The 254591-nt window shown below is 41.6% G+C and overlaps 9 protein-coding genes and 1 long non-coding RNA gene across 14 annotated transcripts; 2 read left to right on the forward strand and 8 right to left on the reverse strand.

The window, feature by feature from the left end:
- Positions 1–238: 238 nt before the first annotated feature.
- Positions 239–2280, reverse strand: LOC119504128 (glutathione-specific gamma-glutamylcyclotransferase 1-like). Its single transcript, XM_037796207.1, has 3 exons — positions 1868–2280; positions 1571–1606; positions 239–1058 (listed from the first exon to the last, which is right to left on the reverse strand). Exons 1-3 carry the CDS (start codon positions 2036–2038, stop codon positions 618–620), a joined length of 648 nt encoding a protein of 215 aa, XP_037652135.1. The 5' UTR covers positions 2039–2280; the 3' UTR covers positions 239–617.
- Positions 2281–3878: 1598 nt separating this feature from the next.
- LOC119474988 (delta-like protein 4) lies at positions 3879–12830 on the reverse strand. Its single transcript, XM_037747392.1, has 11 exons — positions 12393–12830; positions 12039–12293; positions 10979–11036; positions 9542–9793; positions 7629–7689; positions 7122–7252; positions 6853–7022; positions 6368–6587; positions 5545–6286; positions 5339–5447; positions 3879–5205 (listed from the first exon to the last, which is right to left on the reverse strand). The coding sequence occupies exons 1-11, from the start codon at positions 12438–12440 to the stop codon at positions 5200–5202; spliced, it is 2052 nt and encodes a 683-aa protein (XP_037603320.1). The 5' UTR covers positions 12441–12830; the 3' UTR covers positions 3879–5199.
- Positions 12831–37639: 24809 nt separating this feature from the next.
- Positions 37640–43232, reverse strand: exd1 (exonuclease 3'-5' domain containing 1). 2 transcript variants are annotated; one of them, XM_037746291.1, is made up of 11 exons: positions 42906–43232; positions 42318–42386; positions 41377–41410; positions 41198–41274; positions 40983–41065; positions 40757–40843; positions 40553–40657; positions 40386–40466; positions 40152–40295; positions 39867–40058; positions 37640–38529 (listed from the first exon to the last, which is right to left on the reverse strand). In XM_037746291.1, the coding sequence occupies exons 1-11, from the start codon at positions 43033–43035 to the stop codon at positions 37840–37842; spliced, it is 1692 nt and encodes a 563-aa protein (XP_037602219.1). In that variant the 5' UTR covers positions 43036–43232; the 3' UTR covers positions 37640–37839. The 2 variants fall into 2 exon arrangements, with proteins under 2 accessions (XP_037602219.1, XP_037602218.1); XM_037746290.1 differs by having other exon boundaries at positions 40983–41050; positions 41188–41274; positions 42906–42975.
- Positions 43233–45665: 2433 nt separating this feature from the next.
- On the reverse strand, positions 45666–103805 carry LOC119474323. Of its 2 annotated transcripts, XR_005203556.1 has the most exons (6): positions 103406–103805; positions 59476–59592; positions 55924–56044; positions 49098–49183; positions 48701–48956; positions 45666–46621 (listed from the first exon to the last, which is right to left on the reverse strand). It is a non-coding gene; the product is annotated as an uncharacterized LOC119474323 (long non-coding RNA). The 2 variants fall into 2 exon arrangements; XR_005203557.1 differs by lacking the exons at positions 48701–48956; positions 49098–49183 and having other exon boundaries at positions 103406–103802.
- LOC119474320 (RAS guanyl-releasing protein 1-like) lies at positions 47900–64360 on the forward strand. The gene is made up of 17 exons (XM_037746288.1): positions 47900–48140; positions 48728–48900; positions 54183–54288; positions 55777–55839; positions 55930–56061; positions 57342–57495; positions 57659–57832; positions 58624–58740; positions 58829–59104; positions 59514–59594; positions 60401–60505; positions 60681–60790; positions 61256–61400; positions 61550–61586; positions 61989–62120; positions 62797–63113; positions 63202–64360. The coding sequence occupies exons 1-17, from the start codon at positions 48004–48006 to the stop codon at positions 63334–63336; spliced, it is 2394 nt and encodes a 797-aa protein (XP_037602216.1). The 5' UTR covers positions 47900–48003; the 3' UTR covers positions 63337–64360.
- On the forward strand, positions 84460–94863 carry LOC119474322 (synapse differentiation-inducing gene protein 1-like). Of its 2 annotated transcripts, none has more exons than XM_037746293.1 (4): positions 84460–84840; positions 86456–86947; positions 93249–93386; positions 94039–94863. In XM_037746293.1, exons 2-4 carry the CDS (start codon positions 86522–86524, stop codon positions 94078–94080), a joined length of 606 nt encoding a protein of 201 aa, XP_037602221.1. In that variant the 5' UTR covers positions 84460–84840; positions 86456–86521; the 3' UTR covers positions 94081–94863. The 2 variants fall into 2 exon arrangements, with proteins under 2 accessions (XP_037602221.1, XP_037602220.1); XM_037746292.1 differs by having other exon boundaries at positions 84473–84840; positions 94035–94863.
- A 4308-nt stretch (positions 103806–108113) lies between the features above and the next one.
- vsx2 (visual system homeobox 2) lies at positions 108114–116332 on the reverse strand. 2 transcript variants are annotated; one of them, XM_037746718.1, is made up of 5 exons: positions 115443–116332; positions 113755–113839; positions 113096–113219; positions 109404–109584; positions 108114–108990 (listed from the first exon to the last, which is right to left on the reverse strand). In XM_037746718.1, exons 1-5 carry the CDS (start codon positions 115888–115890, stop codon positions 108680–108682), a joined length of 1149 nt encoding a protein of 382 aa, XP_037602646.1. In that variant the 5' UTR covers positions 115891–116332; the 3' UTR covers positions 108114–108679. The 2 variants fall into 2 exon arrangements, with proteins under 2 accessions (XP_037602646.1, XP_037602645.1); XM_037746717.1 differs by having other exon boundaries at positions 108114–109053.
- A 5245-nt stretch (positions 116333–121577) lies between these two features.
- Positions 121578–138086, reverse strand: lin52 (lin-52 DREAM MuvB core complex component). The gene is made up of 6 exons (XM_037796757.1): positions 137983–138086; positions 135124–135198; positions 134988–135025; positions 134788–134854; positions 134534–134617; positions 121578–122011 (listed from the first exon to the last, which is right to left on the reverse strand). Exons 1-6 carry the CDS (start codon positions 137999–138001, stop codon positions 121956–121958), a joined length of 339 nt encoding a protein of 112 aa, XP_037652685.1. The 5' UTR covers positions 138002–138086; the 3' UTR covers positions 121578–121955.
- Positions 138087–139599: 1513 nt separating this feature from the next.
- Positions 139600–147946, reverse strand: pomt2 (protein-O-mannosyltransferase 2). The gene is made up of 21 exons (XM_037796756.1): positions 147328–147946; positions 146853–146937; positions 146142–146246; positions 145909–146017; positions 145598–145706; positions 144598–144757; positions 144392–144498; positions 144196–144278; positions 143832–143941; positions 143662–143728; positions 143495–143555; positions 143278–143356; positions 142115–142266; positions 141933–142024; positions 141756–141832; positions 141602–141673; positions 141449–141508; positions 141246–141351; positions 141006–141146; positions 140797–140908; positions 139600–140386 (listed from the first exon to the last, which is right to left on the reverse strand). Exons 1-21 carry the CDS (start codon positions 147633–147635, stop codon positions 140281–140283), a joined length of 2301 nt encoding a protein of 766 aa, XP_037652684.1. The 5' UTR covers positions 147636–147946; the 3' UTR covers positions 139600–140280.
- A 2322-nt stretch (positions 147947–150268) lies between these two features.
- LOC119504543 (latent-transforming growth factor beta-binding protein 2-like) lies at positions 150269–240283 on the reverse strand. The gene is made up of 41 exons (XM_037796755.1): positions 237676–240283; positions 234167–234240; positions 223064–223325; positions 207246–207496; positions 206099–206287; positions 201836–202036; positions 199567–199844; positions 198267–198369; positions 188635–188709; positions 182910–183032; positions 182659–182823; positions 180985–181293; positions 179136–179155; positions 178850–178886; positions 178320–178394; positions 177080–177205; positions 176468–176596; positions 176146–176265; positions 175725–175844; positions 172895–173014; positions 172585–172707; positions 172346–172471; positions 172111–172236; positions 171809–171934; positions 171495–171620; positions 170868–170993; positions 169836–169961; positions 169447–169566; positions 169180–169305; positions 167318–167440; positions 166565–166693; positions 161233–161361; positions 159570–159704; positions 158357–158563; positions 158176–158268; positions 157715–157843; positions 157079–157219; positions 156678–156851; positions 156292–156570; positions 154397–154546; positions 150269–152418 (listed from the first exon to the last, which is right to left on the reverse strand). Exons 1-41 carry the CDS (start codon positions 238110–238112, stop codon positions 152243–152245), a joined length of 6204 nt encoding a protein of 2067 aa, XP_037652683.1. The 5' UTR covers positions 238113–240283; the 3' UTR covers positions 150269–152242.
- Between the last annotated feature and the right edge of the window lie 14308 nt (positions 240284–254591).

Genomic DNA, 254591 nt, shown 5'->3' on the forward strand with positions numbered 1-254591 from the left:
TTGTCTGATCCAATAGAAGAGCTACTGTAGCTCAAATTGCTGAACAAGTTAATGCAGGTTCCGATAGAAAGGTGTCAGATCACACAGCGCATCGCAGTTTGTTGCGTATGGGGTACGTAGCCACAGACCAGTCAGGGTGCCCAAGCTGTCCTAATGTTATGGCTGATCGATGTATAGGAGACTTGTTCAAACTCACATGTGAGTTGAGCATGAGCCAAGGAAACATACATTCACTTCATGAAGTTTTTTGTGTATTTATTACAATACATTAAAAAAATGTACACAGTATACAATCGCTTCTGAGAGCCTTTTACAACAAAGGTGTAAGATATTATGTATTCAAAAAGAGATGCTGTTTTTAAAAGCACCACCTGCATCTGGAGTTTGCATACAGTAAAGCATGTATAACTTACACATTTTCTGTCTCCAGTCAAAAAATGTCAAGTCAGAAGTCAAAAGGTCATATTCTGTGAGGTTATGTCAAGACATAAAAACTGCCACAGAAAATATCTCCACTTTTAAATTTCCCATAAAACCACATCAAGTATTCCTCTTACAAGCACCTTAAACATGTGTCGCAGGACATCATTTCCCATTCACCCAGTATAAAAACATTTTTATGTTGTGGAGTGTAGTCTTTTATGTAGCACCGAGCAGAAGGACTGTTGGTCTAGGGGTTTGACCCCTCCGCAGTCATTGAAAATGTTCAAAAGAGCCGCCTCAATAGAGAAGAGGTGCTCATCTTCCACTTCTGGACAGTAGAGCCTCATGAACTCCGCCAGGCGGACCAGGTATTCAATATTGGGGCCCGAGTTCCCTCTGCAGATGGCGATCTGGGCAGCGATCTCCTTGTCCGAGGCCGGGCCGAGGTAGATGGGGTTGTCAGAGGTAGCAATGTAGACGAGGGCCAACAGAGCGCCCTGGCCCTTCTCCCGGGGGATGAACTCAACCATCTCTGTTATGTAACCGCCCGACACAACCTCTCTCAGGTTCAGGTACTGAAGGGATTCTTCAACCTGGGAGTCTGTCACCTCGTAGGCCACACCCCATGTGCAAGACTGCAGGGAGAGCAAGTGGAGGAGGAATGTTAGTGGTACAACAAAGACAGTATCTACAGGTCATTCATGTCAGGTACAACAGATAGAAGACCTTGATACGTAAGGAGAGTTTGATAAAGGCAAAAAGACCCCCACAAATAATCTAAATAAATAATATATATATATATATGTGTATATAAATAAGTAATATATATAAATAAGTAATATATATATATAAAAACAATAAATAAATAATAAATAAATAAATAAATAAATAATAATTTATTTAGATATGTGGGTAGGGTGGTCTGTTTTGTGGGTGTTTAGACATTGTAAAATTGCACATTTGAAACCTGTCTCTATAACTTCTTTGGAGCGGTTGCTCATGTTCACTAATAGTGATTGGGTTAAAATAATATTTCCCACTTTGATTGTTATTGTTTTGTCATAGAATGGTAATGGTAGGACTATAGAAAGCGGATTCACTACTGCATGCTGCTGTGTACAGTATGAAAATAGACTGGGACACTTACCTCCTGATCCTCCACTAGTGTGGCCACTCTGGCTGGCTGTGGAGAGCAAGAAAACAGACAGTGAAAAAAATTATACATATAATAAACAGAAAAACAATATAAAGTCATGAGAAAATATTTGAACAAACTGGGGAAAAAAACAGTATAATATATTTTTATCTTTTATTGGGATCTCCATTCGCTGTGGCTGAAGCCACTATGGTTGGACCATAGCATATTATGTAAAAATACATAAACATACAAAAACAGAACAAGCAACAACTTCTTTTACCATAAATGTTATTAATAGTAACTCACCTTTTCCTTGTCCCCTCGATAAATATTATCTCCATGCCAGAAACGCCTTTTATAACCTTTAATGAAGCCAACTTTGCTCCTCTTGTACTCAAAATCAGGCTTCCACACCAAGGAGCCATACCCAAATATCCACAGGTTGCTCTTTTCTTTGATGATGTCCTGAGGTATCATTGTGATCGCTCAGCTGTTTTTTAAAAAGAGACTTTTATGTGTCTACTTGCTGTCAACTTCTCTCTGATATTTCCTCTCTATACATTCCAGTGCATGCAGACAGACAATGATATAAAGTGCTGAAAAAGGCAGAATAATCTTCCAAAGATCTTAATGCAGTCTTGTAGAAAGCGTCAAGTCTGTTGCTATGTCATGATCGAAAACACTGTGTGGATAAACTGTATGTAACTCTTCTGTTTATAATGTACCAAACACGTGTATTTGTTGTTCAGAGCACGTCAGAGTATGTCAGATCGAGACGGGCGTCGACCAATTAGATCACTGGAGGGGCGGGGCTTAGCGAACAGATCAACCAATCAGACACACCAGCGTCTACCAGTGAACGTGAGGAAAACACACACCCTTCCAGATACTATTGGCTGCTGCAGTAAAACAACATGTTCCAACTTGAACTTTTAAGGTGTGGTAATAAAAATGTCTTTCAAATACACATGTGATTTTTTCTTTTTTCACATCATTGTTAAAGGCATATAAGCTTGTATTGTTATGACCATTTTCTTCTTCTTTTTTTGTTAAATGTGGAAACACCTCTTGTGCCCTTGAGTGTCAAACAGTCAGTGATAGTCCAGCAGGTAATCACATCACCTATAAATAGCTGGGACTGTTATATCAGTGCTCTCTTAAGCTCATTAACTGTCTGCTCAGGTCGGTCTAGCACATTATTGTGCCGGCGCAGGCTGATCACTTACCAATGACTGCTTGAGATCACGTGTCCTCTGCCTGTCACTGACTGTGCATAATATTTGATGAGCTATAAATTCAGACAGAAACTCTTTTCTTCCAACTTCACACAAAGCCTACTGCCCCCAGGTGGTAGTAAAATACATTGCTCCACTCTTGAGACTTTTAAACCAATGATTTAAAGCTGCAGTGGGTAGAAATGGAGCAAATATGATTACAAAAAAAGTTATTTTTATAAAGCAGTCACTATATCCTGACAGTAGTGCATGAGACAGGTAATCTGGAAAAAAAATCATGTGCTCCTAATGGCATCTGCAAGATTTCACAGACCAGAGGAACACAACCAATCAGAGTCGAGCTGGAGCCTTGCCATCTCTGAGCAGCTGTCAATACTCACAACCTCCGATCAAACAGTCAAACTAGGCAGCGCTGATCAGATATGAATCAATATTCTGTTACTGTAATGCTCATTCCTCTCCTCAAATGTTTTCAGAAACATCTTGTAGTTTACTGTTTAGCTGTAAAATAAGAAAGTTTGTGACCCGGCAGCCATGTTGAGATCAGTTAAGGAAATAACAAGCACCGCCCACCAGCTGGAGCACAGCCAATAGGAACGCTCAATAGGAACGCTCTCTCTCTGAAATGACCTGTGATTGGCCAAAGTCTCCCGTCGGGGGATAGTTTTTTTCAGGCCTGAAAACAAAGCCACGAGGAGGTGCAGAAGTCTAGTTTTCTCTCAGAACACTTGAATTACAATATGCTGAAAGGTTATTATGGAATTTTTGCCCAATGAGTTCAGGTGAATAAAATGCAAGATGTTCAAAGTGCCATTTGCTGGGTTGTTATGGTTCTCTGCCTCAGCAGGCTGGGCTGTGGGGCCCCTGTTTGCTGCATGTGCTCAATAGTGAGAGGGCATATGCAGATTTCCTTATTGACACACAAGCGCAAGCATATGCCGAGTTCCTCACATCCCTCTCCATCCCCTCCCCCTTTCAGCTCACAGCTATAAAAGATAGCTTATCATCAGAGATCATAAATCTAGTGCTTTGTTCCTCAGCCATATCTAAAATTGCAGTAGCAGTTCAGAGAAGAAGTTACGTACTGTCGAAAGACCACAAGGTATCTTTATTTTCACATGCAGATGTTGTTGTTTTTTTAAATATATGTCTTTTTGTTTGAGTATTTCCTTACATTGCTGTCCACTGAATGACTGCTAGCACATTGATTTCACATCACACCGACACAGACGCCATGGACATACTGTAGACATGGAATCATTAGAAATGCTACCAGGCCAAACACGACTGTATCTAATAGACAGTGAAGCCACTTCCACACCTGCTGACACAAAGAAAGTTTCTAGATGATTCCAACATTTAGATTAGGATCTCTATTTGACCATGAAGACCAACAAACAAACAGTGTACCAGATATGTGTTCATCATTTCTTTTTATAAAAAAAAATAATACAAATTAAAACACTGACAACACTTTAAAAATAAATTCACCTTTTTCTGGGCATCAACTTAAAAACAGATACTTCTAATCTCAACATATAAATATACAGTATATACAAAATAATCTTATAAAACACAGAAAGAGAAAGATCAGTGCTTCATATTCTTAAATTACTACTAATCTTACAAAATAACATTATTGGTTCAGTAATTTCCTTTGAAGGCGTCCTTGGTACGATAGTCACTTCATGTATTTCTTTGCATAAGGTAAAACGAGGCCTTATCGTGAGTTTCCCTGCACGGCGCTGTAGCATATTGCATTTTTTGATCTTTTTATGTTCATTTTGCTGTGCAAAGGACTCAAGATAAGGCGGGGCACGATGCTTTAAACACATATATAAGGCTTTGTGATCTAGGCTGCATACATTCTTTATAAAAAAGGATTGAAACACTAAATATCCTTCAAAAATGAACCGTTTTCAGTAGTTTTTGTCCCTTTCTGATTACGCACAATGCAGATTTTTGCTTGCATAGCGCATTGCAGGCCACAAAAAAAATGGAAAAGGCTGGCTCCTTCCACAGGCTCGTTGGCAGCAAGTTGATTTGTTGATTGCTGATTGCTGCAATAAGCTGGAGAGGAGTGCATCGAGATAGTCCTCTAATCAACACGCAGGCACAAACATCTCGGCCTGTTGCCCTTGGATGAACTTGGACGGAGCAGACAAGAGTTCGCATCCACAAGTCAGATGTGCTCATTATTTATAGTCTTTTTTTTTAGTCTTTACATTCTCACAAAGATTAGTAGCTTCAGTTCTGTTGAATTCGAAGAGCACGCCGGCTCCATCCAGTTATCAAGTTTTCAAGAGCAGCAAGTTGCATTTTTAAATAAATCCCAGTCTCTTCCACACTTGTAAACAGTCCACAAGAAATCCAATGTCGACAGTGAATAACATCTTCCATTTATTATACCTGAAAAAGAAGAAGATAAAAAAGCTTAATATCTGAAATAACAGACAATAAGATGCTATTTCTGGTTAATAATAAAGGCCACGCTCTAAAGAAACAAGGAAATAGATTGATTATGATAAAAAAAAAGACTTACCTCAGTTGCAATGATGCATTCGTTTTTCTCCTCTGCTAATACAAAGACAGACTGGTACATTGAATCTCTGGAAGAACATATTGTTGATATTCTACACTCTGGCCTTTCACTGTGGAATGAAGAGACATCATGTTAGTTACTGAGCACATCAAAACACATGAAAAACACATAATATAACCATAATACAACTGCTCGTGTGCACTTACCTGTACATTCTACTCAAATGCTTTTTTTCTTCTATTGTCTTTTCACAGTTTTCATCTTTGTCCAAAAGGGACAGTTCATCCTTGTACCCCGTGGAGGTTTTATAGTCCAGGTGGTAGTGGTTGATGTGCTTGTGATTAGACTTTTCCCTGGGACAGTCCACCTCCAAATCCACCATTTTATTGGTGTTCTTGAACTCTAGAGCAGAGATGAGGTTCTCCTTCTGAAAGTCAACCTTAGAGAGGTTGTTCATGGTCTCCGAGTCCCGCTCCTTTCTCCTCTGCTTCCTGACGTGACGTATCACCACCGCTACCATGCAGAGAAGCACCAGAACGGCCACCAGGCCCACTCCCAAGCAGATGGCTGCCAAGCTCAGCTTGTCACCGGACTCCAAGCCTACGTTGGGGCTGGGGGTGTTGGGTGAAGGCATGTCGCTGGACTGGCACTGGGGGCCGCTGTAATGTGCGGGGCAGGTGCAGGTGGGCTGGCCTTTGGCTCCGGCGGCGCAGGTCCCACCGTTCAGGCAGGGCCGAGAGGCACAGCGGTCTGTTGGCTTGTCGCAGTGGCGGCCTGTGTACCCCGGGGGGCATGTGCAGGTGTAGTCGTTGATGCGGTCTATGCAGGTGGAGCCGTTCGCGCAGGGGTTCCTGGCACACTCGTTGATGTTGATCTCACAGCGCAGACCCGTGAAGCCTGAGCGACAGCTACACCGTCGGAGGTTACCGTGGGTCACACAATGTCCACCTACGCAAAACAAAACAAACATTATAGAAGCCTTCCAGATTACTCCTAACACAGATATACAGAAAGGGAATGATGTATTACCGTTGGTGCATTGCAGTGAGGTGCATTTATCCACTTTCTTCTCGCAGTTGAGTCCAGTGTAGCCTGCTGGACACTCGCATATGTACGTGTTTCCATTATCCCTCTCTCTGCACTTGCCACCATGAAAGCAGGGTGTATCTGCGCAGGTCAGCATCCTGTGTTCACAGTGCGTCCCTTCAAACCCCTGCGGGCACACGCACCTATAACCGTTCTCAGAGTCCTGCAGTGGGGGGGAAAAGATATAAAGTTTATCAAAAAAGCTCCCTGTCAGATGTTTTCTTTATCATATCCTGTTCACGACTGCCCCCAACGAACCCCATTCTCCTTAGTCTGAATTCTATTTACAGTGCACGCTCTGTGAACTGGGTCATCTACCGACTTGACAATCGATAGCATCCTCCTGGACTAGCAGATAGAGTGAGGCGAAAACAAAAACAGGAAGGCCTGTGTTGTGGGAAAGGAGAGAGAGAGACTTCCGCACTCACCAGGCAGTGGCCTCCGTTGCGACAGGGCTGGCTGTCACACTCCCTGACCTCCAGGTCACAGTTAACCCCGCTGAAGCCCGGCATGCAGGTGCAGGTGTAGCTGCCCTGACCCGTGTTCAAACACGTGGCCCCGTTGGCACAGGGTTTGTGATGGGTGCAGTAGTTCAGATCTGTAAAAAAACAAATGGGTGGAAATGTTACTAAAAAGGAACCAAAAAAATTGAAGCAGCATTCTTTTATTTACAGAACAAAGAGGTATAGATACACACCTTGGTCACAAAAGATGCCTCCCCAGCCCTCCTTGCAGGTGCACTGCCACGGCTCTGTACAGGTACCATGTTTACAGGATGGATGGAGTTTACACACATCACAAAAGAGTCCCTGCCAGCCCTCTCGGCATCTGTTCACACATAAAACAGGACGACGTGACTGTTATGCTCACAACACAATCAACACCTCTACCCTCATATATCCCGCTCATTGCCTCTTAAGCACACTCACAACAAAGAGAACATTTAAAAAAATACATTATTTACACACTGTAATCTTTTTATCCACTATGTCATAATCCTAAAGATAATCCTAGAGATGATTTAAAATAGAAAGACAAAGAAATGCATCCTAAAAATCAAATGCAATGTTGCCTTTTTGTTACATAATTGGGCACTAAAAGATGATTTAATGGTGTGTCTGCTCTTAGTGTAGCTTCTGCAGTAATGTAAATGTTTATTGTGGATCACCAGAAATTAACATTTGATTAGATAATGGTGACTCACTTGCACTCTCCAGGTAATGTGCAGTTTCCATTCCTTTCGCTGCATCCTTCCAGACAGATTGCTGCAAAAAAAGTACAAGTTTCAAGTTTATTTCTCATATGCATTTAAAAGTACAGTGTACAGTGAAATGCATTTTACCCTGGCTCTCTCTCAGCCCTCAAAATCTATAAATAGTACAGTTGATAAATACTACAATAAATAAGACAATACCTGAGAATAAAATTAGAAAACAACCTAAAACATCCACAAAACAATCCACAGCTCTGCATTCATTTAGTGTTACTGTTCAGTAAAGAGTGAAAAACCAAGATATTTAGGTTTTACTAGCTGTTAATAAGACTTTTATCACTTTTAAATGTTTTTTTTCTTTGCACAATAAAACCTGTTACCTGACCTTATCAATGGCTGCCCTGTGCTGAATGTGACATTGTGATATCTCGTGGTTTTATGGTGTTAAACGGCTGGTTAGTGCAGCAGCAGATGCTTGTTCTTAAAAAAAGAAAGAAAGAAAAAAAAAAAAAAGCAGGACAGCTGCCCCATTGTTATCGGGTGGGGCAATTGGAGCCCCGTTTGCAGCTGCTGCTCTACACCACCTCAACAATAGAGCCCGCAATTTAGTGGCGCGTGGCGGCCGATAATGCCGCGATTAACCCAGACCGGCGCGCGCTGCTGGGCGACCACCGCCCTGGATTAAAACCTGCACGCGCCACACGGAGAAAGTGTGTCGTCATATTTCACCTTAATAGCTCCTCTCATCCGAAAACACACACACCTGTGAGTGATCATGTAACAGGTCATTAGACGTTATTCTGAAATGTACAATAAGCCTATATGGATCTTATTTAGCTGAATGTTTAAGAGCAACTAGAATAAAACAAAAAACTACCCACAAAGTCTAAAAAAAACCCTCACATTTATTTCTTTATTGGTGTGAATGCTGGAAGCATATGTTATTCTACTAAGTTTATTTTTATTTTTCGTCAGATCACTTTTTTTGCAACACTACTTGTTCCACATTTTTCAACATAGAAACTCCATTCAAACATCAAAACGTGCAGCTCAATTAGGACATGATGGCTATTACTTTTCTCATTCATAACTTTCATATTTTCAGAATTATTAACCATAATTCACCAAAAAATCTCCATTTCAAGCATTTTCAACTCTTCACTGCTCATTCATACTTTCACCTAGAAACTCCATTCAAACCGTAAAATGTTCCACATCTTCTGTAGATTCTGGCTATTATTCAACTTTCATTCATCCCATTTGTACTTTTTGAAATATTTAACTTTGTTTGGAGCTTGGTAAAATTCCCCTTTTTGTATGTTAACAGGAAACTAGGGATTCACCTAGTTTTTCAAAATAAAAGCCCCAGAAGGTAACTTTCTTAACAGGGAACTCAGAACTAACTATTTATAAGGCTTCAGCTGCTTTTCATGCAATTACAACTTTTATTTACTGATTAATAATCTTTTGATTCTAATTCTGTATCCTTCTTCATACAGATTAAAGCCAGCAATGCAGTTTAGCGTCAGCTATTCAAAAACCTTAAAATATTCCACATCTTTTTTATACACTATTGGTATTATTCAACTTTTCAATGATATTCATACAAATTAAACCCATTCCCACTTTTCCAACTATTCCTACTACTTCATCTTCTTCTCACAACATTTAAGCCAGCATTACAGCGTAGCGTCGGCTCTTCAGCATCTAGCATTCACACTGCAATTTCTTCAGAAATTGTTTTTCTAGTCTACCTTTAATGTCTCACTTTATTTAATGTTCTTTAGACTTTTAGCTTAATTCTTGCTACCCTTATGTCGCATTTAAAATCTATCTACTTTGTGACCTTCTATCAAAAAACAAAAGAAAGTGTCCACATGGTGTCTTTTTTAACTCTTGCTTACGTTCTTGGCAGTATTCTCCCTTCCATCCCGGCAGACAGGCTATTTGCCCGTCAGGCTTGCAGGTGTAGTGGCCAAAGTGGTCGTCTCTCGGTGTGCATAGCTTGGAACAAGTGTCCCCGTAGTAATGTTCATTGCAGATGAACCGGTATGAGTACCTGAGCTCCGTTTGAGGAGCCTGAGACCACTCACGACCTATTGCCAATTCACTATGGATGGCAAAAGAGCCAATCAAGAATTCAGGGTTGGTGGTATCTGTGAGGAAACACATCAGACATATATACAGATTAGTTGATACATCTAACAATTATTACATTAGTAATTAACAATAATAATAATAATAATAATAATAATAATAATAATAATAAATGTATTTATATAGCACTTCTCAAAACAGATGTTGCAAAGGGCTTCACAAGACAATAAAAGCAGATCAATAATGTAAAAGATATGGTAACTGCTTAAACAGAACATCAGACAATAAAAGCATGATAGAGTAAAACAAATGTGGTAACTGTTAAAACAGAACATCACAGAACATATCAATAATAATAGAAGTTATATATCTTGTCCTAATTGTTTGTTATCACTATTATGTAATCTATTATTTCTTTAAATTAATCTTGTCTCTAGGTGGAGGCTTCAGACAAAATTTTTGCCTCTTCCTTCACTGTATATTATTCATTTATTTTTTTGTTATGTTGTATAGTCTTAAACTGTGCAAAACAAATAAACAAAATAAACATATATATAGTATATATATATACATATACAGTATATATATATACATAAATGTGTATAAATGTACACAGAAACGGATGTATACATACATATATTTATACCCTTCTACTTATAGGATTGCTATTCTAAAAAAATGTGTTTTAAAAAGTTTTTTAAAAGAGGATACAGAGTTAGATGATTTTATCTCTATAGGAAGTGCATGACAGAGTTTGGGAGCCCTGACAGCAAAATACACAATCTGCACACTGAAATGTCCTCTTCCTCTCACATGTGACTCACATTACTCCCCCCCCCCCCCCCAGTTATGATGAAGGACCCAACAAAAAAAAAAAAAGGTGTAAAATCCAGGAAAAAGGCTGTCATGGTTTTTTTTTTTTGGCAAGGCTTCATTTTCTCACTGAAACTTTGTACACTTTCCCATGCAGGCCAAAAATAAAACAAGGGAAGTGCAATTGTGTGTGTTGAGGAGAGATTTGATTGTGAAGAATTGTCGTGTGTGACTCATAAGGCATCCTAACAAACACGAATCCATGACGCTGGAAAAGGCCAGATGCATTTGGCAGCAGTATACGTTCATATAAGTGGAGGGGGGTTATTGATGAAATGTGTGATAGATAGGTAATGACAAGTCAGTGAAGCTATAAACATGACATGTCTCCCTCTAGTGGTGGTGGACAGACAGTGTGTGTGTCTCCTCACCTCCAGGTAGATCCGCTGCAGGACAATACCGAGCTTCAATAACTAGTGAGAAAGCACCCTGTGGGGACAAATGAGGAAATAAAGGTCACCAAAAAATCTGAAAATAATATAGAAAAATGTATATTTACATAGCTTCTGTCTTTTGTTTCACTGAAATACCCATGTAAGGGTTCCAACATTATAAAATAATTATATTTCACTTTAATTTGCTAGAAAAACTGAAAATATATGAGAATGCACACATGCAGTAAACCATTTATTATTTGATCTACAATGTTCGACTTTAATGGCATGCATATGACATTAAAAACACATTTCTATGACAATTAAAATATATATATGGTACACCTATCTATGAATAATAGTGCAGTAAGTGAGTTTTGTGTTGATTTGATATAGACAATAAAATAGGCTATTAATAGTTTTCTTTTACAAAATAAAGTCAATTTTGTGTCACTTTAGTACATTTTTTTTCTTATCTCTTCAATTCATTACTAAATATCATATCAATGTGTACATATTTGGTTGTTTTCAGCATAAGAGTGGTTAAAGCCACTGGTAAAGGACAGGTGCACACATGCAGTAAACCATTTATTATTTGATGTACAATATTCGGCTTTTAATGGCATGCATTTGACATTAAAAACACATTTCTATGACAATTAGAATATATATGGTAGGCCTATCTATGAATAATAGTGCAGTAGGTGAGTTTTGTGTTGATTTGATATAGATAATAAAATGATAAAATAGGCTATTAATAGTTTTCTTTTAGGTAATTTTGTGTCACTGCAGTACGTTTTTTTTTCTTATCTCTTCAATTCATTACTGAAAATGATATCAATGTTTACATATGTGGTTGGTTTCAGCATATGAGTGGTTAAATAGATAATACAATAGGCTATTAATAGTTTTCTTTTAAAAAAAATAAAGGTATTTTTTTGTCACTGCAGTACGTTTTTTTTTCTTATCTCTTCAATTCATTACTAGAAAATCCTATCACTGTGTACATATTTGGTTGGTTTCAGCATCAGAGTGTTTAAAGGACAGGTGTTCTTACCGGCCAGGTGAAGTTGAGAGGCAGACGCAGCCTGCTGTCCTGCTGCTGGATGCTGAAGGAGTCGGTGCCCAGAACAGGTGTGGTGAGTTTGCCAAATATACAGTTTCCTGGAGACACCACCGTCTGGAAGTTCTTCAAACAAACCCTGAAATAAGTCCTGCAGCCACTCATGCTGCAACTAAGTCCGTTTGCCAGCAAACCTTTAGTATTCTGAAAGTGATGGAGATCTATCTCGAACACACCTGATCCCAGAACCTATAAAAGCATACAGAAACGTGAGCAAAACAGAATAATGCATTTGTTTTTTAAGATTTACAAATTTACAAAAATTATAAAAAAAAAAAAGAAAGTTACCTGAGTAAATAATGTTATTGCGATGACAAAGGTGAACCAACTGGCCATCCTTTAGAGTTTGATGTGCGTATCCTTGAAAAATCAGTCCAACAAAAAAAAAGCGCTCCTATTCCAAAGTGATGACAAATAAAGTGATCAGAATAAATATAATCCTTGCTCCAAAAAAGCCTGTAGGACAAGATCCAGCTCCAGCTCCGCAATCGGTATCCAGAAGAAGAAGAAGTTGGTGAAAAGACCTTGTTATCCAGTGCTTTAAACAAATATCAGTAACGTCAATATCCACAAGTGAGTCTGTCTGCGGTCTTTATGTTGCCCATCCATCGTGCCGGTCAGATGTGGTTTGTTGAGTTTGCTGTGCTGATGATGCGAGGCTCGTGTTGCAGACACTGATGCGAGCATGTGGAGGAGCATCAGCGCACAGTGACTCCCAGTGAGGGATGTTTCACCTCCCTCTCGGTTTATATACCACAGTAGTAGTGCCATCACTAAACACCGCCCACTCTCCTCTCCACCTTCTTCTTGCATGCAATATCATCATCATTCAGTATCATTATTTGGAGAGAGATTGTCTTTCACTCACCTGGTCCAGACAAAAAAAATGCACTTTTCTGTTCTTTGCATGCAGATTGATCATCATTAAAACTACACTGTTAAGAATATCCCATTAAAATAACAGTAAAGAACTGGCAGCAGGGTTGCCTTTATGTTACTGTAAAATTAACATTATGATACTGTCACTGAAATTTACAGCTTTGTACTGTTAATGAAAAATACAGTTTGAATTTTTTTTGTATTAATTTCACAGTATTTTACAGTTAATTTACTGTTTAAAGATACATTATATAGCTGTTTCTCACCTTTCTTTTATCTTACTGATTTGTTATAATGCACTATTTAGGTTGTATTTTTTACATACATTTTAATAAACATTATTTTTTGCCTAGATGAATAGACTTAGCAGGTTACAGACATAGGAATAGTCACACTAAATACAATTAAAGGCACTTGTTAGGAAAAAGGCTATAATTAAATAGACTTGTTGACACTTTTCCCAAAATGTCTGTCTTTAGCTGGCTACAAGCACAGAATGCAAACCATAACAACATGTGAGTGAAGAACAATAAAGCTAATTCACTGATTTTACAATCATGTACAATGAACAAGCCTCACATGTGCAGATCAGGTCCCAGAATTAAAAAAATACTGCATGAAACTGTTACTGATGATACTTTAGACAGTTGATCAGCAGTAAAGTGCTGTTTTTTAAGAATGCATTATAGTTCAGTTAAAAACGGCCTATGAGCGTAATTTAACAGGTTTTCTTTTGTATTAATAGTAAAGCACTGTTTTTAGCAATAACAGGTTAATACTGTTGAAATCCTGCTGTAAATTAACAGCAATTGTTTACAGTTTAGCTGCTAAAGACATGTAAATCCAGCGGACAGATGGTAATTTTGTTATGGGTTATGTATGAATAATTGTGATGTGTTTTGTTTTTTTTGTCTGATGGGTCTTACTTGTCTGTCTGTCTATGGTAACAGTATGTCTATTGTATGTGTACTTTTTCTCAAACTGAGCTTCCTATGGATGCAAAATGAATTTCAGTGCAAAATTACATTAAAGTTGTATCGTATCGTAGTTGCAAAAAACAAACTATGGTAAAATAATAATAAGGTATTATAGCAGGTCATTAAATTCACAGTTTGCTACCCTACCAGAGGTACAGGCTCGATAGAAACAGTAAAAACTACAGGAAAATACTTCATTATTCTTCAGGGATCACTGATTGTTTGTGCGTCTTTGCGCGCCTGGACGCCCAGAGTGCCTTTTTAAACATGTGACCTCGCAGCCTTCTCTCTTGTTTCTGGTGTTTATTTTAGATAGAGAGGACGGAGCGGGAGATTATAGCTACACAGCTGTATGATAATGGATTCTTATTGCAAACACATTGTCTCAGTCATATATCAGCTGAGGAACCCGCGTTTTCCAAATAAATCTGGCGCGTAAAGGAGTAAAGATGGCCCCTCCTATACTTACTATGCAGATTTGAAATTCATATTAATGAGATTATGTTTCTTGGGAATATTTACAGATCAGTCTAACATGCACTAAACAGACTTAATTGTTTTTTTATACATATATAATTGGATAGTTATAATTTGGAAAGCTTCCACAGGCATGCATGCTGTGTTGCATAAAGGAGGAGAGGAAGAGGGACCATATATTTTACTTTAGTGTACGTTTATTATGCCTAATAAAAAGACCATAACAAGTGCAGGCACCCAGCTGTTCAGGCTCTTTATTTAGCATCATAACCAATAATGCCCTCAATTGAAAGCCCATTTATATAAATTAAAGTGGAGATTGTATCCTACATGTGGCGTAACAATGTTTATTGAACTAGCATCCACTATAGAGAGGGAGGAAAAAGTGAACTCAAAAACAGTATATAGAGGTTGCTAAGTAAATAAATGAAAAATGCCATGTACATTTTTATCACATGTAAACTCATGCTGGGCATAGGCATTGTTGCCTTTATCACCCCTGCACCAGGCCAACTTGTCTGGGAGGATTTACAGTGAGGGAACAGGATTCAGGAGCTGTTCCCTGGCCATGACGGTGTCTGGCTGGACGGCTCTCCTGCCGAGATGACTTCATCTCTATCCCCCCACCTTTGACTTATAGGTTTGAGGTTCCACTTTAAGGGCAGAGACAATGGACTATTGAGTGTGGAGCAGTGTGAGTAATAAGAGGCCCGGACATCTCGCAGCTCTGCTGTATTGAAGCGTTTGGCGTTCCCACCATTGACTGAATCACACAGATCCTGTACAGTGGCCTACTCCTGTGTTCCTGCTCTGTGACTTTAATGCACTTATCTATGAGGGATCTCACTGGTTTATATGGCTGCCACGGACTCTAGAGCCTCATTAATCTCTTTTGTAGAGACAAGTGTAGTGCTCATGCCCTCCCTTCATACACGTCAAAACATCCATACACTTTAATATTTGATGGACCACGGTTAAGGTTTCCCAACTGTAGCTCAGGTTACAGTTCCTTGTAAAGCTTTGGACTGTGCGAAACAAGCAGTGATGCTCGGATTGGATGCAAGAAGGGAAACATTTCTGATGATGCACTTTATAGGTTCTCTTAATATTTACATATTAATCTCCTGATTTTATCTTTTTATTTTATTTTTTGGTGTGTTTATAAATAGACAGAGAGCCTGGCCTGAAATAATAGGTCATTTTAACTGTATGGGTTATTTACTCTCGGCCAATGCAAACAATAATCTAACAGGCTCTTTTGCTCTAGAATAAACACAGCCTTTGGAAACAGACGTCGGCCCACCGTGGTTCCATCTCAGCCTTGCGTAGGACATAATTTTTCTTCGTGACAGTGTTTTGTAAAGCTGACTTCTGATTGTTCTATGGCTTTTCAGCTGGCATCCGAACCCTCAAAAATAACATTTTGATTGGGAAACGAAGAGGTATGAAAGAAGTGCCTCTGGACTTATTAGGCAAGTTATGAAAAAATGCCTGATGCAATTGTTTGGTCCTTTGGCAGACCTAATGTTTGTTCCCAGGAAAGCTGGCCTTCTCAGCAGCGTTCATAAGTTATAGATATGAACAAGATGTTTGAAATCTCATTACTCAAAATACTAATAATTTAATCCAATCAGCGATGTGCTATTTCGGCTCTTTTCTCTCGGGACTGGGCTTTTTCCAAATATAAGCGACTGACTCAAAACACATCAGTCCCACCAACATACTGTTGATACTTATCTATTTCCAAAACACATGGAGATTATTGTGTCCCCCATCAATATGGGGATCAAAGACATTTCTAAATTAAATTGTCCTCTGCTAAATGCCAATATATATTTACTGTTTATTTGCACAGGACAGGGAGTGACTAAAACAATGAACATGATGAGTGAAAAGTCACCTGACTTACTCTCACTGTTGTGCGATTATATGTCACTTTACTGATGATATTAGCATTTATTTGTCTCTTCTATAGTGCGTCTCCTTAGATGCACTCAGACTTTCTCCTCTTTATCTACCCTCCAGGTTCATCGGGCCACATGGCCCGATTTGGACCGTCTCTGGCCACTGTTAGTATCAACAATCTGGGCGAGTGTAATGAGAAATTAGCTACAGTGCTAACAGATGGCGCCCTTTTAGTCCAGAAATCTGCCCTGTTTAATGCAGAGCAGTTTAACACTTCTTTACAGCAGCATTTGATCTCTACGCCCCAATCTGTCCAGCCAATCAATGGGGCTTTTGATGTGCGCTGCCAATGGATCCGAGGCATCTGAGCATGTCGCCCTCGGAGGAGAAATCACCTGCTGCTGCCGCAATTAGAAAGGCGAGGGGTGGTTTCCTCCTCTCACAGCACCACGCTGCCCAGTACTGCCGTCAGATACACAAATACTGTCTCTTCATAGCTTTTTGGGGGGGATATTTGTTTCAGCCAAAATTGTTGAAATATGTGTGTGAGGGTTCAGGGTGAAAAGAACATTTCCAGAAAAAACTTTATGTGCTCAAGCCAAGGATTAAATGTTGAATTTAATGACTGTATGTTTGCTGTGGGCTGCAGTGAATGGCTTTGACATATGACATCATATTTGGACAAAATTAAGCATAGAGTTATATTAATATTATCAAGTGTGTCATTTTTGGACCTCAAGGTGATGTCTGATCGGCATCATAAATTACATAGTTTAAAAACTGCTATGGATGTCTGTTTTCACTCAGTTTAAAGGTACAGTGTGTAGGATTTGATGGCATCTAGTGGTTGCAGAATGCAAAAAACTGAGTACCCCTCCGCTCACTCCTCCCTTTCCAAGACTGCTGTACTCGTGAGTGTAAAACCGTGGTAACGCTGTTCGCCTCGCTCAGAGGCCATCCTTCAAGTAATGACACTACTTCAGGAACAACGGAAGTCAGACGTTGGCTGGCGGTACCACAGTTTTTGCACTCAGCGGCTCACGTTACCGCAGTTTCACAAGCGTGTCGGAGAACTACGGTGGCGTTCAGGTAACGTAAAAATGCGAAAGGCTCTCTCTAGAGCCAGTGTTTAGTTTGTCCGTTCTGTGGAAACATGGCGCAGCAACATGGCGGACTCCGTGAAGAGGACCGGCTCCCTATGTAGATATGAAGGGCTCATTCTAAGCTAATGAAAACGGTTACGAATATCATATTCCATTTCTGCTAAAAGATTCCCCGAAATGTTACACACTGTTCCTTTAAAACTTCAAACCTTCAGCTGACATTAGACACCCTGACATTATGGTTGCCTGTCTAATAAGAGTCCTGGTCTGTCTGTGGAACTTTCCAGCCACCCTCTTGCTACGCTGTTGACAAAACACAGCCATGTCAGCACTCCTCTACCCGCACAACGCAACCAACAACACACTTTGGTCACTGACACCATGTCGTGAGCCATATAGGTGTCACTACGCATGAATAAAGCGACTGAAGAGACGTCTGGCGGACGGTATCATCATGACATAATTTATGCCTGCATGCGGCTTTAGTTTATGACTCAACAACACACGTTTTTAAAAGGCTTCTGCTCAGGTTGAAGTGCGTAAATCAGGTCGGGGTGATCGGAGGCCATGTGTGTAACAGCTGTCTGTGTGCCAGTGTGCCAAGAGACCGCAGCACATACCCCCCTCCCACCAGGCAGGGGCCGTTAATACTCCGACCACCCCTTCAATACTTGATATTGATCCCAACAGACCAGCTCCACCTTTGACACATGGAGTGTCAGCAGGGGCTGTAGGCATTACCACATCTGTCACTCTAACCGAATGATGTCATCTCCTACTACATTTCAGCATTTCCATTTTACAGTGTTTTTCTGTCATTGTCCCCCCTGTTGCTGCTGTTTGTGTTGCACTTAGAAAACAAATACGCGAAGGACACTCCCAGGCACAAAACATGTTTTCGTGTCCGAGCAAGCTCTTGAGTGATTACCAGGCTAATTGTGTGTGTGTGTGTGTGTGTGTGTCTGTGTGTGTGGAAGAAGCTACTGTAGCCTTGAGGAAATCCTCCCTCGCCAGAGTCAAAGCATCGTTGCTTCGCGCAAGACAAAACCTCACAGCAGGAAAAGGAAAGAGATAAATGGAGGAGAAGGGAAAAGCGTGCTGGTGTGAAGAGGGCTGTTAAAACTGCATCAGGAAGACCAGCCTGAGACCCTACAAACCCTCAGGCCTCGCTAAACCCACAATTCACACACTAATCTACCTGTTAGCATGAGGTGTGAACAGGTGCATTCCCTTTATGCGCTGCACAGCGGGGTCTCTGCGTCCTCGAGTGGTTTTGGCGACACAGATGCGCCCCAGGCAGAGTTTGAAATAGCTTCTATTAATTGTCTTGGCTTCGTGAATCAAGGGACATTTTCATCAAAGTAATAGCCATTATTAATCTTCAAAAACTCAAGCCTCAATGTCACCATAGGGGGAATTCAACATAATGACTGAACACCATCAGCGTGATAAGCATCTAGTAATTTCACCTTGGTATGCCACGCTGTTAGATGCTGTGGTTTGGTGTGATAAGAGCCCGGTTTAATTATCCAGAGACTTAATGATCTCTTATCTGCTTCCACTTCCTGACCAGGGTCACATGACCTCTACAGTGCACAACACTATATTATTGTTTATTTATATAGACGGATCCAGAGGTATTTTTGGTCCTGTTGTTTTTTCCTTTGACGATTTGAAATTCCTATTTGTCCTTTTCCCATTTGAGCAGTTTCCTAACTTTGCTTCCGATTTCATGAACAGAAATTCTTGGGCTCCGCTGGCGTTGTGCGTGGGAGTGTTATGTTTTAGAGTAATGCACGAGGATGTGTGTCTCTGAAGGTGAGAGGGCTCTCACGAAAGTCTCATTCTCCGTGCCCTTGCAAGGCTCTTTCTTCACCTTATACCGAGAGACATCAGAGTGAAATGTGACCTTTTGTTTCGATCCCATTTAGCCAGCTGAACTACAGCCGACCTCATAACTGCTCACTGTGTACATACACACAAACCCATCTCCACTCCGCAGGACAAACAGCAGATGCAAATCCTTTTTGTGTAGAGCGATTGTTATCCAAGTCATGATATTAACAGCAGTGTACGGCACAGATGGAAGATGTATACGTTTCCACGGCTGGTTTGTGCTCCTGTGGCCAATGAACGAGCGAGTGGGCTTTGTGCCATGTTTGACATCACTTAGGCCTCTGTCCATGCTTACCCAGCCTCGTGCTGAGACAACAGGGGCTGACTGGATGTGGTTTGATTAATCCTCTCAGTGGGAGCCTGGTGGCGAGGAGTCCGGGTGCAGCCTGTTTGTCTAGTAAAGGCTCATTGAGGTTGGATCTTCGCTGATGAGATTGTGTCAAAAGCCGTCATGTTTACAGTGATGAATATGTTCTCACAGAGTTGAACTAGCGGACCGCAGCAGTGATGCATTGGGCCTAATTTCTGAAGTCGCCCCCGTCGCCCAGGAGGAGCTCCCTCGCTGCCAGGCCTAATGGCCGTGGAGTGTTGTTCCAGCTTGACCCTGTGAGTCCCACGATGCCCCAGTTGTTACCCCTCTGGCTCGGCTCTCATAGGCAATTTTCATGTCTCTGTCCAATATTTGACATCTCTCAAGAACTCTGCGCTCTCCAGATCATACTCATATGCTGGGATGTCATACTTATAATATTCCCTCATTTAAAAAAATGCTCCACACTGAGCAATGCTCACATTTTAAAGCGATTTCTTCCTTATGAGGGAAAAAAAAGTGTGGAAAATGAATGTGTAAGAGGAGTGATTCCTCATCGCCGTCCGATGGCGTGGTGACATAGCGATGCCCGAAATGCCGCTCCTAGATGCACACATATGGATTTTTTATGTTTTCTTTCAAAGCGGGAGCACTTCTAAGGGATTTAGATGAATAGTCAACTGTGCCGTGCATATTAATCTTTCTGTTCAGAGTTTGTGTTCTCATACACTCCGTGATGATTTATTAGGCGGGGTGATGAATGACGCTGATAGTAGAAGTGCAGACCGAGCACATTTTAACAGGGGTTATGTTGTTTATCTTGCAGCCCTGCGCTGTAGGACCAAGAGCAAAAAAAAAAGCAACATGCAATACTGATGCCAACCATATTACATGTGTGGTGCGTGTTTTCAAGTCTATACATGGAAGCTCACAAGACCACCAAGTTGTTTTGCAATAAAGGAAATTAAAAGTTATCTCAGCAGTGGCTTCCAGGTTGATGCTACTCTGGAGACAATAAAAGCATTTATTATATTTACTTACTTATGTTTCCTATATTTATATAGTGCTAAATGCAAGATTGATTCATTCTCTGCTCAGGTAGACATTACTCCTCTATATCTTTACATAGCAAATAGTTGTTTGCTGCTTTATTAATGCTCTGGATGTCATATAGAGCTCCTTTAAATAAACATGCAAAACAATTATCAACACTAACTGGCACTAAAGGTTGCTATCAACCAAGCTGCAGTAGCGAGTCTTGACAAAGTCCGCAGGCAGCAGGAATAGTATTCACAGGCTAAGAGGCTAACAAGCAATCACTCAATTGAGTACTTAGTACTGTGGTACATTCAGCTGACATGTCACACAATACTACTCACTGAGCCTTTCATCTGTGTGGTCAGACCATGCCTTGATGCTACATGGTCAATTCTGCTAAAGCATGGTGTCATTTATGGAGAATAATGGAGGAAAACTTTTGTGAAATTATGGAAGTGATCATGATTTTATTTTGTAGGTTTGCATTGAAAAGCTAAAGCTAAAATGTGAAAATGCATGAACCATGAAGAGTTTATTGTGTAATGACTCTGCTACTTTCAAGGTTTGCACTGAAAGTATAAAGATTTTTTTTTTTTTGCTTTTGTTGACGTGCCATAATCTGGAAGAGGAACTTTACTTTCCCTGCTTGCGTTGGACACAAGTGTCCACTGGTCACTTTTGTATCACCTCGCTCCGCTAACAGCCGTCACCCTCCGCCCTCCGCCCTCCACCTCCCGCCCTCTCACCCTCGCCCCATCCTCGGCCTTACCCCGAGCCTGGGAGCGGAATTCTGGGAACATTTTTCCATGTGAAATGCCGAGGTCCAGTCGAGGGGTGTGACGCCAGTGCATTGTTCCAGCGGCAAAAAAAGGAACCGCTTGTGATGAGGCCAATTCCTGTTGGTCCCAAAAAAACAGGCACTTTCTCACACCGACTTCCTTCCTCATTGGACAGCACAAAACAATCCCAGACCAACCAGCAAAGTGAAAAAGAAAGAAAGAGAAGGGAAAAATAGCAGTGAGAGCTGCTTGGAGAGTCGGTTCAGGTTTTGTATCTGTAGCTGCAGATTGTCTCTGCACCCTTTCAAAGGTAAATGTCCTTTATCTGCAGACACAGACTCCTGCAAAACACGCTCACCCTTATGCACTGTATGCTATCCTAGTGACAGCAAGCTGCTCTTATCTTTACTACCTGTATGATCGTCATCACTTCAGTGAAATGCAAAGCTTTTTACTGTCCCTGCATGTTTGCTTTTGGCTCCAGCGTCAAGACAACAGGCAGTGATTGTGGGTTGATCTCAAACCTCGCTATCATGTTATGAATTAGGAAAACCTTTTGCAGCACATTGAGAAAAAAAGAATGAGGAAAGCAAGTGAGGCTCGACTGATTGAGAGAGCAGGACTCAGGAAGCACCTGCCTGTGTGGAGGGCTGAGCATTTATCTGACCCCGCTCACATCAGGTGGTTTCCTTGTTTACGTTATCTCCCCACAGTTCCCTGCGGCCCAGCGGCCACTATTGGCTGCCCCGGGCCACTCCTTTTTCCACCACACTCATTGATCTTAAGAGGGCTTGCCACTTCCCTGTTTCTCCTTTCCCACCAGAATGACGGTTTAGAGGAGAAACAGCGAGAAACTGACAAACGGAGGGATCGGCTTAATAAGCTAAAAACTCAAAGTCCTTCACGACCTCTCACCTCTGTCCTCACAACACAAACATGGCAGCCTTGAAGACCGTCTTCCTTTTCCTCCTCGTGCCTATACTTAGGCTCAGTGAAAACAAGTAGGCTCATCAATTAGCCTGACTGATAACCTTGATCCCGCTGTCCTCCGTGTCACCTGTATTGCTCAACCCTAACCCAGCTGGCAAGATTTAAACACTGATCTGCCTGGGAGGTCAGGGTTTTTAAATGTTTTCATGCACCGGTTTCTGGTGGCTCATTATTCCAGGAATCCTGTTGAGACGGTGCTTTTTCCTCTCAACGCAGCAGTAACGTTTAATAGTAAAGTTATTGAGTTGTACTGCTGCTGCTGAATGTTTCCTTTCCCCCCCCTGTTGATATAATTACAGTTAAATTGCTGCTTGGCTTTCTCGGTAATGACTGCAGGTGGGCCGGGCACAGGTGCTGTCTGTAATTATAGTGCACATGAGATCCAAAAATGATTATCTAGGCTAAATACATGTAATCAACCTCTGCAGATGCGCATCTAAACTGTTTGATCAAATGTTTATTCTCACCGGGAGGCACGGCTGAGCGTTGTGTGTGTGCGTGAGACACACAGGCGGAGTGTGTATACATGCATCTGTATGGAAGTGCTTGGTTGCAGGGGTCGTACCCTTGCTGCCCCATCATGTTGCTGGAGATCTATTTGTCCTGGCAAGGCTTTAGCTTATCTGACGTCACAGACTCTGATGGTCAGCCAAGTGACTCATTGAAGCAAGAACAATACCCATAATTTGTATCAATCAGCTCAGTTATGACTCGTTACCTGATACATGCTCAGTTTTAGTGGTCAGTCTAAAGCGAGACCCTCTCGATGGACATTTTCCTCTACAGTCAGTCCGCCCTCCGTCTCTCTGCGTGGCCTCTCAGTGGCCCTGCTTTCCTTACTATCTTGTTATCTCAGCAAGTGTTTCCTGTGAGCACCTCGCTCCTCTCTGGGACATGTGGTAGAGCTTGCAGCGTGTTACGTCCACGGGGTATTGTTCTCCCGCAGTTTGACCATCGTAAATTAGCTGGAAACGATTTATCAGACATGAGAAGGGGGTGGGGGAGGTAACCAGGAAAGGGAAAAAAACAACAACAAAATCAGGGCCCTGGTTTGCCCTCCAGCACTGAACCGAACACTGAACAGATATGTTAATGGTCTCTGTAATTGCTGCAATTCAGGCTATTAAACAGAAATATTATCCAGAACACTTAACTATCGGCTAACTGGAAGAAATTTTCTAATTTTACGCTTTACTCAGAATGCTTGACGCTATGTCACTTCCATGGCATTTCCATATTTATCACTTTATGTGACAAGCTTACAGTGAAAGGTTGTTATATGCATGTATGGACTGGACTAAATTATACTATGGACTGGACTAAATTATACATTCACTTAAAGCAAATTTGCCCTGTAATGCGAAGGGAACTACGGACATTTTAGGCCCACTACAAAGGAAACGGTGCACTTAAGAAATGTACATTTGTGACAACCACTTCCATGTTGACTGAATGAAAAGTGTGTTTATTTGAAATCACTGGAGGAACCACCCCTGTTTATTCCGCAGGCTGATTCCTATGAGCATCAACACGACCCTCTTTAATGAGGGAATTCCTGAACATCAGAGGATGTCTCACGCACATCCTGGCCCTTAATCAGCCTTCGTGCTCTCACCTATATCATCACGGTCCCGCAGCAGTGACCTATTCTAGGGAGAGTTGACACATCCTTCTACTCCCTCCAGGAAGGAGCACGTGGCCTGTCCATACAGGGCTGGCCGAGTGTCGAATCCTTTTACAAAATGCCCCCCCGGTAACCTCAAACCGCCTCAGTTTGGCCGCAGCAGAGGATTTTTGAACTCTACAACTATGCCTTTCTGGCCTCGCTGTGATTTTTCTGTCGGGATCTACCCCGTACCATCCCCTCCGGGAATCCATACTGTCACAACCAATGTTCCCATGGATGGGAATGACCCTCGGGGAGGCAGAGATTGACAGTGAGCAGAGTGGGACCAGGAATTAAAGGTCTCTGAAGAGTCAAGAGGCTTGTCAGAGGAGTACAAAATAAAAACAGGCTGTAAAATAGGTCCACAACTCCAGCATGACATGGGAACCACTCCCACCCCCAAACTATGCCTGCAGTCATTCCCCCCTGGACAGCGGGGGCAGGTCACACATGAGGCCCTGCTTGCAGCTGGGTTCGCTCCCTGCTACCTCATGCCAGGCTGAACTATGCTGGGAACCAACTAAAGTTAAGCACACAACCTTGAGATCAGCCCCCCGATACGCGCCGAACCTCACGCGGCTTTTTGATATAAAGCCAAAGAAGTAACCGTTTTACTAAATTGCTTTGATAAGGAAACGTTGCAAGGCGAGGGAAAGGGGGACCCTGGCAGTCATCAGGAGCGTGAAAAATGACTGCGATTCCGTACGAAAACAACTTCCCCCCCACTGTAAAATAACAGTATCCCTGCAAGTGTAGGAAGTTCCTCCCTTATAAGAGAGTGGATTGTTCTCCAGCTTTGATTGTTTATGCAAAGCTAAGCATGTTTGCTTAAATTATGTCACAATGTATCACAGGACCGTTTTGTACAGGAACAAATACTGCATGCCTCATTGGGAATGAGCGTGCATTTGTTTAGCGCTGCATCTCTTGATTTCCTTATCGGCAGAAATGACTTGAAAACCACTCCAAATTGAAGTTCATCACCAGAACAATTGACATGCCGTATTTTGGATCCAGTAGTTGTTGGCTCTTTTCTAATCTACTTTGCTTTCACTGTTATTTTTCTTGGCAATATTTTATTTTTAACCTCTCTTCATTTTGATAAAATCTTGGCTAGCAGTCCAGAGCAAACACCATTTAACCATAATGCCCTCAGATTGAGTCTCTCTCCCATGATGTATATCTACTGTCTCTCTACTGTCAAGTAAAAGCAAAACAAAGCCATAAAAATAACTTTAAAAAGGTGAACTTGGTCTGGAATTTGCCCCCATATTTCTTCTCCATATTATATAATCCAGACAAACCCAACTCTGAAGCAAGGACAATATCCTTAATTTTATATCTCAATCAGCTCAGTATCTAGACTACTGGCTAAACTCTTAGAAATAAACTTACCTTACCATTAAAGCCTGAATGTGCCCTGTAAGTCTCAATAGCAGGCGATGGTGACTCTCTGCTCCCTCCAGCCAGCCCTATTTCGTCCCATCATCAATCTCCTTAAACGTTACCATGGCACCCAGTATCCTGCAGGGGAAGATGACAGGATGCCAACATTAAAGCAGGTGAGGATTTGTGTGATGTTGGATAACAACTGGAAACCGCCCAAAAAAACATTTGCTGGACTGCTGGTTTGGCTCAAAGTGTGAGGTGGATGTTTTGTGTGAAGCCTCAGATCTGGCCAGATATCAGAAGCACTGCAGGTGCAAAGTCTAGATAGAGAACATGATGCAGGGATGTTATCGACAAAAGATTTTGAGTTTGTGGTCACTGTGATTGTTCACAGGTTAAAGGTGCAGGGTGTAGGATCTGGCGGCATCTAGCGGTGAGGTTGAAGATCGTAACCAACTGAAACATCTACTGTGTAGGAGAACTATGTTGGCTGATGCAAAAACTTAATAATGCCCCATCTAGAGCCAGTGTTTGGTTTGTCCGTTGTGGGCTACTGTAGAAACATGGAGGCCAGCTCCGTGAAGAGGACCTGCTCCCTATGTAGATATAAACGTCTCATTCTAAAGTAACAAAAACACAACGATTCTTATTTTCAGGTGATTAAACACTAAAGAAAACATACTTAATATTATATTCTATTTCTTCCAATAGATCCCCTAAATGTTACACACTGTTCCTTTAAAAGAATGGTTCAGTATTTTGGGAAATACACTTACTTGCAAACAGTTAAATGATATTGATATCACTCTCATGTCTGTACGGTAAATATGAAGCTAACGTTAGCCAGCAGCCAGACTCAGTACTCTGTGATCTTTGTGCGGTTTAAAAGAGCAAGACATAACGTGTCAGTTAGTGAGCTCGAGAGGTGATGATAGGCAGATTTTGTTAGCTTTGGAAAGAGCCAGGCTAGCTGTTTCCAGTCTTTCTGCTAAGCTAAGCTAACCGTCTCCTGGCAGTAGCTTCATATTTACCGTACGGACATGAATGGTATAACCATAGACTGTATATAAGAAGTGGACGTAGTCCCCATGACATCACCCATTCGTTTTGTGGAACATGGTTTTGAAGACTCAAGTTTGGCATTTTGGCTGTCGCCATCTTGGTTTTTGCTAGTCGCATCTTGTTTTTTGGTCGTGTCTAGAAGGTAACCCACTAGATAGACTAGAACTAGATAGTTAAGGTCAGGCACTGACCTCAAATGGTTAAAGTTAGGATGGGTCGTCGGGCAGCGAGTCTCAGGAGAGTTTTTGCAGATTTCAGATCAGATTTCACAATATGTGTGTTACCTTCTAGACACAACCTGTTTTTTTGCAACCAGAAGTGACACGACAGGGTGGAGCTAAGTACAACCGAATGCTGAATAAGATTCTGATTCAGATACCTTTCATGAACTGAAAACACACTGTGAAAGGGTTAAAGCTCTAAGACGAAAACACAGACAACTCCCAGACCGGACAACGCCCTAAAGCACACCCTGCTTTATGGTCTATTTGACTCTAAATGGGATCATAATTTACTAAATGAACATCATGCTGTATTGAAGAAGAATTGAAACTAGTGATTGAGACCATAAACTCATGTTTACAATGTTTACTGAGGTAATAAATCAAGTGAGAAGTAGGGTCGTTTTCTCATAGACTTCGATACATCAGACTTCTTTTTGCAACTAGAGGAGTCGCCCCCTGCTGGCTGTTAGAAAGAATGCAAGTTTAAGGCACTTCTGCATTGGCTTCACTTCTCAGACCCAGAGGTAGCCCACTGGGTATAACTAAATCTTCCAATCTAACTCTGCAAGAAAGCAAAGAAGCATAATTCCTTAAAGTATTTTTTCTTGCTGTATTGGCTCTAAGTTAAAAAGCCTAATTTGAAGGACTGTAAAATAGCATTAGTGGCATTTGATTTCCCAAGCGCAGACAGTAGTCACGAGAGAAACAGATAAGCATCGGGGACGCATTCAGGCTGGTTCCTGTTTGTCCTATGGGAGAGAGTGACTCCTTACTCTGCTGCTGCTGGTAAACCTATCAGGGCACAAAGGAGAACGGCACCCTGTGTAGACAACGTGGCTCCTCCTCAGACAATAAGGCACGGGACAATGTGGGAATCCTGCTGGAGGACCCACCTCACGCCTGCTGAGTATGCTGAATTTAACTTTACAATAGTGTTAAATACACACCTTTTAGAAGTGTTTAATTTGATTTATACATTTATCTTTATTGTTTAGCATGAAAACACCAAAAAGGAAAAGCCCCTAGAAAAGGAAACAACAAATTGAATGATGTCATTTCGCCATTCAAACCAGCTGACATGAAACTTACTGAAAACCCCTGCTGTCGTTTTGCCTGTTACACAATGAAATTTGGTCATTGTGTCATTTCCCTTACTAATCTACACCCATTTCCCCCCATATGGGTGTCATCCCCCGGTGTAACTCATAGAATTGCAGGGATTTGTCGCTGTCAGACATCACAATGCTCATTGTTCTATTGGCTGACTCTGGTTGACAGCCTGAGAATAATGCATGAAAGACTGAGAGACAATCTTAGTCGTGAAATATGTTCAGTTAGTCCCAAATACAGTAAATTTGTGCTTCGGCATGTGTGTTTATACGTGTCTGTGCAGGACGAGGCAGGGCAGAGCTTTTTTTATGTATTGTGTCATGTCACAGTGACCCACTACTACTGTGTCCTGGTTTCCCACAGCCCCGCTTCTCCTCACAGTTGACGGAGCTACCTGTGTCCGAGCGTCTCCACCTCCTCTCACCCCTCCCTATTCAGATTAAAGTAAAACCTGGAAACCATTTTGCTTCTCTTTTTTCCTCCGGAGCCCTCGTAATGACGGGAAAGTGCTCTGGCCCTACTGCCACGGAGAGCACAGGCTTGATGGGAAAGCGTTAGCCTCTGCAAAAAGGTCTCCTTTTAGGGCTCTGTGAGCTCCGTTACACCCACACTCTGCCACCATAAATTTCAAAAGATGAAATAGCGTGCGGCTCTTATCTTTATTTACACAATATAAAGTTTTTTTTCTACATACAAGAGAATGAAAAAAGTGACCTCTGTGAGTCTAGAAAGCCCGAACTTCTCATGGAGGAAGTCAACTTGAAATAGTTATATAATGTCATTTAAAAAAAGGTTCACAATCTTGCTAAACGTTGCCCTGTGCGCATCCCTCCCGTCAAAGACGACTCTCATTTCAATGGAAAGGTGGCGATTTTTGCAGGTTCATCATGTGCAGACACACTATAAGTATTTGAAAAGTCATTAAAGTTAATCAAATGCCAGACTGTATATAAGAAGTGGACGTAGTCTAAAACGAAAACACGGACAACTCCCAAACTGGACAACACCGTAGTAGCGGCAATGTCAAGGTAGCCACGCCCTAAAGCATACCCTGCTTTATGGTCTATTTACTCTAAACGGGACCAGCATTTACTAAATGAACATCATGCTGTATTGTTGAAGACTTGAAATTAGCGATTGAGACCATAAACTCAAGTTTACGATGTTTACTGAGGTAATAAATCAAGTGAGAGGTAGGCTCATTTTCTCATAGACTTCTATACAATCTGACTTCTTTTTGCAACCAGAGGAGTCGCCCCCTGCTGGCTGTTAGAAAGAATGCAGGTTTAAGGCATTTCCGCAATGGCTTCGCTTTTCAGACCCCAGAGTTACCCACTGTCAAATACATATTTGTTATATTTAAAATTTAAGAACATTATGCTGTCTAAAATGTTATATTTGCTTCGTTGGCATTCAAAGTCAGTGTCTCCCGTTGCTCTACACTTAAAAATCATCATTAACTTAAATGCCCCCTGTTGTTTATAAATGAGCTGTTTATGTGTTGCACCCACTCTGTAAGGGCAATCACCAAAATCCAGTTTGATTCTGCCTGGGCATTGGTACGGCAATCACTGCAAGCTTGTTGTTGATGAGGAGAGTGTATGCTGCTTCTTCAAGGATATAACCCACTCTGTAATCAACCGATATTCAATCAGGACCTGGAGGCAAAATCCAGCTTGTTATCAGAGATTGTTACAGAGCAATTACAGCGGAATGATGTAATGCATCACAGATTGAAAACAAAATATTTTTTTTCTGCAGAGATCTGCAGTAAAATGGTTGGCTTATTTGAAAGTATGGTTGTTAATTGAGTGTACTAACAATATCCTGACCGACTTTACTGTCTTTCAGAGGCTGTAGCAGGTTCAATTTTAGAGCTAGAGCGAAGGTACTGATATCATATGAAATGGGAGAATAGAGAAGGAATCCATTGGTACCAGCCATGTCAGGTTAGCTTGTTGCGAAGGGGGCTAAATAACGCTCCGAAGTTTGGCTAAAAAGTGACGAGGAAAAACTGGCATGGCCATTTTCACAGGGGTCACTTGACCTCTGACTTCAATATATGTGGATGATAATGGGTTCTATGGTTACTCACGAATATCCCCTTTACAGACTTGCCCACTTTATGACTTTACAAAAAACTGCATGCAGTTTTGGGCAAAAACCATGCAGTTTTTTGCATGCAGTATAAATCCGTTATTTTCTATTCTATTATAAAAATGATGTATTTTAATATTTCTGCATACTGGGGTTCCTAAAGTTTTTGATACCGAATCACAGCACATTTTTTTTCTATGTTGTTCCTTAAGGTCTTGGTGTCTTAATGTGATATTTTGGAAAGATTTTTGACCATTTTTATCAATTCTCGAGTGGTAAAAAATAGTTTAATTCAGCACCAAATCGGTGTAACAAAAATTGCTGCAGCAACTTACGAGACATAATAAAGCATCGTATACTTCTATCATAATGTTCTAAGCCCTTATACACTTTTACAATTTAAAAGAATTAATTCATGTTTATTTTAGATTCATGACTAGAACAACTTGACCCACAGTGCTGAGCTGCCTCTAAAATTAATCTTCAGGTTCCCAGCTTTCAGATGATGTACGCCACTTCTATGTTACATCTACTGCTGACCTGCTATCTCCCCCTAAAGACCTCCAGTACCCCTCCTTAAAAAAGACGAAAACGTGTCAAAGTGGGTCTCAATTGACAGATAGGGATCCAGCTGTGGGCGAGTGAAGGACACTGGGTAGAATGGGAAAGGAACACCCACACACCATTTCCTCCATAAATTACCAAGACATCCACCAGACAAACATGCCATGAAGACCCTCACCAATAAGAAAGAAAGCGACCTGTGGGTTTTACAGCTTGTGTTACTGGTGTTGTGTCGGCCAAACTGGTTCTCAGGGTCAGCGAGGGGCCGGACAGCAGATAAGGGATGTAGCACACCTGCCCCGTCACCTTATGGTTTTACTATCCTGTGATGGATTAACATACAGTAGACCGCTCACTGTAGTGATAAGAGATCCTTTCTGTTTCAGTTTGACAAACACATCTGCCCACACAGTATGAATGCATTTTGGTGAATTAGAAAATACTGTTCAATAACAATTATTGTATTATGATGGAAATAAAATAAAAAGCTCGTCTGGCTTCAGATGGTTGCAATAATTAGCTGCCCCACTTCATCCTCATTATACCAGCAGCACCAAAACACTTTGCTCTCATTAGGGCCGAGCCATTGTCCGTCAGCATTTAGCAACCATTTTGCCTTCCCCATTACAACACAAAGAGAGGGGAGGTAAAACAGTTTACCCACAAATCTCCCTCTGTGTGCCCACTGGTTCACTCCACCTATTCAGGCGGGGAAGTAAAGACCATCTGCTCATTTTTATAGAAAACTCCAGGCTCAAAACACTCACTAATACACATTCACAGATTCTTTTGCCGTCAGCCAGCAGATTATTTGACCAAACACCCACCTAAACTCCCTCCAAAACAAATCTCAAAGAAGGCCAGGGTTGACCAAGCCAAGGAACGGGAACGAGAAATGGAAGGTGGCCATCGCATTGAATGTGAATGTGTGAGTGTTCGTCTCCTACTGGCGTGAGATGAATGGCGTCAACCAAAGGAGAAGTTGGACTGAGCACGAGCTGAGGACTTACAGCTACAGTGGTAGCCACTGGAAAAAAAAAAAAGAAGATGGGCAGCTGCTCTCCGGTCGTCCCAAAGCCGGACATGAAATGGCCAAAATATAAACATAGTTAGAGCCAACATGCCACAGCAGCTAAAATCAGTTTTTGAATTGTATAGATGCTAAACAACCCCACATAGCTCCCCTCTATCCCGTCCCCCTCTCTCAGCCAGAGGTTAGATTCAGGGATTGTAGGAGTTTTCCCTTTCACACCGCAGTGGACGTTTTACACCTATGACTTCGTTGGGCACTTTCACACTTTGGCCTGTTTGACGGCACGCCATGTGGGGCCAAAAAAAGCACACATTCATCTGCGCTTTCTTTGTATGAATATTCAGATACAGCTGTCTGTGACACGGAGATAGCAGCTGGTGTGCTTGGGCCCCACAGATATCCCAGTGCCATGCCTGGACAGAAGCCGTTGCATCTGGGCCAAGACAGGCCCCAGCCGGCCCTGGCAGGCCCAGGATCTCCCCCAAATCCCACCGGTGACACCCTCTACACAAGGGTGGTCTATGACTCAATAAACACCTTTAGCGGCCCGCAGCAGATATGATGACACTTTCAATATGTCACTACAGTGGTGATGAAATAGCTGGATAAATGGCTATTAATTCAAATATCTCAAGCATGACACCTTAGATTAAAAATTAAAACATTTTGAGTGATGTACAAGGCATCAAAAAATGTCCTCCATCATCATTTCAGGCTCCATAAATACATGAAATATTGTTGACAAGGTGGTTTTATATTACTGCTTTAACAAGTATGTGTTGAAACAGATGGCATTGCTTTGTTTTATCACAGCACTCTTGACAAAGCAGTTTAAATTAAATTGAATTTCACTTAAGTGAATCACACAGACACGGTCTATACTTCAGCCAATCACGGCCCAGTGAATGTGACACCTGACTGTTTTGGAACGCTGCTTAAAAAAGCATTAATGGTCACATTTTTCATTATGGCTAAATGTCATAACCGGCTTAGGATGACATTTACATTTTCCCTTGTGACATGAATGCAATTTGCCCTTTTTTTTTAATTACCGTACTTAATCTCATACTAATCCAATGATATTGCCATAACAAGTAACGCAAGTATGGTTGGAAGACAAAGCCTTATGTGGTAAAAGAGTTTGTGTTTGGTGGGCCTGGCGTTGCCGCCTCCCTAACAGTCTGCTGGTTGGCCCTGACAACACAGCGCCATAGTGCCAGGCTGTCAGCGTGCCAGGCTCAGAGAGCAGCTGCCAGGCCAAACCAGCGGGCACTAATTCAGCCAGCCACAGGGAGCCCCCTCCATGCCTTCTTCTTCCAGGCCCTCCCCGTGGCTACAACTACCCCCTCATCTGTGCGTGCACACACACACACACATACCTTACACAATGCAGGCTTTAATTATGACAAACTCGCCAAAAGCTAATCTCCCATCTTTTTTAATCAAAGACATTTGTAGCTGAGGGGGTTGCCAATATTCTAATAACTAATTACCAGAATTTCTGGTGAATAAACACCTTTTCCTTTGACCAACAGTGGCCTTTCTCAATCAAGCAAAGCCTGAAAATCTCTCAAAGCCACCGATGCAAGGAAATCTGGAGGACAGTTTTTGCTTGATGCTGTTTCAGAAGATTAATCATAGCTTCATGGACTTTTTTTATGTGTCCAAAGTTAGCATATTTTCTGAACATTACAAGCTTCATGGGGGCTTGCATCATTCATTTATATGCTTGTCATTGACACATGTCCATGTTCATTGCACAAATCATTAACATCCCGCTCGTTTTGTCATATTCTCCCCTGAATGAGTGTGCAGTCGCTGAGCCCCGGGGACTGTGTTGCTCTGTGGTTGGTTAAGTGACGGCCAAAATGCTCAGAAGCGTTCAGCTGCTCTTCTGATGTGATGAAGACTTTCTGTGGTTAGATCCTGCTGTGTTCTGGGCCTCTCACCCCTGAGCTAAGCTCATGGTTGAAAGGACAAACTTTTTCTCTACAAAGAGTGGGCGGATTAGAGTATTCTGGTGGCTGAAGAACTACCTGGAACGTGTACGGCTTTGAACAAACACAAGGATTTCATCCGCTGTTCTTGTCCCGTGCGTTAAGTTTCACTTTCACGTTACAATCAGCCAATTGTTCGTGTCCCGTGTTCATAATGTCCAACCATGTTGTTTTTTCCTAAACCTAACTAAGTGGTTTTGTTGCCTAAACCTAAGCAAGTGTTTTTTCCAAACTCGTCACATACTGACGCTTTGTCAGACCCCTCGGCGTCACTTTTCAGTCGCAGTTAACACGTGTTTAATGTTGTGAATTAAACAAAATCACTTAGGTTTAAGAAAACACAACATGGTTGGGCTTAAAATTACAACGTTTTTACAGTGAAAATGTGACTGAACGTTGTGAACACGGAACATGAACGAACAGCTGGTTGTAAAGTGAAAGTGAAATGTAAGGCACGGGACACCAACAGCAGTCTCCTGGATGAAAGCCTTGTGTTTGTTGGACCCATCCACCTCCTCTCCCGCCTGTCCTGTGTGTCTCTTTCGCTCTCTAAACTACGTCACCATAGCACTTTCCCAGAGTGTTTAACATTGGTGTGGGTGGGTTTACATTGTAGTTAATGGAAAGCCCAGCGCATCTCATACCGGCGCTGAAGGGTGCCTTATGCGGCGGTATCGAATGCAGACTGCCATGACAAAGCGTTGGTATTTGATGCCCTGGGAATGAGAACGGGCTATGGCGCTAGAGGAAAAGTCAGGGAGACACGATTCCTGCATGGGGACCATTAATGTCTGAACAAAATGTCACGGCAATCCATCGAACGGTTGTTGAAATATTATAGTCTAGCACAAAGTGGTGGGCCAACCGGCCGACCAACATCGCCATCCGCAGAGCTAGGCTGCTAGCGTTTATTAGTGTACTTATGCATGTACAGTGAGACCAGCTGGAGAGTTTACATTCCTCTCTGCATCAAACACATTCTCATCTGCACCCTCACCTGTCACTCATCCTCTATCTGAGCTCATCTGTCCCAGCTGAAGGTCACAGTATGGCTGGTTCCTTCAGAGAGGCCCTCAAGGTCCCGATGCTCCATGCTGCCTGAGTAAACACGGCGCAGCAGTTCATAAAGATGCATATTGTGTGCCTCCATCTGTGTATGCGTGTGTTTGAATAAATGTGTGCATACTGAGGGGCCTTCCTGAGTTGGGTTTCCTGGCTGCGGGGATACATACATACCGTTAGTATAAGGCTGGCTGAAATATTGATGCTGTGTTTTGTTCTCATTTTTGCTGTACTTGAGAGGCCATCTGGATAGGTCAACCTTTCTCACGTTAAATATTAATTCTCTCATTGAATATGGCCAGGGGAGAGTAAAAGAGGGTCATTTTGTAATGTGAGAGAACTAAAGAGGGAGAGGAGGAGGTGGTGGGTGGAGGGGGGGGGTTGAGCGGGATTCAACAATAGGTTTTTCCTAACAGATGGAAGATTGGCTGCAGGGATATAGTTCAGTGTTACAGTGGAACCTGATATCTGATTATATTCCTCCCAGCTCACGAACACAAAAGGATTACATGTGATTACATGAATAATGAAATTGAGATTATTTTGTTGACACGCGTCTAATTTGTTGTGCCACAGCCGTGAGCTGCTGAATACTGCCCATCAATCTGTCCCTTTGTGCCGCATTACTCAGGTAAGACCCGGCGGATCGAGTTCTTCCAACAAGCCAATCAAAAAGGTCGCTTCTGGCCAAGTCTGCCACCTACGGCTAAAGCAACTATCCGCTGAAAATTAAGGCTAGTAATTAGCAGAGAAATGTCCACGTGGCAGGACTCGATCATGAGTACAAATTTAAAAAGCTCACAAACAATCGGATTATTGACAGTCCAGTGGTCCAAAACTGTGTGTTCAGCATCAACAGAGAAACGCACCATGGTCTGAATGTGCACTTAGTCGGCAAACTCAACGATCAATTTTAATGATGTGCTTACAACATGACAATCCTAACAAGGTGCCATTTAAAGGGAGTGGTAAATTATCCCTCCGTTCTTCTCAATAATTAACAAAAGCCTATCAATTATGAACAAATCTGAAGCCTAACACTCATCAAGAGGAGGGATGGTTGCCTAGGAACTTTGGCCTGTTCTGAACATGTTGTTGCTTTGGTGTTGTTGGTAACTGGAGCCCCTGCAGTATGACAGTAACATGGTGGAAAGTAAATAAGGCGGTGGCGTAGGGTGGGACACAATACCTTTGTTTTGGGTGCTGTCAGAAGGGCGTCACAAGCCTAGGTGATCAATAATGCAGTCTGGCACGTGTCCGGGTGTCTTTGTTGCCTGTAATGATACAGAAATAACACCTGTGATTAATCCAAATATCTGTACTTTTCTATATAGTTCAAAACAGTCCATAATATTTTAAAGCGATAATCATTGTTTACTGGTGACCTATTGCAATTACACCTTGAGCAAACAGCAGGTCTCCATGTTCCCAGTGCTCAGTCAAAACAATAATTGGCCTTGCAACAGTTGAACCACCATTTTCGGATGCTAAATCAACACAGCTGGACATCCTAAAGTTTGTGTTTATGTCTGTGCGCTACCTTTCCGACTAAGGGTCTAAAAATAGCTCGGCAGCATCCTGCTGTGATGCTGGAGGTGCAGTCATCTTTCCCCTCTGAAGGACACAACACTGTCTGAAGTTTGGGAGCAGTGGGAGTGGGGGGAGTAGAGGGAGGAAGCGGTGACTACCGTGTGACAAGCGCCCTGTTCCTTCCTCACAGGCCTGAGAAACAGGAAGTGCTGCACATAAGGCATTATTGTGACGGAGAGGAAATGCAAGGTCCTCTAAAATAAGAGCCCCCGATCTGGTTGTCAATGACAGGAGCCTGTCCTCCACAGCCCCACAGAGATACCCCCCCCCACAACTTCACTGTTGAGTGACGCAGATATAAACCAAGCTACCATTCTGTAGCCATACAAGACTTCTATGTGTAATGAATCCTACAAATAACACATACAGAGCAAGTTCAGTCTACATATAAAGTCGTGGGAAAGTATTCAGCTCAAAGATAACGTCAAGAGAATCAGCTTTGTTAAACCTTTTGTTCCCTGCTGAACCCACCCACACACAGATTGAGCAACAACAGCATTTCCAAGGGTTAAAGGAGGCATATGGGTAGGATCCATCCTGCTTGTGTTTAGCAGAAGCTGAGGAGGAGCTGGTTGCTAAGAGAGATCCAAGAAGGCTTTGTGCCGGGCTGCCTCCCAGTTAATTAAAATCCGACTTTATCTGTTTCAGGCTTTCAATTAGAAAGCTCTGGAAAGGACCCAAGCCTCTGTGTGTAGATAACCATAGCAATAAGATGTGATTAATACGGGAGGCCCATTTGCGGCGCAGCAATGCCCTGCTGTTGAATCCATGCCTCGTTTTGATCCCAGGCACCAACCTCTGATGATCCAGGCAAAAAAAAATGTGCCGTGCAGTGCCTCTCTGCAAAGTCTGCACCGCAAGCTGCAAATTAGATGGATAAGATCTGCTTTAGTAGAACATGGCAGGTGTTGGCCACCTGTGATCATGTACATCTGAACTGCAGCATCGACCGAGGCAGCAGAGAGTCAGTATCACTGTTCAGCCTGTGCCAAGTCTTTGGTCATCAGTAATCAAAAGAAGTGTCAGCTAGCAATGTTTTTGCTCAATTAACAGCAGATCCATCAACGCCCGTCGCTGCTTTTCACAATCAATTAACTGGAACACAGAAGCCAAGCTGTACCGGCAATAAATCACGCTGAGCTTAGTACATTATGGTTTAATGGGCATGTGGAGACGTTTTTTGGTTGTAGTTTGTGCTACAGCAGCCAAGGCTATTATTTCTTGTCATTTTCTGCATCATAAAAATAATGAAACTATTATAAACACATCGTTTTAGATGTTACAGTTAAGAATGCAGTCAATTATCACTCAATTCAAACTAAATTTAGAAGGATTTAGAGGCAAACGCTCGTGAAAGCACAAATAAAAAGGAAGACGCAGGCACACATTTTGTCACAAACAATACAAAATATATTTGAGTGAACTGGTATGCAACATCCAAACAACTAAATCTTTCTCTTTTCACAAACACCTGGTATCAAACAAACCTCTGCACAAAACAGAATATTTACTGCCATCTACTGGTCACTTTAGGAAATCACAAACAATGGAACAGCAACCATCTGGAATACGTGCAAAACACTTCCTTTAACGTCTGAAAGACCTGAATGACTGCATGAGTGAAGATGAGATGGACTCGGGTGTCAAAGAAAAATGTTCTCCTGTCGTGCCAAAAGTGTCCTTTGTCGGGTCATTAGCACCGGGGCCAGGCTGGGGCATCACTTCTTGGGCAAGTGTATGGTTGGGGTTCTCTCTGGGGATCTGATCTTGTGTCACTTGGAGGAGGAAGCCTCTTCCTATGGCAGGTAAGGTCGTGATGGATGACTGCTCTTTCCCAAAGGGCCTCCCTCTACCCATTGTGTCCATCAGTACCTCTGTGCGCCCTCTGCCTACACCTGACAGGGGACTGTTGGCAGACATTTGTTTCCTGAGGTCTGATGCAGAGGCTGGGATTGGAGCCTGAGCTGCTGGGTCAGGGGAGGCTAGGACATCCACAGTCACAACATCGTCGACTCTTGGAGGGCTCGTGGGTGGCTCGTGAAGGAGAGGGTCCACTTGTGAAGGTGATTCCACAGTTGCGGGTTCAAAGGAATCTGCCTGCGTCTGGCCGCGCTCCTCTGCTGCAGGTTTGGTCTGGGATGGAGACCGAGTACGGGGGTTGAAGCGAGCCAGCAGACCTTCCTCTGTGACAGGGTAGTGGTTGGTAGCCCACTCCTGCCGCTCGCGACGCATTTGCTCCAGCTGCCTGAGCTCTTTGGGCAACTCCAACACACCCTCCTGAGAATGCAAACAGGTAGACTGTAGGTCAATGACTGTGCTTTGAGGATAAATGTGAACCTGTCTTTGGTTGCTGCTTTTGTTCCTTCTGTTAATTCTGGCTGTGAAGAGATTTCCTTCCCAACACAATATCAATGTAAGAGATGAGGAACAAAATTTATCAAAGTTATGATAGTTATTTTGAAATGTATTTTTTACACAGAATGAAAACTGGATTTTGTCCTCCATCAATTCCACTGGAATCATAATTTAAGGATCTCCTGACAGTCAGTATGGACAGGAGGAACAATTACAGTGACAAAAAAACAGTTTCAATGTATATATTGGCATGTGGGTATTGTATAAAAGGTTGGGTCGATAATGCTGACAAACGAGCAAGAGTACACTACATTTAAATGATTCAACCGAAAAACCCAGCCCAGTGTTGCCAACTCTTTTCCAATGAAAGTAGCTAGCAGCACTAGCTCCAAAAGCCGCTAAATCTAGAGAGAAAGTCACCAACACTGACAGTCTGTCCGTTCAGGCATCCCCCCAAAGCCACACCCCCACAAGTATCACTATGAAGGTAAACATATCATAACAAACATGGCAATTGTTAGTACTCACAGCTGTCAAGCTAGCAGCTTGTGGAAGACTCCGGTGACGTGCAATGAGTGCACGGGCAGAGTGCAGGCAGGCAAGTAGCCAAGATTTTTTTTTTTTGTCAGAGCATTTGATTTACTGATTGCTGACTTTCATCAAATATAACAACAATGTATTTGAACAGCACTACCAACCAGAGCTTTAAGAAAAACTTGAAAAATATGTAAACATGTCTTTTAAATGAGCTCCAGCAAGGTTTTTATGACAGATATACACAAATTGAAGCAGTTAAAAAAAAAAGGTATAATATGCAGGAATTTTCAAAAAAACAATGTATAAACTACAATTATAATCGCTCTCAATCATCACTAGAAGAGTGTGGTGTATCTGCAGAGACCCTGCCCTCTGCTTGTATTGGAGGAGGGGGCCAACTTTGAATGCCATGTGCTGTGTCAGCAACCAACAATTGTTGCATATCACACCTTTAAAACCATCTAAATAATCTCAGTGAGGGAAAAAATACACACCTGCACACCCGTACAGAAATGCAGTTAGTCCGCTGTGAATTGTGAATGCACTGTATGAAACATGTTGGACAGAAAAAAAACCCCGAAACAAAACAATGGCTAGCAAGTTCACATGTTCAAAATAGTAAAAAACTTTTAATGCCTGATTTATTTATCCACCAAAGAAAGATGTTGCAATCTAAGGCAGACTATATGCCCAGGAAATGTGCTCTTTTGTGAATTACCCACCATGCTGACATGCTCCAGTTCATCAAGTTCATAGTGCCTGCTGTTGAGGTATGAATCCACCAGGGCCATGTAGTCTGTCATGAGAGTATCCAGCAGCACCAGTCTGAGAGGCTGAAGGTGGATCACTGACAGAGCCATCACCTTGAGCAGCGGTACAGGACAGGGCCGCGTGAACCACATCTCCCTTTCTTCCTGTAAAGACACACACACCGCCAGTGATTACAGCACACTCAGATGCAACTACACGGTAAATAAATCCATCTTGGATGAGACGGTATACCGTACCTTGGTGAGCTGTGACTTCACCTGAAGGGATAAGAGTTGGGAGGAGGGCACCTTCAGATGGAGACTCACCACCTCCTGCAGAGTGCTGATTCTGTCGGGAAGGAGACCTCCTGTCTCGGAGTAGAAGCACATGAGATCTGCCACCTAAACACACGTAGAAAGAAAAGTGGGAAATAAGTAAGATCAAATAAACACGCAGTAGAGAGTATACCACCGTACATACTGCACACGTACCTGCGTATCGAAGACGTTGGTTAGCCCTACTCCAAACTGAGCAATCAGACATCCAGCAATGGCTCTGCAGTCATGAATGACCTGTGCAAAATGTACAAACAACTTACATTATGGCAATAATCACTACTCGTACTGAGCAGTATTTTTAGTCTGCTTACAATGCTAACCTTCAGAATGTGCTTATTTTCCAGGATCATGGAAAGACCGTTCTTAAAGGCCCGAGCTCCAAGTAGCAGGATGTCAAACAAATATACTTTGTTTTTAGTGGCAATCTAGATAAATGAAGATCGGTTTAAGTTATTTTCTTCTTTTTTTCATTCTTGTGATGAAGAAAAAGTAAAGAGCGAAGGACAGAAGAAAAGACTTCTCACCTGCAGCCAACACAGTCTCCCATTCTTAAATACCTCGACTCCATCAGCTCCCACACCTATCACATGCTGCTTCTTGATGTGCATCACCTGACGGATGGGAAAGACATTATCCAGAGTTTTTGAGACAACAGGTCTCAGTGAAGACATGTCTACACATAGATTCGGATACTGAAAAATATAATTTAAGTGATTTATGCAACAGAAAAGAACTTAGAAATCAACTTACAGCAGACCCAAACTTCTCATGAAACGCATCAATGACTACAAAGTCTATATAGTCCTCCTCATCTTCATCTGTGGAAAAGGATCCTCTCAGTGATAATAATAATAATAATAATAATAATAATAATAATAATAATGATGATTTCCATTTGGAAGACATCAATTTTAATTGATTATGAACATAGCTTCAGCAAAAATTATTATCATAACATCACTCACCCAATGCGATTGTCTTCCTGTATGGCTGAAACTTTTCCACATTCAAATGCTCTTCAAGTCTGTGGTCGTGAATATTTCTGTGAAACACACATTGCACGTTACAGCTTAATGGTCAGGTCAGGGCCAGCACAGTGTGCTAGCTGTCACAATAATGAAAACATTGCTTGTTGATTACTTACCCACTGCCAGTGTTTGCTTCACTGGTAAATTCCACTGTTAATTAAAAATACAAAAAACGTCATGTCAGATGTCAAAACTTTTAATTAACAAAAACGAAAGGTTATATAACAATCTTACATTTGCTGCTAGAGAAAACATATTACTACAGTGGATTAGTGATAAGAAACCCTCTGTTCAAGGCTGGCGTAATGTCATATTTGAGATGGTCCCTTTGGAATATCTTACAAATATTCTACATGCTAAAGTAGATCAGTTCCACCATATCTGGCAGCCCTATCTGAATTATATTGGACCTGATCTCTCCTCCATTATCTCACAAGGAGTCTCTTGAACATGAACTCATATATCCTGACTTCCCTGCACTATGAACTATTTCCTATGACCTCCTATATTCATTTTTTGATCTGAGCTGTACCAGTGTTTGTCTGTTTGTTGTTGTTTTTTTAAAATTATTATTCTTAGTGTTTGTGAAAATAAGAAAAACAATAAACATATTATAAAAATAAATAAATAACATAGTTTAAAAACTAAAAAAATATTCACTCCAGCCTTCACTTTTCAGATATTACTTTTATTTATTCCTCTACTTCATGGTTGTTGTTTTTTTTTGTTTTGTTTTTTACATTTATCCTTTGATATTGCAATATATTGTTATTAATTGTTTTTTATTTGTTTGTTTGTTTCATTGACACAACAAACATTAATTACTTCCTTATTGTTTTCTTCCATTTACATGCATGTTCTTTTTAAATATCTATATATTGTAATTTGCTTAATGAATTGTATACATGTATATATATATGTTTTTATTTTGTCCTTTTTTAAAAAATTTGTATTTATTATTGAATTGACGCTTTGGCAATATTGTTCACCTGACAGTCATGCCAATAAAGCAAATTGAATTGAATTGAGATATTACTTGTCACTTGAGTGAACTCACCATTCAGAATCTCATGGCCGAAGAACATCTTTGAGCCAGGAAACTTACAGCCATTACTGCCACTGACAACTGAAACAATAAACAAGTTACACAAAGGTTACACACAGATACGAAAAAAGCAAATGCATTTACACTGAACCAATTATTGAGTCGGGGGCCCCATTGAAAGCATCCTAACATACAGCTTCACTTCACTCCCCAAACACACACTCACATCCAACCCCCCAGCATTAACACAGAAACAGGTTTTAAACATAGTCACATGTCAAAGACAGTAATGCAAACAGCACTTCACTATGGACATAAATGCACTTTTCTCTGCTGCTAAACATGACTGCACATTGTGTGAAATTGTGTTTGAAATGTTTATTTATTTTATTTTTTTATTGTTATTTTTAGTTATGTTAATTGTAATACTTATTTATTCTATCCTTTTTAATGCACTGACAAGGGGAGCTGGGTGAAACAATATTTCGTTTCCTTCTGTGTATGCAAATACTCAGTGAAATGACAACAAAGTGAATGTTGAATGTTGAATCAACAATGTGATGCTAACTAGCCTACACAAAAAACACATGTGTTTCTTACCGTCCGCCAAAATCAATGTTTTGTTGGGGTTGATGCGTTGAACGACTCCGAGGTAGGATGAAGACTTGAGGGTCAGTTTGATGCGTTTCCCCTTCAGGATGTTCAGGAACTGAACGTCGTCCACAACCATGTTGAAGTCATGCAAGTTATACAAGTAAAAACAGTAAACCTGCTCGCTGTCGACGCTTTTCCATTAACCACAACAACAACTAGTCAACCAATCAGCTGTTGCATTCTTCTTCTTCTTCGTTAATTAAAAAGGTCAATGTTGCGTTCAAAAGCATCTCGTTCATTTCAGAATCGAACTTCCTCAATTACCCAGCCAACATCTGTATGTGGGGCCCATGTGGGTAGTAAATGGGCTGAAAAATGGGCCCTATATGGGATTGTCCGCGGGCTACATAATTGCCCTATGTCAATTGCCCAATGGGTGTTATGTGGGCCCCGACTGGGCAACATACCCAAGACCCATCTTGGTCGCAGCTTTAAGTTCTATGTGGGTACTACATGGGGACTACAGGGCTGAAATATGGGTTGTAAGAGGGTTTGTCCACAGTTTTCCATGTTGTTCCCCATGCACTAATTTCCCAGTAGTGACCCAACTAGGACCCACATAGGTAGCATGTGGGACCAACTTAGTTGACCCAAGTGGGCCCCAGATAAGATGCCCATTTTGGGCCCATACCCACTTGGTACCCAGGTACCCCCAGCATAACCCATGTGGGGCCCACATAACCATGTTGGCTGGGTAGCAACAACAAAAAACGTAAGAGTGTATTAACAAGCCAATATCTACTATATCTACAATATCTACTAGTACCAGTATATACATTACGCTATACATGCACATCAGCATAACTGTTTGTGCAAAGCTACTGTGTGAATAAATTGAAAATTTCCCACTTTGGTGCCTCCCTGTGGAGTAGAAAAAGGGACTGTGGCAGGCGTCAGGATCAAAATGACATTTGATGGTATCTACAACATGTCATTAGGTTTTTAATATGGACTAATATAAGTTTAATTGCAGATAAGTTTTGTGTTAGACCCTGAGGGTCATTAAGGACAACATCCCCCCGTCCTGCCCTCCAGTAGAAGATACAGGACCCCCAGGAGTCTCACCAGCAGACTGAGAAACAGTTTTTTCCCCAGGCCATCAGACTTTTAAATAGATAACTCATACGACACCTTCTCACACGAAAAGTACCTCAATCTTATATCTTATACTGAATATACTGTTTATATTCTTAATATGCCTTGTACAAAGTATTTCCTTTTATAATTGTAATATAACTTATTAATTTTAATGGAGCTTCCCAGCAAAAAGCATTTCACACGATTGAACTTGTATAACCGGCGTGACAATAAACATCTTGAATCTTGAATCTTGTTTCAAACTGTCTTCAATACGGTTGTGTTCAGTCCAGTTCAACAAACATGTAAGCTCCTTTAAATTGGATACACGTCAAGCTAAAAATGAAAACGTCAAATAAGTAGACAAATGCAAAAGAAGGTTTACTGATTCAAAGATTTTTGTTTTAAGTCTTACTTTAAGTATATCTCGAGCAAAAGATTAAGTACAAGTAGGCCCATAAGACAAGTATACTTAGACTTTTCTCTATACTTTACAGTATGAGCCAAGTATACTTCGATTTTTCTGTATACTTGACGGTATGAGCCAACTTGTGTATACTTGTGTATACTTTTTTATCTCTGATAAATACATCAAAAGTAAACTGAAAGCATACTCTCTTATTTTAAGTTTAAAAGAAGTATACTAATAGGACACTTGAATAAACTTAAATAAACATTTTGGTAAGGGGACTACGGTGTTGGAACAACAGCCGGAGCAGAGCTCATACAGTAAGTAGGCTACTGTCTACATATTAGCACTTAAACATCTGCGTGAGCTATTTCTTCATGTACTGTATGTGCTGCAGCAGCTAATTCTCAATATCCACCAAAGGTCAGTATGCTCCTGAGTGGTCAGTAGATGACTCTACATATCCAGCAGGGGGTGGTCACAGCCCAACTCTTGAGCTACTTGCTCTTCTTTCCCTCTTCTGAGTTGAGTTTATTATAAATCTGACAATTGTCAATCTGATAAAATCACTTAACATAAAAGCAGCCATACATTTTCCTCCACATTACAAAGTCTGTGCATGTGACAATTTTTCATTTGTCTGTGCACAGTGTGTCAGTCACCTGTGTTGACCTATACAGTACATCATTAGAGAGGTACACTTTGGCCAGAATTTTTTAATCTATTCTAATAATATCTTGATCATTTATCAAGCAATCCTTCACTGCCCTTTTAACTTACACCCTAAAGACAGAAACCACCATGCTGCCGGCTGCAGCAGTGACTGGCTGACTACTAATTGGCCATGCAGGGCTGATGCCTGAGACGGTACCTGAACATCTTTAAATGATCTGTATCCAGGTGTGCGGAGGAAACAAATCTGATATTTGACCTTTACAACAGAATATGCAAATAAAGATGCAGATTATTTTTTAAATAAATGTAAAAGTCATGAGAATAAGACCAATAGTAACATACATGAAAACAACAAACCAAAACTATTCTTTCTTTTAAACATTTGCGGTGTCTACCTTTCAGTTTCCTTATCGGTGAGTGTTTGTTGTTGATCTAAGGTTGGGTGGTGACTCATAAAGAGGCAATGATCACAAGAAAAACACAATCCACAAACGGTAATGTATGCTGCCTCACCATTTCTTGACAAATCATACAAAATGTGGCGATTGTTATTTATTTTTTTTATTTCATTTCTGCCAGCAGTACAGGGCTCAACGTCATGACAATAAAAATGAAATCAGATTTCGATGTGCCACATGGGGGCAGGCTTAAGGCATCACTGACTGGTCTGATAACAGCATTGACACAGAAAAGGGTGCAGACATGCTATCTTATCAGAAGTAGCCAGCTGCTAATACACAAGCTCTCATGACTTCACTCTGCCTGTGGAAACACGTTAACTCAAGCTGCTGCTCGTCTGTGGACAGCACCTCATCAAAGGGAGGACGCTCTTGGGGTGCAGGAGACACACAGCTGATTTAATCACACACACTGTATGCACCTTATATTATGCACCTTACAGTATATTATGTGTGTTGCTCCTCCTGAGCTCAGTTCATGTCAAGTGAAAAAGGGCAAAGCTCCAGAGCTAATTTAACTCCATTCCTTTCTGCTTAAACTGGATGTTTTATGGTCAAAGAAAAACTGTGATTAACTGCATTTCCAATTATATCCTATATAAGGTTTTTCACATTATATATTACTGCTAACTCTGGTGTGTTGGCATGTAATTCCTTCTTTGAGGAAAGATGTCTAAACACACCAGATGTAGTTTTTAAGTCATCATAATGTGCTGAATAATCCATGATCACAAATTAAATCCCTTAAATCAATATTTTAATGGCCCTTGGGTGTCACTTTAGCGATCAAATGTTAACGAACTCCCTTGTTATTCATTGGCATAATGTCTACATGAATCTCTTCTCCCTTCAGAGCTCTGTTCTCCACCCAGATAAGTGTGATAAGACTCTTCTTAAAGCAGTTAAAAGACTTCAGGAAACATCCTTCCTGGACCACCTACAGTATGGTACAATAACTTTATCCCCCCCCCATATAAGCCTTAATGGAACCTGCAGCCACTGTTATCTGTAGAGGAAGGTCCACCCAGTTCCTGTTCTGCAGACTGAACAAACAAAAAAGGTTTTTAGTAAACTACAAAAGGGATCACATCCCACAGATTTTCCAAAATGTCCCCAAAGAGACATGGAGTCTGGTTTTGTGTGAGATATTTTTGCTGAATATGATTTGATGCGGGACAGCAGAAACGATCTATGATCCAATATAGTACAGTTTCAAATGAGTGAGATGACAGTAAAATGCAGTGGTGGAATGTAACTAAATACATTTACATGAGTATAATTTTGAAGTACTTGTACTTTACTTGAGTATTTCCATATTATGCTACCTCATATGTCTACTTCTACATTTTGGAAGCCAATATTGTACTTTTTATTCCACCACATTTATTTGACATCAGTTACTTTGCAGATTCAGATTATTAATAGAAAATATAAATCAACTCATAGATTATGATGTACTATTATGGATTAAGCTACCCGGCAGTATATAAAGTAGTTGAAATTATATATATATATAATATTTGTGTTACTAATAGTGCTGCAATAATATTTGTGTTATAATAGTGATGCAATAATGTTTGTGTTACTAATAGTGATGCAATAATATTTGCGTTATAATAGTGATGCAATAATATTTGTGTTAATAATAGTGATGTAATAAAGCATCACTTATTATAGTCCAGTCAAATCATGTTTTTCTGAAATGGGAAACTCTGCATAATGAGTACTTTTACTTTTGGTACTTTAAGTATATTCTGATGCTAATCACAGCTGTTACCCTGCACTATATTCAGTTTTAACAGTTTTCTTCATCTCCTTGTATTTTTATATCTGGTATATTTTTTTGTACTTTCTTTTTTGCACTACTAACTTTTTTACTGCCTTTTTGCTAACATGTTTTGCACTATGGAATTGTGATGCTGGAAACTTGAATTTCCCTCGGGATTAATAAAGTTACTATCCATCTATCTATCTATCTATCTAATGTACATTTACTTCTTTTACAGTTTTGAATGCAGGACTTTTACTTGCAAGAGTATTTTCACACTGTGGTATTGCTATTTTTACTTAAGAAAAAGAGTACTTCCTCCACCACTGGTAAAATGTGATCAACTGCTTCTCATTTTGTTGGTTCTTCCTCTATAAAGAGAGACTTCACCCACCAATGTAATTCTTTGAAGTAAAAAAAAACTGTAAGAAGAAGAAGACTTTTGACGCACGTAGTAACACCTGGTTGAAGGACACAGATCCCACTGTGTGTGTGTGTGTGTGTGTGTGTGTGAGTGACAAGCATCGGCACCACGGCCGCCCACTCACAGACTGAAGCTGGGTGACTCTTAATTGTGTAACGCTCATTGACGAGTCAGCACAATGCTGCTGAGAGCGCGGAGGAGGCGCACCGATCCGAGCCGAGCAGAGCGATGCAATGCTCCCATCGAGGAGAACACAGATGGACAGCCTGGTTCAGCCGCTCGTCGCCCAGTACCTCGCCATGGGATGCCAATCAAAAGAGAACAACCAAAACGAAAGTTTAACGTCGGACGAAAAGGGAAAGGATGAAGCGTAAGTCGGATCATCTTTTTCGTGTTTTTTACTGAAGAGTTTCTGGTGTGCTTTTTACTGAAGAGTGATATTTACTGAGAAAATGTGCGCACTGATTCAACAGCAACTTGGTCATCAAGAGTTGTGTTAGTGAATCCCCTTAGTGGTTAATAAACAGTCTGATTTTAGTGCGTAAAAACAGCTACCCAATTATTTTACGCACAGGTTCTTTAGTCTAACCTGTTGTTGTTTTCGGACCTGCTGCACTTAAACTGCTTATGTGTCTATAAAATTCCTTCTTGTTTACTAGTCACTCAACAGTTTAAACTGGATGTCCGCAATCAACTGGTATTTCCCTCAAATTAAAGGAAGGAAATGAGAACAATGAAGAGCTAAATTCCTAGGGGAGGTTCTTAAATTCAAACAATGGCTCCAATTTTCTTGTGAGATGAAACAGATTGTTTCATATGTGTCATAACCTGTGGTTCTCATAAGATTATGGTTTGAAACACGTGTACATATACATCCTCATAGGCACACTTTCATTACAACAAGTCCTCCTGTCCCCTTCTGTCACTCACTCTTCTTGTGTTGGTGTTTTTCTCAAGGAGGGTGACTCCAGGATGCTCCAGGTCTGGAGTTTCTCCTCCAGGCCGCCCTCACAGGTTCCACAAACCCAGCCCGGCCCATCCCGCCCCGGCTAAATCCATGATGTCCCTGGGTCCCCTCACCAAAGGGGGGAGCTGGGAGGAGCTCATCCAGGCATGTCTGCAGTCCTTCGGTGAGTCCATGCTGCTGACCCTTTGGCACTAGTGTTGTGTTTTACTTGGTGGAATACTGCAGTGTAGGAGCACAGGTGTTTGTGTGACACTGCAATCTTTTGTGAATGTTTTGTCTAAGTTTGACACATGCTTTTCTGCAGAACTTGTCTGTGTTATTGAGAAACAATAAGCTGATAAGCCATGTGAGATCACATACTGTTATGGTTTCCCAGAAGTCTCTGTTTTTCCCGACACTTCTCCTGGCATGTTGCTGCAAAACCTCCAACAAGTTTGGGCAGGCCTCTATAGAAAATGAGAAGGCATTCGAAAGTGAAACGGATTTTCTTAACACAGCTGAATTTCTGTTGAATTTTATGTTTTGAAGAGGAAATCAGTCCTATGGATGCTTGTCAGTCAGATTGTTTTTTTTTTTGCTTCATGTGATGGAAAACAGTATTTGATGATTGCATGCATTATGATTTAATGTTTCTGCAATCGTATAGGCTGCATTGTATGTGTCTGTATCAATATTTTACTGTATGCAAGATGTATAGAAGATTAATGAAAAAAGAAAACAGCAGTGATTGAGTAGGCTGTAGCTGGATCAATCAAGCAATGATCATTGGCTTCATCAAGTTGTCTGGAGTGCTCTCAGAGTTATGGTGATTGCGTCTCTGAAGAGACAAGCTTTTCAAATTGCCGTTGCCTGGTTACACACAAATGGAGCAAGAGCAATGGAGAGGCGTTACAATGGGCCGCACATAAAATGACATCCCATAACTACATTTATCCGCGGAGAGGTAAAACCGGGCAGTAATGACAGCCTGCTGCTCATTTCAGATTCACGAAGGAAACTGAATTAAGTAGGAGAAGAAGAGTTAAGGAACCCTGTAGTACGGCATCATAGCATGAGAGATCCACAAGCACATGCTCAAGATGGTATCTCGCTGAGTACAGTGTGGGGTTTTCCTTGAGCGGCCTCTCCTGATGAAATGTAACATAGTCCCACTTCTCCTCCTGGCCCACATCACAGGCGAACCCCCTGAGGTCCGCGAGTCCTGCCACCTTTTCAAATGTGAGAGTGCACGTAAGAGCTATTTGAAGGATTACCTGATGGCAGCTTCAAGCCTGGCTGAGCCGAAAGGTCAGCTCCCGCTAACAGTGGTCCTCAGATGCTGACCAGCCTTTGAAATGCAGAGCGCTGTGAGGTGTGGATCAATAGCTTTTGACATCATCATTCTCTCTAGACCACACTGCACCGCGCCGCACGCTCTGAACATGCCCAGTGTCGAACTAATTCATTTAGTTTTCTTAATCTGATTACATATCATTTTCATTGATATGAGATTTCTTTTTTATTAGATATATTTTATAAAATATATAAGACATCAAACAATATGATTCTAACAGTGAGGCTAACTATTTCAACGGTTTATCCATTATTGTTTTAGCTATTTTACCATTTATCAACTGCTTTTAGCTCACTTCTTTGTTCACTTGCTAACTACTTTTCACACACTCTTTGTCATGTGGTGCTCAGGTGTTATAGCTAACTCAATATGTGGATGGAATGGGAAACACCAGAGGCCCAGCGATACGATATTATCATGATACTAAAGTCACGATACAATCTTAAATATTTTGCAATATGCTGAGTATTGCGATAAGATATATTGCGATATATCGCGAATTATTATCTTTTTTCAATTGCACGTTATGCAGTTTGTCAACATCTGTTTTATTTAATAAGACACAGTTTCACTCTGTTCATCTCAGAGTTTTCATTCACATATCTTGAGGTCAGAGGTCAAAGGACCCCTTTGAAATTCCCCTTTCCTCAACAAAATTTAGCGTAACTTTGGAGCGTTATTTAGCGTTCCTTCCCGACAAGCCAACATGACATGGTTGTTACCGATTCCTTAGGTTTTGTAGTTTCATATGATGTCAGTGTCTTCACTCTCACTTCACGACTGAGCCCGCTACAACCTCTGAAACACAGATAGCGGCCAGATTGTTAAGAGATTATTACTTTATATAATAAAAGACTGATACTTGACATCCGTGTATCAATACAACATTGCCAGGCAAAATATCACGATAGTATGGTGTATTGAGTTTTTCCCCCCACCCCTAATATGTGGCTATATTTTTTAAATCAAATCATGAACTTCAATTTTATAAAATTATTAGAACTACAATCTTTTAATGTACCCGCTGGCAACTGCAGTGGTGCTTCAAGGAGTACAAGTACCTCATCACTGCTCTAAAGTATGAAATCAAACATAAAGTTACAGTGAGTCCTGATTATTATGGAGGTGTTTGTTCAGAGTACAGAGAGAGATAACCATCATTTGGATTCCTCTAAAACAAAGAGACCATCCAGACTGATAGGCTCTGCCTAAACAAGGAAAAGCCACATGCAGGTTTGGAGCGGCCGATGGACGTCAAAGATAACCTTAAAAGTGGGCCAGGCGCTGCGTGCCCTCGGCTGTGTTTATCACCATACAGTATCACACGGTTCCACTGTAGCGGGCGGCAGCTTCCCTAATTTTCCAGTCAGGAACAGACGGACCAGAGGGGATTTCCTCTTGCAATTAACCCTGCACGGGGAGGGTTAGTGGTTGGAAAGTTGTGAAAAAAAAGGATGGAGCAATTGTTTACCTGATGTAGAGTCACGACTTCCTGTTGTGCATTCGGGTCTGACTTTTCTGACTCTGATTCACACCTGATTGTTACCAGTGTGAGCTGATAATATTAGTAAAACAGGCTTATAACTGAGTTTACCACAAATGTCAATAAGAAGAAGAAGTGTGTTGCTTTATATACATATGTCTTAACTGCTCCACAGTGTTACTGCTTTACCCCCCCCCCATGTTACTTTAAATGCTAGACATTGTTTCACTTCTCCTCCCTTTTACTCTCTTATTGACTTGACTGGTGAGGTAGTTGATATTCACCGGATTTGGCTGGTAGAGGCTGCGTGTTACAAACAGAAACACGCCCCATGCAGGGTATGAGGGCTGGATTAGTCAGCTGCAGCTGGAGCGGTGAGTTGCTTACAGATAACAAAGATTAGAAAACATGTTGCCATGGCGTCCGAGGTATTTCCAAGGTGATACGGTTTAAAAGTGGTTCCACATACGCCTGGTGTCCTTGATGGTGTCAAGATACTGGTGAGGCTTAAAGGGAAACAGCTTGAGAAGAACTCACAAATGTTTCTTCACATTTTCAGTGTTCAATCTACAGATTGTCAGACGAAGATGTAAACAGAATAAAATGCCCCATGAGATATAGATAATATTTTCAAAGATGCAATTAAACGCTCTTCCTCTTTATGTCATCCACTAATTCACTGCAGTGGTTTTAAGGTAATTGTTGTGTTGCTTCGCTTAAGTGGGCAGGAAAATGCGTTTTTTGCAATTAAAGGTCGGACCTGGCATTGTGATGTTATGTAATGTTTTGTACACATGTAGGCTCATTTTTTAAAGTGGTTGACAAGAAAATGTATCACTCCGTGAGTCTCAAGATGTCGGTCGCATGGTATCATCAGACAACCAAGATAAGAAGAGGTGGTCTGGTCACAAAGGGAGGAAGTGAGATATATACGCAAGGAAAAAGGAAGCGAAAGAGGTAGTGAGACAAGCAAGCCACAGAGGTTCACACAATCAGAGGAAAAGGCAAATCTTCAGACACGGGGTCTGTGGATAATATGACGAAATGTGTTACAGTGGATGCATCAGTTGGTGTTTTAGCTGGTTAACCTAACCCTTGATGGAATTATCAATGTTGTGGTTTTCACCTGTAACACTTGAGGGTTATTCAGTGTTGAGGAGCCAGTTAAGAGAGCGGATACATCTTTCTTTTCTTGTCCTCAACCTAGTTCACAATTTAAAGGGGACATATCATGCTCATTCTCAGGTTCATACTTGTATTTTGTGTTTCTACTAAAACATGTTTACATGCTTTAATGTACACAAAACACATTATTTTTCTCATACTGTCTGTCTGAATATACCTGTATTCACCCTCTGTCTGAAACACTCCGTTTTAGCGCCTGTCTCTTTAAGAACCCCTCCTGAAAAAGCCCTGTCTGCTCTGATTGGCTTGTGAGAAAAATATGGTGCACCTTTGCAAAGGTAGTTCTCAATCTGTGGGCGGTTTATTCTAATGAGCCCGAGTTTGTGGGTTGATAGGCACTCCAGATACCCAAATATATGTGCACAAGCAAAAATGAGTTTTTCTTGATATTTTCCCTTTAATAAAATATAATCTATTTTGCATCCCAAATATTATAATTAAAGGATATAGGCCTTTAAATACTGGGGGCGTGATGAATAAATGCAAAATACCCGCCTACGAATATTATATGTCTAGGGCTTTTATTGTGAAAGGTAAGAACGGAAGGACTGATATGCGTTGCCTTTGTCAAGGTTGAAAGGAGTAATAAAGTTTGCCGTCTTGGTTCGGACTTATAAATATAGGTGCAACTCAAACCGCTCCGCACAACGTGATTGGTTGATTCCTTTATTTCCAGCGCAAAAGCTCCGAAAAATCAACCTTGTTCGGGAAAAAAATTACGGCACTTTTTTTGCCATATAATATTCACATTCTGTGTGAAAGTATTCATGACAAAAACAACAGTTCAGAAAAACATGTTGACGTGCAAATTAAACGCATGAAGAAAAAAAAAAACTTACTGGTGGGTAAAGGCTTTAAGGCTGTGATATTCTATATTTTTCTTCTTATCAAATTATCAAAACGAAAAGACCAAAACCACCAATGAACTGATTCAACTAACAAGTATTTCAAGATTATTCTTCTGTGCCATAGACCTCCATTGCATTCCAAAAACTATTACACATCAGTGAGCCACTGGGTGACATGTTCCTTCATTACTACAAACACGGGCACTGTGACCACATTGCTGCTGCTGACAATTCTCACTAGAGTAGCAAATGTGGATTAATCCGCGGCTGAAAATAGTCCCAAACAAAAGCACTATTTACTCCTGTTTGAGTAAGATTTGCTAAAAATTACAGTGGCCAGCTGTTTTAGGTAATTACTTAGCCTTTTTTGAAAATGAAAGTATATATTTGTGATTGATTTTTTAAATATGAGATGGACTAACACATTATTGTTGTTTTTTTTATGGGAAAGATATAGAATATCACTAGCCGTATCCTAACAACATGTGTCACCTCTGATGCAACTTTTATTTTAAGGGGATGACATGTCGTCTTCGTTTTTTCTCCACTTCGTAGCAATGAGGGTAAATTCAAGTGTGTGCATTTTTGTCTTGCAGACTCCAATGGTTGTGTGTGTGGGAGCAGCCACCTGTTGAACATCACCCTGACCATGCACCGCATCCACATCTCCTCCAGTGATCTGCTGGACAAACTCACCACTCTATATCCTTCGACAGTCCCATATAACCGCTATCTCAACACACAGGCAGACGAGTCAAACAATGCACCGGCCAATTTTGAGCACCAAATGTAACACGGGATCAGATCGCTGGCTCTGTCGTGTGCTGCTTTTCCTTTGGTTGTCAACAGCAACGGGCAATCAAGCTTGCACTTGGCTTACAATGCAGCCTGTAGCTGTCAGTGCAAAATGTGATAGGCAAGTGGCAGCTCGTGTTTACTCCTGCTGTCAGTTGCTGTAGACCTTTTACATCTCTCTCTGTGTGAATTCCCTTCACTCTGGGCCTTGTATCCCATGCATTCAATAACAGGGAGTCTATTACTGTCGTGAATTTGGTCTCTTTCAAAATGTTTGATTAAGTCTCTTTCATTTTCCCCACTTCACACCTATAAAAAGGCATGTTGTTTTTTTTGTAGTGACTTGAGCGAAGGGCCTGTAATCTAGGCTTCCATTCAAGAAACAGCAGTGGCGTCACAAAGCCTCTCAGAGGAGCCTACTGGCCCCGGAGAGCAGCCTCTGGGTTTCAGGTGTTAATTACCTCTGCATCTTTCACATACAGGTCCTCTTCAACTATATATAAACACAGACCGTCCATTGCTTAAAGAGGCCCGTGCTCACACGAACCCACGTCAGAGCATGAAACGCCGAATGCCCCTCTGCTATTTTTAACCCTCTCGTTCTGAGCTGAAGACCCAAAAGGATACATCAAATGAATTCAGTGTGTGGGTGAGGATGAGGTAAGAGGAACAGGGGCCATTAACAGCCTTCATCACAGTCTGGCCTTGGGATTGCGTGGGCAGTTCTTCTGCTCCCATGACGCAATTAGCCTTTTTATGTGCATCACTTCAAGCTGATTTCTGCCAATTGAGAACTCTGTTTATAAGAGCTGCTTCATATGATAAGAATGGCTTTTGTGTGTGCTGTATATAGATTGATAGGGCCGTGTTTGTGTGGTCAACATGAGCAAAATGGAGAGGCAGAGCGACAATATTAACCTTATGGGCTGATATCCTTAGAGTCTGACCACTAAACAATGCATGTTAATCAACAGTTGATCCACACAGTATATGAGGCATTGATTATCTTTGTACATTTTGTTATTCACTTGCTTCTGTATGCCAGCATGATTCATTCGGTGATGCTCATCAGAGTTTTGCTTCATGCAGTCGCCTCCTCCCACATTACCAAATGCCACTTCTGTTCGCCTTTTAGTTTAGTTGCTGTAGTTTTTAAATGATGAGTTGTTTGTGCAAAGGAAACCCTGCAGTCCAATCAAACATATGTTCAGTATTTACTCAAAACACACTGTTCCGAACAATGTCGACGATCAGCAGATTTACTGACAAAAAGCCTGAAACGCTGCTGACTCCTGATGTGAATCTCCAGCTTTAACTTTCAGACACTAAAACCCCACTTTACTTAAGTTAATAATCACAATCAGTCAACGTCAGCTCCTTAACCAAAGTCTTTACATTTAAAATGGCGATGGACAACGAGCAGCCGACAGAGTGCCAGAGGATATGCTACCTCATCAGGTCAGTTTAACACACTGACCCACTGTTACGAGTCTAACTTTAACCGTACGTTCTGTGTCAATCACATACGGTATCATGTCTAACCTGCAGGCATTGGATCCATGAATTCTGGATGATGTTCCGGTTGCACCACAGCTTGACAGACAGCCTGGACCAGTTCCGGGAGCTGATCCGAGAGCAGGGACAGGAGCATCTTTGCTCTCTCCTAGAGACCAAATGGATGTAAGTGTTAAATCTCTGACCAGCTGGCAACTGAGACATTAGGCCTACATGACACTCAGTTGTTTGTTCAGTCACGGAAAATACTGAAATCAGTCACCATCAAGAACACAGACTTTGAACTGTGAATGGTAGAATTTTGAGGCTGATAATGTAGCTTCAAAGTTACATTAAACGTTTGTTTTTCACAATGTTCTACACCACATATACTAGGGGCGTAATGATCGATTAGGATCGATGTATCAATTCAATGATGAATGATCCAATATCATCGATACAAAGTGAAAACATATGCCTTTATTTTGAAATTCCCATGGAACGTCTGTGTCACCATTTCAGTCCAAGCACACCTCCTTCCTAAACATTCAAACAGCGCTTAAATATAAGAAACGTGGCACTTTATAATGAACAACAGGAGGTCTATTTTAATGTTTTTATTAAAAAGAATAGATTCTTTTTCATTTAAATGTCTGGAAGAGCCCAGTAATAAAATTGTCAAATCATATTTTAGTTGTTTTTTGTGAGTTGATATAAATGTAACCTATTGTGTTAAATGGGCAATATGGTGTCCAAATAATCATTATGATATTGTATTGTGATGAAACTTGTGAATTACACCCCTAACATATACAGTAATTTTGTGTGTTCTATATGCCACACTTGACTACTTGGACCGCAGCAAACAATTATTTTCATTATTCCATTATTTTCTCAATCAATCAATTGATCATTTGTCACAATTTCCCAAAGCCCAAATTTATGTCCTTTCAGTGTCTTGTTTTGTCTGACCAACAGCCCCAAATCCAAAGGTATTAAATTTACTATCATAGAAGACAATAAAAAAACAGTAAATATTCACATTTGAGAGGTTGGAACCACTGAATTGGTGAAATTAAATTTTGGTTAAAAAAATGATTTTAAATGGAACTTAAAATATTACTTTACGACTTAAAAAATGTAAACAATGATCAAAATTGCCAATTAATTTTCTGTAAATCGACTAAGCATTTCAGCCCTATTCAAATCCAAACTGTGTGATTCATGGCTGCACCATTATGTCAGATGGAAACGTATGTATAAATGTCAAAAATGTGCATGTAATTCAGCATGTTGTTATCTTTGGAAGTGTTCGCTTCTTGACTAGAATTAAAAATAATGAGAGATGCCGGGCCACATTACCACGAGTCAGTACTGATAGACACCACAATGTCTAAAGCTGTAATTTTCCAATTTATGAAGACATGCTATTAGTTAACGTTAACTTGATCGACGGTGTGTTGTAGAAACGAACGGGACTGGTCGTGGAAGGCCAGCCAGAAGATCAAAGCTAACAGCAGTAAAAAGAGGAAGGTCTCTCTTCTGTTTGATCACCTGGAGCCCAGTGAGCTGGCGGAGCATCTCACCTTCCTGGAATTCAAGTCCTTCTGCAGGATATCAGTGAGTATACAGACTATAAGACTATTTGAGTGTATATCTTTTGCAAGTTCATGATCTGTTTATTTGGCATGCATCTCTGTGAACTGAGGTATTTCCTCTCCACGGGAAATGCCTCACAGTTTCCGTGCAGCAGTTTTTATGCTCCTCTCTTTCTCTCTGCCAGTTTGTAGACTATCAGAATTATATCCGAAGCTGCTGCATGAAGGACATCCCTGCGATGGAGCGTTCCATCGCCCTGTGTAACGGTGTCTCCCAGTGGGTTCAGCTGATGGTGCTGAGCAGGCCGACCGCTCAGCTGAGAGCTGAGGTTTTCACTAAGTTTATCCACGTGGCACAGGTAGTGGTTAAATGCACCCCTCACTACTACTCTTACACTTGCTGTTCCGGGTTTTAGCAGAAAACACATTTCCTCTTTGCTTGCATCTACATGCTATTGTCCACGCGCCTTATCTAACTAATGACAGTCTATTGCCACACTCTAAGCAGCACACTATAGGTGCTGCATAATTGGCAGTTGCATAATGCATATTCACAGAGAGCTGGTAATGATTCTCAAGAGCTCTGCTGCAGGCTTTTAGCGTATTCGAAGATTTTACCAATAGAAAATTATTAACTGAATGCAAGCTAATGGAGTCATCAAGTGGAACACACTTAGAAGGCGAGGAGTTTGTGGAAGTGGAAAAGAGAGAAATGACTCGTGAGCTTAGACCTTGCTTGTTAAAACCACTCCGATGCGAAGCTGCATGCAGCCCCGCTGAGAAGCAATGCGCCGGCCTCAGGGAGCCGTTAGGCAGCCTTGTACTGGAGGACCTCTTGCACTGTTACACTAATGCACCAGTCTGCTGCTGCTCACTGCTGTCAACCTCAAAACCCAGGGGTGTGGAAACGAATTTCACACCATAATGCTTCTGTGACAGCACGAATTTAGAGAACTGAAAAGAGAGGGAAAAACCACTTCCAAAAAAGAGTGAGATATCAGAGCGCAGTAAGAAAAAGGCAACAATATAAGTGGCTTATGTAATGGTAGTGTTGTGGATTATATAACCAGGGCTACCTGGAACAAGCTTAATTGTGCGTGTTTATGAGTGTGTGCGCGGATGGACTGATATGTGTGCTTTTTTGTGTCAGAGTCTACATCTTATACACAATTACAACACACTAATGGCGGTGGTGGGAGGGCTTTGTCACAGCTCGATCTCTAGACTGAAGGACACCACCTCACATGTACCCAATGAGGTCAACAAGGTAAACGACACCTACTATACCACCATAACATCCAGCTGATAATAGAGGCAAAACATCCTCATAAAAAGAAAATCTATTTCCTCCCCAGGTACTGAATGAGATGACAGACCTGCTGTCCTCTTGCAGAAACTATGACAACTATAGACAAGCTTACCACAAGTGTACAGGTTTTAAAATCCCCATCCTGGGCGTCCACCTGAAAGATCTGATTTCGGTCAACGAGGCCATGTCAGACTATGTGGAGGACAACAAGGTGAATGTCCAGAAGCTCCAGGCACTCTACAGCCACATTCATGACCTGATCCAGCTCCAGCAAATCCCTCCCAGGCTGGACGCTAACAAGGACCTGGTCCATCTGTTGACGGTAGTGCAACTTTGCATTTAGATTCTTTATCAAATTGTTTCACGTAGCTTCATGTGATTCACTTGATTGTATGGAATGCAAGCACAGATGCAAATGAGCGCGTTACAGCATGTGGATTGTCCGCGCTTCTGTGGGTGTTATGAGAGTCTATGATCTATGAGTGTGTGGGTGACGAACTGAGTGTGAATGAGAGAGAGAGTTCAGATTGCTATATTGTTGTGCCATCTGTGTGCGGTGTTTTAATCGTACTTGAGCGACACAAGGCCCATGAAGCGGTAATAGTTACCCTGTGACCTAATAATGCCCTCATCAAAACATGTTTCAAGGAGAAAAATCTAGATATACAGAGAGCTCTTTCTCTTTCTGTTTACCTCTCATGTGCTGACATGTGTCCTGTCCTTCCCTACAGCTGTCCCTGGATCTGTACTACACTGAGGATGAGATCTATGAACTCTCCTACACCAGGGAACCCAGGAACTGTAAAGCACCTGTAAGTGATAGAAGCACTTTAAGTTAACAACTGTTAGAGTTTGATGAAAAGATTGGTACCACTTTCATGTTTGTAGACTAAATATGAAGCTTCAGCCAGCAGCTGGTTAGCTTAGCTGGAAACGGGGAAGAATCTAGCATGTTAACTAGCTAGAAGTTAAATCAAATTATTCAAACAAAAGCTGAGTAATGCTTAAAGGAATAGTTTGACATTTTGGGAAATAGTCTCTTTCTTTTCGAGACTGAGATAAGAAGATTAATGCCACTCTAATGTCTGTATGCTAAATATTATGCTATTTACAAACATGATGGGCCTACTGTTGTGATTGGTCAACCGAACCAAACTTTTTGGATTCCTCTTCAGTTCTGCTCTAACTAGCTTTGTTTGAGGGCGTGCCAAACTAGCCTCTAGGAAAAGTGTGTTACTTGGTGACATCACCACTTTACGGAGGAAAAGGCGGGACTTCAATTAAGGCGTTTTAGGCATTTCAAGAGCAGTGTTTCTGTAGGGGAGAGTAACTCCCTTTGGCGTGGACTTTGGGCTTTATAACTTTGCAGACCTTTTTACATGCACAAAAAATATATAACACACTAAAGGAAAGGAGAAGTCTTTAAACTCTGATTTAACTCTATTTCCCAAAATGTAGAAGTACATGAATGTCCTAAGCATCATCCTTCGCCAGTATTCCTTCTGCTTCTGAAGGTTGTTTATAGATTTAGTGAAACAGAATCGCTTAGATAATATTTGACATGTTTATCTGCGTGTTCAGGCTTGTTTTTTTTAACAACGAATTCATTTTCTATCAGCCAGCCACCCCCTCTAGACCTCCAATGGTTGTGGACTGGGCCCCAGGAGTGGCTCCCAAACCCGACCCCCGAACCATCAGCAAACATGTGCAGAGAATGGTGGATGTAAGTGCATCCTCTTTTCAAGTGTAGCCTCCCCATAGCTACCCAGCAATGCTGTTACATAACCATCAATTATTGTGACTATTCTTTTGGATGCTGCCATTTTGACAGCCTGCTCTTGCAGCTATTGTGTACTAATAGACAAGGAACAATGGTGTTTGCCTCTTGTCTTTCACAGTCCGTGTTTAAGAACTACGATCACGACGAGAACGGCTTCATCTCTCAAGAGGAATTTGAGAAAATTGCAGCTAGCTTTCCGTTTTCCTTCTGTGTCATGGACAAAGAGAAGTGAGTTTGTTTGACGGCCGCACACACATACGCTCTGAGCTCATTTTTGACTTCGGAGGAAAGGAAGAAAAAAATGGTATTTGTAGTGACGAGTGTAGAAACAGGAAACATAAAATAGCTGCAGAAGTAACCATAACCACCACGACTCACTCACTGTTTTATTTCTCATGCACTTCCAGTGGTACATGATGCTCACAACCCACAGAAGAGCATGTGATCCCTCATTTAGACATAAACCTGAAAACCACCGTAGTTGATGAGACTGTTTTCACATGACACAATGACAAAGTGGTATAGTGTTTAAACCATGTGGCAGACGAGGGTGCAGACCAATAAATCAGGTTAAGCTAAGATCTGAAAATGTCTGTCAAAGTGTATATATTCTGTATCATTTACAACTCTATTTCCTCTGTTAAATTATATATATATATATATATTATATTGTGTGTTTGTGTGTTTGAACAGGGAAGGCCTCATCAGCAGAGAGGAGATCACAGCCTATTTCATGAGGGCGAGTGTCATTTGCTCCAAACTGGGTCTTGGCTTTGTCCACAACTTCCAGGAGTTCACTTACATGAAACCCACTTTCTGTGACAACTGCTCAGGATTCGTAAGTCACCACACAAACTCAATGTATGATAAAATATAGAAACTGCTTTACTGCTATGTCACAATCTAAAAATTCTGCAACAATATGTAATCTTGTTTAAGTTTTGCTTTTGTACAGTGATGTGAAAACAATTCTATTCTTCTTCACAGCTGTGGGGTGTCATCAAGCAAGGCTACAGATGCAGAGGTGATTATTTATTGCACTCTATCTTTTGCAACTTAAGCTTGTCTATCTTTTGCCAAATGTCAGTCAGTATCAAATGAGTAGAGGTACACAGAGTCTTGTGGGGAGCAGGTGAAATGAAGCTATCTTAAGACGGAGTAGTGTGGTTTTCTGTGTTGCACACAGCTAGCTGAATCTTGCAGCACATGAAAAAAAAGAAAGAGTGCGCAGCCAGAACCACAGTTTTCCCCCCTCCCCCGTCCCTCAACTGATCTGAGAGCTATTTGTTTGCCTGACAGTAAGCATGCAAAGGGCTGAGAGTTGCATTTGCAAATGAGATAGCGTTCAAAGAAAAGTCGGTTTGTAAATGCTAGACTAACACTAGTTCCTGTTCTGACATGTCGTGCATTCTTTTGGCTCGATCAGACTGTGGGATGAACTGCCACAAGCTGTGCAAGGACCAGGTGGCGTTTGAGTGCAAGAAGAACGCCAAAGTGGCCAACGCCATCGACAGTCCGACGCCGAGCTCCACGCCTGTCACCATGGGCACCTCAGAGGGTGGGTTTTGGTGATGGCGGTTCATTATCAGCATAAACACACTCACACAGTTTCATTCATCACAACAAATACATGTCTTTTACACAAGGATCCCAGAGATGCACACTCTCACAATATGAAGATAATAACTCGCACATGATATGGCAGTAAGTCCCCACGACAGGTGCCATCTGGTGGCAGGGACTTTTTAAGGCACATGTTCAAAAACACCAAGCAGTGTTATTTCCTGTAATCACTGCCTGCCACACTGTGCAGAAAAACAATAAAAGACACTTTAGTTTGCTGCAGCTTAAAGCAAACAAGTGTAAAGCACAAGGTCTACTGTCAGGGTGATTTCCCTCCAGCTGTCATTAGGAACTGTTTCACTTACAGTAACACTACCCACCTGCCCTGAGAAAGCCACTATATTCAGAACAGAAGAGCTTTCGATTTTACTTAGTGTGGATTGACACATCAAGCATCTTAAAAACACGGGGGCTATATTAACAGCCCATCTTCAAATGAGTCTTTGTGACGTGCTATTTTGTCACGTCGTTTATTTCACTTGTTTCTAATTTGAGTCATTTTGGTTTGTGGTTGTTGATTGCTTAGATCTAGTGAGATTATTCTCCTTTAAGAATCTGCATTTTCCATTTGTCTTATTTGAAATAATGACTGATAATGTCCCACTCTCCAGGTTCAGAAGAATGTCCTTTCCCCTACCCGCCTGATGACTGGAGCCCAGACTCCCCAGTCGTCTCCTATGTGAGGCCTCGGAGGGTCCATAGCGGCACCCAGACAGACGAACCCCATCTTTCCTCTGCATCCCCCGAGGCCAGCCGCCCTCAGCCCTCTCTGCTGGTCCCGGCAGCGCCCAGCCTCCCCTCGTGTCCCAGCCCGGTGCCCCAGAGAAAACAGCGACACTGTGCCAAGTGGGAGAACAGAGCGTCTGTTGCGCAAAAGCCTAAAGAGCCAGAAGAGGAGAACAAACCCAACTATGAATCTCTGGAATCAGTGAGTGTGAAATTTGATTTTTCCTCCTAAGAAATGCACATTATAAATGAATACTGTACATCAAACAAATCTTCTATGTGTTTCCCAGGATAACCAGAGGCTCCAGAAAGCCAACGAGACACTACGTAGGAAGCTGAAGGAGGCAGAGCGGGAGGTGGAGATACTAAAGACACTGCTAAAGAGGCATGCTCTCCACCCTGTGGAGGAGGACTCCTCCTCCTAGACACACACACATACACTGGACCTCCTCTAAGGAGACTGGTGCTGCCACCCTATGGCAGCATGTATAAATCTGGATCCAATGAGTTATTCGTCATGAACAGTGCAAGTATTTGAATGTATAACGTGGGATACAAAGCACATAGCCAGTCAGATGCTAATGGTACACAATCAATCAAAAAAAGCCAATCAGTATGTTACCATTAAGGACATTGTTGAGGTGTGTATGGATTTTTTGGAACCAGCTACAGGACGGAAAATACAGTTAAAAATACATTTAAAGAAGTGAGCAGAAGGAGCCCCTTTACTGTGTTGTACAGTTCACAGAGAATTGAAATCGTTGCAATGAGCATTACTCACTTTCTTTAGTGAACCATTAAGAGTAGTTGGAGTTGGAAAGGAGTTCCCTGTTAAAGGTAAAGATTAAAAAAATATTGGATGAGGGAGTGCAGTGCTTTAGCTTGAAAATAGGGCAGAATGTGTTTGATTAATTCTTGATTAATAACGAGACTAGATATTTATGTTAAACATAAAATGGAAATCAGACAAGAAGTTTTTAGTGTATATCGAAGGTGCATCATTATTAATATTATTATTATTATTATTATTATTAAAGACGAGGGCCCACTGATGATAGCAGCAGAATGAAGGTTGGATGTTGGATGTACAGAAGTGTTGCTCTGCATCATTGTCCCTGTTCATAGTCAGTGCTTCTGTTAATATTTATTGTCTCAAACACTACACAGGTCATATAGAGAGTGACAGATGTGAACATTTTGTACAGCGTACTGGTACTTTCAGTGAATTATTTATGCTTGTGTGCATCATATTGATACTTTTTATTTTCACTGTGCAGCCGTGTCATGTTATTATTGTGCGGTCTATTGCAGCAGTGTTGTACTGTGAGTCAAGCTACATGTGTTTGTAATTTAAATACAAAGTATACACAGTGCCATCTTAATTAAGTCATCCTTTCTCTCAGTATTGTTCTCTTATTGTTATAATAAATACTGTATTCTATATAAAAATCGCTGCTTGTGTTGCTCAGTTTGACCACTGGGGGTCACTAAAGCCTCATACTATTTCTTCAACTTCTTGCTAATGATTATTGACAAGTTTTCAGACTCTCTGGGCCTTTTTCTATAAATGTTGCACTCTTATTAGCTATCTGTGTGTTTATCTCCGACACTTAATGTCAAATTAAAGAGCAAAAAACATCACAAGGGGATAATTTTCTCCACTTTATCAACTAAAAGAAATCTTTAAAGATGAGGAAAGCATAAGAAAATAATGTTAAGAGATTCATGTAAGCATCATCCTCAGCAAATTGTTCTAGAAAATGGAGGGATGATGAATTTGTGACATAAACCTAAAGACAGGCTGTGTCACCCTGTTGTCTGGAGACTGTGACAATCTGCCGTGTCCCTTGGGCTCGTTGCTGGTAATGAGTCTAGCACCGCACACATGATGTTGGCCTGTAGATAATGAGAGGGCAACTGTCTGCTGATGGAGAAGCAGAGATTCAAACCAAGTACCTAAAATCATTCAGCTTTCTTTAAGCAATACTGCACACAGCAGGTGATTTTACTCTGGTGCTCTGATGTGCATTTCTGTGGTGGTAATTCATCCTCGGATAAAGAAAGCCATTTGACTCAAATTATATTGTGCTTCTTTATTTCTTGCAGCCATAATGACTTGTTGCCTCGCATCGACTTGGCAGTGAGCAGAGACCCAGTGAAAAGGGATTGTCTCTGAGGCATAGCGCCAGCTCCCAAAACCTAGCCTCGGTGACAGCTAATTTACTTCTATTTGAATGTGACACCCCGCTGCAAGGGAGTAACACCCCGTAAGTCTACCAGGCACTGTGCAGGCTAATGCTGAATAATTTCCAATATCATGGCTGGCTGAGAGAATGTGACAGAGAGACCATGTGTTAAACTCGAGGGGCGATGCCCCAGCAAAAGCTGCGTTTTTCCCTTCATGGCAAGCTTGAAAGGAGAAATGTATGTACCCTGGCATGTTAAAGTAGTCATCATAAAGATAAATATATCAGTCTGAAATCCATTTACAGAATGTAAACATAATTAATTGTGGTGCATTTAAGCCTGAAGGTGCAACTCTCCATACATCGAGAGCAAAATATGACACTTCAAAAGTGTACCTCATTATAGTGTGCAGACAGTGATGATTTATCACCCAGACATCAGTGTACTTGGGGGAATTGGGCCATTGTGAGATACCCATAAGTTAACTAAATCTGCTAAGTCTAATGAACACACTCCGAAACTAATTAGGGAAAGATGTGGAACATCCCATTATGTCCCCCTGATAGCAGAGTGTGGGACACAGCGAGTGCAATGAGAACACAACACATTTAACACACTCTCGTTTCAAACAGTAGGAGGAACAGCCAGCCCCACAATGCCTGTAGGTGATGGCAACACCACTGCCGAACTCCACTAATTCCCTTTGATTATTAAACTGAGTTCATTAAGTTCTAACGATGGCCAAAGGACCCTTGTGGGAGAGCAGAGGAGTGGAGGTGGAGAGAGAAAAGAGAGAAAGACACACAATTTGTGGAAATTTTCCGGAGGTGGCTTGAAAACCGTGTGAAGCCATGGTGAAATGTTTAATTAACCTTGATGATAGTGGAGGAGTTTAACAAGAGAAGGGCTGTACAGGAGTTTGCCAGCGGAAACATCATTGCTCAGCTGTGTCCCTTTTTGGCCTTTAACAATCATGTAGTTTTTGCTTCATAATGCAGACTAAATCCACTTATCAGCTCCTGGTAATGCTGCAGAGAAGAGACAAAGCCTGAAGCTGATACAAGGCTAATGAATTTGTGGGCGACATTGTTGACTGTGAATGTACCCACAAAGCAACATCAGCTGACATTTCTGGCTTCCTCAGGATAAGGCTCTGTACACCCATAAAGGGTGGAGAATTGTACATGAAGTGTCTTCTAGAGCTGCAACGGTTAGTCGACTAATCAATTAGTCAATCGTCAGAAAATAATCGCAAAATATTTTGATAATCGATTAATCGTTTAAGTAATTTTTCATGCAAAAATGGCATAAAATGCAGTTTTCAGCCAAAAAACAAGACGGAGCCAGTCAAAAACCAAGACGGCGACAGTCAAAAACCAAGACGGCGACTGTCAAAAACCAAGACAGAGCCAGTCAAAAACCAAGACGACGACAGTCAAAATCCAGGGTGGTGACAGTCAAAAACGAAGATGGTGATGGACAATATTTTGGTAATCGTTAAAGCACTTTTTCCATGCAAAAATGGCAGAAAATGCTATTTTTAGCCTCTCAAATAAGGAGATTTCCTGCTTTTCTCCATTTTATATCATATTTAACTGAATATCTTTGGATTTTGGACTGATAAAACAATACATTTAAAGACGTCTCCTTGGAGTTGTGAAACTGTGATTTTTCACTATTTTCTGACATTTCAATCAATAATGAAAATAATCGTTAGTTGCAGCCCTAGTGGCTTCACAGTATTCCTCTTGCTGGCATACAAAACAACTTCTCTTCTTGTAGTAATGGCTCCCCATCGGGTTTGGCACGGGCATCTATTTTGGCTGGATACACAGAAGCATAGGCTACTTAATAACACCCACAAAAACACATCCCTTATTTAGGCTGTTCTGTGTATCCGAGTTAGACTGTTTGTTCCTGTGACTTGTTAGTCACAGTATGAATAATACACATCATGAGAAAAGAAACAGCTTGGAGGTACATGTTGTTCAGGTAATGTGAGATTTATGTTAATATGCAATTCACAAGTGCAGCTGTCAGGATGATTTATGATTGATTCTCACTCTCTGTTATTGCTCCTCAAGGTGTACTTTAGTGGAAAGCGAAGACGTAGTAGATAGAAAACAAGCTCTAAATGTTGTAAATGCGCATTTTGTGCATTTGAGCTGGTTTGAAGAGCAGATTGTCAGAATAGCTTGTTTTATGTGGTATTATGCCAAGAAATTGTACATCATGAAGCTGCCAAAGTACATCATAGCATTTGATGTAAAGTACTTGCCCATGCCAAGAACAGAAGGCTATATGGTACTGTATGTAACAGAGCAAAGACTGCAGAAGAGGAAGATTTATTGATGAAAAAAGGAAGCGGGCGGGTGAGAAAAAGAAGAAAAAATGGAGAGAAAACGAGCTGAGAGAAGAGCAGATGCTGCGGTGCTGGAGCAACCGGAGCGCCTTCGACAATCAGCAGAACCCTCTGAAAACAACACACTGCCGAGATCAAGGAAAGTGAAGCAAAGCATTGCAGCAGAGGAGCAGATATAGAGCGAGGAGGGGAGGAAGTAGTAGGAGGAGAGTGAGTTAACCCCCAGTGAGAATCCCTGATGAAGGTGAGTAACACAGAGCAAATCAAGCACTCGTCTGAGCCGGTCTGTATCTGAACCCTCTAAACTCAGCATCTCCTTCTGTTTCCACTGAGCAGTGGGACACAGTTGGACTCCTCCACCCGCCTAATAGGAACCACAGTCTGCTGCTTACACCAACACAAAAATACAACGTGCAGTACAGATCAGTGAAATCAGAAATTGCCATGATGTTATGGTGGACAGCTTGTTTTCATAACACACGTGTGCCTGTTTTGCAGGATCCTCTATAAAGACTTGATGTACTATAAAACACTAAATTTGAAAATGTTATGTTTAATGTTATTTAATACATTAAAACCAGTGGTGCTCAAAAGCTTTAGATTATTTTATATTTATTTGAACTTTCTCATTTTACAGCTAGGCCGTACACTACAAGATGATTCGGAAAACATTTGAGGCGAGAAATAGGCATTAACGTAACATAATATTGATTAATATTTGATCAGCGCTGCCTAGTTTGACCGTTTGGTCGGAGTTCGCGAGTGATTGACAGCAGGCTCTCATTGACCTCAGATCAGCTCTTACTGCTTGTTTTCCTTCGGTCTGTGAAAGCTTGCAGATGCCGGAGGACACAGAGGCACATGATTTTTTTCAGGTTACCTGTTTCAACAGCAATCAATTAACAACAAAAAACGATGACAAATATTGTCCAGAAACCCTCACATGTACTACATTTAGCATTAAAAATATGCTCAAATCATAACGTGGCAAACTGAAGCCCAACAGGCAACAACAGCTGTCAGTGTGTCAGTGTGCTGACTTGACTATGACTTGCCCCAAACTGCATGTGATTATCATAAAGTGGGCATGTCTGTAAAGGGGAGACTCGTGGGTACACATAGAACCCATTTTTATTGACATATCGTGAGGTCAGAGGTCAAGGGACCCTTTGAAAATGGCCATGGCAGTTTTTCCTCGCCAAAATTTAGCCCACGTTTGGAGCGTTATTTAACCTCCTTCGCGACAAGCTACTATGACAATGTTGGTAACAATGGATTCCTTAGGTTTTCTAGTTTAGTTGAGCCTGCTGCAACCTCCAAAAGATTGATTGCGTTAATGCGTTAAAGAAATTTGTGTTAACGCGTTTTCATTGCGTTAACTTTGACAGCCCTACTTATTATCACTAAACACAAACTGGGAATGCCATTAGCTTTACAGATAGTTGGTCATAAACCAAAATACTGGACAATAAACTTTTCGACCTGATGATGGCGCTAGATAAAAAGTCAGGGGATCACCAAAGACGGTACGATTCATCCTCTGGAGCGCATAAAATATATCTAGAAAATTTCATGGAAATCCATCCAATGGTTGTTGAGATATTTATTATTATTATTATTATTTATTATTATTTTGTCAGGACAAAAGGTGGCGGACTGAACGACCGACATTGCTAATAGCTTGTTCACGCCTCTTTGCATTACAATAATATAATGTAAAAGCTTGTAGATTTTCTCTTTCACTTATTGCCAAGTCATGCAAGGTGCAATAAAACAGAGAACATCAACTTTAAATTAATTTCTCTCCACGTATTCTTGTTCTGGCAGGACTTTATTGTTTTCCTGTAGGCAAGACTTCTGCAGCTGCCGCAGCTCGTTTACATACACCAGCCTGTAGACAGTGTGTTTGCACAGCGTATCTCCAAACAGTCATAGTTTGCTCCAATATGTGTGTTCCAGCAGGAGCAGATTCAGTGTGGATCTCATAGAAGTAGACAGAAAATAAAAACTGTGAAGACAAATGTAATAACCGGAGTGATGTTTTTATATTAATACGTCGTGCACAGTGTGATAACACATACAATGCATCATCTGCAATAACTGCTGCATGTCCACTGAATGTGCCCCTATAAAAAGTGAAAACACAAATTAGATGTAACACTGTGCTATTAGAGAAAGGATAGACTCTGGCAGCGAGCTGCGTATCGTATTCTGTTATGTCTCCCTGATGGAATCATTCTTTAATTAGGGCCTAGATTTGAGTGGGCCAATATTTCCAGGCTTTTGATTCAACATTTCGACCCAGGAACCTCACTGAGTTTGTGATATTCACTCCAGCACATGGTGCACTAATGCTACAGTCAAATCCAATCATTCTCAAATTTCAGGGCTTTTGAAACACAATCACTGCGCTGGAGTTGTGATCATTTGTTAAATGGAGCTTCAGTTTGCCTCGGCAGTGCATCCATGTATAATGAAACGTTGTTCTTTGCAGCAATAACACAGAGAGAGTGTGAGACTGTCCATTTACTCACAGCATCAGTCACACACCTCTCCATCATGGCTCGATGAAATAGCCACAGGGCTTTAATGAAGGCCAGCAGGCTGTTTAAGAGTCTGCTGGTTGCAGTTGGAGAACCACCCTCTGTTTCTCCAATGACCCTGGACATAAGGACATGATGTCCACGTGTCCAGCACAGTCTACCTGAAATGTCTGGAGGCAGATACCGTGACGTATGTACTTGGCACATCATAATGACACGAAACCATTGATATCACTTAATGCTCAGCGGCGATACATCACTGAAAGGTCAGAAATAGAGATGCTTCTATCATTCCCTCCCCACGTCGACTCTATATTCTCTTTGAAGGTCAGATCTCCAGGTGGAAAAGTGAAAAATTGAAACTATACAGTACAGTCGCTGCATGATGAAAAAAATTTATTGTACCATTTCTGTTCAAAACCTAGCTGCTTTGATTTTATTGCTGATTTGTACTGACAGCATATTAAATTCTCAATGAGGTACATGAGCAAAACATTCCTCTACTTGCTACTTACAACTACTTACTGTTCAGGAGATCACAGGGGACCTGTATCTTGTATAAACCAGTTAAAGGAATAGTTCCACATTTTGGGAAATACACTTGTTCGCTTTCTTGACAAGAGGTAGATGAGAAGATCGATACCACTCTCATTTGTACAGTAAATACAGTATGCTACAGCCAGGTAGCTTAGCATAAAGACTGGAAAGAGGGGGAAACAGCTAGCCTGGCTCTGTCGGTAACAAAAAAATCCACTTACAATCAACTCTTTGACTCACTACTCAGGCTGTTCTCATACACCGTGCATCTATTAGCAGAAATGGAATATAATATTCATAACTATGTTTTCATTAGTGTATAATCACCTGAAACTAAGAATCGTTGTGTTTTCGTTAGAATGAGCCCTTCATATCTACATAGGGAGCGGGTCCTCTTCACAGAGTCCAGTCCGCCATGTTGCTCCACCATGTTTCTACAGTAGCCCAGAATGGACAAACCAAACACTGGCTCTAGAGAGAGACTTTCACGTTTTTATGTTACTTGAAGGCCACCGTAGTCCTCCGATATGCTTGTGAAACTGCGGTAATGAGCCGCAGAGTGCAAAACCGTGGTACCGCCAGCCACCGTCTGACTTCAGTTGCTTCTAAAGTAGTGTTATTGTGGTAAGGATGGCCTCTGAGCGAGGCGAACAGTGTTACCACGGTTTTGCACTCTATGGCTCACGTTACCGCAGTCTTGGTAAGGGAGGAGTGAGCGGAGGGGTACCCAGTTGGTTGCAATCTGCAACCACACCACTAGATGCCGCGAAATCCTACACACTGTACCTTTAAGAAAAAAAGTCTAATAGATGCTGGACAGTCACCTTTAGTGGCTGCTTTGAATCAACAATGACTCCTGTTTTATTTGTAGACTTACATCCAACCATTATTTTTTACTGTAATCATCGAGGATCACCTTGCTGATCCCTGGAGTCAGTAGTGTGATTGGCGCAAGTTAATTTGGGTCAACCTGAGAGAAGTTTAACACATCACACACACAACTCTCCACCATCTGTGAGCAGCCAACCCACGGGGAGCGGCCAACTGTTCAGATTAATGTGATCTGATGCTTTCCTCCCTGCAGGCGTCCCTGGAGAGAGACCATTAGCATTGTAGCCACTTCCTTCAGAGCAGGATAACGGGAGGTGAAAGATGGTCCTGTTTTGTTTTTCAATGTTTAAGATTGGAGTACATTTGATCAACAGACAAAACAGAGACATACAGTACCTGCACTGCTCATCAGTCATTTATGTGAGATTGCTGCAGCGAGGTAGTCAGGGAGCTGCTCGCAAGGTCTAATCTTTCAATCGACCCACAAGGTCCAGGAATACGGCTGACTCCTGACCTTCCTCGTGCCTCGCCAACGGCATGAGAGGAAGAAGCCCGCAGATGATGTGAGCAGACAGCTCAGACCTGTGCAGCCACAGCTCTTCATTTATATATCACATCGCCTGGGAACCTCTCTCCTGGCATGTCAGAAAGCCTCAAACTCTCACGTCCCAGTGGAATGAGCGAGCGGTGCAACGTGCTGCACAAATTGAGGGACAGACCATGTCGACTCCTGGAGAGTTGGGTATTTTGATGAGCATAGATATGTGGGTGCGAGCACACTTCTCCCCACTTTTACATTTCCCATCCGCAGTACTTTTTGTTGTTGCCTGGTGAAATATTACCAGCATGCTGCACAAAACTACATCTAAGATGTGTTACTTTGGACATGAGCACTGTGAGCCGTGTTGCAATTGCTTGCAAGAGTTCCTTACACTTGAAAGTGGAGTGGGAAGTGGACAGAGAGAAGGAACAAAAGAAATAATGAGCAAAAATAAGGTCACAATGCAGCCGCCGCGGTTCAGAGTACCATTTGAAGAATTCTGTAGTCAACACTGGATAGACACTACAAACTACATGCAGTATATTATTAGATAGCTATATCATTTACTTTTTAATACTGTTTCCAGCAAATTATGAACCTCAGTTATCAATCACACTTTTAAGAATAGCCTGCCATGATTTGTTTTAATTCAGTTTTATTGTTTTGTGCAAGTTATTATCTTTGGAGATATCTAAAAAAACGTATATTGCTGGGTAAGAGTTTAACACTTACTGTATTTGTCATCTCTTACTGTAGGTCTGAGATCAGGTGTTGTTTGGTTACTTGTGCAAACACACATATGGGCAGTACTATTTGTGAACATCCAGCAGTCATACCTACTGTGGTAAGAGATCTACTTGCATATTCAATCCAACTTTTTCATCCTGTTTTATCAAAGCAAATGATTTGTTAAAAAAAAAAAAATCAAAATCAAACACTTCCGATGAAAATGTGTCTCTTCCCTGCACGACTGTCTCTGTGATTTCCTGTTTCTCACTTATATTTACTTGCCAACGTAACTTGGCGAGCAAGCCTGCAGTTACAGGAACCTTTGCATGGAACAGAGCCATTTAAGTAGCTTTAATTATAATATTAGCATTCCCTGCACAGGTTTATTGCAAATCTGGATGTAAGCACATGCACCATATATACCACGCACTGCGTCTATAGAAAATATATAAAAATGCCCATGCATAGTCTCCAGTGAATTACCTCTAGGCTACTAACCCAGATAACCCATATGCTTCCTCTACAGGTTCACCCTCCCCCCCTTCCTGTATCTCATACTTGGTAACCATGGCTGCCTTAGGTGTCACATTGTCAACCTATTTTAAGAAACTGTCATCCCTTATATAGAGTACCACATACACTTTGTAGGAGGAAGCTACTCTATTTGTCACACTGATAGTTTCAGTTGTTAATGTTTAACTAATCTCTTTATAGCACATGCGATGTGTAAACACAGAAGCAGCAGGCCATGTTATGTTGGCTATACAAGTCACTCATTAAGATAGATATGTTTTACAGACATGTACATTACCAACCTGTATGTTTTTAGTCATGCAAGCAGTGTGGTTTTATTTGGTGCAGACTGAAATATCTCAACTACTACTGAATGGATTGTCATGTAATTTGGTACAGATATCCATGTTACCCAGAGGATCAAACCTAATGTGTTTGGTGATCCCCTGACTTTTCCTTTAGTGCTACTAGCAGGTTAAAATGTTCACTTATACTGAGTGAAATCTCTCAAAATCTACTTCAATCTACTTTTACATTTGACATTCATGGTTCCCAGAGGATGAAGCGCAGTTCATTTGGTGATCACGTTTCCCCTCTCTCAACAGTTGTGGTTTTGAATGAAATGTCTTGACAACTATTGGATGGATTGCCATGAAATGTGGTACGCAAGATGAATTTTAACAACTTTAGTGATCTCTTGACTTTTAGCGCCACCATCAGGTCAAAACACGCTCAACTGAGATGGTGAATATGGTGATTAAACCTGCTAAACATCAGCATGTTAGCATTATCATTGTTAGCACGCTGACATTAGCATTTAGCCGAAATAAGTACAGCTTAACAGCTTAGCATGGCTGTACACTGCAAAAACAGCCCTACTAGAAATAGGCCAAAACAAGCTTTTTTTACTTTCTTAAAAATCCTTTATTGCAGTGTAGACTCTAGGTCTTGTTTACACTTAAAGGGATAGTTCAGGTGTTTTGAAGGTATATATCCATAGTCAGTGTATTATTTATAGTAGATGGCGATCGGCACGCCCCCAGTTTAGAGAAGCAGACAGGAGTTACTGCATGGAAGCAAAGCAATGTACTGCTGTGGACAGGGACGGCAGCAAAATATGTTTTAGCCACCTGAAAGAAAGGCCAACCTAAAAAAATCACTATCAGTTTAAGTGTACGCTATATTCAGAATATTTTCCCCATTTCACCTTGCTGTGAGACAGCTATACTATGTTTCCGACCGGGAACTGAAGCCGTTATCTATGCTCTGGCCATTGTAAAATTACAGTTTTTTTCAACGTGGCTTTGGCGAGAGCATACATGGATACGTCGGCTTCAGTTTTCCGTCGGAAAGGGCTGTTTGATGGCAAGGTAGAGCGGTGAAAATATTCTAAATATAGCGTACACTTAAACTGATATACATTTTTTTAGGTGGGCCTTTCTTTTAGGTGGCTAAAATTCATTTTGCTGCCGGCCCCGTCCACAGCAGAACATTGCTTTGCTTCTGTACAGTAACTCCTGTCTGTTTCTCTAAACTGGAGGTGATGCAGACCGTCATCTAATGTAGGTAATACACTAGATAAGTATCTCATATAACCCCACTTCAAAATACCGGAACTATCCCTTTAATCTTGAATAATATGTCATATAACAGATGATTTAAGATATGTGAAAACAGGATCAAATAAACAGCAGCTATAGTTAGAACCAAAGAAATCAATTATTTGACTAAGACAACTTGATATTCTGAACCCGGGCAGTGTCGTCTCTATTTAATTTCAGTCCTTGAAATGAAGGAGGAAGTTGGGTTATCTACCTATCAATACAAACATCAGCATCTCACATTAGTTTCTCATTTCTAGCTTGCAAAGTGGAAATCTACATGAAACTTTCTTGCTGACAGTTTTCAGAGCCACAGTAAAACAGCCCGTCCACCTCTGACTCAATGTCAAGTGAGAAATAGGTCATTATGAAATGAACGAGAGATTAAAGGACCTGATTAAATCTCCACCCGAGCCATCACTCAACATAATGAGCACTTCAATAAAATATGGATATGCCAATAAAATATGTATACTTCCAGCACTCCCCAGTGTTAAACTGACTCAACTTCTGTCTGTGTCCAGCATCTCTCAGCTGTCACAGTTAGTTTGTCACAGTCCTCATAAATATGTTTAGTGGGTTCATAGGCCAATATTTTGCATTCATTCACATGCATGAATGTTCAATTTATAATTCAGACCAATATAAGAAAAAAAAACAACAGCTACTCTGTGGTTTAGTGTGCTTTGATGGTGGTTGTTACGTTCTCATTAGGCCTACATCCTGCCGATAGCCTCCATTTCTCTCTTGATGCCAAAAATAAACAACTGACACGACAGTGGCGGTGACAAATCCAGCCTTGAACTCCTAAAAAAAAAAGAGTCCACAAATACTGCATTTCATATGAATTATGCATAGCGAGGCATATATTATTCAGCTTAACAAGGGAAAGCAATGTCAATGTTGTCAAGTACCATCCATAGTCAGATCAGCTTGTGGAGAAGCTTTCATTCTTACAATGGACATATTTTTCTCACACGGTGTCATTTTTCAGCAACTGTCATGTTGATCTTACCGCCTGTTTCATGGTTTTATATTAACTGAATTGTTGAGGAGCATGGGGATATTGCTGCCATGAAATAAGAGAACATCATGACCATGTTGGGATGAAAAATAGGACCTACTGCTTTTCAGGAGGATCACTCTATTGCAGCAGACAGCTGTCCGGGGATAAATGACCAAACTAATATGGCAGAGCAGACCGGTCATTTAAACAGCCTCGGACAGATACAGAATTCTTTCTTCATCTTACATCCTGCTGATTACTTCTCTCCCAAGGGTTACACGTGTGAGCATTGATTCTCTTAAAAGGCTGTCCAAGTCAACACATATCCTGCGGAGCAGTTGTGAGCGGCCATTGACATGGACACCGATCGTGTGGCAGGGCATCATAGATTTCTGCCGTGCTTTAATTATGTCCGGATTGGTCCTTCAGCATGGAAAGACTTGCAACTCCTGTGGGTCCATTAGTGGCTTTTGAAAATGAGAGGCAGGATGGCACACAAATGAGTAGTCCTTCCTGACCTTTTGACACCCACAGGAATCCCACGGTGTCTTGTATTGTTTATTAGAAACAACATCAGCCACCGTGGCAGTGTGCACTAAAAATAGCTTTTTAAATAAGGGCACAAGCGGCAGCCTGCCAAGGCTCAGATAATAAACTCACCTGAAATTACAGCTCAGAGAAGGACATTAAAGAGGAACATTAGGGAATGTGTGGCTATTGATTCAAATCATAGGGGGAAGCAGAAGAGGAGAGTTTTACGGTGCATACATAATGCAAGCTTCATGAAAAGAAATAATTAGTTTTACAGTTTTTGTTTCTGCAGAATATAGTTTTCAAACACATTACACTGCAGAGTATTATGCAATCTACTACAATCATTCCATCAGCATTTTAGTTTTATTGTTCACAAAGTATGAAATGATTTTGTGCACGACAAAAACTGATAAAGAATATCTGGACCAGCCTTATTTTCACAGCAGCAGAACGCACAAAGGCAATCGACTTTCGTAAATAAACCACAATCTTTGTGCCAGCACTGCAATAGGGCTGGGGAGCTCAGCCGGCGAAGATTACAGTTAAGACAAAGCAATCTGTGTTTAAACTTTAAACATGGGCTACATTTAAACTGCTCTGGTAAGGGCATAGTCTCCTTAAACCTGCAATAACATGTTTTTTTGGCTACTTAGAGGCAGCGGGCACAAGCTGTGTGAACACAATACTGATATATAAAGTTGTTGTGGCTAATATGTTAGCAAACACCTGCCTATTTACACATTACACACACCCCCTCATGTCGTATTCACGACCTTGGAAGTGGAAAGTTTCTGAAATTTCCGAGTTCACGACTCATGTACACGACTTCCCATGTTGTAAACACGAGTTCACGAGTTCCATTTGAAGGTGCTCCATACAGAATTCAGAGCATTTCTGTTGCCTCCATACGGCTCTCAACACGGAGATGGCTGAGCAGGCAGCTAGCAGATAATGGTGCTAACAGCACAAACAGTGCAAACAAAGGCAACAGTGTTGACAGAGCTAACAGTGTTCACCTGAGGGGGAACCGGAGGGTGGGTGCTATGCCTCCGCGACGATGCTGTGAGTCGGGATGGCGTTATCAGCAGTAACCGCCGTATGAGTACAGTACAGAGCAGCGCCCATTAGCTAACCAGTGGGGCACAACCAGTGTTGCCAGGTCAGATTTCCAACCCAATCACAACCTAAAACCTGCCCAATTCAATAAAAAGTGGCCAACATCTAACAATGCCAGAAACCTGTGTAAAACTGTAAAACCATTACATGCACAATAGAAAACACATCATAAGCATACAAAGCTTCATATCTGCATCAAATAACCAAAGACATAATTATAGATAAATAAACTATCGCAACCCACAATACAATACAATACACAAATTGCTGTGTCAATGTTGAAGAGCGAAAACAGAGCAGGTGACGTAGTATATCGAGCAACCGTTAATGAAAGTTATGTGGATTGATAACGTTATTGGTATAATAATGAGTATAATAAGCAAGAAAGTCCACTACGGGCGGGCGGGCAGGTGGAAAGGTGGATGGGTCCAACAAACACAGGATTTTCCCCCAGGAGACCGCTGTTCGTGTCCCGTGTGAAACATAGTTATTTTAAGCCAAACCCATTATGTTTTTGTTTTTTACTAAACCTAACTAAGTAGTTTTGTTGCGTTTTTGTTTCGTTTCAATTTACAACGTTAACCTCGTGTTCAAAACTGTTTAAAACTGCAAACGTAATCTGTGACAAATTACCTTCCAAATATAACTGAGCATGCAGTTTATATGGGAACATAACTTTGGAGGAGACAGGGTTGACTTAGGGGAACTGCAGAGCTGATCATTCTTTATGGGTTTGTCACTAAAAGCGACTCCTTTCACATTACGCGTCGTAATTTAATAAATTGTAAAAAATGTTGATAGTAGGCACTTAGTGGTGCAGTGGTGCATCCTCCAACAGGCTCTTGTTTATGTGTACGTGTCTGTGGTTTGGAGGTGGTGGTAGGGGGTACCAGTGACAGGTGCAGACTCCAGGTAACTGACATGATGCAAAGAGACAGGGCGATGAGTCACCCCGGCCCTCAGCGAGCTCCCCTGCTTAACCTGCAGCAGCTCCTATACGATTACCTATTTATAACCCGTCCACAGCAGAGCCCCACAACCACAGACGGAAAGGGTAAATCTGGCTTCGTCCGTGCTCTGTTTTGCTCAGAACATTGAAGGCATAACGCTAAATCCTCTGCTATTTAATAGATACTTTAATAGGTATAATGGAAAAATCTTAAAGCAGAGAGCTCCAACATATGCAGGCCGGTCCCATGATACATCAGGGAAGGCAGCTCCGGCAGGGTTTGGCACAGTTAATTGTTAATTCTTCCTTTTGGACTGATGGGATCGACTGTGAGTAAAAGCACATCCCTGCAAGTGGTGCAGCAGACTGTCATGCCTGGCTGACTCATCACCTGGTACACCTACATACACTCTCCACACACTCTCCACAGGATTAATGTGTGTTCATTAGCACTATTAATGTTTCAAATGGTAATCGTCTGAGGTATTATTTCTTTATAAAATCCTCAATCCCCTTAAAGAGGGACAGGGTGTCAAATCAATAACACAAACAATGTACACAGCTAGTATATATTTTCTTTTTACAGCTAGGACTTCTGGCACAGCATCCCTACATTAGAGGGAATCCATCATATTAATGATCCCAAGGCCACTTCATTATTCACAGAGAAGCAGCTCGCCTGTCCAAATAAATTATCATTGGTGTTCCATTAATGGAAGTTTTCAAATCTCGCCACGGAGGATGCCATTAATCTGCACACAGCGTTTCTCTAGAGTGGAACGACGTGTGAAGATGAGAAGCTCCCCACTGTCCTCGTTCACTTTGCTTCTGTGGGAGGAAGCCCAATTATGATTGACGTTAACCACTGCGGTTCCAGGCCGGATCGGCTCCCAAGTTGCACACTTTGCATTTTCCATGCTACTGCTGAAGGGATGTGTGTTTATAGGTGAAGGGGAGAGTTACAAAGTGGTGCTTTCTGTCTGAGACTCCGACCTCTCCCCCTCCTGATGGAGCGCTTTCAGCTAATTCGACACATATTGCATTTGTGTGTTAGATAATTGCCAAGCCAAAAAGCCTCCGCCAGTCCCTCGGGACTCCCCCCACGCATCCACCCGCCCCTCGTACCCACCGACACACAGACGTGGGCCAACTTCCAGACACATACTGTTAATATTCTGATTGGACATTTGTAGAAGAACCTTGAAAAGTCACACACTGTGCAACTTTCTAACACTTTAATGGAATTGCTTCTCATAATGTTGGCATTCGCAGACTATTATGTTTTTCATTATGACAACCTACTGTAGGAGTCAAACTCATTTTCATTTTCTCTGGATGTAAGAGGGCAATAAATCTGTTTCCTTTAATGCTGTACAGATCGCCTGTCAGACCTTAACAAATAATTAAAGTGAAGCTGTGTAATATGGCTCTCTGAATTTAATTCTGTGGGAGCCAGATAGCAGCGGCGTTTATGGTAAACAAACTGAGCTTTAGAAAAGAGCTTTTGTCGCCTCTTAAGCTCAATTTGCTCCTTTGGAACAAATATCCACTGCCTGAAGGCGTTCAGCTGGATCTGTTATTTATTTCCCCACCTACCTACTATCGTATTAATCACCAACTCAAATTTACATACTCTCCCTCTGCCCACAACAAGACATGACGCTGTCATCCGCTTCCTGGCCAGCTCATTGTACCGAGTCAGGTGGTGAATATGAGGCAGTATTTAGTCGTGGCTTTCTGCCCTACTGAGGGATTTCAGTTCAAGGCTTGCAGCATGCCTCCAGGTCTGGAAGGAGCTCCAGCCTCTGTTCCTGCCAAAACCCAACCCCCTCCTGCTCATGCACCTGAACCTGCCTGACGCCGCAGGGCTTGAAGTCCCACTGTTTTCAGCAAACTGACCTCTTTGGCCAACACCTGATGTCTGCAATGAACACCAGCAGCAGAAAAATAGATTATTTGATGAAAATAACCACAAGTTAGGCCGCAATCTCCGGTCTGAGAAGTGAAGCCATTGCAGAAGTGCCTTAAACTTGGATTCTTTCTAACAGCCAGCAGGGGGTGACTCCTCTGGCTGCAAAAAGACGTCTGATTGTATGAGAAAATGACCCCACTTTTATCTATTACCTCAGTAAACATTGTAAACATGAGTTTATGGTCTCAATCGCTAGTTTCAAGTCTTCTTCAATACAGCATGATGTTCAATTAGTATATTATGGTCCCATTTAGAGTCAAATAGACCATAAGGCAGGGTATGCTTTAGGGCGTGGCTACCTTGTGATTGACAGGTCGCTACCACGGCGTTGTCCGGTCTGGGAGTTGTCCGTGTTTTCATCTTAGAACTTCAACCCTTTCACAGTGTGTTTTCAGTTCAAGAAAGTTAATTATAACCTTTTTGGTCTACTACAAAATTCAGCATTCGGTTGTACTTAGCTCCACCCTCTCGTGTCACATCTGGTTGCAACAAAACAAGAAGACGATGGCCAAAAAAGAAGATGGCAACGGCCAAAAACCAAGATGGAGATGGCCATAAAACAAGATGGGCAACGGCCACAAACCAAGATGGCAATGGCCAAAAAACAAGATGGCAACGGCCAAAAACCAAGATGCGACGGCCAAAAGCCAAGATCGTTACAACCAAAAATCAAGATGCTGACAGCAAAAATGCTGAACTCAAGGCTTTCAAAACACAAGTCCATGAACCAATGGGTGACTACGTCCACTTCTTATAAACAGTCTAAGCCACATATGTAAGAATTGATTGACTCCTTTTGATATGAAACAGATACAAAATTGGTTTGAAATTGTGCTGTAAATATGCAAATGTGTCTAAACTGGGCTGCAAATGTGAACTTCCAAGTATCCAGACAGGTTTAATTGTGTATTTTTGCTCTGTTTTCATCAGTCCCGTGGGCTGTTTCAGTGGTCAGAGGTGCTCTACTGGCATACGCCTTGTTAAAGCGTTTAATCAAACAGGAAATAATGCACAGTACGGTCATGTGGGAAAAGCTGCTTAAACCTCCCCTTTCTTTGCAAAAGCCGGCTAGGCCAGATCAAATTAAGTGGTTTGATACTTTCTCTGCCAATCGGATTAGGGTGATTAATTCCCAAAAGTGTTTACGCGATTAAAGCCGGTTAATGGGCCCCGGGAAAGTTCACGGTGTCAAGAGTTGGCAGCGATATCAAACAGGGGTGGAGGGGAAGTCAGTAAGTGGTAACTGTAAGAACGTTTTCTGCTTTAGTGTTGCTCTTTGTCAGTCTAGAGCACGTGAATACCTGCGTATAATAATCTTTTTGTTTCTCGGAATTACAAGGCTCAGAGGAGAAAACGCTTGACAAATTGTGCATCTGCTATGTAGTGACACAGTGCCTAAATATAGAGTGGAAAATGGAGCAGAAGAAAAGGGGCACAGTGAGGACCATCAATATTCACAGTCCATCCACAGAAGCCTGGTCCAAGGAGAAATCTGCTCTTTTCACAAATTATGCTTAATGTGGCACCACTGGGTTAAACTGGTTTTACCTGCATGACGCCACATTTTAGATTTGGATGTGTTGCGGATGTCTCCTGTGCCGGTTTGACACAGATCTTCATTAGAAAATGTTTCTCTGAATCCTGCGGTGAAGGCTGATGGAGACAGAAGAATAATGGATAAACAGGTTCAGATTCTGGTCCCCCCCCACCCCCCCTCACCCCTTCGCCCCCTCTTCTAATATACTCGTCTCCTGAGGGAGAGGTATCCATCAGGGGACGGCCGAGCCGTTATGCCACGTCGCCTCGCGCATGTGAACACAAGGTGACTCTAGGAGACGACGCTGCTCATGTGTGCCCCGTCTTATAAATGCAGCTCCATGTTTCCCCCATAAAGTGTCCATCAGCACCTTAATGCAACTCCCAGTGAAAGTGACAGAGCCTGGGCTTGCACATTATTAACTCCAGACATTTTTATGAGCCTGTGGAACAGAGTGCTCCTTCTGAATAAGATATGTGTCCAGTGTTCAGTGGCTGTATATCAGTCTTTTACTTTTTGGCATAGCGTTACAGCCTCTGATAAGCACTGTTTTTGGTATGTTTTTGACTAAACCGCAGACGGCGTCACTGTAAATACTGTAGTTATGTCATTATTATTCTCCAGTCGGATCAAAATAAATTAGGCTTAGTTTTGCTGTGTGGAATCTATTATGTCACCCATTTGCTTGCAAGGGAAATACATCCATATTAATGTTATGTAAACAGTGTTTACAATGATAAATTGTGGCATGGAATCATAAGCAGCTTAGCAGAGCGGGGTTAAAGGCACAACCAAATTGGCAGGCTCATGATAAATGCATGGGATTTGTCTAAAATATTAATCAAATATAAATGTGCAATGAATTTAATAGTGGCTTACTCCGGAGCTATGTTTGGATCCCATCAAAAGTTGTGCATGTTGCAGAGACCATGGACAAGGAAATGATGGTAAATTACAGCTGCAACAATTAAGCGATTCGTTGTCAACTATTGAATTAATCGCTAACTATTTCAATAATCGATCAATCGGTTTGAGTCCTTTTTTAAGAAAAAAAGTTGATTCCAGCTTCTTAAAATATTTTCTGGATTCTTTACTCCTCTATGACAGTAAACTGAATATCTTTGAGTTGTGGACAAAAAAAGAAATTTGAGGACGTCATCTTGCTTTGGGAAAAACTGATCGTTAATTGATCGGCATCTGAAATTTCATAGACCAAGCAACTAATCGATTGATCGAGAAAATAATCACCATATTAAATCAAAAATGAAAATAGGCCTAATCTGATTCCCGGGGCGCTGATTCCCGGGGCGCTGAATACCGACGCTTTGTCACAGCTGTCGGCATTCGATACCGCCACACGGGGCACCCTCAAGCGCCAGTATAACTATATCAAGTGGGAAAGTGCTGTGGTGACGTAGTTTAAAGAGCGAAAGAGACGTAGGCTACAAGGTGGGTGGATGGGCCCAACAACACATGGCTTTCATCCAGTTTCATCCATTTGTGCGTTAAGTTTCACTTTCATGTTACAATCAGCTGTTCGTTCGTGTCACATGTTCACAACGTCAAGTCAGATTTTCACTGTACAAACATAGTAATTTTAAGCCCAACCATGTTGTTTTTTCCTACACCTAAATTAGTGGTTTTATTGCCTAAACTTACGCAAGTGTTTTTGTTTAATTCACAACGTTAAGCACGTGTTTACTGGGACTGAATAGTGATAGATTCATCGACCTGCAGAGCCAGAGAGCACGGCCCCTGTATCCTGTACAGATTGAAAAGCTCCCTGAGGCAAATTGGTGACTTTGGGCTATACAATATAATTGACTTGACTTAACTTATATACAGTTTATGGTCCGTACGTCTAACTGTGGTTCTGGTACTGGCGCATGCGTACATCTAAAACGGAGTGTCTGCAGGGGCTCTCCGGCTCTGCAGGGCGATGATATTGAAAAGTGATGCAGAGGGTCTGACAAAGCGTCAGTATGTGTCGAGTTGGTATGATGTTGGCCTAATCGTTAGTTTTTAGTTTTTATTTATTTATTATTTTATTTAAAAAGGACCATGTACAGTTTAAAACATAAATGTCAAGCTTTGATGCACCGTACCAGATTATAGCTTTAAGCTAATTCACATCTGTAGTCCCTTGGCAGGTCAAAACAAAGAAACATACTACAGTCATACAAGAAAGAACATATAAAACGCACAATACACAGCTACACACAGTAGCACATCACAAAGTATGTTTGCCACCCTAAGGTAAATTGGCACATTTTCTGAAATAAAGAATAAACAATGAAATTATGTGCAGATTTGGGGAATCCTGAAATCCATGTAGCAGAAGGAGAGACCTTTATTATAAGGTTATAAATGTTCTGTGAAGACTTCCTGTTGTGTGTTTCCTACATTCAGTGGGCGTTCTCAGTGGGGAAGAATAACACTTAAACTGCTTACAATTAAGTTGTGCAAGAAATACAACAAGCAATGCAATTATTTCAGCACACTAATGTTATGAGGCTGCAAAGTGGGAATGCTGGCTCATGTGATCCAAACTATAAATACGCGTGGGGGGGCGCACATGAGACGTTGCAGCTCAGGCAGGTACTGTACAGTTTGGAAATGTCAAATCCGTGCTCTCTATTAGAGTTTACAGCGCGCATCTTGCAGCCAATCAGCTGGCCGGAGTCAGCTGAGCCTCTGGCGGAGTTGTTTTGGAGCTCAGTGGGATCCTGTGCGTAAAATCTACCTGTCAGACGGCAGAGAGCAGCGGCGGTGCCATGGAGAGCAAAGTCCAGACCTACACACACACGGAGTAACTTCCTTTTTAAACGGATGCCATATGTTTGCGCTGCGATGGCAGTTTTCCCAAAAACTGATGATGTGAAGTAGAAAGGTGGGTCCGTCCGTCTCCGTCGACTCAGTTTGCGCCGAGGAACGATGCTGAGCGAAGCCAAAGGAGGATTTTCCACCACAGGTAAGATGATTTTTTGGATGTTTAGCAAACTAGTATCCCCAAAAAAATATGGTTCGCCTATTATTCCAAGGTAGATATGATATCCCTCTATAATACAGACGAGCAAACCAGTGAAGAAATGTAAAGATTTCCCTCCTGATCAGCTATTTGTAAATTATTTGCAATTTTAAGAGGGGAAAAAAAGGTGTGATGTCTTCAAAATAATTAAATGTGTGTGTTTTTGGGTGACATATGTGAATAAACTGTAGTAAAAAGACAAAAGAAAGCAGAGAGAGGATCATGATGATTAATAATTGTGGAGTCTAAGCACACTCTCACATGTCCTAAGTGCACATCTTCATGGTGCCAGATGAATTATTTGTGCATTTGTGCTTTTGTAGTCTAATGTAGTGTGTAATGGAATTCCCTGTTATGTGGAGAGTGGCTGCAGCCTCACAAGCATGATGTGAGAATGGAGACCAGCAGGATAACAGTGTTGAAGAGTCTTTGGTTTGTGTGTGTGTGGGCTCCGATTCAGCCACTGGCCCACATTATTCACGCTCCTCCACGCTGAACAGCTCTGAAACCTACTGTGACTGCATGAGCTTTTGTTCGCTAGGGGGTCACAGAGGCCAAAAGGGTCTGCTGCAGATCTACATGTCTTCTCTGCGGGCCACAAAATCATTGCATATGTAGAAAATATATGCAAGCAAGTACAATACTCTGGGGTTCCTATTTTATAGTGTTTGTTGAGACTGTCAGAGGCTTTGATATGAGTATTGAGGCTTTAGTTTGTACAGTAATGTTGTTGCACTCGATGGCATTTCATTTTGGGGTGTTATTTTGTCCAGCCCAGGTTGTTTGTGTCCACGTCTGTGCGACTCAATCCCCTCCCAAACCTCATAAATCAAGACCTGCCATACCTCTTTTTTTTTCTCGAATGTGTCGAAAACCTCTACATTTTCTCGTGTATTTCCACCCCTTGGCTCATTTCTCACTACAGTACTTTCAACAAAAAAATTACTTGATTTGCTACTTTCTATAATACCAAAATAAGGTGCAGTTGCCTCTGTGGCTTTTATCTTATGTCAGTGTAACAATTAATTTGATGGATGAGGTCTTTGTTGTCCATAAGGGACTGATCGTTGCAAAACAAAGTATTTGCTTACTCAAATCTGGACGTGCTCAGATCACACAGCCTCTCATTGGCTGACGTGTTGCCTTAGTGACGGCCTGACAGTGTTACTATGTCGTTGTTTTTTTATTACATAAAGTTTTTTAATTGATCTTCCACTCATTTGAAAACATTCAGGAGGGCTCAGAGAGACCAGTTCACAGACGGTCAAAGTAATCAGTATGCAGTACAAAATACAGCACAGTTTCCTTGGTTTTCATATAGGCAGCCAGTGACATGTGGGAGATATTTTCTCCCTACATGTTTGTATGAATCTGAGGGTGTGAGATGCAACAGTTGAACATACAGCAGATGGTGATTTTATGAGCGCTTGTGAGAGGAATGCTGATTGCCAAGCGAGATGAAATATTTCTAGCACTGAATTCATGTCCTAGATTATTACATGCTGTCATTTATTGCTTTTACATTTTTGATTAATCCCACTTAATTGTAACTTTCCAGCTACCAGACTGGCAAATCTTTTTTGGACTTCACCCTCTGATCCACTAGACGTTTGAACCCGCCATCATGGAGAGCCTCAGCGAGCTCCAGAACCCCCTGCTAGACAAAACCAGCAGACAAGTGGTGCCCAACGACTACCAGGGTTACCAGTGTGACTACCCGAGCCAGCCGTACCAGGACAGCCTCATCGGCTACTACTACACCGGGACTAATGGCAAGCATAAGACTCAACAGTTCCTGGATGCCAAATCCCTGCATCTGGCCGTGGAGGCCTTCTACAGGCCCAACTTTATCCTGTACAAGGACGACGTGAGCCTCCATAGCAAGGACTCCAAGAGCGAGAGCTTTGAGACCACGTTCACAGAGAGCAAGGACACCGCGTTGGACGGAGTTTCCGTGGAAAACACTCTGGACAGCGTACAAGGAGAGAAGGACGCCAAGATCCAGACGGTGTCGTACGAAGTGGAGGAGGAGCAGGGTCCTGAGTACGAGGTCAGAGATCACACCAAAGAAAAATATGAATATGTTTTTATGCATATGTGGTTTGCAGTGCTTTAATGGCATTTCATTTGGAAATGTAGGCAAAGAACGTATATTTTTTCAAAAAAATGACTTGCTCCCACACACACTTTTCTCTGCTTTATTAGTCAACGTTTCGGTCAACAAGGACCTTCATCAGGACATTAAGAAGATAAAATGGTGGTGTGTGTTCTTTTAAACACCACCAAATCAATGTGATTGGATGATTGGAAGTGTCTGCCATCCCTATTGGTTGAGGAATGGACATCATCACATATTCATTGCACCATGAAAAAAACAGGAAGGGAAGAGAAGAAAAATACATGTCAAACAAAGAACATCAAACATACATCACTACTGAAGGAAGATACTAATAATCTTACCATAAATTATCAGGGCACATGATCATAAGTATATAAAGTTACACATTAAAAACACTGCTTGGTCAATTTACTAACAGCAACTCAAACAACAAGATCAAAATGCCAAGCCATCATCATTACAATTAAGTAGAAGTTCTATATTTCACAGACATACACTCAAATCTAATTCATCATTGAGCCCAAAGTGGGTCCCAAAAGTTTGGAGCTCTGTTATCCAAAAGGCTTCTCGTTTGAGAAGAGCTTCCTTTAGATCACCGCCACGTCTAGACAAGATTACTTTTTCAATCCCACAGTAGCTGTAAACTGTGATTGGATGATTAGCCGGTTTGAAATGGACTGATATTGGGGTTATCTAAATTATTATTGCGGATAGCTGACCGGTGCTCTGCCATACAGACTTTTAATGCTCTTGTTGTCATTCCAACATAAGCCGCAGCTACATTTGATTAAATAGATGACTCCTGTTGTTGAGCATGTAATGACTCCACGTACTTTATACTTTTTTCCAGTGAAAGGATGCGAAAAGGTGTCACATTTAGTTATGGAGTTACATTGTGCACATCTCCCACACTTGTAATGACAATTGTAAAAGACAATTTAAAAGACAAACTGGTACACGCTGATTGTCTTTTTTAAAGACCTAAGACTAGTCTGACCCCTCAACCTGATGGCAATTACAAGTGTGGGAGATGTGCACAATGTAACTGCACAACTAAATGTGACATCTTGGAGTCATTACATGCTCAACAACAGGAGTCATTTATTTAATCAAATGTAGCTGCGCTAAGGCTTATGTTGGAATGACAACAAGAGCATTAAAAGTCTGTATGGCAGAGCACCGGTCAGCTATCCGCATTAATAATTTAGATAACCCAGAAGCAGTCCATTTTAAACAGGCTAATCAGCCAATCACAGCTTTCAGCTACTCTGGGATTGAAAAAGTAGTCTTGTCTAGACCTGGAGGTGATCTAAAGGAAGCTCTTCTTAAACGAGAAGCCTTTTGGATAACAGAGCTCCAAACTTTTGGGACCCACTTTAGGCTCAATGATGAATTAGATTTGTCTGTGATATATAGAACTTCTACTTAATTGTAATGATGATGACTTGGCATTTTGATCTTGTTGTTTGAGTTGCTGTTAGTAAATTGACCAAGCAGTGTTTTTAATGTGTAACTTTATATACTTATAATCATATGCCCTGATAATTTATGGTAAGATTATTAGTATCTTCCTTAAATAGTAATGTATGTTTGATGTTTTTTTTAGACATGTATTTTACTTCTCTTCCTGTTTTTTTCATGGCGCAATGGATATGTGATGATGTTACTTCCTCAACCAATAGGGATGGCAGACACTTCCAATCATCCAATCACATTGATTTGATGGTGTTTAAAAGAACACACACCACCATTTTATCTTTTTAATGTCCTGATGAAGGTCCTTGTTGACTGAAACGTTGACCAATAAAGCAGAGAAAAGTGTGTGCGGGAGCAAGTCATTTTTTTGAAAAAGTACATATTGGAGGGGATCTACTCCCAGCACCACAAACAATTTTGAGAATATGCATCTCCTTAAAGAACGTATATTGCCAAGAAGTGAAAGCCAATTGTTCGTTCCATTGCAACATCAGCGCCCAGCAGCAAAGCTACGCTTCTGCCATTTTGGACTGAAAGAGACTACCGGACGCCAATAAAATGTCCGCCTAAAAAGTGCCGTACTAAAGTAAAACAAAATTATTTCTATTCTATTGAACAATACAATATTATAAATATAAAAGCATTTTCAGTCCAAAATGCGGCAGCGGCTGTTGTAAAAAAAAAAAACACTGGAGTTTCGTCTCTTTGCTTTTATATTTTTTGATGTTGGAGCCTGATACACTGGGTCTCGCAATGTATCCTCATTCTTATTATATCTTATGAAAAGTTATTCCTCATTTTTCGTGCGTTTTGTGTCAATTGCTGCTTGTTACATGCATACAGTCTTTTCAAAATAAACTTCCATTTTCACAGGAACAACTTGGTTTGGTTTAGGAAACGATTGACTTGATTAGGTTTAGGCAAGAAAAATAGTTAGGTTTATGAAAAGATCAACTTAGGTTTGGGAAAAGATTGACTTGGTTAGGTTTAGGAAAAAAAAATGTAGTTAGCTTTAGGAAAAGATCGTGGTTGAGGTTAAAATAACACCAGAAGTTGCGTAACTTAAGTACGGAATGTACGTGACAAAAACTACTTTTGGTTTAAGAAAAGAACGTGTTAACGGGTTAAAAGAACTCCTGGGTCTCTACAAACAGTATATATTTCAATTGTAGCCTGATACATGATTATATAAGTTTCTCACTCCTGTTACAATCTATACGGGAATAATTACTGTAACTAAAGAGCAAATTGATGCAAGCAAGAGCCATTTGTAAGTGTTTGACAGAGTTATTAGAATATCGAGTTGCTAAATGAAATTAACTACGAGGCAACTCGTATTGTAACTGTCACGGCCATCTTTCAGCAGAGAGTGATTCATGGTGTGAATTTGTGATACTTATTATTTCATTTACCATTCTAATAGACTGCCAGTGTGATTCACGCCCATTTCTCTTCTCTAAATGGCCAATTTGCTGGAGTCTTTCAAATCCAGTACAGGATAATTGCATGCTTTTTTGTTTTATAATTACATTCTAAGAAAATTACATATCTGAGTTTATCTATCCAGGCTATTGTTCTTTTTTAAGATTATAACTACACTCTCCAAAGAAAAGCATGACAGCTAAAAGAGCAAAGTCTTTTCAGAAGTGGTGAAAATCTAATTTCATCCAGGGGACGCTTGTGAAGTACCCAGGAGCTCTGAGCTGGCAGAGGAAGAAATATAGCCCCCCTAACTGGGCTGATGATCGCGCCAGCTCTTGTCACTCGGAGGCCTGGCAGATAGATAGAGACATGGCGGCGACCGCCATTACTGCCATAAGTAATGCCGTGCTGTGAGGGCATTAAGCGGGACGCCACTGATGCTCTGCTGTCGGAGCAGGTGAGCCCGGAGCTAAAGTTATTCCATGTCAATTCAGAAGAGCAAATGAACCTGATGAACAGAGCTCAGATAGAAGTTGGGTTTCCAGCTGGAATATATGAGACATTTTGCTCAGCACCTGCGTTTCTTTACTCTCCCTTCCTGCGTGTCCGTGTGTGTTTGTGCTATTCATGTGAATCATGAAAACACACACAGAAACAGTGCCAGATGTGTGTTGATGCATAGAAGTCAAAATCAAACACTCATCAGAGTGGTGGTTCCCAACTCATTTTCCCCTACTTGTATCTAAGAAAAGCTGAACCCCTCCCCCCCATATTTTCTAACATCATGCCCTAAAAGAAAATACAAATCCTTGAACAAAATCCTCAATTTCAGTAAGGTGATTCAGCATATTAAATGAGTTCTGATCTGAATCTGATTTTAATAAATCAACTTCCTTTAATGAATATAACTCATCAGTGCATCCCTATTACTACTACTATTTTTGACTACAATGAAAATTTTGCTTTTGAAAGGCTAAACACCAACAAATATGGATTGAAACTGAATATTTCGTTAGATAAAAACATGTTGTGAATTTTGGAGTTATTGGAAATGTTTGGATCACATGAGTCAGAAACAACCCTACGCACCTGCCACTGGAATCTAATTCTACAAATTGCATGATACTAATAATATTAGTGGAGCCTGATCGTTACTTTACTGCCTGATCAACTGTGCAGAAATAAAGACCAACTAAGAAACAATGGCCAACTAAGTAGCAAAAAAAGCTTTTATGGAAATTATCCAGTAAGTGTGATATTACAGTTTTGGTTATCCATCCATCCATCCATCCATTATCTGTAACCGCTTATCCTAGTCAGGGTTGCGCGGGGGGGATAGATTCACGCTCACATTCACACCTACGGGTAATTGAGAGTCAACAATTAACCTAACCTGCATGTCTTTGGACTGTGGGAGGAAACCAGAGAACCCGGAGAACACCCACGCTAACACGGGAGAACATGCAAACTCCACAGAGAAGGGCCCCAAGTCGGATTCAAACCTGTGACCCCCTTACAGTTTTGGTTGTACATGTGCAAATGTAATTTTGACAACCTCAGAGCAGACAAATCCTGGCGCACCCCCTGTGATCTTTGGTCGGGACCCCAGGTTGGGAACCACTGACTCAACTATGGAGACTACAAATAAGAAGGTGAGAGCAGAGCTGGTGAAGGCTGCATACACATGCTAAAAGTCCAGGATATATTCTGCATTCAGTTTCCCATAATAATACAACCGTATTGGTACCGTAATAGTAACTCTACAGCTAGTTTTTGTCAGCAGATATTTGACATCTGTGTGACAGAGAAAATATAAATTGCAGGTAACAAAGTAACAAGAGCGTGTGGGTGATGCCACTGTGTTTGCCACAACTAACAGGGTGCAGGGGTCTGTGTGTGCCCTGTTGTAGAGTCGACTGTCCCCTCCAGACTCTAACGAGGCCTCGGAGAGCGCTGTGACAGGGTTGTTAAAGGCACTGTGCCTCTGCGGAGCCCCATCAGTTACACTGGCATCAGACCAGACTGGGAGTGTGTCCCCAGCCGGCCGGACTCGGTGTCAGGCAGGCTGTCAGTAGGACTGAATGCAACAGTCACTCACAACTGTTATCAGGTCTTGCTACAGAGATAAAAAGCAGATTACTGCTGTTTGTGGCCACTGGTTTATTCATGTGATGTCAGATTATGTTATGACCAGCTGCTGTTTTGATGGATCACACCCGGCTGTCCAGGTGGACACTGTTCATAAAGCAGATAACAGGGAGCTTCATAATCTCCTCTTGGCAAAGGTAGCTGAAACTGTTTGGATAGCGTAGCACTGCTATCCTCCGTTTCCCCGTTACATCTAAATAAGGTTTCTACACAGAAAAAAAAGCAAAAAATAATTACATTAGATCCTGTGGTTTAGTAAATCAGATGAGAAGCTAAGAAAGAAAATTGTGCACAACATGCTTAAAAACTTGGTCGTCAGCGCACAAGTGTGGTTCCTTTCTCCTCTGCCGGCCTCCCTGATTGTTCTTTAATTACCTCTAAAATGGCTGGTTCAGTTCCTGCCTTACATATTGATTTTTCATTTTGTGCCTTCCTTTTCCCCGCTTTGATTGATCCCTGCAGGCTAACAAATGAAATCTGCTTCTTATGGGGGCTATTTATTTAGACAAACATCCACTCCCTCTCTGGGACAGCTGAGAGAAGTACGGCGACGTCCTCTTAAAGGTCACCCATGCAGTCACGTCGCTGTCCTTGCTGCAGGCGCGATGTGGCAATGCAGTCTGAGTGGCGTTCGAATCTATCATTCATTAACCCAGTCAGCTCTTGTGGCCCTAAGTTGGAGTTTATTGAGAGCCTGTTGAACACTCGCTGCCTTGTAAGACGTTGGGTGTGTTGAGGAGAGATGGTGGGGGTCTCTCCTGCTGTAGAAGCAATTTAGCACCCAAATGACACTGTCTTCTTGCTGTTTCCCCTGTCACCTCGCAATGATGGAACAATCCGTTAATCCTGTGCTATCTGTCAGGCCGCTCATGGGTGTTGACAGAGGCACCAAATCCGTTCTGGCTGGCTGAGCACATCCTGTTCTGGGTGGTGGTGGAACAAGGGCAGATACACTGGCCCGTGTTGTCAAGCAACACCACTCTGAAGATGTCCAAAGATGTACACCTGACTATCTACACGTCAACCTTACCCCATTATTATTTAGGTGTCAGTCTCTAGATCACTGCGCTCACCTTCTGTCTCATTTCGTCTCACTTAGTAGTACAAGCAGTCATGTAAAATAAAAATGCATCATCCTCTCCTTTTCTGACATTTAATTATTCTTCATCAACCCGCTGTCTTTCAGAGTGACAGCTCCAGCGACAGCGAGAGTGAGGACAACTTCATCGTGCTGCCCCCCCGGGACTACCTGGGCCTCGCCATCTTCTCCATGCTCTGCTGCTTCTGGCCCTTGGGCATCATTGCCTTTTACTACTCTCACAAGGTAAAGGCCCAGAGACCTCAAACCCGTCGTTAAGTCTGATTACACTAGTGTTCTATTTTAAGGTCAGCGAGCACAAGCACTCAGACAAGTGCTACCGCAGCCTATTTTCCACCCTGTGACCCTCCTTGCAGTTGTTTCAGATGATCGACTATGTAAATTCAGCAGGTTCGGACCACTTGTCAGTCCTCTATTCACTATAGGAAACCATTAACATTGAGATTTTGGTCCGCAGTGTGTTCTGTGTGAGCAGAGCACTGCAATAATTCAAGTTTATCCATCGCTGAGACCTGAGTCTAATGTCAGTGTCTTTCTGGTCCGAAAAGATTAGGCTCACGTCCTGCAAAGCACAGCATATCTTAATGGTTTTGCGGCATCTTCCGCAATAATTGCAGAGATAATTATACCGGAGCAGAAAATAATGTGTCACAAAAATAAATAAAGGCCGGGCTCATTTTTTGATAGGAAACCAAAATAACCAAAACACATTTGTCACCGTCAGAGGGATAATGACCTAATTGCCATGGAAACTAATGGCTCCCCGAGAGCATTTCTTGTTTTCTCTCTTTTAACTGTGGCTCAACACCTACTCATACACTCGGTGCTGATGAGTAATACACCGGCTCATTTCACTCTGCTTTGTTTTGTCAGACAGGCAAGGCCATCGCTAAGGGAGACTTCTCCAGAGCAGGAATGAGCTCCAGAAGAGCCCTATTCCTGGCTGCACTTTCCATCACCATTGGAACAGGGATGTATGTGGGGGTGGTTGTGGCCCTCATAGCCTACCTGTCCAAGCCTGGACACGTATAGTACTGGGACCGGTTTGCTTGGGGGGAAATATAGAGAAAGAGGAGGCAAGATGGGAGGAAGTGGAAAAGACGAGGTTGGACACCTCTCTTGTCTGTGCTGATGCCTGGCTGTGTGCGAAAAGAAGAAGCTTCAGAGAAAAGACTTAACCAGAAAGACAGAGAACAGAAGAAAAAAACTCTGTGGATGGAGTATTACTTGGACTGCATATTGATCCGGACTGAATCTTTATCTCTGGGATACACTCCCACCAAGGTATTCCACCACCACAGACTGAGAAGGATGACTACTCTTCCACAAAGACTGTGCTGTACTATTATGTTAGAAAAAAACCTGAGCTCATAGCAGTAAAGAACTACCTACCTTTTACCACATTAGTCATTTTATTTTACCTTTATAGTAGGTGTATTCTCTGCCAATACTATTGCAGATTGTGTATCGTCCACTTTGTAAATTCATTTCTTGGAAAAACAGTCAGCCAGTGGGCGTTTATGTGATTGTTTATTCAAGGAATGTACCGGAAATTGATCCAGTCGGTAAACAGAGAAGTGGACTCTGAATATAAAGAGAACAAAAGTGTACACAAAGTTGCTGAGCAGTGGTCAAGAGGGTTATTTGTGTTTATTGTGTACTGTAAATTTAGTCAATAAATACATTTGGCATGAATAATGAATGCCATGTCTCTCATCCTCTTATTCATTGTGAGTGTCTTAAACCAGGGATGCTTTTACTTTACGGGATACTTCTGCAGTTGGGGGTCTGTGGAAAGCTCAACTAATCAACTAAAAAATAAAATAGCAAAATAGGATTACAAAGATGCTGATATTTACTAATAATCTGCCCATGAACTGGAGTCACAAATTGACACCCTGTGTTGCAACTGAGAGTGTGTAAAAACCCATTAGCAAGCGAGTAGAGAAACAGTTACCTAAAACAGTTGAAATGCTATGTTGAATTTGCTAAAAGTAATGGATAATCAGTTTAAATAGTTAGCTAAAAGTGATCGATAAACAGTTTAACTAGTTAGCTAAAAGTAATGGATAAACAAGCTAAAAATAAGAATAAACAATTGAAAAAGATAAACTAAAAATAAGGAATAGACAGTTTAAATAGTTAGCTAAAAGTAAGGAATAAACAATTGAAATAATTAACTAAAAATAAGAATAAACAATTGAAAAAGTAAACTAAAAGTAGGGAATAAACAGTTTCAATATTTCGCTAAAAGTAAGGAATAAACAATTGAAAAAAGTAAACTAAAAGTAAGGGATAAATGGTTGAAATGTCCAAGTTTCTGCCTCAAAAGTAGCAACACAAACTTGAGCATATAACTTTACAGTAACACTTTAATTGTATGAAACATATTGTAACAACATCCATTTCTATATAGTTAATTGTGGTCCAGTAAGTTTGGAACATGATGGCCTGGGTCGATGAAGGGGTAATGGAGCTCAACTTAAAGGCTGCCATCACAGCACATCGGTCATCAAAGGTTTGGAACAGTGAACAAGGCATGAATTGTGTGGTTAGAGAAGCCTGTCACAGCGTATTGTCCACCACAGAGCATTATATTGACAATTTGCTATTGCTGGCACAGCCCTCTGTTGTACCTGGCATGGCTCTTCACCGTCTCTTGGCATCACTCACTGTCTAGCCTTGAGGTGACTTTACCTGCCAGAGTGCTGGTGAGTGTCAGCAACAATACCTGCTCTCTAAAGTCAGGATGTCAGAACAAAATGAGAGCAGCACTTTATTCCCCTCTAGGACTTGGTAGAACCATCAAACATGTCCCGTTCTCCTGCGCCACCTGCCATACCATCAGAACATAGGCCTCCAGAGCCAGAGTATCCTGAACCACTCAGTGCCCTTCAGCTCCAACTTGCAGACAGTGTTGATCACATACTGAGCTCAAGAAGCAGAGGAGAAAATATTCACCTATCTACCTTATCATTCACTGCAACAGGATGCATGGCGCAGATGGCAAGGTAAGCAAGTTTTACAGGAAAGCTTGCACAGCCTGACCTCTCTCATATTTGTCTGCTTCCTCTTTTCGCAGCTTCTCTTCAAGCAAAGTCTCTAATGCATGAAATGTGGCTCGATGGGATAGACGGGGGCGAAAGTGCCGCTCTCATCAATGGGAGCTGTATGGGGTGCTGAAGTGGGCTCACTGTGTTGAGCAAGTGCGGCTTGCATGTGTTTTCTCTCCCTCAATAGATAGGGAGCTTCACCCACGTCTGTTCGCCCACTCACTCACAGCATCCATAGCTCAGACCTCCAGAAGCAAACTGATTTTATTAGTCATCCACCCCCATGTGAATAAAAACTTTCCGAGAGGCAGCAGCAGGTTGAATCTGAACTTCTGCAAATACTTCATTACGTATGTATAAGTACACGTTTAGTGTGGGCTACACAGGTGTTTGTTTTGAATTATTAGTCCGCACTGTATTTCTAAATATAATCCTTGCATCTAAAATTAACCAAAAGTCTGTTCTTGTCAAGTCAAACCGTGACCTGTCTCATCTAACGAATGACAAAAAGGAAATGAATGGCTCTTGCACACAGAACTAAAGAGAGAAACAGAGGAAAAACAATGATGAATGGGCTGAAACAAAATGGAACGAATCTGAAAGGGAGTGGAAAGACATTAGAGCTGAGTGCTACATTAATAAGGAGCATGATGCTCTTGACTGTTCATGCGACTGAAAGCCATTTTCAGATCCTTATCGCTGCTGTGATGAAATACCTGTCACCACGCTGTGCTCGTGGACAACAGACGAGCAAACAATATATTCAGTTTGTGCCATGCCTCTGCAAAAGAGGATTTATTTGAAACAATTACTGCAAAAAAAGAGATGTGAATATAGTCATCCTTTTCATTTTACTGCCATTTAGTAGGAAAAAAAACCCCTGGAAAGCTATCAAAGAATCCCCCCTGTGAAAAGGATAGAAAAATCAAGTGTAATGCTCGAAAATAAGACTCATTTTTAACTCACCACCCGAAGCCACAATGGGAGGATGTGAATGAGGAGTACGGAATTTTCAAGCTACTGGGGAAATAGTGGTTATCTTGTAAAAGTGGGAAAACCTCTTGGCTCTGTATTGTGTGACAGATCTTAAATCAAAAGCACACAGTTCATTTGCTAGATTACAAACACTTGCATGCTGTTTGAAGTTCATCCAGGGATCATTTCCCATGCAGGAAGATACATTTAATTTATATTTGATTATGCAGAGGATACTTTTTAGGTCAACAGCATACAGATGATGTCTCTGGCAGTGTGGATGGAGCTAAACTCACACCCTTCTGAGATTTCAACAGTGTACATGCAGATATGAATAGCAATTAGCATATAACAGTACTAACTCAGCATTTCAACACACTGGTATTCTGACGTATCCAGAGCCAAATCCAGATGTTTTTTTCTTACTGCAGTCAGTGTGTTGATTTTATTTGACATGCTTATTGATTTAATGAACCGGTGACCCTTCTCTCACCCAGTAGGCATATATAGAAAATGGATAGATTACAAAAGTTTTTAATGGAAGGACTTTTTCTTTTACTAACACTGAAGGAAGATCTCAAAAATCTGTGTCTCTACATGCCTTAAATGGAAAAAATACTTGCATAAAGCAAGTATATAATTGAGTAATTCTTTACAGCAGAGCAACATCCTAATCACTCTACTGCTAAGGCCCCTTTATGTTCAAGATACACTTTGGTAATTTAGTCTAAATGCAGAAATTAAATAGGGGAACAAAGGGATAGATTGTGCCCCATTGTAGCTCTAATATCAAATAATAACGCCAGCTATTATTAATCTGCATCCCTCTCATGGTAATCTGGAAGGACTCAGTGTAATTCTTAGATTAAGTGGTACTTATGACATTTTGATGTACTTGTACTTACTTCCACTGTATGTTATTTAATACTTAAGGTAAATAATGTAGTTTTTACTCCGCTACATTTACATTTATTTGACAATTTTTGGCTTGTGACCCCATTAAGTCTATGAGTTGTAAGCACTATCATTAATAACTGATTCAGATGGTTCATTTAAATAGCTGTTCTTAGTCCAAAGAGGTGAAACTCTCCTATATTTTACCAAAAAGAAAATATATAATATGAATACAACTGTGTGTAGCCAAACTTCTTCTTGTTTTTCTCCTCTATCCTCTCCCATTAATCATCTGACGACCTCTCAGATTTATCTTGTGACCCACTGGAGGGGCCCGACCCCAAGGTTGCGAACTGACTGTATAAAAAGCATGGGTGTATAAAGAGAACTGGATACAGCCTTGCAGGCGGGTTCCATTCATTCCAATGAGAGTTGCTCAGTGGCACATGCAGCGGCACTGATTTACAGCGGTCTCTTTCCCAATGTAAATCAATGGGAAAAAGTCTTTTTGGACCCAATGGCATCACGTAACGGACACGGAAGTTTTAGTACCCCCGTTTGGCCTCTACGAAAATTTGCATCAACACCCGGCGCTCTTCCTGGGGGCTTGATATAAAGTAGTTAAAACTAGCTAAAACAGTAAAATGCTATTGATGTGTTGATGCATTTACATTAATAAATCTAATAATATAATTTATAATAATATATCACTCACAGGGGCCATTTTCATGCAGAATGAGTACTTTTATTTTTTATACTTTAAGAATATTTAGCCGATAATATTTATGTATTTTAAGTAGGATTTTTAATGCAGGGTCTTTACTTGTAATAGAGTATGTTTACATTGCTTTATTGGCCTTTTTACTTAAAGGTGCAGTGTGTGGGATTTGGCGGTATCTAGCGGTGAGGTTGCAGATTGCAACCAACTGACACTTCTCCCGTGTGCCAAGCATGTAGGAGAACTACTGTGGCCGACATGAAAACATAAAAGTCTCTCTCTAGAGCCAGCATTTGGTCTGTCTGTTCTGAGCTACTGTAGAAACATGGCGGACGGCCCCGTGAAGAGGACCCGCTCCCTAGATATAAACGACTCATTCTGAGGTAACGAAAATACAATGATTCTTAATTTCAGCTGATTATACATTGATGAAAACATACTTATTAATATTATATTTATTTCTGCCAACAGCTCCCCTAAATGCTACACATCGCTCCTTTACATCCCAAATCTGTCTCAAATCCCAACATGTTTTTCCATTGCACTTTCCAGTGTGCACGAGGAAATGAAGACATCCCATACAGCAGCTCTCATGTCAGCATCCATTTCTGTAAAACCATTCCTCTCTCTCTTTCTTTCAACCTCCACTTTAATATCAGAGTTAAGCTCATCTTTGAAGCATTTCACACACACATGCTTATCTGCCCTCACACCTTTGTCGCACAGCAACATGCCTCTCTCTGTGGTGCCGGCATTTGCCAGGACTCTGGGCTGATAAGGACCTCACAGCCTCATATTCTGGCTGCGCTTATCACTCTTGAGCAACAAGGGAGCCCTGTCTAGCTGTTCATGTTTCTCTTCTCTTGATAAGTATAGACTGGACTTCTTTTTTTTTGTTGCTCTGAGCATTCCTCAAAACTGCCATCTCGTGCCAGCAGAAGAATCTAATGCAGCTCTCAGATAAGATGCAGGGAGGTGGGCTGGTTTTTAATTGCAACCTGAGTGCTTGACACTTCACGGGGAGGGGTGATGTCAGTTTCTGAGACATGAGATATGAAGCAGGAAGAAATAAAGGCTTAGGAAAGATTATATAAAAGTAAATAGAGACTAACACAGTTTACGTCCGCCTAGATGACTGGACTTGGCATCTGAAATTGCCCACAGATGGCCTGCTGAAACTATACCGAGCAGTGGAGGCTGGAGGGCAGCTGCAGTGGACGGCCACACATCATAAATCTTTCTGGGACAAGCAGTCACATCCAACTTTCAAGAGATAGCCGATATCCATTACTAGACCGTAGGCAGCAGCAACACAAAGGAGTCAGGTCTATAAAGCCGAGCTGAGACAATGAAGGTTATCTGAGGACACAGAACTCCCACCATCCTACTGTAATCACTCTAACCATGTAATCCTGACGCATAAAGAGCGTTCAGATTCATTATTTTTTTGAAAAAAGACAAGAAAATGGATGTTTTTTTAGCAGTTTTTAACCACCAGAGATGATTAATTCCACTGTCTGATTTTATAGCTGTACTGTTATGAGAAAAGGAAATGCCAACAGGTCAGAAGGTGAAATAAAACGCTGTTTACTTTCCATTATGTAATTCCCTTGTTTCTTCTCCTGCTGTAGTCAGACTTTAATCTATTACAATGAGTAATACTCGATAAGCCACAGACTTAAATCAGCTGCTAAATGAAAAAGCTTGTGGGGCTAAATTAGCATTATCATTACACAAATACATTGCTAATATCCTGCACAAACACTGAATACTCAGCCAGTTTGAAGTGCTATCGAGATGATGATTCCTACCTAGTGAAGGGTAAAAGAGAGCTGGTTGGCTCTGTGTGTGTGATCAAACCCTTTGGGGAAAAAAATTAACCTTGGAGATGAAATCAGCCCCCCAGCCAGGACAGATCATTTAGCCGTAGTATCAATCCCGTGTCCATCAACCGACAGCAGACAGCCTCATCACTGATAGCACCAGAGGAGTGACAAGAGATGAGAATATTGATCAAGATATCAGATCATGTCTTCTCAAAAGCTTGTAATACAACCCTTTTTTTCCCAGCCTGACAGATATGAATCAATGTCAAGATGATGTTTCAGCACCAGGATTTTCATATATTGACTGTATTATAGAAAAGATGTGATTGTGAACTTGTAATTTCATTCACCTCTACATCAATTTACAAAGGGTTCTGGTTTTTAATGAAGCTCAAGACTGCCCCCAAGTGGATGAAATGTTGCACTACATGCAGGGAGTAAGATGAAGCACTCGATGCCAGTTTTCAATATCATGCTTACAAATTAACTCCTAGATTACCTGCAGTTAAAGCTGCAGTGGGTAGAAATTAGGCGAATATTATTTAAAAAGGTTAAAAAAAAAAATCATGTGCCTCTGTGTCCTCCGGTGTCCTCTGCTGCTCCTAATAGCATCTGCAAGATTTCACAGACCGGAGGAAAATAACCAATCAGAGCCGAGATGGAGCCTTGCCGTCTCTGAGCAGCTGTCAATCACTCACGAACTCCGATCAAACGGTCAAACTAGGCAGCGCTGATCAAATATGAATCAATATTCTGTTACTGTAATGCCTATTTCTCGCCTCAAATGTTTTCAGAAACATCTTGTAGTGTACTGTTTAGCTGTAAAATGAGAAAGTTTGTGACCTGGCAGCCATGTTAAGATCTGTTGAGGAAATACCAAGCACCGCCCCACCAGCCGGAGCACAGCCAACAGGAACGCTCTCTCTGTGAAATGACCTGTGATTGGCCAAAGTCTCCTGTCAAGGGCTACATTTTTTTAAAGCCTGAAAACAGAGCCATGAGCAGCTGCAGAGGTCTAGTTATCTCTCAGAACACTTGCACATTACAATATGCTGAAAGGTTATTATGGATTTTTTACCCAATGATGCCAAAAATATTCTGCCTGCTGCAGGTTTAAAAAATATGAAGACGAGTGCGAATATGTATGTATGTAAATATATATGTACTGATCGTATATAAACATGTATACACACACACCATAGTCTACGTACTGTGACTTCTCACTCATACATAAATATTCTTAAGCACATACATCCTGTAAAATACATTAACAGACAGTTTGTGTATGTATGTTTATGCCTATACAGTGTGTACAGGTATTCTACAGAATACAGTATGTACTGTAGGCACTATGTATATTTATGTGTTTGTATTAGTATTGGGGCACATATTGTAGTTTTGAAAAAATAACTTTGGCAAAACAATCTCACACAAACAACAGTCACACCTTCTGTATTCTGAATACAAACTATTACCTTCAGATCGACGTTTCAGAGCCAGCAAATGTAAAAATAGCCGCTCTCTTTCCTCCCAACGTCTACCACACTACTCAACATGATAACAGGTTACTACTGCTCACAAGCAAGAAGGCACTGTTGCACTTTGTTTTATGCATTATGTATTATAGTTTTATGATTTCTTTCCTCGTTTTTATAATGTCTATGTATTTATTTATTTCATCTCACAGGGCATGTGCAATATTTTACATTTTTTTTGTTTACTGTGTCTTGAGTGTACCACTGTACTGCCTTGTTGGCTGTGCGTTATTGTTTTAAGTTGATTGCAGTTGTGTATAGCACTATTGTCCAAGCACAGTTTCCCCTCAGGGACAATGAAGTATACAGTATCTTATCTTATCTCAGCACAAGGTCTATTTCCTGTTTTTTTCCAGAGCTTTTATCCATATCTCACTGAAGACTCAACATCGTCATCTGCTATTTCCAAGGTCAAGAATTAACTGCCAGGCTCAAAAAAATAACTTGTTTTTGTTTTTGAGTATATTTACCAAATGTAAAAATTCTTCAATTAAGATTTTAAGTAAAGTGCTTTTTATTGTTTACCACTACCACACAGCTCAGTTGTATAAATTAATTTTAACTACTTTAAAATGTTGTTGTTGTATATGTTTCATGATGGCAGGTGGAATTATAACTATAAAAAGTACATAGTAGAGTAGCACAGAGATGGACAGAGTAGTAGAATATTGTACTCAAGTAAAAGTACTGTTATTTTAAAGAAATGTTACTCAAGTAAAAGTAGTTGTGTAAAAATGTAAAAAGTAGGTCAGTTAAAATGTATTTTAAGTAAATGTTACTGTGTTGGGGGTGGTATATAATAAATTAAAGAACATCTTTAGGTTACAAAATAGAGGTCTCTCTTCTCTACAGTCTGTGCATACAACTGATTATCAATTATATAAATATACAACTGCCTTCCTCAGTGTAGCATCACAAGAAGAAACCAGAAAAGAGACAAAACTCAGACAATTAAACAAAAATGATTGACAATAAATAAAACCATTACACTGTATGGACACCATGGCGACCAAACTAATTTTATAGTCAACAGTAGAATGAATTGATTTATATAAATCAAAAAAACACCAAAGCAGATATTATAGACATGTATAAATGATATAAACAGCAAAGGAGAGACTGCACAGTTTTTACCATAATATTTCTATACACCGCGAAGGGCACACTCAACTACGTTGCTAGGCAACGCCGTGGTTTTTGATGCTCTCATGTGGAGAGTTCAGCAGTGTGTTGTTGGACTCACCTGTCTGAAAGGCATCCTGCCAGTCTTTAGCACCACTAGGTCCTTCACAATGGGCTCCAGGTTCAACTCCTCTTCTCGTTCATTCTCCTTGCATTAAACCAGTCCTCCTTGAGCATGTCAGCAGTTAGCATCGCATGCTAGCCGGACCCAGCGTTCCCCTGGTTACCGGTCCCTAGTTACCGGTCACCAACACCGTGTTGTCACTTAGCTGCTAGCCGGGGACAGCGCTTTAACTCCGTCATTAATATAGATAACGTTAGACAGAGACATGTTTTAACTATGCAGAGGTACAATAATGCTAACCCACCCCATATTTGATACTTAATTGACTGTACTTGAAGTCGCCTCGGCCCGTGAACTCTGCGCTCCGTGAACGCAAACATTTATGACGTATCATTTCCGGAGCGTCACCTCTCTGACGTGAGGCTGACGTCATCCTACGGCCGCAGACACACCTGCAGCTTCTTCTCTGCAGCAGCTGCTGATTTCTATTCTCACACTTTATCAGGACTTTTCATGTGACTTTTGTTTTAAATCATCTACAGATGCGACTTAAAATGTAATAAGTAGCTACTTAATTAAAAGTATTATAGCCTAAATTGTAAAAAAATACATAAGAAATATACAAGTAGGCCTACCCAAAACGACTTAGTTAAAGTAACGAGAGTAAATGTAATTGCAATTGACATGTAATTTGTTGAGGAAGAACATGTGATTTGACCAAAAGCTCCAGAACAGCTATTAATGGACCTTGTTGTGAGATGTTTGATTGTTTGATTTATGGTAATATTGTTTGGGCAGATCTTCATAAACTTTATTTGTTGCAAAAACGATTTGTAAGACTGGCAGCTTTGTCAAACTCTAAGGAGGCTTCTGCTCCACTGTTCAGGAAACTGAACATTCTTTCAGTTTATGACATAAATATTCATCAGATATGTGTGTTTATATATAGATATATGTTCTTGTCTTCTTCTTTACCATCATCGTTTAGCAACTTCTTTAAATCTAATTCTCAAATTCATTCACATAATACTAGACAGGTTAATCATCTTCACCTGCCTTTTTACAAAACAAAACATGGCCAGTACTCCATCAGATATCGTGGTCTACAAATATGGAACACCAAAAATACATGTTATCAAGAGCTCGTTATCCTTAGAACATTTTAAAAGGAAATTATTATCACATTTAATTAATGATGTCTAATTATCTTTTGATATGTTTAGATATATTTTCTTTTTTTCTGTACTGTTTTTTGTATGCATTTCATTGTTTTCATTGGATTGTTTTCCACTGTTTGGTTAGGTTTTTCTGCACATTTTGTGTACTTCTTATTGTTGTTTAACTTTTGTTGTGTTTTTAAAATTATGTTAGTTTAAATCTTTCTTCCTTTTTTGTTATTGTTTTTTTTCTCCTTGGCTTAATCCAGCCATGTGGCCAGACTGCCTATGAGTAGCCTAATAAGAAGAAGTTGATCACAAATGAATTCTCATAGAGACACATCAGAAGACATAAATGATGCATAAATAGTCAAATAATCTGGAAACTGTAATTTAATTTATTTTTTTATATATATTTGAAAGATTGAGCTCTAACAACAGCCAGCTCTAAATGATTCTGAAACATACGTTAGTTGTACTTATAAATCTATGCAGCAGAGGGCAGAACAACACCACATTTCAATTCAGTTCAACTACATCTTACATTAGATCTCAACTCAGCAGCATCTGGATCCAAGAGTCTTCCCAAAATGATCTACATCCACTTAATCTCACCGATGAAATCACACTGCTCACAACCCCATCAAAAAGAAATTTAAATGTTAATGTTGCATTAGTGGAAATCTTCCCATAAACCTCCCTCTGATCTCACTTTGCATGGATTGAGATGATCTTATGATGGTCTTCAACAAGCAGACTGTCCATCACAAGGGATACTGTGAATTACCTCCTCATATCCAATGTAAACAGCTTGATCTTCAGCAAATCTGATCTATCATAACCTTCTATTCCACTCTCAGGGGATTACATAGCTTTGCACTTTAGAGGAATAATCCTCACTCTATATGTCTTGGCCTCAATAACTGAATTGGGTTGGGGGCGAGAGCTCGGTTTATTGCAAATCATTTCTGTCACTCGGGCTCAAATGGTTATTGGGTTGCATGAGAATTCTTAAAAGAGGATGTGCAAAATCATACTTCTTATGATGTTTGTTGCTTAAAATGTGAGTTTAATTCTCCTGAAATTTAAAACTAAAACTAAATGTTTGAAGATAGATTCTTTTGAAAATACTGCTGCCAGAGAATCCTTCACAAGTTACATATTTTAAGTTTTAATAAGGTTTTGGCTTAGTTAAGGGCCAAAAAAGTCAGGTTCACATCAGGTTGAGTCCAAAGTCATAGCTGCTCTATGAGGCCGTGCTGTGAGCTAAATGCTGACGTTTAGCAGGTATAGGCTCATATTTGCTATATCTTAGTTTTGTGCGTTAGCATGCTAACATTTACTAATTAACATTAAACACAAAGCACAGCTATGGCTGATGGAAATGTCATTATTTTAGCAGGTATTTGGTCATAAACCAAAGCAGGACAAATTGAAATTTTGACCTGTTGATGGCACCATATAAAAAGTGAAGGGATCACCAAAGTTATAATTCATCTTGAGGGGTCTGTCAAAATGTCATGGTAATCTATCTAATCTACCGACAGACTGACCAACAGACCAACATTGTCATCCCTAAACCATGGCTAAAAACTGAGAATCACTTTTGGCTATCTTTATCATTTGGTGACTTCAAAAATGGAAATTTTTGTTCAAGACAATGTGTGTTGAGGGACACTTCTGCTGAAGATACTGAATCTTTGTCAGTCTACAGAGACTGTTCTGTAGCTGATTTTAGGTTCTGACATCAAAATAAAATGACAAATGTGTATTTGTTTTGATGGATGAGGATTAGGGCTGTCAAAGTTAACGCAATAATAACCCATTAACGCAAATTTGTCTTACCGCCACGAATTTCTTTAAAGCATTAAAGCTAGATGCTGGTATCATATCAAACTTGAAAACCTAAAGAATCTATTGGTACCAAGCAATGTTCATCTAGTTTGTCTCTAAATAACACTCCAGACTTACACAAAATTTTGTCATGGCCATTTTCAAAGGGGTCCCTTGACCTCTGACCTCAAGATATGTGAATGAAAATGGGTTCTATGGGTACCCACGAGTCTCCCCGTGACAGACATGCCCACTTTATGATAACCATATGCCATTTTGGGGCAAGTCATAGTCAAGTCAGCACACTGACACACTGACAGCTGTTGTTGCCTGTTGGGCTGCAGTTTGCCATGTTATGATTTGAGCACATTTTTTATGCTAAATGCAGTACCTGTTTCTGGACAATATTTGTCATTGTTTTGTGTTGTTAATTGTTTTACAATAATAAATATATACATACATTTGCATAAAGCAGCATATTTGAGTATTAAATACTTGAGAAATCTCCCTTTAAGGTACATTTTGAACAGATAAAAAATGTGTGATTAATTTGTGATTAATAACAATTAACTATGGACAATAATATGATTAATCGCAATTGAATATTCTAATCGATTGACAGCCTTAATGAGGATGCATGGTGGCTGATGTGCTTCTGTGTATCTGTCTTTTAAGGTTTTAATGTAAAACAAAACTTCCTTAATGTTGTGGCATGAGCTCTCCATCACTTCAAATCTCAAGCATACCTCTCTTTACTTCTAACAGTTTTTATGTGGTCAAGCATCTTTCCGAAATCTACACTTCAAAATACACCAATCACTACTATTCACAGGTTCATTCTAGCTTGACTGGGAAGGCTCAAGCACACCTTTGATTTCTCGTAGACAGGTGCACAAGAGGAAATGCCCATAGGCAAGATATGAAAGAATTCCTGCACACTGTCATTTTACCTACTTCATAGTTCATAGGCCCCGGGTTCATTCTATCATTTCTTATCACTCTGACACACTCCAGTCCATTTCCCAGCCATCATTAATTATTGTGTGTATACTTATCTCTGTCAACAACGTAATTAGCAACCTTTTCCCCATCCGGTGACATTATGGTTCCAATCTGAGGGCCATTCAGCGCCGAGACATGCAGCAGCATACTGATAATAGTCGTCCCTTGCCCTTTGAAACTGCTCCCTGTTTAATTGGAGTAGAACTCAATTGTTCAACTCATTAGGAAGGAACTGAGGCTGAAGTGTAAAATGTGATATGGATTAGGGCTAATGCAGACACATAGACGTGTTGTAAAGCTGAGTTCAAGTGGCCTGATAGGAAGTTTTATGGGGAAAATGAAGCTGTTAGACATTGGCTAAGTATTCAGATAAGAGGATGAAACAGCCCGAGAGTCGGCTGGTAATAATAGCATCTATTAAATTGATTTGAAATCAGGCTGAGGTCATTCTGCTTGGGTGGGGTGCTTTCCAACTCTCTCCCGTCCCAAAAGCACCGGTCCCCTAGTTTAATCTGAAATTGAAGGCTCTCAACTGCGACGGATTATAGGGGCTAATCCAAGCATGCAGCCGTGGACGGTGTCCTAATGAGCCTGGCCAGCGGAGCATCAAGTGACAACAAGTAGCTACTCCAACAACGTTTCAGTGATGCCTTGACAGCAGCTGACCATTTTGTTTGAAAGGAAAGCAAAAATAAATAGACACCAAATAGACGCCACATTTAATAAAAGGCTATTTTATGCTTTATATTTTTGAGTTATACATCAAATGAAAACACAAAAATTTTTAAGACTACAAGAAATTGTGCCTCAGTGAGAGAGATTAATATATCAAGTATATACAACGCGATATAGGACAACAATTACTTTCTGTCGGTGGGATGGTTCTTATTTCATAACTGTACATTAACATGAAAATGAATGCCTAGAATGAAATGCACTTGACTGTGTCATTGGTAGTCCTAATTAATATGATATAACTGTAGTAAAATTTGACTTAACTGGCTCTATATATCACTGTGGGATCTATGTACACCAATATTAACACTTTACTCCCACTCTGCCAAATCTTCTCTACTATGCATAAGCAACAAAAACTGGAAGTAAATCAGAAAAAGTGCATTTTGCATCTTCTGTGCAGCAGTGAACCGGTGACGGCCAGATGAGTTTTCTCCTTAAAGAAGTCCAGGCCAGTTTTAGAGAAGTCAGTGAGGGATGAAGACCTGCAGGACAGTGAGTTATGTTGTGAAAGTGCAGCCAGCACACAGGAACGTGATAGTCTCTACGGACTTTTCTCCTCCTCTGCTGGACTCAGGCGATCTTTCTCCTCGGCCGCCTGTCTCTCCTGTGTGCCCTCCAGCAGTCTGTCATGAGAAACCGTCCCCAGCACTTTGGCACTGTGCTCCTGTGCTTTGGCCCTGAGTGCAGCAATGCTGTTCTCTCTCAGTTCCTCTTTAGAAATGGTAGACTTGACCTCTGACCTCTTCTCCTCCGCCTCGGCCTCTTCCGCCCTCTGAGAGCTCGGCTGCTGGGGCGCGTCACACTGTCCCGTTGCCGGGGGGACGGTCACCTCCACGGACTTTTTGTGCATCCCTGCAAAGAGTTGCGGGTATTCAGATTTAGAATAGCGTCTGTTGATTGGTAAGCCATCTTGGACTGAAAATAGCAAGCAAAAATAGTTCTGGTTTAGAATATAAGGCTTGAATGGATGATGGCGATGACCGGTGGAGAGGATGAAAATGTTTTATGTAATGCAAAGTGCCGTGTTCTCTATATTTAGGATGTTTCTTTGCTTTAAAGGGTCAGGCTTAGCTAAATAGAGCATCTATTTAGCACACAGTATCAGTCCATCACTGCTTTGTGGTTATGATTAGACGTAAATAACTTTCACATAGAAATGCTGTTGAATCATGTGGCAAACATACTATTAAAACAACCATGAACTGTTGACACAATGAGTCAATGATGCTGACTGTATGGGGGAGACAGTACGACATGAGCCTCACCGAGCAGCCAGGGGGCGCAGGACTCCATGATGCCATCCTTGGCAGACTTGAGGATGGACTCTGGCAGGGGGATGGAGTGCCTCACCATGGCTCCATACAGCCCGTACTCAGCCATCACGGTGCTTCGGCCCCAGCACTTCTCCCTCTTCCTCCACTTGGCTCTGCGGTTCTGAAACCAGACCTGTGACCGGAGGACAAAACACCCGGTTATCAGCCACTAGTACCAAATAAGACAAATAAGTCCAGTTCTTGCCAGTGAGGAAAATATGTATTGGATCAATGGAACAAAGGTTAGTTTAGCTACAAAACATTTACGCGCTTGAGACCAAATGTAGTACATTTTTTATGCTTTTTTGGATCTATAATGATTACTATGAATATTTGGAAATGGCTGAGATGGACCGTGAGATCAGTAGTTTCTTTTAAGGGTTGCAGACAATCCAACTATGCAATTTGCATTTCCTTAAGTGCAAGATGCAACTATTGGTACCACTTTCTAATAAGGCACCCTAAGTCAACTCAAGTTTATTTGTATAGCACGTTGGAAAACAACTGCAGTTGACTAAAGTGCTGTAAAAATTAAAGTGGACAGCGAGTAAAATATTGTCAACAAAACAACAATAATTGCAACAGAAAAATACAAGGCAATGTGTGTACAAATCTAAAAGAGAAACAAAATAAAACTTGCAAGAGCAATTTATAAAAATAAAAGTTAATAAAATACTAAAACATTAAACCATTAAAACCACTATGAGCAACCAAAGGTCATTGAAAATAAGTATGTCTTGAGGTTTGTCTTGAAAGTGTCAATGGAGGACATTTGATAGCTTTGGAGCTGCCACTGCAAAGGCACCCTAAAGAGGGTTTGGGTTTGGCTTTATTAATGATTAATAAATACATTACTAATACTTCATACAGCTGTTATGAGCTATCAATAAGACTACATTTTGGGTCGTTAGGTTGTGAAAAATCAATGTGGCTGCTGTTTCTATTTGGATTTTGGTCTACATCCTCTGCAGCCATTTTCTTTATTGATGACCTAATACCTTTTATAACTGCCGACATGGTGGTGCTGTATATTATAAAGTGTAAACCCCTCAGTATTTATTTATTAATATGAACATTTATTACTGCATTATTAGAAAGGTTAAACACCATCAAATGGGATTTTTTCATAACCTGGCGTAGAGCTGCAACTAATGATTATTTTCACTGTCGATTAATCGATTAGTTGTTTTATTATTTTTTCTCTAAAAAATTACTCAAACTGATGAATTTAATAGTTGACAACTAATCGATAAATTATTGCAACTCTACTGGCAACCCAAAAGCTGTTATGACTGGCTTCTAACTGACCTTCAGTAATTTATTTATTTATGAACCTTTACTAAAACCATTCTTACTCAACTATTCAGTGAGCATTTAGTGATTTTAAAGATGACCTATTTGTGAATCTCCAGTGTGATTCAAAGTAACTTAAGATAACAAGTGCACCGTTTTGGATTGAGCCCATTGATTTCCCATAAACTGGCTGGCTACAGGTGTGAAGGATATCTGTGCCTGCTGTCAGAGCTGATCTCCAGCTACCTGTGGCCACATTATAGATGGTTTGACACACCATGACACTCCACTTGGCCCTGCAGCCAACAACTGCTTGAGGCTGTGTGCAGCAGGCTCTCTGTCAGCTCAGAGAGAGAGAGAGGCCAAATTGATAGTAGAGCACAACACAGGACTGTTAAACACTCTGCTGAGGCTCCTCTGTGAGGAAGAAGAGAGGAGGGGGAGATGGAGGGGACAGATATTAAATTGAAAACGATCAAACCGTTTTCATGCTTTTTTTTTCTCTCTGGTAATTCTGATGATAACCCTTATTTCATACAAGATACTTTTTTTTTTTTTTTTTCATGAGAAATTGCTTCTGTGGCCCCTCAAAAGAAGCCAGTGTGAAGCTGCATGGAGGAGGAGTGACCCAGGGGCACAACGAGGCTGATTGAAAAATAAGTTAATTTCAGGCCCAATCGATGGCGGGCAGGCGGGCAAATATCACGGGAAATTAAACTACCGGGACTCGTGGGAGCATTGCTATTGACCCGTGCTAATAAATTCAATGTAGTTATTTCATTTGAACTCCCTGCGTCTCTCCAGCAGGCAGCCAGCAGCCAGCCTCCAGAGCTCCCTCTGATTTAACTAATTACACTCAATGAGGAAAATTGGGTGTTAATGTTATTTAGGATGGGAGCAGGCCTAGGGCTTATTTATTTATTTATTTCCTCTTTTTATTATTTATTCTGGGCTGTATACTGTTGCAAGCGCGTATAATGAGAATGAGATTAAAAGGCGCGCCTGGCAGATGGATGGTCCAGGTCACACTGCAATCTTCTTCCGCCTTGATAGCTTGATTAGGTCGTTAGCGGATCCTTCCCCGAGAACAAATTGTTTCACATCCAACTGCTCCTGATGAGAGATTATGTGTCCTGGAGAGGAGAGCGGAGCTGCAGGAGAGGAGAGCTGAGCGGCCTGCAGCTTCAGACACTCAGCTCATCACTGAGAACCATCTCCACCTTAAACAGCACAGCAGCTGCTACATTCGACATTCGACAATCGCATTCGACATTCGACATTCGACAGTGAGAGATTACAGGTGAATATTCATAAGGCAACACAATAATATGTACCTTGTAATATTCACACTTTTTTCCAATTAGAAAATAATTAATTGTGTTTTAAAGACACTACAGCTTATTCAAATAATGGTCTATGATGTGTGTCAGTCTATAAAGAAATATAATTATATCGAATCTTTTCAATGAAATTGATATAAGATGCTTTAATTGTATCATATGATTGCCTTTTTAATTGGATTTGATTAGACAAGTAGCCTATTATATATTTTGCAGAGAGCATATCAAAGTCAATAAAGATGAAATGTTTTTTTGTTTTTTTAATTAAAAAAACAAAATTTTTTTTCACATTCAGCAGCTGCTACTCACATATTATACAGGAGGTTTGTTATAGCACTGATGGGACACAGAGATTACAGGTGAATATTCAGAAGGCACACAATAATATGTGCTTTATAATATTCACACTAATCAATTAAAACAAAAATGAATTATGTTTTAAAGACACTACAGCTTATTCAAAAGAATTGTCTATGATGTGTGTCAGTCTAAAGAAATATAATTGTATCGAATCTTTTCAATGAATATTGATATAAGATGCTTTAACTTTATCATATGATTGTCTTTAATTGGCTTTGATTAGCCAAGTAGCCTATTAAATATTTTGCAAAGTCAATATAGATCAAAATGTTTTTTGTTTTTTTTAAAATAAAAATATAATATTTATTTTTCACATTTTAGCCAAAAATAAAATTAAAAGGGTCAGCGTGTCTTATTTCTTTCAGATGTAACATTTTTATTGCAAAAAAAAATCTCTAAAAGAAGTGCCTGTATAGCATGTATCTATGAATTGAGTCATTTAAAATATGGCTTGATTCATATGTTAAAGTGAACCATAAAGGATGTATTTAATTCACTCGACAGTGAAAATAAAGTGAAACAAATCAAAATTGTCTATATGTGCCAAATTAAAATGAATATCAGGATGCTAGTCCAAATATCGTCAAGTAAACTTTCGATTGAATAATGCTGATTATGAGCTTAACAGCACATGAACTAGGATCTTCTTACCTGTATCCTGTCTTCAGGTAGCTCTGTCTTCATGGCCAACATCTCGCGGGCGTAAACATCCGGGTAGTGCGCTTCATTGAAGGCCTTTTCCAGCTCCTCCAGCTGGTAGGAGGTGAAGATGGTCCTGTTGGAAACGGGTTCTCATTTCAAATATGTGTGGACATAATGAACATAATATATTATGTCCTGCAGATATCAAACTAAAGGGTGAGCCAATCTGATTCTAAAATAATTAAGAAATAAAAACACAAAGGGTAAAACAACATTGAACACATTTCTATAGTTAAATAAGAGCCAATTTAAAAAAACAAAGTTTTTTTTTTTATTATCCATGTGCCTGGGTGTAAAAAGCAAACCAAACAGGCAAAGCTTCACATTTCTGGATGCCAGTAATGAAAGAAAATACAACCGATCTGTGGCCAATTTGTAGTAAATTATTATCAGTAATTTGACAAGTTTATTATCTGTTTTCAATAAGGCTATGATAATAAATAAAAAAATAAAAAATAACAATAAGCATTGCACATTGATTTTGTAGGCCTAGATTCGTTACTTTATTTTACTGGGAAAAAAACAGTCTTGTGATTTCTGCAATATGATGATAAACATTTCTAAAACATAACAATATCAGTCATTATTAACCAGAAATCAACACTAACCGGTGGCGTCTTTTCTTGCGTTTCTTGCTCTGACTTACTGATGACTTTGAGAGTTTTCGTTCATTTGAAGATAAATCATCTGAGTCTGGATAAAAAAAAAAAAACACAGAAGAAAATACTAAAGTTAATAACATCTATAAGAGCGTTTTTTCAATTTTCAGAATAAATGTAATAAATAGTGTTGACACTGACACAACAATGCTATTTTTATAAGGCCATTACATTTTAATTATTTAATCTAAAGTCAAACAACAGACAATGACAATACTAATCAGCCTAATAATAATAATAATAATAATAATAATATATATTTTGTTTGCTTGTGGTATAATTTCAGTGTTTATTACATTGGCATACATTTTATTGCAAATCATTAAGAATAAAAATAAGGATTGGCCCATTTATTGCATATATGGTGCAAGTGTACAGTATGGCTTCCAATAGATTTACTTTACACACATTTGCATGGGCATCATCAAAGTGATTGTGTAATAATAATAGAATAATATCTCAAGTAAATTTATAAATAAAGACATACATTACAGAGCAAAACAAGAAAATGCTGGGGAATTGTTGCATGGATCTACACAATGCACACTAATGTAACCTAAAACAACATGAACAGTGACTTCAGGCACACAGAGCCTCAACAGATCCGCCTTGCACAGTCATATTTTATATCAAACAGTGTGCAACGAGCTGCTGATTAAGAAGGAGAAAAATGTTGCTGCTGCAATTAGTGGCTGGCCAGTTGAAACTAATTAGAGCCTATTTAGTGGAAATGCTATTAATGAAGAAATCAATGTTATAATAACAACATATAATAATAACAAATACAATTTAAAAAAAATAATTATGCAAGCATGCACATTATTTCCAGTTTAGAAATAAGCAAAACTAGTGTAGCATTGAGCTCAGTATTTACTATGAATACTTATATACTACTATATACTACAAGCATAAATGTCATATTAAATCACTCTATTTCCTCATTCACAACATCTCTTACTAAAAGGCAGGAAAAGGGTATTCAATATAGGCTCTATATACCTACACAAATATACTATGAACTGTGCTTATCTTTGACCTGTTTAAATCTATTATTGCTATGAATACTTATATACTACTTAAGTATATAAGTACTTAAAATGTATTGATGTAATTTTACATCAATACATTTATAGTACAAACACCACATGTTGATTAAGCCCTTATAAACTCACTGCAGATATAGCATTGCTTATATCATTTTGCTTATATACTACTTAAGTATATAAGTAGTAAAAAAAAATATATATATATTTTTTTTTTATTAAAAAAAATAATTATGCAAGCATGCACATCAGTCCAGTTTGGAAATAAGCAAAATTAGTGAGCTCAGTATTTTCTATGAATACTTATATATATTAATTAAGTACATAAGTAGTACAATTTTTTTATTTTTTTATTAAAAAAAAAAATTATGCAAGCATGCACATCAGTCTAGTTTGGAAATAAGCAAAACTAGTGAGCTCAGTATTTTCTATGAATACTTATATATATTAATTAAGTACATAAGTAGTACAATTTTTTTATTTTTTTATTAAAAAAAAAAATTATGCAATCATCAGTCTAGTTTGGAAATAAGCAAAACTAGTGTAGCATTGAGTTCAGTATTTACTATATTAAATGCAATGCAGTGATCAGACCTGAGCTGGCAGACTGGCTGGTGTCCATCGGCCCTCCTCCTCCGGACCTGCTGTGTGGCTGCAGGTGAACATCTTGTGCGTCCGACAGCACCGTCTCCAGAAACACCGGCTGCCTGTAAAACGACGGGATCCCTCCGTGGCCGAGTAATCCCATCCCGACACCCACACCCACTCCCATACCACCGGGGCCCAGCAGGGACCTGGCGGCGATCAGGTGCGCCCCGGCCGGCAGCGAGCTGAGCGGACTGAGCGGGCTCCTCGGGGCCGCGGACGGCTCCTTGTTGTTCAGCCCCAGGATCTCCTGGATGCCGAAGCCGGTGCACCTGGTGGGCGGATGGTGGCTGCTGCTCTTCGGCAGCTGCTGGCTGCTGCTGTTACTCCCTCCGTTTGAGCTTTTCTCTGATAAATGCAAACTTTCCAACAACACTGCACCTTGTTTCCCCGTCATCTTCGGATGCTATTTCTTTATTCTATACCGTCTCACATACAGGATGGTCCCCAGTGCATGATCCTCTCTGTATATAACACACCAGAGTCCCTTTAGAGAAGAAATGCTCCTTTTATCCAACAGGTCCATCACCAACAAGAGGCAGCAGCCAGCAGCCAATCAGCTGCAAGGATTCAGGATTCCTGTGGATCATGGATGCATTATACGCCCTCTCTTGGATACATATCTGCATTTTGCTCAGGACTATATGGATAAACGAGGAAGGGATTTAGGCTACAGAGAGAAAGAAAGAAAGGAGGGAACGAAATCTTCAAGGCTGCAGGGAGAGGATGAACTGAGGAATGAAAACTACATTTTGTCCATCAGTACATCTTGTTGCTAAATAATAATGAATGTGCTGCTAAAGACATGTAAATCCAGAGGACAGATGGTAATTTTGTAATTTTTCTCAAACTGAGCTGCCTATGGATGCAAAATGAATTTCAGTGCAAACCTACAATAAAGTTGTATCGTATCTTATCGCACATCCTATTGTGGAAAAAGGAACCTAGAATAATGCACATTTTATAGAGACTAAAAATGACAAAGATAGGGGAAATTAAAACTTCAATTTTACATCATTTATAGTACAAACACCACATATTGTTTAAGCCCTTATAAACTCACTGTAGATATAGCATTGCTTATATCATTTTTCGTTAGGCCTAATTAAATCGTCTATTTCACACCTTTTACTTACCTTTGAAATGCTGCAAAATTACCTCAATCTCCTAGAATAAATCAGTATGTATATGCCTTTCGCTGAATGGTTTACACACACACATAGGCAGCTATGATCTCTCTGTCCAACCACTGGCTCACACGGATGGATAATTGATCTCCAGATGCTATGGGAAACTCATCACACGCAAATCAAAGGCCCTCCCAAAAACGACAGCTGGACGATATGGACCCACTGTGCTGCTGCTGCTGCTGCTGCTGCTGCTGCACGGTCCTGCACGGAGCTGTAATCCCACAGCAGCAGCAGCAGCAGCACAGACTACAGAGCAGATTAAATCACAGCAACATTTCCCCGGAGGAGAGGGGGAAATTATACAGAATATGGGACACAAGTGTAAGACTATTAAATAATTTTCTGACCTGTTATTAATTATTTTCTTATGCATAATAATAATTAAATACTGAATAATGGCTAATTATGTCTGGTATAGGAAGGTCGTGTAGGCCTATCTTTAGTGAAATTATGATTTATTATTATTATTTTAGTTTCAGGGAGTTGATGAATTATTCTGGTTTATTGATATTATTGAGACAATTCTTATTATTTTTTTAATTTATTTATTTGCATTTTTAGTTAACACCATGCCTGTTGGCCTTATTCTAAAATGTGACTTAATTGCGAAAAAAAAGAGAAACATATGCTTATTATTTGGATTAACCTATTTATTTAAATACTCTAATAATACTAAAGATGCAGACCAAGTTCATCGTTTATTCTTGTTTTTTCAGTTCCAATCAGATAACGAGAGTGTTGAGGGTTAAAAGAGAGAACACTCTCATTATCATAAAGCTAATTTTACATATTTTGTGCCAAAATTAAAACTCATGAAATTACATGAATATTTTTTTTTGTTTTTTTTGCTTGTGGTATAATTTCAGTGTTTATTACATTAGCATGAATTTTATTGTAAATTATTTAGAATAAAGATAAGGATTGGCCAATTGAATGCATATATGGTGCAAGTGTATGGCTTCCAATAGATTTACTTTGCACGCATTTGCATTGGCATCATCGAAGTGATAGTGTAATAATAATAATAGAATAATATCTCAAGTAAATGAATAAATAAAGACGTAAATTACAGAACAAAACAAGAAAATGCTGGGGAATTGTTTCATGGATCCTCACAATGCACACTAAAACAACATGAACAGTGACTTCAGGCACACAGAGCCTCAACAGATCCGCCTTGCACAGTCATATTTTATATCAAACAGTGTGCAACGAGCTGCTGATTAAGAAGGAGAAAAATGTTGCTGCTGCAATTAGTGGCTGGCCAGTTGAAACTAATTAGAGCCTATTTAGTGGAAATGCTATTAATGAAGAAATCAATGTTATTAGGATATGCTAATGACACACCAGCCTGTTGGGATCGAGTCATTTATTAACACTGAAGGGTGTGAGTCAGGATGACCCGTCAATTACAGGCGAGTTACTGCCCCCTTTCACTCCATCATCACTTCAATCTATAAAAGGCTTTTCTTTTTGTTTGTTGATAGTGCAACACTTCTCCTCTCTGTAAGGCTTTTAATAATCCATCTTCTATATGAAAATGGCTGCATGCTGATTTACATGCAGAAGAGAGGCTGCCTAATAAGGCTCTAGATTAAGGGAAGATTTAGTTCAGTCATTCGTGTAGATTGGGTTGCCCATCAAAGACCTGCAGGATCTGACGGCTGCAGATTAAAAAACAAACAGCTGTTGGATATTTTTTTGTTTATCTGCCCCCCCCCCACCCGCTCAACCCCACATCCTTTCTCTGCTCCTCTCACTCCTCCTGTTTCTGTTTCACGTGGCATTTTTTAAGCAAAATTAGGAACAAAGTGTTCTCAGAGCTTTAGAAATGATGTTAACAGCCCAGATATGATAAACGCATCCAGCCTGTGTAACCTTCAAACAGGTGTAGCTCTGCAGCAGGTCAAAACCTGATAAGCAGCTGCAAGCAAAAGCCGCCCACTATAATGAATATTACATCCTGCTGATGTGACTGCTAAAGCTTAAAATGCATTTGTGATAATGAATAAGCAGACAACTTTTTCTTTGCAGGAAGGTCACAGCAGCAATATAACTGAATGCATTAACTGATAGATTCTTGCACATAAGAATAATTTCTCAACAAGTCATATCCTACATGTGAACTTTTTTTTATGCAACACATGGTGCATCCAATGTCTCTTTTTATTAGGACGATCAAAGTGGTGTAAAACTCTTTATCTGCTTTCCAAAAATAACAGATTGTGAGCAAATGTTTTCCCTCAGACATCGTGCTGAAACAGGGTGCAGGACAACTTGATGACAGCACACATGTAGAGCCGAGTCAGGGGAAAAACTAAAGCACAGCCAGAGTCTCTGCTTTCCCAAAGCACTCACAGGGTGTGATGTGATGGGATGCCCCCGCCTCCCTCCCTCTCCCCAGTACAGAAAGAGTTTGCAAGCCCCGCAGCTTTCTCATGGCTCCTCCACAATGGCATGTTTGGTAGCTGCCGGCAGCATTGCTTAATTAGGCGAGGAGTTGATTAATTTGCACTAATTGACAGCTAATTTAAGGACTCAGGGCACATCAGATTGACGTTTTTCGGGGCACAGAGGCTATGTGAGGTCAAGGCTACGCACTGCGGATGGATGGAGGAGCTATGATTTTTTTCTCTCTCCATATGGATGACCAGCTCTGTGGGGACTGACCCGTTTCTTGAAAAGGCTGTCTGGCCGGAGGGACCATATTGGGGGTGTCAGGTCGCTTACCACGTCAACGCTCAGCAGACTGAATGTTCATCAAGTCAGCATCAACAAGTGTGCAACCAACCAGTCCCAACGACAGCAGGGTCACCTCCAGTATGAAACATTTCACTTTCTTATAAAGTGTTTATAAGTTGCACTGTAAATGTGTAACTAATTCACTCAAATATTATACATAAGTAGGCTACAATTTTGAGGAACTTGTACTTCACTTGAGCATTTCTACATTTAAGAGGTAAAAAATGTGTAGTTTTTATTGCACTACATTAATTTGACAGCTACTTTACAAATTAAGAATTTACATACAAAACATATAGGCCTACATTGTTATATATTTAAATAGCCAACAGTATATGAAATAGTTAAAATACAGCAAAACTACAACAGTAAAATGCTACATACACATGCATTAGTAACAATAAACTAATAACAGCCTATAATATATAATACTATAACACTATAAGTGCCATTTTACTGTAGATTGAGTTCTTTTACTTTACGTAGCCTACATTTAGCTAATAATTTAATAAAGCTTTTTCAATGCTTGTAATGGAGTATTTTTACAGTGTGGTATTGCTACTTTTACTTACATAAGGGAATACTTCTTCCAACCCCGGTAAGTTGTAAGTAATGGTTTTACAACCCAATCAACATTTGGGTTGCCAGGTTTGTTGTTGTTTATCCTTTCTACCTGGTGTAAACAATGCAGTTATAAATGCATTAATAAGTACTGAGGGGGTTTTCACTTTCTAATAAGTCATCACGTCTGCAGTAATACATGTTAATAAGTAATTCATATATATAATAAATATAATATAATAATAAAATAAAATATAATAATATAATTAATAAAGTTAATAATTCTTCTTTACAACAATGAATGAAGTGTGTTATTAAATGGATGTTGGTCCACATGCTCTAACTCTTTTTCAGAGGGTAAAGCAAGTGTCATGGTGGAAGAGGAATTTTACACCATTTGGCAACCCAAAAGTTAACTTATCAATGGCTTATTATTGATCTACAAAACATCATACATGCTTTATTAACCAATAATAAAGCCACTAGTTAGGCTACAACTTAGAAACACTTTATAAAGGGTGCCTTATTAGAAAGTGGTATGAGAATTTGAGCAAATCAATGCTCATTAATATGAAAATGTATCCTGATTGTGTAACAGTATTGCCTTTAAAGCACTAACTGGATCAGAAAACATTTTGTTTTTTGAAAGCTCATATTGTATTTTACAGGACAATTTGGCAGTTACAGGTTATAGATATGATTTGGGGAGGCCAGTGTTTGTATTTGAATCACTTATTGTGCTCTTATAGCCTATGTAAAAAACAAACAAACTCCAAATTACAGTATTTGAAGACATCTAAAATTGAACATGCTTTCTGGCCTTCATCTTTTCTGCAAGCTGTATTCTTTATTTGGATCCCTGTTAGTTTCCACTAAGTGGTCCACGCAAGAAAGTGTTGAAGGCTCCACAAAGTCCTCTCTCCCTGTCCCAGTACACAACCTGAGGAAGCCACTCTCTCTGAAACCTACAGAACTGTATATATAATCATTTTTTTTTTAGGAGGGGTTAGCCAGGGTCCGCGTGAGAGGACGCAGGGGGTGAAGCCACTGAGGCAATGGCGGCCTCTGTCCGTGTGAATCGGAAAGACAATTAGGGGCTTATTAGCGGCCCGGGGAGAAGTGTAACCTGTTGGGAGTGAGCGGCCAGAGCCCCAGCGACATCTCCAGCCGAGAACAGTCCGAGGCATTGTCTCACCTAATTATGGCGGATGGACTTCTTTTTGTTTCCCATTCGGCATGCCTGTCTGATTCCCTTTTTGCCCGGCCGCTAGCTCCGACAACGCTGAAGTGTGCTAATTAGAAAAGAAATGGTCCTAGTAATTATGTCAGCTCTCATTAAAGGCGACGACAATGAGCAATATTATTTTTACGCAATGTTTTGTGTAGGGGACCCCGGCTTCCAATGCTCATTAAATGGAAAACATGCCCTGGTAGCCGGGAAAGCACTCTCATGTCGGAGATCCTTAACATGTCCACAACCAGAGAGGTGCGAGGCATGAAGTTACTGCCCTAATTAAATGTTCAACAGTTTCTAAAAAAAAAAAAAAAAAAGTTAGCGGCTCAAGGAGACTTTAAATAAAAGGCAATCATCTTTTCATTTTAAAGCTTTAATATACAACTTCACAAATTGCAAAAAAATGTAAATCATGTTCAAAATAGAAATAAGAATAAATAAGGAACCTTTAATCAAGGCAGGTCTACAAGCGACAGAAAATTCAGCGAGAAGTAATAAATCATCCTAAAAGTTTCCGTATATGTAAAGGCATCTATCTATCTAAGAAGACAACAGGTGCACTGAGAGGAGACCTCGGCTGTGTGAGAGAGCATTTTTGCTCCAATTAATGGTTTGAGTGAAAAGTCTTTGAACTTTGTTGTGAAGGTCTGAACATGTTCAGAGCATATTGGTAAACGCATAGATCAGATTCACCTTGCAGTCCCCAAATTTCTTGTTACTTGCGAAGAAAACATGTCACTTCTTGGGCCTCTCCAAGATGTTCAGGAACTTCCCCCTGGTCATTTCCCTGGCTGGAAGACAAGAAGAATATCACATATTTAATATAAACCAATGTTCAGGTTAGGAGACCTTTCATTTCATTATTATATTTGTAAGAGACCAAAACTCTAGCATGCTTTACACCCTTCCAACAATCCTTCATAAGTTGGTAAAATCAGTCAGTCTTCCACAACATTTGCCTGCAGCTCTAACCACCTCAGAACTGTTGTTTAGTAATGCAAAGCATGTATTTAATATCTAGAGTGTCACACTGGGATGTAATTTATACAAACATCTGTTCATTCAGGACATGGAAAACAACATAAGATGGAAGCGTAGCTACCAAAGAGTCTTGTGATTTGCTTGATTGCTGTCTCAATGTAGTGAGGCACAAGTATTCAGAGCTACGCATGCATGAAAGTGTGTGTTCGTGTGGATGCGAGATGAGTGAGAATGGAGGCAAAATGTCTCTATTAACCTCAGCTTATGATTATGGAATATGGCCATTTATAAAAATAAGTGACAAATACAGCAAAATAAGAATAAGGGAACCACTTTAAAAGGCAAAACGGCAACATTCATCTGAGCAGTAACAAAGACTAAGTATGGTTATTACAATTAACCCTTTAGGCCGGTGGTTTCCCAACCAAAGGGGTTGGAAGATAAATCTGAGAGGTCATTAGATGTTTAATGCAAAACATATGCTGCTACACTAATTTATGTTGACTTCTCTGTAATCATCTTGAAATTCTGGATAATTTTATTCCTCCAAACTAAAAAAAAATGTTCAAATTAAACAATCTGCGAGGTGAAAATCACTCATAGGTTAAAGGGATAGTTCGGTTGTTTTGCAGTGGGGTTGTATGAGGTACTTATCCGTAGTAGGTGTATTACTTACAGTAGATGGCGTTCAGCGTTCCCCCAGCAATCGGGAAACAGACAGAGGCACCGGCATCGAAGCAAAGCAATACAGTGCTATGGACGGGGATGGCAGCAAAACATATTTAGCCATTTAAAAGAAAGGCCAACCTTAAAAAAATCTAGATCCGTTTAAGTGTACACTATATTTAGAATATTTTCTGGCAGCGACCTGAACTGAAAGTGACACATATCTATACTGTTTTTGTCATCTGAGCCTGCTGGCTTTGGAGAGAGATATAGATAAGTTTCACTTTCAGTTCAGTTCCCCGTCGGAAAGGATTATTCTAAATAAAGCATACACTTAAATAGTTATACATTTTTTCAGGCGAGCCTTTCTTTTAGGTGGCTAAAATAACTTTTTCTGCGGTCCCTGTCCACAGCACTGTATTGCTTTGCTCCGGTGAGAAGCAGTCATGAGTAGACATTTTTGCTTTGTTTAAAAAGTACACGTCTAAAAAGAGGACACAAGTCTAAAGTCTAGATTGGGAACCACCACTTTAGGTGCTCTGGATACAACTGTTCTCAGAGATGTTTAGTCTATTCTTTTTTTTCAGTATTTTGCCTCCTCAGGAAGCTGATGCTTGAATTGAGTTGGAGGTTGGAGATATAGTCGACACAAGAAGTGGGACCAAGTCATTGTTTTGAAGTTCCCAGGTCTTTGCCCTCAAGTCCCAAGTCAAGACAGGCAAGTCCCGAGTCTTAAACTTTGAGTTTCGAGTCCTAAACAAGTCATAATGCGCTCTTCATTAACTTGATTGGTTGCTGTCGGATTTGTTCAAACAAAGTGGAGTGGAATTAAGTGTCAACTTGCTGGGAATGAATAGCCCTAATGTTAGTTCATTTAGGAAATGAAGGGAAATTAACTGATTTGTGGCACACTTTTTTAAAAGGAGCAATTTTCGTAATTTGAGGGGTTACCCTCTAGCCTCTGGCCAGCAGTAACGAATCACTTCCCCCGCTGTGTGTCTCAAATACTCGCTGCCTTGATAACCCAGCGGCACACGGACCACAGAGAGACGTGCCGAGGCTTTTTCAGGTCGGTAGAATCTTACATTAAAGTTATCTCTGTTGTTCCAGTTTGTCTGCTTGCTTCCATGGCTGCAGAAGGCTGTGTCTGCATGCCAATTTGTTTCATATGTGGCAACCGGGTGTTGAAATGGGCAGTGGAGGGGATCTCACAGATCCAAAACAAAAACAGACGTTCTGGACCAGAAAGGAAATTTCAAAGGAGAACATACCGGATGTAGCATTGTTGTTGGAGCAGCAAGTATTTCAATTCAGCATGTTTCCTTAATCTCTGATGACATATAATGGTCATTGTATGATTTATTACAGTAAATACATATTGGTCCTTCAAATAACATACTTTTCAACTTTGGGCTGGGGGGGGGGGGGGGGGGGGTATCAAGTATTTTCAAGTCAAAAGGCTCAAGTCCAAGTGAAGTCACGAGACATTTGTGTTAAAGTCCAAGTCCAGTTGCGAGTCTTTTTGGATTTTGTCAAAATGAGTCTTAAGTCGTCAAATTTGTGACTCGAGTCTGACTCTAGTCCAAGTCATGTGACTCGAGTCCACACCTCTGGCTGACCCTGTAACCTACATGAGATGAGACTAGATATCATCTTGGATTTTGTATTACAATAAAATGCTATAACTTCCATACCGGCTAGAGATTTTTTTCTTTCAGAGACTATATCACCAACCCCTGTAAATCAATGTACCAATAATCCCAGCTCTACTTGTTTTCTTTCACCTTGTAGAGTCCCAGAGACATCTGTGATGCAAGTAAAACACCCTGTTCAAATTGTTAAACTCTGTGCCACAGACAGTCCTATAACAGAGTTGTCCCTGCCGTTTATAGACCCTTTGTGAAACTGGTCTTCACTGGGAGAGCCATCATTGCTGAGGCTTTTCTGTCAAAGACAAACCCTTGTGTCTCAATGGAGACTGTAGGGACTCTCCTGCAGCATCCTTATAAACCCTGGAGACGCACCATCCAGGTACAGTAATTACTCTTTGTTAAAGATAAGAAGAGGATCAGAGTCTCAGGTGCACTACAGTTTTTATGAGCTGCAAAGATCACATCAACGACTCTATTCAGTTTCTAACTAACGTTGTACATCACGCAAATATGAGACTACAGAGCAGCAGAGAGAGGACGGATTTCAAATGGGCATTTAGCAGAAAGTCATCCACCTTCATGACGCCTGCAAGAGGAATATGATCAGGATCTCAGCCGGCTGCTGTCTGCCCGTGTGCTGCTGGTGTGAAGGCCCCCCCTCCACCCCCTCCGCCTCCCCCGCCCACAGCGGCTAATGAAAAAGCCGGGCCAGTTAGTAATTTAGATGAGTTGCCCAGTGTGGAATGATAATGGTGCATCTGGGCGTGGGGGCCACGTCACCTTGAGGTGTCCCTCATTAGGTTAAAGATGATGCTAATTGGAATGGGATGGATTCATTTTGCACTTTGCTGTCTCTTCAAATCACCCTAAACAAAGTCATCAGGGGACCCCTGAACATGCATAGGGTGCTTCAGATTGAAATGAAGCTATCAAAATCAGGCGGGGGAAAGCAATTACATTTGGATGACCCTAAAGCCGCAAGTGCGCTGATGTCACTTTCTTATTAGGAGCAGTTACACAGGGAACGGCAAAGTAGGGTGTTTTTAAGGCGTCATGCTTCTCTTTCTCTCTCTCGTTATCACTTTCTCCATCTCTTGACGAGCCCAAACTGTAAAACAGATCAAGGATGGCTGTGCCACACCTCCTGAGACCCCTTGCCCCACTGAGCGTCTTATTAATTACAGTTCAGTTCAGCCTCCCCCTGCTCCGATAGAAATATCACTGATATCATCGCATTAAAGAGCCCATTAAACATAAATCAGAGCTCGATTTATAATGTGAGGCTCTCTTCTTATAAAAAGGAAATATGGGGGAAAAGTGTTCCGCAAGTTATAACAGAATATGAAAGGTGAGGAAGAATGCAACGCAAGATGAACTCTAACTAAAAGCATACATAGTGGCACCACTGGAAGAGCTACAATGGGCCTTTTTCACAAGTCATAGAAAAGCCCAGGTATTACTAATAACACTAACCATGGCTCCGTTCTATTCAAGTGTCCCAGTTAGCCATTGGTGCGTTTCAATCCACCTTTTATTAAGTGCATGTTCAATTTATGCATTAATATACCTCGAAATATCACAAAAACGTTGTTTGGCTGAGGTGGATAGTTTGTGTATCAATAAAGGTTAATTGCGTCAAAGTGCAGTGGAAACAGATTTAGCGAATAAATCATAATGTACATGAAGCATGTGACTTAACGCTCCAGTGAAACTTTAACACCACTGAAGAGAGACGAATAGTGGCAGACGAAAACATCAGATCTGTGTGGAGCACAAACGTAGATGCCATATTTTCATCACGTTCTCGTTTGAGGTTTGACTGACACTCTTCTGCAATGGTTTAATGACACCCAACTTGAGAATTATTGTCACCAGCTGTTTATTTCGAGGTGCCAAACTTACAATGCATTCATCTAGAGCTGCAACGATTGATCGATTAACCAATTAGCCGTCAACTATTACATTGATTGCTAACTATTTTGATTATCGATTTTTAAGAAAAAAAAGTAAAAATTCTCTGTTTTCAGCTTCTTAAATGTGAATATTTTCCGGTTTCTTTACTCCTCTATGACAGTAAACGGATTATCTTTGAGTTGTGGACAAAACACGACATTTGAGGACGTCGTCTTTGGCTTTGGGAAACACTGATCGACATTTTTTCACCATTTTCTAGCATTTTATTGACCAAACAACTAATCGATTAATCGAGAAAATAGACTCAACAGATTAATCAACAATGAAAATAATTAGTTACAGCCCCACATTCATCCACCTTCTTTTGAGGGATCGGGATGATTGTTATTGTTACTGATTATTCATTTATAATTTGTGCTACATTTGGATGGAAACTTGGCTAGTGTGACAGTGAGCCAGCATGTAATACCAGGTCCGTGAAACTGAAGCAGCTAAATGGAATTCAACCATCATTCATTTTATCATTTACACCTGTGACAAGTCAAAATGTCTTCTGTTTAACAGGCCTACCCTAACATGTAGTAAAAATGAACAAATGGAATTCTATAGGAAATTTCTTGGTAAACTAGAATTACCGCCTCACGGTTGTGTGCCTCCGCAAACCAGTCAAGTTGCAGTTTACACCCATGTCTGTCCAAAATGTCTTCACTTCATCCTATTATTCTATTAGACATTTGTGTGAAATTGTCATAATTAGAATATGAATTCTTGAGTTATGGCCTAAAGTCGTGTTTTGTGAGGTCACAGTGACATTTGACCAACAAAATCTAATCAGTTCATCCTTGAGTCCAGGTGGATGTTTGTGCCAAATAGGGCTGCAACTAATGATTATTTTCATTGTTGAATAATCTGACGATTATTTTCTTGATTAATGTTTAGTTGTTTGGTCTATGAAATGTCAGAAAATGGTGAAAAATGTCAATCAGTATTTCCCACAACCCCAAGATGACGTCCTCAAATGTCGTGTTTTGTCCACAACTCAAAGATATTCAGTTTACTGTCATCGAGGAGTAAAGAAACCAGAAAATATTCACATTTAAGAAGCTTGAATCTATTTCTTAAATAGTGACTCAAACCGATTATCAAAATAGTTGGCGATTAATTTAATAGCTGACAACTAATCGATTAATCAAATAATCGTTGCAGTAACCTGTAGTGCCAAATTTGAAGAAATTTCCTCAAGCCATTCCTGCGTTCACATTTGTGACCTCACAAGTGTTCCATTCTTGAACAAGAACCTGAACGTGAAAAATGTCAGTGTTTCCCAAAGCCAAGATGACGTCCTCAAATGTTTTGTTTTGCAAATATTTTCAGTTTCCGGTCATAGAAGAGTGAAGAAACCAGAATGTGAGGTCACAGTGACCTTGACCATTGACCACCAAAATCTATTCAGTTCATCCTTGAGTCCAAGTGGACATTTGTGAACTTCGCGTTCCTGAGATATCGCGTTCACAAGAATGGGACAGACGCACAGAAAAACGTACGGACGGACGTACAACCCGAAAACATCATGCTTCTATTTTTATTAAGTTATTTTATTTATCAAAATATTTATAAATAACTTGTTTTTGCCACAAGTGATAGTGAATTTGATCTAAGTTGTACATAAATAGATAAAGTTAGAAAGCCTCAAAAACATACGCCCACACACTTGCACACTCACTTATACACACACATACACACAGGCTTTGTCATACAACAGGGCAGATCAATACTGATTAGTGGGACTTAGAGATTTGTTTAGTTGATTAGAAAGGTCAATTACTAATTTTGCACTAAGTTAATCAGCATCTTGTTACCACTGCCATCCATACTAAATGACACCTTATGGATCCTGTGGGCCTTCTCCTTGCCCTGTTGATTTGTTGCCATCTAATTATCATTCAGCCCTACATCGGGTCTGAGATTCCATCACAGTTGACCATCACAGCCACATCCTACTGTATACAATAATTTGACCCATATTAGATACATTGCGATCCATTTTCATCAATTTGAAATTAATTTTACCCATAAATAGATACAATATGTAAACAAGCAGAGCGTAGCCAGGTTATCATCAGAATGAGAGCTGAGGTTCACATAGAGGCCAGTATGGAGCAGATAACAGCTCCCACATCAGCCCATAATCCTCTGGCTGTAGATTTTGCCCTGATTAATGCCGCTATGGCACATTTCAACAATGGAGATTAACCTATATCTGCAAACAGCTAAATATGCCCTGAGGCTATTTAAAATGTTGCCCTTTTCCCCCCAAATTTAAAAAGCAACACTACACTGTAGGAAACTGTGCAGTGCAACCTAAAATGTTTCTGCATCATTTTCATTTGGAGAATCCCAGGTGGCTAAAATGTAAATGCGAGAGGAAAAGGCGGCGGTGTAACATCTTACTTTCCCCTCGTTTACGGTGAGTGATCTGGGTGTCATTGTCACAGCCCACTCCCAGCCCCCACCACGACTCCCCTGTGTATAAAACGAGAGTAATCATCGCTTCGCCCCCCCCCCACCGCACCCCCACCACCACCGCAACCCCCACCCCTGGCTGCCTCTCTCGATGGCACGCTCCCGGTGAGCCGCTGGACCCCTGTTAGCTCCAAAGACAGATGACCACCTGGGTTAACTGGAGTCCTGGACCCCGGCCCTGACTGCCCCAATTCACTTTCATTAAGAGTTAAGAGGACTTATCTGACCCCCACTGCCCATCGCCGAGTGCTGCTCAGCTATTACGGGCTGTAAGCTTTATTTAATGGATTTAACATCCTCTTTCACCGCCCTCCTCCCCGGGGGGGACAAGGGAGACGCAGAGGAGATGACACACACAAGCAAAGAAACACACACATTCAGCCCCACACAGCACCCCCCCCTCCCCTCCCGTCTTGCAACACATACACCTGACGCTCATGTTTGTGTTCAAAATTCAATTACCCACTTATTGATACTTCACAGGGATATTTAAGATGCAGACACGAGCTGTGATTTCCCAGGGGAGCCACTGGTTCCTCTTTATGTCCCAACCGAGAGCGCCCACCCCTCCTCGCCTCCTCCCTCTCCTCCTCCTCCCTCTCCAATGCATTTTCGCCTGGCTGACGCACACACACACACATTCACACACCAAAACAAACACATCTGCACCTCCCAACCCCTGCCCCAGCCTATGCCTGTTCAAGAGGTGTCCTTATTAATAGGCAATCAGTCAAAAATCATTCATTAAAAAGCCTAAAAGGTTTTACACCCGCACTATGATTAGCTGGGAAAGAAAATCCAATGAATTCCTAATGCCTTTATGGAAATGAGGTGTCATTTCCGATCTGCTCAGGGAGGCGGCAGGCAGGCAGAACTGAGGAGCGGTGTGTGTGAATGTGTGTGTGTGTGTGTTAAGCTCTTGCCTGCCTCCGATTCACACAGCTCCGACACTGATCCTGCTTGAGATATGGACAGGCTCTATCAGATACAGCTGCAACCTGCTACGCTTGTGTCATCCTGTTGTAAAATGTGTGTGGAACTACTAAAGATTTTCCAACAATGGGCCGTCGCTATAGTAGCAGCACTATTATGAAACAGCACGCCCAATAATTAAAAAGATATTTCTATGGGAGCCAATTTGAGAGAGCTAACCACACTAGGATAATAAGATGAGCTTCAAAAACTGAACAATTCTTGCGGCTTCTTTCACTCTCCTCACAAAGAAGGCGTTGCCGTCAAAAAGATGGTCCACAATGCCGTTCGTCGCAACTACGAGCCCACGGAGACGCGGGCGAGAGGTGCAAAGACGAGCACAGTGGAGTAGTAGAGGTGAAGAGGAGGTGGTGGGGAGGCATCCCCTGTTCCTCATTCAGCGGCTGTCAACTCAGGCACTTCATAACCGCCCGCCCCGCGGTCAGCGGCGCCCGATGGATTGATGGAGGCACATTAGCACCAGTGGGGCCCAGTGAATGCAATCATATTCAGCAGCGGCACGCTTCTAATAGGCCGGAGATTGATCCTGAGGGTGAGGAGGAGGAGGAGGTGGCGGGGGTGGTGAATGCGGGCCCATTAGGAGCTGTCAGGGCAGGGCGACCTTCAGTCTCACCTTCACACAGGCAGACGCAACAGGGGTCAGCCTGGGTCTACGCCGGGTGGCGTCACGGTGGAGGAGAGGTGGCTCTGTAGGGCTACAACAGGTGGCCCTACACCCACAATGCACTGAGTGACACTGTTTTTACCTAGATAGCAAAGTTTTCGATCACTGTAATAAGGGGACATCACCTGCATGTTGTCTTTTAAAAGTTTAGTGACACATTTTTCCTAATGTGTGGGTGAAAAGAACTAAGAATTCATATGAATTCACAAGATTCATACGTTAGTCCATGGCCTAGATACGATTTTTTAAAATTTGATTTTAGGTTTTAATTTGTTTTTTTACTATAATGTGTTTGATTTCATTTTTTTTGTTGCTTTTTTCTATTGACTGTATATAAGAAGTGGACGTAGTCACCGTGACGTCCCCCATTGGTTTGTGGACTGCCGTTTTGAAGCCTTGAATTCAGCATTTTGGCCTTCGCCATCTTGTTTTTTTTGCAACCAGAAGTAACACGAGAGGGCGGAGCTAAGTACAACCAAACGCTGAATAAGACATTTTTAGGCAACCAAAATAAACCTTTGAACTGAAAACACACTGTGAAAGGGTTAAAGTTCTAAGACGGAAACACCGTAGTAGCGACCTGTCAATCACAAGGTAGCCATGTCCTAAAGCATCCCCTGCTTTATGGTCTATTTGACTCTAAATGGGACCATAATTTACTAAATGAACATCATGTTGTATTGAAGAAGACTTGAAACTAGTGATTGAGACCATAAACTCATGTTTACAATGTTTACTGAGGTAATAAATCAAGTGAGAAGTAGGGTCATTTTCTCATAGACTTCTCTACAATCAGACTTCTTTTTGCAACCAGAGGAATCGCTCCCTGCTGGCTATTAGAAAGAATGCAAGCTTAAGGACGTACATCTGCATTGGCTTCACTTCTCAGACCCAGAGGTTGCCCACTGCTTTTATCCAACACCCGTTGTGAGTCCGTCAAGGACACAGTTCACTTAAACTCTTATAAATCTTAATGACATACGTTTTTCTACAAATTCCACCAAGTGACATTTTGAGAACTGGCCCGTGGACTCTGTGTAAATATCTCCTAAAAGCACCACCCTGGAAATATAATCACATGATCAGAATTCCTCAGATGTACAAGCACCGTAGTTCGCTTGTCAGTCAAATTTTTGTAATTCTCTGTGATTGGTTTCAATTTGTCAACAAGCAGAGTCTACAGTAGAAATACGTCATAATTAACAGCACGTCTTAAGACGTGTTAAATGCTGTTCAGTAGCCTTGAGCCCACAAGTGTGATAGAGCACCATCACCAGCTCCAGCAGTTTGCTTCTCCGTAGCCGAGGCCCTCCAGCGCATCCCAAAGGAACACTCAGCTTTCAATTACCTCCAATAACAGCACTTATCAGAGTCCTCAGCGTTCCCCAGAGACTCGGGGCTTGATGCCCATGCTCAGCGGCCCACGACAGGGGCATTCATCATGGGGTGGAGTAACAGCTGTGGCCTGAAGAAGAGGCACGCGTCAAGCCCCTCTGGGACTAGACAGGGCCAGCATCACACCAGCCATTATTGGGGGTGCTGGTGGAGGAGGGGGCGTGGGAGGTGAGGGATTAAGGGAGTGTAACATCCCCCCCCTTCACATCCATGTTAATACATATGTACAAACATGAGTATGCAGCAGTATGTGAACAGAAAGTGAAAGAAAAAGCACAACACGAGTACTGCTTGGGTGTTTTCTAGGCGTAAAGGGGAATGGTGTTCTTGTAATAATGTTTGGTCCAGGTCCCCTTGCCTTCTCACTGCAGTAGGGGAGTTTTCACTGCTTGATTGTGCTCTGCCCATTAACCAGCTTCCTCTTTTAATGGTCCACATGTTGAAGGGGGAGGGGCAGTAAATCCTGTCCCCATCGCCCTCGCTCTGCGGAGTCTCGTTTACGGGTACTGAAGAGTGCACAAACATGATGAAAAAGTAGCTGAGATTTACAAGGCCTCCCCTGACAGCCGGGAAAAGGAGAAAATTAAACCAGAGAGCATTAAACAGGCACCCATTACAGGGCTGCTCCGACACCAATAATAACCATCATTGTGTCCCGTCATCCCGAGGCACATGACATGATTGCAAAGCCTGCAGGCCTGCACCTGTGACAGCTAACATCTTTATACCAGCCAGATTACATGCCGCTGCGGGTTTAGGGGGGAGTCAGGGAGATTAGACACTTTTACAACTAAATGAATCTGCGACTTGCAAATACAACACATGCTACACAATCTATAGCCTGTTAATACGTAGTTACTCTTATCTAGGCTTTCTTTTGGGATTCCTGTAGTATGTCCATTTGGATATTTGTGCATTATACCATTGAAAACATTTCAGTCACTCTGAAGTCAACTCCCTCTTTGTCTACAATCTGATGATCTTTTTAGACAATTAAAGAGTTCCACCTTATGCATCTCTCAAATTTCATTGTATGTGTTTGGCATAGGGCTGTCAAAGTTAACGTGATAATAACGCGTTAACGCAAATTCGTTTTAACGGCACTAATTTCTTAAACGCATTAATGCAATCGATTTCTCGTAGGCTATAGCGGGCTCAGTTTTAAAGCTAAGGGGAAGATACTGGTATTATATGAAACTAAAAGACCTAAGGAATCCATTGGTACCAACTATGTCATACTAGACTCATATTGACACATACTAGCTTGTCGCAAAGGAGGTTAAATAACGCTCCAAACTTGTGCAAAATTTTGGCAAGAAAAAACTGGCATTGCCATTTTCAAAGGGGTCCCTTGACCTCTGACCTCAAGGTATGTGAATGAAAATGGGGTCTCTGGGTACCCACGAGTCTCCCCTTTACAGACATGCCCACTTTATGATAATCCCATGCAGTTTTGGGGCAAGTCATAGTCAAGTCAGCACACTGACACACTGACAGCTGTTGTTGCCTGTTGGGCTGCAGTTTGCATGTTATAATTTGAGCATATTGTTTATGCTAAATGCAGTACCTGTGAGGGTTTCTGGACAATATTTGTATTTTTTTGTGTTGCTAATTCATTTCCAATAATAAATATATACATACATTTGAATAAAGCCAGCATATTTGTCCACTCGCTTGTTGATAAGAGTATTAAATACCTTTAAGGTACATTTTGAACAGACAAAAAATGTTCAATTAATTTGCGATTAATCATGGACAATCATGCAATTAAATATTTGAATCGATTGACAGCCCTAGTTTGGCATAATTTGATCCATAAGTTCAGGAAGCCTTTATCTAGTTTTACAAAGCAATGCGCTCATTACAAGCAGGCCGCGGTGCAACATTTAAACTGTCTCACTGTCTACATCCCATCACTTTGCTACATGCACACATGTTGGTTGAATGCAACTGACTTGGAAAAAACACCATTTATGTACATTTATTTATATCATCCATCCCATTAAGAGGAGGACTATACCACAATTCTTCATTGCTTGTGTGCTTTTTTACTGGAGGAATAAATACCCATTTTTCTCTTAGAGCACTTAGCTACATCTCTCTCTAATCCACACGGATTATGACAATGGAGGCAGCGGAGATAGAGAATGGATTAAAAGCTAGATTTCGCATCAATCAAATGCTTGAGCACTTGTTGTGTGGGCTCTTGTGGGCATGCCCTCGTTTCTTACATTATCTATTTTAACAAGATTGACCTAAATCCAGTATTTCAAGACCTCTCAAAGTCAATTTATATCAGCCAGGAATGGAGAGGTGATTCTAAATGGGAAAGTTATAATTCGTATTCTGTCTTTGGATAAAAACATAGAAACCTATGTGAGGTCTGGGTTTTGAAAGGGAAAGCACACAAGGATGCTGTGAAATCCACTACAGATAGGCGATGAGCACCATCTAGTGGTAACATGTGACTAACTCACATCTGTGTATTTTCACGTTTTAAAAGTGTGTGTTGTTCATGTACTTACACTCCTCTAAGCCCAGCTGGTAGGCGAGGTTCTGAAGTCCTTTGACCTTCTCCATCAGGTTGGCTGTGGTCAGACTTCCCAGCTCTACAGAAGGATAACAAGACCCATAATGAAAGCTCTTAGCTACTACGTGTAAAATGTTATCCCATTTGACAGGATTATATGTTGAGACTATTTCTGTCCAAAATCTTCCTGTTCAACACCAACTGAAAACATTACAAAAATAACAACATTGCTACTGTTTCGTACATTACCTTTTAACATTTCAATGTCCTCACTCTCCAGCTCGGCCATCCATTTGGGGGGCGAATTATTGATGGGCTGTGATGTAAGACACAACAAAGGTCTCAGTAGACAACACGGTTTATAGATCAGGCCTATACATCACAGTGTGTCAAGCCTATTTAATTATCTAGTTTGTAAATCAAAGTGAGCCACAGTGAATCTAACTCACATTTTTACAAGATGCAGCAAATTCTGCAACTCCGGGCACTGTATGAGAGATTACAGGACAAACAAGATTATAGCAGCATAAAACACACAACTCCATAGTGACTAATTACACAAGAGCAGGGAGAATGGGAACTTACACTGCTCCGGCCACAGGTCTGGTGACGCTCTGTCCAACTTCTCAAAACTCAGCAAAGAGCTCTCAAAATCGTCACCTAGCACGACACAAAATGCACTTGTTTTTTTCTATGGAAAATGTATATATTGCATATTTGTCAATAATGTAATGGCAGAGTTTCAGAAAGAATAAAAAGGCAAGCAGAGATGAACACTTCGGTGGTTTTACTTTAAGTACTGTGTGTACATGTTTTGTTGCATGTATACCTCTGAACAACAGAAGTGGAGGAATCAAGATAAAAATGTCAAAATGTAACTACTAGGGTTTAGGTCTGGGCGATATGGCCAAAATCTTCTATCACGATATAGGCAATTTCATATCTTGATAACGATATATATCACGATATAGCATGTTTTCTGGTAATTCAATAAATAAATAATCTATATGAAATAACCACATGGTAAAGCTTATTTTTGTATACTCATGTGAATTAAATACCTGACAAGTTCTCATTTTAAGAACTTGAGTGCAAAATTAACATTAACAGTTTTAAGTGAAATTATAGAGAAATAAATATAGGCCTAGCCTGTATTGCGATAGAAATGATATAGAAAAATATATACAATAGACATTTTTATATTGTTTTGACAATACAATATGTGAGCTACAATACGTATCATGATGCAGGTGTTACGATTAAATATATTGCGATGTATTCAAATACTGTAAGCAAGGCGATATATTTAAATTTTTTTTAAATTTTATTTTAGGAAAATTATCATAGTATAAAGAACACACCACCATGACCATATGCATAAAATCTGAGTAATAAAGGTGACTTTTTTATGCAATCTGAACAGTGGGATCTGCATTGGCATTCATTAGTCGCTGTAACATCTGACATCATAGCATGACTTTGAGAGGGCACATACACTGAGAGGGTGCATCTCTTTGCAAATTAAATAAAGCATTGACTGAGTTCATCTTTGCATGTAAACTATTAGAAATGTATAGTGTAATATTCAATATTTTCGATATTTTCTTACCTCCCTAATATATATATATATATATATATATATATATATATATGTTCATATTGCCCACTACTAGGGTTTAAACAATAGAGCTGGCCTTATATTACATATTGCAAATAGTCCCAGTACTGTCTTTAACCTCTGACCCCAACTACAATTTAAAACAACAATCAATGTAGTGCCTTTTATGAAGAAAAACTTTCAGGGGTTGTTGTAAAAAGTACAAATTATACCTTATATAAACATAACATACAATGTTTGTGTGTTTGATTTGACATAAAAAATAAATTGACACTTTCATGCAAACTATACAACATTAAATTTTAACATATTCAATACATGTTTTGTATTACTGTAAGTTATATGTCATGTATATATACAAAACTTAAACACACAAACTATGCATAAACACATAAAAAAACTATTATATACAATATGTATGAAAGTGACATCATCATCACGGAAGACAAAGTATATAAATACTGAGTTATACGTTAACATACATATTTTACACATTATAAATTCAACAATATGTTGTATTATATTATTGTTATCAGTAGTACTATTATTATTATTATTATTATTAGTAGTAGTAGTATTATTAGTAGTACTATTATTATTATTATTAGTAGTAGTACTATTATTACTATTATTATTAGTAGTACTATTATCGTTATTATTAGTAGTAGTAGTATTATTATTAGTAGTAGTACTATTATTATTATTATTAGTAGTAGTAGTACTATTATTATTATTTGTAGTAGTAGTAGTAGTAGTAGTATTATTAGTACTATTATTATTATTATTATTATTATTAGTAGTAGTAGTATTATTATTATTATTATTAGTAGTACTATTATTATTATTATTATTAGTAGTAGTAGTACTATTATCATTATTATTAGTAGTACTATTATTATTATTATTATTATTATTATTAGTAGTAGTACTATTAGTATTATTGTTATTATTAGTAGTACTATTATTATTATTATTATTATTAGTACTATTATTATTATTATTATTATTATTAGTAGTAGTAGTAGTAGTACTATTATTATTATTATTAGTAGTACTATTATTATTAGTAGTAGTAGTACTATTATTATTATTATTATTATTATTATTAGTAGTAGTAGTAGTAGTACTATTATTATTATTATTAGTAGTACTATTATTATTAGTAGTAGTAGTACTATTATTATTATTATTATTATTATTATTAGTACTATTATTATTATTATTATTATTAGTAGTAGTACTATTATTATTATTATTATTATTATTAGTAGTACTATTATTATTATTATTATCAGTAGTAGTAGTACTATTATTATTGTTAGTAGTAGTATTAGTATTAGTAGTACTATTATTATTATTATTATTAGTACTGCATGGGTTGAAGGAAACACAGTATGATGTCATATATAACAGAGCTTTAACGGTTTAGTTTTAAGTAAAACCCACAACTAATTACGATGTTGTGAAACAAAACACTGTGAGTGTAATATCCACAACACATAGAGGAGATTAAACCTGTATATAGACCAGCAGGTTAGCTCTGTTTGTAGGTACAGTGTGATCTCTGTGGGTCAAACTGAAGTGATGGCTCAAGCTGTCTCCTCTCTCTACTACACACTGCACACACACAACACTGTGAGCTAGTGAAGGCTTCTACCGAACAAAAACATCTACAAACAGTGAGAATACAACGCTAACATGTGTAACCTGTCGTCTCGGGGTGTTCGTGTAAGACAGCATAGGAGTCGCTGACAGTTTAACCTCGTTAAACATGTGAAATGTTACAGTTTATACAAAAGCAGAGCAGGGAAGGAATTAGAATTTACCTCCATTTGGAGACGCCATCTTCAGAATAAAACACGTGACACACGACAGCCAATCACAGCAGCCGTCCTCCGAGTTGACGTGTACCGATGAACGTCACAGAACGTCACAGCCACCTGCAGGCGGCCCCAGCCTGCAGTACATATACAGTATATATACAGTATATATACAGTCTAATGCAGCATTAAGGTGAAGTCAGACGTGTTTTGTCATTTTTTTTGAGAAACTACACTAAAGTAATCTCTGAGTAGCCAGTAGTAGTATCTTCTTTTTCCTTTTTTAAATTTAATTTAATTTATTTATTCATTATTATCATTATTATTTTCTTCTATTTTTATATATACAGTTCTGGAAAAAATTAAGAGACCACTTCAAAATGATCAGTTTCTCTGGTTTTACTATTTATTGGTATGTGTTTGAGTAAAATGAAATTTTTTGTTTTATTCTATAAACTACTGACAACATTTCTCCCAAATTTCAAATCAAAATATTGTCATTTAGAGCATTTATTTGCAGAAAATGACAACTGGTCAAAATAACAAAAAAGATGCAGTGTTTTCAGATCTGGAATAATGCAAAGAAAACAAGTTCATATTCATTTTTAAACAACACAATACTAATGTTTTAACTCAGGAAGAGTTCAGAAATCAATATTTGGTGGAATAACCTTGATTTACAATCACAGCTTTCATGCGTCTTGCCATGCTCTCCACCAGTCTTTCACATTGCTGTTGGGGGACTTTATGCCACTCCTGGTGCAAAAATTCAAGCAGCTAGGCTTTGTTTGATGGCTTGTGACCATCCATCTTCCTCTTGATCACATTCCAGAGGTTTTCAATGGGATTCAGGTCTGGAGATTGGGCTGGCCATGACAGGGTCCTGATCCGGGGGTCCTTCATCCACACCTTCACTGACCTGGCTGTGTGGCATGGAGCATTGTCCTGCTGGAAAAAACACTCCTCAGAGTTGGGGAACATTGTCTAGTGTCTTGTTTAGACTCTAAATGACAATATTTTTATTTGAAATTTGGGAGAAATGTTGTCAGTAGTTTATAGAATAAAACAAACCTTTAAATTTTACTCAAACACATACCAATAAATAGTAAAACCAGAAAAACTGATCATTTTGAAGTGGTCTCTTAATTTTTTCCAGAGCTGTATATATATATTCATCGTATTAATCTCATCAATATTACCACGCCCAAACTGATAGAACAGCCCCAAATAAATTAAGGATCACAGATAACAATCAGAATTGCTCTTATTTATATTTTTTTTATTATTAACTCGGGTTGCTTTAAGGTGCCATTAAAGTGTTTTTTTATTATTATAATACATTTTTTTCATGAATTTATTATCATATTTCTATTTATTTCTGATTTTGTGGCATATCTTGGTCAGATCACTCTTGAAAAAGAGATGTTTAGTCTCCGCAAGAACCTCTCCTGGTTAAATCAAATAAAATTAATAAAAAGAAATGTCTCATGTAAGTGTACAGAACATATTAAAATGTTTCTTGAAGCAGCGTTAAGCTTAAATTGTGGTCCAAGTTGAAAACATGAATTTTGTTGACAACCTTAAGAATAATTATTGATGATATGAACATAAGTTTGCACAGACTACAAGAATATCACCGTTTATTGATTAATCTGAAATGTACATATGACACTGAGAGTCAGTAGTAGTCTTATAGTGTAAAAACAGAAGTCAGTACTGGACAGCACTGATCGCTACATACAATACAAAAATACAGGGCACTAAGATCAAGACAATCGCAAACCAAAATACAGTCTCTGATAGTCTATACCTATGTAACAAAAAGTGATTTCTTTAAAACGGACCAACACGGAGATGCAGCATTTTAACTTTTGAGATTTCTTTCATTAGTTCCTTTCAGGCACTTTAGCTTATCATTGTGACTGACATACAGGGAGTGTACACATATCCATAAACAAGTCCAGGTGTAAGATGTGTTGTGAGTTAAGGCAGTTTGGTGATGATTAGTGTCTACATCTTAATTACTCTACAACACTCTGGCTTTCATATTGCACTGATTCAGGTCTGTCTCATCAAACACTCTTTACACATTATAGACTACAATACTCGGAAATGTTGAGACACATAAATACGTGGACAGGTAGTGATTCTATGGTAGTGTGTGCAGTCAGTACCTTATGAAAGTTACCTTTTTGTGTAAACACTCTAAGACCATAAGTCTGTGAGACACATGACTGATTAAAGTCCCTCATATTCAGAACAGTTTTACATCACAACATTAGTGTCCTCTTCGTGCAAAGCTGACTAGAACTCCCAGGAGTCCATCCACTTCAGGCCAGCCATGGCGCTGCCCTGCTCGTGTGCCAGAGGACCCGTCATGCCGTAGGAGAGTGGGTGGAACAGGTAGAAACTGACAGACAGAAAAATGGATTACAGTGACTTATACAAAGTAAAAGAAACGCTCTTAAACTTGAAAATGTGTTATGAGGAAATTTAAAACCAGGCAAGCTGTTTCCCCCTGCTTCTAGTCTTTGTGCTAAGATAAGATAAGATAAACACCTGCTGGCTTTAGCTGCAACTTTAACATACAAATACGAGAGTGGTATCGATCTTCTCATCTATCTCTCGGTAAGAGACAAAATGATTGTAGACAGTTCTCAAAATGTCTATTACTATTACTTTAATATCACTAACACTCTCTTCATCTACATACAAGTGCAGACATTGTTTTCAAGGGAACGTGGGTATTAAAAAATGGATGTAAAATCACAAGAAACCACAGTACTTCCTTCACAGTAGTTATTCTGCTAGTCATCTCACCTGTAAAGAACACTAAACAGTAGCACCATCTGGCCGAGTCTCTGCAGCCAATCACAGTAAGGTGGCCGGAGCAGCAGGTCGGTGCTTTTCAACAGAATATCGAATGTAATTCCTGTGAAAAACAAACAGAAAGCTTTAACCAGAGCGCTGTGACCAACATGACTGCTTTATTTATATCAGAGGTTTTCAAAAGACAACTGATCTGGTACCTGTAAGCATGCTGCTGAAGAGCATTGCAGGGAAGTAGTGGTGGTAGTAGAGGACACGGCCCATCGTATAGAAAGGTGCATAGTGCAGCAGCCACCCGAGGAGTAGCAGTCCTCCTTCTCTCATGAGCACGACAGAATGCTCTGGAAGACAGAGTGAAGTACACAACATTTATTTGATGTTTAAATCATCTTTTTTACTGTTGCTGATCAGTCAGTCAGTATCACTTTTAATAATCATACCTATTCTTTTCTGGCTCAATGAGAAACCTCTTTGGAGGGCTAAAGACGCCACTGCCACCATGATGGGATACAATCCCAAACTGGCCACGTTCATCCACCAGACCACCTGAGAAGAAAGAGTATTTAACCATGAGTGCGCTAATGTGCGTTGGTCACAGAAGAGCGACGACAGGAAAGATGAAGCAAGCTTAAGCCAGACTTACAGGGTTCCCCAGCAGGTAAACACGATACTCTGTGTCATTCACTCCAGAAAACCTCAACCCCTTTACAGAAATAAAACAAGAACATTTATGCATTTATGCATTCAATTTGAATTTTACAAGAATAACCTTTACATCGTAGATAATTCAATGCACCTGATAGTTGATGGGCCAATGCCAGGGTTTAGAGTTCATCTCATTGTCTTTGGGTTTCAAGCCGCTGTTACCCTGAAAAGAAACATTTTATGTCAATAAATTATTTTTACAAAAAAAAAAAAATTAAGCACATCTGGATTAATATTTTTCTTACTCTTATCATAACAATGTGGGACTCCAGTAAGATCTCCAGAAAATGGGGCTTCAGCACAGACAGACTAATGTTTGGCACTGACAGAACATGCGAGAGGAAGAGGAACATGTTGGTTAGTGTTTGGCATCATGATATGTAGACAAAAACGAAGGAGCACAAGGAATGTGTTTATCTTACATTTGGGGTTGATATGATCTTCAATGTTCCACTGAGAGCTTGGAGTCTCCTTCAGGTAGGGACTACAGGTCATCTCCACCTGCTCCCAGCCCCTAAACACAAACAAAACGTGTTCTTTGACTGTCCATTAAACACAATGAAGTTTAAATAGGAAAGGAGGAGCAGAGGAGACTAGTTTTTACCACTTTGGGAGAGTCTTGCCAGAGGAGTAAAGCACACAGCCGGTAGCTCGGTGCAGAAAGCGGACCTTGCTGCGCAGCACCTTCACCAGGTCACCCTTACGGCCTCCACACACCTCCACCTGCCACAGGTCGTTGGTGTCACCTGTGCCATTCTAAGAAGAGGCCAAAGGTAGAGATGTATTTCAAGCTTATGGACATACAAATACATAATGACATGCAATCAGAATCTAATGTGTTATTAACATCTTCTATTCCTTGCAGATGCCGTCCTCAACTTTACTGTCTTTCAGAGGCTGTAGCAGGTTTTAGAGCTAGAGTGAAGGTATCATATGAACTAGAAAACCTAAGGAATCCATTGGTACCAATCATGTAATACTAGCATGTCGAGAAGGAGGATAAATAATGCTCCGAAGTTAGGCAAAAGTTTGGCGAGGGAAGAATCACATTTTTTTAAATTTGACCTCACTGTATAAAATGACCTGTGGTGACGTCTAGGATAATCACGGCCTCATGAAACTTGACACCCACAAACTAGGGACCTAAAGCATTCAGAGGATGGATGGCACCAAATCACAGCATGGCCTTTTCTATGGTATTCCTCAAAGTCTCTGTGTCTTAATGTGGTATTATGGAGGGATTATTGAAGATTTTTTATCAATTCTCAAGTGGTTAAATAAATGGGTAAATTTAGCACCAAATCTGTGTAACAAATGGTATCAATCCCAAAATTGCTGCCACAACTTATGAGACACAATAGAGCATGGGGATGACCATCACAAACTTCTATCATCATGTTCGAAGCCCTTATACACTCTAAACCTTTAACAGTTGAATAGGCACCTAACCAAAACACGATGTTTATTACAGATTCATGACTAGAACAACTTGACACTCATTCAATCTTCATGTTTCCAGCTTTCAGATGATGTACACCACTTCTATGTGACATCTACTGCTGACCTGCTATCTCCCCCTAAAGACCCACAGTACCCCCTGAAAAAGATAAAAATGGGTCTATGGTAAAGAGAGTTGAAGCAGAAGAGGTTAATGCTGAATGAATAATACATAATTAACAGTGTGGAATCTCCAGTACGCTATAAAAAGTAACTTCAACAGAAAGAACTTCACCCAGAAGTAGTACAACATGTCATCAGTGTACTCACATTGCCATAGCCTGTAACCTGGAAGTGTTTCTTGGTCAGAGGGGCCTCATGGAGGTGAGCATGAAGGTTACGGGTTGTTCTGAAAGGACCAGGAAAGATTACATTAATGCAAAAACATGCAGGTAACTGGGAGTGGAGTGACAATGAGGTCTTAGACATCAAGTGGACATTAAATCATGTTTTTCATTTCACCGCTCTTTGGAGTCATGATACTTACTCTTTGTGCTCCAGTCGAATGATGTCACCATGACGGACGAGATCAGGTGTCCCGGATTGAGCTTAATAGAGATAAACAATAAGAGGTTCATACATTACTTTCTAATGCCTTACTGTACATGAGTGCCATTGGTATCTCCAAACAGTAAATACATCCCATCTGCTCACATTCATTAGCATCCTGTCTGTGAACAAGCCACAAGTTGTTGTAATCCTTGTGGAGATAGGCTGTCACCTGTAAGGAAATAGCAGAGAAAATAAAATAAATAGAATGATCACAGATAACAGCGTTTGTAATCATGTTTGAGAATGTTTCATAGTTGAACCTGTAGCCTGACCTGCTGCTGCCTTGCTCCCACTCCCTCTGGGTATAAGTGCCAATGAGAGTGCAAGTAGCCTCCAGCGATACGGAGGTTTTTTACTGTGATGGTAGAGCCATAAGCCAGATCTGTATCAGAAGAACAACAATATGTTATCTCACATCATTACAAAACACAAGAAACAATTACATTTAATGAAAAACTACTTTTGAAACGTCATTTAAAGCGGCAAGGAGCCATCACGCTGACCAATTATGAAAGTGAGCATAAAAAAGAACAACAAGCCTAAATAGTAAAACTGTTGTATGATACTTTATTAGTGTTTTAGTAAACACAACTGCGGGGTTATGTGGTTTTATACACACACGTGTTTTGGACTCACACTCAGGCATGGATGCATTGTGTAGATTATTCCCGATTAGACGGGACTGAAAGGCTGAACTGAAGAAACCATCTCCCGGTCCACTGGTGAGAGAAAACAATCATGATTACTTAAACAATGTAGACGTCTTCACGCAGTATTGAGCATGAGATGAGCAGTGATCACACAACATCCATAATATAACAATCAGACGCACCTTTTGTTCAACACAACAAAGTGTATCGCAAATATTGTAACGTAGAGGAAGAGCGGAAGCAGGATGAGTCCAACGACCCGAGCCAGGAAGTGCTTTGCAATTTCCACCTGGAGCCAGAAAAAATAAGGTGAGAAGACTCAAACCTCCAGCGTTACTCATCAACACCATCAGTTACCAGTACCGTACAAAATATGCTGCTGTTTTACCAGTGAGAGGCTCAGGTCTCCCAAGAGTCTCCAGAGGTCCCAGACTGTGTTCAGTCCCACCAGCAGGATGACAAACAGACCCACAAACTTCACCCCCAATGCCCCAGCAAGGTTCACACCAGTCAGTACCAGCCACAGCCACCAGGAGGCAGTAAAAGGCCTGCAAACAACAGCAAGCAAGGAACAATCACATGTGGATTATTTACATATTTACTGCTTAAAAAGTTAGGAAAATGACCACAATGGATATTATGCCTACATGATCCACCCATTAAACATTATGAGCAAGCAAGATTTGTTATTGTTGGAAGATAGATTGGTATTGTTTTGGACTGTAACTACAATTATTGTAACATACTGATTAATCCATCTCGCAATCACTTAATCATTTGGTCACCAAAATCTGTCTAAATATATGAATCCTTAATTAAGATATATGTCCATCATAAGACATCAGAGTCCAAAGCGAGGTCTTAAATCTCTGTATATTGCCAAAAGAAAATCAGCAGTATTAGCAGTAATAATATAAGCAGTAATAATTTATTTCGGTCCTTATTAACAATTACCAAAAGGAAAGCACACAATAAAGAATAAATAACAATAAGGCATTAATTAAATGAAAAAAAATTACAACAAAAAAACAAAAATGTGTTGACCAAAAAGGCATAGGCTGAAGCTTAAGCTTATTATACCTACCCTTCTGACATAGCATATTCTAATATGCAACTCATTCACTACCAGTATTCAATTTAAAATAGTGTGAAACAGGAAATTAGCAAATCATCCCATATGATAATCTGCACCAGCGAATGTGTGGCATTTTTACCTGAAATAAACAGAGGAATAATTGATGATTACCTGATTGAAATGATCAACTAATTATCAAAATAGTCATCTATTAACTTACTGTTGGCAAGATAATTGATTTATCAACTAATAACCACTACGTTGCCTTAGACAAGATAGGAACACCAAAATAAAAGTCCTGGTGGTGTTTTACCTGTGTCTCTGCTGGTTGAACTTGACCATGCTCAGCACTGCTGCCATGATGAAGAACAAGAGGATAGGGTCCAACAGGATGTACTGGGAAATGGTGATACAGCCAGTGTCTGTCAGGAGAAGCACAAATTCATTCTCCTTATTACAACAGGATTAATGCAAGCTGCTAGACCTTTCGATGCACTGAATGATTTGACATTTAAATTGATGTTCTTATGTTATCAAAATGGCTGTTCGTAAGATCAGCAAAAGAGACAAAGTGAAATGACAACAATGGCCAATATGGAAAATGACAATTACATGATTACTCACCAAATATGATTAAGGTGGCAGTGATGAGAGCAGCAGCGTGAGACTGAGACAAGTCCAGCACTGTGAGGTAGGTAAAGATTGGGAGACAGGAGCCCAACACGGCACAAAACTGTAGGGCAAGATGCAGCACAAGCACATCGGCAGCCTTTTAATGTCTTGGACCACATATATGTACATATTTAAATTGCATTGTTAATAAAACAGCAGGTTTTATTGTGTGGAAAGCAGCATACCCCTCTCATCCCCCAGTAGTTGTGGTGTTCATATTTATCTCCTGGCTTTATGAAAGGAAAGGTGCCATCATAACCGCTCATGTAGCCGGCGAGACCTATCAGCATCTGCAACAGAGTAACGGAGATCAATACTCATACTGGAGAGGTTTCCCTTAAAGGTCCCATATTATAAAAATGTGAGATTTTCATGATTTTTTTATTATAAAGCAGGCTTGAGTCCTATATACATACGGTGAAAGTATTGAAACACTCAATCCACAGGGAAATACACACAGCCCGTATTCAGAAACTCTGCATTTGAAACAAGCTGTCAGGATTTCTGCCCATTTGTGATGTCACGAATCTACAATATTTAGACCCTTTACGCAGTTTTAAATGTAAACATTCTAAATGTGTCCCAGTTTATTTCCTGGTTGCAGTGTATGTGAATGTCATCAGCTGACAGGAAGTACACATGGACCCAAGCTGTTGAATAGCAACGCAATCCTGTTGCAATTCTGTTGCAATTCTGTCAAAATGCACTTAAACGGAGCGTTTCAGACAGAGGGTAAATACAGGCATATTCAGGCCGACAGTATGAGGAAAATATATATATTTTTTAACATTACAGCATGTAAACATGTTCTAGTAGAAACACAAAATACAAGTATGAACCTGAAAATGAGCACGATATGGGACCTTTAAGACAAAAGGGATAATCTGTGATCTCACTTTTCCAAGAGGAGGATGGACATCGAAAAAGAAGGTCCTGTTGATGTAGTAGCTGCCCATCTTCCCAAAGTGCGTCTCATCCCAGCTGAAAACAACCAATAGGAGTCATGTAAATATACAGGTGTAATTTACAAGAACCTGATATTTTCAGGTGGAATTTCATTCATTCATTCATTCTCACTGTGCAATATCATTTTCCACTTGTGCAATTTTGTTAATAGTCTGTTTATTGTCAATACTGTATATACTGCTCCTATTTTTATACTTCCTTCTATCTAAGTGGTTCATATTTTGTTACACTTTGTTTAGCTCTTTTTTACTGTGTTAGCTGATGCATCTTGTTTTTTGCACTATCCCCTTTGCTGCTGTACACTGCACATTTCCCCCACTGCAGGACTAATAAAGGAATATCTTATCTTATCTTATCTTAGATGCACAACATCTACAATGCATAGTCCAACATGATTTCACTCACCACACATGAGAAGGCTCTGCTATCTTGTAGAGGCGTGTGGAGAAAGACAGCAACACCACCAACATCAGCAGCACTGTGCTTGGGGGATCCTTACTGACATCTCTGCTGCTGCTGTCTGAGCACAACTGAGCAGATGTCCCATTTGAGGACAGGGTGTCATCATCATCTGACAAGTGTCCAGCAGTTTGACTGGATGTGGATGGAGTGTGGAGGGTCTTTTCTGAGGTGGGAAAGACTTTCCTGTTTCTCAGTGTTGTTGAAGTGTCCCCTGAGTTGTTCCACTGTGTAATGCATTCTTCCTTTGCCATTAGGGAAGTTACACCTGTAATAACACTACCTAATCATATACCAAGTAGCTAGTTATCTAGTGTAACTGTGCTCTCTGGGACAAATAACTACATTTAGCATTAGCAAGATTTATCTAACACTGGAGCACCATCAGTTCTCAACATTATATATAAAAACAGGCGATATTGACAGTCACCTTTCCTAGTCCAAAACATATCACACATACTATCTGTTACATTGCAGCCAAGCTATTAACACATTTTCATGGATGACATGCTTATCCTAGCTTGCTAACCCAAAGTGTCCACTCGTCGAGGTGGCTTCTGGGAGGTGTAGTCCACTGTCTTGTTTGTGTGGGAATGGGTGTTGGAGAGGTAAACACAATATCCCAGAATCCTTCTGGGATATCTCCAGGTTAACCAATGGGAAGCAAGTTATGGAAAAGATGGAAAAGCAGTGATGTGTTATTTGGCCACTAGAGGGCGATATAGTATAATTAATAATTTTAATACACATTTTTATTCCTTTTTAAAAAATAATAAAAAAGGGCATGTCTAAACTCTGGAGGATATAAAGTTTGTGGTTAATATATTATATATATTTGCAATATTTGCACTATCTGTTTATATCATGTTTATTTTTGTTTATAGCTTATATTGTATATTGGTAGAATTTAATTTTTAATTTTTAAATTTTTATTTTATTCTAACGTTTTTATCTATTCTTTTGTTATTATACTGCTTATTTTCACCAACAAAACCAAAGCAAATTCCAAGTGTATACCTCTTACACCTGGCAATAAACACGATTCTGATTCTGATTATATATATACTGTATATATAATATATATTATATATTCATATATTCATGGTAAGAAACTAAGTGCATTTGCTCAAGAATACTATTTGTACAATTACAATTACAATTTGTACAATTAGTACAGTACAATTTGAGGTACCCTTTATGTATGTAATCCTTCTACTTCAAAGTTACATTTATTTTTATTTTTATACTCTATTTTTTCCATTTTTTCAAGGTTGTTTTCATATATGCAATTTACAGTTCGTAATTACAATGGTTTATAAACCAATTTTTAAGTAGATGAGCTTATAGACAAACTCATTAAGTACACTAGAGAAAACAACTTCAACATTCAAAATTGAAATAAAATTAAGAAAATAAATAATAATAACTAAGTTACATTTTAGAGGAAAATATGTCTAAACTCTGGAGGATATAAAGTCTGTGGTTCATATCCAGTCAAATACCCAAATCTACAAAAGCTATAATGCCAGATTTTTCTTAAATTTGATTTTTTATGTCAAACAAAAATATTGGTTGTGCTATAATGCATTAAGAGAATATATGACAAAAATAATACATAGTACTAGATCTGTACAAAATATACCAAACCTCTCCAACGAAGCCTGTGTCTTTATGTGCACTCAAAGATGCACACATGGGAATAAAACTGATCTTTTCACTTTAAGCTGTGATATTTGTGGATCATTTCAACAAACTTACCTTCCTAGAATCAACCGTCGATAATTCATGGTACATATGGATTTACAGAAGTATAAAACAAGTAAGAAACTAAGTGCATTTGCTCAAGAATACTATCTGTAAGTACAATTTGAGATACCCTTTATGTATCTTTACTGCACTACATTTATTTGGTAGCTACTGTTCAGATTAGGATTTTTACACTCAAAACAAATAGTGATTTTTACATAAAATGCTGCATTGTGATAGATTAAACTACCCAATAGTACATGATTAGCTCTGCCTTGATCAGCCGCAGCATTAAAATGCTGCATAAATGCTATTATATCAAAGATAATACTTCAATAATCCAATAACAATAGTTTGCCTTTTAATTTAACACTATGAAAGGGGTCTTTCTGCATAATCTTAAAGGTGCTATTGATAACATTCAGCTACTAGATGTCACATTCTCCCTCCCCGTTCCATTGCATTTACTTCACAACATGTCGTTGCCAGGCATTTACCGTCAGTCTCAGCCATTTATCCATTTTTTTCCATACCCAGACCCAGAGACCCAACGTCGTTTTACTGTTGGCTCACAAGCCTTGTTAGGAGTTGGAATCAAACGTCAGATATTCCCCACAGAGATAAACAAAACATTCATTTTGGACCCGCCAACGTTTTAAAAATGATTAATTCACAATCATAACATTTATTTTTTCAGGAAAAGCCATACTTTTATTCAGCACCTTTCTAAAGGCTCTGTAGATGTATTTAATAAAACCTTTAAAGTGCATTTCTGCACTTTTACTTGTAATGAAGTGTTTTTACATTGTGGTATTACTACTTTTACTCAAGTAAATGATCTGAATACATCTACCATCACTGCCAAATACACCTCTGACCACTTACACAACAATGTGCCAGCGATCCATGTACATACCCGCACCAAACTGTTCAAGAACTACATTGGTTGGTATAAGAATAACGTCTAGTGCCTTTTATTATCGTTAGTAGTCGTAGTATACTACTGTACATACCTAAACTAACAAACTTACTGTTCTTGTTTTAATACAAATAAACTTCCACGGGAGCAAATTTTGAAGTGAATATACATATGAAAGTGTGTTGGGTGTCATTTTTCAAAGTATCTTTTCAAAGAGATTGCTATTTTTTATGTTTTTATTTTGATGACTGATAGTGATTACAGTCAGGAGGTAAACAAAATGAATGAGCATGATATTTCCAATGACCACAGCTTTACAACATGACATGTATCTGAAGTTATTTGTGGTTTTGAAAGGCTTTAAATATCCCATCTTTGACCTAAATGTTATAGACTTACGGTCCGGTTCAGCCGATGATTTGAACAGCACGGTAAAGTACAGCGGACATCAAGTGGAAACATTTGTACAACTGTAGGTTTATAGGTTATGAATGCATGTTAAGGTTATACATCATCAACTTTAGTCATCCTCTAAAGTTGGTTTTATGTTTCTGCGTTGCTGAAGTTCAGTCCATTAGACAAATAATGCCATTATTTCCTAAACCTGAATATAAAAGACAAAAAATGTGTATAAGTGGGAGTTCAGAAACCAAATGAGTAGGCTGATACTGTTTATGATACATTCATGACAAAAGGGTCCAACAGAGACTAAAAGAATTAATGTTCACAATTATTAATATTTAGCCATAAATTTGTGACGCACAGAAGCTGAAGTCAAAAGCATCGTCTTTGTAATGAACTCGAAGAGACAAAATATCTGTGATTAGAACAGTGCTGCCACTTCCAAAAAATATATTTCATTGTCTGCTCCACAGGGCAGGGTATACACACAGTTCCTCTGGTACAGTGTCAGCCACTCTCCTCATACATTAAAAGATATGCTTTAAAAAAAACAAAAACATTTTTACAGACATGTATAAATCTACAAAAGCTATAATGCCAGATTTTTCTTACATTTTATGTTTTATGTCAAACAAAAATATTGGTTGTGCTATAATGCATTAAGAGAATATGTAACAAAAATAATACATAGTACTAGATCTGTACAAAATATACCAAACCTCTCCAACGAAGCCTGTGTCTGTACGTGCATTCAAAGATGCACACATGGGAATAAAACTGATCTTTTCACTTTAAGCTGTGATATTTGTGGATCATTTCAACAAACTTACCTTCCTAGAATCAACCGTTGATAAGTCATGGTACATATGGATTTACAGAAGTATAAAACAAGTTAATACTGTTAAAGAAAATCGGGATCAGAAACTGAGTTTTCCTACTTCATTGCTGCTATTGTAAGATTGTAAAAATGGTGTCAAACAGAGGAGGGCAGGTTATACCTATTGCACCTTTTTTAAAACACATTACATAGATCATCATATACATCTACAGTCTTGCCAGGTCCATGTAAAGGCTGACGTTTTTTAAGTTTGGCTGTGTTGACGTCTCAGTCCTTGGTCCAGAAGATTCTTCAACGTCAGCTTTGTGGTTAATCTTGAAGAATAGAAAGGCAGCTGTGGGAAAAAGTTCCTTCTTAGAACTTCTGATATTTATCAACCCTGGCGTCCATTTAGTCCAAGAGGTCGACGCTAATTACAATGACTGAGTGAGAAAACTGGTGAGAGGTTTGACAAGCTGATTTATGAGAGGCTGATTTCTTATGACTTACGAAAGGCATTTATTATCTCCCCCACGCCGTCTCTGAGGTCGATTGGCGAGACAAATAAAAACAAGAGGAATCAAGTATGCCCTCTGAAATAGGTCGCTTTCTTAGTTTGCAGAGGCCCGTCATGGAAATGAAATAAATAACACAACAAAAAAAAAAAGTGACAGAGAAAATAATGTGGAAAATATATCTGCATATCAAATTGCCTGGGGTTACTGAATAAAAAAAGATCAGTCCACAAAATCCCTTTAAGGCAAATGGATATCTGGTGAATACTAAATCCCATGTAATACATTCACTGCACAATTCCTGGTCCTCTTGAACATGTATGAGGGGATATGAATGTGTGTGGGGAAACGAGTTTGGACGTCTAAGCGTTACTGTTGGAGGTTTAGTGCCAGGCCCTTGGGGAAAAGGGCAGAAGGGTGTAAGGTGATCTTTGAGGGAGCAGGAAAAGCCAGCAGCCTGTCTCAGTTTCCTGTCTCCACAGGCCCCGACTCCGGGATCTCTGGGATGCATTTGTGCGGCTCCGCGGCGGCCACGAAACCCGGCAAACAGGTGCACTTGTACGACCCCTCCGTGTTGGTGCACTGGCCGTTCTGACACAAGGGCACCTTGTCGCTGATGTCCTCGCACTCGTTTATGTCTGCAGGAGAAGGAGTCATAACGAGTTAGTCAGTGGGGACATTTCACAGCTGGAACAGCTGCCTGCGCCACATCTGCTGCTGAGTGGCCTTGTGGGTGTGTGAGGAGCGGGATAATGGAATGCTAAAATAATTCATACTTGATTTCACTTTAACGGTTCGTTCTTTCTTCTTTTTTTTCTTTCATGCTTCCTTCTTTTCTTTCTTTTTCCTTTCTTTCATTCGTCCTTTCTTCCTTACTTTGTTACTTTGTTTTCTTCCATGCTTCCTTTCTCACTTTTTTTCCCCCTTTCTTCCTTCCTTCCTTAAGGATCTATCATATCTTAATAACCAAACCTTTACTCTAACTTCTTATATTGTCATATACATTCATGAAATCTGACCTCTGCATTTAACCCATCCTAAGCATTTTATTAGGAGCAGTGAGTGTACTGCTGTGAAGCTGCTCAGGGAGCAACTGACCAGTGTCTCTCTCAAGTACACATGCAGACAGTAGGAGCCGTGGATTGAACCGCCAACCTTGTAGTTAAAGGACGACACGCTCTACCCACTGAGCCACAGCCACCCCAGTATGTAGCCCATGACCTACTACTTTAACTAACAACGAAGAAAAGTCCTTAAAGTTCACAGAAAACTATCATTAAATAAAACTATTTTGCTAATCCATTAATTGTTAAAAGAAGTATTTTTTTCCGATTAAAAATGCCGAACTTTCTCAGGTTCCAGCTTCTCAAATATGAGGATTTGCTGCTTGTCTGCTTCCTGTGTAGTAAACTGGACTTTCTGGAGTTTTGGACTGTTGGTCGGACATAACAAGGCGTTTGATTAATCGAGAAAGTAATCAGCGGATTCATTGAAAGTGAAAATAATCATTAGTTGCACCCATATATACAATTCCATGATAAGTGGGCAAACTCCACGTGCTGATAAAGATCATGTGATATGATCCAAAGCTCCACAACAGCTAATAAATGGAACTTAAGGGAGGTGAGATCATTGAAAACGTTGTGCAGTCTTGTGAGCAGTAAACAAGTGTGTTTGTATTAGCTCCACAGACGTTCATATTTGGAGGTACAGGGTTTTCACTGAACACCAATGACATGTTGCATAACATCACATCTTGTATTTCTTTAATTAAACATGCCGTCATGTTGCGTGTCGGCTGGATGGGATCTGAACTTGAATTCCCGGCGATCTGGTGCACTGGATGGTAAAATGAACAATGCATTGGATCATGTTTCCTGTTGGCCTTCAAGTGATTTTTCCTTCCCTTTTTCAGCACAGGAGGTCTGACTGTCATTTCAAATGGCCCTCTTTCTATTTATGTCATGTTCTGCTGGGGAAATGCTAGTGGTGATATTTATAAAAGGAGGCATGGCACGAGCTGCACAGCTCCCACATGTTTCCACAGGGTCGGAATTCAATCACTTTCCTTGGGAAAACGTCTGGCCTTGGAGCTGATAACAGAATATTGTAATCACAGCGTTTCATTACAACAAGACAGTCTCACTTTCTCACAAAACAAACAAAGTACACTTAAAAGATATAGTATCTCATGTAATACACTGAGTGGCTGAGATTCAAGGCCTCCTTACTCTTGGCAGAGTGTGACTGGGGAATTTAAGACCAAAGGGAAACACAAGGTGGTTTTGAGAAGTGCACTGCTTTCATTAGTTTCCCATAAAACATAACTTAATGCAAGGTTGTTAAATTCAAAGCTTCTCCTTGAGCTTGATGATATACTGCATGAAGGGTTACCTCACCGAAATTAATCCAAGACCCGGCTCCAAAGGGCTTAAACCTGAAGTTCACCGCGGTTTGATTTCGAGGTTCAACACCACATTTTGAAACAAGATTAAATGAAGTGATAGATTCGTATTGATTCTAGGAAGTCCCTGAACATTTTACCTTGGAACACCGAGTCTACATGTGGGTGGTCTGTTGAGTGAGATATCAGAGACGCTGGGGGAATGAACTCACCTATACAGGCCATCTTGTTCAGGTCAAGTTCGTAACCGTCGAAGCAGTCGCAGGTGTAGCCTTCTCGCACGCGAACGCAGCGGCCGTTTTCACACCCGTTCAGGATTCCACATTCCTCCGCTCGGAGACCCTCGAAGCCATCGTAGCGCTCTGATTGGACACAGAAATATGGAAGAGAACACTTGTTAAAAAAACATCTTGTGATGTTGTTATTATTAGAAAATAACCCTTTGTTTGCACATCCAGCAGTTACGGCGCAACGTTATCATTCATTTGGAGTCGTGTTTCTGGCCACATGATGAATGTTAGCTCTGTTTTTGCTCTCTACCAACTACTGAAGGAAATATCTGGCTCTTTAGCTGCTAAATTCTCCACTATATTCACCAGCTAGTCGCTAACTTTACCTGCCTGCTTGGTCCTGGTAGATAGCAGGTAGTGTACAGTACCGTGGGTTTTTAGAGCTTTTTCACTGCTGTTGAAAACGACACTATGAGAACGGTGAGAGTGAACCAAAACAATAAAGTTGAGGGCAGGACAGCTAAACAATGAGCTGAAACTCATTATGGCCTTGGTTACACTTGTCTTTTCAATGTGACTTTTATCATCCGATCACGCCAGGACGCATTAACTGTCAGGTCTGTACGCTGCGAGATCGGATCTTGCTCGCATTGGGATCCGATCAGCCAGACCACATGCTGAGGTGGCCTGGCTCGCATTGAGTTCGGATCTCAGTGAGGTGTGGACAGCATGATCAAAGAGAAAAGAGGAGGAAAACCGGGGCTGGAGCACAGCTGAGACCCGCTGTCTGAGTCGTGTTAAGTTACTGTTGATGAAAACCCAACATTTCCTGATTTTCCTGCTTTAAAATTATAGCTTTTTTAAATAAAAAATAATTGTATTATTACTTTTATTGTGAAGAATTTATAGTAAAATGTGTTCCTCACCGAATTTGATTGCGCTTATTCTTCAATAAAAACAAGTCTACTATCCTACAAGTGCAGGATACTGGAGGAAGAGTAAGCAGCAAAAATAACGGGGGGCTTTTATTGTGAAGAATTTATGGTCGTGGTTACTCACTCAGTGAGACTTCTGTCATTTGATCATGCCAGGACCCATTAGCTGTCAAGTCTTTACGATTCAAGATCGGATCTTACTCTCATTGGCTCACATTGAGTTCGGATCTCAGTGAGGTGTGGACAGCATGCGGGCACAATCCGGACAATTTATCAAACGTCTTGCATCATCAGCAAAAAGAAACATGGGGGCTTTTATTGTGAAGAATTTATAGGAAATTAAATGTGTTAACCCCACGTTTTACAGCGCTCCTTTGACCATGAAATAAATCCAATCAGGCAGGTCGCATTGAAGTGTCAAGTGGGGAAACACATATGCAGCTGAATTATAGACACTTTAAGGTAGAGGTAATACTTACATGGTGTTGCTTAAATAAACATTTGAATGCAAGAGTGTACTTTTAATGTTGTAATTTTCCACAATGCTATTGCTACTGATGAGGTTGAAGACTTCACTGCACATCACTGGTCAGCTATGAGCCGTCTTAAGGGAGCAACTATTGGTGATCTTTTGTGTTGTTGTCACAGATTGTCAGTGACTAAAACTCATAATTTATTTTATTCATCACTGCATTACAGCATATAGTATACTGCATATCAGCTATTCTCAAATGGTTAGATTAAATAATATATATATATATATTTAATTTAATTTATTTAATTTAAAAAGACTAATTTCAATGACCAGTTACAAAAATTATAAAATAATCCCCCCCCACCAAAAAAAGTTAAAATACTTTAAGAAGCCCTGCTGTATATTATACAAAATGCTCCAACCGACAAACATATTGGGGATGAAATCCTCAGGATGCATATACTCACCAGCATAGGGATCCACTGGTCGTGGCGGCTGCTCCCGTGGTCGTGGAATGGGAACGCGGGCAGGTGGTTGTTGAACGCCGTAGTCATTGTCATTGAAGAGAGGAACGCCCTCAGGGATGTCATAGGGTCCTGCAGGGCTGCCGTAACTGTCCCAGTACGGAGGAACAAAAGGCTCCGCAGGATCCTCTGGCCCCTCAAGACCGTACTCATATCCCGGCCTCTCTCGCAGACTGTCTGTCCCTCCTCTCCGAGGCAGGTTGCACATCACTGCGTAGTCCTCTAAATACAGCAGCACACGGTGGAGTAATATATTTTGGATATTAGTGATGTGTTAATACAAAAACAGGAATTATTAAACAGTGTAATCGCTGCATCCTGCGTCTCACCAGAGTCTCTCCGGGGACAGAAGGCACACTGTCCACTCCAGGCGATGCCGTACAGGCAGCAGCATTCGGTGTATGTAGTTCTGCGTCCCTGGAGCGGTTCTGAACATACGTGGTCCCCCTCCAGACGCTGCCAGCAAATATCCATGTGCACATCGTGATCAGGCTCTAGAGTTTCTGAGAGACAGAATGAGGAGGGAGAAAAAAACATAAACTAAAGATACAGCTGTTTATATCACCTATATCTCATTCTGTGGTAGTGAAAGAAAACTGGACAGAACCCCACCTCCATCAAATATCTCATTACAGACAATAAACTCAGTTAAAGGTCTGTTCTTTGTAAAATACAAGTAAAAATTTTACCACTGTGAAACTTAACATTTCAGTTTAAAATGTTGTCACACCTTCTGTGGCGTTAAGGCCAATGCAGCGCCGCTGTGTGTTGTCCAGGACTAATGGAGGACTGCAGAAACAGTTGAAAGACCCAGCCGTGTTCACGCACGCTCCGCCCTCACAGGCGGTTCCAAACCCACACTCATCGTAATCTAAAAGCACAAAAAGACATGGGATTATTATTCAAACTAGAGGATAAAAGATCAGCAGCCTCTAAAGATCTTAACATTAAGTTTTTGATAGTATACCACTGAATCACATTTTCTGTATAAAGTGGTGGATTTCTGGAAAATCAGAATGTAGGCTGAAAGAAATGAGGTTTATGGGAAATGTGGTCTTGTCATACGAGTAGTCAAAACACTGGCATCAGACAAAGGATACAGTTTTATTTGATGAAATACCCATACAATGACAGTGTATCTATTGCTGTAATAAGGATGTTTAAAATGTTAAAGAGGACCTATTATGCTAATTTTCAAGTGCATACTTGTATTTTGCATTTCTACTACAACAGGTCTACATGCTTTAATGCTCAAAAAACGCTTTACTTTTCTCATACCTGCTATGCTGCAGCACCTCTTTTCACCCTCTGTCTGAAACGCTCTGTTTGAGCTCCTAGTAAAAAGTAAATAGATGCCGTCTCTTACCCACACACTCAAGCCGGATGTTGTCGTAGTAGAAGCCAGAGCGACAGTAGCAGGTGTAGGTAGAAAAGAGATTCGAACACTGTCCATTCTTACAAATGTCTGATCCAAACATCTCACACTCGTTTGCATCTGAGGGGAGAGAGAGAGAGATTCACACCTTGGTATTACATAAGTGACATGGAAACAGTCAAAACATTGGCACCCTGCTTTAAACGTCAGAAGCTGTTAAGACACACTACTGTCGCAGAAATTAGTCAGGTAAGAAGGCAGGTATCCCATTAAGCCTCGGCCAGCTGTAGAGACAGCCTCGTAAATGTGGTGAGGGATTATGTCCGTCTATCTGGTTTTAAAGGGCTGCTGACATTGCACTTTTCTGTGGCAATGTAAAGATTTGCATGAAGGGAAGCTATAAAAGCTCAAGGATATCAACAAAACAAGTAAGTATTTATGCGAGAGAGTACCTATGTAAGGGCGCTGGTCTCCCAGATTTTGTGTAGCGGAAACAGCCAGCGGTAATAATCCACTGCCATGAGGGCACAACTGGTTATAATCATCTGGAAAACACAAATTGGATTCATTAGTGAGAGAGAAGATGAAAAAAAGGCACATATTACAACATGCATTATCGGCCTCTTGTCGTACCTCTTCCTGGGACAGGACAGGCGTGGATCTCGCAGTTGTCCCCCCAGCCGGCCCCCACCGTGCAGCAGCACTCCTGCTTGGTGGTGTTGCGAGACAAGACGTTGTCGCAGAAGTTGGCATCATTCAGGTTATAGTAACACTCTTTCCTCTCCTCGTCTGAGGGAGCGGACGGAGGGACTCGAGCAGCGGGAGTCGTGTCCATATCAGCTGTAGATGAACAAAAAGGAAGCGTTTCTTTAGGACAGGGAGGTCAGAGGTCATGATTAGCTACCACCTGTGGAGGTGGTTTGGTAATTCAGGAGGGCAAATTGATAGAACAGTTTGAACTCAAATCTCCTCATTGAGGTGTTACAATAGATGCTTCACTGCAGTAGTACATCATCATGCAGTAACAGCATCGAGTGCGTCCTCATGCCTCCAGCAGGTAGTGCGTTACCCTCGCCTGCCACTGCTGAGCCTGCTCATTTGTCCGACGGCGTTGGCTCAGGCATTTCGCCCTTAAGCTGCAGGCTTAGCCAAATGGAAACACTGGCATGTGAGTCAACACACCATTCACTCTCACATGATTGATTAACACACGTCAAAAGCAAACAGCGGAATGTGGCAAAAAGGTACACAAAGGCATAGCTGGGGTTTAGTGCCCAGGCAGAAGAAAAAACATCCCCGCCGAGGGCGCGCCGCTTAATAATGTAAATACGCCCAACTCGTGTACACATACGCCTATCAAGCCGGAGACGTGATGGTGTTTCCATGACTCAAAAAGACCTTTTCTGTCATTCTGAAATTGCAATACGTTGCATATCTGCAACCTCTGCACTTAGAATCGTTTTAGCACAGAAGAGAGCAATGTGTCTTTAGCACTAATTGCCAATAGCTACACCTTATCCCTGTTTGTCTTGGTGAGGAAAAAGGTTTACAGTAACTAGGCCCTCAGGGTATTTACTTGGCTCTACTGGAGGAGTTACTTCATCATTCCTTCGAGGGATTAGACTAATAGAAATTTTTGCAGGCAACCCACCCAACCATAACCCCAGCCTATAAAACAAATGGAAACAGCCAGGTCAAGAGACGTGGAGTAAGTCATGTCCACCTCGTCGCCCTTGTTTGGATAATGAGAGACGGCTCATTAAATCCGGGAAAACTCCGTCTCCCAATGATGGGATGGAGAATTAAGTCCCGTGGGTCACTGTGAGTGCTAGTCCTGCTCCATTACCCAGGGAGCGGCACTGGCTGGTGATGGGATCAAATTCCTCATTGTCGTTGGGGCAGATGCACAGGAAGCTGCCATCGAAGTTCTCACACAGGGCCTCCCCGCACAGCGCCAAGCTCATCTCGCACTCGTTCACGTCTGAGAAAGACAGGAGAGGAGGGCGTGAGGTGGAACCAGGCACGTACGCACAGGCATGTGCTCAACAAGGTCATAGCAAGGTCACACAAAACCATCATTATCATCTCTTTCTTGGAGTAATTCATATCAGACAGCAAATAATGAATTCAAGTGCAGTATAGATTCATACATTTCGTTGTAGTGATTGATTCCCTATTAAATCTACACTTCTTTGTATACTCTAAATTTGTGCATTGACAGATCCTTTATCTGAATGGTTGTTATCAGATTTTTGAACAAATCAGTTCATCTCTCTTTACTCAAAATGTTGAAAGTTGTTAAAATTTGCTTAGTAAAAGTGACAAAAAAGTATTTGCAGTCTCACATAATAATTAAAAAATAAGTCTGGTGATATTCTATATTTTTCGCATTTTCAATAAATCCCAAGAAAAGTCCAAAACCAAGAACGCGTTAGTCCATCTCTCAATACTTTCCAACCTTCATACTCTATTTGTGGATCTCAACGTTCCCAATGAAGATATAAATATTTCAAAATGGGTCACAGATATACACTATACTTTCATTTCCAAAAAAGGCTAAATCTTTTTTTTTTCAAACATCTGGGCGGGGTAGTTTTTAGCAAACATTATTCAAACAGGTGTAAATGGAGCATTTGTTGGGAACTATTTTCAGACGCGGATGTATACACATTTGGTGCTCTAATGATTTTAACACTGACTACGTTTACATGCACAAAATATTTAGTTTTTTTTGCCCTTAATCCAAAAAAAGACAATATTCCTTCTAAACTGTTTACGTGGCTTATGAAAATGAATATTCCACTAATAATCCCGTGTACATGCAGCCGTGCATACTCTACTATTAACGTTACTGGTGGCGGATTAGTTCGACCTTGTGAACGCAGCCTCCCTCTTTCATTCCTTAAACCAGCTTCTTGAAAAGGTCGAAAAACCTGCTGATATCCAAGTCTTTCATAATGTTTAAAAGTAGGTGTGATTCTCCTTCCGACCAGAAATGTGGGCTTTTCTTTTGGGCATGCATCTCTGCAAAGTGTTGGCTAGTTGGTTTGTGTACAACACACAGAGCTGTCTGTAAACGGGCAAGAGGCCGTGTGTCAAAAATTGCTGTAAAAACCCCGAGTGAGATGCATATTCTGAATACCCTGTATACATGTTCCTAAAAGCTGAATGATATCGGCATATCGACATGTCTTAATCGGAAAATGCTCCATTCAGAATAAGGCCTAATTCAGAATATCCAAATGGAATATGCCGTTTACATGACCCCTATCTAATTTGGAATAATAGTGGAATATTAGTGTGCATGTAAACGTAGTAAATGTAGCTCTATGGCCCAGAGGAATAAGTTGCATCAGGCTTTGGCTACACAGACAATACTTGTTAGTTTGATTAATTCATTGTTGGTTTTGGTGTTCTCATAGGTCTTTTAGAAAAACATAAAAGTATCACCACGCTTATCTTTTAAGCTGTAATGTGCAATGAATATTAACTGAAGAGCAGTTACAGACCGACACATTTGCTCATGTCTTCTGGCGGGTTGGTGTAGCCCTGGTCACACTGGCAGCGGAAGGATCCGTCTGTGTTCTCGCAGAAGCCGTGGTTCCCACAGATGGTTTCATTGACGCACTCATCAATATCTGCGGGGCGAGATGTGAGCACAACATTAATATTTACAACGCCACTCTGCTGCGCGACACACTTTCTATACTCCTCTGTAAACACGGCGCTACCTTTTCCAAAATAAACATCCCTGCCACTGCGACCTCACAACAATAACAACAGAAATCACCGCCATCATAACATGCCAGTAACGGTGTACAGATGAGACGATTCGTCATAAGGGGTTTTCAAACTTTGATGTTTGTAAATCAATTCAGGGAGACTTTCTCTCTCTGCATCAACACAGTAATGAGTGAGTGTGGTTGCGGGATCTGGAAAACTGGATGTTCTTTGGTTGTGTCAGTGGAGTGAGAAGTGACACTTAGGTCACTGGGATGTTGGCGAAGTGGAAGAGGCACGGAGGAGTTTACAGCATGCAGCCAGCATTCAGCAGAACACTTTACAAGCAGTTGGAGAAAGATGGCTGAGATTTTCAGGTTTGGCACGAAAGGATTCTGAGCATAGGACTTGATTTTAGACCTAAATCTGGCAGACGGCAGCCTACAGTAGTTCGTTGTTTTCATGGCAATAAATCATATTAAAACAAGCTTAATAAAACCAGTGGAGAGACTACATGCTATGTGTCAGTGTGTGAGATAAAGACATGGAAGCTGAGGACCATGTAACAGCACTGCTGGTTCCCTACCGCTCGCTGTTTAAGGCAACATTTGTTAGCAATTTCTTATTTCTTGGCGTCTCAAGTACAGCAGAGAGGCCAGAGACTGATACTGCGGGAGGGCAAGTCTGATTATAATTGTTTAAGAAAAAAAACTATTTAGTCACGTGAATTTATTCTCTGGTCAATGTTAACATCTTAAATCTGTTTCAGGGTCACATAACCACCATTTATCCGTTTTTCAGTTCTGCTGAATTGTTCATTTTACTGAGTGTTTACTTGTTCAGATCATAAACGTCGATACAAAACGGCCTATTAATCTCTTTCAATCTTTGGTCTGTAATTACATCTTTTGACAATAAATTTACGAGAGATTTGTTCCACAACTCATGTGAAACCACATCTTCAGTTAAGAAATAATCTATTCAGTCAGAGATGAAATGAAGTCAGTGCTTGTATATTTTCTGCAAGTCGTTAAGTTTGGGAACATTATTATTATTATTATGACAGTTGATACAAACTGCACTAATCAAATTAGCGGACACACCACTGTGTCTGATTTATTAGAAGCAGTTTTTGTTGACTTTTTAGTTTCATAACAACCCTCCATGACCATTCCATTCAAAGTTTCCATGACTAACAGCAACTCCACTGGAGTTTGAGAAAAACAGGGTGAAAAAATGCAGACGATATAATCGCAACAACTAAACAGTCTCATAAACTTGCAACGGCTCATTCTGGATAAGTCTGCCCCTAACATCAGTTAGGACAGAAAGTCAAATCCAGTGGCACCCTTTATGGAGTGCAAAGCACAGTCATTCACATATTGTCTAAACCAGTTTTATTTAGCCTGTGAGTACTCATAAAGGCTGTATCAACTGGAGAAAGTAGGCCAGAGAAACCACAAGCTATTTGATTTGAACAGTGTGCTTGGCCAGGGCTCTGTCTTCCTCTCCAGCACAGGCAACTACTTTGTCAGGCTCGCTGGGGGACAAGTCCTCTGTCAGTCTTCCTGTCCTGACTTGGCCACTTGTCTAACATGCCTCTGGGGTCAGAGACAGGGGCTCCCACAAGCTAATAAAACTGCCGAGACAAAATTGCCTTTGTCGTTTGTAAAACCTTTGACTATAAAATGCTGAGAAGCATTGCTAGAATAGACGCGTGGGCTCAAATGGCTGGGATGATAGAGGGAGAATCCATGGACGCATACTGAAAACCGCCAACCCGTTAGATTTGCATCTTGCAGCTGAGGATCGGGATGCCAAACCGGTGTAGAAGTGGCGAACATTTTTGGATACTACACAATATTACAAGTAATTGAAAAATACATTTTGAAGACGAATGTTCCCACAGCATAAGGTGAAAAGTATCATATATCAGTCTGAGGAACGTTTCCTCGAGTGTGAAGAGCTTAAGTGGAGTTTGGAATGACGGCGGCCGCCAGCTGGGAGGTCTGTGTAGGAAGGCGATGAAAGCTCCCCGCTAATATATAAAATAATCAGTGTCTGCAGGCAGATTTTCATTCATGTGTAACATGGAACAAAATCTGTTGCAAACCACATGTTGTGATGAGATGCAATCAAAGCCTCATCCCGGGGAGGAATGAGAGCATCGGGACCAAAACAATGTTAATGGCCTTTGTTTTTTCTGTGTATCTGACTTTGATGGAGTTTGAGTGGCCGCATTTACTTGACCAGCCGTTTAGATCCGCCTTCCACAAGCATGGAGTCAGCTTGCTGATCACACCACTAATGGTTTATGGGAAAAAATGAATAATACAAAATGAGATAACTCCACCAAGAGCTAGTCTCACACCAGCAGCAACGTGGGGTTGCCTTTCTTAGGCTTTCCATGTAATAATCAGTTACGTCAGGACGCATGCAGAGCTGTAAATTGCCCAGAGGGAAGAAGTGAGGCAGCGGAGAGGGTGAGGAGTTCAGCTGAGGTGGGAGGAGCTGAGGTGGCACCTATCCTAATGGTCTGACCCGGGAGGACCTGCTTCCTGGATCTGGTGATGCTGCGGTTAGGGGGTTGGGAGGGTTAATGGCGTGGGTCTCTGTGCCATGTGTTAATCTGGAGCACATGGTGGCAGGCAACAATATTATAGGAATCGGTGACTGTTGGCTCACCCTCCGCAGCCCACACTTCTCCCATATTCTCCGGGCAACCCCTTGTCTGATTGGACCCATATGCAGAGGTTATTTCACACGCGACTGGGCAAGGTATTTGTTCTCAGGGAAGCATGTTTGTGCACTTTATCTGACATTACATCTACAACCTGTCTTGGGTTAACTAAAGCGGAGGTCAAGCTGTCATATCACGTGTGTACGTCTAAGAAAAAAACATCATCATACTTCTGCATAGCAGCATGATCACACACACATGGTAAAGTCTTCAGATTTCTATACGTTTAAAGGGGTGGGAGGTTGGCAAGAGTGTGACCACAGACAATTTCCGCCCTTGGGTAAAGCCTTATTAAAGACAAGGCATAGCTCGGGGGAATTTATGAGCATGATGGTGAATTAAAGCTAAAAAACAATGAGTGAAGGAGCCGTGTGTACAGCATCACAGCAGAATTACACTGCACAGTTCCAGCTGACGCGCGGCTGTGGAAAAAACCCTGTTTTCCCCTTTTGTATTATGGCCTCTAAATCTAAATGAGCGCCGCGAGCCGAGCCAAAGACAACCGCTGCCCCTTCGAAGGCCGGTGAGTAAAAATAAAACGCCCCTCGCAGAAACTGCAAATTACAGTGTCTGGCCTCTTCTTAAATATTTGATGATTTTTACAAGCAGACAAAAATGCCGCGGAGTAATTGAGCTCTCTCCCTGGACTTTTATTGGGGTGACGGCAGCATCTCCCACAATTTGCAGTCGTGAGGTGAAACAAGCCGCTATTGTGTGCAGCAGCCGTGGGCTTCTGAGGGGTGAGAGGGCTTGGTTCTCAGACTGGGGTTGTGAGTCGATGCCGAGCCGTACAAGTGTTTCTTGTGGCGTCTAGTGAAAACACCAACAGCTCGTGTCACAACATAATATCGGGGGAAAGCGGGCACCTCTACGGAGGAGTCAAACTGGGAGTTTAGGGGGACAATGTGAAGCTTTTTCAATCAGGTCCCATCTACAAATTCTATCATGCTCTACAGGACATGTCAGGAAAGAAACTGTGTAATTCACAGCACATAACATGGCACTGATTTGAACCTATATGAGCAGCTCAGCAGTGTTTTGACTCTGACACTAGGAGGAACGGAGGTCAGCAGCTGGTTTCAATCTGCCCTTATCACACTGCAGGCCCCGCCACTCTTCAGCTGGTGCCAGACAGGCAACACCATAAAGTGCAGCGAGGAGGCAGCCACACGTAGCCGGGGCTCAGGGTGATGGAGGGGGCGGAGGTCTGATCTGTCACTGATCAGCATATTCTCCCCTGATCTCCATCTGTTGATAGTCCAATAAAAAGTCAGGGTCATGAGAATATGTGCACTCCGAGTGCATCCCTACAACGGTTACAGTCTCTGGTTCTCCTTCTCTAACACAAACACACAAGCGGGGATGCAAAAACCCACACTTAACCACATGCACGCACACACTCGCACTCGCATACGCACACAATCGCCCGCAAACACCCACAGCCTCCATCTGCAGTCCAACACATCATTCCATTCGGATGCTCTCAGGCTGCTTTCCCCGCCGCGCCTGTCACTCTCCGGTGACTGTTTGGATTCTGTCTTGATACGAGGAAAATATTTGGCCTTTTGTATTTGTCTCTCGTATTCCTCATAAACCAGACTTGTTGTTTTATGGTGCTATGAGAGCAACAAAGATGAGCAATGCTGTGCTACAAAATAAAGAGTTATAAACTCAAATGGTTGTGCAACAAACCACATTAATATGTGAAGCCCAAGGTGTATAATCCTGCCAGTAAACACAGAAAGCTTCATGTATTCTGGTGGTCATGGAGATGTGACTGTTGTTGTTGGCCAGCAGTGGACCCAGATGTAGCATAAGTACGAACTTAGCCAGTCAACCCAGGTGACTGGGCTCCTCCACAGGGGAGAAAAAGAGGTAAAGGCCCGGACAATCTTATCCCCTCTCAAAAAGGAGGTGATCAGGTTCCACCGTGTGTCTCTGCCAGACCATTAGCTCCGTTGTCCGGAGGATGAGACCATTATCAGCTGCTGGCCTCACACACCGCCTCCAATGACAGTGCACTCCTCTTTCTAAAGTGCCCCAATTTCAGGGCCCACTTCTCCTCATCTCCCCCATGGCCTCTTGTGCAGGAAGACCTCGAGTACCTGATAGCTTTTTGATTCACATCAGCCTCTTTGTGTCTGCGTGCCAAACAGATATCATTATCTATGCACAGAGGGACAGTCCTGAAGAGTATGCAGAGTTGATTTGAGGCTACGCTCTCCTCTATCTTTAACTATAATGGTGAACGGTACAAAAATAGGAAAGTTTATACAATGCATACATCTTTTGCTTCAGTCTAAAGCCTCAAAATCTGCCTGTTTTTTCTTAACTTAATTGTGTGTGCTAGTCTTTTAACTATACGCGGTTTGACCACTCACCGCAGTCTGTGGCGTCCTCTCCCTCGAGGCCAGGCTGGCAGCCCATGAAGCACCGGTAGGAGCCGATGGTGTTTTCGCAGCGCCAGGTACCACACACTGAGCTCCCAAACTCCTTGCACTCATTCTGGTCTGTACAGTGAAAGAGACAGATGTTGGTTAGTATCTGACAAACAGAGGCACAAACGCAACCACATGTGCAATCAGACACTAACACAGACGCACGTACACACTCGCATTCCCCCCACTGCTCCGCTGCTTCCAGTGTAATGGCTGTGCAGCAGGAGTCGGCCAGGAGGCCTGTGGTGTGGCTGTCCTCAGTAAACGCAGCAGGCAACAGGAATGGCCAAGAACAATATTATCACAGCAACCAAAGAACTTGTGAAGGAGCTAAAGGGAGACGTTCCAGAGGGAGAAACACCTCCTGCTCACAATGGGGTCATTCATGCTTCCCTCAGGGGAGAGGGAGTTCAGGGCTCCAGCCACGTAATCCAGGCACCCCTCACTCCTGAGACCATGGAGGAAAGCCTCTAAGGCAGGCTTGGACACTTTCACTGGAGCCCCAGTCCCCACTGCCTATAGATAATCAATCATAGCCAACTGTGCTATAGCGGGTACGCTTAAGTCTAAATGTAGCGTGACGATCAAACCGCTAATGCTGACATGTTGGTTTACTCGGAGAGTAGAGAGCTCAGTGCAGAGTTGGGGGTCAACATACACAACAGAACATCACGAGGGCGTTTCATTCTGTCTTACCTTCGCAGTCGGCCGTGTCAGCGTTGTACTTGAAGCCAGCCTCACACAAGCACATGAAAGAGCCGTCGGTGTTGAGACACTCGCCCCGGACACACACATTGTCTTTACTGCATTCATCCTCGTCTAAGGCAGAGAGAAGGGGGGAAAGAAAAGCCGACACATTAAGAGAGATAATTGGAGAAAGGGCGGATCTCAAGATTAGTTACATATTGATTATCACTAAATATCCCCTGTCTTTGTTGAGTCCACGGGGAACGCCGCTCCTTTTCATAAGTATCGCACAAAGAATGTGTAATCAAGCGCTTGTCTGAGCACAAGACGCATTGGCCATTTGGAGCACTTAACAGTATACTGGCAAACAGGAAACAAAACATCTACCCCAGCTTCTCAGGCTGAGAACATTTCCCTCCGACTAAAAATTAATAACGAATGCGACATGCTTGATTAGCTGTAGATTGGTGGATAATTGCGGCATTACAACATAACTTGTAAGGCGGTAAAAGGTGGGGGGAGGCAAGAAAGCGGGGGGAAAATTCATCGCTGGGGAAAAGGCCGTCCTCCTTTCCCAACCTTTGATAATCAGATGAATCTTTCAGAGACGACAAGGCAAACACACGTTCGTAAAGATAGGGGGAAAAAAAACAATATCCCAGACTATAAGTAAACACATAAATATGCTGTGACTGGATAGTTTTGGAGTTAATTCAAGGACTTCAAAGCCTGTATTGAAAGGCCCGGCAAGGTCATGGCACAACCTGTTGATTTGGATTAAATTTTGATGTGTTTCAGTCTGCTGTCAGTACTTTATTACGTTATGTTCTGTTTTCGCTGAAAGACTGGCCTGGTCAAGGCCAAGCATCATTTTGGCCTCACCTGACTAGTAAACCCATCGTTCATTCCCATAAACTCACATACCCCCATCCTCCCTTCTCCTCCCACTGCAGGCTCATGTCAGAGGGGTCTGGCTTTCATTGTGTCAGCACTGTACACACAATGGCGGGCTGCAAGAAAATATACGACAACTGCTGATTTATAGGATAATTAGAGCCCTATATTTGTTGTGGAGGGCAGCCAAAGTACCTGATGCAGGCTGGGCCAGAGTCTGTGTACGATATTGAAGGCACTCCGAGGCCAAAGCTTCAGGAGAAGAATGTCCCTGTTCAAGGACTGAATCTTGTCCTCTACTGTAAGTCAACCTTGCACGTTAAAGGACCAATGCCAACATCTTGCAGGGGCCTTGACCATCCAAACCTACCTGCTTTACATCACGACAGGATATTTCACCGCCAGACATCCCGCCGTTTACTTAACTTCACCTCTTACTGTACTTGCGAGACACACCAGAAATAACACTGATCCAATGCTGACATCCTAGCCAAAGTTATTTCATGTATTTTGACAGCAAATGCTCTGGTTTATTGAAAAGAAAAGCCCTCCTTTGCTGATGATCACACTACATTTTTTCCCCCATCGCTGTGACCACTGGGTCACTGGGTGCGGCTGGAATAACATCAAACCGAAGTCCGAGCGGAGAGCGAGCTGAGACAGTTGATGAGGCCACGGCCCATTACACAGAAAGGCCGGCGTGAGCACCCATGCCAAGGGTCCCAGGCCTGGTCTCAGCACCCAGAGCAGTGTGCTGAGGATACTGTCTGTCACCCTGCCTGCACTGACTGAAGAAACGTGTGCAAGCCAACAAGGTTACTGTAAAATGACTTGAGTAATATGGGCTAAAAATCATTACTACATTATAACCAACTCTCTCCAATTTTGCCTCACCCAATTACACAAAGCCTATTAAATCATCAGAAAAAATAATTTCACATTGCTGTTACTGCTCTTGCAGAAGTGTGTTACTGTACCTTGGCAGCCGGTCCCTCCGTTGATGGTGGTATATCCATCAGGACAGAGGCACGTGTAGGAGCCCTTAGTGTTCAGGCAGTCTCCTTCTCCGCAGATCCCCACGATGGTTAAACACTCATTGATATCTGTCACAAATACACACACACACAGCTGTGTCAAGATGCCAACATGAGGCAAGCTACAAGAAGCAGTTAACCACTAATGGTATATTTTAAGTGTTAGATGACTCAGAGTCTATGTGAGTGTGTGTGTGTGTGTGTGTATACCTCTGCAGGACGTCCCATCAACCATCTCCAGACCAACGGGACAGAAGCAGCTATAGGAGCCGATGGTGTTGGTGCACTGGCCTCCCACACACAGGCTGGGTTCCTCGCATTCATTCACATCTGCATTGACACACACACACAAAGATGTCATCAGTATGACACATTCACACCAGCTGTAAATCACTGGGTCTCACTTCAAAATTGCCCAAGTTCTGTCATTTGGATGACGAGTCTCCAGACCACAGTGATCATGTCAGAAAAGTCATGCATCACCATCAGCAAGTAATGACTTATTCTCACTACAGTGGGCCACACTGTGCTGGAACAGATGACGGATGTGAAAATCATGAATTTTAGTGACCACAGTGAACCACCCACTGCGCCGTTACCTTCGCATGAGAGCCCGTTGGGTGCCACCGTGAAGCCTGGGTCACAGGTCATGCAGGAGAAGGAGCCCTCTGTGTTGGTGCAAACACCCGTGGGGCACACACCTGGGTCCTGGCACTCGTCAATGTCTAAGGACAAGAAGAAATGATCGCTCACTGTCTTATCTGTTAAAAAATGATGTGTGTGTGTGTGTGTGTGTGTGTGTGTGTGTGTGTGGCTCAGCCTACCATACAGTAAGCAAAGCCCTCTTTATTAGATCGCACTGACAGTGTTTTATTAAAAAGGGTGGAGAGATAAGTATGCAGGACGGTCATCGAATCCAAAACAGCAAGCTATTACAGGTGGCGCATAATTACTGTATCTACAAACAGTCACTGGCTCGCTGTTATGTGATCATTGGAAATTCCTCGAGCCGGCACAGATTGTATTTCTTACCGAGGAAATAGTGCGGGCCATTGTTAAGCGACCGAGACGGCTCCGTTTTGCCTTTGGGTGAACAGAGCGAGTTCACCAGGGCGAGCTTGCTGCGGTACGTGGAAGGCAGGGGAGGGGAGTGGTTGACTTCATTTCAAATTAAGCCCTTAATATTTTCCATGGCATCAGACACATCCATTAAAATCCTATCAGAGGCCGACTTGGACTCGGGCTTGTTTTGTAAAACTTTTTCCCAGCGCAAAGACACATATCAGTAGGGGATCTTCCTTTTGGGCTACATCCACGCTTCCATTTGAAAACACACCGCAGTATATATGACTAACTGAGGCTAATGTTTGAATCCATTTAAACAGTCATTCCTTTTATGCTTCCCATGAAGTCATGACAGATCTAACCACCCTGGATTCGTCAAAGCAGCCGTTTCACTGCATTGATGTCATAAATCACGTCATGACAAATTACTGAGCACCGTTAAGATTTTCTGTAATCATGTTCTGGGTCTAATGTGTTGCTTTTTGACTATAACTTTGGTACAATGTTTACAATAGTGACAGCTTTAAGTGGTCTAAACAGGTAGGTAAACACAGAGGTAGTCTTACCCTCGCAGCCGTAACCATCCTCAGACAGTTGCAGGCCGGCTCCGCAGCTCCTGCAGGTGTAGGATCCTGGGGTGTTCAAGCACAGCTGGTCCGGGCACACGTTAGCCACCGAACACTCATCCACATCTGGACACATCAGAGCACAGATCACCATCTCTGGCTTCAAATAAATAAATGCCCGCCAGTTGTAATCAGTTAGATCGGTAATCACTGGAACTAGGAATTACATATGTCGACACCTCTATCTGTTTTAGCTGAGCTATCTGCAGAACATTCGCCTGACATCATCTTGTTTCTATTTGAGGGCTGGTTTCTCATTGTGTTGAGCAAGAGATCAGATGACGGTGCCAGAGGCGGAGGGGTCCGGGATCCAGCTATGATGTGATGTCTAGAAAGAGTATTTTGGGATTTTAGGGCTCAGATGATGGGGCTTTCGGGTCCAAGCTGTCACACCTGATGCTGTTTATATACAGCCCGAAGCAGCTGGCAGACGTGTTCAACAGAGCTGGCACATTCAACCGCAACTTTGTTGGGTATTAAGGCAAGGTCTGGCATGTTTGAGCAGAAGCTACACACACCTGTGTTCAAGTGTACAAACATAACATTCCTGCACAAACACAGCCTCACCATCGCATTGTTGTCCATCCTCAGAGACTCTGAAACCAGGCTGACAGACGATACATGTGAAGGAACCCTCTGTGTTTGTGCATGTTCCCTGGGGGCATGTAGTGGGCAGCGCACACTCATCAATATCTGACGGGAAAAAAAACACAGACTGTTAGACGTTCACTACAGGACAGGGGCGTCTCTACAGCCAAGACCCATAATCCTGATTAACGGCAAGAACCACTAACCCCACCAGTGTTAGTTCTTTCAGGCTGAATAATATACATACAGTGTTATGCAGGAGTTCATTTACAAGTGGTGTTACATAAACCAACCTTCACAAAGCTCCCCGTCATACGATACTCTGTACCCTGAAGGGCAGTTCTCACAGGTGTAAGAGCCTTCAGAGTTTAGACAGATCCCGTTGGCACAGGTAGACAGGGACTGGCACTCGTCAACATCTGGGTGAAACACCAGCACAGACATGCATGATCACTATAAAGACTGAATCATGTGGAGGGAATTCAGTTGCAAAAGAGTTTTCAGCAGTGAGCTGACAAACTGCCCAGATGTGTTGAGTAAGTCTTCAACAGTCGTAATGGTTCGTACTGAATGAGGAGCTGGAGATTGAGTTTACCTTCACACCTCTGCCGGTCTTGAGACACTCTGTAGCCGGCCTTACATCTGGTGCAGGTGTAGGATCCCTCCGTGTTGGCACACACCCCGCCGAGACACAAGTCCCCCTGGGCACACTCATTCACATCTGGAAACACAAAACACCAAATTCACCACAACTGGGGCAGACAAATCATCACCATCTAGCAGTGCTTTGTCGAAAACTAGTGAAAATCATTAAACAGCTGATTTCATACCTTCGCATCTCAGTCCGTCAGCAGACGGTCCAAACCCAGGCCTGCAGCTCTGGCAAGTGTAAGAACCTGCAGTGTTGATGCAAATTCCCGCTGGGCACGCATTACCAGTTGCGCACTCGTTGACATCTAACAAAAAGAAACAATTTGCAGACATTATGCTGCTATCGAGAGAGCTCCACAAGCTGAGAAGTATGCGGTGATGAGTTACGCCCAACAGCTCTAGATAATCCTTTGCAGACCTTCGCAGGCTTCGCCGTCTGAGGTGACTTGGTAACCATGGTTACAGGTGCATTTGTGGGTGCCGTCCAGATTGACACAGCGGCCGTGGAGACAAACTCCAGGGAGCGCACACTCATCCACATCTGGAGGGATGATACAGAGGGGAGAAAAAGGGGGCCTCATAAAATAAAGACAACCGCTAACTCTTTGTTGCCTTTTTTATATAGCTTCAATGGTGCCGCAAGGCTTCTGTAGTAGCACTGTGGAGAACTATTCACTGAGCTGTTGGGACGTTAATAATGCCCGACTGACCTTCTGACTGACAGTTACCTTGGCAAACGTTGTCCGGTGAGAGTTTGTATCCTTGGAAACAGTTGCACCTATAGGAGCCCTCGGTGTTGACACACCTACCACGACCGCACGCTGTTTGGTTCAAGCACTCGTTTACATCTGAGGACAGAAGAAGTCAGGAGAGGACACAACATATTTGAGAACAAGTACACTGCATGATTAAAGGGTCAGTTCACCCAAATTTAAAGTCTCACTTACTCTACCGGTAATGGTATCCAGACATGCAGATTATTATTTTTCAGATATCAACCTCTGAGATTTCTGCCACCAGCCCAATACAATGAAAGTAAATGGAAATTTCAGTTGTGTTGCTCACAGCTTTGAAAAAATTATATCTTATACATCTTTCCCATTATGTACCAGTTACTCTGAAAACATAATCCAGAGAAATCTCTGTTAGCTTTCTTGGAGACTATTTCTGTGGTAGAAAGTAGTTCCAATGAAGTCTTCATAGTAAAAAAAAAACATTGCCGTTGACTTTTCTAAGTGTAATTTCTCAATGTTGTAAAAGTAACAAACGTTTCTCTCTATTATATACAGAAAAACAAAGAACAAAATGCTCAAAACCTAAGCACATAAAACCCAAACTCTGTGGTAGGTAAGGAAATGTGTTATTTTTGTAATTTGGGTGTATCGACCGTTTAACGTAACATAAAATTAAGGGACAATTGGGCAGTTGCAGCAGGAAACAACACTAAGATACAGAAAATAAAAACACAAGACGTTTTTACAAAATAACGATTGTATCAGTAATGGGGAAACAATTACAGCATAATTAGTCTGACTGCAAAACAGCAGTCATTACAATTACATCAGTTCCCAAACCTCATTCATGAAGGCCTTTTACTATTTGCAGCAGTAGCTGTCTTTTCCACTTCGTGAGTCAGAACAGTTAACCCAGGATTGTATTTGTGGAAAACCTAATGCAGAAATGATGCTTTATAGTGGAATTAATCAAGTGTTAACAATGGTAATTATTCAGTTTGGGTGAAAGTGTGCGGTCTGATTAATTGAGTGCAAGAGACAGAGACATTAAAAGAGAAAGAGGAAGAGAAAGGAGGGAGAGGAAGGAAAAGTATTTGTCTGCAAAGGAGGCTGTGATAGAGATGCTGAAACAGAGAGCTCACACAGTGAAAACACTGCGAGAGAGTCACAGACTGGGTTTTGTTTGCCTAGCGGTGGGCACTGCCAGACGTCTGTCAGTATGGCCCGATGCTTTGTTTCTGCAATCATCCGGCATCTCTCAGGCCTCCGCGATAAGCCCTGACAGGGGAATGGAGCTGTTTTCTCTATCACACCAGCAATTAGGCTTATCCACGATTTGGCCAATTGGGCCCAAACCACTGCGCTACCGTCAATTGACTGAGGCAAACACTGGAAATCCGGCGCTCAGGTTTTATATGACTCTCACAGCGGCAGACATATACTGTGGGCCTGTTAGCGCTGCCTGGGTGGATGTTCAGAGTTAAAATATTTACCTCCAACGTCATCCCTCATTTAAAGGGTTCCTCTTCAGTTGCTATTTATACACCACCAGATTTACACAGAATGAATAACATTAGTAGACTCACAAACAGAAAATAGCTGAAGTGGTGTTTTCTTTGGAGGCAAGAACATCACAAACCTTTAAACAAGGGCATGGGTCGTCCGACTCGCTGAGAAATCGATTAAAAAGAACTCCAAATTACCACCTAAGTTAATTTCCACATTTTCCATCCTCATTCTGTCTTTCAGCTTTTTCACATTTCTGGAATACTCACTCCAGGAGCTTAGGTTTCCAAACAAATTAGAGGGGGTGCAAGGTCACAGAGAGGGGATGTGGTAAGTAAAACCAGTCGGGCTCTTATGTAACAGGGCCACTTTCAGGTTGGGAGCGTGCTCGCTTAAACATAACACACACCAAATGGAGTTTGTTGGCCATTTGTGTATTCAAATCTAATAACCCGCAGTAAGAGTTTTACAGCGCACCGCAGACAAAACTATGGGTGAGTGAGAGAATTTATTTGCGTGTCGGGACCTCTTCACAGCGGGGAATTGACCCCTTGACCTTCTCATACATCTCCTGTGACTGCTCGGTCCTCTCACCTAGCCCAGCAGCGGTAATAAAGCCTCCGCTGGGCCCAACAGTTCAGTGGCCAGAGCTCTCCAACAATAATATGCTGTTTGTTCAAGGCTGTGGCCAAGAGAAAATATTTGGACTCCCCCAAATTGAAGTATTATAAACAATCTTTTTACGGGGGCCAGTGATATCAAAAGATCAGCAATAACACGGTGAATGTGTTTAAACAATATTGGGGATATGCAGAGGCTGCTGGATGGAGGAGTTGACGTATCATATGTGGAAACGCTGAATGGGGAGAGAGGGTGGAGGGTTGTGTTCGGCCGCCACAATATAGCCATCATCACTGTGGTTTTGGGCTGTCGTGTGGGCCCAGTAGAGGTCCACACTTAACATAAAAAATCTAATATAAAGTCTTTTGAAGCATGAAATACAATCTATTTTATATAAATTTCATGCACATCAGCAGTCAGAGTGACCCTTTGAGCAAAAAGCCGCAATTCACTGAAACTGTACTGCATCATAAGCTGTCAGCAAGTCATTAACGGCACGGCTTGTTGCCATGGTTTTTTTTGGTGATGCCAACTGGGAGCAGCGGCTTTTGTCTACGTAAAGGTTACCTAATACAGGAAGCTTTTACAGTGTAAGAGGGAAACCCAGCTTCTTTCCATGCAGCGGTCGGAAACACCCTGAGGAGTTTGGGTAGCGGTGGTAATGCTGCTGCTATGACGGGGTGTGGGGTTGCCTTACCCACACATCTTTCATCCACAGGCCTGAACCCCGGGCCGCAGGCCTGGCACTGGAAAGAGCCGAGAGTGTTGACGCAGACACCGTTGGGACAGGAGCTGGGATCTCTGCACTCATCTATATCTGCTCGGGGAGAAGGCGGGACACGAAAATAATCATTTGAATTAGTTGTTACTAAAACAATATGCGCATGCATGGAAGAAAGGGGAGTGTGAGGTCACAAATGCTAATATATACAAACACACAAGCCCTCTGTCACGAACTGAGCATAGTTTTCTTCCTGGCTTCGATTAGAGGAAAATACATGTGTTTTGTTAGCGGGCTACACATTAACTCATGGCAGCAAACAAATAGGTCTGGCTAGGATTGTGCTGTTATGTGAACTTTACGTGTGCGTAGGCGCTTGTGTGTGCGTGCATGTCACCTTCGCATTGGCCTCTCCAGGACTTGGCGTAGCCATTGTTGCATTCACAGGTGTAAGATCCTTCTGTGTTGACGCATTCGCCGTTCTGGCACTTGTTGGGCATGCTGCACTCATTTATGTCTGCCAGGTTGAATGAAGACCAAGGAGAACGGAAAAGAAAGTGACTATTGTGTTCCACGGCATTAATTAGGGCAGGATGTGTTTTAAATGAACAGCGCTGACAGACAATGACTTGAGAGTCAGAAAGCGAACAGCCGCCTGTGGTGGCTTTCATCCATTGGAAACATTATGTCTCCTGCTGTCATTTTGGGCTGTGTCTCACCTTGACAGAACTTCCTGTTCTGGGTGATCACCTGGCTGTAGCCGCTGTGGCACTGACAGGTATAGGAGCCGTAGCTGTTTATACAGCGGCCCTTCCCTTCACACGGGTCCTCGTCACACTCGTTCACATCTGCGATGGGAGACGGAGAAAGAAAGTAAAGGCAGAGGACAGAGAAAGGTGAGTACGAAAGATCGAATGCGACATTACATTGCAGTTCCAGACTGTACACTTTCCAAGCCCTGACTTTGGAGCTCCTCTGCTGCGCAGGCATTCCTCAGTGATGGGCCCGAGCCCAGCCGAGTAGAGCGGAGGCCGCGGCCAAGGCCTTCATCGTGAGGTAAGGGATCACAGCCCCGTGGCAGCTCTTTGGACGGCCTGTACGCTGTTGTCAGGCATCACGGAACAGGTCAACATAAACAAACGGATCCCTTTCATTTTTTGGCTCGCTTCATTTCTCAAGGCTTCTGTGCCGTGTAATGTTTGGTGTTGAGGACTTGCTCGCACAGAGACGATGACAGGCAGAGCCGCTGGAGCCTCTGGTGTCAGCATGTGTGGGTGTTTGAGTGTCCCACCGTTACCCCCGTCTATCTCCCTTCTCCCATCAATGCTTACCAATGCAGTTGGTCTGCAATGCGCTGAGCTTGAATCCTGGCTCGCAATGGCAGGTGTAGCCAGTCTGCACGGGAATACATTTCCCACGTCCACATATGGCCGGGGTGGAGGCACACTTGTCGATACCTAGGAAAAGCCACAGAGATGTGCACAGTCATAACTCAGAAGGCAGACGAGAATATCTTTGACCGAGGGTTACGTAACGTTACAGACACTGCATTCCACGAACACATGTTGTTTTCCATGAGAACCCTTCTTGCTGTTTTATAGGTGAGGTCTTGGATGAGAGGACAGGTTTTACAGCACTGTAGCGGTCTAACAGGTGGTATGGAGCTCTTACTAAGGGGTCGGAGAGAAGCAGGTCATGCACATTAGAGCCTGACATTAGTGTTGTTCTTGTCTTTTTCTGTCCAAATGGGCTGTGATAAAAACAGACAGTGAACTGTGTCTGGTTAAGGAGGGGAAAACTCACTACAGTATCTATAGGATTGCTGTAAATTATCTTCCCTATCACTCTTCCTTTCACTCTCTCTGTCACCAAAACACACACTTTAACCCCGTCATCCGCTCTTCCTCCCCTCCAATTTTCATAAATTTGGCCTGTGTCAACTCAGGTTAGCTTCCCCTTCCAAGAGGCACACTCAGTCTTGGTTTCTCACCCTCTGTGCAGGACGGCATCTTCAAGGCAAATTGGCTCTGAGAAAAGGGGTCAGATAAAAGCATAATACAAGCTCTCCTCAGCTTAACCCTGGGTAAGCCTGATAAAATATCTTATGAGATGTGCTGCTGTCTGCCAACGGTTGACTGAGAGCATACAAAATTAAGAGTTAAGCTCTGTGCAGCTCTTGTGCTGGTTGTCCTACATCTCCATACCCACCTGTCAATTAGGCACTGGTGATTTTAGATCCAGTGTTTCCAGAGAGCCCGGTGTTTAAGGGCACTTTCAGAAGCCAACATTTAGTCTGTTTTAACCAAACTCTGGTACGCTTTGTTTGGTAAGTTGTGAACGCAGCAATCATGCGGATCAAAACAACCGGTCCGAGACCACTCCGCTCCTTCGTACACGCCCCTCAGCAAATTAATTGTTATATTTGGTCCACTTTCATTTGTGCACTATGAAACCATAACAGTGTTAGAAGAAAAAGATCCAAAAGTATCCATTTCACTCTGATTCGGACTAGCCAAACGGACCATGGCTTGTGAAAGCGCCCTAAAACGTGTATTGTAATGTATGTTTTACCTGTGGCTGAGTCAGTGAGGGTTGTCTCCTCTGAATCTGGCCTCAGGTTGATGATGGAGGAGTCTGGAGAAGTCTCTGTGAGGAGGGATCGAGACTGGGTTGAGTGCAAACACAGCGAACCACTAACACTGTGACACATAGTAAATCCTCATTCTCTCTACAAGCTAAACGAGACACTGCTTGTTTTCCCAACCACTACTGCCTCAGCTGTCACTCACTGGGCAGCTATATAAAATGATCTACTCTTTCCTCCGGGGCTAAAAACAGTACAATAACCAAAATAAATCAAGTGGACTCATTGAAAGTAGTCAAAAGTCAGACGTTAATGTCAATGTTTTCGCTGGCGTGAGGGCAGCGCAGGATTGAGACTGCCACCGGAGTGAGCAATTTATAGAGGACACATCACGTGTGTGTGCGTGACTGAAAATTGGCTCGTGAGCTTCAAGATGCTAAATCAGCGCTGAGGCGCTTGTTGACAGTGAACCAGTAGTGTTGTATGATCTGTATGAGTGAAGCCAAGAGACAAATACCTGGATATTTCAGTGGTGAGTCAGTCACAACAGCTGGCTAGAAAACAAGCAAATAATACACGTCAAAGATTTTGGTCACATTTCATCCCCATATTCTTGATCATGGAGTGTTTCTGCTTTTGTCGTCACATTCTGCGCTAATTAGGTGTGTGCATCTACCAAAATGTGGCCTGAATAACTTATATAATCATAGCAAACCCTCTGGCTGAGATAGCTAGAGCATATCGCTCTAAGATAAACATTTCAAAAGTATGTACCAAGAGGTTGACAGGGAGAGAGAACTCACCGGGATCAGAATTTCCACATCTGCCACGAGACGGAGAGAAGAGGAAAAGTTTATCAGTAGCAATAAGTTGACATTCTGTTCGCATTAACAAGTAACACAACTGACCACAAGCAACATACACAACAGCTCATGTTCTCTTCAGGCACCTGACTCGCAGGCAGCTTTGGAGGTCTTTATTTCTAATAAAGCAAAGCTTACGGCACATTTCTCCTCTAAGCCAGACAGAGAAAAGTTGTATCAGAAAAAGTAGAGCAGACTACCGGCCAAGGAAAAATGCAAAGAGACAAGGAAATAGATATCTCTGATAATGAAGACAAAAATCCCTAAATATTTACAGAATTGTCTCCTCATATAAATCAAAATGTCGTAGCTTTGCCAATAAAGTATCTCACGAGCATTAAATCAGGAAGATACATTTACAGAAAATCCAGAGGATTTAGATGTATGGCCGATGTGGATTACTTGTGTGCATTTCTGTGATGCTCAGAGGGGTTTCACTTTGATGGATGGGGCACATGAGTACTACTCCGAATATGTTCGAGGTTGGATTAAGCATTTATTTATTTATGGAGATGAAAACATCCTGTTGATGTTTGAATTCTCATAAAAAAGCTAATCCATTTACATCCTGTAGAGAATAAAATTTTATTATGTATCACTCAGCTGCCTTGAATTGTTGGGTTGTGGTAAAAGTGAATACCAGGTTTGGATAACTCCCAAGGTCTGAGTGCGTAATAAATACAGATTAGGAGTTAAAGTTAATGTGATTAACGAAAATACTTTTTAACGGCACTAATTTCTTTAACACATAAACGCAATTTGCGATTTTTAAGTTGTAGCTAGAATGAAGATACTGGCATCATATAAATCTAGAAAACCTAATCCATTGGTACCAATGGCTAAATAACGCTCCGAACTTACGCAAGTCTTACGAGTTTCCCTTTTACAGACATATACTTTTACAGACATACACTCACCGGCCACTTTATTAGGCACACCTGTTCAATTGCTTGTTAACACAAATAGCTGATCAGCCAATCACATGGCAGCAACTCAATGCATTTAGGCATCTAGAGGTGGTGAAGACAACTTGCTGAAGTTCAAACCGAGCATCAGAATAGGGAAGAAAGGGGATTTAAGTGACTTTGAACGTGGCATGGTTGTTGGTGCCAGACGGGCTGGTCTGAGTATTTCAAAAACTGCTAATCTACTGGGATTTTCACGCACAACCATCTCTAGGGTTTACAGAGAATGGTCCGAAAAAGAGAAAATATCAAGTGAGCGGCAGTTGTGTGGACGAAAATGCCTTGTTGATGTCAGAGGTCAGAGGAGAATGGGCAGAGTGGTTCGAGATGATAGAAAGGCAACAGTAACTCAAATAACCACTTGTTACAAACAAGGTATGCAGAATACCATCTCTGAACGCACAACAGGTCGAACCTTGAAACAGATGGGCTACAGCAGCAGAAGACCACCCGGTACTAGCAAGGTGTACCTAATAAAGTGGCCGGTGAGTGTATATATACTGTATATATATACAGTATACGTCATAGTCAAGCCAACACACTGATAGCTGCTGTTGCCTGTGATTTCCAGTAATAAATATATACATATGCTTACATAAAGCAAGCATATTTGCCCACTCCCATGTTGATAACAGTGTTTAATACTTGTATAAGTAATCTCCCTGTAAGGTACATTTTGAACAGATAATAAATGTGCGATTATTCACAGCCCTAGTACTGAACATTCAGCAGCAGCCACTATTCATCTCTTTACCATTCAGACTTAACATTTACCTTAAAGTCAGCTTGGCAGAGATTTAATGTACCAAACATTTTATCCTCACCTTCCGGCTGTTTAGGTGTCTCCTCGTCTGGGTGAGAGGGATGGCTGCTGTGTGGAGTCAGAGGGTACCGTGCTTGTGGCGTCTCAGGGTACTCGGGGTATTGGGGTACGTGTGGCGTCTGTGGGTAGCTGGGGTATTGTGGCACCCATGGCTCGGAGGATGGAGGCTGAGGGAAAGTGGGGCTCTGCTCCTCCCACGACACTCCTGTGCTCTGCAGATCATCTTCCTCCAGCTGCCTGAGAGAAATCTGCACGTCAGAGCGCGAGTAGGTGTATCCATGACCAGCTGGGCAGATCTCCTTGAAATGGTCTGCAGGGTAGGAAACACATAGCAGCAAAACAATGAGCCAGAGTGTAACTGTGGCTCATATTTCTGTCTGATACTCAGAGCAATACCATAAGCCATCCGTGTAATACTGTTATCTTGAGCATGCTGTGCTTTGCTGTGTGTTGTGCTGGCAGGCCGGTGACAGCTGTCACAGAGGGCTACCAGCGAGGGGGATTTGGAAAGATTGGGGGGGGATATCTGCACAGTCAAACAGACACAGCCATGCCAGTGGGGGAAGTAGAGGATCATGTAATACTGACTGACCTTTGAACTCTTTGGTGTAAAAGCATGTGAGTGAGAGGCTAATGGAGGATTGGCTGACTGGATAAAAAGGGAGGGAGACTGCACCTCTTTGTGTCGGAGCCCAACAAACCTCAGCGATGGTGAATCCATTACAAGTGAGAAGCACCGTGTCCCCTACCTGACCTGAAACCAGCAACTCTACGCCAAAAAGAGTCTGGAATAGAGATATGAGTAATGACAGATATGTGGTCGCTGTAAATGCAGGAAACGTGGATATGATAGGCTACTGAATGATGAATTTAAAGTGGTGGGAAATGGGGCTATATATGATGAGGAGCCACATCAGAGGAACTGCAGTAAATGTGGAATGATAGTCAACGGGCTCCTGTTACCGAATCACAAGTAATGGGCCTGGCTGCTTGGTTCAGAACATGGCTCTAACAGCTTGTCAGGCCATACAAAAGCCAGCGTCCCAAAAAATCAGAGGCTGTGTGTCTGTGTACTGTGTCAGTCCAGGCTGAGCAGCACCATGGAGGTCTGTGATATCTGATCTATGACAATCCCCATGAATCACAGGCCAGTACAGACACTCCATAAAACCAGCCTGTTTCTCTCAGAGACTTTGAAGATTAGATCGCTATGGAAAAAAAAAAAAAGATGACAACTACTTCCCATGTTTCACTTGGCCAAGCTGTTTATTTCTGCTGTGAAGCTTTGCCGGTCTATTAGCGGGGTTTCTCTCTGAGGGTTGGAGTGATAACACAAGACGGACTCCCACTATTATGCAGCCTCTAAAATATGAAAACTGTTATGTTTTTCCACTCCGAACACATTTGGTTATTTTGAGCTGCTTTACAAGCCTGGCAAAGAGCAGAATGGTGACTGAGTGGTAAATACCATTGCCTTCGCTAGCACTTGCATAAGATTACATGTGACATTTCATATCTGTAAAAGTGTTTAACCCAGCAAATAGCAAGTACAGCAAAATCAGAAATGGAAGGTTTAGCTTGTAGATGGACGAGGACATAAGTATTAAACAGTGTAGTGTGTAGAGGAGAGTTGGGACACATGCAGAAGCAGTAGAGTAATTTTTGGTGGCTGTACCTGTTCCCGGTAAAGGACAGCGATCACACCCAGGGCCCCAGGCCTTGCCCACCCGGCTGCAGCAGCAGATCTGCTTGGTGATGTGTTGAGCAAGCGGCAGAGAGCATGTGCGTGCTGACACCGACCGGTAACAGAACGCCCTCTGGTCAGACACAGCCTTGTCCGCTGGGGAGAGAAGTCAATGCGTCCTTTTTAATATTCCAATCCAATACATGAGAGAATGGCCGTAACTTATGTGTTGTGATACTTACAGACACAGTGACTCCTGTCAGCGTCTAACATGAAGCCTTGTTTACACGTGCACCTGTAGCTTCCTCTGGTGTTGAGACATTCAGCGTTCTTACAGAGCCCGGGCAACAGGCACTCGTTGATGTCTGTGAAATATGCAGCACGTCAGTCATGGAGTATCTAGTCCATTCCCATTATGGAAATATCATGATGTCATGTTTTTCCCCCCGACAAGATTTTTGTTTTGAACTTACGCTAAACCCCTGAACCAAACTCGGTGCAAGTATCGATAACAGACTTGGTGTACTGCATTTCACATTGAGTATACAGAGCCTTCATGCTTGCAGACCAGCAGAGATGATGTAAGGCTTTAGAAATCATTTACACCTTGAAAGGTGTCAAAATATTGGAATAGATCATGTAGTCAAAACTACCAGCTGCTGGGAGGTGATGAGATATGGAAAATTTCAGGTTTCACAATAGTATGATGCAAGGAGGACTGATGACATGAGGGAAACATATCTAACTATTAAGCAAGGAATCTCTGTCTGTCTGTCTGTCTGTGGGTTAATGTCCTTTGCATATCTCGAGAACCATTCATCCGATCTACTTCACACTTGGCGGGTGTATTGCTGGGGACCCAAGGATGTGCAGTGTCGAATTTAGTGTAATTTGGACACGCGGCACATTCAGTATTAATAAAGTTTGAATAAACAAGCAAACAGTGGGGCTTCAGGGCTCTGCAGACGGGTTCCAGCATGTCGCCCGCTGCTGGATGCTGGATACGTTACATGGATGCTGGGTAACTAACGTCACTTCCCTGGAGTCAAGATGAGTGACCGCTAACTGGAAGCAGAATGGAACCGCTGTGCATTTCACCGGTGTGACAGTGAGTTACCGCGACTTGGGTGTGTTCCCCCGTTAGAGTGTATTTCCCAAGTGTATGACTAATAACGTAACCGCCAGTAAAATATCTCCGCTAACTAAATCCATTCTCTATTTTATAACCGCAGCGGTTATGTCAAAGCAGGCGACTTATACGGCTATTTGGAAATGAGCTCCGCTAAGTGTATTTCACCGATGTGTCTGACCGTGAGTAACAGCGACCTGGGTGTGTTTTTTCCTGTTAACCAGAGTGTATTTCACCGGTGTTTCTGACCATGAGTAGCAACGACTTGAGTCTGTGACACAACTATGTCATGGCAGGTGTATTGCTCAGGACCCAAGGAAGCTAAGTGCCGAGTGTGAAATTGTTTGTATGAGCGGTTCTCAAGAAAGCTGCAAGCAGCCACACCACAGGCCAAGCATTCGTCCCGTTCTGAACAGGCATGTTTTGAACGGGCAATGCACTAGTATAACAAATTTGATCACTGTAAAGCAGAACACCCTTCTGACTGCAAGATATAATAAACTCTCAGGGCTGTGGCGACCTTGGCTTTGAAATCTGGACAGTCACACATGGGAAATAGAAGAATGTTTTAGATTATCATCTACCTCAGCATCTTTCCTTCCCACTGTCCAATAAGATCACAGCATCCTTTGCCTACGTCAAAGAGTGTAAGTCTGAAAGAGTTTTTTCCCTCTCCGTCTGGCCTGAACTATGTGCTGGAGTCTTACAGTGGCCAGTGGAGTTTGCTTATTGCTCCAACAGCGCCTGAGTCACTAAGCCAAATGGAGGCAAGCAAGCCAGTTAATGTGCCAGCCAGGAGCATAGGGGGACATATTTCAGGCGCTTAGTCATGCGATTGCAATCACACTGGGACCAGGCAAAGTTTGTTGTTCTATCGTGTTAAACAAAGAGTACATCATTAGGTCTTTCCCATTGCTTTGACGACTGCAACCCGACAGCCTGCCACCACAGATTTTCCCAATTCTAATTAATCTGCTCTTGTTTTGTTGTTTTGCTTCCTGCTGGAAAAAGTGAGTTTATAAGGGACTGAGGCTGATAAATACTGTGGACTGAAGCTAATCCAGAGAATGCCTCAATGTTCTTTTTGTTGTTTCCTCTTTTCTATCTCTGTTTTCCTTTGTTTTTCTATGTCCCTTAGGGAGAACTGGTTCTAAAGCTGAAGCTGGCCTTATAATGCCAAAGCCTCCAGCCTCTACAGTATGTTATGCCAACGTAAACAAGTCTCTGTTAGCAAAGGCGACCTGTTTGGATGAGCAAGGATGAGGCACATACTGTGAAGACAATGAAGCAGACCACAGATGTCATGACTGCCTGTGCTCATAGACACGCTCTACAGAGCTAGGAATATTCTTGTACAGGTACTGTGGGAGCTCGGGTTTAGTTTAAGCAGCATGCTATCTGGTCAGAGTTCAGGTCAGTGTTGGGCTCAGCCTTCATCACATGGGGTCTTTAATCCATGGTTCGGTTGAGTCCCAGATTAGTGCTATTGTTACAGTCTGCTGGTGGGTTGATTGGGATTGAACTTGACTTCCATGACAACTTGTCAGAACCAGCACTAATCTCAACATCTATTTTGAATCTATGCGTGGTTGCTCTCGTTGACAAATAGTCCTTGTGTGTGTCCATCAGTAGCTTTTATCATGGTTTTTATTGTCTAATGATACATATTGATGACTGCAATACATCTGAGTAGTTTCCAAACTCTGCATAAAGTGTCAGCCAGTCTGCTGCGACCTTACTTGACCTTGGTCAGTCTTAGCTTCTGGAAAAACCAATACTCCCATAAACACCGGCAGAATTATCCCATAAAAGAAATTGGCAGCATTACTCTCTCAATATGTATTGGCTGTTATGGCTAAAGGGAGTACCTTATGACTACTTTGGAAGTCTCAAACCAGACATCACTTCTAGGGCCAGAAATGCATCCATTCAGAAACTGTGAACAGAGGGAATGCACATCCTCCAAATACAGCCAAAGAAGCCATTACTGGGAAAATCAAGTTTTCACAGGCAAATTCCTGCTGTATAACCTAATATATCCAGGACTCAACCTGTTGACCCGGGCAGTATTCAATATGAAAAATGTCATATGTCAGTGTTTTAAAATTGTCATTAGTTTTTATTAAGTTGCTCCAAAATGTCAAAAAAAGTTATGTAAGACTTCCATCATCTCTTCTTTGAAGTGCTGTGTGAGTAATATGACCTGCTCCCGGCAACGGTTTACCACCCACAACAGAGACCGCATCTATGTGCGCCTTTCATCTAACAAGCACAGTTTCAAATGGCCAATTCAGCTGACCTAGTTTCTGTGAAGCAGCTTCTGAAGATAAGGAATCGTCTCTGAAGTCACAGAGCGGCTCATGGCGCTGATGGGGCATCTTATCGTAGCGTGGTCGTCACTGAAGGGTCACGGGACTGCAAGCTGTAAATCGTGCCTATTACCAAATATGAGACAAGCTCTGGTCTGTTCCAATAAAAAACACTGCAAACAGCTCAGACTAGGAGCCCTGGTTTGGCAAGCTGGACGCCATCCTGATAATAATGACAAAACCCCATAAAAAAAGCAGGTTTTTGCCTCCTTGGCAGCTGCTGCGAGACCTGAAATTAGAAATAATTTTGGGGGGTATGGAGCAGCAGCTGAACGGGACTTTAACGCACTCCAGTAAATATTGTGGATAACTGTCAGCTTTGCTTTTTTGGGAACTCAAGAAATGAGCAACCGAAAGGGAGGAACATCTTGAAACAATCAACAAGAAAAGAAAAGCATGAATAATAGAAAGAGAAATTTCCACATGTGTAGTTGACACACTATTGGAAAAATTAGTGTGTCCCTGTCCACAGGTCTTTGTTTTTATTAAAAGATGTTTCCCAACTGAATCACTACCTGAAAACATCAATGGGCCCATGGTACTGTACTGTGAGGATCAGAAAACATGTTGAACTTGCTGAACCAGTGGACGAGGCCTGTTATAGTAGTCAAAGCTGTCCATTGGACCGTTATGTTGTTGCACTCCATAGGCTTCAGTAAGCAGTGCTCTTTGGATTATGACACCATTAATCAAGTCATTGGCACAGCTCAGGTGGACTGTCAGAAAAGCTGCATTTTGTTATTGAAAGTGTCAGCGTCAGTCGCAGTGTTCATAGATTAAGTAGCGCATTTTTCCTGTGTCTTTCAGCCGAGGGTTTATTTGTTCACGTCGACTAATTCCGGCGTTGTATACAAACACCAGCAACAAATATAAATAGTCTGAATTCCCTAGTGGAAGATTGTGTACAGAGTTGACACTGTGGGTGGTTTTAGCTTCATGGACTACCAACCAGATGACAACTAGACACCTCTGGGATGCTGCAATAGAGGAACATACAGCGTTTATTTTTACATACAGATCTGTCAGTTATACAGGTTTTCTTCTGGTGGCATCAATAGGGAGGCTGGGCAACAAACGGGTCTGCAACTAAAGCTCTCCTCCAAATACTCAGGGAGCCACTTTTGCCATAATTGCAGCCTGCCGTACCATTCTCCACTCAGAACCCCAACGGCCAATTAAAACAACAGCCCCAGGTGCTTATTGGCTGCTGAACTCTGACCCTGGACCAAGGCTAATTGTAGTCTTGTCCTGGTTCCCATAAGGGCCAGACGTACAGCAAGGAATACTTTTATAGAGGTCCCCAGGGGTCCAGGTAAGCATGGAAACATATGGGCAGTAAGTTTTTTTTATCACATCCATGCTATTATATTTAATAATAGCTATGTTTTTGTTATGGGTAAGCTACGTATTAAAATGTGCAGTGGGTTAAATCATATGATAACATACAGAACATATTGCTATACATACACATATTTCTAGTGCTGCAATGACAAACCGATTAATCGATTAGTTGTCAACTATTCAATTAATCGCCAACTATTTTGATAATTGATGAATCAGTTTGAGTAATTTTATAAGAAATATAGTCAAAATTCTCAGATTTTTTAAATATCTTTCTGGTTTCTTTACTCCTCTCTGACAGTAAACTGAATATCTTTGAGTTGCGGACAAAACAAGACATTTCAGAACGTCATCTTGGGCTGTGGGAGACACTGATTGAGATTTTTCACCATTTTCTGACATTTTATAAACCAAACAACTAATCGAGAAAATCATCAACATATTAAAGCTTCAGTAGGCAGAAAGCTTTTGGCATTATTGGGCAAAGAATCCGTAATAACCTTTCAGCATATTGTATTCAAGTGCTGTGAGAGATAACTAGACTTCTGCACCTCCACATGGCTCTGTTTTCAGGCTTTAAAGAAATCTAGCCTGTGAAGGAAGACTTTGGCCAATCACAGGTCATTTCAGAGAGAGCGTTCCTATTGGCTGTGCTCCGGCCAGTGGGCGGCGCTTGGTATTTCCTCAACAGATCTCAACATGGCCGCCGGGTCACAAACTTTCTCATTTTACAGCTGAACAGTACACTACAAGATGTTTCTGAAAATATTTGAGGCGAGAAATAGGTATTACAGTAACAGAATATTGATTCATATTTGATCAGTGCTGCCTAGTTTGACCATTTGATTGAGTCTGCGTGTGATTGACAGCTGCTCAGAGACGGCAGGCTCCAGCTCGGCTCTGATTGGTTGTTTCCCTCCAGTCTGTGAAATCTTGCAGATGCCGTTAGGAGCACCGGAGGACACAGAGGAACATGATTTTTTTCTGATTACCTGTCTCATGCACTACTGTCAGGATATAGTTACCGTTTTATAAAAATAACTTGTTTTAATCATATTTGCTCCATTTCTACCCACTGCAGCTTTAATCAACAATGAAAATAATCGTTCAACATATTTTATAGCTTACCTTGACAGTGTGTGAGATTCATCCGTTTAAAACCTTTGGGACACTCCACTTGTCCATTTGCAATCACTGCATAAGCTGCAAAGAGAAAGAGAAAGCACAGCTTTAGAGGGGCAAAAATGATCTTCCATTGCCGAGCCTCTCTGTCACAAAGCATTGCATTCATCGCAGAGGGAGAAGAGGAGCTGGGCTTTAGGAGGGGACCATATAACTTACAGATGTGAGCATCTTGGCAAGAGGGAAAAAATGAGGGGACCCACAGCTGGGCCTCGTGGGACTCCAGAGTGAGTGTATGGAAATGGATCCCCGTCAACCACGTTTATAAGACAGCGCTGCCATCCATCCAGCAGAATGTAAGGATAACACTCGACGTCATTTATAATCATATTACCTATAACTCTCCTCAACCCCTGGGGACAGATGAAGGAAGTGCTTACATCATAAATATGTTGAGGAAGCCTACGTGACAGCCCTGACCTTTATCATCAACCGCAGTGCGGATCTACTTAAATAAGAGACTAATACTTTAACAGTGCACGCTAGGAAGGATGATAAATGTGCGGCTCATGGGAAGGTGATTGGCTCAGAACTTCTTCTTGCTTGTTTTGCCAAAGCAATGGAAATCATGTGGTGTGTGCTTCAGGTGTGTACATTAGAGGTTCACAGAAGTGCTGCAGTAAATAACCCAGTGTGGCCATAGTGACGGAGGCTTGAAAACATTATGTCATTACTCATTCGGCACGCAGTCAAGCCCAAGAATGCTCCATTAGATGTACAGAGAGGTCAATGTGACTATCACATGGCATGTGTTTGGGTGTGTGTATCTGTGTTTGACACAGAGAGAGAGGGTGTGTGTACGCGATTCTATAGGTTTCTAAACAGAGACATTATTAGTAGCAGATCTTTCCATGACATAAACTGAGATGTAGAATTGTGCTTCACATCATGTTGAAAGGGGATGATCCAACCTCTGATTTTGGAGGGAAAAATGTGTTTGGGTGAGGAAAGCTCTAAGAATAACGACATACTTATTAGCATGAGGGAACTGTTTCTCACTGTTACAGCCTTTTCAGATTACAGTCACAAATCAAACAGCTTAAAGCAATGACGATAGAACTTTGTTTTACATTGCTTCCTAATCATGATAGCCGTGATTCTGTTTAGCGCATTAACACACTGGAAAAATGTTGTTTCTGCCAAGATTTCAAAAAAATATTTGGTGGCATAGGTACAGCAAAAGTTTGTTATGTCTTCGCTAGAGCGGGCTTTTCAAATTTCATCAACATTAATGGCCATTTTACACTTCCAAAATATGAAACTTGATGTTTATAAAGTCATTTCCAAAGACTGGGTTGGGACCCACAGGTGGGTCGCAGGACTTTCTTCCATAGTCTTTTATTAAACATTTATATCTGCAGTACACCTTTGAGCCACATGACGTAGCATGAATTTTCGTATTGTTCTGATAATTATATGACATTGAATCTAGTTTGTTTTACTGATGAAAGGTAAAAAATGAGAGCCTGTTATCTCAGCCTGAATGTATTCATTTTGTCTAATTTATAAAGTATTTAACATGTGTATATGTTTTCGATAACACATGCATAAACTGAAGTTGTGATTGACGTCTCATGACTTATAGATAAGGCCTATTATGAATTGGGTCGCAATTGTTTGTCGTTTTTAAAAAGTGGGTCTCCAGAAAAAAAGTTTGGGAAACAACAATATACATATATATATAATGGTGGAATACAACTTTGCATTCATTTTTACTCGCATTATCATCCAATGAGAGTAAACGTAGCGAGAAATCATGACATCCAACATTTCCCACTCACAGATTACGGGAACAAATGACAGTGATGACAATCTTTGGATTCACATCGTGGCCAGAAAAAATAAGATATTACCAAGTACAGCTTTGCTTTGAACTTGCTGCCACAGCGACGAAAGGTTGAAAACAGAGGTGACGCATGCAAGAAACTACTGTCACAGCCCTGCCAGCAAAGAAAACACATCTCTTCCCCTGGCAGAGAGCGCTGGGAACGGGACAAACGTTGCTTTATTCCAGAAAACCAAAGTTTTGATATGCTTGACTGAAAGGGAGCTCTGGTCTGATGTAAATGGATTTCTGGATGTCTGAGTCCAGACCAGTGGGCCACCTAAGGGTCTGAGAAGTGAAGCCAATGTGGAAGTGCCTTAAACTAGCATTCTTTCTAACAGCCAGCAGGGGGCGACTCCTCTGGTTGCAAAAAGAAGTCTGATTGTATAGAAGTCTATGAGAAAATGAGCCTACTTCTCACTTGATTTATTACCTCAGTAAACATTGTAAACATGAGTTTATGGTCTCAATCGCTAGTTTCAAATCTTCTCCATTAGAGCATGATGTTCATTTAGTTAATTAAGGTCCCATTTAGAGTCAAATAGACCATAAAGCAGGGGATGCTTTAGGGCGTGGCTACCTTGTGATTGACAGGGCGATACCACAGCGTTGTCCGGTCCGGAAGTTGTCCACGTTTTAGTCTTTTAATTTGAACCCTTTCACAGTGTGTTTTCGGTTTATGACCCTTAATTGTAACATTTTGGTCGCCTAAATATGTCTTATTCAGCGTTCAGTTGTACTTAGCTCCACCCTCTCATGTCCAAGATGGTGACGGACACAATGCCAAACTCAAGGCTTCAAAAAGACAGTCCACAAACCAATGGGTGACGTCAGGGTGACTATGTTCACTTCTTATATACAGTCCATGGACCAGACAAGATCACATCAGCCACCTTCGCCACCAGACATTAGAAGCAAACATACAATGAATCTGTGTTACTCCACTATTTGTTTCAGAAGCTTCAGAGCTTTCAGAAAGTTGAGGTTCCAAACCCAGTGGCCAGAAAAAAAGACTTTCAATACGTACTAGATACCAACACCGCAATCCTGTAAACATCTACCGTCAATACACAACCCAGCAATCAGTCACGAGTTTGTGTCATTTTCCCAGGAGTGACTGGAATGCGTGCTACATGGAGGCTTTGGGAACGCGGTCTTGGAAGCTGCGTTATGTTTTGGTCCTGCTGCGACCCAGTGGACCAGGCAGGGTCAATGTACCTGAGGGTTGACAAAGCAGAAGTGGGTCAGCATGAAGGGGGCAACGGGGAAAAGGGGGGAACTGTGTCAAAGCGACGGCCCTGTTCCTGTCTGCCCACCTCCTCATCTTCCTCCGCACCCTCCTAATCCCCCTTTCAGAGTTTCTGAGTAATGAGCTGTTGTGGTAGGGCGGTGGGCACGCCCTCCTGTGGCGATGGGATCAGGGAAAGTCTGGCCTGAGTGACAGCAGGGCGCACATGCCAAGGGAAGCCCAGTGGGGGAGGTCCGGGTGTCTCAATAAAGCTTATTAGCAGGGAGGTGAGGACCTCTGCAGTCAGTAACAACTTCAACATGAGTCTGAGAGACAGCTCATGCCTGTCTTAAAATGGCCTGAGAGGAAAGACTGAGATGTTGTAAAGCTCTTTAAGACCTAATTATGTAAGAAGTACCACACAGACATTAAGCAGTGATGTAAAGTTGGCATGTCTCCAGCATATACCAGACACGTTTTATGGTATATGTTCGTAAAACTTTATTTGCACGTAGGATTTAATTTGGCTGATTATACTCAACATTTCCTTATTTGTGTCGTGGATCTAAAAATGCTTGTTATCAGAGTTCTGTTCAGTGGATCTTTATTGGTCCCTCGGGGCAATTTGTTTGCAGTAAGGTTTAAAAACCAGCTGCTGAAACTTGCAAACAGCAGCCCTCCTAAATACAGTAAATACTGGTTGCCCTTTGCAGGATGCATTTACTATAAGAGACAGAGAGTCTCGGCTCAATAATGATTATTCAGGGCGTCCTTGTAAAAGAAAGCTTGATCTCAATGGCCTTCCCTGTTTAAGTAAAGGTTATAATGATAATACAAAGTTAATTTAGTAATGTTAAGTCAAGGTTTGATAAACCACTGCAATCAGAGGCTTTGTGCGAAATCACACGCTATGCACTACATTCTCAATATATACACTATCGTTCAACATATTTTTGTGTGAATAAACAGTAGTATGTATCTTTACGGACGCACTGAGCAGTTATTTACGGCGTCACTTCCTCGTGAGAGTCTAGTTGCCGTTGGAGACGTGTAACTATGGTAACCCGTGCCAACCTCATGTGACCAAAACGACGATTTGTGAGAATCAAAGTCTGAATTAATATAAAATATATATTATGACTAGCAAAGTGAAATCTTATACTTACAGTTAAAGTGTTATTGACGTCACTACCGCATTGCATTGTGGGATATTTATGCCGCAGTATTGTCCAGTGTTGCATACTGTAATATTTCACCGCAAATAATATGCAATTCGCGTACTATTGGTTTCATACTAAGCTTTCGGACACACTAAAAAAAAATCTCACATACTGTTTTAGCGTACTAAATAGCATGTTAGTATGGAATTTCAGACGCAACATATGACTACAGTAACAGCAAATAAGAACCACGTCTCCCTAACATTCATCTCAAGAAAATATGATAAACACCAGGACTATAAATCAGTAACAACTTGGCCAAGTAATTTTCATTATTGTACAAAACAGCTAAGCATTACGTTATCCTCCGACGATTTAATAATGTGCCCGTTCTCATGCTTGTTTTGTGTAGAAAACATGGAGCTACACAGGCAGCGGCTTGCAAGAGCGAGCTCAAGCTGCGCATCATTAGTGTCACCCTTGGTTACAAAGACTGTAGACCCAGACTGGTCTGTATCCACTGAGGGTACAGACAGAAGCTTCCAATTGTTGTGTATCCATTTAGCCCTGTTCAACAAAAGACTTTGTCACCCCTCACTAATTTATTATTGTCCGTCTCCATTCAGTGGTGTTGTGCATTCCACTGGCAACTGTTCAATAATATTTGCTCAAATTCCCTGACCTGAACGTGTAATTCAAATTCCTTGGAGCTTCTTGATAGATGGTGCTGTCCTAAATTCAATCTGAATAAATCCCTCTTTTAAACACGAAAGTAGAATTTGCTCCACACAGAGCTCTGCTGAGGGGATTCAAATGAAAGGACAGCTTATGCAAAATGAGAGAGAAAGTAAAGAGAGACGGCGGCAGGAGGCTGAGAACGGAGAGAGTTTAGAGTCAGATGGATTCTTCAGCTGTACAGAAATCTTTAATTGCTAATTTGGTACAATCACTCTGTAGACCACCCGGCCCGGGGGCTGTTCTTCTAAGACGATTGAGAAGTCTGGTCCATCAATCACAGGGCTCTGAGCCCTTCACCAGCTTCCCCAGGGACCCGCCTGGGAGGCAACCTCAGTGTTGGGCTTCTCCCCGTAACTGACTGGAAAACCTGAGAACGCGTGGGAGACGGAGGATGCAGGAGGGACTGATGCCATCCACAGGACGGGAGCAGGAGACGGTGTTCCTTTCCACTCCACTGGGGACCTATATATAGGAAAACAACGAAAGCCAAGTCCTCCTCAGGACCCGTTCCAGCAATTTACTTTCTGACATGCCGCCACGGGACAAACTGGTGCCGCGAGAGAAAACCAGGAGCAAACCGAGCTCTTTAATCACCGCGGAGGGTTTTCAGGTCTTTTGAGTCTCTAAGATGGCAAAGCCATCTCTTCTTGGCCTTCGAGCCAAAACTTGATTGGAGCAAACAGCTTAAAGGGAAGTCATGTGCTTTCAAAACAGAATGCCTCCTTGGCACGCGCCACGTTTGCCACATTCTGGCACGGTCCATATCACATGCCCTGCAAATAATGTGTCCCTGCCAGTGAAGCAAAGGCTAATCAGTTAGGACACATGGGACTAATATCAACATCCTCCCGCTGACACAGACATGGACACAAAACCACTGTACAAGCTACAAGACATTTGCTCAATCATTAACAGTCTTTGCTCAGTTGATCTGTATCATGTTGCTGTTACCATCCCACGAAATATGTGAAGCAACAAAAAGGCTTTGATTGGAAGATTATTTTATTTTTATGCAACATTAAGTCTTTACTGAAAACATACTTTTCATTGTTCCTATTCACGAAAGTATTCATTTTACGTCTCTGTTTGTAGTTTGTTTAACGCCCTTCTCCAAGATGCTGATGGTAATGGAACCCGCATCAAACGCACATTTAAAACAGACCCACATTCCTCCATAATCTCCAATTCACTGTGGAATAGTAACCACCTGGGCTCGTTCCAAAAGAAGGCATGCCATGGTACGATCCCAATAAAAATGTGCTTAACTTTGCTTGTATCGAATTAAGGAAGGCGACACAATTTCACATCCAACTGCCTCCAACTGGGATTTATGTCTCATAGTGGTTAGCTCTGCTCCGCACTGATTAGCCACACGGCTGCCCAGCTAATAGATCCCATCATTCTAGTTGTGAAGGGATAACACTAAGTCAACATCAGTGAATCAGATGCTGTCAAAGATATGTGACGTCTCCATCTAATCACCACGAGGATCTGCTGTGGAGCCGTTCCAATGCATCTGTTCTCTCGATGCCTACTTCTGAAGCAAAGTCATTGCATCTCTGGTTTTTGTTGGTCATTAACAAGTATTCATGTTTGATCAGCGCTAATAAAAAGTACAATAATAAGAGCAGGCTTTGGTCACTCGATGGATGTCAGATGTAACATCTGGGGAATAGACAGGAGATTTGGGCGAGGATGAGTTCATGTGGGAAGATCTGTGGCGCTCTGTGGGCCCCCTCCTTCTTTGCCTCATCTAACTTTATTGATCTAAACCTCATGAAGAATAGTGTCCTCATTACCGAGAGACACAGGGAGGAGGAGGGGGGCGAAACAGACTGACAACTCCCACAGATAGAGGTGGAATAGAAGGCGGGGCAAAGATAGTGGTGACATCATAGTGACCTTGATGACCCGGGGAGGTAGAGTTAAAAGAAGCCAAGGCTCCTGTGGGTGTGGTGGTTACTTTGGGCCCTTGGGACGCCTGATCTGGCTCCCTGGGAAGCCTCCCAGCCTCACAGAGAGAGGGAAGCTGCCCAGCAATGACAGATGGGGAGACAAACGGCTTGTGGAATTCCATTAGCTGTGAAACTCGCAGTGAGGGAGGGGCTGCCGGCACAATTATACAGAGTCATGCCAACACTACAGTGTGGGTCAGACTCGGGCCACAGCAAATGGGCTTCAGTCTGCTTGGGGAAACTCAGATTACTTTACTGATAGAAATATATCCCCATAGTTGCTCTAACAACGCTATCCTGGCTCTTTTCAAGGGTAAACTTCCTCTCAGTTTCTGTCATGTGCTCCGCATGGGACCTGTGCAACCAAATTCACAAGTCACTGGTTAGCTCTCATACTTGAGGACAGTTTTGACCACCTCTGCAGTAGATCAGATTCCACATCAGAAATGACAATCCGAGATTGAATTAGTTTGAAATTCAAACAAAAAGTGCAGTGCTGTGTTTTTTTTCTTTCACGCCACCTCATCATCAGAACCAGAGGGACGAAGCAGACTACAGCCGCCCTTCTGGTTGATCTGGATCTCATTATGAGCCAGGAATCCTCAGCATGTGCCTTTTAAAGGCTCTGGCTCCTGAAGGCTTCGGCTCCCACTGAGATGGGACGCACTGGCATTCATGCTTCCATAACGTCAGTCCTCCTCCTCTACACACACACACACAGACATAAAACTTAACACACACATATAATCTCATCCCTTATTGCCACGACGGTGACATAAAGTCCTTGGTGTATAATAATAAGTAATAGCCTGCTATATAATGTCGTCAGCTGTCTGCGCTGAAATGCGTATAGACTTACAGAGAGACACAACCAGACTGCAACAACAGCAGTACACAGTCTATATTTGTATAAAGCTCTGTGTTAATCATCAGTCGATACTGTACCCTTCATTATATCGAGTGACAGTGATGTGGAGGCAGAATAGGCCTAGAATAACATAACAGAGATATCTGAAGTAAGTCCAGCAAGTAAAGACTTGTCTGTCGCCATCATAGTGTGGTCATGCTGGCATCATCTCTAAATGCAATAAAGAAAATGAAGTAGCAATGCTTCCTCTCTGTGCATTTTGTAACCTGCTATAAACTGACCAGTGGTAGCGTTACACCCCGAAATACAAACTGTGCTTTCATGCCATCATTATCACATACTTAACAGGAAACACAGGAGACTCTTATAATGCTATATGGCTTTCCCCCGCACTGCGAGCCGACAACTGACCCATTCACCATGAAATAAAAAGGACAGCATCGTTGTTCAGGGGCCGTCGTCTCCAGGTTATACATCACTCCTGTCAAACACGTAAGAAAGCATACATCTCGGCCAGTAAGGGAGGAATGCAGCTGAAATATCTAGCCAAGTGTCTAAACTGAGAACAATAACACTCTAGAGGAATTCAAAGCATTTCTCTTATTAAAGCTCCCTCAAAGACTTCTGGGACATACATGACTTCATTTTGACTTAATTTTCCCTCTTTTTCATTCTCTCTATCCTTTCTCCCCTGCCTGCGTGTGACCTGGGACCTCGAGCTTACGGAACGCTGCCCCCCAAAACAGCCACAGAAATGAGCGAATGGGGTATTCACTCCGTTTCTCCCCCAAAACTTCAAAGGAGGGAGCAGGGGAAAACATCTGGGAGCCAAAAGAGATCATGCCGGGGACTTAGGAATCTGGCATGCCGAGGGGAGATAGAGAGCGGGAGAGAAAAGAACGGATCGGCATCTATGATAGATGGAGGAGACAGAATGGGATGATGTCTGCTTCTGATTAAGGTCCAGTCAGACATCAAACAGGGTACGAGGACTTTGACAGCCAACTGACATCTGCGGGCATGGCTGTAATATGCGAGAGTGCCCGTAAAATGTGCCCACGTGCCACCAAAGCTGCTTCCCATGAGGCCCTTAATAGCAAGTCCTGCACCAGCGCAGGGTCATAATCCCGCCTCCAAATAACACGCAGAGCTGTCAGGCCGAGTGAGAGTCTCCATCTACAGTGAAGGGTGTCACCACCCACCCTGCCTGCCGGTGACGGCGTGCAACCACCCAGCTGCTGTTTTTCAAACCTACCGCAGCTCTGGTCGGGAAGCAGCTGAACTGCGGCTGCTCATTTCCTCCTTTCAAGGCCGCTTTGGCTCGACCCGCCCGCAGGGTGGGTGGCACTCCTGCCAGGCTCTCATCTTCATGCTAAATGTGTTTTCATTTGCTTCCCGGTTTTGGTTTTTATAGGAGCGAGGACAGCTTCATTCTTACAAGTGGGTGCATGGCGGAGTCACACAGAGGAGTTTTTAATGGAGACTGCTATGTGCTAATCCTCATAAGTCATCAGCATTGTTTTGGTGACAAATGCTTTAAAAATCTACCAAGCATAAACAACTACTGCTAAGGAATATGACTAAACACCTTAATATAGAGCACTATGAGAGTAGAGCCCAGCTGCATCTAGTTGTTTTGAATAACAGCACAAGAATACCAAGAGATCAACATACCAAAGGCATAACAGAAAATAATACCAACAGAATTAGACCAGATTAGAAATAGATTAGATTTAAGCATGTAATGGAACAGAGCGGAACAAAAAATTGCTCAGATCAGATGGCTTTAGTCAGGAGGGCTTACCTGGTTTGGTCGGACACTTTTGGCACTTGTTGAGACCCCAGGAGGCGCCCACGCTTCCACAGCAATCATCCTGTTTGGTTAGGCCTGGCAGAGGCTTGCCACACTACAACAACAACGCACATCTGCGTTAAATCTAAAAGATGAGTTCTGAGAATGAGTGTTACATATTTGTGCACGCATGCTTGTTTGTGTTCAAATGTGTGTTGGCAAAGGGCAGAATTTGTGTTCGTGTCAGTGTGTGCATGTTTACCTATCTGCAAGGACAGAGTGAACCAGTCACATCTGAGACTAGTTAGTTGGAGGAGGACACAAGCGGCGGAGTCTCGAGAACAACTATGAGCCTCCTGGCATGCCTTATTAAGGCACTTGGCTAATTGTGAAGGGAGATTCCTATCGGACCTTACTTATTGGATTTTTGGCCAATAGAGATTTATGCAACTAAAGAGGCAACAGAGAGGACATTCTTCTGGAGAACACCGAACTGGCATACTGGCAGGAGAAGAGGGGAAACTACCGGCTAAAGCTTTTGTGTGCTCCTTCTCTGGGAAAGTTCTGGTGGGGTTCTGAAAAATCATTGTGACTGGAGGGGTTTAATTTCAAAGCTCTCTATGAAACCAAAGTAGAGAAAATGATAGCTGCAGAACAGCACAAACAAACTCGTTTGAGGAATAATACTGGCAAAAACAACTCGGTTGCAGATCCTTGTGTTGTTTTTAACCTAAAGGCTACAGTAAGAGTCACTTTCACAGCCAAACGTATGCTGTATTAAGCCTCAGATTAGCCAAACTCACGCACTGCCACTTAAGTACTTCCCCTTCCTAACGTCTTTTCCCCTTTGATGCATGTGTGTTGTGACATGCGTACATTATCCTGACCATGCAAAGTACAGTAAATCTGCGGTGTGTGCCAAACTGTATACATGGTACCATACACACCATGAAAGTCTTCCCATTCGCGCCACAAAGAGGACCACATGGGCCGGATTTCTAAGCTTAACCTTTGTCCTCTGAACGCATCCTAACTCATAACATGCCTATGTTGGGGGAACTGGTGGAATATGAGATGACCAGTGTGGTTAGAGCTCATAAATCCTGGACAGGACGTAAATTATAGCCCACTTCCTGTTTGAGGCAGCAGCAATCAGAGAAGGTGACGGGATGGGAACGTAATGGTACCAGTGGTAAAACAACACTTTCACTCACTGGTGTCAACACCTACGATGGGCTAGGATACGCCAGGTGGCTTACATCAGCTAGTGATGACAGTGTACATAGTGTGTTTTAATGACTTAACACGATACCTGTCCATCGACTGTTTCCTGAAAGCATCTCCCGACATGTCCATTCTGACGGTTGTGCGGTCTGGCGTGGCCGTATTCACTGGTGTGTGGCTGCCTGCTGCTGTGCTCACTGGTGTGTTCGTGTCCATTCCCAGGCTGGGAGCGCTGCTGGACAGAGTGAGCCCCGTCTGTGGTGGCCGGTCTCTGCCCGGGCTGGACCCGAGCTACTTGGTGGATCTGGACCTCGGCGTCTGGAGGGTGCTGAATGTGGACGTTCACCAAGGATGGGTGGAGAGACACTGGAGAAGGAGAGACCCACAGTTTATACAATATAGTGGATAGTTTATAGTGTCAAATTTTGGATAATGTAAGAGGAAGCATCCTCAGCCAAGGGATAAAAGCTGTATATACATAGTGCAGTTTGCGAGCTATCAGCTAACATCCTGCACAAGCTTGTTCAACACACACTTAGCTCGCTTCAACACCATGTTATGAGAAGTACATGGGGAATTCCAGGCAATGAAGACACCATTAAGATATGACAAAACAAAAACAACAACACAAAGAGTTTGGGATTTTCTGGTTCAAATCAAATCATCTTAAAAGACCAAAAACACATTTTTTGAGGAGCTGAGAAGATTATGAAATATGGAGAATGAGCTCTTTTGTCCTTCTCACAGCGGGGAAGCATCTATCCTCTGGGAGTGCCAGGGTTTTTTCCCAGAATCCTGACCCACTATTATGAATCATAGTCACGCAGACAGATGGCAGGGAGAGTCCAAGGAGAAGAAGAAGACCTTATCAAGAGTCCTGGACGTGAAACTGAGTGTGTATATATAAAGTATACGGACAGGACGGCTCATTTCTTTGTTGGGACGTAACAATACAGACATTGGACTCATGTCATTTAATTATGATAATTTATTTTAATTCAAAATGGAAGATTTCTGAGTGGAATATAAATGATCTAAGTTAAAGCTTCTGCTTCTAGTTACTGTTAGACAGAGCGAGAAGCTGAGTGAGACATGAGGAGGAAATTGAAAAACAATATATCAGGAGGAGAAATGGAAAGTGAGTAAATCTTTGTTATTCAGTGTTATAACTTCATGATGTGGCATTGCTCTGTTTCCAATAACCACTTCTGTTTGATAAATGCAGTATTGTGCGAACAATATGAGGACTTCCACTGAGTCATTCATTACTTATTCTGCTCAAAATAGAGTCTGACCAAGGCAGAGCACTACGGGGTAAACAGTGTTGTAAATCAAGGAGTTCACATTTTGTTCTAAGACATAAAATACGTCAGTAAATATCCCACTGAATTCTAAAGCATTTATGTGTCTTAAAAAAGGCGTTTGCAAACAAGTGGCTAAATGATACTACAAAACGTCATCACGCCGACTCGTCCGCCTTTACAGCCTCCTTGTTTATACTCACGTTCATGTGATCGTGGTGTAGTTCGTTTATAGCCTAATGTCAGCTTTTTACTTCTGGTGATTGCTGATTCATACTTCAAAAAACATAAAAGCGGTGTTCATTTGTGAAGATTATATTGTAGAACAAAACATGTAAGTATCATAAACAAGCTTATTTTCTGCAATAATACAAAACTCAATGGAAATATCCAATTGTTTTTTTGTCGAGGGAACCAGGGCGATGCTAACTTCCTGGTTGGCCTACAATAAGTACGTCCTCCCTGCAGCACTATAAGGAGAAGTGAAGCAAATGGCAAAGAATAAAGGCTTCATATCACACCAGCATTTGAAAAAAATGTAATTCCACAGCAATTGCTGCGATCTGTGGAGAAAAATCTTTTGTGATGAGTTCAACTGACCAATAGCAAGCTGTCTTGACAGTGCTGACTTTTGGAGGAAGGAAGAACCAGAGAATCCACAATAGAACAAGCTAGCCGTGTTGCACCATCACCTTATTATCCTTCCTCTGTTAGAGTTTTAAACTACTCTACAAAAGAGAAATGGTTTGCAGACACTTGTGAAACGAGAGCCAAGCTGGAGTTGACGTGAAACAAGCTTGTTAACTAACTGACAGTCTCTCATAACTTCTTTTCCCCTCTTCTATACGTACAATCCCCAGAAAAAATGCCAGGGGGTTGTACACAGCACAGTACAGAGGAAAAACAGATATTGAGACTGAGTAGCGTTAAAACGTTAATGGATAGCTTGCCCACTATCCCTACAAGTAGTCTACTGTATGAAGTTTGCTGTTCCACTTTCTGGTGTGACCGGGCCTTAAAAGAAGCCAGTGCGAGGCCATGGTGCTGGGGGATTACCTTGCTGATTGGACAGTGGTAGAGTGTACATGGAGTGGGAGGGAGATTTTGGTCCCTGGCGGCTGCCGTCCTTCTGGCGGTGAGGGGTAGCAGGAGGCGGGGCCGGCAGGTGGCAAAACTTTCCCGTTGAGTTCGATGGACACCAGCACAGGTCCCTGCCGATGCATCGACCTCCACTGAGACAGGGTAGCTGACAGAAGACTGCAGAGAGGACGAAGAGAGGAACACAGGGCCGTCAGAGGCACAGAGAAAAAGATGAAGAGGCTATTAGGAGTGAAAGATTCGTTAGCGTACACAACACGCCACATTTAATTACTTGGATTTATGCATCCTGATGCACAAGGGTCCGGTAATAAGAAACAGAAAAAGGGTAGTCCTAATAGGAAGGGAATGTGCTGCAGAGGCCTCATGTGGACATACTTTGTTTGCAAACAGTTAGCAAATTTCATGCTGTTCTCTACTTCGGCCCCACCAGACACCCGTTTCAACTTTGTCCTGCGTGCCTCGTTCTGCACCTCCTTTATTGGCACATCAGTAATTACATACTCCTGTGCGTGGTGACGAGTGATGATTCATTCTGTAATAATTCTGTGAAAATAGAAATGCATGGATATCTGTATGGGACAAACACGATATTCCCAAACTATCAAATCTTGGACAAAATCTCAAAGGAGGGGAACTTAACAGAATAAGTAAATTGAATCACAAAAACACGCTGAGTCTGCAGTTTGATTTATAGTTTGCAATTTACCATGGGGAGAGAAAGAAAGGAAAGCCCGGCACTGGACAGATGGTGTTTGACAGTAGTGCTTTCACAGCCCTTTCACTGGCTTTATCTTTAGGCGTACGGGATGGGTGCCAGCCCAGCACCTTACATACCTGGGCCTGCTCCCATCTACAGAATCGCTCTGACCTGACCTCCGCTAACTTAAAACATCAAAGACTATCAAATGAAAAAAAACTATCCAACCGTGATGAATAAGAAAAAGAACCGTTCTGGATGGTTGGGTGAAGGAGGAAAAAGGTGAAGCACTTCACCTTTCTGCCTCAGCAACACCACAAATATGAGGACAGCTGGACATACGGACAGCCCACCCATATGAGATAAAACGATGCTAGTGATGGAAACATGCTGTGAGCTGCATCCTCTCTGTCTCATCGAGGCAGACAGTAACACACTAACAGGGTGCAAACAGGGAACAGAAAGCGATGTAGGGAATGAGCTCCCTGTCACATGGCATTAACGAGAGTGAGACTGGAGGAGGAAGAGAGGGAAGGATGTAATAAGAATAGAAGAGTAGCAGACGGGCAATGAGAGGGATTAGTAGGAAAACGTGAATAGAATAGATTGAAAACAGAAAAGAGACAGTAATGGAGAGAGAGGGAATGAGCAATGTGAGAAAAAAAGATGTGGGAAGACAGACAGAGAGAGAGGTCCAGCGTCGGTGTCCACACACACAGGAAGGCCTCGAGTGATTAGACATGCTGGCTAAATTATCAGCTCCAGGAGGCTATTAAATCCTCTCAATGTGGGATGCAGGCCTGCGCTGGTCTGTGTCAGACCAGTCCCACCCCGGCATGGAGCAGGAACTATTCTTAGACAACAACCTACTGTCGACTCCCTGTCTGCCTATCTGTCTGTCCATTTAACCCCTTAACACACTGAAGGCCCGCAGGCAGGCCCAGACGCTATTCTGTCTTTCAGAGGTTGTAGCGGGCTCATTTTTTAAGCTGGAGTGAAGATACTGGTATCATATGAAACTAGAAAAAGCAAACGAATCCATTGGTACCAACCATGTCATGCCAAACGCTTAATAACGCTACAAAGTCACGCAACATTTTGGCGAAGAAAAACTGGTATTGCCATATTCAAAGGGGTCCCTTGACCTCTGACCTCAAGATATGTGAATGAAAATAGGTTCTATGAATACCCACGAGTCTCCCCTCTACATATATGCCAACTTTATGATAATCACATGCTGCTTTAGTAAAAAAAAAACATGCCGTTTTTTGCCTACTGTATTCTAAAATGGTGTATTTGAATATTTCTGCATACTGGGGTCCCTGAACAGTCTTAGAATTGCATAAATTGGGTATCACTGTAAAGCTGAGACTCTTGTGGATCTAATGAGCCCAACTGTATTCATGTGTGATGATGTTAGTCCCCATAGTAGCCATTTCATTGTAGTGAGAGCATATTTTGAAACTTGACCTCACTGTATAAAATGTGTGTGATGTGGTGACGTCTAGGATAATCACAGCCTCATGAAACTTTACAACCACAAACTACAGACCTAGAACATTCAGAGGATGGATGGCTTTCCTATGTATATTGACAGTAAGGGGGTTTTAGAGCAATTTCCAGAACAGAAGTGCTTGCCATCCAATCGCCGAAAAATGTAATTCTTGCAGAAATCTCCAAATGTTGGAAGTTTTAGATACCAAATCACAGCATGGCTTTTTCTTTGGTGTTACTCAAGGGCTTGGTGTCTTAATGTGGTACTATGGAGGGATTATTGATCATTTCTACCAATTCTCGAGTGGTAAAAAAATGTTAAATTTAGCCCCAAAGATTGTTGCAACAATTTATGAGACATAATAGAGCATGGGAATGGCCATCATATACTTCGATCATCATGTTCTAAGCCCTTCTACACTTATTATTTTTGATTAATGAATCAATTAATTATTCTTTATCTCTTATTAATTAATAGAACAACTTGACACACAGTGCTAAGCTACACCTCAAATTCATCTTCAGGTTCCCAGCTTTCAGAGGAGGTACACCACTTCTATGTGGCATATACTGTTGACTTTTTATCTACCCCTGACTGTCCCTCACCCCTACCTCTACCCCTCTAAAAAACTGGGCAAAATGGTAAGGGGTTACAAACCTCTAACAAGCAAGAGAGACACACACAGACACGCACACTTCTCACTCAATAAAGGGACTTCTACCAAATCTAATATCAGGCTTTAAAGTAAGTGGTGTACACAGGGTGCGTATCAAGGGAGCCTGTTATAATTATCCAGCCTGATTTTACTGCGCCGTGTAGGGAACATAACAACAGCATGAGATAACTGTTTGCTGTCCACTTGACATTCCTCGACGAACACGCACACCCCAAGCAATAACAGGATGCTAGCCTAAATGGAAAGCAATCTCCTTTTAACGCACTCTTTAACACATGCTTTTGCGTAATGAAGGGAGATTTCTAGAGAATGAAAATGGGGCACAAAAACAAACCCCGCCGCCGCTCAGGAAGACGTGGAGGTGCCAGGAATGTAATCTTGGGGAAGCTCCTCTGCCAGGACGCTGAAGTGTTTGGAGTATCTACGCCATGTTCCAAAACCCCATTAATGGGCACATAAATCTGCAACATCAACCTGTTTATATATTCATAAGTCAGCTCCCCAAAGAGCCTAGTGCACTTAAGTGAAGGTCGGTTGCATGTTGCCTGTTTGAGTATGTATTCATGTATGTGTATGTGTGTGGTATGTGGACCCTCTAATCCACAAGTAGTAATTAGTCTGAGCCTTAGCCGGACCTTTAAACCTGATGAGAAAACTAAGAAACACGCGGGGGTACGACCCTACCCTTGGCATTGACCGCCCCTTCCCTTCCCATGGACACTCCTGTGTGAATTTGGAGCAAAGCCCCCCGGATAAATGGAAGGTTTAATGTAATCCCTATAAAATCCTGTTCATGCTGCTACTCTTTCTCTCTTTCAGCTTCTCCCTCTCCTCTTTCATTCGTTCCTGCTCTCCCAGGGAGCACGTAAAATGGTTAACGGCAGGGCCAACCGCGAGGTGTAAACCGCAAAGAGATGGGGCTAAGTGCTGGGAGCGTGGGACCACCAGCTCCACGTGTGTGTGTGCGCAAGGGGGGGAGATTAGCCCCCTATTACAAGGCCCGCTTTTAATCTGGTCTACCCCCATCACCTACCCCGCTTTCTCTGTCTCTCCTTCTCTTTGACAGCGAGAGTTTTTTAGCGTAGCTCTCAGCTTTAATCTCCACCACTCTGCCTCCTCTTTGAGGTTGGTATTCAGAACAGACAGCATGCCACTGTGAAGCCCATTTTGTCAATCTCACCCCATAAAAAAGGAATGAGACAGTAGGATGGAGACACGGGGGAAGTGTGTGAGAATAAGAGAGTAAGCAAGAGCGGCAGTGACAGAGAGGAGAAGAGAAGAAGAAGGATGACAAGCAGGCAAGAAAGATAAGGGTTAATGATAATCGGAGGCCCCAGATTTGACACTCACAGAGTCGGAAGCCGTGGTTCTTTGGCTGCTGCTGCTGCTGCTGCTGCTGTTGCGAGTTCTCGCTGTAGACCGTGGTCATGTCTCCCTTCTCACAGCTGTTGTAGCAGCGACCACCGCTGCACACCCTGCGGCATACCATGGGCGTGAAGACGATCTTGATGCGGTCCAAGTTGGAGGACAGGTTGGCCCCTGGAAAGCACACACACACCTGGGTGAGAAGGAGCGGCAGCAGAGGCAGGCTGGAGACGAGCTGCATCCTTCCTCCTTCAGCCTCGCTGTGACACTCTCCCCGTCTGGGCCAAGGGAGGTTTATAAGTGTGCGAGGGTGTGTGCTGACGGCTTGGGCAGTGGCACGCTGCTGCTGAATGAGAGCGATGTGCCACAGGCCAGCAAATAGGGGGGAAGAATACTATTAGGTATCAGGCTAGCCTCCAAGCCCTCTATCTTTTTGGAGAAGGTGTTTTGGATGTGTGTATGTTTGAAGGAGACAAAGAGAGCTTGAGTGCAAGTTAACATTGTGTAATGTTGGGAAGCTGTTCAACAGCCGTTGCTGTGGTACGGGGCTAAAAAACAAGAGCAGCTTGAACAGCTGTGTGTGCTGGATGGTGGATCAGAGGAAGATGAAGTAGTGAAGGGAGAATAAAAAATTAGGAAAGACAAGTTCCCATTTCTTTTTGTTGCAGGTCGAGGCGCCGGGGTTCAGTGCCTGTCATGTCATAGAGGTGACAGGGCAGATTCCCAAAGATATCAAAGCATCCACACACACTGCTCACACTCCTCTCCAGCAGTTTTCTGGACCAGCACACACACACACACATGCTCACACACTGTATGGAGCTTTTATATCAAAAGTCTGTCTGTCTGCTGTGCTGCAGACCACAGACGGGGGTGGGGTGGGTGGACAGCGCGAGAAGGGAAGTGCAGTCTGGGAAGCTGCCAGTTTTTTTTCTTGTGGCTAATGTTCCATTCAACGATGACACCACACATGTGTACGTATGTATGCTAACCCCTGTTAATTGAGCCAGAATGGGTCGTGTTTGTTTTGACGTGGCTAAGGAGAATGGAAATGTTAAGTATGCATGTAAAGTGAGACCAGATCCAAGTTTTATGACATTCATTTCTCAGTGTGTAATAGCTACGTTCTTACCTGCTGGTGATAATGCATTGTTGAACTGCCCGTGAAGTTGGCTGTCACTGGTAGGCCTGTGAGCGTTAAAGTGCGGGTTGCTGTGCCCATGTCTGTGTCCGTGCCAGTTCCTGTGGTCACCGCCATGGCCGTTGCCGTTGGGTAGAGCGTTGGAGGTTATAGGCCCAGAGGATGACGGATATCGTTTCACAGTGCGGGAGGTCCCGGTCTGCTGAGGGGAGGAGTCAGGGGGTCCCCGTCTCACTTGGGACCTGCCATTCACATCATCACAAGACCATAAACACATGACCTCAGACAAACGCTAATGTCCCACACACATACACACTCACAAAGAAACACCCATCAGCAACGTATGCACATCACCGTGAAATCAGTTTAAGCGTGGTCGCTGTGTGTGACAGAAAATAATATTCCTGCGAGACAAACATGCTGTCTTAGGTCATAGCTTCACTTAATTGATTTTTATAGACGAGACACAACAATTTGGAAATCATTTTTTTGTTTTAATCAACTTAATAATACCATATCATTCGTTAAGCACTTCTCAACTAACATCTGCTGTAAGTCATAGTGTGTGACTCGTCGCTGTGACCTTCACTAATTAATGAGAAGATTCTGTTTGACATTAAAGACATTTCGCAAGAGAAGATTATTCATCACTGAATAACAAAAAAATAAGGCCCAGATTTGTCCCAGTTTGTGCGTGCCTGTGTGTGGCTGGTCTGTTTTCCTCGGAGACAAGTGTGCGATTAAGCACATTAGATCTTTCCATCAGATCTACAAAACCTTTCCATCACCCATTGTGTCTGCTCGACTAGATTATGAACTCCCTGTTCTGTCTGACTGTGGCCAACCAGGGAGCAACATCCTGAGTGTTGCGCCGCGCTGGAGGAAGTATTAAAACTAGGGTCGAAGAACAAAGCTTGTCCAGGGCTGCGAGGGGCGCGTATTTTTTACCGGCGAGCATTTGATTTGGGTCAATTACTGAGCCTGCGTTGCACGACCTGGAAGCTGAGCTCATGTGAGCGACCTGAGGGAGGCGCGTGCCTCTCAGACGGACAGGCAGACGGGCCTACCTCGGCTCTGGGGGTGTAAGAAAGCTTGGGGGGAGTGCTGGGATTCAGCTGCCCTGCGAAAAAAACATCTGGATACCACTGATCTGCCCAGACAGGGAGTCAGCAGAGCAAGACAAAGATGAACTATGTCGGGGTAGATCAGAAGAACCGTTCTACAAAGCACACCTGTGGCCCTGTAATGTAATTGAGGCTGTAATCAGACCCTAAATGAGGATATAAACCATGCATTAGCATTTATTACATGTGGTTTTTAGCCACACACCACGTATTTACACACAGACGCACAACGATAATCAACAAATAAATACTAGAATGTGTGCACGCTGCACAAAAATGCATACGTGTACACACACACACACACACACCCTGTCACAGCTGTGCTACAAGCCAATGCATGCCTCTTTATTCACAAACCACATTCCTGCTGGCAAGGGATCAGGACACTAAATGAAAAGGGGAAAAGTGAGACAAATATTTGATAATGGTCACTCACGTCATCTTTTCGAAAGACAACAGGCAGCACCTATAGCTGACAGCTGCTGACCCAGATCCTGAATCTTCAGGGCGGGTCCCGAGACAGGATGTGACACGGGAAAACAAGAGGTGCTAATGTCAAGGTAGGGAGGACTTACAGGAGGTGGCTAACACCGCTACACTGTCCACTCCAGATTATGATAGGGTTTTTCCATCGCTAACAGTGACACCTGGCCCGCAAGCATCCTGCCTCACTTCCTGGGCTTAGCCAGATGTTGCTCTCTCTGTCTCTCTCACTTTCAATGGCAAAGTGACTTCCTCCCATCATGAGCTCACCGCTGCCCTCTCTGCCTGCAGATCGGGGGGGCGGGGGGGGAGCGACGGCGAGGGCAAGCACGACTCGCTCCGCACGTTTGATGTCATCATTAGGAACTTCAAGGCCCCGGCGATCCAGGAGGAACCATTCCTCCGCCTTGTTCTGGGTGACTTGAAAGCAATTTGGAAGACCTCTGCCAAGATTACATGGAGCACGGTTTGAACAGACAGATGGGGGAAAAATGTTTTGGGTATCAAATGATGGCCATACAGTTTTAATTAGATCACTGATGGCGCTGATAAGAGAGCTGCTGAATGAGCATATGGTGCATAGACAAAATCAAATGTAAATAGATTGGAAAAATATATTGAATGTATTAAATGTGTCTTTCATTCTTCCTCAGATCTAACTCTCGGAAATAAGCGTATTTCCAAAAAATTATGAACAATTCCCTTAATCAAATACATTAGGAAAAAGCATTATGGAGGCCAAATCATTTAGACACTTTGATTACATTAGGGAAATTCAACTGAATATATCGTGAGGCTTAGTCTAGTACATGACATGTATTATTTGACGTTCAGAGCATGTGTTCAATAATTACACGCAAAGAGAAACAATCAATTCTTCTACACTGATAAGTGGCTCGGTCCAAACACTTGATCAAAGCGTCAGTTTATATCTGAAAACAATAGAGGCCTCCAACTAGGACATTAAGCCATTGGCGCTGTCCACTCACTCACTTCACGCAATTAGAAGCAAACCTCATCACATTTGCGGAAATTACAAATCACAGCGATGGCCAAGAGTCCACACTGTGCATAAAACAAATGTACAACTTCCAAAGAATTATTTGGCACTATGCATCTTTGAACTCATCGCGGCATTACGACATGTGAATATTAGCTCTCGTGAAGGCATGACAGGCAGCATGAATGGCAGATCCAGCCACACCTCTTGACCCAGATGAGTTGGAGAGGAGGCAGTTTTGGAGCATAAACAGCTCAACAGTCAAGCCAGGAAACAAGAACTGGAAGACGGTCAAAATAGGCTGCTCTGATCTCTGAGCTTCTGCTGATGCCGTACATAAAACCCAATGAGTTACACGCTGCCAAGCAAAATGCTAGGTGTACTTTGAAGTTTTGATGAGAGTGTGTTGGGGGGCGGAGGGGAGAAATTCAGTTAGGTGGCTTTGTTTAAGTGCCAGGAAAGCCCCGTAGCTGGGGCTCGGAAAACACCACTTCCCATCATCCCAGTGGTGACTGTGTTGTTTTTTTGTGAGTTGCCCACTGGGAAACGGGAGCCTCTTCGATAGACTGGGAAATTCTGGATTTATCCGACAAGCCTGTTCATCTAAAACATTCACACACATACACGCAGTGACCCAGAGCTTCAGGAATTGTTTACATCTTAAACCATCTCCACGGCCCACTCTGCATGACGAGGCCAGAACGGTGTTTATGTGAAGCGCTGCACAGTAACGTATGGGCCACAGCTGATTCATTCACTAACAGTTCAGTCTCTGAGGTGCTTTCATTATCTTCTCTCTCTATAAATCTCCATACGAAGTTAAGCATATTTGTCAGTTGTAACTAATGTGTTTCAGACAGAGCGCCTAGTTTTTCTGGGCTTAGGATGCCAAGTAGGTTGGAAAGGACTGTGTGATATTAAATGGTTTTTCAGCACTTGAAGCTCAACACAAGTCTACCTTGGCAAAGCTCATTTTTCATTTTGATTTGTTTGAGAATACCAAAGTCCGAACCCGCATCTAATGGCTCGCATTGCTCGCATTGCTTGCAGAAAATAGACTGATATGAAGAGCTCTGTCTGGTTGTTGGATGGAGCCATTTGGCTTTGAGCAGACTGTCTAAACAAGACAGTCTGACAGCAGGCAGAGGTGTCTGGCATGAGCGTCCCAGTCTGGGTCACACCGCACAACCTGATAGCTCCCAGCCTTGTCACTGTGTCCCGTCTCAGTACTCTTTGTGTTGGACTGGACATGACCTTCAAGAGCGACGAGTGGCGAACCTCTGGAACCAGTAGGTTTACGACCAATCAACGCAAGAGTCGCTCCATCCTGCTGAGGAAAACCGAGTCATTATTCTTTTTATTTAAAATGTACAAAATGTTTAATGGTTCCATTCACCTCTTTCCAAAGCGGAGCGTCAGCCAAAAAACCCTATTACATAAAGAACTGCACATAATTAGGGCAATTTGAAGGCTACTTGGTAAATGGGAAAGTAAATGACGTTCATCAAAGACCAAGTGTAAAACACAGTTTACACACACAGTCATCTCATTCAGAGAAAGACGGTTGTTCATTTTCAAAGCTTGCGCTCGGACATGCGGATCATCAGTCTAACTGGAGGGAACAGGAGAAATCGGAAAAAAAATTGTGCAAACAGCAGCTAGAACAATGAAAACGTTGTACTGCTCAACCACTGCAAACACAGTTGGCAACAAAGGACGAGGAGATTTATGAGTGTATTTGGGACACGTACTTTTGCAGTCAAAGAGGGAGGCCTGTGAGCTGTACAGAGCACTGTGTGAGGGGCACAAACTGTTTTTGGATGCAACAAAGCATATTGGCCCTACTCCAATTCCTTTTTAAGTGTTCCCTACCAAGTGGCAAAGCAACAGTTAAGAGATTAAGAATAACCAGGCAACCAGGAATCCTTTCAAAAATACTACATTTTTCAGAGGACAAACTATTAAACTGAGAAACACCTTGCAATGAACAGAGATAATATTCTTTTTTTAAGACTGTCAAGAGGAGAGAGATGTTTTTTACGGCATAAAGCTCAACAACAGATGGTGCTCTACATTTCACAGAACAAAGCTTGCAGACGAGGAAGGAGAAAGCAGACTGTTGAAACTAGTCCCGGGAGGTGTTATTCAAGAGCATTAGCAAAGACATACACACTTGACTCTTGTTCGTGTTTTGCTATTCAAAGCCCCACAATGTTATGAATCTCTGTGACGTCCAAGACATTAACTATGATGTAGCGAGGAAGAGAGAAAACATTCCAGATTAGCAGCAAAGATATTATCACGAGGAGGATTCCTGGTCCAAGAATGACTTGATTGTTTCAGAATTTGATTTGGCAGAAAGTCAGCTTTTATATCTGATATATGATAAGAAATTATTTACTAATTGGATATTTAAGTCTATCCTATTCTTGCTTTGAGAGGATAGGGCCGATTTCCCATGTTTGATCTAGCTCTAAGGGCCCACAGGCAAAGAAGGGAAAACTTTAATTCAGAATTTGGTCTGTCTTAACAGCCTTGGTATATTTTAGGAGGTGAAAGAAGCCTCAGCGGGCTGAGAAAGAATTAATCCGGCACCCAGTCTGCACCAAACCATCTGTACCACCGGTGGTCAAACCCCACTGTGGTCACACATCTCATTCCTCAGGCTTTATGCAGAACGCCCTCATCCATTCATCATTTGCCATTGAGGTCCCTGTGTGTTTCTTGCAATAAAATCCTGAGGTTTGAACCGTTAGCATGCACCAATAAATGTAATATCCAGTCCCAAGGGCATTTTCATTATGCTGTTGTTGTGTGTTCCTCATAGCAACAAGGTCATGCAATGGCACGGCGGGGAAGTTTGTGTTTGTTGGAAATTCAAAAATAACTCGACACCAGCCTCTGTCATATTAAAGTCACCCTAAATTACAGCTTTTAGTGAATGTTTAATCTCTGGTAGTAAATGTTTTAACCTCCACTGGCGACTCTCACAACTTGTTTTGCAAGATAATCATGAAGCTTGCACGTCAACTTTGCATCGCATTGTTGAAACTCACTGAAAAACTTCTGATGTTAATGTTGTTTTAAAGGAATAGTTTGACACTTCAGGAAATACATTCATTCTCTTTCTTGCAGAGAGTTTGATGAGTAGATTGATAACAAGCAGATAAGCGATTTTCTCAAAATATTGAACTGTTTCTTTAAAGGTACAGTGTGAAGTATTTGGCGGCATCTAGTGGTGTGGTTGCAGATTGCATCCAACTATCCAACAAGTACCCCTACGCTCACTCCTCCCTTTTTAAGTCTGTGGTAACGTGAGACGCAGAGTGTAGAACCGTGGTAACGCCGTTCGACTCACTAAGAGGCCATCCTTACCATAATAACTCTACTTTAGGAGCAACGGAGGTCAGACGGTTGGCGGTACCACGGTTTTGCATTATGCGGCTCATGTTACTGCTTCGGTGGCCTTCAAGTAACGTAAAAACGTGAAAGGCGCTCTCTAGAGCCAGTGTTTGGTTTGTCTGTTCTGGGCTACTGTAGAAACATGGCAGAGCAACATGGCAGACTCCGTGAAGAGGACCCGCTCTCTATGTAGATATGAAGGGCTCATTCTAAACTAGCAAAAACACAACAGTTCTTAGTTTCAGGCAATTATACAAAAATGAAAACACAGTTCTGAATATTATATTCCATTTCTGCTAATAAATCTGCTAATGTTACACACTGTTCCTTTAAAGAGCTTGCATTATTTATATTTTCCTGTGCCATTGACATAAGGAGAAAAAGATGAATGTGCCTTATAGTAGTAGAATATCTACCAGGACACATAGATGTGCTCAAACCAAACTCTGATTACACATTCGAGAGGTGATAAGATGAAAAAAGTTGCTGTAAGGCACCACAAGAGCAGCAATGAATGAGTGAAATAAAAAAACTGTCTGCACAAGCAGACAAAAAACAACCAATTTTATTCTTGGATACATGGATAATGTCGTCTTCTTGTGCTCAGTGAACAGTCAGAATACACAAACTGACTGAATGCTCCATGGAAATGTAATTTAACATTGCCAGTAGTGCCAGTAGTCCAATATGTCCCATACTATGAACTAGGAATAACAGGAAAACACCTAGTCACAGAAACATGTGCAGCGCTTTAACGCTAAGCTCTGTTCCCCCGAAACAAGGACAAGTTCTTCTCACATACGTGGCTGCATAAGGCCAAACATCAGTGAGCAATTAAGGCCCCGTCTCTCTTTGATAACATCTCTAGTCATTATGACTTGGATAATTGTGGGTCCTGGCAGAATATCTCCCCTTGTGAAAATCTGGGTGTGTCTGAGGGCTTATCGCACCAGCCACTGAGGCTGGATTAAATCATGTTCTCTCTGTCTGGACGGCCTTCCAGGAATCCCGCTAGTAGCAGCCAGAGCCTGGGTGAAATGAATTACAGTGGGGTTGGATTGATCCAGAAAGCTTTTTTTTCTTTTTCTGGCCCCAGGGGATGAAGCTTATATTAGAGCAACAACTGGGTCTAGTGCAGATTTGAAAGCAGCAACGGTTCTTGAGAAATTTATTTAGCAAAGACTATTATTTGGATCAGCCAAAGTGCTACGCAGACAAATGAAGAGGTCGAGTTCCACTTTATTTTATAGGTACAACTCCCATTACCGCCTGCATGAAAATAGATTTTCTGTAAATTTGACCTTATTGAGGTTGTCAGACACTACGTGATCATAACATATGACTACTGCCGTCTACTCAATCACAGGCCACAAGCACTGAAATAAACAGTTTCCTTTTCATCTCCAGGGGGCCCGCAGCAGTGCCAACCTGTCTGTTTTCACCTCAGCGTTTATAATGTGAGGCTTTTTCAAGCTCTAAGAAATCCAGAAAGACCTGATTCTGGATGGAAGCAAAGCAGTGTGGTTGCTGCGGTTCGGGGGTCTGAATCAAAACGCCTGGAGACATGGTGAGCTGAGAGGCTATTCAATACTCTCCGGTTTATTGTAGTTGCTCTGATCATTCACTTAGTAAAATGCCACAAGACAGGTCAGCAGGAAGAGCCATTAGAAAGTGCTGACTGTGGCTGTGCCTACGCTGGTCAGCGTCACATGTCAGACTGCTCTGACAAGAAGCCAAAAAAGGTTTCCAATAAGAGACGTGATTGAGGGAATCTTTGAACCGGTCTGTAACATTGATTTAAAAAGCAATTAAAACTCTACCAGAGGTCCACGGAGAGCACGAGGGGAAAATGCAGACATAAAGAAGCCCACCACAAAGTTGAGTTTTGACCTCTGGATATGAAAGAAGAATGTGGGATGTGTATGTCTGGAACCCTGCATCCTGACTGGATTATGCACGGCCATACTGCTTTCAACAACGTGACCCATATCTGGAAGATGAGCCTGATCGATGATCTCTCCATCTGCCTCATCTCCAGAGGCTGGAGTGCATTCTGGGATAGACGCCCCTCTTCCTATAAACCGCCGTACAGCATTTGTCCCTCCGACAGCTGCATCTGCACAAGCCTGCCTGATGAGAAAGATTTGGCTGCGGACGCCGAGCTCGCTGGCACCGCGGCGCAGAGAGCATGTTTCGGATGGGGAGAGTCGGGATGGATAGAGAGAGAAAGACATATCTGTCCCACGCTGAGTTCTCTATGGTCCTTTGTTCCCTCTGGCCTAGCAGGAAGCCAAACACTCATGGGACTCGTTTGGCTCTGTGTTTGTAGACAGAAACACATCAACTCTTCCTGGTCTGGCTCGGCCAATATCGTTGAGTGTTAAGCTTTCCTCGCATTCAAAAATCTACATTTAGACACACTGAATTACAAAACATTATGCTTGGTTCATTTGCTACCATCATATGTTGTGCAAAATTCAACATTTCATTGCCTTTTGTAGCATGTGGTAAGTTCACCTGAGGACAGGGTGGCCTCCAGAGTCTGCCCTTTGTTGACCCACAGTAGCAAAGAGGTACACAATGCCCCCCACAAAACCATGTCCAGCCGTGCTCCGGAAAGCCCTATCCCATTCATAACACAAGTGAGAATACACCAGGGACCGGGGTCAGGGCAAAGGTAAAGTTTGAAGCACCAGAACGCAACTCAAACACGCCTGCAATCCACAAGCAGAAAGCCAGTTAACCTGACCCCGTTCAAGTTCACTCCCCGTCTACCCACGCAGGGACACAAATCACAGCTCGAGACGCATCGTCATATGCCTGGTTTAGAAGCGAGATAGAGCCCTATTCAGGAGACACTAGAGCATGTACAACCTGTGGGAATTAGCCTGCACTTTACCCCTCTTCCCTACTTCAGCCCGACTCCCCATCTGCAGGCCTCCTCTGTTTTGGCAGCGGCTGAAAAGGAAGACAAGAGGACTGTTCTGGACACGTCCTCTTTGAGTAACAAAGCAGACTGCCAGGTGGTACAGTAGCAAAACTTTCCCAGGCTGCATGTTTAGGTATATATTTTAGTCTTAAGAACATACATATCTGATCAAAGTCGGAAGCATCAGGAGCATTATGAGATGGAAAGCTACTGTGGGAGTTGTGCTACTCTTTTAATTTATTATCCTCTCAACTGAGTTACAAGAATCTTGTTGAGTGAATTTCCACTCCTGTCTTTCAGCGTTTATGATCATAATTCATTCAAGCTCTGTTACAGTTCATTCTTCAGTGATCATTGCCACCGAGAACATCGGTGATGATAGTAAAACAATATTTGTCTACAGGTGCTGAGGTCACCTACTGTAGAGGATTTTGACGGTGGCTCCCGTCAGCGCTGGTGGTGTGGTTTGTCTGGAGTGGGAGTGAAAGCAACCAGTGATCCATAATTAACATGGAGAACTCCCACTATGACCACAGTTTCCTCTGAGAAACGGCTGTGTGGCTATGTGCAAAGCCTTGAGTCAACAAGCCACATAACCGCCAGCCCTGTTAGTCACCAGGCGAACGGCGGGGCTGGTATAAGCATAACAGTTAATGCGGGGAAAGCCGTATGCATCACCCTCTTAAGGGCCGTTCTGCTCCATGTCACTGGGTGTTTTTGTTTTTCTTCAACATCCCAATATGTTACTGGGTGTGACCACATTTGTAATCATCCCTGAAGCAAATTGCGCTTTGCAAAATTGTGCAGAGCAATTACTTTTAATGGGCCAAGACATTGATGCATTGGAATTCAATTTAAATCATTTCAAGTGAAGAACCAGTGGTGATAAACCCTGATCCAACCCTCTCTCTTCCAATTCAATACCTCAACTCAGCCATCTGCTGTTACAGACTCGACTACCATCCCATACCAGTGCTCTCTTTTCCCAACATTTTAATTATGTCGTCACTGTGTAGGATACATTGGAATAATATTTTCTCAATATCATCTCCGTTTCCAGTTGTAACATCACACTGAGGGTCAGTTTTTGATTGGCTTGTGTGAATGATGTCATTACATCAAACAGAACAGAACTTAAGGGCACTTTCACAAGCCAACACTTAGTCAGTTTTAATCAAACTCTGGTGCGGTTCATTTGGGCAGGTGTTAACACAGTACTCTTGAGTGGACCAAAACAACCGGTGGCAAGAGGTGGTGGACTGTTTCCAAGCGAAACCTAGTGCGGTTCAATTGCAGTGAGAATATAATTGCCAATTGCAGAAAGTGAACCAAACCGCATGAGATTACAGGCTGCCTGTGCGGGCATTTGTTGAGATGGACATCGGTAAACGACAGTTTAACATGAGTAGCAGAGGGCTGACCTGGATAAGATGTTTGCTTGACATCTGGGTTGAACAGAACATACAGAATATGATAAAGTCTACAAAAATAGTGACATTTATAAAGTCATTCGAGAGAAACTGAAGGGGAAGGGATTAGGGGCCCGGCTCTTTCATACACGCCCCTCAGCAAATACATTATTTATTTGGTCTGCTTTAATTTGTGCACTGTGAAACCGAACCAGACTAAATAGAAAACTAACCAAAAGTACCAATTTCACTCCGATTCGGACTAGCGAAATGGACTGTGGCTTGTGAAAGCGCCCTAAATAACAACTCTAACTGCAAACTCCATCCCAAGACTAGGCAATTCCTTCTCTCCATAATACATTCATCACGTTGGTGTAAAAGAATTCATTATATGCTCTAGTTATCAAGTCTACAGTATGTTTAAATTCTAGTGCAAAAAAACCCCTCTAACTGTATTCGGTATCACTGTACAGCTCTATTATCCAGGTAGCTGCTGCCAGCTAGTGTGATTATGTTAGTGTGATTATGTAACAGAGACCAGAGAGAGATGACCTTTGGAGGGACGAGCTGCTTACTGCACACACATCCTGCTCTGCCCTGCTCTGTTTCCTGCAGAGGACTGATGTCAGAGAACGGTGGGGGCATGAGGTTGATATGGAGTTGGACTCATAGGAGGTGCTGAATACGTCCTCTGTGCGTTATCGCAGTTCCAGCTTAGCTAGGAGTGTTCACCACTGGCCCTGACCTTCATACTGGGAGCTGACAGACTAGCCGTGATCTATGGGATCTCGTGCTGACAGGGAAAAGCCTTTCACTGCTGCTGAGCACAGCGCTCACAGGAAACGCCGGTTTACAGTGAAATGCATTCGGTCAGAGGAGGAAACAGATATTTGTTTGCCAGCTGCATATAGGATGTACATTTTTAAATTTTACTGTTTTAATCCCACAGAGCATGCAGCTGGGACATTTGGGACACAGTTGAAATGGTCAGAGGAGAGGTGGAGGACTGGAGACAGGAATACAAGAAGACGTAAGGAGTTGTATTCCCATGTCCCAGATCCTATTGAACAGAAGGCTCCTCATATGTTTTGTCCATCCCAACAAGACTTTTATTCTAGGCTGTCAGTCACAAATGTGCTGGATTCATTCTGTAGAACGATTCAGGAAACAGTTTATTCTCTAAAATAACATTTCAGGAGGCAGCTGTGCCCACACAGGACGGACAACATGGCAGTCATAATTAAATTTTGACAGAGAGGAATTCCATCCAAGTGTGGTGGACAGATTTCTCAAAATAAAAATGGCTTTAAATTCTGTCCGAACACACCTAAAGGTTTGCTTTGAGAAATCTGCAAATTAAGGAGGCTGCTAGCGTAGCTGCTAGCCTGGGCAGGATACTTTAAAGGCCTTGTTCGGAATGCCAGCCCAATTTTTTGGCATATTCAGATTGGATCCAGATTGATTTTAGAAAGTCTGGACAGCAAAAAACCACATCAAATGCGATTTTTGCAAATTGGATCCAAACCACATTTGGAGGTGGTTTGAAATGCGATCAATTGGATTTCTACAGATCTCTCTTTCTCAGTCCGGACGCTCTAGCCAATCAAATCAGATTTCAAAGTGTCTTTCATGTCACTCACAACACGACACACACACACAAAGTACTTTGCAGATGGCACCACAACTTTTGCTGCACAGTAAAGCTCGCCCTGACTGCGGCACAGAACATCGCAATGTATACCAGCCTCATCGGTCGCTGAGTTTGTCTGCTGCGACGGTGGAGTTCTGCACCGCTGCTTGACAACACGATTGTTTGGAGGGCGAAATAATGGACCTATATTTCACATGCTTCCGTGATGGAAAACCGCGCCTCCAGCGTAGCTACGTCGTTACCACAGCAACCCATTCAGATAGGTTGGCGATGTCTGGACACACAAATCCGATTTGCTCACATGCAAATGAAGGTGCGGACTGTGTGTCTTAAAGATCTGATTTGAGAAACAAATCGGATTTGCCTGCAGTCTGAAGATAGCCTTAGTGTTTGACTCTTGTCCATTTTAGAAAAGTTGTTTCCACAATTCGGGTGTGGCACTTTAAATCCTGAAGAATTCTGAATTATTTTGGTATGCCATTGGGTAAGTGCCAAAAAATGTTGCTACTACAAGACCAGGGGGGTTTATAATGGTCAACTCAGTTATATCTGTAAAGGCACATGTTTAAAACCCTACTGACAACACCATGCCAAAGAGAAGAGAGCTACTTCAATTAAATGTTAACACAGCATGCCTTTTGCTGGTAGCCATGGAAACAACAGGGAAAATGTTGAAATCCTCCTTATTTGGTTATTGAGTGAATAGTTTAGTAAAAACACTTACCCTCTAACAGAGTAACCAGACCACAAAATCTCTCTTGGTTGCTCAATGCGTTATCTAAAAAGCCCGTCTCTAGCTGCAAAAGATTGAGGTGCTGACCTGCTGAAAATTGAGTTAAGCATCATCTTCACTGGTATGTTGACAAACCTCTTCAAATCGACCGCAGACACTACACTTTCCCTTTCTGCCGCCTGCTGACATGTGCACACACACACACAGTGGGGTTTCATAGCTGTGAGTCACAGCTGACTGGACGGTAACTTTACACTATAGCCTGATCACTTTAACTGGCTCAGCTGAACAGATCACTTTCTCTCTCTCTAATTGATGTTTTCTCTTATTATCAATGTTTTGTTTTCCCTCCCTCCTTGTCTGTCTCATTCCTTCTCCACACTATTTCTTGTTCTTGGCGCCACTTGACAGGCTGGGTCAGTAACAGGGTGCTGCTGACGTAACAAGCCAAGCCCGCTCCAAGAAAGACATATATAGTACCTCACACCTTCACCAGTAGGGAAAAATGAAATGACGATGGCTGGGTGCTGCATGTACAGGGTGGACTTTGCTCCCTCCGTATATTAGTGGGGTCAAGACCAACATGATCTATGTGTCTGTCCTCCACGCTCCTCTTCTTACTCCTTAATTGAGCTTTGGCACCGGCATTGTCTCTCTATCTGAACCTCGCTCTCTGTGACCTCACATTGCTCGTGCTTTCCTGGCGTTGGAAACAGTGGAACCTCAGCCTGATATATGAAACCAAGACTTGCATCCACCAGTTCTCCAGGGGCAACACTGTTCCACCCCTAAAAGATCATTCTGGGCCGAGAGAATGCAGAACATTCGCAGCGGTTCATGAGGGCTGAGCCTCAAATGTGAGTTACACAAGCACTCAAATAGCCTCCAATGAAAGAGATTAAAGTATTCTAATCACGCTTTGACTAATGTTTAACGGAAGACATTTGACTTTGTTGGCAGAAGCTTTTATTCAGTCCTGCAGATTTCTGAAAAATCGGTTGGTTACAAGAAGTGATGATTAGATTAGCTGAACTGCATGCTCGGAAATTCTGCACTCGACCAGAAGGAAATGGCTCATCTTAAACTTCACAGCACCTCTTAGTCAGTTTCAGCAGAAACATGAAAGATGGTCACAGTCACTGAAAGGGCATTTGTGACTCAGGAACACTGTCTGCCTCTTACAATACTGAACCTGCAGCCTTGTCTCTTTCGGTTTGTCCCAGACCTGTGACTCAGGACGCAAAAATGTCCTGTGAGTCACGAACAAAGACAACATATGCATAGCAACTGTGCAGTCCTCAAAGGTCTTGTATTGATTAGAAGATTTACTACGACTCCAGGATAATCGTTTTGGGAAAGAGGATGTACAAAAACTCTTTTATGAACCATCTGCCCAAACATTTAACAGACTTTCATTGAGCTACCACAAACATGCGGACGGCTCAGCCAACGTAATTCCATAACACCAACGAAAGCACAAAAAGACACAAAAAGACCCTCACAATTAGCACGAGAAGCACCATAAATGTCAGATGTAATTGTGAATGTTTAAGTGGTTTGGTGGAGAAAATTACCCAGATGACAAACTGGCTAAAAAGTGAATGATGACCTCAGTGCCCAAGCAAATTATGGCGCTTTAACCGACTGTGAGCGGATTAGAAAAGCACTGGGCCTGGATCCAGAATGGAGCATGATTTGACAAGATAAGTCTGAACCTGTAAGCAATAACGATCCGTCAAAATTCTTCCCGGAAACAATTACTCCCTTTCAACATCCTTGATCAAGAATATATTGCAGTTCTAGCCATGGTAAAGCGATTAATCAAACCAAAAAGTTATTTCCAACAAGATTGGAACTAAAACAGTCAGGCGTTCAAGCCAAGAAACTATTAGGCCTGTCTGATTAGCAGTCTTTGGAGAGTTTGCTGAATGCTCTGAAAGAGGCCTCCGTCTGAGCAATTATTAGTTGGATACATTATAGTCACAGTTATTCCAATAAATCAAAGAACAGCCTAAAGAAAATATAATCTCCCAGCTCTATTTTCATAGCAAATAGCATGGGTTAATACTCCTGTCTGGTAAATCAAGTTATATTTTCCTACATTTCACAGATTCACCTTAATACCTTTTCAAGCATGGCAGCAAATGGCAGCAACTTGCTTTGCTTAGTATTTGTTTTACTTAGAGTGTATTAAAGATTTAACATATGAACCCGGTTCATCTGGTTTGATTTATTGCAACGATAAACACAAGCAGCGTTGAACGGGAGCGTAATGAACTACTGTTTGTTCGAGAGCGTTTAGATAATTTCTAATAGCACAGTGTGACAGTAATGGTAGCTAAGGCAAATATCTCTCAGTGAGAAAGCCACAAAATATTGTATATTAACATAATTATGTTCACCAAATTGAAGGTTTTAAGTTTTTCAAAAGAAGCACTGCCAAAATAAATCATTATATATGCTGAAATGTACAGCAGTAGATCACTGTGCCATGGCGTCAGACCAAATCTCTGGCTGTGGTTGCTCTGTCAGCAGGAGATAGAAACTCTGCTCATGTTAGAAGTTTTACTATCACATCATTTTCACTAATTTGTCGGCTCAAAACCAAAATTATAGAGTTGATTGAAGGATTATGCAAAGTGCAAACTATAGGAATATAAAGGCATTTCAATAAAATGGAAAATGTGCACCGATGACCAATAGCAAACCATCTTGGCAGTACTGACATTTGAGGAAAGAGCTGGAGGAGCTGAGAGTCAGAGAGTCTAAAATAGAGAAATCTATCGTAGCTTATTAGCTGTGTTGCTCTACACACTTTTATTTACCCCACCTTTTGTTCAGAGTATAACTGCTCCACAAAACAGGAATAGTTTGCAGATAGTTATACAAGTTACTAGTTACTAGTTAAACAAGAATTGATGGTACAAATACGTCATTTTAAGAAATTGTGTGAACATATTGTCCCATTAGTGATCGAGCAAACTAGAGCTTCAATGAATGTAATTTTTGACCCACCCTTATTTGGAAAAACTATGAGGCTCTTCTTGGCTATAATAAAAGCACAGCTGCGTCACTTACCCAGGCAGTCTGGTGGTCGCAGGTCGTGGGGTCTGGACCTTGGTGGTATCGATGGCCTGCCTTTCCGTGGGCCTTCTCCGCGGTTGGTCTCTCTGGAAAGGGTTGGTCCCGGGTTGAACGCGCCTCAGTGCGCCTCCATCGCGAATGTACACCTGCTCTGGAGCCACCTCCTCACAGCGAGGCCCCTGGAAGCCTGAGCGACACACGCATGTCTGCGGCCGGCTGCAGGAGCCGCGGTTCTGGCAGGGGGGCTGGCAGTCGGCTGAAGAGAGAGCACAGATGGAGATCAGGTTTTCAGCAGGTCATGTTCGAGCATGTGCCCCCCTTGTACTAAGGAGCAGTAGCAGAAATGACTTTCCCTGATCTCAAAACTGGGGCTCACTTTAAATTGATTCAATCAAGGGGCCATTAGTTTCACGTCTCAACCCTCTCTGTCCTTTTCATTCAGCAGAGAGCCTGGAGGGGCTGTCATGTTCAATTTCTCTTGAGTCTTTAACCGCCCTGTTTAGTCTAAATGTATATGATCACTTACATTAAATCCTTATCCAATTTCTCGCTGAGGTAAAGCCTATACTCCAGGTTCATGGCTCAGGTTAGTGCCGCCGGCGTTTCTATACATAGCGATTTCCTGAAAACATCTTTCGTCACTGATCTAGAATCCAGCGTGTGCTCGCACTGTAACACAGGAAGCTTAAAAAGGTAATAAAAGTAAGAGGTCATAAAAACATGAGCGAATGGGAAAAACTGAAGGCCAAACTGTAAATAGCTGACACTTCATCAAAGAAATGGCCTGTATCTTTTATTTGAAAAACAAGCTAAATCTGAAGGGGCTTACTGTACTTAAAAGATGAATGTGTGCATAATATTTATCAATAGTCTGCAAATACGCAGCGCTGAGGTCATTTGGTGGTCATGGAAAAATAATCTGTGTCACTCTACCAGCCCACCCCCACATCACACTCCAGATACCAAAAGACCCGCGGCACGCAATTTAAAGTAAACAACCTCTCGATCTTGTGACACAAATGTATGTCGTAGACGGCACTCGAGGATTTATGACATTGTCCTCAAACAGTAAATCAGGCCCCTGGTCGGTGGTGGCTAAAGCAAACAGCGGCGCTCTGTCAACAGCGCTATGGAATGCTATTGACACAGATGCTGTGGACACTGACAGATCGCAGGCAGGAACGCTGCCACAGCTCTTGGCAGTGGAGGAGTGCTGGCAGTCGAGAAAGGGCCCCACTGGGTGCGAACAGCGCTCTACCTGCTGCACGCTTCCTGTTATTGCCATTCTGCTCAGACTCATGGGGCCACTTTATGAGTGAAAGCACACTAGTGGACCCCGAAAATTCCCGATGACATGAGCTCAAAAGCGACAAGAAGGAAACATGACAGCGCCGTGTTACAACTGTAGCGTCAGACTTCCAATTTCCTCAGACACATTCCCACAAAGAAAGCCAAATCAAGCTCTGTGTTTTAGTTTTCTCAGATCATGATGACGCACGCTAATTGAAAGACCACTGCATTACGCATCGTCAGCTTGCGGTACGGTGAGAAAAAACGAACAAATTGAGGATTAAATATCAGACAATCACCACTCTCTTCTGCTTTATGGTGAAGCAAATTGTATTTAGACCAAGCAATTCACTCAAGCATTTCGTTTTAACTACTCTGAGGAAAAAGTAGCCCCCTTGTTTTTGATGAAGCATACACATTTAGAGAAATGTGGTCGTGGATTTGTATAACGTGGTATGTGATCCGAATTTTCCATCATGGGATAAAATAGGAATTGCCTGAGCTCTGTTTGGCAAGGAGTTAAATCCATCATCTAACTAAAGTACGGGCTGGCCGGGTGCCACCGCCTTGTCCGGAGTCTGTTTAACCTCAAGTTTGGGGATGAAGCGGTGGATCAAATGGTCCACAGATTCCAGTGACATTACGCTGCAGGGAGAGGACTCGGTAATGTGTGAAACTGCATTCTTCAAATAAACCGTCTGAATTGAAATGAGAAACGGTGCGGGGCAGAAAAATAACCCGATAAATGGAGGCTCACGGCTGGCTTACGGTGGGATATGTGTTCAATCGCGTGACCCGTTTTCAGCTGTGAGGCGCAGAACTGACACCAGACAAACACGTCGCCTGTGCTGCCGATAAAGTGGACTGGTCAGTGACTCTGCGCCAGACATGCGCCCCCACATGAAGCCCGTTGCGTGGCCGCGGCGTACACCTCCGCTGCCGGTCTGTGTTGTCTCTGGTCCCTGCCTCTGGGCTGTTGAACACATTGTCGCAGTAATTGCTGTCATGCAGATTTGTCTTGCACATCATTAAAACTAATTGGCTCACATTCCACCCATTTCACAAATATGTGCAGCAATTATTACATTGCGAGAGTAATAATAAAATGGGAATCCGTCGGAAATAAAAGAGGAGAAATGGCAAACATTCCTGGCATTGCCACTTCAGCCTTAATTATGACTAAGATGGACTGGCCAAGTTTTGGGCGATTGTGTCCAGATCCAGTCATCTGAAAAGAGGAGACTATTAGACCATAGTTGGCAGCTTTCAACCGTCCAAACAAACATGCCGATCCAGACCAATCAGTAATAAAACACTTTATTAATATGGAAACAGCAATTTCTTTGGGCTTAGCTAAAATATCTTCATCTTCATATTTAAGTGAGTCTGAGGTCTGTGTGTCTTTTCTCCTTCCAGTCTTGTCAAACTTAAGCTACATAAGGATAGTTTAAGAGGTATAAAGAAATACCTGACAGCTATTGTTAATCCATGTATCCATCTGTCCACAAATAGCATTCATTCGGGGGTCAAATGATCACTTTTCTAATAATATAAACTATTAAACTAAGTTATTTTTATTGTCAAAAATCTTGGTTGGACTCTAGGCGATCGCAAAGTAATTCTGAACGTATATTAAAGTCTTTATTGAGGTAAGTATTGTCCATAGTTTCTCTAGTGGGTTACAGTTACCTGTTATAAGCTTATGTTTGCATGTGCATGTATATCTCGGGGAAATTGCCATTCTCGTCCCCCCCTCCACTGGACTCTAATTTCCAACTTAGAGCTTGTTTCCAGTCCATTACAATCCACCAGAGATTCACCTTCCCCTCTCTCTGACTCAGAGTAACACAACCCATCAAGACTTTACAGTCCTCTCATTCAGCAAAGGGGCAATTTGAAACCAATATCTGACATAACTCAAACATGTAGAGAAACCTCCTCACTTTACGCAGGTCATCGGTGCTACCAAGGGGTAACCTGACATTTTGGAAAATAATATTGATAATGAAAGCATTATCGCAATAATCTTAGGAAGGGACTCTCTACGGGCTGATCGCATTATGTGCCATTATGAGATTTAGAGGCTGGGAGCTGCTCTGGAGATTCGAATTTAGTAGAATATGACAAAAGGCTCAACTAAAGGCCATTTCAATGCTGTAACTGAGAGAGAGAGAGAGAGAGAGAGAGAGAGAGAGAGAGAGAGAGAGAGAGAGGAAGTTGGGAAATACAATGAAAGATAGAATGGCATTAGCAATTATGATTGTACCTATTATTGGCTGTTGCAGCGTGGCCATTTCTGAATCTATTCTAGTAGCTTATGTCATAATAATAGTGTTAACAATGTAGGTGTGTACACCAGAGGTGTGGACTCAAGTCACATGACTTTATCTCAAGTAAGACTTGAGTCAGACTTGAAAAAATAAAAAAAGTCTTGCAACTCAACTCAACTCAACCCTAAGCCCAAAGATTAAAATGTATGTTATTTAAAAAGTGTGTGCACAAAGACGATCAACTGCCCGGTACCGGAGGTAGGTTTGTTTACTTTTTGATAGATCCTTTATTAATTTGTTTGGGAGGAGGATTTACTCGTGGGGAAAGAACTGAACTGAACAAACTGAGTTTCTATCTTTTGTTGTTTATTGCTGAATCCACGAAAAGGACTTTGGACTCATTATTTTTGGTGATTACTATTGGGACAAGCATTTGATTATCTTACACTTAATTCCCCAGATCCACTTTGTTTGAACCAATCCGACAGCATCCAATCAAGTTGCAGGAGAAAACCATAAAGCACTAACGTCACGTTACTGAGCGGCAGTTGGCGCCAATTACATGTACATTGGGTGAAGGCCCCATTATGACTTGTTTAGGACTCAAAACTCAAAGTTTAAGACTTGGGACTTGTCAGTCTTGACTTGTGACTTGAGTGCAAAGACTTGTGACTTGCAAAACAATGACTTGGACCCACCTCTGGTATACACATGCGGATTCAATGTTTGTAAAGAGCTTAAAGCCTTAACTTAGTTTAAAATTGGTTATAAAAATTGCAGCAACTTTGCACAACACTGTAGACAACTGTAAGACGTTTGTGACCAAATACGTAGTCTGGTAAACGTCCTGTGATGACAGCAGGAGCCTCTTTTTAGGAGTCGCCACAGAACCTGACAGATCTCATGAAATAGGTCAAGTGTTTAAGATTGTGGGAGGCAGCGGAGAGAGACAAGCTGAATAATTCCCCTCTCATCCGGACTCGCTATCCACTGAACAAGTAAGAATTGGTCTATTGAGCAGTTAATACAATTGCCTCTCGATGCTAATCATTTCAAGTGAGTGTTAATCTTTTTACAGCATGTGATTTCCACATGGTTGCCAGTGCAAGCGCTATCCTTCCATGCTGTCTAACAACCAAACTGCTGTTACTGTAACTCTAACGTTCAGATTCAAACTTCTCTATTGTTCTAATCAGAACCAGAAGGGAGGGAGCCCGACGCTGTTTGACTGATCCTTTATTTTCTCTTTGTGGTAAATCTTACAAGGGTAATATTTCACCAGATTAAGGTGCCTCTGTCATAGATGCACATTTTTCAATCAGTGTGGGCTGTTCGGTCCAATACAGTAGTTGGAGGTTTTATTCTCCTAACCCACCTCAGCTCTGTGGGGGGATTTTGTTAACCTACAGCTGACCCATGACACTGTGTACATTACTTTTAGCCACGCTATATCGTGCCTTCACCGCCGCACCCCTCAAACTCCCACGTTCAGCTTCTAATGAGCCACATGCTGGGGCGCTCTGTGGAGGATATCTGGATCTGGGGGCGTGCGCCCGCAACTTGTAAAGCTGACTCTGTGAGACGTGGTGTTCACCAAAAAGCCGCAAACCCCATCCTCCTGAGGGATCACATCCCAACAACTTCCATATGGTCTTTAAGCAGGAGGGTGCCATGATATACGGTCGGCTATGGGCTGCCCTAACAACACTGTGGCCTCAGCGAGCGTGTGTGTGTGACTGAAAGAGAGGGGCGCTGGTTGTTAATGTTGCTTTGTAAGTGTCAATCAAGCCCAGTCTTGCCTTTTAGGCTGAGAGATCTGCGAGAGAGGATGTTTACTTTTTTGCATCATGACAGCTAGAAAAAAGAGAAGCAAGCATGTGTTATTTAAAAATACTTTTCAGCTTTACATGGCCAAGTTTGTTCTACTTCTTCATTATTTCCGTATTATAACAGCTCATGAACAAAGACGTACAAATAATCAAAAACGAAATCCAACTAGGTCCAGACGCTGAGCAGTGCATCAATTTCACCGCACTTTTTCGTCTATGGTAGCAATTAAAAAAACATGTGGCGCAGGAGGCCAAAACAGGACCCAATTGCAACCTACAAACAGACACAACAGCTGGAGCGGAGAAGGCAGCACTCCTGGTTTAGGGAGACAAACTGAGAGCGAGCTGTCCAGCGTCTCGTTAATGATGGGTTCTGGGCCGATGGGGTATGTATTGATTACAGGATCCGTCTAATGGGCCATAACTCTCTGCAGGGCTGTCAAGGGAGTGTTGCGCCCCTGAACTGTGAACTGCGCAACCCCCACAAATCCACACACGACATATAAAGCTGAGGAGGGCTCTGTGGCTGTCTGCGCAGCGGTAATTTCAACCTCGGCTCAATAACGTCACCAGGAACACCGGCATTTTAAAAACCTCCTCCTGTTCTTGTAAAACAGAGGACGCCACTCAAGAGGCTTGGGAAAAAGTTTATCATGTCATTTAAATGCCCCAATTCTACATCATAAAATTCATCATCATCATACAAACTGAGAAGTAAACTCAACCCTGCAGCTGCCTATGAGATGTTGTAGATTAAAAACTGCACATTTTCCACAGGATATTGACTCATCATATATACAATAACTCAAAAAAAAGTAATGCATTTAGCAGTGCTATGGGTGTCCTGGTGCACACTGCATCATGTGCTTGACTCTGGCACATGACCTGCTGCATGTCATGTACTGTCCTAAGAGGAGTGTATGCCATAACCTAAACAATACAGTTCATTCATTCATTTATTATGCACAATATATCTCTTTTCTACCATTAAAATCCCCCACACACACACACACACACACACACACATGTGACTGGTGTAGATAAGAGCAAATATCACGGCGTTATGCCTTTAAACAACTTCTTGAAGTTCAGTATGAGTTTTTGTCTGAATGCTGAGGACAAATCTTACTCGATCAGGTCCACTATATGTGAGTATTCTGTTGTGTGAGAGGTTAACAAAAAGCAAACTGAGACGGCTTGTATCTATTAGGTGAAAATGGTGAACCTACATTTTTCGGTACTGTTTTGGAGGTCAGAAAACGTTCACACGTGTATGTCCTTGATACTTTGCCAGCTGCTCCACACATGTTGTACCAAAAGAGGAGCATTAAATGTGTTTCACACGCAAGATCTAAAGAGCAACTGTGATAAATGATTCAACAAGTAGCTAACGTTAAAAAGGGTGGATTTTATACGTTCGCTATGAATCTACTATTATTTTTTAGTAATTCATTCACATAAAACCTACATTGTGATGGCTTTGATAGCCGTGAAAATGAACAGCTGAGTCAAGCCCTTAACATGACTTACATGCTCTCTCAACACTGGAGGGCTTCAATCCTACTCTGGGGATATGGTGGGCTCAGGGAAACATGCTACCTGCTATATTTTTTGCTTGGAAAGAGAGGGAAGGTTACCTTGTGATGGCAGCGGTAAGCAAGAGAGAGAGAGAGAGAGAGAGTTTCTCCATGATGAGTTATTTTAGGGTTGGGATGGGGCCCTGAGCGGCACAGCAGGCCAAAGAAAGCTGGAAGGCAATCAAAAAGAAACTCCTCTCTACCGCGTTGCACTCTGTCAATCACCAACTGCTTAAGAGACTGAAAACAACTTTATTCCTCCACGTGAATGATGCACCTTTCATCTGCACTCTCGAAGACAGAAAGGGGTTTAAATCAAAGGCCACCCGTGTGCTTTTTTTTTTTTTGTTAGGGGATCGTGCGCTCACTGTTGGCTACACTTGCAGCACGGTGCCATATGCGTCGCGTGCTTTCGCCAAAAACATTGTGATGTATAGCGTGGTGAAATGAATTCCGCTGCAGAAACCTAAAAGCCTGCACATTAAGGAGCGCTATGAGCTCAGGTTAAATGTAAAGCCAGTTCCTGTCCCCGGTCTGAAGTCTTCTATATTGTCCCATACATTCACTCTGTGTGTGGTAGACCATGCCATTAATCCAATTACTAAAACAGTCATGTCAACTGGAGAAGCCAGAGCAACACAACATAACTCTGATGTATAGTGACCCTGCCAGTATGAGCTACGCCAACACCTACCATTCACTTTTTTGACTTGTTTTCTAGCAGCATGTGTTTTTTAGTGTGGTTTTTGGATGGATTTTCATGACATTTGATACAGACCTTCATGTCTCCCCCCAGGATGAATTTCAATTAGTCCAATAGTTTGTTTATGACCAAATACCTGCGAAACAAATGGCACTCCTGGAGTCTCAGCAGGACTTCCTGCTTATTGTTGCTAACACTCTAAACTAAGTTGGTGAACATGGTAAACATTATATCTGCAAAACATCAGCATGTTAACATTGTCACTGTGATGTGGTTAGCATGCTGACATTGACATTTTAGCTCAAAGCAAAGCCGTGTGTCTAAAGTAACTACAGCCTCATAGACTCTTGTTGTAAAACTAGGAGCAGCTCTGACTTGCCAAAGAGCTCCTTTAGCTCTGTGTGCCTCCTCGTAGCATTTCCAAGAATCCATTTACAGCTAGGTATGAGTGAAAGCCACATTCAATGGTGCAAAGATAAGAGTGAAGCCTCTGAAAGCAGATACAAAGGAGAACAGATAAAATTCAAATCTATTCTCCAGTAACAGTGGCTTTAAAAGGGCTTACTTTAATTGTTTTTTTCCAAGAAATGTTGTAAACCAAAACTTCAAAACAGTAATTCTACACTGACGTACCAGACACCTAATCGCTGGTTACTGTATTTACCCTAAAACTTGCCAGCAATTGAAACTTTCATCCTAATTCCACAGCTAAGTAGCTTACTATTTTGTAAACAGATTTCTGTAGCGATTTCCCAATAAGAAACTGATGGTACTGTACACATCATACAAACAACTTGCTGTTTTCTCTTTTTGGCGATTATTGTCAGGTGTACAAGATTCCCACGGCTTACCATTAGCCTACTGGTGTCGAATGTCTCGTTGACGCATTTTAAAATGGTATCAGATTCCATGAAAACTATTTTCTATTGAGATTTTCCTTAAGGCTGAAGATATTTTAGACGTTTAACAGACCACCTGCAGTATTCAGCACAAACATTTCATCAGTTTTTGTGTCAAAACAGTTACAGTAATGCAGCTGACAGACTTGTATTATAACTCAAGACAAGACTACTGGTGGGCTGTGGCTAGGCGAGGCTACAATATGGCCTCCCTCTGCTCTTCATCTCGGAAACAATGCTTTTTGATGAACAGATGTGAATTTCTGCACAGTGGGGAATAAGTGCTGACCCAAAAACAAGATGCTCCATTCATCTCGACGGGAGCTTCGATCCTGCTTGCAAGTACACAGACAAGAATAGCCAAGCTTACACCTGGCCTCACTTTACCAGACAAACACAACACACACACCTTTAATAAAATCAATATTGGTTGGGTAAAACTCCAGTCTTACAACTTAATTAGAAGAGAAATAAACATCAGCAGTAGAAATGCAATGTTCTGTTCTTCTTAATGGATCAAAGCTTTCTGACGCGCAACGCTGGCTATTTTCAGCACATGGAATTTACTTTAACACACAAACAAATCTGCTAACCATCCATCCTGAAGCACAAAACAGAGACAGTCAGCTCCGAACCTGCCAGGACACGGGCAGGACGAAGGCTTCAGACAGCCAGACAACAATCTCTGACCAGACCCACGGAGACCCAGACGGAGACCGTTTTATAAACACATTTCTAAAAGACGATGTAGGCGCACTCCCTGGACAACTAGTGATCCAATTCCTGTCATATATTCGCTCTGAGCTCAACCCAATTGAACAAGGAGGTATTGTTAGGAAGCCATAACTGTAGACACCCAATCCAGCCTCGCGGGTGAAGCCTGCAGCTGACACTTTTAATATCAGACATTACTTCAATCCCTTCAGCGAGAATTTCCTAGACGCAGCTCAGCCGCTATATGTTTTTACTTATGCTTCGCTGCCGACAGGTTTGTTCCTTTTCTTTCCCCCACTGTGAACATGTTTTCTCATGCTGCCATCTCCTAATAAAGCAGCCTGGGTCTCAGGCGGGGACGGAATAAAGATAGCCTGAGCCTGTTTTCCTCCACGGAGGTCTCCTACGTGGGGGCTTCCAGTCCCAGCTCCAGTCTGGGGCCTTTGTGTTGGCACCTTGCCGGCCGTGGGGCTTCACTCAGCTGATGATAGCATAGCCTCCAGTCAGACCTGGGCGAGGGCCAAGCTGTAAGAGGGTCCAGATGGTTGGACAGACCCCTGGCCTGCTCAGATGCACTGCCTTGTTTAACACAGGCGCGTTAGACTGGACCTGTTACTTTCTGGCAGATTAAAAGTATTTACCCTTTTAATTTGGGTAACTGCAGCTCCATGTTGGCTGTAATTTACACCTTGGTAAGTGTGTTTTTAGCTGGGACTTGAGAAAAAATGGAAGGAGGCCTTTTGCACTGGGCAGGAGGGAAGGAGATCTAATTAGGAGGCTGCTGAGGCCAATCAGCTTGTTGTGTAATCGACTGACTGAAATATGTGTTAACTGTGTGCGCATGTCTGTATGTGTGTGTATGTGGGGGGGATAATTAGCAGAGAGGGACAGAGAAAACAGTCAACAAGTCATAAAGAAGTACAGCTAGCTAGCTGCTAGATAGATAGAGAGATGCCAGCTGCCGTGTGGGTTTTACTTCACTCGTAAAATTTAAAGATAACTCTCTCTAAAAAAGCTCCAACTTGTTATTCCAGTCTGCAGCAAACAATGGTGGTGACATGCAGAGAGTAAATTTGGTGTAAGCTGCAGCCATTTCTGCATGATACGTGTATGTTGTATCTTGTATAATGCCCTTGTAAAGCACTTTGTGACTTATGTCTGCGCTATATAATTAAACTTACTGTATTAAATTGGGCCCCTTATTAAGAATAGGTCAATGATAAGACTACCATACCAGCACATTTTCTCTTAACAGTCTGTTAACAAGTTAAAGACAAGAATATCAATGTCGTCACAATTTAGCGTTCAAAGAAGTGGCCGATTATTCATTCACAGTCTGTGTCGTCTACTCCACTATTAATTATCTGGCAGTTAAGATATCCAATACTGCTGTGGTTGAATAAATGAAGAAGCAGTTCCACCCATAATTAGGGGCTCGTGTCAAACAGAGAGCCAAGCGCTAAGTGATGGTAATTTCCAGGCGAGGATCTTACATGAAAAGAAAAGGCATGGGGGCAGTAACACCCTAGGAAAACTTTCATTGGGCAATTCCACTTGACAGGATAGTCATTAGTAGCCATTTACTGTGTTATTTTTCAGTCTGTGTGTATAAAATAGTAAAGCCCAAGTTTACTAGTTCAGAAAGCTCAATTATACATAATGCTTGTGTGCCACTTCAAGACTCCCAAATCATGTATGACCTTAGTTTGCAAATAATAAAATGTATGTCTTTAGTAGTTGAATGAAAGAATATTCAGGCAAATTACATATATATATATATAAAAATTACGAAGGACAATCATGTTTTTTACTTACGTTTTATGCAGCGATTGGTTCCTGGAGCCAAAGCCCAGCCTGAGCAGCACTGCTGGCCTCCACAGACATTAGGTCTGAAAGGAAGACACATGTAAAAAACAAGGTGAGATAAGACAGTACTGTCTCAAGCATTCATTACTGTAATATTGAGGGCCTCTTCATAATCCGTAGAGCAATAACACTGAGTGTGGAAGGCCTCAAACCTTTGCATGACAAGCTGATCTGATTGTGAAGGCTGTTATAGTTTCAGATCATTCTGTTGCGGCTGGGATATGATAGAGATTACGCTGTAATTGCATTTTATTTGATAAAAAATGTCAGGGCAAGTCACGAAACTCTATCTGAATGTGGACCCACAAGTCCCCTCTTTCTGTTAATGCGAGAGTCCAGAGTGAAAACAAATACAGAGTTATCTGAGCCTTGAAGGGATTATGCGAGGCACACGGGACATGAAAAGCACCCTGCATCTTCTATAAATCACTGAGCAAATGAGAAATGACAAGTTTTAAACAGTTATAACTGGATTCTTTGCACTCTTTAATCCGCACTTGCGGCGCAGGCCAATTTCTTGCAGCGAGATAGATGAAAAGGCACCAGACCGCAAGAGCAACTTCAGGGCAACAGTCAGCGCGCTGGCATGGATCTGTGCCCCATCATCTTTTCACGAGATATTACAGTAAGTGGATGTCTGACTCATAGTGATTTGAGGAGATAACGGGGAATTGACTCATTGACCTCAGATGGATTGCGCTCATTAGATACTGCGAGTCTTACAGAGGCGTCACAGGGATAACACGCAGTTGTTTGGGCCCTCTGGCAGGCTTAGCGTTGTCATAAATCAAACACATCAGGCCAGGCCCGTGCCAAAGACATCAGTCATCACGTTCAAATTCCATCAAGGGATATATATATGTAATGGAGAACTTTATACTCCATAATTAGGATCATGCCCTGGGTTAAAATATTGATAACGACGCCATGTTCACACCTAGTTATATTTATATTTAAAACCCGAACACGAGGCGGCGGAGTATTATTTCACCACTGAGCTATCTGGATCAGCCAAACGTCTGACAGGTGCAGTGAAAACAGAAGGGGAGTCATACTGAGTCAACATGAATGTAAGGGAGAGTTTTAAGTGAACCCGGCGCTGCCAGTGCCTCCGGGTACAGTAAATGAGCGAGCTGAGTGGGAACTCCAAGAGGAAATGTGTCATGAACACACTTTCTCTAACAAGCGGCGGGTGATTCATCTGAAGCTAATGAATCAAAGTGTTAAAATCACCGTGCAGACTGCTTTAAGGTAATGTTCCCGTAGAGTTATGTAACACCACATTTATGCTTCTTTAAAACTCAAAGAAGCCCATTCATTCAACGCTGGAATATGTTTTTTTGGCAATGTCAAGCGAGGCAATAAAGCATGTTGGATCTAATAATACAGGCAGCTATTTTCTTTTATGCACTGCTTTAAATAGACAGCACCTCAATTCAACGATGCATGAGTGCAACTGTCTGGCTGACGGACAGGACGAGAAATGTTGTTTTTAATATATGATAAATCAGGGCATAGTCATGGTGCACGACATAACAGTAAAATGCAGTGACAATTACTAGACAAAATCCCTGTCCATCATTTCTCTTGGGTGTTATCAAGGCTTAGGGCAGGTTAGTGCACATTATATGAATGCCTACAGATGGCGAACCAACTGGCTGAATCCTCCTATTGCTTGTTAAGTGTTCCCCATAACTTGGCCATATAAATAATCCATTTCCTAAAAGGCAAGAGCCCATTTTATGACACACAAAAGAGATATTTCATATATATTTTAGTGTCTGCGACCCAAGGGTGAGCTATTCAAATCCCCCTCTGACTATTATGTAAACACCCCTCCAGTGTGTATCATGCTTTGTCCCTATGGAACAAACAGGACTGGATGCACGAGGGTTCACTTAACAAACAGAAAAGGGCTTTAATGTGGAAACAACCCATCGTCCTGTTTGGAGTTTAACAGAGACCAGAAAAAAAAATAGGGATTTGCAGCATTGAGAGAGGGCCATCGGAGAAACAGGTGTTTCTGATCACTAAGCAAATTTGCAAATGTTCACCAGCCAAGGCAACCACTACAATGCATGGCCACAGGCAACAGCACAGAAACTGAGGCGCACACATTGAAGCAGTCTGCAGCCACTCTCCTACTATGATTTAAATATACTGCACTGTGTAGTAATGGGAGGAAATGGTGATAATGCAGCAGTTCAAAGACAGTTCACCCATTCATATACATTTGCTGCTCATTATAAGCCTCCACTAATCAGCACAGTGTTCAATCTCAGCTATTATTCCATGTCCTGCCATGACCCCTGATGACAAAATACATATACTACAGTAATTCATATGCAGCTCTTTCACCTGCTGAATGACAGTTTCATGCACTATATCCATGCAGCTTTGTATTAATATGGAGCATCAGCCATTTTCTGCAGGTCCTTATGTTACATCATTACTTGGTTTTGCCTTACAGGGAGAGAGAATCTGCTTTAAGTGGGCCACCACCACTTTACAGTAAACCACATGGACTCATGTACAGTAAAATAGGTCACACAACCTCACCCAAAAATCGAATGCCTTAAAAAAGACGGTCATTTATCGTGCCATCAATCACTGGAATAGCTGCCCTCTTTACATCCGTCAATCCTCTAACAAATCCTCATTCAAATACCATCTAAGAATACATTACTTAAGCAGCTGATCGATAGTCCAGTGTTGATCATGTATGGTTTTTCTTTTGTTCCTTTTCCCCTGATGATGGGCCTTGAGGCTAAATGGTTGTGGAAGATTGTGTATGAAGGTGAAATTTATATATGTTTGGAAAAATTTGAATGTTATTAGTATAACACAAATATGATGTTGTATATAGTATGTATGTGATAGATGTAATGTACTTGATTTCGGACCACAGGAAGACTAGCTGGTGCCATTGGTATCAGCTAATGGGGATTCTTTTTAAATAAATAAATAAAAATAAAAATAAACAGTGAACTTGAAACAGCTTGATAAAGCAAAAGTAAAACAGTTTTTATAGTAGACTGTAGAGCACTTTGGCTGCCATCCTTACCACTTTACAGTAAACCACATGGACTCATGTACAGTAAAATAGGTCACACAAATCCCCTTGAAGACTACTGCTCATATACAGTGAACTTGAACAGCTTGAACCAAAAACAAAAACAAAAAAGTTAAATCATTTGTACAATTACTCTCCCAACATTTGCTTTCAAGACGCACACATTTGCATGGGATGATATGGTGTTGTTTTCTCTTTCAAGGTAACAATAATAAAATGGTCCAAGAAGAACTGCACAAGTTTCTGATTTGATACCACATGCAGGAGATCCTTTCTCAACTAGGTGAGAAACAATTGTGCTCTTCTTTGTGTAAGAAAGGCATTGGTTTCATAAAACAGTTTTTATAGTAGACTGTATAGAGCACTTTGGCTGCTATTCTCTTACCCAACAAGTCTCCTTGAGTTTGCAGAGCTGGTCTTGCTGCTCTGCCTGCGGTTCACTCTGGCTGTGTGCTGCTGGCTGCCGGTTTGTCTGGCGGTGCGCAGCGCTCCATCCTGCGGCGCAGAGGCGACGTCTTCCCGGGAGGCGCCTGCAGCATGAGCCGGTCCTGCTCTGGATGTGTGCCTTGTGTCATCCCCTTGGGAAGATGCAGCCCTGGGCACACGGAGCAGAGACGTAGATTTGCTGGTTTGCCCAGGAGAAGTTTCACCGGATGGTCTGGAGGATGCACTTTCCTCTGGTCCTGGTCCCCTTGGAGAGTGACCTTGACTCCTCAGTGCTTTCCTCCCACCTGTCGTGTCCGTGTGACTGTCACCGTCTCGCACCAGCGCAACAGTCAAAACCAGCAAAACAGCAAATCCTGCACGGTCCATTTTGGGCATGCAAAAGTTTTCAAAACTAGCGCGTAAAAAGGGGGCAGATCGCGTTATGGAGACACACTGAGATATGAGCAAATAACAACAAGAAAAGTCCAGCTACAACACGAGTTTTCAGCAAGAAGGCATCCTCTCCCAAGAATGAAAAAAGCCCGGATACCTCCTCATAATGCCCAGGTAAAGACTGTCTTCAGGTTGTCCAATCAGCACCTATATAACTACAGTCCAAAGTGAGAAACTCCTTCCAGCGCTGAAGAAGAAGAAGAAGAAGAAGTGTTATTCTAAGCAAACATTATTCCATCTGTTATGTTAAAACAAGAAAAAAAGAGTTGCAAAGAGAGCAGCTGGCTCCAGGGCTGCTGAAGCTGGACTCCTAGATACTCCAAGTGAGCGAGTTTGAAATCGTGCTCCCATGAATATCACCACCTCCTTGGATCTGAAGTCACCGGGAATTTTTGTAGCTGGATTGCATGATGCGCTTTGCAAGAAGAAACTCCCCCTTGTCGGCTGTATTGTTGCTTCACTCACGGCACGGCTCGGTCCATGTGCCCACACGCACTTTCTCTGCCAAGTTACATCATGTTACTGTGCGTCCTTTGAACAAGACTATTGGATTTATCATGAATGCAGCTGCGTTTATCGTTACCTTCCATTTCAATTTGAATTGGCAGGCTATACTGCAATATCATAAAACTTCAGAAACCAGATGTTTTTTCTTTAAGAATCTTACAGCACTGATTGCTGGATTATTTGACTTAATGCCTTCTCGTTTATTTGATTTGATGAGTGTGGGATTAATTATTTCATTCTAGTGCCACAGCACAGTGTGAAGCACTTTTGAGTTCACTTCACAGTTTCAGATTACACAGCATGTAAAAACGTGCATCCTGTCAATTAACAGGTTTGCAGACTTGCTTTGATGTAGCAGTAAAAGGTATAATATGGGAAGCCCACAGTTCAATGGGAAATCTTCGAAAACAGGTTATGTAACAGATCCCATTCATCTCCCCCCCCCTCTCATCCATGCTGCATCATCACTTTCCCTCTGACTGTCTGGAAACAACACATTTCTCTTCTCCCATAAGATCTTAAACAACCCAAAGAGAGTTGGCTCCCTCCTCGCTTTCAACCCACAAAGATGCACGCCTTTCTCTCTCATGGAGCACCGTTACCACTCACAGAACTGCCATCCAAAACACACAGCAGCAGCAGCAGCAGCGGAGAGGAAGACTAGTAGTCTGCCCATTCATTCTCCTTTCCATCATTCAAACCTCTCAAAAAGGAATTTCTACCACTGAAACTATAAAATAAGTTACTGAGTGAACACTTTGAAGAGACAGAGGTGTCGTCTTTCCTGTCAGATCTCCAAGGAAACATCATGTCTGTGTGGAGACTTGGGCTGAGCGCCACAGCTGATTAGAGCTCATCTTGCAGCCCATGAGAAATCTAATTAGAGAAGGAGGCTGCATTTGTCTTATGACTGTCCAACTGTCTCACTCCACCCCCAGGCATGTAGCCTTGCTGGCGTCGATGGCCCCACTGAAAAGATCATGGCCAGTTGACCCCCTGCATCCTAGAAGGTGACCAGGGCATGCACCAATCTGTGCATTTCTATATGCCCAGTGACCTGTGAGAGAGAGCAGCTGCATGGCTGCAGCTCAGCTGTTGCTGTCTAGCTTCAATCAATGTCTTAATCAAGTTAGAAGCCTCATGTTGTTGGCTAAGAACAGTGGTTCTCAACTTTTTTTGGCAGATCAAGTAGGCTATCCCTTCATCAACACCACTGTCATGCTCCAAATATGTTCATTTAAACAGATTTTTAACTGGATGTTATTTGACACTATAGGATATTAATTACATAAAAGTGAATATTGTTGCAATAATATTTTCACGCAATTTTGTCAATGTTTGCATTTACCCTACTACCAATTGGAGCGGCAGAAACTGGACATCTCAATTATTTATTACCATTACTTTCACTATCTACTCTAAGTAGTGCCAGTTTATTAGGTACGCCTGGCTAAAACTAATGCAGTACAATACAACAGACTTGTATTGAATTGTGCTATACTGACAGGTGTTTCTATTATTTTGTCCACCCCCATTTATATCAATGAGAGTATGATAAATAAAAAAAAAAAAACACCTCTGTGTAATGCAAGCCTCTAAAAATGATAAACATAAAAATATAAAAAAATTAAATATAAATTAATATTACAACCTTCAGGTTTAATTTATTGCAGGACTGTTGTATTGGACTGCATTAGTTTTAGCTGTTGTTTGGTTGTTTTGTTACGATTGCCCAGAAGTCTTTATAGATATTCAAATCTATATCCTCCTCACAAACACTAACCATACACTTCCACGCAACACACACACTTGTCTTTTTTTTATATATATTTACTGTATTGTTATTATTGTTATTATATATATATCTTGTCCTTATTGTTTGTTATCACTATTATGTAGTCACATTATGTCTTTATATTAATCTCATCTCTAGGTGGAGGCTTCAGATAAGCCCAGTGTTTTTTTTGCCTCTTCCAGCACTGTATATTATTCATTTATGTTTTTGTTATGTTGCATAGTCTTAAATTGTGCAAAACAAATAAACAAATAAACAAATAGTTAGGTATCTTATTTCAACCATAGCCAACTACTTCATAGCTTATACATTACTTTTAACTGGGTGGACTATTTCAATGGTTTATCCATTACTTTAAGCATAGCCATGTCAACCATTTATTCAATTAGTTTAGCTATTTCAACTTAATCAATTACTTTTAGTTAACTATTTCATCTGATAATCAATCAATAAGTTAGGCTATATAGCTCGACGAGCCTGGCGCGGTACCGGTGTTGCGTCGACTACTGTTTCCGGTTCTACAGTAAGCTTGGGCCGACGGGAAGTCAGAGAATGAGCAATGATTCTCGCGAGACTCGCTGCCTGACGACCTATCCTAACCTTAACTACTCGAGGTCAGTGCCTAACTTTTAAGAATCTCGCGAGAGTTTCCCCAGTTTGCGGGCTCCCTTCTAGCCACCACCCACGGGGGAGCTCTGGCTGTTAAAATAAGCTAAGATAAGATATTCCTTTATTAGTTCCTCAGTGGGGAAATTTGCAGTGTACAGCAGCAAAGGGGATAGTGCAAAAAAAAAAATGCATCAGCTAACACAGTAAAAAAGAGCTAAACAAAGTGTAACAAAATATGAACCATTTAAAAAGAAGGAAGTATAAAAATAAGAGCAGTATATACAGTATTGACAATAAACAGACTATTAACAAAATTGCACAAGTAATGGTAATCGAACTTCTGATACAACAAGCAATATTATCTATTCTCCATTAATCTGCCTGTATAGCATGGACTTCTTAATAAGGTTAGACTGAAGCACTCTTTGTACACCAGTCAATCCTAAAACTAAATATGGAGCCTAATCCCAGATCAAATGTACGTTGAAGGGCCCTGAATATCGTCTTCTGTGATTGTAATGTTTAAATGTATGTATCCTTGTTTCTTGTCTTTGTCCTTTTTATGATGTTGCAAATGGAGCTGCTGTGATGCAAAACAAATTTCAGACCTGTCTGACAATAAAGTATTATCGTATTGTCATATTATCGTATTCTTCAGTCATTAATATTGATCAATACTAATGTGTTTATTCCTATTTTTATGTTTTTTTTTGTTATGGCTATGACACAGAAATAAACAGTGTTTTAAAGTAAAACTCCCCATAAACAAATTGTAATGTATTTCATCAAATTTACAGTTCAAGTTGCATGTCTTAATGCAAATATTTGTACATATTTTTTTATATTCTCATTTTCTTATTTTTAATTTGAGTTCTTATATTTCTTTACATATATTTTGTTTATATTGTAGCATTATGTACATAATTTACATGTTACATACTCCTTTATTTCTATTTTCTTACATTTCTTAAGTTTATACAAGAGCAATTGTAATGCCCCAATTTCCCTCCAGGGATCAATAAAGTATTTCTGATTCTGAAGTTGTAGTAAAGAATTCATTCATTTGCATCATTATCCATGGGATCTTGGTCATAATTGTGATATTGCTTTTGAAATTTAGATTATATACTAAGCAAGGAAAAAAAAATCTTATTTTTTCCTTTATTGCATCTCCATTTACTCTGGAATGGTAATAGATATATGTTTACTTATAATGGATTCATATTATTTCCTAGCTTCTTATATTTCAAAGGAGACCAGAAATATGCATATAAGCCTTACGGTTGAGGAACTAATCCTGATTCATTTTGATTCATTTTGTGTATGTTATTGTAGGCATTTTTTGTTAGGGTTATGGCTTTAGAGGTTAATTAGTTGAGCTACTCAACAATCTTTCACATACCCCTGGCAACTGCAGAAGCACCCCCTGGGGCACAAGTACTCCTGGTTGGGAATCACTGAAGATCTGTGGAGCAGCTATCCCCATGTTATGAAAGTGAGCCTTAACGTGGCCCAATTTGATACAATTTGCAGCATCTGGAGGAACTCTAGGATAAATACCAGGAGGATGTCTCTGGCTATGACCGACGCTTCTACACAAAGAGTCCTTTGAAAACTCTGGCATGACAACCAAGCCACTCCTATCATCTTTCAAATGCGGAGCAGAAAATATAACTGCATTACACTGCACAGTTTCATACAAAGCACAGGGTCATAGTAACAATAACAATATCCAAGTCTTGTAATTACACGCAATGACGCAAACATCTTGCATGTGTGAGCGTGTTTGACGGAGAAAGCTCAAGGTGGATTGATTCATCTCCAGATACTTAGTGCATTTAATTGCTCCATTTCCTACATGGCTTGCGTGTATAACTGCGAGGCAAATGTTATGAAGCTACTGAACACACATTTTTGATAATGAATTCCATCAATGGGAGCAAACTCTACACGTTTACCTGTCGGCACGAACATCCCAAGAGAGACGCATTTGCATCCATTTAGTTGAAAGCGACTGCCTCGTCACCGTTGAGCGGGTGGAGGGTCAGAGTTCAAGTGTACCCATTAGAAACCCAAACAGTATCATTACACCCAGAATGTAGGGCTCTCATTATAAGTATTCTTAGCCTCGCCTCCAGAATTTTAAGTGATCTATGTGAATCGGTCTCTGTGATGACTTTCAATGGAGCGCACCAACAAGGAACGTCAATCTCTTCGTTAGCTACCTTTTTGCCATTTGTATCCCTCAGCTCCCCTTCCCCTTTGGCCAGCAGCTAACATAATACTGACATTGTTCAGACTGGGCAGCAGTGAGGAGGACCTGAGGGGAGAAACGTGGAAAAAAAGGAGGTTCATTTGGCAGAGAACCGCTTCGTAAAAAGCTGAAATTATGTGCTTTATTAATGTAGTTTTTTTTCATTGAACATGACAGCTTTTCCTTAGAAGGAATACTACAGAAGACCTCCATCGCGCCTCGCAGTAGATTGAGCAGTGTACATAAAACAGGCGTTCACGCAACAAGAGGAAACAGTTGAAGATAGAGCAGGATAAATGTAATGTGCTTAGGCCAAGGGCTGCTGGGTCTTTCCCAGCTTGTATGAATGAGGTGCTGTCAGCTGGGTAATAGAAGTAGGTCACATGGGCGTTATTTAAGACAGGCACTTCCACTTCGCCTTTCATGATATTCATACTTATTTATTTCTTTTGTATGGGTGTTGCGAGTGCTGGCGTGAAAGAACTGTACATGTGTGCTTCAAAGCCATACTGTACAAGCCTCGAACAGCATTGTTATACATTACTGAAGACAAAGGGAAAATATATGAACTCACATCTATGCTTTCAAACAGCGGAGCGATCCAGAAAACATGTTAAAGTCAGACAGACTTTAGCACCACTGGCTATGTTTCTGATGCATGTCATAGCACTGGCAACACATCCACCCTGCGTTACTTCACGGCTGAATGATCGGCTCGTTCATTTATGGGTGTGAGTTGTTAAGTTAACAAAAGCTTTAAGCTGCCTGGGATGTCAGCGCTGAAAGAAATCAGCAAGAAAACTGTGACTAAGATTAGATTAAGTACTTCCCTTTTACAAATTAGACCCCTTTGCCTCCTCTGACAAGCTTCACCATAGCGGTTTTGGCTTTTGTACAGAAATCATTATACATCATACATTACAGCACAGTCTGTGATATACAGTAGATGGTCTCCTAGCAGTAGAATAACCAACCTGGTGCCAACTGCATCAAATGAAGTCAAGCCTTGTGTCAGAGGTTATCCTGGAGAAACAAGAAAGACTCAATTCATCTCCCTATATTTTAGGTTTTGTTGATTTACTGAATGAGTCTGTGATATTATCAGCATGGTCCGGTGAGGTTTAACCCTCTGAGACCCGGGGATTGCCGGCGATCACGACCGACTTTACTGTCTTTCAGAGGCTGTAGCAGGTTCAGTTTTAGAGCTAGAGTGAAGGTACAGATATCATATGAAACTATGGAACCTAAGGAATACACAATGGTACCAACCATGTCATGTCAGTTTCGGGAAGGAGGTTAAATAACGCTCTAAAGTTAGGCTAAATTTTGGCGAGGAAAAACTGGCAGGGACATTTTCAAAGGGGTCCCTTGACCTCTGACCTCAAGATATGTGAATGAAAATGGGTTCTATGGGTACCCACGAGTCTCCCCTTTACAGACATGCCCACTTTATGATAATCACATGCAGTTAGGAGCAAAAACCATGCAGTTTTTTTTTAATGCAGTATAAATGTGTTATTTTTGCCTATACTAAAATGGTGTGTTTGAATATTTCTACATAGTGGGGTCCCTAAACAGTCAAAACATAATAAATTGGGTATCACTGTAAAGCTGAGAGTCTTGTGGATCCAATGAGCTCAGTTGTAATAATGTGTGATGATGTTAGTCCCCATGGTAGCCATTTCATTGTAGTGAAACCATTTTTCAAAATTTGACCTTACTGTATAAAATGACCTGTGGTGACCTCTAGGATAATCACAGCCTCATGGAACTTTACAACCATAAACTACAGACATAGAGCATTCAGATAATGGATGGCTTTCCTAGGTAGATTGACAGTAAGGGGGTTTCTGAGCAGTTTCCAGAACAGAAGTTCTCGCCATCCAATCGCTGAAATAATGCAATTCTTGCAGAAATCTCCAAATGTCAAAAGTTTTTGATACCAAATCACAGCATGGCTTTTTCTGTGGTGTTCCTCAAGATCTTGGTGTCTTAATGTGGTATTTTGAAGGGATTATTGATCATTATATCAACTCTCAAGTGTTAAAAAATGGTGAAATTTAGCTCCAAATCTGTGTAACAAATGGCATCAACCTCAAAATTGATGCAACAACTTATGAGACATAATAGAGCATGGGAATGACCATTATATACTTCGTGATCATGATGTTTATTCATGTTTATTTCTGATTTCTGATAATAAAAACTTTACACAGTGCTGAGCTGCCTTAATCTTCAAATTAATCTTCATGTTTCCAGCTTTCAGATGATGTACACCACTTCTATGTGACATCTACTGTTGACCTGCTATCTCCCCTTTAAGACCCCCTATACCCCCAAAAAAGACAAAAACAGATCTATTGTGGGTCTCCCAGGTTTAAAATGAGGTCGAAAGGACAGTTTTCTGCCTGACTTGATGGGGGTTAAATTGTCTTGTCTTGTTCCTGATGTTTAGGGTTAGTCAGCAGGGGCTCAGAGGACAGATTTGTGTGTTTCCTGCTGCTGTAATAAACTGCTAGTTATCTACTGGCACATGAACCCCCATGGATCCGGTGCCCTGAATGGCTCTGCTCCCTGAATATTTGAGTGGACGCTGGTTCCTGAGATAGGAATTTAAGGAAGATAGACGGATAGGCAGATGCTGCCTTCCTACTTCCATCTAGGGGCGAGATATGCAAAAAGTAAACCACGTCTGTTATTTGAAATGTGATCCAGGAAGCTGCATCACATTATATAAAAGAAATCTCATCACAGCTGTCCATTTCTCTTCCCCCAGTTAACTGAAAGTGAAATTTGTTAGGCCAAGGGAGACGGATCAAATACAGAAAGAGGAAGATTCCTCTGGATTTATCACAATTTGTGGTTATCGCATTCAAATAGTTTTATCGATGGCAGCCTTTTTGGGCTGTTGAAATACGCTAACGTTTTCAGCTCTGGTCAGTTAAAATCTACAGCTCAGTTCTGTAAATGCTTTCTAAATACACCACTTCAGCCTTGAATCTTGTGGTGTAGTCCTCCTGTCTCTTGAAGTTTGATTTAAAAGTGTCTCCTATGAACAATACATAGAATGATGTCACACTACTGCATGATAAATGCCGCTGGAGGGGATTCAAGGGGTGGATCGCGCTGGCAGCCAATTAGGTCAAATAAGAACTTGCCATAACTTTTCCAGAAAACATACATTTTCCAAAGATGTGGGGCCCTTCTAGTCATTAGCCAGATGTAGCGTAAAACATTCAAATCAATCACAACATAAATCAATAGTGGCAGTAATGTCTAAATACGTGTGGGATGGAGATTGTGCCCTCTGCGACACGCATTCTTGTAAATTTGGAGTATTTCGACGTCATGTTTTCTTTGGCTCTTAGAAGAATTGACAAAAGAAAAAGCAGAGGGAGGGGTTAATGTGTGTAATAGATCATCCTGGCTTTTCACCCGGAGCGTTCTTCCTCCCTCTTCCCCATTTTCTCTCCCCTCCCTTTCAATTTTCCTGGCCCCTCACCCTCGATTCAACGTGCCTCTCTAGCTGTTGGCCCGGGCCCTGTGGGCTCTCTTCCCACTGGTCCTCCTGGCTGTGACCTGGCCACAAGGCCTTCTGGACCGGCTCAGCTGCTATGTGTCCTGGAGGGGTGATAGATGGTCCACGCGCCTTGCAGCTTCAGTCCCCAGTTCATGGTGTGTCTCCACCAACCGACCACGGAAAATCAAGGTCAAGCATTTTCCACATTAGCAGCTTTACCAGGAGGATAGAAATGGATATCTGCTCCAATTACCCGACATCCCCCCGCCCACCGCAGGAGAAAAAACAGCTCCACACACTTATCTCCCAAAACTGATGGCTCTATTCAACACAGTTTCATAACAGACAACATGAATGAAGCAGAGGCAATATTAGATGGGATATTTTTGAAATTGGGGCAAAGGTGAAACAGGAACCTCGGAGTTCATGCCAACTGTCTGGCACCAAACTGCCAAGGACTTTCCGGTAGTTAACCATCTAAATCCGGTGTGTGCAATTTTCAGACATGCATCTGAAGCCTCTCTTGTAATATTGTAAAACAAATTAAGGGGCTACATGGGTCTATTCCCTTGTTTTATATCTAACTTTAATAAGTGTTGTGCAGATCTTATAAAAGTGGTTTTATTTTTGAACCAGGACCTGTAAAAATACTGTTCACAGTTACACAGAGAGAGCTATATTCCACTCACTTGACTGCTTACGTATTGCCTCCAGAGGGTCACTTCTTTTTCAATACATTTTCAACCAAGTAGCTATCAATAAAACAGCCTGTAATGTTGATCATTTTGAAAGTAAAATATATATTTAAAGGGGGCCTACTTCTTTCCCTTTCCTTTAGGGTGTTATATATTTTTTTGTGCATGTAAAAGGTCTGCAAAGTTACAAAGCCCAAGCCAAAGGGAGTTACTCTCTCCCACAGAAACACTGCTCCTGCCTGAAACCTCTTGCTTGAAGTCCTGCCTTTTTTTCCGTAACATGGTGATGTCACCAAGTAACACACTTTGCCTAGCAGCTAGTTTACCACGCCCCCAAACAAAGCTAGTTCGAGCGGAGCTAGAGCGGAGTCCGAAGAGTTTGGTTGCAGAGTTGCCAAATCCGCTTATTATAAGCGACTTTGGGCTCGTTTTTCTGAAAAGTCACCTGCAAATATTGGTAGTCGTGGGTTGCGTCTTTTGGGCTTCTTTAATTCTTTAAGTTTAGTTAACAAAAATGTTTTAAATTACAAGCTAAAAATTAAATACAAAAATTAAATAAAATGTTCAACTTCTTTAAGTTTCGTTAACAAGAAATGGATGCAAAAGGGCAATGAAATGTATGCAATCCAAAATAAATTCATACATATACTGTATATGAAGGGATCAAGTGGCCACCTCTCTCTATCACTTTGTGGTAGGTAGCTAAGGTCGCTTGTTTTGGGCTTTTTGTGGGGGGTGGAGTTGCTTCTTCTGGGTTTGTTTCTATAGACCTGGTTGCTTGGTTCTCTCACGAGATCTGGCAACACTGGGCAGGAGCTCAAACAGAAGGTGAAAAGAGGTGCGGCAGCACAGCCGGTATGAGAAAGGTAAAGTGTTTTTTGAATATTAAAGCATGTAAACATGTTCTAGTAGAAACCCAAAATACAAGTATGCACCTGAAAATAAGCATAATAGGTCCTCTTTAAAATGCCCCAAACATTTGCATTGAAATTTTAGTGTATTTGCAACACCGTCTGTTATAATTCCCTCCTGGACGTTTTTAATTGTCTTGCTGGTTTACTAGACCGACAAAATTGTATGAGGGTTTGTAGAACAAATAGTTGTGGCGCAGACACTGAAAAACAGTTTGTATTTTTAAGCCACCCACTCAAAAGTCCGACCGCACGCAGGATAAAGGAAAGATTTACCCAAGTCGTCAGTTGTTTTGATATTAGGCTGCAGACTGTTGAGTAACACAGGTTAAGTTCTGTTTACCTTTTGCAGCTGGGAATGGATGATGCATAAACCCCATTTACTGGTTGACTCACTGATGACACGCGCCTTCCAGCCTCCAACACGACAGCACATCAATTTGGTATGTTTGGGCCAAACTAATTGCTATAGCTGTGTTTTCACGCAGTGTTTCTCTTCCCGTATGTAGCTTCATGTAATGTTCATGTCGGGTCCCGCTGCACGGGCCTCATGCTTGGTTAGCTGTGAGCAGAGAATCATGTGCTCTTCAGCAACAGTTAGGTGAATGAAAAATCTTCTTCACTGCCCCCAATTAACAGTGAAGGTCGAGCGCCAGAAAGTTATGATGCGATTTAACCCCCCGCATGAGGTCAATTTGACCTGAATAGCTTCCTATTAAGCATGATAAATTTGTTATTTTTCAAGCCATTAAACCTTTCCCCCATAGTCCATTTAGTCAGAACAAACCATTGGCCTGCCGTAACCTACGTTCTGTTGACCTTCAAGGAGAAAAGGGGAGGACACGACAATTAGCCGAGATGACTTCAAAGTGTTTTCGGCCACAGGCTTTCGCTAATTATCAGTCACCAGTGTTGGGTGGGGATCCCTCCAGCGCGAAGGGTCAATAGGGTAACACCAACAGCAGCATATAACAAAGAGCAAACTTCAGTCCAGCCGGTACGACGGCCATCAATGAAACCTTGTTATGACCATGGGATCCATGGGACAGCACTGAGGGGAAGAATAGGCGAGTGAGGCTCAGGGAGGAAGCCTCTCTGACTGCGCTGACCTGTCTGCTACAGCCCCCCAGGCGGACAGATACCGAGGCCTCCGACAGATGTTTGGGGGAAAAGTGCCCCATTCATCATGGCACTTTTGTGGAATCTCTTTGAACTGCTTTTTTTTAGTTTGCGTCGAACTCGTCTTAGCCAGTAGCTACTACAGAAGTTCAATTAAATAGATTGATTCTAGAGTCATAGACGGATAGATGGATTATTCAGAATGGGATTTCCGTGTCTGTAAGCCTTAGTTCCTGTATGTCTACCGTCACTGGACAAGCTCATAAATCACACTCCTGAGGGAGCTGTTGGGCTGGAAGTGTTATTGTGCAACAGTGTCTACAAGCCTCCACCACACTCAATTTTATCCGGTGTACACACTCACACACATACATAAATTGGCATGTCCACAATGGAGTGTGAAGTCATGGCATGCCTTTTCCTCCCACTCTCCCATGCCGCAGCACTGGGGTTTGAATCACCCAGGCAAAGATGACAACGACAAAAGTATAAACAAAAAACAGTTATTGTAAAACTCCCCATCAGCCCGGAAAAACTTAATTTCCGCAAAAAAAAATAAAACACGGAGGAAGAAGAAATTTCTGCGGACTGTCTTTTGTTAACATTCCAGTTCACTGTAATGTAAAAGTGTTTATATGACTCTACCCCAGCCTGCCGGTACAGCTGAGTTTTATACTGGAGCGCTCCGTAGGGAGCAGGAAGAGAGGCCCCGTGTGTCCAGAGCCCCGTCTCCTGAGCAGCACTAAGCACTCAGCAGGCTTCAAGGGCGAATGTTCATTAGGGAGCCAAGTTTTAATAAGCCCGCAGACAGACATGCTGCTAAACAGCCTCAAGTGCCAGAAGAGGTGAGTTTACTTATCCTGCTGATCCTCGTGATTTCACATGGCATCATGAGCAACGCATCTAGCCTACGTACATGACCCAACGGTCACCCACTGCACATCATTTAGCATCAGGTCGGCGAGTGAAGTATGTGAAATGCACTGAGTCTGTGGAATTGGTGTTGGGTATAGATGCATTTGAATTGCTGATGGGTCAAGCAATGTATATCATATTTCAATCTTTATTTATATAGTGGAAGTTGAACATGAGCAGTACGCCCTTCACGCTCACACTGCTGTGCACATTCACACCAGCTGAGTGCAACTACAGTCTGGGTTAGGGCTAAATGCCTTGCCCAAGGGCGTCTAAGACAGTGAAAGGTGTCACTTACCCAAAGTTATTTTCCCAGCAGGTCATGGGTTTGTCGGGCCTATACCAGCAACTGCTGCCGGGCTCTTATTTTCTAATCAGCGGTTTTAGAAGTATTCTGATCTGCTACTTAGGTAAAAGTAGCAATATCATTTTTAAAATAGTCTACTCCATTACAAGTAAAAGCCTGGCATTAAAAAAATAATATTAATTAATAGATATTAAAGTAGAAGTATGAAAATATATCAGCAAAATGTACTTTAAGTAGGCTATCAAAAGTAGAAGCACCAGTTATGATAGACATAGACAGCTTTATTGATCCCCGTGGGGAAATTCGATTGCCACCAACTCAGACAACAACAAACAAACAACAAAAACACAGCATTTACAATACACCCAATAAATAAATAACAACATAAGAAGCCCTTTGAGACATAATCAACAGCTGAGAGGTGCCATGGATCTAGGCCATATCTAGGAATGTTCATTAAAATGCAGCAGAATGTGAGCAACATTACATCATTGGATTAGTTTACCACTGATGCAATAACATGTAAGCACCATTTTAATGTTGTAGCTGGGCTAAAGAGAGATAAGCTCATTTGAAATAGCATAGCCTGCTTTGGGTAGTTTAATCTGTAACAATGCAACATTATAAACTCATAAGCATTATGTGTTAAATAGTTTGGCATTTTGAGAAACACGCTCATGCTTTCATGTCAAGACTTTGATACAACTGTAATGTCTGTCCGGTAAATATAAGGCTACAGCCCACAGTTGATTAGCTTAGCTTAGCACAAAGACAGGAAGCATGGGGAAACAACTACCTGGTTTTAGGCTATATGTTAGACTTATTCTTGGCTCGCCTAGCTTTACCTTCAAACACAGCCAGACTTAACGGGCTGCAGTGTGGTTTCCGATTTGGGCCACTTTTGATTAGGTTGGGCTGGTAGATGAAATTTGGGCTGCTTTTGTCAATATTGGCGGGGCTTTGGAAATATTGTGAAAACAATATTACCAAACAAGCTGTCATTTTATGCTAAAAACAGATACAATATGAAGTTAACTTTGTTGGGTCCAGTCACTCATATTATCGTCTCATATAATTTGAGAAATATTGGATTGACATGAGCTGTAATCGATCGTCGTTAGGAATAAGGGAGGACCTACGTACCTTGATGTTATCATCTTTGACATTAACATGGCAATTTGTGTATTTGTTTGTCTGAATGCACTCTTTGTGGGTTGCCTATTAATCTAACATTATGTCTTTGGTTATTTGATGCAGATGTGAGGCTTTGTATGCTTATGATGTGTTTTCTATTGTGCGCAATGGTTTTATGGTTATACATGGGTTTCTGGCAAAGTAATGATTTGGGCTGGTTTCTATTGAATTTGGCGGGTTTTAAGTTGTGATTGGGCTGGAAACTGGCAATCTGATCTGGCAACACTGACTGTCTGCTGGCTGTAGATGCATGTTAATGGACTGACATAAGAGTGCCATCAATCTTTTCATCTCGGCAAGAAAGCGATTAAGCATAGTTCCCAAAATGTTGAACTATTCCTTTGGTCTGCAAAGTAACAAGCAGCTATGGATGTCCGATAAATGTAGTGGAGTAAAAAGTAGGCTATATTTCCCTCATAAATGTAGCCTAGTGAAGTAGCATAAAATGGAAAGTAGGCTACAATTATCTACCAAGTTGTACGTTACTTGAGTAACTACTGTTTCTCATATATTCATCCAAACTGCAGCTGTATCATATCTATCAACCGACTACAAGAAGAGCTGTTTTATTTAAATTATACTCTGCAATCCAAAGATAAGAACAGGGTTTCCACAGTGGGAGCTTTGGTGACAAATGTTAAGATGCAAGACACCAGTAATATATAATGTAATGAAACACAAGAGCATATCAAGGTCGTACTCACATCTGTCATTATGAGGTGAACTGAGTATGATAACTGATCCGGTGTTGTTTCTGTAATCTCAAAATGAGTACCCAGCTGCCTCCATTCTTCATGGACAGTCTTGGCACAGTCATGACCGGTGTTTATCTAAGGAAGAGGTAAATGACTAAATGAATAAAAACAGTATGACAGCTGAGTAGAAAAATACATGATGACAGACGTGACAATTATCAAGAGCTGTTAACAAAACGATAACGTCATAAAATTGTCCTTCAACTGTTTCTACTTTACTGCATTGGCCCCGAGATAAGATAACCCCGAGGAATCAATCACAGGGCTTGTGTATCGAGACTGCGTGGGATGTTTAGAGCAAATTTTGGCTTAAAATCTTGCACATTTTGTTCTGTACCAAGTTTTGTGTTTGGAAATTGTCTAATCCCCCACAGGGGATTTTATAATGGGCAAATGGAGAATGGAATGGAAGGGTGTAGTTGATACTCCTAAACAACCCCGTCTTTGTTTGTTGTTTGTAGATTGATCCAGCCTCCCTCTGAAAATAAACATATTCTTAGGCGTTTTAGCAAAACAACAAAGACAGATGCGGTCTGTGATATTATCCACACAAAAAAGGCCTGGCTAATATTAGAGGCCGTGATAGTCGAATTCCTATTAGTCCAACTACTGTTTCCCCACCACCCCATTGTTTTCATCTCACCAGTCGATAGTGTGTGATGAGAAGTTTGGTAATCATTTGGCTGTGATTGCTTGCAGAGGGCCTACCATCTGTCCACCATTTAGCATAAAAGAATGATTCCATGTTTGCAGCGAGGAGTCGGATCTACTTATTAGAGCACTGCGTCATCCCTTATGATGATGGATAGTGTCGTGTAGGGTCACTCTTTTATTGGGGGATTGATCAAAAAATGTAGTCCGTGTGTGTGTGTGTGTCTGAGGCCAAGCCACATCTGGAGGCAACCTGGGAGCTGTTAATCACAAACCTAAACAGAAAATAGCTCAATCTCCTTGTCGCAAACACCCAGCAACTCCTTGAGTTGCATAACCGCCTTTATTATGTCATTTTCATACTTAGCAAAAGACAGAAAATGGAAGGTTTTCATATTTATGTGGTAATAAATACAGGGTGTCTGTGGATTTTTGAAACTCAAGTGTTACATACTGTATTTACTTGGAAGTTTATTTCCATGCAAAGCGTCCTTGGAGAGGTCTTTCTGGGCAAATTCTTCGCTGATGTAATGTTTACTTTGCCGCAAAAATCTCGCTGTTGCATTCTCTAATGACTGCAACAAGATCACAGATTAATTCAGCGGATGGAAACTATCTCGACCGCAGTCCATGGACAATGCTGGGTATCTGACGAAATCTGTATGTCCTTGTGGAGCAGTTGGCTTGTTATACAAAAGGGATAGAGCCTTTGAAATGATGACGGCGGTCTGGAATGGACTACGGCTTCAAAAGATTGGGGGATTCCATCAGATCCGTGAAATATGTTTGCTAATTGGCAGGAGTAAAGAAACAAAAGAGCGAGGGAGGAGGAGAAGCAACAATCTGATTGATTATGATGACAGTGCGATGGCAGGAGATACAGTGAATATCAAGGGTCGCTGTGTGTGTTCGCAGGGTTTCACAGCCTGGCCAGTGTCACTGCTGGGCCTTCTTCCCTGTTCTCCAGGTTTGTCCAAATGAAGCAAACTAAATCAGAGGCATGACAGCATGTCTCTCCTCTGTCTATCAGCCCAGAGCAGGAATATGTGTTTTCTTTGTCTGACCTCATGCAGGCGTTTCAAGCCCTTTCCCTTCTGGATCTCAATCTGTCGCCTTCTGTTCTCTTTTACTTTCATGTGTCCGTTGAAAACTGTAAATGCATTCTTTGTTTTGTTAGCGCCACATGACTC

This window comes from Sebastes umbrosus, chromosome 16 (assembly GCF_015220745.1).
Source record: "Sebastes umbrosus isolate fSebUmb1 chromosome 16, fSebUmb1.pri, whole genome shotgun sequence".
NCBI classification, from domain to species: domain Eukaryota; kingdom Metazoa; phylum Chordata; class Actinopteri; order Perciformes; family Sebastidae; genus Sebastes; species Sebastes umbrosus.

Coding starts and splice junctions, on each gene's coding strand:
- LOC119504128 (XM_037796207.1), bottom strand. CDS start 2,038: ATGATACCTCAGGACATCATCAAAGAAAAGAGCAACCTGTGGATATTT. Junction 1,607..1,867: donor ATCGAGGGGACAAGGAAAAG/GTGAGTTACTAT, acceptor TGCTCTCCACAG/CCAGCCAGAGTGGCCACACT. Junction 1,059..1,570: donor CACTAGTGGAGGATCAGGAG/GTAAGTGTCCCA, acceptor CTCTCCCTGCAG/TCTTGCACATGGGGTGTGGC.
- LOC119504543 (XM_037796755.1), bottom strand. CDS start 238,112: ATGCCCAAAATGGACCGTGCAGGATTTGCTGTTTTGCTGGTTTTGACT. Junction 207,497..223,063: donor GCGACCACCAGACTGCCTGG/GTAAGTGACGCA, acceptor TGTGAATGGCAG/GTCCCAAGTGAGACGGGGAC. Junction 199,845..201,835: donor ACCACTGTCCAATCAGCAAG/GTAATCCCCCAG, acceptor CTCCTTCTCCAG/TGTCTCTCCACCCATCCTTG.
- vsx2 (XM_037746717.1), bottom strand. CDS start 115,890: ATGACGGGGAAACAAGGTGCAGTGTTGTTGGAAAGTTTGCATTTATCA. Junction 113,840..115,442: donor CAGCCAGTCTGCCAGCTCAG/GTCTGATCACTG, acceptor TTTTTTATCCAG/ACTCAGATGATTTATCTTCA. Junction 109,585..113,095: donor TACCTGAAGACAGGATACAG/GTAAGAAGATCC, acceptor CTCCGGTCACAG/GTCTGGTTTCAGAACCGCAG.
- LOC119474988 (XM_037747392.1), bottom strand. CDS start 12,440: ATGGCCAGTTGGTTCACCTTTGTCATCGCAATAACATTATTTACTCAG. Junction 9,794..10,978: donor TGCAGCGGATCTACCTGGAG/GTGAGGAGACAC, acceptor GTTTCCTCACAG/ATACCACCAACCCTGAATTC. Junction 6,588..6,852: donor GCAACGGAGGCCACTGCCTG/GTGAGTGCGGAA, acceptor CCCCCACTGCAG/GACTCTGAGAACGGTTATAG.
- exd1 (XM_037746291.1), bottom strand. CDS start 43,035: ATGGTTGTGGACGACGTTCAGTTCCTGAACATCCTGAAGGGGAAACGC. Junction 42,387..42,905: donor AACATTGATTTTGGCGGACG/GTAAGAAACACA, acceptor TTATTGTTTCAG/TTGTCAGTGGCAGTAATGGC. Junction 40,658..40,756: donor GGAGACTGTGTTGGCTGCAG/GTGAGAAGTCTT, acceptor TCATTTATCTAG/ATTGCCACTAAAAACAAAGT.
- LOC119474320 (XM_037746288.1), top strand. CDS start 48,004: ATGCTCCCATCGAGGAGAACACAGATGGACAGCCTGGTTCAGCCGCTC. Junction 57,833..58,623: donor AGTTTATCCACGTGGCACAG/GTAGTGGTTAAA, acceptor TTTTTGTGTCAG/AGTCTACATCTTATACACAA. Junction 61,401..61,549: donor GTGACAACTGCTCAGGATTC/GTAAGTCACCAC, acceptor TCTTCTTCACAG/CTGTGGGGTGTCATCAAGCA.
- LOC119474322 (XM_037746292.1), top strand. CDS start 86,522: ATGGAGAGCCTCAGCGAGCTCCAGAACCCCCTGCTAGACAAAACCAGC. Junction 86,948..93,248: donor AGCAGGGTCCTGAGTACGAG/GTCAGAGATCAC, acceptor GCTGTCTTTCAG/AGTGACAGCTCCAGCGACAG. Junction 93,387..94,034: donor CCTTTTACTACTCTCACAAG/GTAAAGGCCCAG, acceptor TTGTTTTGTCAG/ACAGGCAAGGCCATCGCTAA.
- pomt2 (XM_037796756.1), bottom strand. CDS start 147,635: ATGGCAAAGGAAGAATGCATTACACAGTGGAACAACTCAGGGGACACT. Junction 145,707..145,908: donor TGCCACCTTAATCATATTTG/GTGAGTAATCAT, acceptor TTCTCCTGACAG/ACACTGGCTGTATCACCATT. Junction 141,674..141,755: donor CCCACATTGTTATGATAAGA/GTAAGAAAAATA, acceptor GTTTCTTTTCAG/GGTAACAGCGGCTTGAAACC.
- lin52 (XM_037796757.1), bottom strand. Junction 134,855..134,987: donor TTGCTGCATCTTGTAAAAAT/GTGAGTTAGATT, acceptor CTTACATCACAG/CCCATCAATAATTCGCCCCC. Junction 122,012..134,533: donor CCAGCTGGGCTTAGAGGAGT/GTAAGTACATGA, acceptor CTTGTCTTCCAG/CCAGGGAAATGACCAGGGGG.